The sequence below is a fragment of the Heteronotia binoei genome, chromosome 13 (genome assembly GCF_032191835.1).
Source record: "Heteronotia binoei isolate CCM8104 ecotype False Entrance Well chromosome 13, APGP_CSIRO_Hbin_v1, whole genome shotgun sequence".
In the NCBI taxonomy this organism is placed as follows: domain Eukaryota; kingdom Metazoa; phylum Chordata; class Lepidosauria; order Squamata; family Gekkonidae; genus Heteronotia; species Heteronotia binoei.
The window spans coordinates 47,867,037-48,095,430 of record NC_083235.1 but is presented as its reverse complement, the minus strand read 5'-3'; the positions used below and the strand labels follow the sequence as shown (position 1 = coordinate 48,095,430).

The following is a 228,394-nucleotide window of genomic DNA, read 5'->3' as shown; positions in this document are numbered from 1 at the left end:
TTTTACAGCAAAATCCTCTGTTCCTCCAGTGCTTGGTGCTTTCTGCTCATATAAGGTGCAGCTTTTTGTGTAAACAGAAACGAATTAGCACTAGTGGCCAACATGGCACAAACAGAAGAAAAGTATAGAACATATGAACATATGTAGCTGCCTTATACTGAATCAGACCTTCAGTCCATCAAAGTCAGTATTGTCTACTCAGACTGGCAGCGGCTCTCCAGAGTCTCAAGCTGAGGTTTTTCATGCTTATTTGCCTGGACCCTTTTTAGTTGGAGATGCCAGAGATTGAACCTGGGACCTTCTGCATACCAAGCAGATGCTCTACTACCGAGCCACCGTCCCTTCCCATTCAAGCCACTGCAAAAACCAGTCTAAAAAGTTTCAGTGGCAATCTATCTTGGAGGAAGAAGCTGCAAAGAAGAATTATGTGTGGCAGCAGACAGTGCACGTCCATAAGTGCTGCCCTCGGCTATCCCCTATAAAGGTAACCAGTTTGGATGCCTGAAAGTTCACAGCCTCTTAAAGGAGGTTCATCACCTACTTACTCCACACAAGTCCTTACTATGTCAAAGCACCAACTCCAATACTATGTATAAATGAAATTAAACCATTGAATAAGTAATGGATACAGTTACACCAGAACAGCATCCAACAATTGGGAAAAACAGTCACCTTAGTTAAGGCAAAACAAATCCTGTTCTCCTTGATGGATCTAGTTACAGGCCAAAAATTCTTTTCCATGCTTGTAAGTTGGCAGCTGACCATGATCCACAGCAAGTCTTGTGTGTGAGTGCGTTAAGTGCCTTCCATCAATTTTCATTCCACCTTCATCTAAATCTAATCCAGCATCCTTGTCTGACACCTTTGCCAATTGGAAACCATTCTGTTTCCCCATGTTTGGTCCTAACTGTAGCCTCTTGTCCAGAATACAGGTGTATGCATCAATCGGATGTTGCTGCTTCCTTTTCTGAATCAAGCTTGGATATCTGGCATTTCTTGTACCAAATATGATATTAGTCTTTGTTATAAAATTTTGAGCCATACTGTGCATGGACAATTTCAAGACTAAGTTAAAAGTAAATCACAGTAATGAGGATGGACAAATGGGAAGCCAAGCTACTGATTGACTTTTGTGCCTTAACCATTGATTTCCTAAAGAAATATGGTATTTTTCACATATAACCCCCCAAAAAAAACCTTAGGATGGTATTCATATTAATTAATGTGTGTGACCCCAGTTTTACACTTTTCCAGTGAAATCTAGGATCAGACTGGCATGTTCTATCTAGAGGTTTTATTTTCAGGGTTGTATTGTTAAAACTTTCCCCTCTTTAACACCATCATGCATATTGTGGAAATTATACTTGAATAGAAAACTTTGTGCGTGTCCAGTTAATGATGCCCTTCTGATGGTTGAACTGGAAGTGTCTTTGTTAAAAGAAGCAGACTACAGCAAAAGAATATGAAAATATGACCATAAGCATTCACAAGTCTTAAGGCATTTTTGGTAGCTTAGCCTTTGACTGTCTTGTTCGCATGATGGTTGTAGAAAGCCGTCTCTACCATAAGAGGCCATGAGGGGGTTAAGGAGATCTGCTAGCCAGCAGGAGGAAATTATACTTGAATAGAAAACAAGACAGCTACCTAATATAACTAGGATGCTATACAGTCACTAGCTACTGGTCACCATAATAAAAGAATCTTTTCAGGTGCCAAAGGCTAAAACCATGACATCGCAACGCAAATTGTATGGAGGTGTAGAAGTTTCTCCTTTTAAAATATCAGTCATGTCTGACACATTTAGGCTTTCAGTAGATGATACAGCAGTGACTTGAAAAAGCAGTTTAGTGGATCATTCATGTCAAGTCATCACAAGAGCAGTTCTGCTAGAATCATAGAGTCAGAAGGGACTTCCAGGGTCATCTAGTCCAACCCCCTGCACAACACAGGAAACTCACAAATACCTCCCCCTAAATTCACAGGACCTCATTGCTGTCAGATGGCCATATGACCTCTGTTTAAAAACCTCCAAGGAAGGAGAGCCCACCACCTCCTGAGGAAGCCTGTTCCCCTGAGGAACCATTCACTGAGGAACCAGTCAGGAAGTTTTTCCTAATGTTGAGCTGGAAACTCTTGATTTAGTTACAACCTGTTGGCTCTGGTCCTACCTTCCAGGGCCACAGAAAACAATTCCACACTATCCTCTATGTGACAGCCCTTCAAATACTTGAATATGGTGATCATATCTCTCAGCCACCTCCTCTCCAGGCTAAACGCACCCAGCTCCTTCAACCTTTCTTCATAGAACTTAGTCTCCAGACCACTCACTATCTTTGTTGCCCTCCTCTGGACCCATTCCAGCTTGTCTATATCCTTCTTAAAATATGGTGCCCAAAATTGAACACAATACTCCAGGTGAGGTCTTACCAGAGCAGAGTAAAATTACACCATCGCTTCACATGATCTGGACACTACTGTTGATACAGCCCAAAATTGCATTTGCCTTTTTATCCACCACATAATTGTTGACTCGTTCAGCATATAGTCCACTAAGACCCCTAGATCCTTTTCGCACGTACTACTGCTAAGACAAGTCTCCCCCCATCCTATAACCATGCATTGGATTTTTCCTACCTAAATGCAGAACTTTACATTTATCCCTGTTAAAATTCATTTTATTGGTTTTAGCCCAGTTTTCCAGCCTGTCAAGATCATCCTGTTTCTGTCTTCTGTATTTGCAACCCCTCCCAATTTAGTATCTCCAAATTTAATAAGCATCCCCTCTATTCCTTCAAGTCATTTATAAAGATGTTGACCAAAACAGGCCCCAGGACAGATCCTTGAGGCATTCCACTTGTCACTCCTTTCCAAGAGGATGAGGAACCATTCACAAGCGCTCTTTGGGTGCAATCTGTCAGCCTGTTACAGATCCACCTAATGGTAACAGGAGCCAAACCACATTTTACCAACTTGTCAACAAGGATAATATGCGAAACCTTATCAGAAGCCTTACTGAAATCAAGATAAACTATGTCTACAGCATTCCCCTGATCTAGTAAGGTAGTCACTTTCTCAAAAAAAGAGATCAGGTTAGTCTGACATGACTTGTTCTTGAGAAAACCATGAAAACAGGTTTTCTTAGTAATCACAGCCATCCTTTCAGTGTTCCAGGACTGACTGACTGATGATTTGTTTTAAAACTTTTCCAGGTATAGATGTGAAGCTGACAGGTCGGTAGTTACTCGGATCCTCCTTTTTCCCCTTCTCGAAGATGACAACATTCACCTGCCTCCAATCTTCCAGCACCTCTCCTGCTCTCCAAGAATTCTCAAAAATTATAGCCAGAGGCTCAGAAATTACATCCACAAGCTCTTTTAGTACCCTTGGATGCAGTTCATCTGGCCCTGATGACTTAGTTTCATTTAAAGAAACTAGATGTTTATGTACTACTATGCTGATCCTAGGTTACAACGCCATACCCTCATTATACGTTTTGTTTTTGCCATGTTGAGCATTGTTTCCCTCAAAAGAGAAGACTGAGGAAAAGTGGGAATTGAGCAGTTCTGCCCTCTCTTCATTACCTGTTACAATTTCACTTTCTTGCCCTCGCAGTGAGCCTACCGTGTCCTTGCTCTTTCTTACTCTGAACATAAGAAAAGAACCCTGTTTTGTTGTTTTTAGCATCTTTGGCCAGCCTAAGCTCATACTGAGCTTTAGCTTTCCTAACTTTTTCTCTACAAGCAATGGTGATTTGTTTATATTCATCCTTGGTTATAAGGCCCTCCTTCCAATTCCTAAAGGAGTCTTTTTTTATTTCTCGGGTCTTTAGGGAGCTGTTTATGGAGCCACCTCGGCTTCTTCCATTTTTTCTTCTCATAGGAATTGTCTGTGGTTGCACTTTCAGTATTTCACTTTTAAGAAACTCCCACCCTTCCTGAACCCCCTTCATTCTAAGTATTTCTGACCATGGGATTTTACCCAGCATAGTTCTAATTTTGTCGAAGTTTGCCTTTCTGAAGTTCAACCTATAAGTCTGACTATGTATAGCTTTTCCCTTCCCTAAGACTGTACATTCCAAAACCACATGGTCACTACTGCCCACGGTGCCCACTATTTCCATTTCTTCAATCAATTCTTCCTTGTTGGTGAGAATCAAGTCCAAGATAGCATATCCCCTTGTTGTTTTCTTCACTTTCTGGAAAAGGAAGTTGTCAGCAAGACAAGTCAGGAATTTATTTGACCTTCCATTTTTAGCAGAGTTGGACTTCCAACAGATGTCCAGGTAATTGAAATCTCCCATGATCACTGTGTCCCTTCTCTTGGAGAACTTTGAAGTCTGTTGTAGGAGTATCTCATCCAAATCCTCTGCCTGGCTTGGTGGTCTATAGCAGACACCCACCATAATATCACTGTTATTTCTTACTCATATTTTTACCCAGAGACTCAACTGAGCTGCGATGCTCAGATTCACATATTTCCCATCTTTCTCATTTGTCCGTTTTAATTAAGTTGTACCCCTGAATCCTAATATTCCAATTGTGAGTGTCATCCCACCAAGTTTCAGTAAGGCTTATTATGTCATAGTCTCCTTCCTGTATTAGGACTTCCAGTTCCTCCTGTTCGTTTCCCATACTCTGTGCATTAGTGTAGAGACATCGGAATCCATGTTTTATGCATCCTGAGGGGTTAGTTTCCATACATTACCTAGCTATGTTAACATTACCTAGCATATGTGCCACTGTACAAATCTTTAGTGTTCTTATCCCCAGTTTCTGTCATCATACGAAACTTTGAATTATTGTCTCGCTTCCCTATACAATTTAGTTTAAGGCCCTCTTTATTAGGTTAGCAAGGCTGTTACCAAACACCATTTTCCTACCCTCGTAAGGTACAAACCATCTCCCAAAAGAAGACCACCATCTCAAAAGCATAAGCCATAGTCCAGAAATCCAAATCTTTCCTGATGACACCATCGACGTAGCCAGTCGTTTATTTGAAGTGTTTTCTTTCTCGTCCTAAGCCATGGGCTTCAACAGGGAAGAACTGATGACAACACAGCCTGTGCTCCCAGCTTCTTCACCTTCTGACCCGGAACCACATAGTCTTTTCTAATACATTCAGGGCTGTGATGGGCAGTATCATTTGTTCCCACATGGATCAGTAAGAAAGGATAATAATCTGTGGGCTTGATAAATCTTCCAATCCTTTCTGTCACATCCTGGATGCATGCACCTGGCAGACAGCAGACCTCTCAGGATGACACACTTTGGGCTCCACCGCTCTGAGCAAGGAGTCTCTAATTACCACCTCCCTCCTCTTCCTATATTGGGGAGTGAAAGCTGCAGACTTCTTATCCACAGGATCCTGAGAAACTTTCTTCAAGTTTTGCAGAGGCTGGGGAAGTAGCCCTTGTTCCAACAGTTCAGAATCAGTTACTGTGGGGAGAACACTGCCCTATAATAACCACATTACCATTACAGAGTTTTATCTCATATTCCACTTCATCTGCTGGTTTGTTGCAGTCTTTGATTATTATATTCTTCCAGGAGCCTCACTATGTTTTTCCACAATTTCAGAAGCATCTCCCATCATCTGGCTAAGACGTTCTGGTAGCAACAAACTAGTAAATGTTGTTGAATGTAAAAGATCTTTGATAGTTTACATATTTGAATTATTTATGAATTTCATAGAAAGGTGCACTTAAATTTTTGAACAGGTACTAAATCTTTCCTGTAAAAAGTGACCACCACACTTGTACAAGAAAGGATCTTGTATCGTACAGCCTACTTCACATACTGCATACGCAGAATGAAGCACTGATTTAACTTGGGAAGAGATTTGATATGTCAGGAGAGAATAAAGGTTTTGCCTTAAAATATAAAAACAGCTCTTTTTAAATATCGCTTTTAATGGCTTTTAGGAAAAAGGGATTAAGAGTGAATTTAGGGACCTGTGAGGTATGCTTGGTTGTGGTCCTATGAAATGGCTGTCCACACAGCAAGAAAAAAGGGTTATTTACTATGTTTATAACCTCTTTCTTGCTGATATTTAAAGTGGATTACACAATATAAAACAACCAGACCAGCATAAGGTTACCAATGAACAATGTAATAGGAACAGGATTACAGAATTATTTTTTAAATGCCACTAGGTTGCTTAGGGTCACACACATTATACACTATAGCAGTGCAGAAAGTGGAATTATGAAGATATAAGACACTGCGATAAAAATAAGCTACCTGCAGCAATTAGTGCAGTATAATCCTGTTCAATTATAAAGGTGCTCTTCTGGACTGTTCCTTACTACTACAGTTCTAATCCACTTATAAACATTTTTTTTTGCCCATTCCATGGAATGATAGAAGTTTGAGAACCTTCCTGACATCCTCAGGCAGACTGTTCCACAATGTGGGAGCCACCACTGAGAATGTGGATGTGGAACCAAGACCATTAAGGATTTTATAACCAGTGTCCTTAAGTCAACCCAGTAACTAATGGAGTGACTGCAGAACGTGTGTGACATGCATGCTCTGCCAAGTGCCTGACAGTAACAAAGCTGCAGTCTTTTGTATCAACTGGGATTTCCATGTTGATTTCAATTGTAGACTCATGTAGAGTGCATTATAATAGGTTTAGGTTTATTTGATTTATATCCCGACCTCCCTGCCAAAGCCTAGCCTGGAACTGCATAACCATCACATGGATCTGCATGGCCAGGTTATTTGAGTCAAAGTAAGGGGCCATCTTCTGGACTAAATGAAGATAGACAAAAGCACTTTTTGGTAGCTGTATTAACTTGCTTATTCATTTGCTTCTCCAACTATAATACTGGGTTGAGTACATCCCCATGGCTCTGTTGGCAAATGTCAGCTGGACCATATCAGCAATGGGAAGCACAATGCTCTTCAAGAACTCAGCCTTTCCCAATCGGCATTACCTTTATCTTGTCAGGATTCCGCTTCAACTTCTTCACTCTTGTCCATTTAACCGCAGCAATAAGTTATTGTTTCAGAACCTTTACAGTTTCCTCTGCCAATTTAGATTTTAAAAATGTGGAAGTGTATATCATCAGCAAGTGCTTTCTCCTAGAGGGCTTTAGATAGAAATTGAATAGCATAGAAGAGAAGACTGAGCTTGTGGAAACCCACAAGACAAGTCCTACACTGATGACAAAGGGTCACCAACAGCAGCCCTCTGAGACTCACCCATAAAGAGGATTTAAACCAATCCAAGGCACATCCCTTAATCGGTATTTCCAAATGCTGTGCACAGTCCACAATATTAAAGCATACTGAAATATCCAATAAGAGCAACAAAGAGATAGATCCTTGTCTAAATTCAAATGGAAATAACTGACTAAAAGAAAAACAGGAGACTGGCCTCCACAGCAGCAGAAAACAGAAATACATACTGGAGATATAATTTTTTAAAAGTCAAAGAATTTTAAGATTATTTCATGTAGAACCCTAAACAACAATATGACAATGATAAAAATGCACCAAAATGGCAAATCACACAATAAGTACAACATTCAACTGGTAATACAGTGATGATAGATAGCTAACTGGAAACTGATCTTCACAAAACTTCCAAGTTGTAGAATCATGGAGTTGGAAGGAGCCATTCAGGGCATCTAATCCATCCCTCCTGCTCAATGCAGGGTCAGTCTAGAGCACCCCTGGCAAGTGTTTGTCCAGCCGCTACTTGAAGTTTCTCAGTGAGGGGGAGCTCACTATGTCCCTAGGCAGCTGATTCCACTGCTGAACTACTCTGATAGCCGTTCAAATACTTACAGAGAGCAATCATTCCCTCCTCAACCTCCTTTTCTCCAGAATGAACACTCCCAAGTTCCTCAGCCTTTCCTCGTAGGACTTGATCTGCAGGCACCTGATCATCTTCATAGCTCCCCTCTGCACTTGCTCCATTCTGTCCACATCCCTTGGAACATGAGGCCTCTAGAAATTCTATGATTTCATGAATATTTTGGAGGATGTCATTTCACCACTAGCACAGCTATAGCTTCTAGAGTTAGTAAGTGGTGCATTCAGAAACTGAATGCAACTAAAAGCTTTCATTGCTGCAGAAACTTCGGCTTGCAAAATTACCACATCTGGTGTCAAAGATATTACGCTTGAAATGCTATTAATCAGTATTCACAGTATTCACATTCACGTCTGCCATAGCACAAGGAATAAAGAAATCAGAGTATAACTGAATTTCCAGTTGTAAGCGTGACAAGGAGATGGCTTGTAGGAACTGAATTTGTAGAAACTGAATTTCCAGGTATAAGCATGACAAGGAGATGGCAGGCCACTGTAGGAAGATACTTAGAGAATAAACAGTTCAAGATGCCAGTATGTTGCATTATTTCCAAGGCCAAGGTACAAACACCCTGATTTTCTGGAGACACTTGGCGACTGTGCAGCCACGCTCCTGGGGTTCTTCTCTTACCTGCCTTTCTGTCCTTTCCGGCGTGTCTCTTCCCAGATGGCTTAGCCTGACTGGCCAAGAAGCCAGAGCTGCTGAAGAAGGAGGAGGAGGAAAATCACTGTTGCAAAGAGGAGCCCAGGAGGTAGCTAGCTGTTCTGATCACTGGCAACCACATGCGCTGCCAGATCTCTCTGCTGTTGAGGCAGGCACAGCCCAGCACTGCACAGCTTAGGGGGAAGCCTGGGACAGAAGCGGGCCAGCAGCAGTGCATCGTGTGATGTCACTGAGTCATATGGGGGCACCACATATTTGGCACCCCAAGAAGGCTGGTGCCCTAGGCCTAGTTTGCCTAATGGCAGGGCCAGCCCTGAGTGTGGGTCCTCAGTCAGCTCCTTCCTGGCACTCCCCCATTCTGCCATGGTCCCGGGGATACTGAGGTCTCAGATTTGGGAGAGCTGGGTCGCTTCACCCTTGCAGTTTACTCCTGGTCTCTGTCCTTCCTCTGTCTCTCTGACATGGACTCTTGACATCCCTGGCCTCAGCTGCCTGCTTGTCCTCTTTTATATCCTCTTCCCTTGTCTGTGCCCATCCCATGTCCCTAGTGAGTGGTGGATCCCCCTGTCTATCCTCCCTCTTATTTATTTATTATTCAAATTTATATTCTGCCCTCTCCTCTTGTGAGTTCAGGGCATATCACAACATAAAATAAACATATAAAAGCTATCAATATAAATAACAATTCACTTAGATAAAACAGTATACAATCATTTAAAATACAGGGATTTCCAGCTGGACTTAGTCTCCAACTTCATAAACTGGGCTACATACAGTAATGAGTGGTGATACTTGAATAATATCAGTAGTATCAGCAGCATTCGTGGGGGGGAGGCACTAAGATTTTCCTGGACGCCTGGTTGCCTCAACCAAAGGCCTGGCGGAACAGCTCTTCCCTTCTATTTGATTCTCTAATTCCCCTTTTAAGCCATCTCCCTTTGGGTTCACCCCTGTGTCTCCTGTGTTTGTCTCCCTTGGTGTCTGTGGATATGGCAGCACTTGGCATCTTCTCTTCCTTGCTAGGGCTCCAGTCTTGGTGCAAGTAAGTACTGACATTTACTCCTCCCTCCCTTCTCCCTTATTCCTTCACCCTCACTTGGTTTCCCATGGGGCTGGGTGTCATTCTTCAGCAGAGGAGGAAGGAGCCATCTCCCTGCTTGTTGTTGGGTCTCTGTTGCTGGCCTGGGAGGGTGGGGAGAGCTCCCTTTCATTGGCAGTTTCTTTGCCAGTTCCTGGGAGCTTGTTGGCCTCTCTGGCTCCCCAGGCTGATGTCCTGCTGGCCTTCAGGGTTGGGGAGCATTTCTCCTCAGCAGCCTTTTCTCTGTTGACTGCCAGGGGTTCTTTCCAGCTCCATTGGGTTGTGTGTCTTGTTCCTATACTTCATCATCTCCCCATACGTGCCCAGCAGAGCTTTACGCTCTAGTGATCAACATCTTTTAACCCAACCCAAAGGACATCCAATTAGCCTCAAACAGGACCAGGGCTTTTCCAGCCCTGGCTCCTGCCTGGTGGAACAAGCTTGCACTTGAGATCAGGGTCCTATGGGGTTTGTTACAACTTTGCAGGGCCTGTTCTGCCAGAATTTTGGCTGAGGCCCTGGACATCCAAATCCATCCTGGCCTCCCTATGCTGATAATGCGGACTTTAAATCTTGTGAGCCACCTAGCTGTACCACTCTGAAATGTTCATCCAAATTTGTTATTATGGCAAGCTTGCTCTGGTTTCTTTTAAAGTTGATTTTTATGGTAATTTTATTGTTAAATTTCTATTTATTGTTATTTGTCACAATTCTTATGTAACTCTGTAACCTGCCCTGAGCCCACTTGTGGAAAGAGCAGGATATAAATTGAATTATTAAAATAAATAAAATCATTGCATGCTGATTCAAGGTCCAAGAGCTGGTACTGGTTATCTGCCTTTTCTGAGTCACATGATGCAGTCTGTCACGTTCTCAGGGTGCAGGCAGGCAGAAGTCCAAAGCCAGTCCAAGGTCCAAGGAAGTCAAGCAGGAGCCAAGTCACCAATGCAGAATCACAAACCGGAATCAGAAGTCAGTGTCCAAAAGCCAAAAGGTCAAGGTGCCAAGGAAATCAAGCAGGTCAGGATCAGGAATCAGGAAGGAGCATGGATGCAAGCCAGAGGATAGACTTGTTGCTTCCACAAGGTTGCCAGGTCCTGGGTGGGAGCTATAAGAACATAAGAGAAGCCATGTGGGATCAGGCCAATGGCCCACCCAGTCTAACACTCTGTGTCACACAGTGGCCAATATATGTGTGTGTGTACACACACACACACACACACACACACACACACATATATATATACACATACATACATACATACATACATACATACTGTGGCTAATAGCCACTGATGGACCTCTGCTCCATATTTTTATGCAATCCCCTTTTAAAGCTGGCTATGCTTGTAGTCGCCACCACCTCCTGTGGCAGTGCATGCCACATGTTAATCACCCTTTGGGTGAAGAAGTACTTCCTTTTATCCGTTTTAACCTGACTGCTCAGCAATTTCATTGAATGCCCATGAGTTCTTGTATTGTGAGAAAGGGAGAAAAGTACTTCTTTCTCTACTTTCTCCATCCCATGCATAATCTTGTAAACCTCTATCATGTCACCCCGCAGTCAACGTTTCTCCAAGCTAAAGAGCCCCAAGCGGTTTAACCTTTCTTCATAGGAAAAGTGTTCCAAACCTTTAATCATTCTAGTTGCCATTTTCTGGACTTTTTCCAATGCTATAACATCCTTTTTGAGGTGCAGTGACCAGAATAGTACACAGTATTCCAAATGAGACCGCACCATCAATTTATACAGGGGCAATATGATACTGGCTGATTTGTTTTCAATTCCTTCCCTAATAATTCCCAGTATGATGTTGGCCTTTTTTATTGCAATCACACACTGTCTTGACATTTTCAGTGAGTTATCTACCACAACCCCAAGTTCTCTCTCTTGGTCAGTCTTTGCCAGTTCACAACCCATCAACTTGTATTTGTAGCTGGGATTCTTGGCCCCAATGTGCATTACTTTGCACTTGGCCACATTGAATCTCATCTGCCTCGTTGACACCCACTCACCCAGCCTCAACAGATCCCTTTGGAGTGCCTCACAATCCTCTCTGGTTCTCACCACCCTGAACAATTTAGTGTCATCTACAAACTTGGCCACTTCACTGCTCACTCCCAACTCCAGATCATTAATGAACAAGTTAAAGAGCATGGGACCCAGTACTGAGCCCTACAGCACCCCATTGCTTACCATCCTCCACTGTGCCCATTTATACTCACTCTCTGTTTCCTATTCATTAGCCAGTTTTTGATCCACAAGAGGACTTGTCCTTTTACTCCATGACTCTCGAGCTTACAAAGGAGCCTTTGATGAGGAACTTTATCAAAAGCTTTCTGGAAGTCAAGGTAAACAACATCTATTGGGTCCCCTTTGTCCACATGTTTGTTCACCCCCTCAAAGAACTGTAACAGGTTAGTGAGGCAAGATTTTCCCTTACAGAACCCATGCTGAGTTCCTCAATAACTTGTGTTCATCAGTGTGCCTACTCATTCGGTCCTTGATAATGCTTTCTACCAACTTTCCCGGTATTGAAGTCAGACTGACTGGCCTGTAACTTCCCGGATCTCCTCTGGAACCCTTTTTAAAGACGGAGGTGACATTTGCTACCTTCCAGTCCTTAGGAACAGAGGCAGATTTCAATGAAAGATTACATATTTTTGTCAGGAGATCTACAAGTTCAACTTTGAGTTCTTTCAGAACTCTTGGATGTATGCCATCTGGACCTGGTGACTTATTAGTTTTTAATTCGTCAATCAGTTGTAGGACCTCCTCTCTTGTCACCTCAATTTGACTCAGGTCTTTCAACAACCCTTCCAAAATTAGTGGTTCTGGAGCGGGCAAACACTTCTCATCTTCCACAGTGAAGACTGAGGCAAAAAATGCATTCAGCTTCTCAGCCATTTCCCTATTCTCCTTCAGTAATCCTTTTACCCCTTAGCTTTATGGGAGCCTCAATTGGCCTGGTCCCTGGGTGGCAGTGACTCTGCTAGAACACAGGGCTGAGGGATCTGAAGCATCAGCGTGCCTCATGTCTTTCCTCTGAAAGTTCTTTCCGAAGCCTGCTTTGAACTCTTGAGATGGGAGGAGGAGAAGATTGATCGTCAACAGCTGACACTGGTGCCTGGTGAGTGATTGATGGGCCAGCTGCTGTTTGTTCAGCTGAGGAACTTGCTGGCAACTCTTCCAGGTCTGTTAACCCTTCCAGCTCCTCCTCATCAGGGCTCATGACACAGTCCCTTCTCTAATGATTCTGCTTTTATCAAAGTGAATCACATATCTGGTACAGACTTTATCTTTTTCCAGGTACAGCACTCTGTACCCTTACTTTTAGAATGATATCCCACTAAAACAGTTTCTCTGGTTCTGGAATCTAGTTTTTGTCTTTTCTCCTTGGGTTCAAATGGGAAGGCATTGTTGCCAAATATTCTAATGCAAGGGTGTCAAACTCATTTGTTACGAAGACCATATCTGACATAAATTAGACTTTGTGGGGCCAGGCCATGCGTGACATAAAATGTAATGCCAGGTAGCGGAGATATTAACTTTATAAAGGACACAAACAATTAAATATACTATTTTTTAACTTAAAATTCAAACATACTTTAAAATCTTGAAATGTTTTGTTTAAAATAGAAAGGTGGGGGAATAGTGGGGTTTGGCAATGCATTAAAAAAATCTCTCTCTCTCTCTCGGCTTGGCTTCGCGAACGAAGATTTAAGAAGGGTGCAATAGTCCACGTCTGCTGCAGGCTCGCTGGTGGCTGACAAGACCAATGCGGGACAGGCAGGTCCGGCCACAGTGGCTGCAGGGAAAAGTCTGATTTATGGTTGGTGCTGTAGCAGTGCGATTCTTCCTCAATCTCCTTTTGTCCTCAAGACCAGCTATGCGTGCGTTCTCAAAGGAAGAGACAGCCTGGTGGATGGTGTGCCTCCATGCTTTGCAATCTGAGGCTAGGTCAGACCACTGGTGATGGTTGATGCGACAGGTGCCAAGGGATTTCTTCAAGGAGTCCTTGTACCTCTTCTTTGGTGCCCCTCTATTTCGATGGCCGGTGGAGAGTTCGCCATACAGGGCAATCTTGGGAAGGCGGTGGTTTTCCATCCTAGAAATATGCCCTGCCCAGCGCAGCTGCGTCTTCAGCAGCAGTGCCTCGATGCTGGTAACCTTCGCCCGCTTGAGGACTTCAGTGTTGGTCACAAAGTCACTCCAGTGGATGTTGAGGATGGTGCGAAGGCAGCGCTAATGAAAGCGCTTGAGGAGTCGCAGGTGATGACGGTATAAAACCCACGATTCGGAGCCGTAGATGAGGGTTATCATCACAGCTGCTTTGTAAACATTGATCTTTGTGCCTTTTTTCAGATGCTTGTTGCTCCACACTCTTTTGTGCAGTCGGCCAAATGCACGGTTTGCCTTTGCCAGCCTGTTGTCAATCTCCTTGTCGATCTTGGCATCTGAGGAGATTAAAAAAATAAAACATCAAGAAAAAGCACAAGGATCACAGCAGAAACTAAAAACATAAAATCCTCTGAGCCTAGGAAAACATGAAATGGCTGGGCATTGCAAGCTTCCCGCACCCCCTGGATCTACTCAGATTGGCAATGGCTCTCCAACGTAATATCCCCCGTTGGCTGTGGGTTCCCTGGTTAGAATACTCACTAGTCACCAGTTCTCAGGTCCATTCAGCAGAGACAAGCTAGCTGAAAGCATCAACCCTTTATTTTCAAGGAGACTACTCCAGCAAGCAACTGTTCAACTTCATACAGACTCTGGAAAGTGAAACTACTTGAGCTCCACTCCATTGAAATACACTGCAGCACAGAGAAAGTTGCAAAAAAAAAGTGGAATGAATTTTCCATTAAGGTCTCTGGGACCAGATAGACTACTCTGGGACTGAAATGACAGCCCCCAGACTGAAATGACAGTCCCTGGGACTAATAGAAGCATTCTGGGATTGGAATGAGGGCCTCCAGAGTGGAATTCCATTCCCAGAGTGCTGCTGCTACTTCCAGGAGTAGTAGCACTCTCACCCTGCACCTTGTCATTCCAGTCCTAGAACACAGATTCTGTTGCTAGGGGCATCATTGTACTCAGCGGCTGCTATTCCAGTCCCAGAACACTGTTTCTATTCCTATTTCTATTCTTAGAAACAGTCCCAGAGTAGTCTGTCTGGACGCAGAGACCTTAATGGAGAATCCATTCTGCATTTTTTTGGGCAGCTTTGCAATTCCAGAAGAGCTTCCTGCTGAAGCAGGCAAAGACAAGGCAGAAGGAGCTAGGAACTTCAGCAGCCTTGGAGCTTCAAAGGGTGACGGCAGGGAGGAGGGGGATAAAAGAGCCAGGGGCTTGATTAAACCCTGGGTAGGCCAGTTGTGTCCCACAGGCCATAATTTTGACACCCCTGCTCTAATGTGTTCCATGTCAGGCAGTTTGCCATGCCATATTTGGTAAGATGTATATGTGCTCTTTTTTGTGGACAGTCTGTTCTGGAGATAATTTGCAGTCAAGATTGCTTTGCCCCACCATTTATTGCATAGGCCTGCATCCGCAAGCATGCCAGTAAAGATCTCAGTTTTCTTTCAGCAGTGCCATTCTGCTCAGGTATAAAGCTCACCAACTTCCTGTGTAGGATGCCTTCCTCTGCCAAGAAGGTTTGTGTGTAAAGTGATATAAACTCACCTCTGTTCTCCACCTGTCTTAGTTTAAACTGTTCTCCACCTGGGCTATCTCCCAAACTCGTTAGAAACCATAGTGACAAATCTCTTGAGGAATTTGTGAACTTTGCTCTTTTGCATTAGCAGATATGCAGCTGAGTACCTTGAGAAATCATCCAGAAAGATTAAAAGATATCTTTTTCCACCATTTGATGTTATATCACCAAGGACATCACTATAAATTAATTCTGATGGTTTGCTAGTATGTTTCTCAGTTCTGGGTGGAACTGAGGGTCTGACTGTTTTTGCTCTTATACATGCAGTTGCTTGTGTCATTGACATCATGCTTGTGTCATCATATGGCTTTACCTTAATGCCTTAGATTACAATGTCCTAGGTGTCTGTGCCATAGTTCAAGGCTCTCTTCGTCTTTTCCTTTCATGTACAAGGTATAACTGTTCACCTGCAGGACTCAATTCATATACTTTTCCTTGTTGGTTACCTTGTGCAGCTGAATTGTTTGGAAAGTTTTGTAAAATCCCATATGCTGATATACTATGCACTTGTGATGCTAACAGGACAGAAAGCCTGGATCATATTCGTTTGCATTGTACCTGTTATTGTGATCTCCAAGCCTTGTTTTTGGAGTCATTACTGAGAGACCAAAAAAATCAACCTGATGAGAGGAAGACACTTTTTCTGCTCTCTGTTGTGTAGTGACTATGGAAATGGTGGCCACATTTTTTTATCTACCCGCCAAGAGGAGAGACAATATTAATAAGTGTCAATGGTTTGTTACTGCTATTTTCTTGTCTGTCTGTGATGCTGTCATATGCCATTAAAGGTTGTTGTTGGTTACCTTGTGCATATACAACATTGTCTTTTCTAATAGTACATTTCTTATTTCCAAAACATGTCAAAATCTTTGTTGCCTAATATAGACACACTCAGGGCTCTTTTTCTAGCAGGAGCGCCTCTGCATATTAGGCCATGCCTCCCCCCCCCCCCCATGTAGCCAAGCCTCCTGGAGCTTACAGTAGGCCCTGTACTAAGAGCCCTCTTAAGGTCTTGGAGTATTGGCTACATTAGGGGGCATGGCCTAATATGCAGAGGAGCTCCTGCTGGAAAAAGAGTCCTGGACACACTCAATAAATTACAGCTTGATTCAGGTATGTGCAGGACATCTTCAACTTCATTTAGGAATTTTTTGTGAGATGTGCTACAGCTAAAAGTACCAGTACCTATGTCTTGAATCTGTATGCATTCACCACTAGGAATTTTTATTTCTCCTTTCTCTCTTTCATTAAGTTCATTAAAGAAATCTTTGCAGTGTATGCTGTGACTAGATGCTCTACTGTCTTTTAGCCACTTATTCTCTTCTGATTCTGATTCAGCATCATCATAAATAAGGCTTTTTTGGTCAGTTAGTAAAAAAACTTTTTCCTTTGTATGCTGTGTTAGATCACCATGCTTTTGACTTTTAAAATTGCCTCTTTGTTTATAGCTTGTGTGCATCTCCGAAAAACTATTGTTAGCTGGTGGCTCTCTACAGTCCTTTGCAAAGTGTCCCCTTTTGCTGCAAGTAAAGCAACACAGTGATTGTTTTTTCTCCATTTCTCTGGGTGGGATTTGCTCTTTCAAGTTCTTTCTAGAAATGTAACTTGAGCCATTTGGTTATTCAAATTCAATAAACTGTTCTGAGCATTCCTCCCTCAATTCTTTTAGTGCCAGATGGAAAGTTTTTCTTCTTTCTTTTGGCTTTGACTCTTCACACTCACAGAGAAATCATCTCCCAAAGTCTCAAGCATAAAATTTGCCTTTTATGCTTGTTTAAAGCCACAGATCGCTAGATTTTCAAGCACTTGCCTTAGTTCAGAACTTCAGATATAGATTTTTAACATTTTTTTCTGCTATATAACCTGGTTTTGCAAAGTTTTCTAACCATTTTCCTTATGATTTCCTTGTGATTCCTTGGGAACGGGGCTATCCGGAACATGTAATAAGTAGGGCACGAACTAAGGCAAGCAGAATTGATCATAAAGATATATCCATTTTCCTTGTAAACACAAACAATGAGCAGGAAGCCCTAAGCCTTGGTTGTATAAAGCAGAAAGGAGGACATTTTTACCATTTTATCCCCATACTGTTGTCAGTGTATGTTAAGCACTGTCAAATCACTTCCAGCTTATGGCAATTCTATGAATTAATGGCCTTGCTCAGGTCTTGCAGACTGAGGGCTGTAGCTTCATTGATAGTGTCTGTCAATCCATCTCATGTTAGGTCTTCCTCTTTTCCTGCTGCCTTCAACTTTTTGTAGCATTATGGTCTTTTCGAGTGAGCTTTGACTTCTTACGGGTCGAAGGTATAGTAGTCTCAGGGTGTTTTCGCACTTAGCGTTTGCTCCCCTTATTCCACGGCGCAATTATGTCCGGCTCATTTTCCTTGTTTTCGCACATGGACTCATTTGCGGAGTCGCTTTCCATGAAGCCCCGGCTCAAATCGTTTTCCCACTGGCATCGACTTGAGTTCGATGCCCTGTCAATCATTTTTTTTTAAGCGCAAGTCTGGTTGCGTAAGGACGTAATAACGTAACATCGAGCAGTCACAGCTGTTCCTTCCCCTTCTTTTCATGGACAAACCGCATCACGTGTGCTGCTTCTGCTCATGGATTGGCTGTAGCTGTAGGATCCTCCACAGCCCTTTATGTATTAACAGAAGCATTCACAGTGGAGAATCCTAGCACTAGATTCCCCCCCCAAAAAAATTCTGAAGTTGCGAAATATCGCAATAACGAAGAGAGAGAAATCGAGGTGTGTGTGTGTGTGTGTGTGTGTGGCAGCTTCTTCCTTTCCCAGCCTCGCTCCCTCCCGGGTGGCGAAGCTGGGATTTCCTCTGCGCTCTTTCCCCTCCCTGGCTGGCGCTTGCAACGGGGACCTGACTGATTCCTGCCGCTAGAGCTCCCCCCCCGCCCCATTCTCTCCTTCCCCTTCTGTGGCGCGTGTGAAGAGCGAGCTCGCGTCTATTTTCTAACCGAGCGGAATGTAGCCAGGGAGAAGAATGCAGGACTCCAACTTCCCATTTTATACATGGCGATTTTGTGCAGGTCCAGAAATCCTGGTGGCACAGCTGAGGGAGGCATTGCCTTTTTAAAACACACACACATGAACGCTTTGGCCCAGGCCGGCACTAGATTTCTCCCCCCCCCCCCCCCAATGTATAATGTAGTTGCGAGATAACGCAACAGCGAAATAACGCAGGAGGGGTTTTTTTGTTGTTGTTAATTTCGAAATATCGCTATTACGCAAGAAATATGAAGTTTAAAAAAAAAATGGCCGTGCGGGCACTTTTGGGAAGCGCCGCGAACGGCTGATGATTGGCCAAGGGGGTGGATGGGGTGGGAGGACGGAAAGGGAGAGGGTGACGCCCACAAAGCAGTCGATCCGGCGTGGATGGATTTCCCACAGCAAACTCCAAGGAGTGGATCCGGTGTGGATCCGGAGGTTTTCAAAAACTCTGGAAGGATGTTGAAAAACATACTCCGGCGTGAAACCCCTGAAGCGCTGGAGCAAACCGCAGCGCCGGAGCAACAGGTGGGAAAACCAGGAAAAGATCCGGAGGTAAATGGGGTGCTACGCCGGAGTAAACGCTAGTGCGAAAACGCTCTCAGTTTAGTCATTTTTGCTTCAAAGGAGAGTCCAGGCTTGGTTTGATTGTGAACCCACTGAGTTGTCTTTTTGGTGGTCTACAATATTCATAAAACTCTCCTTGAATCCCACATTTCAAATGAATCAATTCTCTTCCTGTCAGCTTTCTTAATTGACCATCATACCCACACATATTAATGTAGAATACTAAGAAGAAGTGTTGATTTATACCCCACCCTTCACTCAGAGCCTCAGAGCAATTTACAATCTCCTTCCCTTTCTCTCCCCACAACAGACACCCTATGAGATAGGTGGGGCTAAGAGAGCTCTTTGAAAACTGCTTTTCAGAGAACAGTTGAAAGAACTGTGACTAACCCAAGGTCACCTAGCAGCTGCATGTGGAGGAGTGGAGAATCAACCCCTGTTCTCCAGATTAGAGTCCATCACTCTTAACCGCTACACCAAACTATGGCATAGGGTTGCCAGTCTAACATACTTCATAATGAGGCACGGGTAGTGATTGAGGACACTCTGGATAAGAGAGATATGCTATCCCCTCCTACCTATTTTTTTAATGGAATTGACTGATTTTATTTTGGGAAAGAGCTTCTTTAGGTTTGAGAAGAATTTTTACCAACGAATTAAAGGCATTTTGATGGGGAGTACCTTGCGCCCAGTGTGGCTTGTTTATTTATAGTGCATTTGGAGAAAAAGTTTTTTGTAGTCCAGAACATAATCCATATGTGACCATATGGTTTAAAAGGTACATAGATGACGTGATGGCCATTTATAGTGATGCAGAAGGGGTTATGGAGTGGATAAATTGGATGAACAGCATTCATCCAATTTCTTTTTCCCGCACGACAGATAGAGACAGTGTGGTGTTCTTAGACACCATAGTCTATAGGACCAGAGCAAATAGAATGGTGGTAAAAAATTATAGGAAATCCATGGATAAAAATACTTACCTACATTATACATCCCATCATCCTGCACATTTAAGACAAAATTTAACTTTTAGTCAGTTCCTTAGGATTAGAAGGAAAGTGGGGTTTTATCTTGTCAACAGGGAACAGGGATATTTGGAACATGTAATAGGCAGGGCATAAACTGAGGCAAGCAGAATTGATCGTAAAGATCTTCTGACTTATAAACAAAAAGACAGTCAGGATACTAAGATCACATGTGCCTTTCAGTTCTCTTCTTTATCATATTCCATTCAACAGGTGGTTAAGAAACATTGGCACATTGTGCAAGGGATTGTAGGTTGCCAAGAAATGCCCAGGTTTGGTTATAAGAGAACTAAAAATCTAAGCAATATGTTGGTAAGGGCGGATTTCAAAAGGAAGGAGGTTAAATAGGACCCTTTAAATGTGGCTCCTGCATTGCCTGTAAGTTTTGTTATCAGACTACAGAATATGTTCACAGTACAGAGTATAAAGTTATCCTAAAAGGGCATGCCACATGCTCAACAAAGAGGGCTGTCTATGGGATCTTATGCCTATGTCAACATTTGTACATAGGAAATACAACACGGATTATCAAAACCTATGTCCTGGAACACTGGTCATGTTTAAAAAATTTTGTTAGAGAAGCATCACTTGCAGGCCATTTTAGGAACTACAACCATGATCCAGATGCATTAAGGTTTTTTATTTTTGAAAAAATTATACCATCGGAATATCAGCAGGTTGATGTGGGTAAATAGCTGGCCCAGTAGGAAATGCAATGGATTTTCCGGTTGAATACACTGGAACCATTTGGTCTTAATAATGAATAATAATATTTTTTAATTTATATCCTGTTCTCCCCGCCAAAGCAGGCTCAGGGCAGCTTACATAGCATAAAATACAATGTTACAGTCTCTCTCTCTCTCTCTCTCTCTCTCTCTCTCTCTCTCTCTCTCTCTCTCTCTCTCTCTCTCGGCTTGGCTTCGCGAACGAAGATTTAAGAAGAGTGCAATAGTCCACGTCTGCTGCAGGCTCGCTGGTGGCTGACAAGAGCAATGCGGGACAGGCAGGTCCGGCCACAGTGGCTGCAGGGAAAAGTCTGATTTAGGGTTGGTCCTGTAGCAGTGCGATTCTTCCTCAATCTCCTTTTGTCCTCAAGACCAGCTATGCGTGCGTTCTCAAAAGAAGAGACAGCCTGGTGGATGGTGTGCCTCCATGCTTTGCGATCTGAGGCTAGGTCAGACCACTGGTGATGGTTGATGCAACAGGTGCCAAGGGATTTCTTCAAGGAGTCCTTGTACCTCTTCTTTGGTGCCCCTCTATTTCGATGGCCGGTGGAGAGTTCGCCATACAGGGCAATCTTGGGAAGGCGGTGGTTTTCCATCCTAGAAATATGCCCTGCCCAGCGCAGCTGCGTCTTCAACAGCAGTGCCTCGATGCTGGTAACCTCCACCCGCTTGAGAACTACAACAATAAAATACCCCAATTCCATAACAGTTAATTAAATATACAATTACATTTAAAACAGCAATTAAACTAACAATTTAAAATCACAATTTGATTTGGTGCTACAATCTTGATATAAAACATAGTTTTCATGGCAATGGTACAATAATTCCACATTAAAAAGCCAGCTGGATGGTCTTGCAGGCCCAGTAGAACTGGTTGAGGCTCTGCAAGGCCCGTACCTCTTCTGGTAGCTGGTTCCACCAGTGGGGAGCTGTAATTGAGAAGGCCCTCTCCCTCGTAGCTTTCAATTTGGCCTCCTTCATCCCAAGGATGGTCAACAGATTTTGCAAGCTAGATCTCAGTACTCTCTGGGGAACATATGGGGAGAGACGGTCCCTAAGGTAGGCAGGTCCTCGGCCATGTAGGGCTTTAAAGGTGATAACTAGCACCTTGTAACGAACCCGGTACACAATTGGCAGCCAGTAAAGTTCCCGTAGCCTAGGTTGTATATGTTCCCACTTAGGGAGTCTTATTAACAGTCTGGCCGCCGCATTCTGCACTAGCTGCAGTTTCTGGGTTCGGCACATGGGCAGCCCCATGTAGAGGGCATTACAGTAGTCTAACCTTGAGGTGACCATTGCATGGATCACTGTTGCCAGGTCATCACACTCCAGGAAGGGAGCCAACTGCCTCGCCCGCCTAAGATGAAAAAAGGCAGATTTAGCAGTGGCTGCTATCTGGGCTTCCATTGACAAAGAAGACTCCAGTAGCACCCCCAGGCTCCTGACCCTGTGCACTGATTTCAGTGGCGCACCATCAAAAGCTGGTAGGGGAATTTCCCTTCCTAGGCCGCCATGGCTCAGGCAAAGGACCTCTGTCTTCGCTGGATTCAACTTCAACCTACTCAACCTAAGCCAACCTGCCATGGCTTGCAGCGCCAGGTCCAGATTTTCTGGGACATCGTCAGTCCAAGCGTCCATCAGTAGATAGAGCTGGGTGTCTTCAGCGTACTGGTGGCAACCCAGCCCATATCTCCGGGCAATCTGGGCAAGGGGGTGCATGTAGATGTTAAACAACATCGGGGAGAGAACTGCCCCCTGAGGCACCCCACAATTAAGTAGGTGCCTCTGGGACAGCTCTCCCCCAATTGCCACCCTTTCTCCCTGACCATCAAGGAAAGAGGAAAGCCACTGCAAGGCCAGCCCCTGAATCCCTGTGTCGGTGAGGCAGCAGGTCAGTAACTGGTGGTCGACCGTATCGAATGCAGCCGATAGGTCTAACAACAACAGTACCGCCGAACCACCTCGATCCAGATGCCGCTGGAAATCATCCACTATCTCCGTCCTATGGCCTGGGCGGAAGCCGGACTGGTGTGGATCTAGGATGGAAGCATCATCCTGAAAACTCTGCAACTGTGATGCCACTGCCCTCTCAATAATTTTGCCCAAAAAGGGCAAATTTGAAACCGCCCGGTAATGTGCCAATTCGGTTGGGTCTAATGTAACCTTTTTCAGGAGGGGCGGACCACAGCCTCTTTAAGAGGTGTTGGAAAAAGACCCTTCGAGACTTGTCTTGTTTTTTGTGAGTACTGAACTATAGTGTGGTGGCATAGGTTTATTGGCTGTACATGAGGGTATTCTCTATGTTGTAATCATTTCTGTAAATATTGTTATTGTAAGATTATGATATTGGCTGTATTGAGGAAGTACACATTGACCAACTTTACTGTGTCTTTAACAGAACAGTAAATGTTGTTAAATGTATGCACCTGTGATACCTCCATTCTATGTGGATCAGTAACTGGTAAGAGTTTGCAAACTAGTAGCCCTCTGGGAATGTTTTGAAGAAAGCAGTTACTCTTCTGGAAGAGTGCTTAGTCTTGAAGTTAAAAGGTATGTAAGGTATCAAAGGCAACTTACTATCATTAATATGAGTACTAGAATATTAAGATATGATTTTTTTATTGTCATTTAGCTTTGAAAATCCTGCATGGTGAAAACGAGGCTTAAGGTTTCTAGAAAAGTCCATTTGCATCCTTGTAATACTACAAGAATTTATTACACATCAGAGAATCTTCAGACTGAAGTTCGCAAAATGCTGCAGTGGTCGGAGGTCTGTTTTGTTTGCCCATTACATTGGAGAGTCAGGATAAACGCCAAAGGAGGGAAGAAAGAGAACAGGCTCTTTAAGGACTAAAATCCAGGACAGTTTATCCTTTTCTTACCTGTTCTGTTTGTGTATGAGATTGTTTCTTATTATTAACACTTAAGAAATTTCTACTTTTAATACTTTTCCATTAGTGAATTATGTTATTTTCAGGAAGTGTTTATGACATAGCTAACGGCAGTTTTGCCTCCTTGCTTCTACCTTTTCTGTGTGACTCACTCTGGTTGCCAAGTTCTGAGTTGGGAGCAGGGAATCCCCTGGTTTGGAGGCCCTCCCCCCACTTCAGAGTTATCAGAAAATGAGGGGGGGGGAGGAAATATCCACTGGGCACTTCATTTATACCCTATGGAGACTAGTCTCCATAGAGTATAATGGAGAATTGATCTGTGGGTATGTGGTGTTTCTCCTCAAAAAACTCCCCATGTTTCAAAAAGATTGGATCAGGGTCCAATTCTGAGCTCCAAAAGAAGGAGCTTCCATCTCCATTATTTCCAATGAAGGGAAGACATTTAAAAGGAGCACACTCCCTTTTAGTTGGATGGCCAGAACTCCCTTCAGAGTTTCATCATGCTTGACACAACCCTGCTCCTAGCTCTTCCCCCAAAGTCTCCTGGCTCCTCCCCCAAATATTTCCTGAGTCGGACCTGGCAACCCTACTATGGCATGAATTATCTTAAATCAGGGGTGGCCAAACTTGCTTAATGTAAGAGCCACACAGAATAAACATCAGATGCTTGAGAGCTGCAAGACATGAATGTGGAGGGAGGGACGGGGGGAGGGAGAGAGAGGGACAGGAGGGACAGGTGGAAAGAAAGCACTTTGAAATGCTTGGAGAAGTGATTTAAAGAGAGTAATGCCTTCTCCAAGCCAGACAACAGGGCAGTGAGGGCTTTGAGAGCCACACAATATGTGTGAAAGAGCCACATGTGTCTACTGAGCCACAGTTTGGCCACCCCTCTCTTAAATTATCTTCCCAGGGTGGGATAGGGCTCATCCAGGGGGGCATTGCCCGCAGATGCCCCTCCATGGCTACAGGGGTAGATGGGGTCATGCCGAGATTTAGTTAGATCTGTTGATGGTGATAGTAGAGAGCTAGAATTGAAAAGAGGTGGCTTTACAGTCACATGGTGTATTCATGATTTCATACTCTTATCTACTACAGATCCTACAGAAAGTATAACTGCAAACAGTAGTTAATGTCTCAAGAGACTACATACCCTTGCAAACATATATGCATATGTTAATATATCTCTTAAACTCAAGACTATCTGGAATATATTATTGGAGACTTGGAATAACTGTACTATAATGCCAAAGATATAAGGGGGGATTGTTGTTATCATACAGGAATTTGCAGCTGGTATGCATGTGGAGGTCTGAGTGATTGCCTGAGTGATAAACGTGTACATAGCTTAACATTCTCAGTGTTCTTTTTATATTGAAAAGAACAAAAAATAACATTACCTAAACCAGGGATCCCCAACCTTTTTGAATTTGTGTGTACCTGTGGAATTCTAACATAGGACTGTAGGCACAACCACAAAATGGCTGCTGCAGTAGGTGCAGCCAACAACAAAACGTCACAGATCAAGATTATAGGTACCTTAATAGTAACTCTTTAATATTTCAGGCAGAAGCTCTGTTTAACGGTATATCTTTAAATCTGCACAGGTAATCAGAAGCCCTGTTGGCAAAATCCCCTTCTATATTCATCCACTTTTTAAAAGCACTTGGTGGGTGCCAGTAAAGGTGTCAGTGCTCAGACACCCATGGGCACCATGTTGGGGGACCCTTAGCCTAAACAGTGCACAGTAGAACAAAATGTTGTTCTCTTTTAGACCCTCTTCCTCTGCCCAAATACAATACAATACAAATACCACCTTCTTAGGCTTATCAGGTATATTCTTTACCATGGAGCAGATTATTTGACATAATGTATTGGACTGTCCTGTATACTTTCTAACATAATTTATTTCATATATGCATTCCTAATTAAATGCCTATTGCTGAAGCAACTATTACCTGCCTCTGAATTACTACTTGCTGTTATACTGCTAACACACACACATACACACACACCCCTGCTCCAAAATAAAAAAGGACATCGGAAAGATGCCTGAGAAGATGATTGATGAAAGGATCACTTGTTTTCCTCCTCTATTCATCTGGATTCTGGACCTGAGGATTGATGGGCAAGCAATTCCTCTAAGCTTTTAATATTTAGCACCAGTTTTTTAATGCTGAAATAGGCTTCCCAATCCCCAGGTCCCAGTGGGGGATCCCCTGGTTTTACAAGCTTCCCCCTGCCCCCAGCCCCACAGTCACCATGTTCCTCTAGAGCTCCGGCAGGTTTAGAAACCTGCAAACAGGTCCTTTTTAAAATGTGTGCCTTTAAAGTTGAGCAGGAAGCAGAAAGTGCTTCATGGGGAAGGGTCAGCAGCAGTTTCATCAGAGCACAGACCCTCCATTTCTTTTGATTTCGTTTCAGAGCAAGTAAAGTTGTTGAGGACCCAGACCCAGTAAGTGTGTGTGTGTGTGTGTGAGAGAGAGGGAGGGGACAGGGTATTCTCCGGTTCGGAGGCCCTCCCCCTGTTTTAGAAAGCGGGGCGGGGAGAGGGAAATGTCTACTGGGCTCTCTATTATTCCCTATGGAGAATGATTCCCATAGGGAATAATGGGGAATTGATCTGAGGGTATCTGGGGCTCTGGGGGGGCGGTATGTTCTTTGAGATAGAGGCACCAAATTTGCAGCATAGCATCTGATGCCTTTCCTCAAAAAACCCTCCAAGTTTCAAAAGGATTGGACCAGGGGGGCCAATTCTATGAGCCCCCAAAGAAGGTGCCCCTATCCTTCATTATTTCTAATGGAGGGAAGGCATTGAAAAGTGTGCAGTCCTTTTCAAAGTGATGGCCAGAACTCCCTTTGGAGTTCAATTGTACGTGTTCCAACCTTGCTCATGACTCCACCCCCAATGTCTCAGGGCCCCACCCCCAAAGTCCCCAGATATTTCTTGGACTTGGCAACCATATGCTGAAACAATGCCATAACAGGTCTTTTTAAAATTGCTGCTACCTTGTTATTGTTTTAACATGTTAATTTATTGTAATGAGTCTTTGACTCTGCTTGCTGGAATTCACCCTGAGCCCGTTTGGGGAGGGCAGAATAAAAATCTGAAATAATAAAATATAAATAAATAAATGTAATATGGGTTAAATGTCTTCTGAGGTTCACTTCCTCTGCATAAATCAGATTTACATGATCAGTTCCACTGCATAAATAAGACTTACATGAATTCATCGACATTTCCCATGCCACTAGCAGGATGATACATTAACACTCCAAAATGTCAATTATTCTGTTTACAGAGTTGTTGAAATGTTGGGCCACTCTTAGAAAGCAAAAACTTCTTAAAATTACACCCCTTCCATCCTTTCTATCCTATGCCTGGAAAGGCAGAGAGTGTGGCCTGCTCTAGATATGTGGCAGAGTGCTGAGGTGAGACAATAGACTGTACCATTTCAAATTGCAAGTGATTGCCTTTTTGAAAGTTCTCTTACAGTGAAAAACTAACATAGCATGGAAAGAGCTAGGCTGAAATCTTTATCCTTGTAGTACACTTTTTACCTGCATGGAGTATTAGGTGATGGAAAGTGTCATCAAGTCACAGCAATTTAGAGTGACCCTATGGGGTTTTCAAGGCAAGTGACAGAGGTGATTTGATGGCAATTCTAATTCAAGAAGCATTTTAAGGTAGATGCTGAGCTGACATAATTTAGTAGATGTCAGGGGTGTGTGGCATATGCAAATGATTTGTGCAAATGAGTTCCGGCACCTCTTTTTCTACGAAATGACTCGTTGTTGGCTTTAGCATTAAATTATTTGATAAGACGCTAAAGAAAATTTTGGCCAAGAAGGATCTCTTAACTCATTTATCTCCTGAGTTATATCAAATCTAGGCACACAATGATTACATTAACAGTTAAAGATATATTTTAATATGGTCCCCAATTAATTATGCAGGTTTATTTTTTTAAAACTGAAATGCTTACAAAACAGGAATTATTGGCACAACCTTACAAATTGCAACATGTGCAGGCATAATTTAAAAACAAAGATATTAGATTTTTTTTAAGTGAACATCTATTAACAAATCTTCATAAATGTGTAAAGCCAATCAATTAGAACTCATATTTGATCACTTGGCAGCTCTAATCAAATCAAGCAACAAGTCATGGGAGCATAATAGATGAGCCCAATGTGAACATGGAGATGTGTGTCGTGTTGATGTGGGGAAGGGGCTTAAATAAATGGACACTTCACACTATAGGATTGGGATGTCAAACAAGTGGCTCAGGGGCTGAATCAGGCCCCCAGAGGGCTCCTATCAGGCCCCGAGCAACTGGCTGTCATCTGCTTCCTTCTCCCTCTGGCGAACTGGCTGTCATCTGCTTCCTTCTGTTTGCTGAGGCTCCCTCCCTCCTGGTGCCCAAGGCTTCTCCCTTGGGGAGGAGGCAGAGCTTGCTTTGCCAGGCCTCTCAATCACACAGTAGAGCTACTGAGCCAAGCCTCTCTTCCCTGCATCCTGGTCCTCTTGGGGAAGGAAGGAAAGAGCCAGAACTTCCTTTGCCCAGTTCCCTGGATCCCATGGGAGGAATACAAAGAAAGCACCTTTAAGACCAATGAGTGCTAATTTTTTAAACATATTTTCAGTTTTAAAAAAAGTTTAATTGTCTTTGTCTTTTATAAAGTTTATATCTCTGCTACCTAAACTTAAATAGGAACACAAATGGCCTGTCCTGACATGGTCTCATTTATAGATCCAGCCCTCATAACAAATGGGTTTGACACCCCTGCTATAGGGCATTGATTTTGTTGTTGTTGCTTTTTGGACTTTGGGACATGCATATAAGCAACATTCAGGATAATATCTGGCAAGCTGTAAACTACATATTGAGTGCTGCCAGGGTGATCTGCTTTATGCATATCCTTTATGCCTTTCACCACACATACCCCAGAGCGTACTGTATTCAGGGGCCCTGAATCTTTTGCTAGTTCCCAAGTTGAAGGAGGCCAGATTGAGTACAGCCAGGGCCAGGGCCTTCTTTGTGGCAGTGCCAGTGTTGTGGAATGCTCCTTATGTCTCCCGGATGACATAAGGACCCTGTAGGATCTTTCTCAGTTCTGCAGGGCCTGTAAGACTGCGCTGTTACAACTGGCATATGGAAATTAAGATGGAGAGAGCTGCCAACCGCCTGGAAGCTGATTGTTCTTACACTATTGCTATTGCACTCCTGTGGGCCATTGATTGATGCCATTGGAAATTAAAAAATATATATGGGAATGCCACCTAGCCTTTTTTACACTATATTCTAATTTTGATAGAGCACCAATGCTATTGTTTTAATGTTTTCTTGTCTTAATGTTTGATTCTGTTATTAAGATGCCAGTTTGGCTTGTGAGCCACCCTGAGCCCACTCGCAGGGAGGGCGGGATATAAATAGAATAAGTAAATAAATAAATATTCGCTGCACTATGCAACCAGCAATGAAATATTTTGTACTGAGGTCCTGTAATATTCTTAAGAGAGGGCAAGGTACTCTGAACATACTAAAATGTATTTCATAATTACCCTGCATGTTTCACAGTGGGGCCTTGCTTTCGAAACCTGTTCTGAAAGTCTCTGGCTAAATGAAGCCCTGTTTTCAGGAGTGCAAAATCAAGGAGAATGCCTTGGGAGAGACATGAAGAATTGCTTGTAAAGGAAGATGGGGGGAGAGAGAAAGAGAACAAGCATAGACGCTAGTGTACCATAGCATAGCTAACAATCAATGCTCCCTGTGTAAAATCTCTCCTCTGCTGTGAACTCACTCACTATTTATTTATTTATTTAAATTTGCTCTCCACTGTGCAGCAGGGCTCAGAACAGGGGGACAACACTTCCAAATAAACAAAATTCACAGTCATGTTAAAAACAATTAAAATGCCTTAACTAATTCAGTAACAATTTACAGCTGGCACATAAAAGGTACACTAATTTATATCCTTGCCTGGTGTGGAGAGAGGGAGGAAGAAGCCAAGCTAGGTGGAGACCATTTGGCAAGCCACACTCTCTCTCATCCTCACCCAACATCCTACCTTTACTGTAGGGAGATAACTTTTTTTTTACAGATTGGAGGATAATACCACTTACCTCACATACAGAATGTATATGAAGTGCTTTATACACGATATGCTGTGCAAATGCTATATATGTAGACTTGTATGATTACATGGCTGTTGTTTTTTAATGCAAGATGTGTTGAAGAGATGGCTGCTTCTTGAGCAGGAGTGAGATGGGGGTTAACTGTGTTGGACTAAGTATAACCAGCACAGGAGTACCTAAGTGTGTCTCCAGAGGCCAGGGCCCTGCTGTGCCACTGAGAATGTCAGCAGGTCCCTAGAGGTAAGGATACCAATGGCAGAGCAATGCCTGCTGCTGCACATAGGGTTCTGACCACTTTAAAACCAGCCTCTATCTCAGGGGTGTCGAACTCATTTGTTATGAGGGCCGGATCTGACATGAGACCTTGTTGGGCCGAGCCATGTTGGGCTGGGCCATGTGTGTACCTATTTAAGATTAGGTAGCAGAGATATATTAATTTTTAAAGAGCACAGACAAATATATATATTTTTAAAACTTAAAACATGCTTAAAATGTTAGCAGTCATTGGTCTTAAAGATGCGTTCTTCTTTGCATTTCTCCCATGGGATCCAGGGAACTGGGAAAAGGAAGCTCTGGCTCTTTCCTTCCTTCCCCAGGGGACTGGGGCAGAGCCTCAGCCAATAGAAGGAAGATAAGGCTTGGCTCAGTAGCTCTGCTGTGCAGTTGAACAAGCATTACAAAGCAAGCTGTTATGCAGTTGGAAGCAAGATACAGGGAGAAGAAAGCAGATGACAGCCAGTTGTTCCAGGGCCTGATAGGAGCCCTCCAGGGGCCTAATTCGGCCCCCAAACTGCATGTTCGACACCCCTGCTCTATCTGAATTAGTATTAGAACCCCACCCACAGGAGCAGTTTTCAACCTGTATGAATTTCAGTGAAGAAACAGAACAGATACATTCAGTGAAATGATACAACTGAGCACTAGGATCCAGCTTGCTGATAGGGGAAAAGGTCTGCGGAATAACTGGGGGAGGGGGGGGCGGGAATTGGTTCTGCCGCTGCGGCTTAACAGGTGTCTGACGCCGGTTGTGCGGGACGCCGTCTGAAGGGGTGGCAAAGAGCTCAGTGGGTGCCAGCCCTCGAGGATGGCAGGCTGAGGCAGCGGCACAACCCCAGGAACAGCTGGCCGCCAGCGCCCTCTGGCGACGCTCCTCGGCCAAGCAGGCTGGTCACGTGAGGCGCTCAGGGCCTGCCGCCGCTTCCCCCAGTCAGAGCGGAGCGAGCCGAGGCAGAGACGAAGAAACAAGATGGCGGCTGGTGGCGATCCGGAGCGGGCCACCGGCGATTCGGATTGAGCCCTCGGCCCTCGCTACTCGACGGCGCCCCCTCCCTGGGCCAGAACTCTGACCGCGGGGCGGAGCGCCCCCGCAGCCGCCTGCCCGGAACCCGAGTGCCCTCGCTAGCCTCTCCCACCCCCTCCCCCCCCCCCCGGCCAGCGCCCAGCGATGCGGGGCCGGCGAGGCAGGCCGCCCAAGCACCAGCAGCCTGCGGCGGCCCCCGCTCGGGCAAGCACCCCGGCTCCACCCGCCCCGCCAGGCCCCATCGGGGGGCTGAGGTCCCGGCTACGGGGCAGCAGCCGGGGCAGGTGGGCGGCCTCGGCCCAGGCGGCTGGGGCTGCAGGGCCCAGGCAGAGGGGGCTCGGGGCTGCCCAGGCCTCGGCTTCCGCGGGCTCCTCTTGCAGAGGGGGCGGCAGGAGGAAGGGAGGCAGCGGCAGCAGCAGCACCCCTGGTGGGGGAGGCAGTAGCAGTCGGGGCAGGGGCAGGGCTGGAGCGGCGGCGGCGGCGGGGGGAGGAGGAGGCGGAGGCAGCCGAAGCAGCAGCAGCAGCCAAGGCAGGGCTGCCTCTTCCAGGAGGAGCAGCAGCAAAGTAGTCTACGATGATCATGAGAGTGAGGAGGAGGAGGAGAGTGTGGTGTCCGAAGACGAGGAGGAAGAAGGGGACCCGGAGGAGAAGCACGACTCCGAGGAAGTGGAAGAAGCGGCGGTGGCCATGGAAGAGGACGACGACGATGACGACTCGGACTACCCTGAAGAGATGGAGGACGAGGACGATGCCAGCTATTGCACCGAGAGCAGCTTCAGGAGCCACAGCACCTACAGCAGCACCCCAGGTAGAGGGAGGGAGGGAGTGGCTGGGGAGGGGAGCCTGGCACCCGCTTCCCTCCGCCTGGGCAGAGATGCCCGTGGCATCGGGAGGAAGGAAGGAGGAAAATGCCTGTCGGGGAGAAAGGGATGTTTGTGACCGGGGAGAGGAGGAAGAGGTGGGGAGGGCGGGCAGAGTGCGAGGTGAATAAATTAGGCGATGTTGAAGCGCAGCAACAGGGATGCGCACCGCAGAGGGGGGGTTCCGCCCACAAACAAACACGGGGAAATAAAAATAGAACTGGGTCCTCTCAGTGCAGTACGGTAGGGCAGCAGCCTGTCTTACTTGAGGGAAAGCGATGCTCACCAAAAAAAAAGCTTCTAATTACTGGTCTTGAAGGATGCCTGTTAGCATCAATTTGGGATTCCAAAAATAAGAAATGGGGTGGTCATTACCAACTTTTTTATTTTGTTGGAAGTAGATATACTTGGAAAGGAGATAGAATTGTTAAATTTGAATGAAAGTGCATTTGGTTAAATGGTTATTTAGTTATTTCACTCCACTTTTTTGTTTTTTTATAGTAACTTAAAAATCAGATTGATATGACTGCAAGGCTTGTTTGGATTTTTTTTATTCCAACCACTTTTCTTAAGAACTTAATGTTCAAATGAACCTGTTTCTTGTCTGTTTCTTCAGAGTGTTGCTGTATTTTTAGAAAGCACAATTCTTGTAATTTTAGGACATCTTTTTAGACAAGAAATCGAACTTAAATAATTGTCAGCTTTTTAGATGTTGCTGTTGCTTGCCAAGTTTTAATTGTAGTATGATGTCTAATTAACATTTAATTTTAAAAATGTACGGTAAATATTCAGTATCTACTGTGTATTATTACATCTGGTGTTGTGCTTAATTTTGCTGAGTGTATTGGTGTGAAAGCAAACATGTGATAACTATCATAGTTAAGTGCTTAAACAGGTAAGTATCAGGATTAGGACTTAAGTATTGACAGATAAAATTGCTGGAGAAGGCAGGTAAGAGCTTTAACAGTTGCACACTTTTTGGCAGTACAGTTTGCAGGATATATGTTTAATTTCACATTGGCTGCGTGAAATTTACCAAACAAGGGGCATTTTCTTACTTACATCTCATCTTCAAAAGGCTTTTAACAATTTTATGTATTAACATTAATTGTGAAGTTCATTGGGTCAGTCTGTGATGTACTGAAGTTTATTGGTTGTTGGAGGAGTTTCATGAAGAGCTTTCCTGCTGAGATAATTCTACTGGTGTAAATCCATTATATATGAGTACAGTAAACTCTCATAGCTATACAGGTTTAAAGTAAAGCCTGTATGGCTATAGTGTTTTCTTTTCTGTCGGCTTACTTTGGTTGACCCTTCAACATGAATTCCTTAGTGCTGTTTTGTAGCACTAATAATATTTACCTATAACTGTGTGCTTGAATAGAATTTTGAGACAGGTTGAGTCCCAGTTCAGCACCTTTGTAAAAACAAGTGGTTTCGTTATCCTTGGTAATAGATTTTGTTGACTTTGGTAATAGACTTTGTTGGTAATATATTTTTACCTGTTGACTTTAGTAATATATTTTTAGCTTGACTGTGATACAGTTTCAATCCAAATTCTGTTTAGCCTATTACAGTTTCTAGTATTTTAGAGCTCCATTGTATAGGCAAGCTAGTTATTGAACATGATATTACATCATTGATAGCATAAACAGCTGACAATAGAGAAGTTGCTCGTATATGAAGCAATACTGTCAGTATTTTTTTACAAGTATATTCAAGGTGCAATTAACAAATCACCAGTTTTGTGTTAGACTTTTTTTGTGACTGATTGTCCTTTCAACAGGTGAGGTTTGGGTTTTCTTATTGTTTCAGTAACCCACTAGTGGGGTGTGAATGAGTTGATATTTGTAGTTCTTTTCTGATTTCCTCTTCTGTTCCATTATTTTGGTTAGTGTTTTTGAGACACTGAGGTATTGAATGTTTTGAGTGACAGAATTAATTGCCTGGGATTGTAGGTTAGCATAGGTCTCCAGCAATTGACTTTGGCGTCTGTTTTGGTTACAAACATAAATTGACATGGTTTAGAAATATGCAGTATTAAAATGTTTTGTTTCAGTACTAAAGAAACTGATATTGCATCTGAATCTTTATTTTCTTTTTGTGAGTTAAACACAGTAGCTGATGACTTTTGAAACGTTAGGGAAATTTATTTTGTTTGGTGAAAGTTCATATTATTCTGATGAGCACTGTACAAGAATGGCTTAGGGTAGTGTTCTTCTAACCATGACAAGTGGTTTGCGAGTGCTCCCCTTCCCTCTCTCTCTCACTTTCCCTTATTTTGGGGCTGAACATGGTGTGAAGCATTGTGGCCATAGTAATGTTGAAGCATCAGTGCAAACCAGAGTTTCAAACGACTGGTTAGCAAAAATACTGTTGTTATAATCAGGTTTAACAGCATATGGAGTACATGTTTGAAGTTTTGGGAAAAGAGCAAAGGGGGGTGTGAACTAGCAGGACACTCCTGCTATGATTTGGAGGTTGGAATATCACATCTAAAAGTGCAGACAAGCACTTCTTTGCTTTTTAAACCTAGTTTCTTGCTAGCAACTGTCATAGAAGGGTTAGAATTTTTTGAAGCATTTGTGTTTGCAGTAACTCAAATGCTTAACAGTTGTGACATGGGTTCTATGATAACAAAGTATGCAAGAATAAAAGACTGAATAAATTAATCTGCTGTAAATTCTAAGCTACCTTTCAAATTAATTTTTTTAACTAGTATGATCAGAAGATTTAGTAATCTATACTTGTCTATTTGGAAAATGAAATGAGGAGGGGTTATTTAAAATATTTATATGCCCAACTTTCTCCCAGTCATCCCAGGACCCAGGCAGGTAAGAACAATGTAAAAACAATAACAGTTTAATAAAACTAAAACAATTTACCTTTGTTGGGCTGCCCCAAAATCTGTCCTGAATAGCTCAGGAGGGTAGAAGCCTCCCTGTCCTCTTCGGGGAGGCTATGCCAGAGATAGGAAGCATCTATTGAAAACCTGAGCCCAAACCATGGCAGAACATGCCTTAGGCAATTGGGGGAAGGGAGACACAAATGTTGATCGGGACTGCCATGCTGCAGTGTACAGGGACAGGCACACTGGGAAGGTTATGAGTGGGTACCTCCACTTTAGCACATTGCTGACAACACTCATAACAACTGCCCTATGTGAAAGAAACTAGTCAGTGCACAGCAACACCAGCTTGCTTTCATGATGTCACTGTTCTTTGCCCCACCCACAAAACAGAACAAGGGAAGCAAAAAAAGGAATGCAGCATCTTCAGCTGTGCTAAGGACTGTAGTGTGCCCACTAAATGTGTTCTATACTTCTGGGATCTCTTTAGGTGCTATTTCAAAACTTCTTCTGCAAACAGTTACCTTTTTTGACAGGTGGGCACCAAAGGAAGGAAGGAAGAGTGGTCCAAGCATATCACTAGGCCACTTCCATAGCTGATTTGGGAGAGGAAATCTTTAGGAGAAAACCCCATAGCCTTCCCCGAGAAGGCCCTGAGTTCTGCTGGGGAAATAATGTCTCCAGGAGAAAAAGAAGCTCTTTTTTTGCACAGCAAAAAGAAGAAATTATAGAGCAGGGGTGTCAAATTCAAATGAGGACCAGACCTGACATAAATGAGACCACCTTGGGCTGGCCCATGTGCGTCATAAAAAGTGCTGCCAAGTAGCGGAGATGAAAACTTTATAAAGGATACAAACACAATTAAGTATTTTTAGAACTTGAAACATGCTTAAAAGATTAACACTTTTGCAGTATTTTGTTTATTTAACAGTCTCTGATAACTGATACCTTTTGCTCTGAATTATTGCTTCAAAATCTGGAGATAGTGTCTGTACTGAAGCAATCTTGAGTATGTTGTTCAGATGTGTATCTGTAAGCTGCAAAGCTACTTTTGATTTATTGACATTACAGAAATCTCATGGTCAATGCTCTGAGCCTAAGACCCAGGGAAAAGCATGAAATGGCTGCGTATTATGAGCTTTTGTAGATAAGCTGCTTTGTGTTCTGGTGAAGAACATGTGAAGGCACCATGGCACAGATTGAGGGCTATAGGTTTGTCTACAAAACTATATTCTTCCTCAGAGAAATAACTATCACTTCTAGGAGGCAGTGCAACAATGGAGAAACAGCCTTGTATAGTGCTCAGTATCAGCCTACTATCTGGGAAGTCCAAGTTCAAAATCCCCTAAGGAAAATGTGAAAGAAAAATCAAAGGAAATGTGCTGGGTGAACTTGCTCTGAACACACACTCTCAGCCTAATCTGGGTTGTTGTTATTTTGCTATTCCTTATCTCATTAGTTCACATGATTTCCTACTGAGAAACACTAGATCATGAGGGCATGAATACAGTGATGAAGGGGAGACATATCCAGTTGCACTAAGGAGAGCCCTGCCATAACAGGCCCAACAAAACACACACACAAACACTCTCTCTTTGTAGCAAGGCAAAAATCTCATACCTTGAATAAAACTTTGTTGGTCTTAAAGGTATCTTATATTTCTCCCTGCAGTTGGGGGAATGGGGCAAAGTAAGGGGACAAGGAGAGGGAGGAGCCTCAGCAGTTGGAAGGAAGAGAGAGTTGGCTCAGTAGTTGTGCTGTTTGATTGAGAGAGCTTGGCAAAGCAAGCTGAGAGGCTCAAGGAAGCAAGAGAGGGAGAAGGAAGCAGATAACAGTGAGTTGCTTGCTGGCCTGATAGGAGCCCTCCGGGGGTTGGATTGAGTCCAGGATCTCACATTTGACACCACTGTGTTAGAGGCAAAGCTCAACTTTTTGGTTCAGAACTGTGACCAAAAATCAGTTAATGAAGATAATTAGAAATGGGGTTGTTAAAGCAAGTCAGGTAAATAGAGTACCTAATTCTCTTGTTACAGCAAAGTTTCTTTGATGCTTGAAAGCCAATTACTATGAAGCAGTTTGCAGTGGTGCAGGAGAATTGATAAATACTGCATATTTTTCCATCTCCCCCAACATTTGTTTTATTTTTTGAAGGGGAGGTTTTCTGTGGTTTCAGCAATTTTCAACAATTTTACATCTTTAATTACGTTGGCACCTAATAAGGTGGGTCAATAGGGTTCATCATTGCCTCTTCCCCATTAGAAGTCTACTTGCAAAGAACCAAAAAAGATACAAGGATAGAGCTAAGTAGCATTCAGCTATAACAAAAGGCAGCAAGTGGACTTAAGCCATCTGCACGTGGTTCTGTTCTCGTTCCCTGTTCCTCTTGGGGTTCCTACGGTGGATTCACCTATTGTGGAAGAGTGTAATCACCAAGCCAGTTCTTACCCATCCCTTGTAGGCAGTTGCATTAAAACTCTGCTTGCAGTTTCTGCTGAGTTTGCTTCATGGAACTATGATATTGCAAGCCAAAAGATATCTTGAGTGACTGGCCAGCAGAAGCAATGATTGGGGTGGCTGAAAGTCACCCAGAGATATAGTTTTGTTTCCACTTGTAAGTGTGCAAGACTTTGAACTGACACAACAATAAAACATTGCTGGCATATCTCCAAGGGAAGCCCCTCCCTTTCTGTACTATGCATAATTGCCTGGTCTCCCTTTGTGAACAACATTCCTAGCAGTCATTAAATGAGGAAAGATTGTTCAGCCAGTACACAGTAGCTATATATTGAAAGCGGAGGGGAAGACATGATAGATACTTGCAGCAGTTGAACATTGAGGCATGGAACATTCTTCTTCTGCTCAGTCTTGTTGAGTGCAATATTCATGAATTCTGAGTTGGAAGATTAGAGAAGAAATACCTGTTAGATATTAGCAGGGTTTTTTTTTAGCAGGAACACACAGGAACGCAGTTCCAGCTGGCTTGGTGTCAGGGGGTGTGGCTTAATATGCAAATGAGTCTCTGCTGGGCACTTTCTACAAAAAGCCCTGTGTGGAAACAGTGTTGTTGTCAGGGGGTGTGGCCTAATATGCAAATGAGTTCCTGCTGGGGTTTTTCCTACAAAACCCTGGGTATTAGTATTTTGAGGAGCATACCAGTGAGTGTACTGAGGAGACAAGTGATACCAGTATAGTCTTCCTATGTTATTGTAGACTGGTTGAGTAAAGATGAAATCAAAGTGGTGAAGACCCTTGCCATGGACTATGTCATTTAAAACAAAATGACTCATTGTCCCATGTTCTTCTTTATTATCCCCTATATGATATTATAAGCCTTAAGTTTCTGGATCCAGTTTTGTCCAATATGACAGGCTACTCAGATGCCGTAAAGATTTGTCATCTTCTAAATGATTTCTCATCTGTATAACTGAACAGGTTGCTTTATTCTTGAGTTTGGTAATCAAGGATCGTTTGTCCAGTGTCTAGCTCTATATAATTGTTTTTGTTATTTCTGTATCTGTTTGTTTATAATCTATGTCAATAAAGGCTTTTGTTGTTGTTGACTGTGTCATCTGCAGTAAGGGTGTCATGGTAGGGTTTTATATACTGCTTAGATATGCTGTGATAGACTGCAAAGTTAGTCGGAATCTTAGATTCTACTGTGACTGAGTGGGCAGGGCCAGGAAGCAGTGGGGGTACCATTGTTTTTAACTCGCATTTGTTTCAGTACACTGGAACAACAATTTGGTGAACCGTAAGCTCCTCTAATAATCACAGATGGTGTTACATTTCTAACATAGACACTAATGTTCACTTTCCGTTTCCCATGTCTGATAAGCTTTTGTGTGTCTCTGATACAAGATTCTTAGTTGCCTGCTATTAAAATCGCTGGAATTCTGTTTTTGTGGTAGGGACCTTGGCAGTACACTTCTACAAGCTCAATTTAGGAATTGCACACAGTATTGTAATTAAAACAACTTATACTGCAACTTATTTTCAGATAATTTTTTACCGGGCCTGGGTTCAAATGTGAGATCCTTCTGCAAAATTTGGAATCAGTATCAGCCCCTTACTCAAAACGAGCTCAAAATTTGTGTTTCTGTGTCTACCACAAAATATATATGTCATGTTCGTTTATTGTAAGGCTTCTTAAGACTTTCGTGGCAGTCATTCACCATACAGGCACATTTCTGCAGAGAGCTGAAGTTTACTAGTGGGAGCAAAAGGGGTTTTATATATTTCTGCAGAACAGGAATTGTCCACACGTAAGGCTGTACGATGAGAGTGCCTATTGTGAAAGGAATTTTAAAAAGAGTAGGACTGCAATCCTATGCACACTTTGAAGTACCATCCCATGGAGCTCAGTAGAACTTATTTCTGAGTTATACAAGCATATAGAGCAGGGTTTCCCAAATCCCCACCCCCCCGTGGCCTGATTATTTTTACACTTCTCCTTTGTAGCCCACTAAAATTTGGGGGTGGAGACGGGAAATGATGTACAAACAAGCCTAAAACTCTTGCGGTATATTTTTTAGGAAAAGTAGGAGATGGTGGAATTTTGCAATGCAATTTTAAAAATTAAAAATCAAGAAGAAGCACAAGGATCACACACCAGAAAACTAAAAATATAAAATGCTCTCATCCTGGAAAAACATGAAATGGCAGCCTGGGAAACCATGAAATAGCAGGGCATTTCAAGCTTCTCCCCCCCCCCCCCCGGTCTACTCAGATTAGCAATGGCAAGGAAGGAAGGAGAGAGACGGGGAAAGTCTGACAGAAAGAGGAACAGAGAAAAGAAAGAAAGGAAGGACCCGATCTGAAATGGCAGTGCTGGGAAAACATGAAATGGCAGGGCATCTCCCCCCCCCCCCCCGGTCTACTCAGGTTAGCAATGGGAAGGAAGGAAAAAAGACTAACAGAGAGAGAGAGAGAGGGGGGGGGTGGGTGGGAAAAGACTGACTGACAGAAAGAAAGAAAGAAAGAATGAATAATGAAAGGGCTTTGCACAGCATGAAACTGACCTGCCTGAGGTGGGGAAGGGTGGGAGTAGGAGGCGCGGGACCCAGGGGAGGGAGGTGCAATGCGGGGGGAGGGGTGGCCAGGGGACTGGAGGCTCTGCGATCCAGCGTTGAGGGCTCCGCGGCCCAGTGCTGGGTCGCAACCCTGCCTTTGGGAAACGCCGATATAGAGTAATCAAGTGGAGGAATAACTACAATGAAGGACTGGAAATATGCAGTTCTGAGCTCTTATAACAGTAGAGCATCTGAGAAGAACTCAGGCTTTCAGTTGGTCTGGAAGGGAGGGTGGCAGGGCCAGGGATCTAATACTACAGAATTAGTATTAACAAATGTGAAGATTTCTGTCCTGCTACTGCTCTGCATGTAGTGATTTACAAATTAAGGCACATAACTATAAAAGCATCAATAACAGCAATCATCAGACATTAGATGGCCCACAAAATACATAAGATTCAGACGTAAGATACAAAAACAAAAGCAGAATGTACCCAAAGCAATAAATGAATCAGTTAATGCCTTCTTCAGTGGTGTATGTATTTTCTGGGAAAGAATTTCTCATATTTTCCTCGTGATTTCTTGGCAATTCTAATATTTTAAAAGGCTAACGTTTATACAGAAACTAGTGTGCTGCTATGAAATTGTTATATACTGAAAATACTAAGTGTAAAAATTAGGTTTGTGATGCTAATATGATACTGTGATATGATCAGACATCCAGGGCAAAAGTGATTTATGAGCCTTTTGTTGATTTAGCTCTGCCAGTATTCTTCTTTTCAAAAGGGATTGCAGGTTGTAAGGCTGTTGGATAGGATTCAAAACTGTGTTGGGTGAGGCGTTTGTTATTGATCAGTGCTTTAATTACTAAAATGGGAGATTCCAGACTAGTACCTGATTGCAGATCACCCCGTGATATGCAGAAACTCATCCCATTATTTTAGGTAGGTGGCTGTGTTACTACAAAAACCATTTTGAACCTCCCATAGTACTTTACTTGTTTGCAGTCTTTCACATAGTCTAGTTGCAGCAATGATTCTATTAGTGATTTTAAAGATAGTAAACACACCATACTTCCATTTTTCTTCTCTTGTCCCCCATCTCAATTTCCTACTTCAAGCAAAGAGGGCATTCTAAAGTGTAGGTCTTGCTCAGATTTTCTGGCTACTACTCTTACTTCTCAGAGCCAACATTTAGGAGAGAACAAAATGAATAAATGAGAAAGAAGAAAAACAGTAAAGGAGAACCTGTTATGGAAACAGCCATAAAAGAATGTGTTCAACCAGCAGGGGATTTTCCTGATTAAGAGCCAACTCCTGAGCTTCTCTATCTCCCATCTTTTGTGAAACAGTTGGGAGAAAATCTGTTTGCCCATTTTCCCTTACCTTTTAGCAAGGAAAGGTGTTGGAAATGTGCTTGTTTTTCTTCCTAATTAAAATTAAAGGCTGGAGATTGAAAGAGGCATATTGCCCCAATATGCTACATCTACAGTATCTGTGGTTCCAGTGCCTGCTGACCTCACCATTCATACCTTCTCTCCTTCACAACAGCCGTGCTTCAGTGCAGCAGCTGGGTTTGCACAGCTTGCTGGAGATTGGGTTGCCCGTATATATTCAGGAAAGAAGCAACAGGTTAAAGAGCAGCTACATCTGAAGATCTCTTTCTGTAGCTGCAACTCTGCTGGGTAACCTAGAAAGAGTCTTTTCCCATCTGGTTTAAGTCCTTGTATTGTGTGACACTCCAGTTTCCCACTGCAGCAAGGCTTTAGCTTGGAGCCAATATTTAGATACCCAAGTGAATTGGTGCCTAGAAATCATCCAGTGCCCTAATGCTGACCATTATTACTGAAGCACTTTGTTGGTGGCTTATAAAACCTTTCCCGAAAATAAGATTACAAACAACTAATTTCAATAATAGTAGTAGTATATTTGTGTGTGTTAATGTTCACATAAGGAAAACAGGGTTAAAGATACATGACAAAGTTAGGAAATTTAATGGAGTAAAATAAAACATAAATCTGTCCTCCCCCCCCCCCCGACAATAATAATTGTCATACCTCATCCAGTGAGGTAGACGCCATTTTTCTGTTTCCCAGGTTCTTTACCACAGAAATCAAGCAAGAGTGGGCCGTCTCACATTTTTAAAGGATTTCATGTTGAACATTCCTTATTGCTTTATTATTTTCTTTGTATGGTCACTAAATTACTACAAATTCCAGTAATGAATGTGCCTGCATCTAGCCTGTCATTAGGAGTACAGCTAACCAAGGATGTAAAAGGATATGTATTACTCTGAAAAAGAGGGCATCTTGGAATGGGTGATTCTCACCAATTGCACAGGAAAGCAGGACTACATTCTTCCTGTCTCCCTGGTGGGAGTTGTCCTGTCACAGTTTGCTTCCTGCCTCGTTGTGGAGTACAATTTTGGAGCAAAGCTCTTTGCTCTTTTTTATTCACTTTTTCTTCAGGAGCAATTTCATACCCGAGGGATAATTTCCTAACCTCTCCAACTGTTCCTTTTTCTCTTCATTCCTACTTTTACACTTCCTCTTGGCTCTTTTGCTTCTTTTGTCTTCACAGTTTTTTTCTCTGCTCCCCCTTTCCCCTCTTCCTTCCATGGAGGAACTCAGAAGAGAATGGCCAAGTGATAAGTCTTGGAGGTTCTGGTGGAAAGTAAAAGAGACAAATTTACCTCTGAAAATGTTGGAGACCCTTTCCTCCCTCCTTCTGTCCCTTGCAAAGAGAGCTCCCCACTGAGCCTAGCCCAGAGTGGACTAGGAAGACTGCTGGGGCCCAAAACAAAAGTACGTAAAAACACCCCATAAAAAAGGCATGAAAATGTTTCCTCAGACACAAATGGCTCTCTTGACTATCAGTTTGGCCTGTGGAGGCTATAATGGAATGCCAGGCTCTCTTGTTGGACACACACACACACGGCTCTTTCCACTGCCAGTTTGGCCACTGCCAGTTTGGCTCCCCCGTTGGATGCCCCTTGGCTGTCTCATCACAGGGGGCTGTGATGGCATGACAGGCACCATCCCCTGAACCAGAGGGACTCCTTGACCACCAGAGCAGATTTTCAGGGCATAAGGTAGTATCTCTGTTCCCCTGCTTCCAAAGTTATGGGCAAGTGGAATCCTTGCTCAGCTGACATTATGGAATTGTTAAAGAGAGCCATGAGAGAAGACCTGCAAGACATGTGATAGTGCTTCTCTCCCACCACATCACAGGGGCTGGAGCACTCCAACCCAGGGTCACCCTTGCCTGCCCACAGGCAAAGGATTAGGTGTAGAGAGGGGTCCCTCACTCTCAGTGGTCCAAAGTGGCTGTCAAAGCCTCTTTCTTCTGTCACCCTTCTAGGTTCAAGGGCGGCCCCTCAGGGATAGACAGCTTCTCATCACAGTCAGAACCAAAGAGGGAGGTGGGACAATTTTCCTCAGAGGAGGCTCCAGTAATTGGTGACCAACCCACATGCCTGTTCAGTGTAGATGATTTATAGTCCCTCTTATCCTAAGCCATCCTTGGGAGGAACTTTCAGGGAATAATCTAGGCCCCAGGAGGAACAAGGAATTTTTTTCAGGGTTTCTTCCTTAAAGAGCCCTTCCCTGTTTTTTTCAAAAGACTGATGTAGGGAGAGTGGGCCAAGCGTATATGTAACAGGCAGTTCTCAGATGTTACCGAAAGCTTTATTTCTTGGTTCCTCAAGCTATGGAATTCTTACATGTTCCCCTAGTGGATGCTCTAAGAGTATTGCTACCATCCACTTGCTTGGTCTCAAAGGTAGGTTTTGGATCCATAAACAATGTACTGGTCAGAAAAGCAGACTATGTACTGTGTGAATCCTATAAAGCCATGGCAGTGTCCATCAGGGCAGCAGCTAATTCTGCTTTAATCTTTAGAGCAGCTGTTGTGTGGGCCCTGAAGCTGGTCCAACTCACTCCCAGAAACAACTGAAGAGCAATAGAAAGCACCAACCACATTCTCAAGGTGATCACCTTCCTAGCAGACTCCTTAGTCCACACAGTGACTTTGCATCCTGCTCCACAGCAGCTGCTCTTTGGCTGTGCACATGGCAAGCAGATCCCCATTCAAAGTAATAGCCTACCCATTCCTGGGTGAAAGGCTGATCAGCGACTGTCTTGGCAAGATCCGGAAACCATAGAAAATAAAAGAGCCATGCCCAAGACTCTGTGGAGGAATGATAAGAGATCCTTTTCCTCTCATTCCTCTTGTTATCATCATGCCTTATCTTAGATTAGACCAGTTAAAAGAAGGGCCCAGTGATCAAGTATCTGATCTTTTCAAGAGGTCCCCACACCAGCAGATCATCCCAGCTTCAGTCCTACATGTACAATAAGCCTAATTGTCTGGCCAAGCAAGAAAACCATGACAACATTCTCAAGGGTGGATGACTTCAGGAATTCCATGCCAGCGACTTCAATCTCCAGTCTGGCTATGCCATAAAGTTTCTCAGTTTTTCCAGGGAAGATAATGTCCAGATTGGCCACCAGTTATGCCACTGCACAGTGCATCTACAGTGTCTTAAGAGGCAAACAACATTCTGGTTCCAGCAGGGATCATATTTTACTCAATGAGAAGTGCAGCCCCTACCGCGACCTTTGATCATCAAGCCTCAGTGCAAAGCCTGAGCGGAGGGAAAATATAAGGTGGCAACACGGTTTGTAGTCTCAGCCTTTGTCAGACACTACAAACTGAATTTCTTCTCAGCCAATGCCACCTTTGGGCATAGAGGGCTGCAGGATATGGCAGAACATTGTCAGTTCCCACCTTACCTTGCTAAGAAATTATACTCTAATGAAATTAAGAAGTGTGGCCACATATACTGAGACATCGTTAGCTTCGTGAAATGTTTGACTGAAGTCAGATAATGGATGATCAATTGATGGATCAGTGGACAGGTGTTCCAACTCTACATGAAAACTTTAGCACTAGAAAAAGTTACATTTTGGTAACAATTTAATTACTGAAAGTCCTCAGATTAAGGAATTCTAATAAATATAATGTATCTATGCATTGTTCGCCTCTACAAATATGTAAAAATTTGCCATTGATGTTTCCTATTTGAGGGTGAAATTTTAAAGGTGAGAACAAACAGCATTCTTACAAACAAGGGTAGAATTGTTCAGCCTTTAAGTTCAGTAATTTAAAGCTATAGTTCTAAAATACAGGCACAAAATTCATGAAGAGCTGCACATTACAGAATCAGTTGGTTATTTAAGAGTATTTTAGCAGGTTATTTCACATTTTTATAACAGGTGAGAAGCTATTGTAATTTCTTGGTGTCTGTTGCAGCAGATATCGTTAAAGGCAAACTGGTGCTTTGAAGTTGGAGTGAGATTATTATGCACAGGTGTTAATTAGGGATGTATTTTTTTGATTCTTGAGAAAATTGCATTTTTACAGTTTAGGATTGCCGCTGAAGTAAAGCAACAGACTTCAGCAGTTGCTGTAGATTTGTGGAGGGGGAAAGTGGTTTGCTACCTTTGGCACAGAATGAGAAAGGATGAGAATAACTACGTCTGTTTGTTTGCACTGGGAACCATTTGCAGCTAAACTGCTTCTCCTACCCTCATCTTTATTCACCAGAATAATCTTCTCAAACTCATTTTTGTATCCAGAATAATTAGTTCATAGTTAATATTTTTGTTCCTTTAAATGGAGAAGAATGCACAATTATACTAGAATGTAGAATAATTTGGAAAATCCTGTCATTGTAAAAATCACACACGTTGCTTTTGTGGGAAACTCTGAATATGCAACAGAAATAATAGTAAAGAAATGGAAATAAATGGAAAGCTTTCTGTGAATTTACCTCTTAAAATGTATAGCTTTTTCATATTTATACCATATTTTGAAGTTTAAGATTTTTATTGCTTTGATTAGGGAATTATTTTTTCAAGCAATGATTAATTTAGAGTGTTAAACCAACCACAGTTACAACTTCTGCAGGTGATAACTAAAGCATGTACTATAAGACGAAGGAAGACTGTTCCTATTTGATAGTGAAAAATATAAATATTCTGATTTTTGCAAAATGGCAAAAAATTCATCTATCATTTGTCATTTTCAGTTCCATTAACCTCCTTACCTTTTAGAAAAGAATAATTTAGGTATTCCTTTAAGCAGCCATATGGCATTTTGAGCCCTCTTATGTGGTTTTTTAATTTATTGAAATCTGTTTATTAAGAATTCATTTAGGATATTAAAGATTATATTAGTTGCTTCAGGTAAGATATTTTATTTGGAATATATAGGAAAATAACGATGAAATAAGCATACTTATTTTAAAAATATGTCTATTACCTTAGTTTTTAAATAGTAATTTCATTCTTCTCTGCCTGGTTTTCACAAAGAATTTCCAGAAGTCTGTTAGTCTCAAAGAGTATTCAAAATAAGCGCAATCTGTGATTGTTGGAAGTTTGGGATGGGGGGAACTTGGGCAGTAGAATTCTGCTTGCATCATAACAAGTGGATTTAACTATTTAACCATTAATGAAACTTTACCTGTTTCTTTTGTTTATAGGGAGGAGGAGACAAAGAGTACATCGTCCACGTTCCCCAATATTGGAAGAAAAAGATATCCCTCCCCTTGACTTGCCTAAATCCTCAGAAGACTTAATGGTGCCTAATGAGCATATAATGAATGTTATTGCCATTTATGAGGTACTGCGGAACTTTGGCAGTGTTTTACGCTTGTCCCCTTTTCGTTTTGAAGACTTCTGTGCTGCTCTGGTAAGTCAGGAGCAGTGTACACTTATGGCAGAAATGCATATAGTGCTTTTAAAAGCTGTTTTACGTGAAGAAGACACTTCAAATACTACCTTTGGACCTGCTGACCTCAAAGATAGTGTGAATTCCACGTTGTACTTCATAGATGGGATGACATGGCCTGAGGTCCTGAGGGTATATTGTGAGAGTGACAAGGAATATCATCATGTTCTTCCTTTTCAAGAGGCAGAAGACTACCCTTATGGACCAGTTGAGAATAAAATCAAAGTTCTGCAGTTTTTAGTGGATCAGTTTCTTACAACAAACATTGCACGTGAGGAATTAATGTCAGAAGGTGTGATACAGTATGATGACCATTGTAGAGTTTGTCACAAACTGGGGGATTTGCTTTGCTGTGAGACTTGCTCAGCTGTGTACCACTTAGAGTGTGTGAAACCACCTCTTGAAGAGGTACCAGAGGATGAATGGCAGTGTGAAGTTTGTGTAGCACATAAGGTGCCTGGCGTAACGGACTGTATTGCTGAAATCCAAAAAAATAAACCATACATTCGTCATGAACCTATTGGATATGACAGAAACAGACGGAAATATTGGTTCCTGAACAGGAGGATTGTTATGTAAGTAAATGTTATGGAAACAGTAGCATGTGTAATAGTATATGCTTTTTAAACCTGATTTTAAAAAAATGAATGCTTTTGTTTTTAGTGTGGGGCCAAAATGTATATTTTCCAAATTGTAATTTGTTTTTATGGGGGGAAGTATGGTGCTCATGGCAGTAGCAAAAGTTGGACAATTTTCATTGGATTGCAACTTGATATTTGTGCTTAAAATTTTTGAGGTGAAATGTATGGACCTGGTTAAAAACAACAAATGTGCTGTTTGTTATTGTTTTGTGATAGATGTGTGGGATTTTTTTTTAATTTGAGGGAGTGAGAGTAGAATAGTATTTCTTACTGAATAGTATTACTTGTCTTACTGTATAGAATAGTATTACTTGTGTGAAGTGGTAGTTTTTAGTTGTCATAGTGACTGTCCAGAAGAATACAGTTCTGTTCAGTATTTTTTGAAACCATTATTTCCTTTCCATTTTGCACTGAACTCCTGAACATAAACAGTTCAGGCCCAGACAATAGCTTCATGTAATTGCAGCTGTCATTATGGGGTGGTTGTGTAAAACATTTGAGCTAGAGATAAAAAGCATTATTATGGAATCCTGAAATTAGAAGCTGCATCTGAAAAAAGTCCTCGTGACTAAATTTACAGTAGATGCATTTTCAGGTTTTAGTAAGATTTGTTTTAGCAGCAGTTGAAGAGGCAGATCACTGACCCTTTCTAGTAATTAAGATTGAGAGGTAGCTTATTATAAGAGTGTCTGTTAAAAACAGAAAATCTGCAATTGCAGTAGAGTTACCAATACAGGGCTCATAAATAATCTTCAGAGCATTGCAGTATTCACAGTTGTTGAATAGTGACAGAGAACAACAAAACAAATAACAAACAGCCCCTTGATGCAAAACGCTATGATCCTGCACGCCGCCAGTGTACCTGCAGGTGGCATCCAAATGCCAAGGCTGCTGATTCTTTTCTATCTGTAGGGCCATTAGTATATTTTTCCGAGTTAGTGGTAGGACACTTGCTGAAGCATGTAAAATGCTTTATTAAGCATGTTATTTTCATTGCCACACAGCTGCTGATTTTTAACCCCCTTTGTTTTTAAATTATAAAATAAAGCCTTTTCAGATATAGTGTAGCCTTGTGGTCACTGTATCTTTGGTAAAAGAAATGTAGCCCTGAATTCAGGGAGGAGGTTTTCTGCTTCACTAGCATTAATCACAGTTGGCCTAGTTGAATGGCTGGAATATTGCGGTGCAAGATCACAAAGCAGGCAGCCATGTAATTCAACAGGGCTTAATACAAATGTAAAGCCAAACCAGGCTTTATGTTACATAAATGAGCCTCAGTCTTCCATACACCTCCCGTGTATCCCAGTTTTGTTCTTTAGTTTGCAGCTCCTCTCCAAACCAGAATTGCTAGTGGAATGGTCAAGGTTTAAGATTCTGCTGTGGAAGAGAACTGCAAACCATAATTTTCAACAGCCAGAGACCATAAGAGGAAGTGCAGAAGAATGAGAGTGCAAGTGTGAAGGTTATATATATAATGCCAAGCTGTAGACTGATAATATTTCAGAAATGCCCCAGAATGTGATTTGCCTTTATAATGTCTCTGTATTAATAGCTAGAATTTGGGTGCACTGGAGTTAGATTGGAGTATCATTAGAACTGTATGATGCTCAAACTAGCCAATTGCATACTAAAGTGGACAACAAGTTAAAGCTCAAGATTGAAATTCAAAACTATAATGTAACAGGTTATATTTTAGTAATTCCACTGTTATGGGGTAATAAAATATGGGGCTGACACACAGGAGCCCTACAAATTAAGCTCGATCCTCATTCCGGTGTGACTTTACATCTTGCAGCGTGGTGGCATAGCTCTCCTTTTCAGAAAGGTTGCAACAGACTCAAAATATAAAGCAGTTGGAGAGGTAGGCAGGATGTGATATCATGGAGAGTCCTGTCTGCTTGTGGGCCCAGTAGTTCTGAGAAGGTCGTCACAACTTGGGTGTATGTGTGATGCATTGTGAATATCATTAATGCTATTTATATACCTGTAAATAATTGGGTAAATCTAGTTTGTTTCCAGATTATTAGATATATGACAATTTTCTGTTTATGTTAATGTAACAGTAGATTCTGTTCTGCTAATGGGTAATAATACATTTTCTGATATGTTACCCTGTTTATTCCCTTCATCCCTTGGCAAGGTTTGTCCTGTGTCCTGTTGAAAGCTAAACTTTCTAGACATCTACTGTCATGTATGCATATCATCAGTATCACTATAGCCATTTGTTTAAGAGTAAGGAATAATATAAAGGAATTAATATGGCAAAATAAGATGGCGTTATGCCTAAAGCTCTTAAATTTGTGGGTTTGTGTGGATAATCTGCTTCCAGGAGTGTTTTTATTATTTATTTAAAACATTTCTATCTTACACTTTTAGGCAGAGTTCCGAGGTTCTGTTTGATTTAAGGTTTTCTAAGCATGTGTGCATACTTGTTCTCAAAGCAGGATGGCATCCTTGACTATTGAGTTGGTCCTCCTATCATTAGCAGATGGCAGGAAGTTTCCTCCAGTTTGTTTTGTGCTTTGGTCAGGAAAGCTGCGCCTTGCAGTGCTCTCAGAGAAGGATTTTTCTCTAAGCTTACTTTCCTTCTTACCTATTATTTTCAGCCCTTCCCTAGGTATTTACCTAATTTATTCTATAACCATGAGGACAGGGGGCATTCATATTCATCCCCATTAAGACAACTTACTCATCAGGTCCCTGTCTAGGGATACGACAGCCAGAGACTGAGCCTACACAACTCAGTTCTTAATGTATCACAGCTTCATTATCCATGCAAAAACTATCACCAGCTGGGTGCATTTAACGTATAGGGCAGGGGTGTCGAACTTATTTGTTCTGAGGGCCAGATCTGACATTAATGAGACCTTGTCAGGCTGGGCCATGTATGTCATAAAATGTAATGCCAGGAGGTGGAGATATAAACTTTATAAAGGACATACACAAGGATTTAAATTTTTTTAAAAAAAAACACGCTTAAAAGATTAGCACTCCTGCAGTATTTTGTTTATTTAACAGCTTCTGATAACTGACACCCCTTGCTTTGAATTATTGCATCAAAATCTAGAGACAGTGTGCTGTAGTAGTCTTAAGTACTATGCTGTTCAGGTGCTGTTCATGTGTGCATCTGTAGGTTGCAAACCTACTTTTGATTTATTGACATTCATTACTGAAATCTCATGATCAATGCTTTGAGCCTCAGACCAAGAGGAAAACGCGAAATGGCGGGCATTACGAACTTTTGTACATAAGTTGCTTCGTGTGCTGGTCAGCCAATGGAGATAACAGGCTTTGCTCTGTAGCTCTTGTGTTGTTGAGCAAGCCTTATGTGGAAGGAAGCAGTGATACAAAAGCAAGCAGTGATGCAGAAGGAAGCAAGAGAGAGAGAGAAGGAAGCAGATGACAGTGAGTTGCTAGTGGGCCTGATAGGAGCCTCAGGGGGCCTGATCTGGACCTCAGGCAGCATGTTTGACACCTCTGATCTAGTGGATCTTTTAATTCAAGCAAAGGAAGGCTTTTCATGCTGTACTACAGGAGAGAGAAGCTGGTTAAATCAGCCAAGCAGGTGATGATCTCAAGAACATATGACCTGGCTCAGATCCAGTTGTTCCTGATCACTTGCATAGAATCTGTTTCCTGGATAGATGTGCATTTGAAAACCCTTCAGTGGACTGTTCTCCCCTTTCAGAGTGACATTTGCTCTTTAGTAATCAGTAGGTTACTGTGTCACTAACTTCAACACATCATGGAGTGTTCAGCTCTAGATAGGAACAGTCCTCTTCAGAGCAAGGAGATCTTCAAGCATTGACATGAATGCCAGCTTGCAAGAATGGGAAGCTCAGAGTCTGAATTCCCTTTGGCAAGGGCTGTGTTCCCAGAATGTTGTTGTTCAGTTGCACGGTCAAGTCTGACTCCTGTGTTCCCAGAATGGTGAGCCTCAACTACTTGCAACTAAAATGCTTAGTTTAGCTTTCTTGGCCTTTGGCCCCAGAAGTCAGAGGTTGCATGTATGCTTTTAGAATTGATACTGTCATGGTGGAGTGAGATAGGTTGGGATTACCCAGAGGGAGAACTTGACCAAAGAACCAGCTGGAGCCAAGCAGCAGAGTAACCAACCTTACAAGCACATTGATTTAACAATCAGGGTCTGGATCCAGGAGAACTGGCTCGCAAACTGGGAATTTTCAATAACGTTAACCCTCTGCTTGGGACCTCTTCACCTCAGCAAGGTTATTCATCCATTTTGTGGCAACAGGGGACTCTGCATCTTCCTCAGAAGCATGAGGAAACATAAAGTGTGAATGAGCAGATTTTGTGTATAATGGCCCATTAAGTATGGTGGCCCTGGTTCTCACAGCTAGTGCAGCAATCACTCACTACCACCGCCTACCCTCCCTCTGCAGCGCTGCACTCTGTTGCAGAACACGCTGTGGCTGGGCCCTACCTACTTCAATGTGGGCAGCATGCCATCTAATCCTTTGAAGCATGCACAGGAGAAGACTTTGCTCCCCCTCCCTTCCAGTTCCAGGAAGGAGGGGGGAAAGCCTTCTCCCGCAAGCGCTTCAAAGAATTAGATGGCACGCTACCTGCATTGTAGCTGGTAGGGCCCAGCCGCAGTGTGGCGCACTCTGATGGGGGGGAGCAACAGAACACGGTGCTGCATTGCAGCGCTGCAGAGGGAGGGTGGCAGCAGCAGAGGGGGCAATGGGCAGGGAGCCTTCCTGGGGTGTCATGCACCCTAGAGCCGGCGCTGCCTTCAGTGCAAGGCAGAGTGATATCAAGACACCAGAATTTCAGGGCTTCATTTTTTCTCTTCCTGGGGGTTACATATAGTATTGCAAGTTTTGTGAACTGATTACAGTCTGACGATGGTAACTTTGAAGGTCCTTTTTCTGGATATAGTGACCTCAGCTGGAGCTATGTCTGATCTGAGGGCCCTTTCCATCCAGTTGGGCTTCTAGATTTCAAAAAGAACAAATTCATTGTTCTTGCTCAATTTCAATTCTGTATTCCCCATTCACAGCCTTCAGACCACTACTTCAGATCTTCGTAGATCTTAGCAGTATAGAACACATCTGTAATCGGAGCCCTTGCTCATTGTTTTCATCCATCCATAAAAGGCAGGAAAGCAATCCAAAGTTTGATTCAGTAGGCAGTGAAGGGAATTTCTTTTCTTCATTTATACTGCACCCAGGGGTGTAGCCAGAAAGTTTTGGGTGGTGGGGCATTGGGAAATCCTGGGGGAGCCAAGGAGGGGGGAGAGAGAGAGTTGGAAGCTGCTGGCAGAACGGCTCCCCTGCCCACAGCCAGCAGAAGAGGAGAAGGACTTGGCTTCGAGGGGATGGAAGGCTGCCATCCGCTGCCCCCGCCACCACCCTTGTGACTCTACTGGCTTCCTTGTCTACATGAGTCGGGGAGAGAATCTCTGACTCTTTTTGCTTTTTGTAGTAGTAGTAATAATAATAGTGGTGGTGATGAATTTTTAAAAAACCTATTTTTTTTAGTCTGGAAAAAAGGAAATGAGACTGAACCTTCTTTGACTATGCCTGGGATCATTTTGGAAACCCCATGCACGTCTTACATTTTAAAAACATTTTTTGAATTTTTGATTTAAAAAACAATTTCTGCAGCACTCATCCGTGGGGGGGGGGGCAATGTCCCCCACAGCTATAGGCCTGATTGTGTCTTTCTCCCTAGTGAGGATCCAGTGCAGCTTACATCATTCTCTTCTCCATTTTATTTTCGCAACCTGTCAGATAGGTTAGGCTGAGTGTGTGTGACTGGCCCATGGTCACCCAGCAAACTTCCATATTTGAATCTGGGTCTCTAACCACTAAACCACACTGATTCTCCCACTGGAATGTTTTAACTGTTTACTAAGTACAGTAGAAACAAGCACCTGAGGGGGAATCACTGCACTCAGTAACAAATGTAGCCACAATTGCAGGGTTCAAAACAAAGGTTCAGTGGAAAACACATGCAAGGTAGCTGCATGGGCTTCTGCTTCTGTCTTTGTGAGATCACCACTTTGGCTGATTCAGTCTTTGGTTGCAGAGGCATGGAGCAGGTACTGCAAAATGTTTTCTCTTTGGCAGCTAAACACACCTGAAATCTGAATACAACACTGGAATTTCTTATAATTCAGGGAAGCCCTCTTCCTCTGAGTGAAAGCATTAAATAGGACATAAAGGTTCCTGCATCCTTGCTACATTGTGCTTTTTACAAGGAGGGGTTTGTTTTTCATTTTCCTTGATTACAGGAGCTAATTGAAATTTTTAAACTGACACACAACTGCCCTTAGCATTCTGACTTCCTGGATGGAATGGGCATAGTTTAGGTTTGTTTCCCCCTCTCTTTCTAATGTATAAACTAATGTTTCTGTGTATGTGGGGAATCCTTGTCTATGAGTGGCTCTCTTTCACTGCCCTACTGATAGGCATGGGTTTGCTGTTGAAGACATGCAACCTCTTGGCCTGCAAGGAATCACAGAAACAGAGAACAGTTTGGAAATCCTTGCCCATCAGTCTTTCATAAACTCTGAGACAATGGCAGATGCAGTTCTACACCCCACTTTTTAACTTTCACTGACTCTCATCTGCCTTCATCATTCCATGTTTCCAGGAGCACATTTAGTCCTCATCAGGATTTGCTTTGGTTTTGATTTCATTTTGGCTAGTTTACAAATTCATATTTTTCCTGCATACCTGAATAAATTCCTTGTTCTGTAAGTGGCCTGGTTTGTTTTTGTTGCTTTTATTATTGATATCGGAAGTACCCATATTATGATAGAAATATTACAATATATTATGTTAGATACGTTAGCTATTGTGGTAGAAAGATAGATGATAGAATAAATGGTGTATAAAACCCCCAACTCCAAAATCTCTGGTTCCATCAAATTTGATAATGCATCAAATGGAACCGAGAACAGAGAATATGCTGGGATGGCTTGCTAATGGCTGCCATTGAGTTTTGAGAAACAAAAGGGAGTGGCTGCATTAGGGGACATAGCTAAGAGAAGGCAAAAGCTCACCCTACCACACACACAATGTGGTCACAAAGAACACTACATGTATTAGACAAAAATATTCATAACTGGTAACTTTTCTGGAAATTTTTCTATGACGTTTTTCCACTGGAATTTTTTGTTTCTAAAAAGGACTTATTTTTTAAATAGGAACATTTACCAATTACATGGGTGTTTTCAAGTTGTAACTAAACCTTTTCAGGTATCTATTCCTAAGAAGTGTACAGTGTTTGTGTAGGGAGTGGAGGGTTTCAAGGAACTATTTGAGCGTAATAAAATTATTATAATAGTTACTATACTTGCTTAGCAAAGAAGAACTCCTCAGGTTCCTAGACTGGTTAATAACTCGTTTTCCAAGAGATTGGCCAGATGAGAGTATTCGAAAGGTCCAGCTCTTATATGGGGTCCCAGTTTGGATCATAGCCTTGGACAACAACATTGAAGGCGTCCAATCAGAATTTCTACGGAAAATCTTGGGATTCCCGAAGTGCGTACCATATGCAGTTCTATGTTTAGAAACAAGGATGAATCTTGTGGAGACACAAGCAAGGCTAATGTTATATAAATATTGGTTACGGCTACATTTCTACTCTGATTCGGAGAGCCTTCTAGATCAACTGCTTTCAGAATCCAATATGTCAAATTGGTTAGTATTTATTGAGAGGAAAATTAAGTCTATGGGCATTGATATAGATTCACTTTTTATGCTATCCCTAAAAGATGCATTCTTGAAACTTAAGCTTAGAATTTTGGATATCGAAATGCAAACATTATATAGCCTGGCCAACAAAACTTGCTCCCCACTGAATTTTGAACTTCCTCTTTCTGTAGGGAGATTAGCGTCATATTTCTCCTCTCTGCAAGCACCACAACAACGGCGTGCTTTCTTGTTAACGAGAAGCAATGCATTACCATCTGCTATTTTATTTGGCAGATTTAACAGGATTGATTACTCTGCCAGACATTGTCTTTGTAATCCCAAATGTATCAAAACTATCTCCCATGTATTATTGAATTGTCCCCTTTATGATGATATTCGTTGTACATATTTGAAAGATATTTTAGCAGATATGTTGAGCTGTGCTGATTCAGGCAAAGTCTACAGACTTTTAAATGACACCTGCTCTGAGTTAACTTTAACGGTTGCTGAATTTCTTCAACAGGCCATGGAAATCCGACAGAGACTGGCTCTGGAATGACCCTATCTTATTTGTTTTATTCATTTAATTTTGTTAAACTTGAAATTACATATATATTTTACTCATTTTATGTACATTAGCTCCCCTGCGTGCTCTATTATCCAGGATTTTATATTACTTATATTTTTATATGTACTGCTAAATCTGTTTTATGCCAATAAAGGCTTGTTGTTGTTGAGAGTATTCCACAACACATCAGATATGCATTGATCTAACTATAAGAACATAAGAAGAGCCCTGTTACATGAGACCAGTGGTCCATATAGTTCAACATCCTGTCTCACATAGTGGCCAACCAGTACCTCTTCAGGTCCAACAACAGGACATAGAGGTAAAGGCCTTCTCCTGATGCTGCCTGCTAGCACTGGTGTTCAGGGGTTTACTGCTTCTGAACAGGGAGAATCCTTTGTCACCATGGCTAGTAACCACTGATGGTCTTGTCCTCTGTTAATCTATCTAAACCCCTTTTAAAACTGTCTCTCTGTGTGGCCATCACTACATCCTCTGGCACTGAAGAGAACAAACCTGCTCCCTGAGAGGCAAGAACTCCATGCATCAAGCACATGCCCATGATTTCTGCCCAGTGGGTAGATAATCAATACATGTGGCATTCCCTATAAAACACTGGATAGCCCCTGCTGGCCTTCTACCTTCATAACTGGTGTAGTTTCATTTAATGATATTTTTGAGAGAGACAGATCTTCATCAAATGTCACAGGACCAAAAAACTTTACAAGATTGTGTATTTTTTTGAATCCTTTGAGGTCCCTGCTCTCAAAAAAAGAATGAAGCACCCACGTGGAGGTAATTAAGGATCCAGCACTCCACAACAAGATCTGTAAACATTATTTTTGGAAGCATTGTGTCAGACTTTTGGTCAGTTACTTGGTGCATCATATTGTTGAATAGTTTTCTTTTAATGTGTGAACATCATAGGTAGAACTTTCACATAATTTTCAAAACAAAAAAAAACAACATCCCGCATATAGTGGTGTACCAGAGCATCCTTAGTAGACTGTGAAGACAATAGGATTGGATCCCATGATCTATCTGGGGAAGGCACTGATGGCTGTGAATCTTCCCTGCGTTTTCTACCCCCAGCAGTTTCATCGATTTCCAGTCCTAGGAAGCATAGAGCTGGAAGGGTCTCCAACAGCCATCAACAATTCACAGCTACCTCTCCCCCAGTGACCCCTGCTGTTTCCCCAGAGGAAGGCAAAAACCCTCCAGGATCCCCAAACCAATGTGACCTGGAAGAAATTTCCTTCCTGCCCCCAGAGTGGACATATAAGAAACAGACACAAATCACCTCTGAAGTCTCTTGCAAGAAGAACCCTATAGGGTCACCATGAAGTCAGCTGTGACTGGACGGTACTTTCCACCACCACCAGATGATGATATTGGATTAATATCCCGCCCTATACTCTGAATCTCAGAGTGGTCACAATCTCCTTTACCACCTCCCCCCCCCCCCACAATAGACACCCTGTGAGGTAGGTGGGGCTAAGAGAGCTCTTACAGCAGCTGCCCTTTCAAGGACAACAACTATGAAAGCTATGGCTGACCCATGGCCATTCCAGCAGGCGTAAGTGGAGTGGGGAATAAAACCAGTTCTCCCAGATAAGAGTCCACCCACTTAACCACTGCACCAAACTGAGCCCATATTAAGTAAGCACCTACAGGAAAGGGAAGATTTAATCAGCATGACTTAAGAGGCTACCAGAGAGTTCTAAAAATTACCCACATATACCATAAGTTGGCTGAAACTTCACAGCACTTTTCACTACCACTTGTCACTGGCAGAACATTCATAATGACTTGAATCCTGCCAACTGCAAATGTAGCAGAGATTGAAGAAGGAATCTTTCTTGCTCTTTCTTTCCTCAGCAGCCCCCTGCACCCTCACAAAATTGCTCCTGATGGTTGAGGACTCCTGGAAATGGTATAGGACAGAGGTGGCCAAACTGTGGCTCTGGAGCCACATGTGACTCATACATATTGTGGGCTCTTGAAGCCCCCACTGCCCCATTGGCTGGCTTGGAGAAGGCATTTATCTCTTTAAATCACTTATCCAAGCCGGACAGTGGCTTTGAGAATGCATTTAAAGTTGAAGTTGCTTTCTTTCTACTTGTCTCTCCCTCCCTCCCCCATCTATCTATCTTCCTGCCTGCCTTCGTGCTCTCAAATATCTGATATTCATGTTTGCGGCTCTCAAATGTCTGATGTTTATTCTGTGTGGCTCTTATGTGCTTTAGAGGTCTGCTGTGGGAAGGGTAAACCAGCTGCTCCACTTTCCTCCACTTGCATATAACAGGAGGTTTCTACTAGCCCCTTGTACATCATCTTTTGTCAATCCCAGTGGTTCCCTTATCCTCCAGGAGCAGCTTTGGTGAGGGGAGGGTGCAAGGTGGTGACAGTACCTTTTATGAACTCTACAGTGTTTAGTGGATTGGATCCAAGCCAGTGATTTCGCTCCAACCTAGGTAGTGCTGCAGTCCAACTCTTTGGACTCTGTGGTCAACTGGCAGTTTTTTTAGGGACCATTCTGCCTGAACTGTATTACTCTGCAATCATAGCTGCCAAATAAGAGTGGCTTGGATTGGAAAAATCCTAAAGTTTGACCCATAAAAGCATGGTCTAATCCAAAACCTTGCCTATAGGAGAGAAAACTATTTAATGGAAAGCTTGGGCTGCTGGATGAATTATTCATAAACCCAATAAGGTTATGATGACAGATGTGATGACAGATTCTGAGATTTCATTGAACTCTAACAATATCCCTGAAATGGGTTGATAGCAGTATTGTCAATACAAATACCTTGCACCCAGATTTGGTACCCCGTTCCTAGCTTCTTTCCTCTTGTTGGACTTCTCAGGTTGTTTGATATTCTTTTTGAATCTTTAAGAGAAAGTAACATTCTGTATAGTCCAGTTACATACAGGGTGCAATGCAAAATTGAAGTTAGGAAAGTTATTTGTCTTGAGGAAGCGAAAGGGCCAAATTTGCTTGCTCCTCTCTTTTTGGTCAACAAAGCTCTTCTTGTGGAAAAGCTAGGAAGAGTGAATTTTGCCTCCTTTCCTTTCTTGCTGTATGTAGCACACCAGACTACATGGCTGTAGTGCCAAGTGGGTCTCAACGTGAGAATTCACTTTGCTAGATTCAGATATGGCTGCTGAGCGGTTGAGAAAGCACTGACAGACCGCTGGATCCAAACCCATATTGTTTATTCTACAATCTGCAACCCAAAATGCCTGCTGCAACCCAGAATTGAAGGTTTGTCACTGTACCCTGAGTGCTTTCACAGGTCAGCCTTACCTTACCTCTAGGATCCCACCTTTTCCTGAGATGGAGAAGTGATAGAGTCAGTAATGACCACCAGTGCTGTCCCAGATTTGGGGTGTCTCACATAATGTCTGTGTCCTTAGGCCTGATATTTCTCACATTTTAAATCAAAAATTTTAATATTTTGTGCAAAGCTGAGAAATAAATTGGATTTTCTGCCAGAGAAACCATTACTTGGTGTTGTTAGACAAATATTATAGGGATAGATGTATTCCTCCTGTCAAGTATTGCTGTGCTGCTTTAAAACCTAACAGGGCACTGAGTGGTTAAAAAAGCGCTTTTGTTTTCTTTGTAGTTTTCTTAGAAATGTTTAGCTCCTTTAGGAGCAAAGCAACAGAACCAATGCATTCTAGTATAGGTGATCTGTTTCTCCAATCAGGGGACCAATAATCACGAACACTAACATGACTTTTTGAGCATAGATCCAGGTGGGCAGTCGTCTGATGAAGTCTGCATGCATACGAAAGCTTACATTCTGAATAAAACTTTGTTGGACTCCTACTTTGTTTTTTGGTGGTTTTTTTACAACTTTACTGAAATTAGTTTTACAACTTTACTGAAATTAGTTTTAGTGTAGGGTTTTGCATAATACATACTTTTCATTTAAGTGAAAAACATGGAAAGAAGGTAGATTCAGGTGGGTAGCCATGTTGGTCTGAAACAATAGAACAAAGTTTGAGTCCAGTGGCTCCTTTAAGATTAACAAGTTTAATTCTGGGTATAAGCTTTCATGTCCATGTACACTTCTTCAGACACACAAATACATTTATGAACAGTAAGTTCTAAAATTTTGTAGCAGGTCATATTATACCAACCAGTTTTAGAAATCATGTTAATGTTTTAGCGATTAATAATAATGGCTTTTTTTAGTGATTTGATGGCTAGGCTTGGGTGAGTTGAAAAACATGTTAGTTTACAGCAAGCCCTTTGATACCAAGCTGTTATTCTTCCTGTTTATTTTCCATAATAGCATAGCTATATATATTTATCCTAATCTTTTCAATTATTCTGATTCTGTCACAGAGAGGAAGATTCAGAATGTGAGAGAGATAAGAAAATTTGGTACTATAGCACAAAAGTCCAGCTGGCGGAATTAATTGAATGCCTTGACAAAGACTACTGGGAAATTGATCTCTGCAAAACTCTGGAAGAAATGCGTGAGGAAATTTATCGGCATATGGATATAACAGAAGACCTTACCAATAAAGCACGGGGTAGCAACAAATCCTTCCTTGCTGCAGCAAATGGTAAGACTCTGTTTAACTAAATCCTGAATTGCTAATTGCAGGTTTATATTGCCAAACATGTCCTTTCTGATTTGAATTTCATTAATTTCTATCTCAGCAAAAATGATTTCATTAATTTCTATCTCAGCAAAGGGGTCTTAGTGGATCATACGCTGAACATGAGTCAACAGTGTGATGCGGTGGCTAAAAAGGCAAATGCAATTTTGGGCTGTATCAACAGAAGTATAGTGTCCAGATCACGTGATGTGATGGTATCGCTTTACTCTTCTCTGGTAAGACCTCACCTGGAGTATTGTGTTCAGTTTTGGGCACCACATTTTAAGAAGGATATAGAGAAGCTGGAACAGGTCCAGAGGAGGGCGACAAAGATGGTGAGGGGTCTGGAGACCAAGTCCTATGAGGAAAGGTTGAAGGAGCTGGGGATGTTTAGCCTGGAGAGGAGGCAACTGAGAGGTGATATGATCACCATCTTCAAGTACTTGAAAGGCTGTCATACAGAGGATGGTGTGGAATTGTTTTTTGTGGCCCTGGAAGGTAGGACCAGAACCAATGGGTTGAAATTAAATCAAAAGCGTTTCCGGCTCAACATTAGGAAGAACTTTCTGACCGTTAGAGCGATTCCTCAGTGGAACAGGCTTTCTTGAGAGGTGGTGGGCTCTCCTTCCTTGGAGGTTTTTAAACAGAGGCTAGATGGCCATCTGACAGCAATGAAGATCCTGTGAATTTATGGGGAGGTGTTCGTGAGTTTCCTGCATTTTGCAGTGGGTTGGACTAGATGATCCTAGAGGTCCCTTCCAACTTTATGATTCTATGATTTCTTGAAAGAAGGTACATATCTTTTACAAATAAGGAAGGCCTGGTTTTATTATAAATTAGACTTACACAGTGATGCGACTATTCCCTGAAGTTACTTGTACATTGACACAGGAATGTGTAGATTCTTCAGGCTTATTTGAGAAGGTTCCACTAAACTGGCTGTCACTCATGGAGGAAAAAAAAGACAGCCCAGAGTTACTTTTCCATTCTTTGTTCCTGTTCTTGGAAAGGCTCTAGACTTGGTGCAAACAGTTAATAAGACAGAGTGGCACTGTCTGTGTTTATATTTTTGCTTCCTAGCTTCAAAACTTACAGGAGAGGAGGACTATATATATGTTGATCTGTAGAGCCTGCTTTCCCCTCTGGGGCCTTTATTTTTATAACATTTTATATTGCCATCTTTCCTATAGGTAACTGATTGGGTAAGAACAATAAAAACAGTTCAAAATATTCTAAAAATATTTTAATATGTTAGTGCACAGATTCAGATAGGCAGCTGTGACTTTTCCAAAGTAGGTAGAAACCTCCATGGGTAGATTTTATATAAACTTACCATCCTAGAAATCTTGGATTACAGGAGAAATCTCTTTTCCTCCAAACACAACATAATTTTGATGCTAGAAACAAGTAGTTTTAAATAACTTGACTGTCTTGTGGTTACTTGTACCTTGTTTACATTTCTTGCATTGTTAAGGAGAGATGGCTTTTGAGGGCTGCTCAGCAAGGCTCTTACTCAGCAGAAGGCACCTAATACTCCTATTTCTACATCTTTCTACTTCTCATTTCTTTATTCTGTACCTCAATTCCTTCTTTTGGACTGTTCCTTGTGCCCCCCCCCCCCAAGGTCGAATGGCTGAGGCAGTGGAGACCATGGAAAACGTCAACAAAGCTTTCGTTTCCAAGGAGGATGGGGACTTCCCTGTCCTCCCAAAAATGGGAAGAAAGGACTACTCCCCCAGCATAGTCTTAACAGGGGCAGACCTACTGGTGCAGCTAATGGCAGATGAGCAGAGGCAACAAGAGGTGCATGTTGCACAATTCAACTGCACCTCAGAGGATACCTCAACAGCAGCAGCTGATTCAGGCAGGAAGATGCTGTGCCAGTAAAATGGCAGACACGTGGGTTCAGTGCTGATGGCCACAGTGGAGCAGTCAGGAAGACAGAACACCAACACAGAGCAAAGCAGAGGTGTCTTCCTTTCCTCTCAATCCCCATTTTCTGGATGCCCCATTGAGATATCAAGCCAACTTCACTATGCATTGTTGGAGGAAATCTGGTCCCTGCCAGAGCAGGCCACATCTTCCTCATTAGGGAGCCAGAAAATATATCCTTCTCCAGATCACACCCCCCCCCCCGATTGTTTAGATGGGGAATCAAGAGGATTGCTTGGATAGGAGGCAGGTTGCAGGGCAACTACCCTGCCTGACTAAAATATCGCACACACAGAAAGCAGTGTACAGAGCCCACCCTTCTCACAGTGGTGATCTGCTTCATCTGGGAGGAAGCCAACCCCTCCATTTTGCTCACCATATTGGTAAGCTGATCTATATTCAGCTTACATAGTACCTGAAATATACAGATGAGGTTTTTTCCGGGTAGTTATTCGACTTGGTTATTGCCGAATGCCCACTCCTACCATAATTCAGATTACATCATCAGAAAATCCAATAAGGCCTCAGCCTCTGGGCAGTTAGATTATCAGCTACATCATCTCTGTTCCATCATTTGAGCTAGGAAGCTAGTTCAGTTGATTCCGAAGGAGAACAAAAAAAACCCGGGAAGGTACCAGTAAATTCCTTAAAGTGGTCATGTTTAGTTGCTCTTGGAACAATTACCAGCATTTCTGCATTCTGTTTGACAAGCATCACGTTTTCCTTCAGCTTACATCGTAGGCGAAACCTCCATTTCCTTTTTTGCATTGGCGCTTGATGTTTCACATTCAGTTTTCATGGGTTTCTCCTGATAACTCTTTCCTGCACCTTTTTTTTAATCTCAACAGTGTAACAGTATCAGCTACATTTTCAAGCCAGTTTGGGGCTTTGTTCTGAACATATGGGATCTTTTGATCCTTCAGTGATAAGCTCAGTTCTTCTTGAACTGCACAATGTCAGGTCCTCTGACCATTTTTAAATTATGCTGCCATAATGTCAAAATATTACCAATGTCTCTCTCTCTTTTCTTTTGCCTCATATCATAGCCTTGATCATAACTGTGATTTCTGTGAACTATTGTCAATTGAAGCGGCATTGTCTTGCACTCAGCTACTGTTCTTTTGAACTGTAAATATGAACTTATTTTCACTTTGCAGGATATGGGGAGATCCCATAATATGAACCAAGTTCTACAAAACTTTTTTTTCCAGTACTTCCTTGCTAGGACTCTGAGGAAAATATGCTTGGTTGTTAAAGAATGCTTGGTTAAGGTCATATATTCTTTAACCTGCATATGTCTATTAAGTCAGTCTGGCAATGTGAATTTCCTGTGAAAGTACTGATTTCATACATGACTTTTCTAGGAGCTGAAATCTTTTGTTGGCAAAGATGACAGAGGTGACAGTTTTAGAAGTGATAATTCATTTAGTATCCTGTTCTGTCACTATACCAGTGCTTAATATTTTTTTGAGATAGGCTTATGTTATGCCAATAAAGGTGTGATATTGATTGATATAGGCTTAGATCATAAGGTTTGCTTGCATTTACATTCTTTGTCATTTTTCACAGTGATGGTCTTTCACTGTCTAGTGCTTTCTTCTGGTGATCATTAAAATATTCTGGGTTTGCTCCTAGCACTGGAATTATGCACATTCCACAGTGGACCACACCTGCAGCAGAAACAAGTCTTAGGATCCTTTCCACTGTGTCCCGCATCTTCACTTATACACCAAGTGGAATATGTTTATTCTGCTAGAAGATACTGGAGATGCAAGTTTTTGTTATCCCCCTGGGGACAAAATGTTATACTTCTTCAAGCGCTTGTAATTCACAGGGTTCTTTCTGACATTTTTTGACTTGACTACTTTAGGTAGGCTAGGCCCAAGGTCAGCCAGAAAGCTTCCATGGCAGAGGGGGGATTTGAACCTGTGTCTTCCAGATTCCAGTCTGTTACTCTAACCACTACACCCCACTGGCTCAATCTAGGTAGGCCAGAGTGGGTAAAACTAGATGGCCCATATTATTTACGGATGATGGTCTCTTTTGGATTTGTTGTGTTCTGCAAGAGCCAATTGCTCAGCCTTTTTATTTGGTTTGTATATTTTTTTCCAGTCAAACAGGTTTTTGACTAGATGTTGTCCTGGAGCTTTGAATACACAGTAGTGGTTAGAAATATAAATTGGGGGTGGGGGAGACCATCTGCCCCTGTTTTACAACAGACTCAACTCTGCTGCATTTGTCTTCATATTCAGAGACTCCCTATCATAACCATAAAAATACCTCATCTCTTCCATTTCAGACCCATATGCCCCTCTGGCTGTCAATAATTGTTCATCACTAAATCCAGTTCTAGCATTGAAATCATCAGCAATTAATAACTTAGCTCTGGGATAGGATATTACTAATCTTTCATTGAAATCGCTTATTTATTTATTTATTTATTTATTTATTCCGTAACTTATATCCCGCCCTTCCCACAAGTGGCTCAGGGCGGCTTACAACAAATAATAAAACAATAAAATCGGAACAAATTAATACATTTAAATTCAAACATTTAAAACCTAAAAACCTTAAAATTTTACATTTTACATTAAAACTGTGCAGTATAATCACAAAAATCTAAGATCTAGAAAGCTACATTTGTCTAGTCAGGCGTAGGCTAACCGGAAGAGGGTCGTCTTACAGGCCCTGCGGAACTGAGTAAGATCCCGCAGGGCCCTCACCTCTTCCGGTAGCTGGTTCCACCACATAGGGGCCGTTGTGGAAAAGGCCCTGTCTCTAGTTGTTTTGAGGCGCACTTCCTTGGGCCCGGGGATGGTTAGAAGATTTTGAGTCCCAGACCTCAGTACTCTCTGGGGAACGTGTGGGGAGAGACGGTCCCTCAGGTAGGCAGGTCCCAGGCCATATAGGGCTTTAAAGGTAATGACCAGCACCTTGTACCGGACTCGGTATATTATTGGAAGCCAGTGCAGAGCCCGAAGACCCGGCCAAATGTGCCCCCATCTTGGGAGGCCCAATAACAGCCAGGCCGCGGCATTCTGCACCAGCTGCTTAGCTTCCTCCAGTTACTCAGAAGGATATTTTTATCTAATAGATGGTAGATAAACTGATATTAATGTATGGGGATCATTTCTAAATTTTATATATAAAGCTAAGACTAATGAAGAAAGTTCCTTTAGTTCTATTAAAGTACGTTGTAATTGGTTAGAAATTAAACAAGTCAGACCCACTTTGGGGCACCTTCCATTATTTCCTACTTGAGCCGTAACTGAAAATACAGCATATCATATTAAAACAGATTTCTTTGATCAACCATTGGAGTAATATAATATGGATTTTTTAAAAAAAATCAACATCAGGTGTCTGGGCTTTAGAAATCCAACCAGCTATATTCCAGGCTAATACCTTCACTTGAGATCCATAGTCAGTCTTGCATCATCTCTGTAGTAATATCTTATACATATACAGTGCAGCCATTATTATTAGATTAACATACTAACATACTGTCACTTCAGGTTTCACAGATAAAGGGAACTCTGACCCTTTATCAATGTTCTCATAAAACTGAAAGTTAGTGATCAGTTGAAAAGGAGAAGTAGATATGTAAACTATATTTTTATCTTTTGAAAGGATGTTTGATATTTGGGAAGGAGTTTGGCAAGGTTTTTCTAATTTTTGGATGAATAAGCCAGAATTGCTTTATCGTATTATCTTGCTTGCACATAGACAGGGAACAGAAAGATGAAAACATATTAGCCTCAATAGGTTTTAAAACTGCAGTAAATCATGAAACCGGCTTGCTAAGATAACATCTTGGTTATGTTTATTTGCTGAATCAGAGATTGGATACTCTTTCTTATTATTTACATCAGAGGACCTCATAACCTTCTTAGTTGAGTGTTGGGCTGAATAGGAGAATGATTCTGAACGTGAAGATCATTTCTCATCCCCTCCCCTGTGTTCAGCCTTTGAGTAGAAGCATGATTCTGTACCTGTGACTCTCTACATGCTCCATTCCCTACATTAGGCCTTTGAGAGACAGAAGGGGGAAGATTCTTATTGGTTTGGTGGATTTGATCATGGCCGTTCTTCGGGGAGATTAAAGGTTTCCTTATAGGACCTTGGAAGAATTTCAGCAGAACTATACTATGTTTCCTGAGATAGCCTCACTGTGACAAAAGTAATGAAGGTATCCTAGAAAAAAAGAAAGCTAATACAACTCTATCATGATGAATAGATCCATATACCCTCTCTGCAGACTTAAGACCAGTACATGTGGTACAGTAATGTGGTACAGTACATGATACAGTAAATGTGCCAGATGTCTCATTGCCTGCTACTTAGTTGTCCATTTTATAAAATGTCCTTGGGAAGGAAAAACATTTAAGGACTATTGTGGCAGGATCCTTATATAGACCAGTTACGTTACAGAGCCTCAAATTCAGATGATCATCAGGTTTCTCTGAAGCTGGTTTATTAAATATTGAGTCTGGGCCATTTGTACTCATCTCAGTGGATGGTTCTCTTATGAAATTACCTTGGAGATCTTTCCTCAAACTTATTTCCTTCAAACAGATTTATGTAATAAATCTACTCATGAATTCTGTCCATTAAATATTGCCTGCTTTACTAGTAAATCTAAACTTTCAGGTCTTGGTTGACCAGTGAAGGAAACTGAAAGAACAAACCATTATTATTTGGAACCTCTCTAACACTGTCTTCTACCTGCTGTGATAAGATAAAAACCTTACTAGATGACATTGGAGATTTTTCTCATGAGACACTTTCTCTTGCCAAAACAAGCCCAGCTCACTTGTTATCTCCTTGCATGAGAGTTCTCTCTCAAGGGGGAGGAAGACACTCTGGTACGTTTGGGTTCCTCTTCCCTCAATCCCTGAAGCCTAGAAATTGATTGTACTTTCTGCCTCCAGGGAGGAGGAGCACACCCTTAAGTCTGGAGTCTTCTGCAGCTGGTAAGAGCCCTCAATGTGTGATAAACAAACAAATGGAGAACATGGTTTACAGAACCCTATGAAACAAACCATATGGATAAAAATAACCTTTAGAACAGGGAAACATCAATGAACATGGAGACTTCAGGAAGCATAATAGTCTGAACAGAAACTCTCTAACTAGTTCGTTTTTTGTAATTAGCCATTGGCTGTTAGTTAATGAACATGCAAAGTATCATGTAAAGCAAGAGGGTATAACAACAAATGCAATACAGTAGCAATAACAATAGAGATATACACATAAATCTACAAATCATCCCTTTGCATTGCTACCTTGGCTTGTATTTTCTATGCTGTGAGGGCAAAGACTGAAATTTTCTGGAAGATGTAAGTCCAACTAATTAGGCTGAGTCCAGAGTGTCCTCCTTGTCCTTGAGAAGAAGGAACCTTCACAGTAGGTCCAGTATTCCATTCTCTCTTGACAGGAAGGGGGGATGCTCTGATACCCTTGGGATGTTACAAAACTCATCTGATTCAGGGAGAAAGGACTAACTGCCAAGCATAGAGATAACAGTAGGACTTAAACCACTTGCTGCACAAATGCTGCCTCAGCCGTGGTAATAACCTTTTAATGCACATATTGGCTGTGATCACACACACTGAGTAATGCACTTTCAGTCCACTTTCTATCTGGATTTTGCCAGTTCACACAGTAAAATGCAGTTGCAAAGTGCATTGAAAGTGGATTGAAAGTGTTATTCAGTGTGTGTGATCGCAGCCATTGTGTACTTTTATTTTTTTTTTTAAATTTTGAAAAGCTTTATTAATATAAAGTTCAAGGTACAATAGTGATGAGACATCAACAGATGTGTAGCATGTACCAATATAAAATAGGGAAATGGAAACATACAAGGTTAGCTATTAAAGGCTAATTACAACATTAGTTGACATGACGTCAAAATAGCATGGTATGAGTCATTAGGGTTCCTGCTGTCCTTCGAGACTTTATCAATAAAGGGACGCCATTTGCACATAAAGTCTAGGGAAGCGGTTTGGGAGGAGCAACGAGGATCCAAATCATAGGTGAGCTTATTTAAGACAAAATAATCCCACAATTTCAGCCACCATGCCTGTCTCGAAGGAGGCATTGTGTACTTTTATCAGCTGTGGAAGTCTCCAGACTTAGAGGTGGGCTCCTTCTCCCCCCCCCCGCCTTCCCCCCAAAGAAGGAAAGTGCAAGTTTAGTCAATTTTCTGCCTCCATGGATTGCGAGAAGAGGAACCCAAGTGTATCAAAATGTCCTCCTTGCCCTTGCAAAAGAGGAACCTTCACGGTAAATCCAGTGTTAGCTCTCTGTCTCCCAAAGGAAAAACCGAAAACCAGAGAAAAGAATTAAAACAACAATTAAAATCAAGAGCATGCCACCAGCAAACATCCAGACTCACCCCTGCCCCTGTTTTACAGTAGCCACTGCCTCTCTTTGAAGAGAGCTTGGTGTTGGTATATTTTTGGAGTATCTTGTAGTTTTAAAAACATTGCAGTGATCAAACTGAGAGCAGAAGATGGTAAGACTGACCATATCCCCTTTCAGAGAACCCTCAACTTTATTTACTATAAACTTGCAACTTACTTAGATTTAAACTTATGTCCATTTGTAGCCAGATTCTGGAGACACTTGATTTGTAGAATTGTTGAGAGTGCTATACTCATATACTATTAAGCATTTAGATTATTCTGTACAATTGCTACTTATTTATTCATGTTCACTTACTAGCATTTCATATTGGGTGTTGTTTTGAACAAGGACATACAGTGAACACCCATAACTTAAAATCAGTATTACACACTTATGCTCTGCAGTGTTTACTAAGTTGCTGTATTACACGGATCCTGTAATGGGGTAGTGGCACAGGGTGATACTTCAAGAAGGAGAAAAGGTACCAAGCCATGTCGCACCCCACAGTGCTTGCTGCCTGGTCCTTCATAGCTCTACTTTTCAGGTTTTAAAGCTCGCATTGGTGTCTGAGTTTTTCTTTTTTACTTTAGAAGAAATTCTGGATGCAATAAGAATCAGAAAAGGAGAAATACTGGAGGACAAAAGCTCAACAACTGATGAAACTGAGAATAAAGAGAACACAGATTCAGATACCAGCAAAGAGGAACCTTCAAAGCAGCAACTAGATGTAAATAAAGATGTTCTACCAGAGGAAGGTTCTGAGAAGGCAAGAAAGGAAGGTAAAGACAAAGAATGCAGTCAGTTTATTTGTTGCAGTGCTATTCATTCTGTGTGTTTAAGTGTTTTGCACTTTAATCTGTTAACATTTTGTAATCTAGACAGGCATTTTCTCATTGTAAAGTCATCATTCTCCAGTGCTGTTAAGTTTGGTGTAGGCAGCTTTAATGAATTTAACTGATACATTTGCCCTCCTGGCAGGCAGTTTTAAGAATATCTATACAGCTCTGTTATTCCTTTTATTGTAGAGCCAACAGACATGGATAAAAGCAGCTCCTTGATATCACCCATTGAAGGCAACATCACAAACACTTCTGTGGAAGAGACTAATGCCTCTGAAGAGAAGGACACAATGGGGTGTGAGTCAGAAACAGGTGATAACGAGGAAGAGAAGAAATTGGCAACAGAGGCCTCCAAAGATGTCTCAGGTACAGATGGTGCTGTAGTAGTGAAATGTAGAGGATATTAATCATTTTTGTTAAATGATTGTTAACTAAAGTAACCTGTAACATGCACTGTTCATACTTCTTGTTTGCAGTACCATCACTGACTCTGCAGTGCACTTAACTCAGATTGTGTTAGGAGTGTGCAGTATTGTAGATGTGCCTGGTGTTTTGTTGCCCTTTGAATACTTAGAATCATCTTAAGTTTAGTGTGCATTTGAATAGCATCTGTCTATGCCTTTTAAAATTATTTTGTTATAAACTCTCATATTTGTCAGCATCTTCAACAAAAATTTACTGAAGGTCTGTTCAGACCTGTGAGATTATTGATGTATTATTTTAATCTATCAGATGCAGTAAAGCTGGTAGGGAAAGTGACTGATTTTTTTAATGTAAACTCCTTTATGATCCTCAGTTTCCAGACTCTTGTCCTTCTAGTAGAGTATTTTTTTTCTGGGATGATAAAGGGAGGATGGTTTATTTCTTTGAGGCAGCTTGATCTATTCTTGTCAAACCGCTTCAGAAAACATAACTTTCAACTATTCCTGTCTCTTCTGTTTGATCTGCTCTTCTGAAGCTGCTTCATTGTGATCTTTGCTGGTTCTTAAGTAAAGTAAGGTAACAGTATTGGACATTTGATAACAGTATTGGGCATCATGTACCCAACTCTAAATTTTATGGGACCAGATATTCTTTTAACTATACAAATACCTATATAGTAGTACAAGGTCAGTGAATCTAGCTTTCCTGACCTCTGAGCAGCTTTCCTCATCTTCTCTGAGAATATTCCATTTGAGAGCACTTTTCTTAGTTACAATGGGCTTCTGGCATGGTGCTTTCTTAATTCCTGTGGAGGAGGTGTGGAAACACCAGAAACAGAGTAAGATGAGGATTCTGCAGATTAGCAACAGACGCCAGTCCCAGATGGTGATAAAGCTCCCTGTGGAAAGGTAGACTTGCAGATAAGTCAGCATAGTTGCTGGGCCTCATGCATAGCTTTTGTAAACTTCTGGATGCACATAAAGGCTGAAAGAAAAAAGGAGGCAGCTAGGTCCTAGTGTCTGACCATCTGTGGTCAGAGCAGCAGGATCTGGCGACCATCTCTCATTCCATCTAAGTTGCTATTCAAAAATGGACTGTGATCTAGCAGGTCTTCTACTGTGTGGCATGACAGCCCTGGGGAATTGCCTGATGTATCTGCTGACCATTGTGCAATCAATTAGAGGTTATTACTTGCCATAGGCAACTGGATGAAACTACTATAAGCAGTGCTTTTTTTGGTAGAAAAAGCCCAGCAAAAACTTATTTGCATGTTAGACCATACACCCCTGCTTCCAAGCCAGCCGGAACTGCGTTCCTGTATGTTCCTGCTCAAAAAAAAAAAGCCCTGGCTATGAGGGGGAAATTGCCACTTCCTTACTTTGGGGGATGGAAGTAGATGCACTCCATTCTTGTGGACTTCCTCTCCACCCATCTCCAAGTGAAAGAAGCAATAAGTGTTTGTCACCAGCCCAATGTACTCAATTAGCAGATTTTATTTGGTTAGCTACTATTTTTTTTATACAGGAGAAAATATGCTTTGCATGACTAAAGTTTTTCAAGATAACATCTTAATACAGTCACAGAAGTCACTCTTCATTTTTGCTTCAGAGTCATAAAGAGCGCACTGAAATAACTTAAAATAGATGAATTCCTTAATATGTGTCTTGAGTGGCAATTCTAGTCCTTATTGAGATTAAAAGATGTTACAGACAAGAGGGTGCAAAGAAGGAGTTCAGAGTCTGGGTTGTGATCTTATACTGTGATCCTGATTAGAGAAGATTTGTGGTTGGATCTGAGGCTACTAGGGTGGCCAGATCATCCCACCCACCCGGGAAAGTCCCGCCCCTGCCCCCAAATGCCCGCCTCACGGGTTGGCTAACCCGGGACCAATCAAATCCTGGGTTCGCCAAAATCCCGCTTTTTTATGGGACCCAGAAGCCTGGGTCCCACGACGTGATCTCCAACGGCACGACAAGCGTCCTCCCTCAGCCACGCAGAAGGCCTATTCCACCCCCTGCTGCCAGCGACGAGTGTCGCAAGAATGCTCCCTCAAGCCGAGAAACTCCGGAGGACTGTGAGGAGGGAAGCGGAGGCTTCTGAAGGCTCGCAGAAGCCCCCCCAAAAGCGCGTTAGCTCGCCCGCTCTCTCACCGGAAGTGACGTCACTTCCTGTTTGCGGCGGTGCGCGCTTTGCGCGCACACACATTCATTCCCCCCTCAAGGTGTCCCTGGCTGGCCTGCAGATATTATGGCCACCCTAGAGGCTACTCTCCCCCCTACCCCTTGCCTGGTTCATGGATTCCCTTTTCCAGCTGTTCCCATGCAGTTTTCCATGCCATTCTTAAGGACTGACAAGCATTGAGTGGCTTGGGAGGGTGAGGAAGGAAAGAGCTGTTCTTCGTCTTGCTGGATCAGAAGGGAGATCTGTGTGCAAAATTAAACATCTACTATATCTTTTATATGTTAAGAAAACAATGGAATTTATTTTGTGTTGGCATTTCAGCAATTTCAGATCAGACTTTTATTTCCATTTTGCAATATGAGGTGTTTTTGACCTAAAATAGCTACTTTTTGCAGATGAAACAACTAAGACTATTTCTAGCCTGGATATTGGTTCAGCTACTGAAGCTCTTTTGCCAGATTCAGAAAACACCAATAGCAGTGAGCAAAATTCAATGCACAGTGAATCTATGAAGACATCTGATGAAGTGGGAAATGCTGAAGGAGGATCCCAGAGCTCAGAGGAGCTAGGTAAAAAAATAATGCAGCCTGTTACCAGCATATTCTGGTCTCATTTTTAATTGCATAATTTCTGTGTTTTAAGGGGGGGAGTATATAAATTTCCTTTTTTATATCACATATTCAGATAGGTTTGTTTTTTTACAGGGGATAAATCTAATGGTGAAAGAAGTGAATCTCCAAGTATGGGAAGAGGCACCGCAGGCTCAACACGAATGGTCACTAGGCTACGAAATCCAGATAGCAAGCTCAGCCAACTGAAAAGTCAACAGGTCGCTGCTGCTGCACATGAAGCGAATAAGCTATTTAAAGAAGGCAAAGAGGTTGGGATTTCATTTTGATTTTTAAAACAAAGATTGTATTAATGAATTAAGAAGTGCTCTTGCCACTAGCACAGCCAAATAAAGAGTGCCACATAGTAGCTTTCATTAGGACACAAAGACCACTCACAAATGGAACAGACTTTGCTTTTTTAAAATGCTATTTCCCCCCTCTAGAATACAAACTTATTTGTGCTGTTGTCATGAGTTAAGATAGAATTCCTGTACACCTGCCTTGATGACTACTCATGGAAACGTGAAAGAGGAATTGGCACAATCCCCCACTGGTGAAAGTGCCATTTACCACGGTTAAAAGAAGCACTGGATCTAACCCACTGTTGTTAAACATCAGTATTATAGTTCTAAAGATAATGGGGGTTGGGCTTTTAAATCAAGAGTATAATTTTTTTATTTTTTCCCCTCTTTAATAAGGTCCTTGTGGTTAATTCTCAAGGAGAAATCTCTCGATTTAACACCAAAAAAGAGATAGTGATGAAAGGAAACATCAACAATTATTTCAAGCTAGGTCAAGAAGGGAAATACCGAGTCTACCATAATCAATATGCTACAAATTCATTTGCTTTGAACAAACATCAGCATCGGGAAGACCATGACAAGAGACGGCATCTGTCTCATAAATTCTGTCTGAGTCCAGCTGGGGAATTCAAATGGAATGGATCCGTTCATGGGTCAAAGGTTCTTACAATATCCACTCTGAGGTTAACAATCATTCAGCTAGAGAACAACATCCCGTCCTCATTCCTTCACCCCAACTGGGCTTCCCACAGGTGAACTCATTTGTGTTTTTCAGTCTATTTCTGTAGTTTTACATGTTATTGAAACTGTTACATTTGTGCTACTGAGGCCATTTTCATAAGTGCTGGTCCAGTGTTTTATAGTCAATTAAGATATTGTCATGTACAGCAAGAAACTTAAAAGATTTATTATTTTTGCCACTGTAGGTCTAATTGGATCAAGGCTGTTCAGATGTGTAGCAAACCTAGAGAATTTGCATTAGCTTTGGCTATACTAGAGTGTGCAATTAAACCAGTTGTCATGCTGCCGATCTGGAGGGAGTCCTTGGGACACACCAGGTAAGGAGGAAGTCATAACTTACAACTGACTTTCAAATGATTATGTAGCTGGCTGGAAGGAATAATTTGTGGTGTTGTATCTTCTGCAATATAAGGCTACGCAGAATGACATCTATTGAAAGAGAAGAAAAGGAGAAGTTTAAAAAAAAGGAAAGAAAGCAGGAGGAGGAAGAAACCATGCAACAAGCAACATGGGTGAAGTATACATTTCCCATCAAACACCAGGTATTGTTTCAGCACAGCAGTCTTGTTTGTTGGAAGTCTAAACTGTTCGGGTGAATTTTTGCTATCTGCTTTTTAAAAAATGCAGTTAAATTCAAGGTTAGGTAATGTGACTGTAGAGTAGGTAACATGATGATAGGATAAATTAAGAGAGGTACAGAGCTTGATTCTTATCGGGCTCAGGCTGCTGAATGACATACAGAATGTTGTCTTGCTTAGTTAATAAGAGACAGATTTCTTAAAACACTAAAACTTGACAAGCCCAGTCCACGAGTGAGTGACACCTTTGCTAGAACAAAGGGAGAAATATAGGTACCTGTATGTTGTCTTTTTTTCACAAGATGCATGCCCTTCTTTCCCAGTCGCTATGTAGGGTCATTTTTTTTTACATCAGTTATTTGTTCACACTGAGATTTGTGTTTAGCCAAAGAATAAAGTTGCAGCTAATTTTTCTTTATGGAGAAAAAAAGGTAAAAGTAGCCCCCTATGCAACCACCCATGGGGTGATGACACATCATGGCGTTTTCTTTGCAGACACTACCTGTAAAGTCATACTGTGCAGATAATTACTCTGTGGGCTAGTTTCTTGGTAAAGATAGGTGTTAGGGAGAGCCTTTGTGCAGATTGCCTTGAGCTTGTGTGTTCCACCCCTTTGGCTGGTGGGATAGAGCTAGCACAGTTAAGTTGTCCATATTCCATCTTGCATTGTGTCAACAGCGACAGCTTCAGTAAAGAACAGCTGTCCATCTGTGTGTCCCTAGTTTCATTTTGCACTGCTTCCGTGCTTCTGGTGCAGTACAAAACTGGTTATACTTTCATGCTTACAAAAAGTTTATTGTGTAGACAAGGAGAAATACTCTGAACTGGTCAACAAGTTCACATTATGCTCAAGTGAGGCTTCATGTTAGAAAATTCAACAGGCAAGCAGACTGTAACCACAGTGGATATAGAATGATATTTGTAACCATAGCATATTAATTTAAGCATCATCATCATAGCGCAATCCACTTCCAAATAGTTTCTGATTCTGGCTTGCTGGTAAATCATAAATTGTGGCCTGTCAAATTTGATGTTGCTCCAAGTCATAGTTAGATTTAACTCTGGTTTTGTCTGGTTTGACTGTGCAAGATGTCTGTAGGCTGTGCTCTGCTTAGAAACTGCCAGTTTCAACCTCCTTCCTCCTCTTCTTCCTTCTTTCTTCTTCTTCCTTCTCCTGCAGAATTTATCTTCCCTGGTTTTTGTCTCTAGTATGTAGCTTTAATCTTTCCCCCTCCCTTGGCTATCTACTTGAGTGAGAGTGTGGACGAAGGAGTGATGAGAAAACTCTTGAAGCTTGTTAGAGCTCTTGAGGCTTTGGACTTAAAGTTTTAAAATATTTTAAAGTTTAATTATTGAGGGGTTATGCTATTTTTCATTTCTTTCATTTATTTTTTAATATATAAAGTTTACGAAGGTACTGTTATAGCTACAGGATTGGAGGGGGAGATGGTTTGTCTCTATAAAAGGAGCCTGGGTTTTTAGTAAATTTACTAAGAAAGTGGGCAGGCAGTTTGAAGTAGCATATTCTGCCACTATTTACAACCTGCCAGTGTTTGTGTCACCGGTAAATTTATATCAGCATGGCAGTTGGGCTTTTCCAACAACTGTGTTTTTTTTTTAAATTTACTCCATTCCTCCCCTCCTCTCTTTTAGTGATAGACTTGTAGCTTATTCCTAAGCCTTTTAATTTTATAATATAGTTTTTTAAAAAAAATTTAATATAGTTTGCCTATTTTATAGTATTTTATATTTTTAATTTTAACTATTTAAATAATTTATTTTTAAATTTATTTTAGTGATTTAATTGATTACATTATATATGATCATGGGAATTTAGAAATGGGTAGGAAAAGGAGTTTTCCTTTTGATTCTATTAATTCTTCTACTCCAAGACATAGTAAGTTAGATACTTTTATTACTTTTGAAGTTGAAACTTCTAATAGAGTCCATACTTTGCAGGAAGAACAGTCAACAAATGATGTTATTGAGGAATAAAGTGGACAGCAGAAGCCTTTTTCAGATTCTGTTTCTAGTGCTGACTTGTTTTCGTTAAAGAAATTCTATTCTTCAGAAACAAGGGGGGCAGAAATGAGTAGTCAGATATTTTAGACCTTTTGGCCTCACAGATACTCTTAAAAGCTGAAACTCTTCAGAAAATTCATGATGAGGTTAATTCCCTCTGTGACCAAATAGCTTCCTTCCTTACACTTGAAACTGATGTTAAAAAAAATTGAATGAAGGCCATCTTATTTCTCTAATAATAACAACAATAAAGACTCTTTGCAAGGAACATCTATTAAAATCCACCCTTTTTCCACTGTGGTCTACGATATATGTAAAATTTCACTGTCTATTCCTTTTAAAAGAAGAGTGATTTCTTGGAATAATAAATGACATATAAAAGAACATCTAGGATATCTATTGAACTAACACCCAAAAAAAGTTTTTCAAGAAAATTTTGAAAAAATGCCAGGCTCCCTTAGGGAAATTCACTTGACTCTTTCTTTCTGTACGTCTAGCATTCCCTCTCAAATTCTGGTTAAGCAAAACTGAATCAAAAAGTGTTACCATAATCCAATTGTAACACTGTCTTTTTTGGGAAAATTTCTAGCCAGAAAGTAGCAAAGAAAAGAAGTTTAATTCAAGGTAGCAAAGAAGAGAAGTTCAATTCACCCCTAAAGAGTGGTATTTACTAATGAAAGATCTTGATTGAATTCTCGCCAATCAGGAAAGATTATGCTAATCATTATGGCTCTAATCAAAGTTAAAGTGTTTCCTCCTTTGCCATCCGTCTTGAAGGATGCCCAGCTGGATCTAGTGGATGCAAACCTTCTCTAGACATTTTGCTCCCTACCTTATGAGGAACAAGGTACTATAATCATTCAGTTTCAGAAACTACAGCATACACTATCAGAATTCAGACTGGAACATAGCAAGCCATTTAATCAAAGAAAGTCAGCTTTAACTTCAGCTGCCTTACATAAGTCTCCTGACAGAATTGAGAACCAATTTCCATCTAATGCCACTGGTGAAATCACCATCCTAGCCCATTAGGAGAGAAAATTTCCATCCCTCTTGAACCAAAAATCATAATTAGTATGAGGAATATCACCAGTTTGTAATAACGGTTTCCAATTCAGCAAGGGACTGACTGAATGAGACTCGCAGGCTACACATTTTAAGCTAGAATGTAGCTAAGTGGTTTTTAAGAACTCACTGCAAGAACACTAAAGCATTTGTAGCCTCCTTTGATATTTTACTCCTCAAGGAGACTTAGTTAATGGATGAACTTCCCCAGATACACTGCTTATTTCCATAGATCCAAGGTGGAAAGGTCACCGTGTGTGTGTATGTGTGTGTGTCTCACTTGTTTAATCTAATCTGAATACGGATCTCTGTGATCTTTTGGTGGTAGATGCTTTGATCATTGCTTGTTTAACCACAGTGTAGCATGGCATGATGTTTTAATTAAGCAAATGGGTGAAAACTGGTTTCCATAGTTTCAAGTTCAAACAAATCCAGAGAGAACAAATTTTCCTATGCATTGGAAACCAGAATGCAATTTAACAATAGTGTATTCTGGAATAGTATACTTTGGAATCAGCTGGAGGAGATTGAATTTAAAAAGCATCAGTTTTAAAATAAATATATAATTTTTTCCCTAATGAAGAACAGTTAAATTTGAAATGTGCTTGGAATTCTGGTAAGCAGTTTGTTTCTTAACAAGCCCTGCTGCCTTTCTCTCATTTTTGATTATCACTAGCTTTGGTCCTAGCTTAAATGTAAAATGGTTCCTTGTAATATTTGTTTAAAGCCCTGTGAGCATCTGCCATACTCTCAGGTTTAGCAGGGCTGACAAGCCCTCCAGAGTCCCTCTTGTAGGTTTTGACAGGTCTTGAATAAGAGAGGGGAAGGGTTAACACTACCTCATGTCTTCAGCCTCTCTTTCTGTTGCCCTCCCGAGTAGCCAGCTAGCCTTCAAGAGGGCTAGCCTCCTCCCAGGCCTGAGTTCCTGGCCTCTGTGAGGGAGACTCTCCAGGATATGCCTGCCCTTTCCTCTTCCTGTCTCCCTGAGGGTTGCCCCACCATCCTGGGTTGATTGGCAGGAGTTAATACCGAGTACGTGTGACTAGGGCCAGGCCAGCTTCAAACCTTGCATTGCACTTCATTTAAATGGCTGGCTGCACTGCCTCCCCTCAGCCCTCTAGTGCTGGTACATTAATGCTCATAGCCACCCCACACTGCAGATGTCCCTCTCTTGCCTGATGCTACCATGTTGGGTATGCCACAGGCCTTTTGAGCAGGCCCTGCTTCAGTGAGTTTGCCTCCAGGAGGGCAGACTGCCCTGCTGTGTCAACTGACTGGGGTGAGAGCAGATTCTGCTGTGTTCAGGTCATTGCCAGGCAGGCTGCTCCATCTGGCCCTCTCTTTACCTCTGGTAGGTATGGGGGTGCTGAGGCTTCCTCCACACAAACTCATTGTATATGTAGATGATACTGTAATACATGTAAGCTGTTAAAGTAAATTTATTTAAAAATCAGTTTCCATAATGTTAACAGGTTTGGAAACAAAAAGGAGAAGAATATAGAGTAACAGGATATGGTGGATGGATCTGGATTAGTAAAACACATGTTCATAGATTTGTGCCCAGATTACCTGGAAATACTAATGTTAATTACAGAAAATCACTTCCAAGTAAGTATAAGAAATTTGTATTTCAGTTGTGATTATTGCCATATTCAGCTGACTGCATCAAAAATTTGCCCAGAACACTATATGTTTTTAGATGCTTCTATAATTTATTAGTCACTTTATTTCTGTGCAAATACTTCAGAAGATTTAGAATTCATGGTATGATGCTGAATTTTCTGTGGATATATTTCATTCGTCTGTATATAATGCACTGGCATAAATGCTCTTAATATAACATTTAGTGTGAATTCACAAAGTGATTTAATTTTTTGTCATTGATGGGCTTGAATCCAGAAGCAGTGGATTTGGCACTATACATTACTATGCCACATTGGTTCCATACTGCACTTTGGATTGTTTTCCTTGGACCAGATTAGGAAAGTACATAATTGAACTAACATCCAGGATATGTGTGCCTGACTTAGGCAGAAGGTGATTTCAGATGAGCCTTTCTAAACATACCTCTGCCTAAAGTCACGGATATTGATTAAAACACAATTCCAACTTGGTCCTGTATTGATTAATTATTGTATTATTTTTGCAGTGACTAGAACCATTGTATAATTATTATTTTTATTATATTTATATCCCGCCCTCCCCTGATGGGCTCAGGGCGGCTAACATCAATTAAAACAACATAAAATAACATTATTACAGTAAAATCACAAGAAATTATTAAAACATCTCAAACATATACAATTTTAATCCCTAGATGGCGTTGTTTTGCTTTACTACTGAAGAAGGCCATAAGACCAAAATACATTTGGTCAGGGTTGCGTAAGGTCTTTGAGAGTACTGTATGATTTTAATCTAAATTGAGGCTATATAAGGGCCTGTAATTGGTTTTTTAAAAAATGTTTTGTGATAAATGCATGTATCTTTGTATAATTGATATATTCCATATTCATTTATTTAAATATTGGGCCCTTTGTTTTGAATTTATTTAATTTTCTAGGTTCTTAATTCATCATTTTGATTTGAGTTTTTTCTCTACTTTTTGTTTCTTGGATCCAGAAGACCATTGAGTTATGGATATCTTCCACCACTTCCATCTTGCTATAGCCCATTTGCCCTCAAAAGTTACTCCTGAGGGTCAGAGAAAATCAGAAATAGTGGGTGACATAGGTGGGGGACTGCTATGAAAATGGGAATTAAATGCACCCCACTTGTTTGTGTAGATGGGGTTAGATCTAACCTATTGTCTTGATTATTTGAAATAAACCTTATAGCAAAAGGGGAAGCTTGACTATGTGGTAATCCATAAAATCCCTTTGGCTCAACAAGGAAAAGAATTTCAAATCTTTATTCTGTATATGATTATATTAGTGTACAAATGACTACCTGCTTTTATTTAGGCTACAGCAATGGTGATTGAGAATAGCTTTTTAGTATGGGTCACAGTGCCTGAAATCACTTGTTCCTATTTGGGGGAAATGGACAGTACTTTGTTACTATTTAATGACATAGCATTTCAGAAACAGCAAGAAAAATAGATGCTCACATACATTCGTCCACTGCTTCACTCAAAATTCTGAGTTCTGGATACTTTAATGTGCTAGTGTTTTATTTTTTAATGAGTGGTTACATGTCTTGAGTTATTGGGATTACTTTTAGGAGCAGTTTTATGTTACTCCTTTTTAAAATATGTTATTTTTTATCAGCAAAGAAAGATGATACCATCTCAGAAAAACAACGAGAACTGGATAAAAGAAAAAATCCAGCAAAAGTAAAAATAGAATCTGGCTCCTTGAAGGACAAAATTAAAAATTTCCGTGAACCACACAAGAAGGACCAAAAGGAAACAGAAAACTCCGAGACCACAAAAAAGGGTCAAACAAAGGAAGAAAGTGAAATGAAAGAAGAAAAGGTTGAAACTGACAATTTAGAAAACCCAGATCATACAAAAAAAGGTAGTTAACCATTTGGTGGGTGGGTGAATATTTAGCCTTACATGTTGCTAGGGAGAATCAAACAATCTAGGAAAATTTAAGTATATCTAAATGGCACTAAATCTGTGAATGCTACCTTAGTGTGCAACCCTATGCAAAGTTACTTCATTGTGAGCCCATTGAAATCAGTGGCAGCAGAATGGAGTAATTTTGCAAAGATATACACAGTTAGGCACATATCCCATTGATTCTAATGAGACTTTATTCCCCTTTATATAATTTCTCAGAGGTTCAGTATTCATGCTAATACTGTGATCGGTATAGTGGAGCATCCAATTTCTATGCAGTTTGTAAATGCTCATATAGAAAAATGCATGCTCATTCATGACTTAGATCTGCATTTATATCCATTCATCACCAAATTACTTACTGATTAAAATAATTTCTTCACAGTGGAAAAAGACGTTGATGAAAATAATAAAGATATCAAAGAGGAACCTATGGAAGTAGATGAAGCAAAAATGGATACCTCTACAAACTCTGAAGAAACCCCCATCAGTGCAGATTTAATCAATGTCAGTGAGGGTTTTCACTTGAGAACTTGGTATAAAAGGAAAGTAAAAACTTCAAAATTAGATGGACTACTTGAAAGGAGAGTGAAACAGTTTACGCTGGAAGAAAAACAGCGACTAGAAAGAATAAAGCTTAAAGCTAGCACCAGCTCTTCAGGTTGTAAACCTCTGAGTCCACAAAATAATGTAGATGACTTGCAAATAACTAAAGTAGCAGATGGAAAACAGATGGATTTAACTTCTCCAAATGGAACGCATATTTCAGGTACAAATCCAACTGAGGATCCAGTTCAGGACCACTTGTCATCTATCAATCCCTGTGTTACCAAAACCAGTGAATCAGTGCAATCTATGCCATGTTTGAATAGACTGTTAGAGGAGGAAACTCAGAGCTCTGTAGTGAAGAATACTAATGAAAATAAGTCTGAACTGATAGATACAGATAAAATTCAAGCGCAGAGTGGGGGAATAGAGATTGATAATTCCATTGTGAAGGGTGCTAAACCAATAGAAAGCAAAGAAGCTAATGAATGTGGCATCATAAAAGACAAAGCAAAAAGCACAGAGCAAGTAAATGCAACAGAAACTGAAATTGTTCAGCCAGTGCTACCTGAAAGCATTTGCAAAGGAGATGCATCTTCAGCTGAGGAAGGACATGAAGCTTTAAAACCTGAAAAACAGGACTGTGATTCCATAGCAACTTGCAGTTTAGAAGATCATTCTGAAGTGCAAACAAATGATGTAAAAGAGTGTACTCAGGAAAATAGTGAAGATACAGCTGAAAAAATTTTGTTGAATCAGAAACAAATTCTTGGAAAACTAAAGCCACTACACACTGAGCTTATTTCGGAAAAGGCATATGAAGCCCAGATTCCTGACATGTTTGGAGCAGATATTATTGATGAAGTAGTGAAATCTAAAGTAGCTGAAACAAACGGAGAAAAGCAAGACCAGGAAACGTTTGTCCCACCAGGTTCCATAAACAAATGCTTTGATCAGTTAAAAAGTATTGCTGACAAAAATAATAATAAAAATGGAGAATTAGATACTGGAACAGAAAAAGAAAAATCAACAGCATTTCAGATTAATGGAAAAGGTGCTGATTTTAAAGCACTGTCTAATGATCAGTGCTTAAAAAGAGACTCAGTTGCACAGAGAGAGAGTAATATTGATTCTATAGTCAATAATATTAATAAAAGCAATCCTTTAATGAAACCATTTTCTTCTAATTTACCTGTAAAACCATTTATGAATGGTGATATTGCTATGGAAAATACAGATGAAAAAAACAGCTTGGACACTGAGTTGTGTGCACAGAATGCTGTGGGTTTGGATGGAGATTCTGGAGAAAATATTTCACCTGTAGATAGTGCTGCCCAGTTCAGTCAAAACACTGAAAAGAAGCAACATTCTCCAGAAAGATTTGGTCCTCTTGATAACACACCCGTGCCAGCCTTACAGTCCTGTAATGAGAACAGTTTATATAGTGAAACAGAAAGCACAGAAATTGAACCTCAATGTGTAAAGAAAGCTGCCCTGTCGCCTGTAATTTCTGGTGAGGAGTCTAGCTTGAGTAATGATTTTGCTGATCAAAATGGACTACAGACATACAGCAAAGGTGAAAATATCAATGGAGAAAATGCAGTAAAAGCTGTTGTTACAGAAGTGACTACCACATCAACTGTTTCTACTGAATCCAAAACTGTTTACAAAGTATCGCAATTGACAGCCACCGAGGATGATAAAGCAAGCACGGTGTCATCCTCTGAAAACTGTTCCATATCCACTATAACTACTACAACCACAACCACTGTAACAAAGCTTACCAGTCCTCCTGCAGACAGCGATGCTGATGTGATTGCAGTAAAAGAGCATAGTAAAACTGTGGTTACAACAACAGTGATGGATTCTTTGACTGTTCCAGGAGGAACCTTGGTGACTTCTATGACAGTCAGCAAGGAATATTCCACAAGAGACAAAGTGAAGCTGATGAAATTTGCAAGACCTAAAAAGACTCGTTCTGGAACAGCCTTGCCATCTTATAGGAAGTTTGTTACCAAAAGTAGTAAGAAGAGCATCTTTGTTTTGCCCAACGATGACCTAAAGAAGCTGGCAAGAAAAGGAGGGATCAGAGAGGTTCCCTGTTTCAACTACACTGCAAAACCTGCTTTGGATATTTGGCCGTATCCATCCCCAAGACCAACTTTCGGTATCACCTGGAGGTACAATGTTAATGATTCCTTTTAAAAGTTACTCTTGAGGGGGAGGGCTTTCAGTATGTAAACCATAGTGGTATATTCTATCACGAAAATTTGGCATTTCAGTTGACATCCCTTTTTAAATCTTAATCCTGCATTATTTTGTTTCTCAAAGGATTGAGCTCCATTTACAATGTTCTTTTTCAGTTTTGTTTGGATAGGAAAGCTCCTAGTGCCTGTTCTGTGATTAGTATATACATTAATTAGAGCATTGGAACAAAAGTGGAGGGGGAAGTCACACTGCCACTGTGGCCTCTGCACAGCTAGCAATTTCTTGCATCTTCCATCTGTACTGGTGGGCAGGTGCTAGGTTTGAAATGAGATGCTAAATGCCTCCATAGAGAAATAGCCTAAAAAAATGACCTCATTTGGTTAGAGACAGTTGAAAAATTGTGTAGGGTAAATCATTTAAGTTCTTGCAAAACAGAAAGCAGTTTTCTGGTGTTTCCTACCTAGACAGAGATGTTATTAAGTAGGTTTATATTTGCCATCATTTGTTTTGTCAGTATTCAGGAGTTTTCCAAAATGGTTGTCATGAGTCCTGTTCTAAAAATAAGCAGTGCTTTTCTCTAGAGCTTGTTAACATTAGAAACCTCATGTCATCCAAAGGGACTCCAGGTTTTACTAAATCGGGGTTAAATTATTTTATTAGAAATTCTTGACTTTCATATGCAACGTTGCTTTGGTTGAGTAGGAACATATCCCTTTGTAAGACAAGAATATCACAGCAATCCATTAAACACACATTATGTACCTTATCGTTTTCAAATTGATTATGAATATTTATAGTCCTCATGAGATAATATTTCATGCTGGGGTATAAAAAGATATTGTTTACAGTCCTGTAGGAAAATGTCATGTATGAAGCTCAAAAAATGCTCATTAATGCTCATAAACCTGTAGTTAGAAGGGCTGAACATGCAGCAATAAAGGCTGGCAAGTTAAAAGATACCCCATTTAACTGAAGAAAGTAACAAACAATATTTTGAGCTGTCTATTTTATGACAGCAGAAGTGTGCAATATCGTACTTACTTTATGAATTTTCCTAGATATCGGCTTCAAACTGTAAAATCATTGGCTGGTGTGAGTCTTATGCTGCGATTACTGTGGGCATGTCTAAGGTGGGATGACATGGCTGCCAAACCCCCACCTGGTGGAGGAATTACACGTACAGGTAGTCTTTTAGAGGAATACTTATTGTTTGTTTACAAGATCACTGATAATACATAATATGATACCTTCAAAACTTGCAAACATACTACACATTTCAGTCAGTTCAAGTGAGAGTCCATTTTCATGAACTTTGTTTTTAGGGAATGTTTGTATGGATGGATGCCATCCCATGCTTGGAACAGGTCTGTCATTTTGGTCTGGGTTGTTTATTGCCATTGCAAGAACAATTATTTGCATTCAGGTTTCATTACAATTGTAGGATATAAGCTGTTTCTTTCAAGGACTCCCTCCAGTTAACTTCACCATGCACAGAAAAGTCCATGATATCAGAACACATAAGCAGTCTTTATTAATTCAGACATTCAGAGAATTTTACATGTCTGCAAGCCCAAATTATGTATCATAGACAGAAAAATATTTATATAGGAGAACCAGAGTAAGGTTGGAAGGCACAATTAACAGCGACCTGTTAATAAATAAAAATAAATATATAAACAACCTTGTTAAATTTAAGCCAATTTGGGTCTCATCTGTGCCTGAACAGATCTCCCAGGGAACCCTATTTGCACCTTCTGAAATTTCATGATGGTGGGATATAGAGAAATAATAATAATATTCAAAAATACCAATAATCCTCTATTGTCTTAAAAATTATATGGGGTAGGTACCGTTACATGGTGCATTTTTGTCCATTAGTCTCATCTCTTATGGGATCTTTTGTATTCTCACTTAACAATGAACATCCTCTTGTCAGCTGGTAACTAACACTTTCAATTGTAAGCCAAAATTCTTTGTATGGTACAGAAACATCTTAGCAGTGTAACTGGCTCCATATCTGTGAATATCCTCAATTACATTATACAAAAAGTGAATGAACTGAAGCTGCCATAGTTGTTGATGACATTGTTAGTCATTTAGCTGGTAGACCTCATCAGCCCCATTTATATGTATTTCTGCAATCCATATCTTCAGCACAAACTGAGCGAGATAGTATTTTATGGAACATACAATTCATTAAAATGTCATTGTCTTTTTAATTATACTGCTAATCAGTTGAAGTTATCTCTCTAAATTGTGATTCATATCTGTGTTGCTTTTTACTAAAATTAATATAAATCAAACCAAGATCTTCAGAGTAAGTTGTCCAAACTTTTTTATGAGATTGTTAAAAGATTAAACTTATGAATAAATAATAATTGAAACTGTTGTAGAAACATCAGAAACAGAAATTACGACAACTGAAATAATCAAGCGGAGAGATGTTGGACCTTACGGAATTCGATCAGAATACTGTATACGGAAAATTATTTGTCCCATTGGAGTTCCAGAAGCCCCCAAAGGTATTTTTTAAATGAAAGTGTCTCAGATTACTTATAGAGGACTGTGAACACACAGGGAGATGTTATTTTGTGATATCCTTTATTAATATTTAAGCTGAAAATTTATGTTTTTCTAAAGAAACTCCTACACCACAAAGGAAAGGTCTTCGATCAAGTGCACTGAGACCTAAAAGGCCAGAAACTCCAAAGCAAACTGGCCCTGTGATAATTGAAACTTGGGTAGCAGAAGAGGAATTGGAACTCTGGGAGATAAAAGCATTTGCTGAAAGGTAAAGTAACAAAACTAATTATTTATTTGTTATTTATTCAAATGAAAGAAGCCAGTTACCGATTTCATATTTTGCGTGAATTCAAAACTATATTAAGAGCATTGCATTTTTGTTGAATCAACTTGTTTAAAGCTTGAAAAAAAACCAACCAAAAACTCTAGAAAGCACTTTACATCAATAAACAGATTGAACTGATATGCTTTTCTAATAATTATTGTAATATGAGAATATATCAGAGAACAAAATCCAGAGATTTAGTTGGCTGATTCCAGTTAGTGGGTTTGATCCTATGAATCTGTTTCCAGTAAAAGCTGAGCTTTCCTTCCCTGGAATTTCTCTTCCACTGGAACAAGATTCCTTGTACCACAGGATAGATCTTTCATTAACAGAACAGATTAATAGAATCCAGTCCAATGTATGAATGTGAGATGTTGCTGCTTTAGTTTTGCTCTTTTGAGGGCTTCAGCATTCAGTCTCCATGCTTTCTTACTTAAGCATTACTTTCCTGCCTATTCCCTTACTAGTTTTTTTGTTCTTCAGCAGTTGATTTATTTCACTACAACCAGGCCCGAGATTTTTAGCTTGCTTATATAATCTGTTCACCTGCTTTTAATACCTGTTACCTGTCAGCTTTCCAAACCCCAGTTCATGCCATCATGCCAATAGCAACCTATATCCTTATACCTGTGATTTTCCAACTTTTATTTTAGCATGATCTACTCCTGGCATCCTTTACACATCTTAGCCTCATTCATGTCTCTGAGTCCAGTACTTATTTAGCTTTTATTGAGACACCATTCATCTTCCCATCTCTCAGTTTTCCAAGTTTGCTTCCATGCACAGTTCTAACCACAGTATTTCTTCTTTGAAATGTTATGTCTAAGCCAACTTGACTACTGATTTTTTTTTCCACCAAAGCTGCACTGTTTGCATAGATTCTGTTTAGCTGATATATTGCATCCTGACAAGTTAGAATATTCACAGAGATTCCATGATACCATAGCAACTGCATCACTGGCAGAGTGGCACAAGTGATTCAAACAGGCAGCAGATAGATGTTGAAATGTTTGTCATGTTGCTAAGTTAATTGTGAAAAGTTCTACAAGTACTTCTGTCAAAAAGAATAGTCTTGAAAGTAAAACGTGGTGTCACTGGAAAAAAAAATTTCAACATACCAACAATGCAGGAAATTGGTTCATGTCATATAACAGTATTTAAAATAATTTATTTTGTAATTACTTTACAATGCCCAGTACTGATTTTCCATATGTCTCTTTGGTAGAGTGGAGAAAGAAAAGGCACAGGCAGTTGAACAACAGGCTAAGGTTAGTGAGCAGAAGAAGGCTGAGGAATTCAAGGCCCAAATGGAGGCTCAACTAAAACAACAGCGATTGGCTGCCCAGCAGGTGGGGTAGCCTCTGCATTATTCACATTTGTCCATCATAAAATCAACATGGAAGTATCTCCTTTCTCAACAGAACTGCTTAACGTTTTAATATAATTAAAGCACCCATATTCCTAGTGGGAAACTACAATAGTGTACTAAAGTTTGTCATTTGCTGTGCTTTTTATAAACAGGTGTTTTGTTGTATTGGATAACTATTTTCTCTTAGTGTTGTGTGCTATCCAAATTGCTTTGCAGAGGTCACCAGGCTGATTATTTTTTTCAACAAAATGAAGTAATTTTTGGCAGCCTGCCAAGTGTAGAACTAGAGATGCTTCCATGTTGGAATGGAAATTAAATTCTTAATTTGATACATGCCTAATATATATCTGGCTACAAACACAACCTAGTGGTTGTGATTTCATGCATGGAGGCATGAGATTTATAATTTTCCTTGTTTATTTAATCAAAAACTATGTTATTCCTTTCCTAAAGTTCTTTCACATCTCTCTTTTTTACACATTAAATACTGTTTTTAATCTAGACATTCAGTAATATGTCTTTCCAATTAAAACATCCATTTTCTAGTATTGTATACCATTAAACCAAATTTCTGTTTATCCATTACTGATAACAATATAGAAATACTACAAAGCACTCCACCATTATTGTGGCTAAGGTGTTACCCAGTATTGGGAAATAATTAATACTATTTCATATTTGTAATCTTCATTAAGTTGATCTTCATAATCAGGTTAGTCATGGTAGCAGTTAATACTTACAACCACCTTTCTGCACAAATGTGCCTGAAGTGATGTACAGTAAAATAAAATCTGCGGTCCTTAGAAAGTGTACTCTAGTAGGTGATTAAAAATTATCTTACATATGGTTGTGAGAACTCAACCCCTGGCCCCTGAACCCATAAAAATAGTTATAAATAAAGGGCAGGATCTACAGAGAGCCCTTCTGTGAGCAGATCTTTGATTTCTCTTCCAACAATGGCCTCCTGCATCATACCCCATGCCACTTCAGAGGGTCCTGTAGTATGCACAGGAGTCGCTTTTCAGGGGTCACAAGGAACCATGGCAAGAATGATACTTGGGAAAGCTTCACTTGACATTTTCTGTGTTGCACCCAATAATAAGCATTTATATAGATCTTGGGAGTTTTCAAGGTGCTTCATATACATCATGTTTTAATTCTAAGGTAGGTCATCAGTATTAATATCGTCATATGGCAGATGTTAACCTGGGGTTGATAAAGAGAATGACTTGCCTGAGGCCACCTGGCATATTCACAGCAAAAGAGAAATTTTAAGTGGAGACTCTACAGTTTGCAGCTCAGTCTCTTAGCCTCTGCACCAGTTCTAATGTGTTGTGAATTTCAGTACAAGAAACTGATTTAGTCATAAAACAGATTCCTGTGTGCATGTTAGTGCAAATTGGTCTTCTTATGGGGGCAAACAATAGTTGGGAATAGAGCAGGTTCCTTGACTGTGTTCCTGAATAGCCTGCATCTAGAATCAGTAACTAAATATGAATTATACATACCTTTAAAATTATGATACGGTTTTGATATAGCAGCAAACTATGGCTTGCCACTATATGAATGAGCTTTGAAGAAGCTTCAGGCTTACTCTTGTAATCCTACTGTCCTTTCTCATCCTACATGGGTAAAGTTAGTTATAAATAATGTTGGTTGAGAATCTTGGCTTACAACAAAAGCATAAATTATAGTTTGTCAGTATAGATGTAATGTCAAACTCTGGTATGACTGCTTGTCCATGAGTGAAAGAAGTGGGGAGAGAGCAGGCTGGCTTGCAGTCCCTACATGTCATGGTGAATGATCATATGCCATCATATCTGGCTATTATATTTAGCAAGATCATTTAATTATTTAGTGCTTTTAGAGCCCTCAGATTGTTAGCAGTTTGTGACTATGATGAAAAAAAAAATTTTTAATCATTTATATTGAACATAATCTTCACAGAAGCAATGGATTGTGTTGCTTGAAGCTGCGGTCTTATTCATGTTTCTTCTGAAGCAAATCCCACTGAGTTCAGTGAGGCATACTTCCGGGTAACCGAACGTAGAGAATGAAGCTTTGGAATATTTTATTTTGTCTTACTGAAAGAACTCGTATTGATGAGCATAGCAGTACTAGCAGTTCTTCACTTTACCTCTGTGTTTAATTTTTCTAGAAACGACTGGAACAACAGAAGCAGTTGCCGGCGGTGTGTGGGGTCTCTACAGCTGCAATAACTAGCTGTACTGCAACAACAGTCTCTGCTCCTCAGAAAGTTGTGGTAGGCCCATTACCACGCTCTGTACCTAGTGGAGCCAAAGTAGTGCTTGCTACTAAAGTGGGATCTCCAGCAACAGTTACATTCCAACAGAACAAGAACTTCCACCAGACGTTTGCTACCTGGGTTAAACAAGGCCAGTCTTCAACAGGTGAGTGCGTTAGTAAAATCAAAAACAACTACAGAAAAAAATGAAACTCTTGAGTGCTTTCTTTCATGTATGCTTAATGCTACGCTTATTTATAATATTGGGGCTCATTCATAGTGTGGGCAGGGTCTCAAGCAATGGGCTGCAGGTGATGTAAAAGACCCCTGCTAGGTTTGTAGCTGAGAATCACTTGTATGGAGATTCTTTTTGCATAGCCTGGCACCATCATGTGGGTCACATAGGGCCTACACTATTGTGCAGATCATTGTGATCAGGTTGCACTTGAAGTTGTGCCAGTCATGCAGAACCTTTGCATTAAATGCCCCAGAGCTTTTGAGCCTAGCACTGTTACTGGAGATGGTTTTTTTCCACCCTGCCAGTAGTTTGTAACTTTATAAACTTTAATCTTGTTTCCTGGCCCATTTTCTCCCATAATTGGGTCTGGCTTATTTAGCCTTTCTTTGTAGGGAAGATTTATTTAGAATACACAGAATTGTTTTAATTTGCTCTGCTGTTTTGTGTAATAGCACCATAATAATTGCTGGCTGTGACCTCAGGTGCAAACATTAAAATAAAAAGTACATATGTACATACATAAGTGTCGTTAAGTGGCAAGATCAGGCAGGGTATACCATACCATTCCACATACCCAAGCAGCATATAAGTAATCATTAAAATAATTACTTATTTGTTAGAAATGGAAACTGAGCACCATTTCTGTTTTCGTAGCCACAAGCACAGCAGCTACATCAGCAACAACAATTTCTAGCAGCGGTCAGACTTTCCAGATTGCAAGCAGTCCAGTAACTGTGGCTGGGAAAATGTTAACAAAGCTGCCTCTGCCTGCAAACAGCAAAATAGTTGCTGTTAACGTACCAGCCACTCAAGGAGGTAGGAGCAAAACGTTGGCAAAAATTTAATTCTTTGTTTTGATATTTTCCCAATAAAATTATCTGTTGAATGTATTTATTTTAAAATGGCGATTCAAGCTCTGATTTTCTCTAGTGGGGATTAGCTCTAATTTAGTACTAGTAGTCTCTGATACTCTTGTGCTGACCTTGGCCATTTTCTTCACTGTTACCTTTAATGTGTTACATGTTGTGTTTGGAAATCTAATGATTTAAAAATATGCTTTTAGACTCTAATAGAACAGAAACTGCAAACTTGTGCTCTGATTGTGGACTAATTCTTATTTTGTTACTTGTTCAGGACAGGTTGATTAGCAGTTGGTGCAAGTGTGACATTGGTACTTTTTAAACTGTGGCTAAGAGACCAGGAGTCAGTCAGTGGGATTTTGTACTGCAGCTAGCTCAGACTTTCCCCTTCTGAGAGGCAGTTTCTTCCTTCCACCTTCATTCAGACCCATTCTTTTGGTTGTGAAGAGCTCTTAAGGGTCTGGATGAATCTTAGACCCTTTAGAGACAGTTTGTATTCTTTGATTCTGTACAAGTTTGAAAACATTCACAGTAGTCTTTGGTAAGACAAGAAGGGAAGAGTCATAAGTAGGGTTACTCAGAAGTAAGTTTTGTTTTCTTAATGAAAGTGTTCTTATGATTGCATCTTCCTTGAAAGTACCACTAGTAAAACAAACCTAAGAAAGCTTGGTACAGAGTTTCAAAGTACCAGAATTAGTAGGTGTGTATTTATTATAATATTTCAGTATCATATACAATAAAAAGAAAAAAGATTTTACAGAAAACTATATCATTTTTAACAACCTACAGTTTTAAGAATATGCTTTGAAGTGGTTAAATAAAGGCTTCCGTGTTAATTCAAGTTCCTTTAAACTTTTACTTCTTTGCAAATAATATCTCATAACTTCTTTTAATTTTCTCTATCCATAAATGTGGCTTCAAAAATGTATCTTGTTTTCCAAAATCTAGCAAACACAATACAGACAGCTGTGATTAAATTTAAGAGAACAACCTGAAATTTTTTTGGGATAGCCAACACATAATTTAATAGTAATATTTCTGGTCTTCATGGGATGTCTAAACAAGACCTAGTTTTAACTATCTATGATTATTTCCCAGTATTTCTTTTCATGTAGACACCACCACCACATGTGTGTACAGTCTGCATTCAAACATTTACAGTACTAACACTAATGTAGTAGGTGTGTTTAAATCACATTCTTAATTTTTTTTCCCATTAGGTGTAGTTCAAGTACAACAAAAAGTGTTGGGTATCATTCCATCAACTACTGGAGCAAACCAACAAACCTTTACTTCATTCCAGCCAAGAACAGCAACTGTAACAATTAGGCCAAATAATACAGCTACTGTATGTACAACTAGCGCATCACAAGTAAGATATTTTGAGTTCTTTTTATCACAGTGATAGTAGACTCTCTTTAATTATTTTGTGATGGCTTTAAATTTAGTAAGAGTGTTGAAGCTGTGGAGTTCTTTTAATAGATTTTCTTGGGGCTGAATGATGGGTTTATTTTCTATGTCATGCATTTTGTTTAATTTATTTAATTTTATTTTTATTTGATTTGATTTATATCCCACCCTCCCTGCAGAAGCAGACTCAGTGGGATATAAATCTCAGTGGGATAACAGGGCCCTCGAAGGTACTAAGAGCATTACTCAAGACTTAAGATGGAACCTGTTTCCAATGTCAGAACTCAAATCTGAAACTTCTACAGCAGTAAAAATTTTGGTCACCATATGGCAGGGTTGGCAAAACTGCAGCTTGGGAGCCACATGTGGTTCTTTCACACATATTGTGTGGTTCTCGAAGCGCACAGCATGCCATCGGCCAGCTTGGAGAAGGCATTTCTCTCTTTAAATCACTTCTCCGAGCCAAGCCAGCTGGCAACTTGGAGAATGCATTTAAAGTTGCTTCTTTCCACCTCTCTCTCATCTATATGTTTTCCTTCCTTCCTTCCTCAAACATCTGATGTTTATTCTGTGTGGCTCTTACATTAAGAAAGTTTAGTTGCCCCATAGGGCAACAACAGCCAGCAGTTGCTCATCTGTCTTTTCTGTCTAACCTAGTATATTTTTAACTTAGTGGAAAGGGTTTTTAGATCTGATGGCATGATTTCCAAGCTGACATAAACTTCTCATTCTAGAAATTAAACTCTTGCTTCTGTGAAGCTTTCTGTCATGTAGTTTCCTTACAAACAATTCCATTGAGTATTTATGTTGAGGATGATAAATGGGATGATTTTGGAACCTGTCAAAACCAAGGGATATTATTCTTTCCTCCTTGTCTTTGAAATGTGCCCCAAAACCTTCTTATTTCCTAGGTACTTTTAGGGTCTTTGCTTTCCTTTGTTCTTTCTTTCTTCCTTCTAAAGCTGTTTTGCTATTTTTGTGTAACTTTAAATCCCACAAGTATTTTACTGTAAAGCAGCCCAAGGGTAACATTACCTGAATAGTAAAATTTCATGGAAAGCAACGATAATGGAAAGTGAATGGGGAAATGAGCTCTTTAAATAGCAGCAGCCTTATCACTTTTGAGTATATAGATGGGCCTCAGTATGTACAAGATAAAGGTTTTAGGTGTTTCCCAAGTTGAATGTTTCTCTGTGGACTTACATAGGTAATACCTGGGACTCCTCTCCGACCTGGGATGACAGTTATAAGGACACCGCTTCAGCAGTCAGCATTAGGAAAGACCATAATTCGAACACCTGTGGTGGTACAGCAAGGTATTCTCCCAGCCAGTAGGTTAATTTTGATTTTAAAACTTCCAGTGTGTGAAATCCATGGTTTGTTTCTTCATTTCATAATCATTTTAGTATCATTCTTACTAACACCTGCATTTAAGGGCTTTGTATTACATTATTGATTAAAAATGAATGTTTTAAAGGGGCTTAGGATCAATCAGCCCCAAAAATATTAAAGTCCCTCAGGGCATTTCTTTGCATCCTAGCTAATGTTATAATGAAATTCCATTGATCTAGGATAATTATACAATATATACTAGGTGTGTCCTCCTTATAAATAAAATATTTATTAAAATACACAGAGAACAAAACCCAATCACTCTAGTATTACATACCAGAAGAAACCATACCATTGATTGCATTATTTTAGTCACTGAGATTTGCTAGCTGGGAGGTAGAATCATTAGGTATTGTTTTAATATGATTTGTTTCAAAGAGGTCTTTTGCAGTAGCAGTGCTTTTTTAATATCACCAACAGGTCAGACCCAGCAAGTAGTGACTCAGATAATCAGAGGGCAGCCTGTTTCAACAGCTGTATCTAGTGCTACCACAGTGTCTACAAGTCAGAAGATGGCAACAGCTTCAACACCTTCGCAGCATATGCAGCCACAAGCAACACCTCCACACCCTCCTCGTCCTCAGCAGGGTCAAGTGAAACTTACTATGGCACAACTCACGCAGCTCACACAAGGACAGGTAAGCATGAGCAGTCTCAGTTTTGGTGGCTTTCCAAGTTCAAGGGTATGCATTTATGTACTTATTTGAAATTCATTTGAGAATCTAGTTAAAAAACAAGGATATATTAAAACTTTACCTTGATAGTAATATTTATTTTTTCTTCTGCAAATAAATAGAATTGAGGTGAAGCTGTGTTTGGTTTCCATTCTGTTGTTGAAAAATATTTCTGTCTCTGGGTTTTGTTTTTGATAGCTCTTGATTTTCTTGTGTGAAATTTGTCAACTCCCAAGTCTGGCTCAGCTGTTGTTTAAAATACATTTGTTGTTGGCTTCACTTAAAGTAGGGTGTATCTGTAATAGTTTATTCACAAAGATATGCTTTTTATATTTATGAGATACTGGATGCATTCAAACTACACTAAATAATGCATTTGCAGCTGGATTTTTGCTATTCACACAGTAAAAGTCCAGTTGCGAAACATATTATTTAGTGTAATGTGAATGCACCTACTGTTGTAATACTACTGTTGCCTTTCACAACTTGGGGCTCACACATTTGCAGAACCCTGTGTCCCAGTATAAGCTTCACTCAGCTTTGCTCAGCACAGCAATGAATTTTGGCTGTTCCAACCTTCACAAGAGAATGGTCATTTTTGTGGCTTTTATGCATTCAAACCTTAAACCATACATGGAGTTTCTCAAGTTTTCTAACTCATTGTAAAGCTGTCAGAGTGCTCCTCCTCTCCCCCAGCATGCACTGGCATTTTCCCACTCAAGCCAGCATATGATGGATGCAGAGAGAGCACTTCTTCCTCAGGGTTCTCTTTGCTGCCGTGGATGTTGGACCCTTTCCTTATAGCTCGTGTTTCACCTCAATACTCTTTGGTGAGAGAAAATGGTAGGTTTTTTCCATTTCTTTGAGGATGTTCTTTTCAAAAAGTATGGGGAATGGGAGCAAAATAGGCCGGCAACCATGAGCTTTCTCATTTGTTTGAGGGAGTCCCATAATATAGGGACCTGTCCCATATATTGACAATTCATTCCCAAAGCCCATCAGAAAAGGGCATCTTGCCTAAAAGCATTCTTATGAGAGAAAGGCCTTGGGTCCCTGAACAATGACCAACCTATTCATTGGGTTAGAGAGCCAAAGGCTCAGGGTCTGTACTCCATTGGTGGGGTCAGTGCCCTTGGGAACCAGCTTCGTACTGGAAACATCATTGGCTCCCAGAGCTGAATCAGTTGCTAGAAACTCCTCAGAACCTCCAACAAAAAAGGCGAAGAGCATTTCTAAGCATGAGACTTGCCTGCTAAAAAAGCAAAGAGCATTTCTAAGCATGAGACTTGCCTGCTAAATGCTCTTCGCCTTCAAAAGTCATTGCCACCCAGCCAGTTCTGCCTTCCACTCTGTGTCTGAGTTTGGTTTGGTTCAGCTATCTTCTTCACCTCTAGCCAAGAAGCACAAATCAACTGCTTCAGATCCGCTTGCCTCTGGGATACTTTTTTACTGGGTCTGCCCTCAGGCTCCATGGTTCCAATACCCATGTTCTGACCACAAGAACCTACCATGGGAGCAGCAGGTTCTGTTCTGCTGACGTTCAGCCTCCACCCTGGCACCTGATGTCTTTTTCCAGCCATGTCCTTTGACTTCAGTGTCATACTTTCCTCAGCCTTCAGTGTTGGAACCACCTGCTTCTGACTTTGACGATGGCATCGCTCAATCAGACATGGGTTCAGATGCACCATCAGATCCATCCCCAAATGAACTTGTAGGAGACTCCAGTACCTTTGTCTATATATTGAGCAGCTTATGAGAATGGCCAAGTCTTTAGAGTTGGACGTGATCTACTCAGATCCAAAACCATCAGGTCTGATCCTCAGAATTTTGTACTCCTCCACCTCTGGTCCTGTGGTATTCTTTATGTTACAAGGGTTGTTAGACATAGCAAAAGGCATATGGGCAAACCTGCCTTGGTTTCTCTCTCAGTAAGACTTGAGAACATGTACACACTGAGGGAGGAGTGATGTGAATTTTTATTGTGCTGCAATCTCTTTCATGCTGGGCTAATTTAGACAACCTGCTTGGGGGTGTAACTTTGAACAGAGATCTATGATATTGAATATCCATGGATGATCCTTTTTGGGGTGGAGTGCACAGTGTTGTTCCATTCAGCCAGTGGTCAGTGGTCTGTAGCTGAATCACATACACATATTAATCTGTTGGAGCTGCAAGCAATTAGGTATGCTTTGATGTTTTCTGCAGTTTTAATCAAGGGCAAATACGTCCTTACATCTGCAGACAGCACAAATGCAAAATTCTCCTTAAACAAGCAAGGGGGCAAAGGCTTCCTGGCTCTCATGGTGGGGGCATCATGCTTGGCATTGGGCTATACCAAGAAAAATATCCCTGCAAGCCATTCATGTTGTAGGGGCATCCAGCTGGACAGCAAACTCTCTCAACAACACTCACACATACAAATAGTCCCTAAAGGCAACTTACCTTTTCCTTGTTTTATGTTGTTGAGGGTTTTTCCCTGTGTAGATTTTTTTGCTTCCAGCATCAATACAAAGTGTGCCTATTTCTGTTCTCCAGGAGCATCAGACCAGGCTTAATTCGGGGATGCTTTCTGAATTTTTTCTGTGCATCTCCCTCCATTCTGATCCTAAGGAAAGAGATCTCCAAACTAAAGGCAGGTGGGGCAGGGATACCTACTTTAATAGGACCCAGTTGGGTCTGGTTCCCTGTTCTACACAGCCTGTCAAGGGACAAGTATGTTCTCTTCCCAGACGCAGAGAACCTGATTTGCATAGGTCCTTTCCTGCACCATAACGTACAATCACTCACACCATGGAAGATCATAGGACGGTAGCTTGGTCTGACAGGGCGACTGAGGTGCTCATTTTGACACATAGACCATTCACTAGGTCATCCACAAGAGGGGTTCAGCCAGTTTACATGATGTATATGTTGCCCTTTACATGATGTATATGGACGTTTACTAGATCTAGAAAAGATATTTACTAGTAAAAGTTAAATGGTTAGCTATAACATCCCTAAACATACATTTGGCTATTTCAACCTTCGTGACAATGTTGATGGTTACTCAGTTCATATAAGATGGCTAAAAGATTTCTGAAGGGTTTATTAAACACATACCACACAATTCCCCCTGTGGTTTCCCAGTGGAGTCTCTCCCTTGTTTCATCAGCTTTCATGTATAAACCACTTGAGTCAACATCCTGACCTGCCTTTTTAAAATCTTAGAATGCAGAATTTCTTCTGGCCATGACTTCTGCACAAAGGATTGGAGAGTTAAGGGCACTAAACTGTTCAACCCCTCCCCCCACCTCTCCGCTTTACTAGATTTCATGAGAATAGAGCAGTTCTATGCAGAAGCTTAGGTTTTCTTTCTCAGGTACTGTCTTGTTGTCCCATATCACAAATGTTTTTTCCATTCCTACCTGCCTGGAGGATTCTCATATTAGATGTGAGAAAGACATTGCTGTTTTATTTTCAACAACCAAAGACTTCCACAAATCTGACAATTTTTCCAAGATCCTTGTAGCACTGGTGGTTCTGAACCATTGGGAGGGAATACAAATCTAAGGACGAATCATATTATGTCTAAATGCAAAACACAGTAGGGCAGAGGAGTGGGAGGTTGCCATGTTACCACATCTCTCATTCCCACAGTGGTTCTTATATTAGCCCAGTTGTTTTTTCCAGGATCTGCAGTGGAAATTGGGAAGCAGCTGGGCTCACATATAACAGGATCCAAGACATAATGCTTAGAAAAATCCATAACAGCTTTCAAATGTTAGTAAATTATATTGCTGAATCTGTTTTTAAGAGGTGGGAATTCTGAAATGTTTGCAATTTTTACTTTGATTTTGGTGACTCTATTAGTGCCTCTGTGTTATTTTAATTATCTAATATTTGTTGAGAAATATGTACACACATCTAGTCTCTAAGTCATTTTGTACAGGTTTTTGAAAACATAGGTGAAGACTGAGAGCATATTTTTGAGCCCTTTGTATCATTTAAGTTCTGTTACTGCTTGGTGCTGTCGATCGATTTTTGGGACATTCCTTTTATTCTACGTAGGTATTACTTGCTCTGTTCATTTTCAGTGACTGACAACAGTGCTATCCTAAGTAGATGTAGACACTTCTAAGCTCATTGGCTTCAGTGGACGTAGAATGGTGTAACTGTTCAGGATTGCACTGAAGCTCCCTGATCTTAAGCCTTCTCAGTTTCATCCTTTAAACTGCAACACAGCTTTGAGGAATCTTCTGCTGATACTGATTTTTGTTTTGTTTTCTAGGGTGGCAGCCAGGGTTTGACTGTGGTAATTCAGGGGCAGGGCCAAACAACAGGCCAATTGCAGTTGATCCCACAGGGTGTAACAGTAATACCAGGACCAGGGCAACAACTGATGCAAGCAGCTATGCCAAATGGTACCATTCAGAGATTTCTTTTCACCCCATTACCAGCAGCAGCTACTGCAGCTAGCACAACTACTACTACAGTTTCTACTTCAACATCAGGTACCGTGTGTTTGTGTGTGAAAAAGCAGATATGTTAAATAGAAAAGGTATTTCAGCTGCTTACATTTAAACCTGTTTTGTACTTTAAATAACAATGATTTTATTTTAAAAAAAATGTGTTTTCAGGCCTAGGAATTGGTAATGCTGCATAAATGTTGCCCTGGCTTCTTAAAGCAGAGACGGAAAGCTGCATCTTGACGTTTTCCTCTGGCTTTGAACTGAAGGCATGCTTTTTGTTTTCCCAGCTGCAGGAGGACAGAAGCAAACTTCCCCAGCTCAGACACAAACACAGCCAGTGCCAGTGCTTCCATCTGCTGAGCCCCAGCCTCCGAGTCAGCTCCCAGCCCAACTACAAGGGCAGCCCCCGAGCTGTCAAGCTCCGTCTCAGCCCACAGCACAGCCACAGTCTACCCAATCTTCAGTTCAAGCTGAAGCCCAAGTTCCGCCTGAAGCCCAGACTCCAGCCTTGCTTCCATGTCCAGTTGTCTCTGAAGCACAGCCACTGACAGAGCAGCCTGCTGTAACTCCAGCTGTTGTTCAGGATCCATCCCAGAGCCATGCACAAGGGCAGCCTTTAGCTCAAGTTCAGAACCAACCACAGACACTTGTACTTCCACCAACTCCACCCAAAGTCCAAGCTATACAGCCAGCTCAGGTGCAGACCACAACCCAGCTGCAGGTTCAGATGCCTCCACACACTGCTATACAGCTTCATACTTCACAGCCCCAAATTTCAACTTCCGTTCAGACTTTGCCAGTTGCCCCAAATGTAAGTCAAGTTACTGTGCAAGCTCCATGCCCTCCGCTGCAAATTCAGCCACCCCAGACAAAGGTGATTACTGTACCCCAGCTTCAGCAGCAAGTCCAAGTATTCTCCCAGCTTCAGTCCCATGTCGTAGCTCAGATACAGGCCCAGCAGGGTGGAATGCCTCAGCAGATCAAGCTTCAGTTGCCTATTCAGATTCAACAAACAGGTCCAGTGCAGGCTCATCAGATCCAGAATGTGGTGACTGTTCAAGCTGCCAGCGTTCAGGAACAATTGCAAAGGGTTCAGCAGCTCAGGGAGCAGCAGCAGAAGAAAAAACATCAGCATATTGAAATTAAGCGGGAACACTCCCTTCAGGCTTCGAATCAAAGTGACATTATCCAGAAACAGGTAACGCCGTCAGAAGGAAACTTAAACCTTCATTTGCCATCCTTCAGTTTGCATGTGGGGGTGGGAGGAGCTGGCCGATGAATTAGGTTAGCCCTCAGGGATATTCCTCTATGAAATCACAGTGTATATCCAGTTTTGTAAATATTTATTTATGTCATTTATTTCGTGCCTTTCTCACAAAGACTCAAGATGGATTGCACATAGTGGGTCAGTACAGTTAACAAAATGGGACATTCAGTAACTAATGCATTAGAACATTCAAAGTCTGAAACCACCAGAAACAAACAGAAGTATAGCATAAGTACTAATAGGGCACATTATGTGGTACAGAAATTACATAATAGGATACTATTTGCAATACGCTATATACAGTAGTAAAGACCACAAGTCCTAATCTTCCATCCAGGTAAGTTTGTGAAACCATTTTGTACTCTGCAGCCTTATTACTTGCACAAAAAAAGCCCTCTTGGTTTTGCATAGTTTGTGATATATAGTCAGATATATCAAGGTACAGGGCCATTTTAGGAGCTAAACTGAGTTGGAAGACCGCCTTTTTTGAGGCTGCATTATCTTGCTTCTCCAGTAATAATGCTGGATCAAGTATGACTCAAAGCTTTTAACGGAATAAGCAGGGGTCAGTTGAAGTCCCTCAGAACAATCAGTCTAGGGGTCTGCAGTGTCACATCCGACAATATTTGTACAACTCCTTGTTTCCAGATAAGTAGCTGCTGTAGTCTCTCTCTCTTTATCCCCACAATCATTGTAGGGTGTGATCTTCTACTTGTTGCATATAGTGCCTTAGCCCTGGCTCTGTGCCCCAGGCCAAGAGCCACAGGCCAGAAGCCCTTCAGCTTGCACCCAAAGGCACCGCTGGCACACACTATGCTTTAAATGCAGAAATCAGGTCTATCTGGATGAAGGAGAAGGAAGTGGGAAGGTGTAAACAGCATCTCATCCCAAGATCAAAGAAGACTACACCTTCCAGCTGCAAGCCCTCCTCCCATTTCGTCAGTACTGCTTGTCTAGTGCACACTACACTTTAAATATAGCAAATGTTTTGGATAATTCTATAACAAAGTTTTTCTTTAGGTTGGCCATTTCTAGAGAGCTGGTGGACGATGACTGACCCCTCTTCTGTGGTTAGGCTTAGAAATCGTCTCACTTTTCTGCCTCTGAGGCCAGGCTAGGAGCCTTCCTTTCTGGTCGTCTTCAGAAATCTTTCCTTAGCTGTCCTCAGTTGAATTTAAGATGAGGTTTATTCTCTCTACAGCCAGTTGTCCATCTTGCCCTTTCTCTTGTTTGAAGAAAGCAAGAATGCCTGCTTGCGACTGTCGAAAAAAACCCCCACCAGACTTCTGCTTTTAATAAGTGATGGCCACTTTCATTTTCCCAGTTGTGGATTTAAATTTCTGCAGCGTTCTTGTTCTGAATTATTTGTAGGTTGGTTGCAAAGGGGGGGGCTCTTTACTGTTGCTTCTTGCTTCCTAAAATTTTCATACATGGAATTTTTTCCTATCTTTAAGGTGGTAATGAAACATAATGCTGTGATAGAGCATTTGAAACAGAAAAAAACATTGACCCCTGCTGAACGTGAAGAAAATCAAAGGTAAGGCAGATTTTTATCGATTAGATGTCAAATGTACTTGTTGCTTTGTCAGCATTTTTTTCTTTTGATAGCATTTTGCTGGCTTAGATGTTACTGCCACTTATCCAAGGAAATAAGAGCCCACACAACTTACCTATTTGTGTTTGAAAGGTTCTCCTTGTTAATAAACAGCTGCTGTAATGATTGACTTGGTTCAGTATCTCTTTATGATAATGGGCAACAACTGGCTGGATTTGTTAGGAGAACTGTCCTATGATACATAGCGGGGTGGGGGAGGGTGGCAAAAGATGAGAGGAAAAACCTATATATTCCTGGGTATTGCCACCTACTAACTATTATGCTGATTTTAATATAGTAAAAAGCAGGGCAACTTTTCTTTCATCGCTGTAGCTTCTGTGAAGGCACACATTTGGGCTGTGTGTGCACAGGCCAGCCATGGAAAAGATTTCCAAAACTTCTAATAGACTAGGAGTACCCCTCCTCCTTCTGGCACTTTGGGCAATGCTCCCTCGCTTCTCATTTTGCTGCTGCAAAGAGAGGATCTCCATTGCTGCTCTGTGTTTTTTCCTTACCTTACTCTTGAGGCAGAGGAGACTTCTTTCTCTCCAAAGGTTTTTTTTGTCATTAATAGTCATTCTTGTGAAGAATAAACTATATTTAAAGTAGAATTGTTTCTGGCTTTCCACTGTGTCATTATGGCCCCAAAGGAAACTCCTCAGGATTTCGCTGACTGTGACTTTAAATGGTGCTGATAAACACTCATACTCTCTGCCTTATTTGCCTAAGGGTTCACATAACAGAGCTGCCTGCTCTTTCTTTCACCGATTTACCTTGAAGGCATGATTTGATAGAGCTGGACTCAAAAGAGCTCTTTTTCAAAGGCTTTGGCTGCTCACCAGCTTGACTAAAGGCACATTCCCATGCCTTGGCTTTGGTCTGAGGGAAGAAACCTGGAGGTGTTGCCTGACAAGAGCCTCTCATTCAACAGTGGCTCTAGTCTAAGACTTTGGCTGTGGCCTGCCAAACTGAAGGAATCCTTCTTCCCTGGTTCTTCTCGGTTCTGACAGCCAGGAGGTTTGGCCTAAAGAGACTGTCTGACTGAAGGAATCCCTTCCCCTCCCCTCTCCATTTTGACCAGAAGCCTGGAGGTGTGGCCTGATGGAAGCTATTCCTCTCTGAAGGCACCCTTTCCTGGCTGCCTTCAGTTTCAAGGTTAAATCCTTGGACGGTGCTATAGCTCAGAACATCTGTTTAGCAGATTCAATCCCTGGCATCCTTAGCTAAAGGACCGGGCAGTGGATGATGTGAAAGACCTCTGCCTGAGACCATAGAGAGCTGCTGCCACTCTGAGTAGACATAACTGAACTTGATGGACCAAAGGGTTTGATTCAGAATAAGCAGCTTCCTGTATTCATGTGTGAGGCAAGTATTAACAGCCTTGCAATTATTAGTGACTCTTCATGAAATGTGTTTTGTATCCAGAAGGGTATTTTGCCTTTTAGTGGGGATCGTTCAGACCTCTTCAGCCCCTGTAGTTTTAGGAGAGAAGCTGGATAGAGTTTCCTGTTCTTGTTAGTTGTGTTCTGAAATAACAGACTAGTTATGCTAAAGCCTGCTGAGCTTCATTTTACCACTCACTCTGTTGGCACTGCCTTGGTTCCAGGATCAGAACTGATTCTCTGTTGATCTTGGCCCCAAACCCTCGTACTAAAACCTAGTTCTAAAGGCTAACACAGTGACACAGCAGCCTCAGTCTGCCACCTTGCTGAAGTCTTGTTGAAGTCTCTCAGAACTGAGACTTAATCCTAAGGAGCTTTCAGTGCCTTTGCTGTTTCAAGTGGCACAAGGTTTGCTATTGTCATCTCCATGAGGAACTCAGAAGTGATCAACAAGTATGATTTTTGGAGGCAAGCTTGAGTGGTTCACTTCTCCTCTCAGTTCTGTGGTAGCCTTCAGAAATATCAATGGTGGTTTGGGACTCCTTAGCTGCTATCGTTTTCAATATCAGTGATAAACCTGCATCTCTAAACCCAATCTTTTTTCCCCTGCTGGTTTCATGTATGCCCACACTCACTTCTTCCTATCAGGGAATGGTATTGCCTTTCCGCACAGTTCTCAGTCTGACTGCTGCTTCTGGGAGAGAGCTCTTATTTTAGCTTCCTCTGTTGTGATACCTTTGTAGCAAGGGCCAGCATGATTATAGTGGTTAGTGCACTGGGCTAGGATCTGGAAGACCCAGGTTCAAATGCCATTCTGTCCGAAAACTTTCTTATGACCTTAGGCCCATCACATTCTCTCATACTGTCCAGTCTCACAAGGTACTGGCATAGCTGGAATGGAAAAGTATAAAATGTTATAGGCCACTTTGAGGCCCTACTGGGCAGTAAGATGGGGTACAGATAAGCTCCATGCCCATCTTTTTAAAGGACATCTTATGTTTCTACTCAAAAAAACCGCCCCATAGGACAAAGTCTTTGATATGCAAACTCTAATTATTGGCTAATGTTACAGCCTCTACTACAATCCTTTAGCAAATATATGCTTGAGTAGCAATAAAGCCTGTTGTGAGAAGAAATACAGTGGACTCTAAAAGAGGCATGGGCTGATATATGTGTAGGTAGTAGGCAGGGAAAGCAGACAGTAGAATGGTATGGTCAAAATAAGAAACGTGTAATTGAAAGCATACCTTATGACAGTAGAGAGTTTTCGTTTTATGGAAGGTTGCATTGCTTATCATCAGAGTGTTGGCGATTGGAAAGTTGGATGCGTTGAGTTGAAGAGGCCAAGACAGGAGGCACCATACAGTAAGTTCAGCATATGTGTAGTCTGGGAGGTCATCTGTTCTTTGAGATTGGTGTCAGAGGAAGCGGTCACAATGTCCACCTGTGAGAGATCAGGTCTTGAGGGAAGTGGGGTGGAAGGATGTGCAGAGTGGCAGAACAGAGGACAGGAGTGATGTGATGGCTGAACAGGAGGATGCACTTATGAGTCTTTATACTGAAAGAACTGTAATTTGCAAGTTGGCACCCCACAGAAGGAATAGTGCCAAGGAGGTGAGAGCAGGGTACAGGAAGTTAAGTGTCCAGATCATTTTATGAGGGTGTTTCTGGAATGTAGGTGTTGCTGGCCCCATTGTTGGCTGGTGGATGTGCATTGCTTTGGCAGTGCACTGTGAGCAATGTGAAGGGCAGTTGTTTTTGCGTGCAGAGTTGCACTGTGTGGAAGATTCTTGGCCAACCATCAGGCAAACTTTATTTGCCTCTCTGACTTCAGCTTTCCATCTCCTCCCTGCAGCCTCTACCTAGGAAAAGAGCAGTCTTTCTCTGCAGTGAGGACTAAAACAGCTTACATTGTTCTCCTCTCCCCCCTTTGATCTGCACAACAACCCTGTGAGGTAGGCTAGGCTGAAAGTCTATGACTGGTTTAAAATCACCCGGTCAACTTCCACAGCAAGAACCAGGGTCTGGCAGTCCCTGCTCTGAAGCACTAATTCCTATGGCACAATGGCTGTCATAGGGGGGCTGCTGCTGAACAGTAGCAAGCAGCCAGGCATAGGGTAGCCAATCTCCAGGTGGAGCCTGAAGATTTCCTGGTATCACAACTGAACTCCAGACAACAGATCTCTCTCTCCCTGGAGAAAATAACTGCTTTGAAGGGAGGACTCTATAGCAGGGGTGGCCAATGGTAGCTCTCCAGATGTTTTTTGCCTACAACTCCCATCAGCCCCAGCCATTGGCCATGCTGGCTAGGGCTGATGGGAGTTGTAGGCAAAAAACATCTGGAGAGCCACCATTGGCCACCCCTGTCTATGGCAATATATTCAGCTGAGGCATCACCCTTTACTGACAGAAGCAACCTTGGTTGCCTATAAACACCCTCTGACTAGAAGTTTTCCCAGTGGTCTAATCCTTGTCTGTCCTGGAGTGGTTGTCCTTCATGGCTCCTTCCTTTGAGAAATTCAGACTTACCTCCTTCACTAAGTGAACTTGCTCATCTCACAATGTGGAACTGCACAGAAGCCACAAAAATGAAAATAGGGTTGCACTTATCTGTAACTTGTTCATTGAGTGGTATTCTGTGCAGGCACACATCCCTCTCTCCTGTCCTGCTGTGATGAACTCTCTAGAAAGTTTCTTGGGGTCTCTGGTCGCAACATGGGGGAGAACTGAGGTAGTAGTGCCCCTCCTCCTGGTCATGTGATCTTTTTTGACAGGAAAGCACTAGAGGGAGGAGGGGCACTCCTAGTCTAGTAGAAAGTTTTGGAAATCTTTTCTGTGGCTGGACTGCGCACATGCAATCCCAATGTGTGCCTGCACGGAAGACCACTCAAACATTTACAGGAAGTGCAACCCTGTTAAATATTTTCCAAGCCATACTTCTTGTTTTCCATCAGAGTTTCTTAAGTAAATAAATGAAATCAATGTTCAGCCACTTTCCAAACACTTCCTTCCTTCTGCTGCACCATATTTTGCTGCACAGTTGACATATGGTTTTAATTCTCTTTTTTCATGTTGTATTATTTTTAAGTGTTTTGGGAGATGGGAATGGTAAAAAGAAAAGAACATGGTTTTTCATATGATGCAGCAACCTTGCTGAAGCTCAGCAAGTAATCGGTCTGCTCAGTGCCTGGGTGGGAGATTGCCTGGAAATCACATGTATGCCACCTTGAGTTCCATGATGCAGGAAACAGCAGATGCTCAGTGTAATAAACAAGCACAGTTGTGAATATAGAATATTTACTAACTGTGTGTGTGTGTTTGTACTATAGGCTGTGCTTGACTGAACATGCTTAGAAGTACTAAAATAATGGGAGGGGGTCTATGTGTGGTGGCCTTGTATAGCCCAATCTCATCAGGTGTCGGAAGCTAAGCAGGGTTAGTGCCTGGATGCGAGACCACCAAGGGCTCTGCAGATGAAGGCAATGGCTAACTACCTCTGCTTCTCACTCACCTTGTTGGCACATACATACATACATGTGGTGATATGCAAAGTTGATTCCTATTTGAGATGTGTTGCTTTTTCTTCTTCCTGATATTTATTGCAACTTTAGCCTCAATACTGAAGCCATTTTTGTTTGCCTTTACTAATAAAACATGGTTAACATTGTCTTTCTAGTTCTTGATTACTTCACAGTAACATCCTTTGTATTTCTTCTCCAGAATGATAGTGTGCAACCAGGTAATGAAATATATTCTAGATAAGATAGATAAAGAAGAAAAACAGGCAGCTAAAAAACGAAAACGAGAAGAGAGTGTGGAACAGAAGCGTAGTAAACAGAATGCTACCAAACTCTCGGCTCTGCTTTTCAAACATAAGGAACAACTTAAAGCTGAAATATTGAAGAAGAGAGCACTTTTAGATAAAGACCTACAAATTGAAGTGCAGGTAAAATTGTCATATTTACTGAGTTGTGTGTATTTTAGAGACTTGGCTTATTGTTTTTATAGCACGTTGTTTTAAAGTCTATAAGACAAAGAATTTTCACTGCTTCAAAATGTATCTCCTATTAGGGTTGGTGAACCAAAAGCTCTGATGTCTTTTAAATTAATTTTCATATGATTATAACCTTAATTTGATTGTACCAGGTGGTTTAATACATTTGGAATTTCATCTTTGCCACAAAGCATGATAGTGATTAGGTGCTGGTAAATGATTCAAATGTTTGTGAAGTGGTATCCTATTTTCCTTAGCCATCTTGCAGTGCTGTGGTATGGGAGATAAATAAAATACTTGGCTGGTTTTTGTTTCTTTGGGGGGGGGACCCTGTTAATTACCAAGTCTTTTTCTTCTTTTGCTGAGAGTGAAAGTAATTTTAAAATTCTGTGCATTCATTTTGGAGCCAGGCCCAGTGCTAGGGGTTCTAGCACCCCTAGGCCAAGGTCTGTTCCCCACCCCCCTTTACCTTCTTGCACACGCAAAGCGCGCGCGGCCCGACGGCATCACTGGAAGTAGGTGAGGGCCGAGCTGAGCGCTCGGAGCGGGAAGCAGCAGTGGGCGCAGGGAAACGGAAGGAGGCAGCAGGGAGAGGGGGCCCCTCATGGCGCCCCTAGGCCAAGTGGCACCTGAGGCGGCCGCCTATTTGGCCTACTTCCATGCACCAGTCCTGTTTGGAGCCTCCTATAAAATTAGAATGGTGTGATTAAACGGTCATTTTGTAGATTCAGATGTTGCTCTGAAGCAGCAGAACAAAGTTTGAGTCCAGGGGCACCTTTAAGACGAATGAAGTTTTATTCAAGGGATAAACTGTATTGGCCTTAAAGGTGCCACTGGACTCAAACTTCATTCTGTTTGTAGTTAGAGTGTTGGAGACTTCGGTTCTGCTTGTATTACCAGGGGACTTTTGTTTAGTCTCTCAGCCTAACTAAACTCACAGGGTTACTACTCTGAGCTCCTTGGGGGAATGGAGGGATAAAAATGGAATAAATTGAGCTTCAGTAATAGGGTTAGCATTAGATTAAACATTTGTATTTTGATAATGGGTCTTTTTATTTTTATCTGAGAACTGCTGCTTATGAAATCTTCAGGTCTCAGAAACAGAGACTCATGTATTATAAAATTATGCATATTAAATGTGACAACACAGAGTTAACTATTTGTAGTCTGAGCATAGTAATGAGTTTGACAAATCTATTTTGAGTGGTACTGATTCTAAATTAGATTAATTCCATATTAATTTGTTGGTGGTGTGCATGTTATCAAGTTACCTCATGCCTTGGATTTCATATTTACCATGTTCTCTTTGTTTGAAGTAAGCTGATCAGCTTCTTTCACTTACTTTTGGAAATCTCGTGTTACAAGAATCACATAGTTCATGAGATTTGAATTCTCATGAGGGAGAGGGAGTTCATGAGATTTGAATTTAAATCACCCTACTACAGTCAAGTTGACTGCTTTCATACATTTTACATAACTGGGTTTTATACAGATGTAATTTTGAAATCAAGATGGACCTTATGGCTCACTTTTTTACTTTGTTTTTCTTAGGAAGAGCTAAAGAAAGACCTAGCAAAAATTAAGAAAGAAAAAGAAAGGGCCCAGGCAGCGGCTGCAGCTGCTGCCTTACCTCCTCCTCCTCCTCCTCCTCCACCACCACCGCCTCCACCACCTCCACCACCACCACCACCACACACTGCCAATGTTGCATCAACAGCCATAGTCACAACTTCCATTTCATCCCACAAGAGAAAACGAGAGGAGGAGAAGGATTCTTCATCTTCAAAATCTAAGAAAAAGAAAATGATTTCTACTACCTCAAAGGAATCCAAGAAGGACACAAAACTTTACTGCATCTGCAAGACACCGTATGATGAATCTAAGTGAGTAGTGCACGTTGAAAGTCCATTTCATGCTTTAGTTTAGCTTTAGTATATTTAGTTGCTTAACTTTAATTTAGTGGTGGAGACAGCTAAAAGAAGTGGGGTTGGAAGTTCTGAATATCAGAAGCTTATGCAATCACTAAGAAGGTACTGAAGATTTAAATATTCAGGATTCTATTTTTCAGTGCCAGTCTATTACCTTTCGTGACTCATATCTTATCCATTTGCATGTTTCCATTGTATGACTTCTCTCACATTGCACACCTTTTAATTTGCTTATATTTTTTCTGTTGTTTTTTTACCTCTGCTTCAGAATCAAGGAATTATTGGCTAGTTTTTCCCCCCACTAGACTGTGTGCATTCTTGAAAGATACTTGTTTGTTGTAGTTTCCCATTTAGCAAATAAGCATTTATTCTGTAATTTTGCAAGAGAGATTCCAAGTTAGTGTACATTTTGTACAATATTTAAGCTATTTCTTCATGTTATTTAATAACATAATAAATTTTTTATTTGGTTCTTTTAAAGCCAGATATTTTGGGTACATCAAGGTACTTACAAAATAAACTGTAGTTCACTCTAAAAAGATTTCATTCTAATAATAATAAACATTATTGAATGAGTACCTCCTGGTATACTCCTCCCCACACCCAAGAGCATTGCAGTCTGCAGATAAGAACTTAACTTGTTATCCCCAATCTGAGAGATATCCGGCTGTCCTCAACCAGGGTCTTGTCGCCAACCTGGTGAAACTCTCTGCTGAATAACATCCATGCCCTACGGGACTTAATGCAGTTTGCAGGGCCTGTAAGGTAGAGATGTTCCGCCAAGCATTTGGTTGACGACAGCAATGCCTCCAATGTCAATGTCAACAGCAATGTCCACCTGGCTGGTACTCTTAAACCCACCCAGCCCCACGAGGTAGTGGGACAACTAGAAATTCTAACTGCCATCTAATTAAGTTGATTATGGGAATTTTATTGGAATTTCAACGTTTTAACCTTAGTATGCATACGGATGTTTTATCTGTTGTTGTACACCGCCCTGAGGCCTGTTTACAGGGAGGATCGGTATACAAAGTGGATTTAATTAATAAATAAAATAATTTGAAAACATTAGCCTTTTCTTGGCAGAATTGCTTGATAGCTTTTGACTTGTAGTCACTTGGATTTGGGAAGCCAAGTATTAAATGTTGTTATCCAAACATTCCTTTTAGTGAAAGCATGCTTCATTTACAAAATTTACTTTTAGTAAGAATTCAGAATTGACATTTCACTTCGATATTGTGGTCGTAGATGAAATTTTCATTTCTGCCTTTTAAATTGCTTGCTCAGCACTAATTTCTATAGCATTCTACAGCCAATTTTGGAAAGTTATATACTGCTGATGACTGTAGCATATTTATGGATGGTAGAGGCCCATATTTAGTCTGCCATGTCTTAAACTGTATTTTATAGAGGGCTTTACCAGTGCACGTACTTTCTGTTGCATATAATTGTGTTCTGCAGCCTCTTTGGTTGGTATTATATTGAACACTGTTTAGAACCTGGTTTACAGTAGGACTTTTTCATGGATTTTAGTAAATCTAGAGATTAAACGATGACAGCTGTGTTCTAGCAGAGTGAACAAACAAACTTTTTACAGAAGTTAGGTCCTAACTTTGTGATTAACCTTTCTTTATTACAAAATTCAGTATAGGTAAACTGTGCCGCTTAAGTAATAGATTAGAAATTAATTTCGCTGTTTGGAAAGAAAGACAATAACACTGGGCATAATCCGCTAGATTCTTCCTCTCTACATCTTCTATTAGTTTTAAATAGACTTACCTATAAGTGAATGGATTAGTTTTATATAAACATATTTTAAATACAATGATATAAGAGATAAGAAGGGTATTTATTCTTCAGTTCTGTACTCTCAGATGGTTTCTAAGGAGATCAGATAATGTTCAAAGTAACTCAGTGGCTTGGATCCAGCAACGTGCAAGTGGAAATATAAATGGACTTAGTGCAGTTCTGCTTGTACAGGATCTTGTGCAACACCTAATAGTTTCCTCCCTATGTAATACAGAATGCATAAACACCTGCCAGTTTGGCACTTGTCCTGTTGCCCCTAGTTTTGGGGTAGTTGGTTCATTGATATGTTTGTTGGAGTTTGACAGGTTGCTTCACTGTGTTCCTTCTTAACCATACAGTGCAATTGACTTTTTCTGCATGCATGCTCTCACTCTGTGAATGCCAGACAGACAGACACTTTAGGTCTCTAACTTTGCTGGGCGTCAGTTTTCCTCAAATCCAGCTGTTTTGGAGGTGGGGTGGATTAGAAACTTGGCTAGAAGTGGGCTTCTAATCCACCCTCCCCATCACTGCGTGTGCGGGAGGGGGTAAATTCAGATCTAGATAGTTTTTAAAGGAATCCTCAAGGATTCATGGAATTTTTACACAGAATCAAAACAAAACAGCCATTGTATTGCGGCTTGGTCTATAGGGAGCACCAAAAAAAGAAACCCAGAACAAAACATGAACCCACTGCTTTGCAAAGCTGAAATAGTACAAAAACATGAAACTGAACTACTGATCTCATGATGTTTACATGATTTTACAGGAGGCTACCCAAAACTCTTTAGAAGATTGCATATCTCATCCATGACAGCACACCACAGTTAAAAGCATGGATCCAGTGCTTTGTGCTCACTGAGAGTGAGTTTCTGTCCCCCCCCCCCCACACACACCCATTACCAAGTTTGGGGAAGGTTGGAATACAACAGAGATCTGAACCCTCTGATCTCTAACTTTGCCACATTTCAGCTTTCCCCAAACACAGAAAAGATGCGTGTGTGGAAGGATTAGAAAGCACCCCTAGTGTGGACATCAATCCACCCCCCCAAGATGCTAATGGCCACCGGTTCATTTGAAACTGCTGCATCTTTGCACATTTGCAGTTTTATGCAAACCAGTTTGGTCAATGTTTATTGCTGTCCAGTATGAACTTAATAGATTGTATCTGATCAATACTTTTGAATATAGTACAATCAGCTGTTGAACATATTTGTGGTGACATTCAGAACATCCCTAATATAGTATAGCACCCAGAAATTGGTTGCACAAGATCTTGCACAAGTGGAAATGTATGTGGGAATACAATAAGATTGATGGTAGAAAGTGCCATCAAATCGCAGCCAACTTAAGGCAACTTTCTGGGATTTTTAAGGCAAAAGACATTCAGACATGGTATGCCATTGCCTGCCTCTGCGTAGCAGTCTTGGATTTCCTGTATGGTCTCCCATCCAAGTACTAATCAGGGCCAGCCCTATTTCATCTTCCAAAATTGACGAGATCAGGGTAGTCTGGGGTCATCCAGGTCAGAGCAGGAAGATCAACTTGTACCAAGTTTTCTTGCACAAGAGCTCTAGCACAAGTAGAAATTTTGTACTAGATCCCACACGCTATATTTAGTTACATTAATGTCTCATGTTGGTGTACTGTTTTTAGTTTCATGAGATGGAAATGTCTTTTAAAAATCATGCTACATTCTAGATATGTTATCATATAGAACTGTGCTCTGTGTAAACACTCTAAGAAGATGGCCTAGGACTCTGGCATGCAGCACAAGCCTATATAATGCTTTTAGTATTTAAAATCTTCGTGGACAGTAAGGCAAACAAAGCAGTCAAGCCAAATTGTACTGGCATTAGCAGTGGCTGGTTTGGCTCAAGCAAAATAGGCTTTCCCATCCAAACTGTGGTTTAATTCTGGCCTGGAGGGCAGGAAACAAGATGCAGTTTGTGGTATGGAGGTAATGACCGTGTACAGCCTGCTATAGAAGTGTTTCAAGTATTTAAATATAAAGAGAGGACAGGGAAAATGTGTGAACTAGGGATATGTGTTCATATCTACCTGAACCAAAAACATTTGGCATCCCAAATGTATCCGGGTTCTCTCTAGGGGAAAAAAATCCTGGATATATTCAGGAATTACTGGTAGATCTGATAACAGATGAGAGGCAGGAGCAGATTGCTCCCACCTCTCAGCTCTTTGTCAGGCTTTTACAGCAGTCTCTTTGATGTGACCCTCCCTAAGCCCATTTGGGAAGGGCACGATAGAAATGTGAAGTAAAAAATAAATAATAAAAAAGGTTAAATGGACTGCAGAAGACAACCCGAGGATCAGGATCGGCTGTGCAGTGGGGAGCAGACTATTCCTGTGGGCTTAGCTTGGGGCTTGCTTTTTGTGCAGCCCAGTTTAAACTGAGCTGCAAGAGAAGGTGACCGGGGAGAGATCTCCCCATGCCATGCAGATCCTGAGGCTGACTTCTCCTGTAGTGCAGTTTAAACCAGACTGCAGGAGAAGCCAAGCCTCAGGATCAGGCTGGCTTTTTTAAAAAAAGAGAAAAAAATCTTGTATTTTATCTTCTTGGGGACCCCTCAAAAATTGGGTTTTCCAAAAAAAATCCTTGATCTGAATACCATACTGGTATTGGAATCCAGGATTTTTCCAAAATACCGAATTTGTTTTTTGGGGTTTCTTTTGGGGGGGGGGGCGGTATAATGGACCCAAACAAAAAAAAATACCAAATTAAAAAGAATTGCATACCCCTAGTTTGAGCTAAGGCTTATTCTCCAGGCTTATTAACATAATAAGTTTGCTTTAGTCAGACCTTCCTGTGGCAAAGGTATTTAGAAAGTAGCTGTTGTCTGCAGTAGAACACAAGCAGGAAGAAAGGGATAATCTGAAGATCTTGTATCAGAGAAACATTCAACTATACACTGAAGAATCTAGTAGTGCTTGATGGAGATTTTCGTCAGACATATGTTCCATGACTATAACAAAGCCAATTTTTTACGAAGATAATGGTTATTGTGTAGCAGTGCAGCAATGTTTGGGGTTAGAATCAACCACCCTACAGGTAGATTAATAAAAATGTTAATTAAAATGCTATTCAAAAGTGGAGTAGTGAACTGGAGGTCACCCTGAGGACGTATTCCATCAGCTAAGCTCATCTCTCCACCATAATTCAGCTGGGCATAAAGGTGGATCTTTAATAACCTCCAGTTGTATGTCCCATGCTCTCAAAATGCTGCCCTTGGTATTCTGGGGCTCCCAGGAACTCCACTGGGTGTAGGGTTGACAGCTACAGTGGAAGAAGGGAATTGTCAGAAATTGCTAACCCTCACCCTCCCACAAATTGGTCTTGTGCCAGCAGATATTCCTTGGAGTTTTGATAGATTTGAAAACTCTTGGTTTTGTGAGGCTATCATCGGAACTGAAGTTTTTCTTTAAACTTTGCGGCCTGTGGCATAGTGTTGTCAGTATAGATATTCTGAAAGCAATGGTTTACATTTTTTTCAGTTTAAAGTGTCACATTCCATTGTTTTCAGGCAGAAATTTACAGTTTGCATTCACTTGTCCATTTTTCTTCATGTCATGTTATACCAATATGTATTTTACACATGGCTGGTATGCATGCTCCTTTTAGTGTACCTGTAATTTCTAGTTGTGTGTGCGCTTTGATTGTCTTTTTAAAACTGAAAGCTACATTTTCAAATCTTAATTGTGTTCAAGTGGCTTGTCAGCTACAGTTTTGAAAATGTAGGCCTTTTTCTTTGACCTTGTCTTTGTGCGTTCACAGTGGAGACATTTGCATTTTTCAGAGTTAAGTGCATATTGATTGACCTTTTTAATCCAATTGTCTACAAAATAGACACCAGAGAATTATGTGCACTACATCAGTATCAGATGTTAGATTTAGAAGTGCAGCAAGGTTGGGAAATCAAGTCAGACAATTTAAGAGAAGAGGTTAGCAAGTGCCATGCCATTTGAAATGACAATTACATTGTCATTTTCATTGTGAATACTTTTAGGTTCTATATTGGCTGTGATCTTTGTACTAACTGGTATCATGGAGAATGTGTTGGCATCACAGAAAAGGAGGCTAAGAAAATGGATGTGTACATCTGTAATGATTGTAAACGGGCACAAGAGGGCAGCAGTGAGGAATTGTACTGTATCTGCAGAACACCTTATGATGAGTCACAGTGAGTTCTGACAAGAACCTCTTATTGAATATTTAGGTAGCAAACTGCTCTGAGTTTGTATCTTGAACAAAACATTATTGTTCCACATGTTTTATCTAGCGATGTGACTTTTAAAAAGAAAGTAATCTCTGAAATGTTGCTGTGAATCATGTATGCTTAATACACATGGGAAAGGAGGCTTTATTGTTAATAAAACATCATAATTAAAGAAGGCTATTAATTAAAGAATTCACTGACCTGTTGCAACAAAGTTCTGACAAAATATCACCAGTGGCCAGAGCTCCTAATTTATTGCATTCAGTGTTGTGTTTGATTTAGACTAGAGAAATGGTTATAAGAGGTATCTGGATACTATTGAGAAGTCTATTATGTGTACTTTCTTTCATAAAATATTGCAGGAGTCTCTGTTACAAATGTCTATGAACATGCGAAAAACTGTTAAACAGAGGATAAACCTGTGATAACAATTCTAATTGCAGAATGTTTGCTTTTTAAACTCTGTTTTGTTCCTTTTAGCTTCAGAATTGCTTATGGCTGAAGAGAATTAATTTGCTTGAAATTAATTATCATTGAGAATGGTGATACTGGCAATTTTACTTCACTATTGTTTATTTTTTGTTAATAAATTGATAGCTTAGTTAGCATGTGCAAAATTCAAGAAGCATGTTTAAATGTAATACAGTTATTCTTTAAACCAAATGGAAGATTTTCATGCAGAAGAAAAGACATTAAACAGCTTTCTTTGGAATCTTACAGATTTTACATTGGCTGCGACCGATGTCAGAACTGGTATCATGGGCGCTGCGTTGGTATTCTGCAAAGTGAGGCAGATCTCATTGATGAGTATGTCTGTCCACAGTGTCAGTCAACTGAGGATGCCATGACCATACTCAGTCCCTTGACGGATAAAGATTATGAGGGGCTGAAAAGAGTCCTACGTTCATTACAGGTAAGAATAAGCACACTTAAAGGGACTTGCACTAGATGGTGATGGTGATAGAATCTGATTAGTTTTTGAAGGTGAAAGGCACTCCTGAAAGAGACTGACAGATACCTCCTGAAACCATGGAAATACATGCAATACCTACTTCCTTAGCAAGGCTAAATTTATTTTACCGCTTTAACAACATAAAAGGCATGATTTATAACTAAGCATATACAATTGTACTATTTAGCACATTTATGAAATTTAAAGAATAACTGCCTTTTTTCTGCAAGCAAACTTGCAAAGATACCCAGTATTAGAGAGAGGAAGATGCAAACTGCTTCCTTGGCATGTGTGTCTTAATTTTTGCCATGTGAGAGGTAAGAAGCAATAGAAGTTGAACATAGAGAACACATATTTTATAGTAAATAAAAGTAAGTGCTTTTGGATGAAAAGAGTCATCTTGGGTTGCAGCATATTTGGATATTAAATCAAACTTTTTAACGTTGAAAGCACTTAATTTTTCAATAGTGTATTGCAGGGCTTTTTATATAGAAAAAGCCCAACAAGAACTCATTTGCATATTAGGCCTCACCCCCTGGTGCCAAGCCAGCCAGAACTGCGTTCCTGCTCAAAAAAAGCCATGGTGTATTGTCATAATGCATATTAGTTGTGGACAACATTATTCATATTTAAAAAATATGTGCTTGAAAATACCTTGTATATGTCTAGTCTACATAGGAAAATGAAAAAAAAAGTCCAGTGGCATCTGAAGGACTTATTTCAGTCACGACTTATTTCAGTCAAGCCGAAGGATTCATGTAAATTCATAGCAGTTATCTATCAAGAGGAAGAGTAGAAGTGGAGAGACATTAACAAACAGAAGTCAGCTTCAAAATGTTTCTGCTGGAATAAATGTTATTAGTCCTTAGGTGTCTCTGGACTTTCATTTTGCTGTGACTAACACAGCAACCCTATTAGCATTATCTAATGGTGTAGATTGTCTTAAATGAAAATTTTCATACTACACATTCTGAGTAAGCATAACCTTGTATTAAAAAGCATTTGACTAATTCCATAAAAGAAAAAAAAAACTCCACAAAAGTTGTTTTCATCATTCAGCTAAATTTGCAGTTTTTCCATTGGAAAACTTGAAAAAAGCCTTCAGGAGAAAATAATGCTGTTTCCATTATTTTTCAGACCTTTATATTTCTACTTCTGCGCCATTTTTGTATGGCGGGAGCTCACATGTTCTAGGCTTAAGAGGTGTGAAAGGGTTTGATTCAGTGAGTGAAATAATGTGTTTGCCACCTTTTCCAAACAGACTCACAAGATGGCATGGCCGTTTCTAGAACCAGTAGATCCCAATGATGCTCCAGATTATTACGGTGTCATCAAAGAACCTATGGGTAGGTGGTCATCTGGGTTTGCTGGTTTCTTCTGTCCCCTTAGTTATCATTTGATAGCCAGATTACAAGGATCTGTCTCTTAAAAGCCATTTTTGTAGAATGCTTAGTTGTAGATGCTATATATTATCATTATTGTTATTTTCAAATTAATACTAAACTCACAAAGAATACTTTAGGTTAGAAGAATCATTGTGTAATGAATAGCTGACTCTTTTGTATATTTATTGTGAGAGAGATCTGTAAATGTTTATAATGGAAGTATTCTACTCAAAATTTGATAGATTCTAAGTTAGTATCAGCTTCTCACTTCACAAGTAAGCATAAGTAGAAACTGCTGGGTCAGACCATTGGTCCATCTAGTCCAGCATAGTGTTTTCCACAGCAGCCAACCAGTTGCCCTGTATTCATGTAGGGAAATGTTGCACATGTACAGACCTATGAGAGTGTAGTTCTGCCATAGTTCCTCCACTGTGAAGCAACCTTTGTAGAGAAACTTGCCCAGGTGTCTTCCTTAGGCCCATTGTGCTGGATGGAAAAACCTCGGTTTCTGAAAGCAATATCTGGTTTTATTAGTGCTGTGTTTTTAGAGGCTGTGTTGTTGCTTATTTCATGTTGACACATTGATTTAGTAGTTTACACTCTGAAGATTACCTTGAGTTTTTATAGAAAACCTATACATGCATTTATGTTTAAAACAGAAATACATTTGTGCAGCAGCCCTGAGGAATACTTTATTTAATAAGGATTGTTAGTCCAAATAGAATGGAAGTGCAGAGTGAATGTTGAGGGAGACAATATAGTTTTGAGAAACTGATCTATTTCTACTCAGGTTCAAGGTTATGGCGTTAACCTTTAAGGCCCTATGTGATCAGGAACCAACATCCTTGCAGTACTTCCTTTTTTAAAATAATTTTTTTCATTTTGTAATATAACTCATGTTATTTCTCCATCTTACATTCCTACAATATCTTACATTACTCGCAGTACTTCCTCTCCCCAGACATCCCTCGTAGTCACACTCAGAACATCACCTTCTGGTTGTCCCTGGCCCAAAAGACATCCATTTAGCCTCAACCAGAGCCAGGGCTTTTTTAGCTGTGACTCCAGCCTGGTGAAACATGCTTCCAAATGAGATCAGGGCCCTGCAGAACCTACTGCATTTCCACAGAAAATGGTGGACAGGTAAAACAGGTGTACTTCCCAGGCGTTTGGTTGAGGCAGTGGGTGTCTGATTACATTGACCTCCTGTGCTCGAACTCACCTGTATTATGGACTACACCAGCTTATCGATAACTAAAGGAATTAGCCTGGGCCCACCTACTTGATATGCAGGAACCCTGCACTACACTCCTGTGATGCCGTTGGCCTTGTTAAATTTTAGCTCACCATAATTGTCAATTTGGTTTTGGTTTTAACTTTGGGTAATACGGATTGTTTTTACCTGTTTTGTTAGTCTGCTGTGACCCACCCTGAGCCTGTTTGCAGGGGAGGCAGGATAGAAATCCCCATAAATAAATAAATAAATACTCTGCATGACTAAGAGGCAAGATTGTGAATTATTTCTCTCTGTCTGCTCCCTCTTCCCATTCTTACAACACCTACATTTCCTTTCAGCTGCTTTCTGCTTTCAGTTCTTTGTGCTTACTATGCTGGTTATAAAACTGGATCCTTTGTCACAGTTTGTTCTCTGTGTGCTGGATATGCACATGGGTGGCAACTAATTGACATATCTTAACAAGGTTCTGAAATGAAATAACAAGCAAGCTGCATATGCCAAATGAGCTACAAATTAAGCATGTTTGTATGTATTCTTTGCTCAGAGTAATTTAAGAAAGGGAAACAAAGGCAGGATTTTAAGAATGTCAACTTCAAGTGGTCTCTAATTGGAATGCAAGTGAGCTCATTAAATTCTCCATAAAGGAATCATGGCATCCTAAAAAGAAACACACAGAGAGAGAATATTCATAATTGTGCTTATCAGTTGCACAGAAAGAGGAGGGCAGGTTGGGGGTTTATTTCATTCTGTATGCTTTACATTGTGATATGTAAACTGTTTTCAGCCATGAGGAAAAGCAGGATATAAATATTTTAATGAATGAATGAAAGAAAATACTAATGGTCGTACTCTCTTATTCTATTTGGCTTCTCACCCTGCTGCATTACGTAACACCCTAAAGCAATTCTTAATAAAGTTTTAGTCAAGCAGTGTTTTGCCTGCATGTTTTTAAGGGTATAAGAATTGTATAGGTTACTGATATCTTGTTTTTATTACTATTTCCTCATTTTGAAGACCTCTCCACCATGGAGGAAAGAATACTAAACCGTTACTACAAAAAAGTGACAGAATTTGTGGCTGACATGACCAAAATTTTTGATAACTGTCGTTACTACAATCCAAGTGACTCTCCTTTTTATCAGTGTGCAGAGGTTCTTGAATCCTTCTTTGTACAGAAACTAAAAGGATTCAAAGCAAGCAGGTAAGCTACCCTTATTCCTAACACATATTTGTGAACATGGCATGGCATATGTTTTAAGGTCCTAGTTTTTAAAGTCTATTTTCTCTCAGATCCTTTGCCACTAAGCCAGATCTTTAAAGGAACAAAATAAGAAATGATTTCATTTCTGGCTGTCTCTGAACTTATCAAAAGCATCCTTGTGAAGATGGTTTTGTTCAGACCCATTGTATTATACTGAAAGAGGGGTTTTGCGCATTATAGGGATTATGCAGCTGAAATGATAAGTGGGGCAGAGCAGGAACTGAAGTTGAGTAGTTTTAAATTCTGTGGATTTCAGTTGAGCATTAAGTGGTTGCTAAAGACTATCCCATTGTGCAAGTTCAGTGTCTTGTTTTTTTCAATGGCATCCTTGGATTCATTTTAGTGGAAAAAATTCCATATCAGTTTTTGAGCAACTGGAGTCACTCCTTCCCCTTTCGAGGCTCCACACAAGGGGCTCCTAGTGATGTTTCTGTCTGAATGTTCTGGCTTATCCCCAGAAAGGTTTAGCAGGCTCCAAAGATGAGTTGCACAAAGCCTGGGAGGAGATACCATCATTGCAGCACCAGAAGCTACTGCTCACAGTGGTAGCCATAGTCTTTGGGAAGGTGGGTTTCCATTACCTTCAGGGTAGTTTTCCAAAAGAGAGAATGCACAGTGCAAGGGAAAGCAACAGTTGAGGTGACACTTCTTCAGAATGTCAGTCGTTCATTTCCATCCTTTATTTTATTACCAAGTTTTATTTGTATTTGGACACCACCTCCCATTGGTGCTTCATTTAAACTACACATGTTCATTTTTGCAGGTTGTGATAACTTTAGTGTGACCTTTCTAACTGGAGTCAGAAATGGATGTTTTGCTTACTTTTTCATTGAACAGTGTCAATCACTGTTTTTTTTTTAAATCCACATTTAGAATCATAGACTCATAGAGTTGGAAGGGACCTCTAGAGATTTGCTGTTGATCTGTAAAGTATTTACAGTTTTATGTGGAGGCAATAATTTTTTGCTAGCTGTAGTCTTTGAAAACAAGATGAATACTGTATCCATTTATTTAAGTTCAATAATATTCATAGAAGCTATGTAAGATCAATTATTTCCTTTCTATAATAAAAGCCATTAACCTACAAAATAGAATTTGCAAAATTCTAACAATTAGTGTTTTAAATTTGTGTTCTTACCAATAAATACACATTTATTCACAAGCTTCCCAAAGTTGTGTAAATTAGCCAGATATTATACATACATATTTTCAGTGATATGTGGGATTGGGGATATTCCAGTTGAACATCAAGTTTTTGTACAAAATCAAAGGTGTCTGTGTAACAGAAGATCATAGGTTCTTTCTCTGTCGGTCTACAAAACATAGAACAGCAACATGGCCACCTTCTCAGCTGAGTGACTGGCCCTTGGGATCTGCTTAGAGCAGAAAAGGTCCTTTAAATGAGGGATGCTTAATTGTTCACTTTTTCTGCATTCTGCAGGTCTCATAACAACAAACTGCAGTCTACAGCTTCTTAAAGTTTCACGTGTTACCCTAACACAAACAGCAAGAATCTGGTTGTCTGAAATTCTTTTTTTACATGGGAAGCCAGAAGTTATTAGTCAGGTTGTCCTGACAGCATCTTGATGTAAACTGCTTTTTTATCAGTCACATCAGATTATATTCTTGCCTGATTTTTGTCCAAAGGACAAAAGAATGAAAATCAGCAACATCGTGTTCTTGTCGAGGTCAAATTATGCTGTTGTAGCAGAAACAGGAGAACATTTTATTGAAGGACAAGAGAGAGAAAAAACAAGAAAAAGAAGATACAGTAGAATGGGGTCAAGTTCTAACTCCATGGAAATGCCACGTCCGTTCTTCAGTGAAGAAGCTGGTTTAAAGTCCACCCAGAGAACTTTTGACTGTATTTATTTATTATTGCAAAAGTACGCTTTTTTATTGCTGCCCTCATTTGTCAGCTGATTAATTTTTTTCTTTTAAACCCCCTAGCCCTGGTTATATGTAACCCATTCTGTATCTTACCATGATTCCTGTAGGTAAAAATACAAGATGACCTCTAGATGTCTTTTCTTTCTATGAAAGGAGCTGCTATGTACACATGTGCACAAACAAACTGGGAATCAACAATGAGTTTATCATTCATGGTAGATGAAAACAATTAAGCTTGCATAAAAGTTGGGCTGAAGTGGTCATGGACTACAGACATTTTTGTCTTGAATATAACAGTACAAGTTGTCATTTACTCTGCACCAGACTGATATGAGTAAAATCTATTTGAAGGTATCTTGTTTGTAAACATTTGTCAGATTCTAATTTTTTTCTTTTTGTATTAAAAATTCAAAATATGGATGTATATTGAAACAAAATAAATGGAGATCATTGGTCTCTCCACACATGTAGGTGTCTTTTGAATGTTCGCTGACATGTTTGTGAGATTTTTGTGATTTGTTCTGAAGTGTAAGTATCCAGAGATAGGAAGGGAGGAAGGAAAAGTGGGGAGGTACAGAAAAGCTCCACACATGATTTTACTTATTTTTAATGAACTAAAAAAAGTCTACAATGATGCCACAACTTTTACATTGATGATAAAGGAAATTGTGCAGGAACTTTCGTTGCCCATTGCTAAATGAAGAATAAAGAAGCAATGTGTTTCATTTGGTGTCTTCTGTACTGGGAAAGATGTATAAAATTAAGCCAACGAGGGAAAATGGGCTTGATTAGGGTGTGTGTGTGGTTTTTTGTTTTTTTTCACTGCTCTCTGACCAGTTGTTTGCACTGCTGACGACAGTAATGGGTACACCATAATCCAGCAGCAGTTAGTTTCTGTAGCTCTGTACCCATTTTGACTAGACTTTGCACTAATTCACGATTTTGTCCTTCAGTGATCTGGAATTTATTTGATTATGGATAAGCTTTCCTTGGGTGTAACCTCACCCTCCTATGCAAAAACCTTTTCTGTTACTTTCTTAAACACTGCTGTTGACCACAGTTTTCTTATAAGTACCGGCTCAGGTGTACAGATTATTTTGGATTAATTTTGCCTAAGAAAGCCTATGCTTGTGTATATAGCTGCTGTCATTTAACTGATGTGAAATCAAAAGGAAGTTAATTGTCCATTGTGAAAAGCGCATCCATTTATGCTTCTTAGAAACTAGACCAGGTGTGGTGGGGAGAGAACTGCATTTTAGAATATGTTGTTTTAGGACCTTTTACAAAAGTATGCTACATATTGTATGCATTATTGTTTATAAAAGAAGGAAAATTTTCAATTTTAACCTACAAATACTGTCTCTTCTCAGTATTTCTGTAATATTCGTACGTATGGCTGACACTGAAAAACACATATTGAGACAAGACATTTCCTACCCATAGGCAATAGATCACTGTTTTTAACAAATTGCGACAAACTGAAGAATAACTTTTGTACATAATAGGACATTTCATCCTAGAGAAATAAAGTAATGTTGTTGGATATCAGATTTGGTGGAGTTACTGAAGAAACAGTAGTTGTTTAGAATAATCTGTGTAGCACTAGGAATTGCCATACTGTGCAAAAAGTTCTTGGGAATTTTTCATATAAATAATTCTGAAATGAAGAAAATGCTACTTTCATACACTTTTTACCAAGACTCATCATTTTTTCCTACTACTTTGTAATATATAAAGACAGTTCTTAGCTGTATCAACTATGGTAATTTTTAGTTTTTTGAAAAGTTTTATTTATGAGCCAGTGTAATGTGTGTACATTTTAAATGCCACTTCTGTAAAAGGAATAAAGAAAATTATACTTTCCTCATTTTTTTAAATCAAACAAATGTGCAGAATATTTGCTTTTTTCCCCTTCCTAACCCTTTTATTCATTATTACAAAACTTTTAGAATGTTCACTTGATTGAGCCATGTTTTAGCATGAACACAAAGTGTCATGAACCCACTGAGGTTACTTCTTAATCACAGCTCCTCAGTCATATTGAAGAATTTCATGCTCCATGCCTAAATAGAGTTCAAAAGCTACCTAATGCTCATTTTGTTTTTATGCTGGATTAGAGTTTATTAATGGATGTTCAACTTGGAATGGTATCATCTTGAGCAGCAACAGCATGCTTATGTCAACCATGAAAAAAAATTCAACGTAGAGTGAAATTTTATAAATGGTCTTCTGAGGTAAAAACCCTGTGAACCTGACCCATGGGTTAGAGCCAACACAGAGGTCTCTCGCCATAGGAGAAGGCATTTCTACTCATTGAAGGGGGATATGCAATTTATGTGGATGGTTACGGGCTCTTAGATCACATCCCACACCATTCCCAAGGGTTCCTAACCCAACCCATTTTTTCTGTGATTAGAGAAGCTGCAGCAAGTAGAGTGAGATGGGAAGAAACTATGCCGTGTGTAGAACTTGATTTGCAGCCATCTCTCAACGAAGAATTAGAAATATATTGTAAGATCACAACCATTTAAAAAAACCCTTATTCTTGTTCATAGCAAATTGCTTATGAGTTCAAAAGGTTGTTCTATCTTTTTCCTAGTTTCAGTGCATTACTTACTTTTGATTTCACATAATAAACAGCCAATCTAAATTTTATTTCATTTTAACTTTAATTCAAAATCAGTGTGGTTCTCTTCTGAGTTATTGGGATATGTAGGGAAATTGTCAATTAAAACAAGAAAATTTCCCTGAATTCTTAATAGCATTTTGTGGATTTATTAAATATAACTATTGCAACTGTAGGAAAGTATATTCACTACTTTCCTTCATTTTAGGGGTACAGACTCTCATAGTAGGTTTGTGAAAATAACAAGCAGAATAATTTGCTGGAGAGATCTAGTCTAGGATACTCTGGGCAGTAGGATAAGTCACCCTTTATTTAATAATCCATTGACGCAGTGGCCATGAGCAGAACAAGGCTTAGTAGTGTTACTTTCCACTTTCATCCATGCATAGAAGGGTGGAGAAAGAAACATTTTTGTAAATACTTGTGGGAAGAATACTAGCTTATAACAGCTTTACACTTCCATTTGTAAAGGTGATTGCACAACTTTAGATTTTCTTCTTACGTGAAGAATGATATGTGAAATAGTTCCTCAATGAGTGTAAGGAATAAAAGGAAAGTTGTGTAAATATTAAGATGCATTATTGCAGCCACTAGTTTAGTTACATGGGAGATGCATATAACTGAAAAATGAAATTAAACCAAAACAAGCAAACTTTATAAATACAAATGTGTTTTGTAAGTAGAATGCCTGGATCTAGTAATGGAACCTGTTTGCAAACTTCTACAGTGCAGTTCACATTATCTTTAAAACTCATTTCTGGGTCATTTGTTTTCTGAGGTGCATGGACAGCTACTGTCATTTTGAGGCACCATCAAAATTAGTATTTGGAGAATTAAATGCAAATAGTGATGCTCTAACAGTTTGTCTTTTCTGCTTGTAATGGAAGCAATGGGGGCTGTTAATATGGCATCACAGGCATTCAGTCTTCAGTTAAATATAAAAATTAGTCTGAATAAATGGGAGACTACTCTTCATCATATTTAATTAGATTATTTTCTATATTTATGCACACTCCCCCACTCGTCGTCCTCCCACTCATCTGGACTACTGCCAGCAAGTTTCATTTTGAGAAAAATCCCTTCATTCAAGTTATCTCAGAAAAATTTTAACTGTGTCACCTTACTGTGATTGTCATTTCTCCCATAGTATGTTAGAAGAGCGTGACAGCTGCAGCAAAGAAACCATTTTAATTGTATTTTGCCAGTGTACAGTTGCAGTTTTTCCTAGGTGATTCCAGACAGCAGTTGTAATTGAATGGTTAAAGAATTTTATATCCTCATGCTTTCTCCATCTCTCATCAATTTCCTTGGTATTTTATTCCTACTCATCATTGCTCTCATCTCTGTAACTTGAGCTGAAACTCATTTTGAAGTGCCTGCACTTCCCATGTCATCCAGAACAGAGTGCCTTGACACAGCGTTGCAGATAGCTGTAAAAACTCTATAGACATTTTCCTTTAACAATGGCTAAATCCTGTGAATTACTGTTAATCATGTAAAGTCTGAACCTTTAGTATGTATACCTAGTTCTCACTTTATTCATTACCCATATATAAATGGCACTTTTAGTCAAAGATTTGTTTAAAACCTCAAATCTTTGAATGATTTGTTTTTCTAAGCAATCTGCTAATGAAACTGGCCAGCAAGCAGACATATTTGCATATTCAGTTCATGTTTTAAGTGCAATCACTAGATGAAGAACTTGTTTGCCAAAGATACTTACTCTGGAGAAAGAGCTATGCTACTTACTGTACTGCATAGCAGGGAATAATTATATTTAAAATTGAGGATAACTCGGAATATGCAAGTTTATTGTGTGGTCAAAAGCTGAAACACCAAGTCAGAGTGATTCCTCTGAATAAGCAAAAAGGAAAAGAAATGTTTTCCCCCCCAGTTGCAAATGCTTGCAGTTCTAAAGAAGCAACATCCATATAAATTAATGTAGACCGTGAACTCTAAAAATTAATATAGTATGTTTGGTAAACATGGACACTTGCCTTTTTAGTTTTACTGCAGCATTTAGCAGAATTTGAACCTCTTAAACACCATCTAAATTTGTTGTCTTGCATTAATTATAAAGGTTTGATTATTTTACAGAATGACAAATCATAGTTGCTTTCAGACTTAACATATTAGAAGAGTCTTGTTCTGAAGCCTATTAAATTGGATGTCTCAGTTTCAGTTTTAAGAAGTAGGAACGGATCTATTCAATAATGTAATTGCAGAGATGCACAGTATGATCTCTTAGTATCCCTACATAAAAAACAAATACGTATGTGCTTATTAGGAGGTATATAATATAACATTTCATCATGTCAATATTCGGCTAGGAGTTCAGCAAGAACTGTCTATAACATGTTGATTTTACTCTGCAAGAACATGCCAAAAAGCTAAGAGATTCAGCTTTTGATTAAATGCTCATCCCCCAGAAGTAATATGGTTAAAAGAAATATTGCTATAATAGCAAGAGTAGATGCCCATCAATGTTTACATTAAGAGTAAGAAATTCCTGCATAAAAGCTGTATGCCTTGAAATACAAATTAGTTTATTGCAGCATTTCTGTGGGCATCAAATTTAAGCAGTTCAAATCAAAGAAAACAAGTGCCTCTGTACCCTTTTACTTTTTGCCTTTAAGCAGGACTGGAAGACTATTTTTATAGAGAAGGTATATCAAACTGTGATGAAAGGGGCCATTTTTTCCCTGACGGAACAGCCCCCAAGCTGCTTGGTCTGTAGCTGCACTGCATCCTCATCTGCAGGTTTGGTGAGCTGCTGCTTGAACTTTCTGATCCCGCCTTTTGTTAAATCTTTTCACATAGCTACTCCCACTCCAAAGCAGCCCATCTCCAGGTCTCAGATGCCCTCTTAGATGCTCCTGCAGAGCTCTTGATAACTGCTGTCTTCTATGGTAGATTTTACCCATCACGATGTATCTGTTGCCTGCAAAACAGAAGTACCCCTGAGTAAGCCACTGTAGTGTAGTGGTTAGAATGTCAGACTAGGCTCTGGAAGGCCAAGGTTTGAATCCCCACTCTGCCAAGGAAGCTTGTGGGGTACCACAGGCCAGTTGTAAACATTCAGCCTCACCTACCTGACATGGTTGATGTGAGGACAAATGGAGGAGAGGACAATGACATAAACCCCTTTAGTTCCCCATTGGGAAGAGTGGCAGGATGTAAATGAATAAAGAATGTTGCAACAGTCAGTAGCTGGAATATAAAATATGATGTGATCCAACTATTAATATGATGTGATCCAACTATAAGCCTTTGGCTCATGTGCTTGACGTCTGCTAAAACTCTACAAACAGCTTTGGATTGTTTTGACTGGGATACAAAATATGGTTCCTTTAGGAGAAGAGCCCTGTTATCCATGCCTTCAGCAGTCACCGTTTCCTCGGTCTCCCTAGCTGTGGGATCCCTTGCTAACAACATATTCCATGTCATGTGACTCCTCCAACAGATTATGTTACTAAGTAGTGTTGGCTGCATAATAGAAACTGATGGAACTCATCCAAAAGGAATATGTTCCCAGTGTTACACCTGTAAATATACATTGTTGTTGTGGAGATCCAGTTTGGCGTAGTGGTTAAGTGTGCAGACTCTTATCTGGGAGAACCGCGTTTGATTCCCCACTCCTCCACTTGCACCTGCTAGCATGGCCTTGGGTCAGTCATAGCTCTGGCAGAGGTTGTCCTTGAAAGGGCCGCTGCTGTGAGAGCCCTCTCCAGCCCCACCCACCTCACAGGGTGTCTGTTGTGGGGGAGGAAGATAAAGGAGATTTGTGAGCCGCTCTGAGACCCTTCGGAGTGGAGGGAGGGATATAAAGCCAATATCTTCTTCTTCATCTTCTTCAAGTCATAACCTGCCTCATTATAGGAAGACAGCTTTATTCAACTTAAAGAAAGCTAAGAAATAAATACTTTGGGATGGATCCCATAAGGTGGTGCTTTGCTGCCAAATGATAGCATGGCATGAATCGGTAGCCAAATGATAGCATGGCATGAAATGGCTCCAAGCAGCTTTTCTTGCTGTCGTGAGTTTTGCTCTGTTTTCTGTACTTTGGATCCATCCCTTTGTGCATTATTTTTAAGCCTCTTTAGATAACTAAATGCTATTATACATATATCTGAAATGGCTTTTCAGTATTTTGGGGACCTTTTTGTCCTTTCATGTAAATTACATGGAAACCACCCCCTTCCTCCCCTCCCCCCACATTAGTAACCTGAACAAAGAGGATAAAAGGAAACAGGGTGTTACCAAGTTTGAAGTCGGGACAGGGTCTGCTGCAATATAAGGCATCCACAACTAGTATGTGAACGCGAAAGAAGAAGCCATCAGGGTTGATGAACAGACGATTAACTTTGTACAGTCCATTGGTGTTTACCAACATCACCACCAAGCGCATCCCTTTCTGCACCACGTTGACATCATGAACAATCCCATTCACCACTGTTTTGAAAAAGAAAAGGAGGGAATCTAGTGGGCTGCTGTTCCTTATCTTGTAATGATGTGAGGCCAGATGAATCCAACAGCTACTGAATAAAAACATTCATTCTCACTAAACTGTGAATTGTATAGTGGAAGAGAATTAAATAAGAAGCTCCCCATACCTGACAAGTTTATCAGTTGCAATCCTTGCAAAAAACCTAGGGCTTAAGTCACTAGATGTGACCCTACCCATAGCTGAACCCAACAGGGAGGCATAGCATTCATGCTACGTAAATAAAAAGCAGAATAAATCTACTGTTGTAAAGGACAAACATGCCTCTCTCTCAGCATGAGAGAAAGTTACGTATCTCTTATGGATGAAACGTAAAGCAGAAGGACAGAGTTAACAAATTTACTGCATGAAGGCGTATTTATTTCATCCTGATGCATCCAGATAGCTTAGTGTGAGCTACATTTAAGATGCTACATTATCTAAATTGAATACAAAGAATAAGGATGTTATCATCCTTTTAAAAAGTTACAACATATGACCTGCGCAGATGGTATGTTACACAATAAAATGTCAGAAGTCTAGATATTAGACCTGAGGAGAATACCACAGCAGCTCAGAGGGTGGCTGTGTAAAGTTACTCAGCATTTTCCAGAACAGTCCCAGGCACAGAAAGGCAAAAGATATGTGCAACTTTGCCTATATTCAATCACTGTACCCCCATCTCCCAGCATAGTAGCTCCTAGGTCCATTCAAAACCAACTAAAATCAGTCATTTAAAATCCACTTCTATATGGTGAGGCATACAATAGAATTAATTGTAATTAGCCCAGACTTTAGAAAAGGAGATACTTCTGTTGTGAGTGCCATGATAATGATTCCATGTGTGTACCTTTTAACAATGGCTTAGAGGGCCCCAGGCCAGGAAGGGAAATTGTATGTGTGGATAACAAAAACATGCAAAATGCCTAAACTATGCCTAGCCAGGTTTCTTGGAGCTGGATGAACTTACCAAATTCACTGGAACAGTAGGCCTCCACCTCCTCATGGTCCATCCTGCAATTAGTCAGACACATCTCTGTATTGTCAGCTTCATCTAGAACAAGAACCAAATGGCTGGAAGTTAAAGTTGTACTTACTCAACTGGAGGGAGCAGGGCTTTAACCATAAGAGGGCTGAAGCATTAGAGCAGACCAGCACATTAATGGCCATGTTCAGCAACCTCTCAGAAAGCTCCAGCTGGCCCAATACCTGCAACAATTCCTGCTATAATTATGCTGTATGTGTCTGTTGTTCCTCCCCTAACGGTTGTAAGACATCTTGCTGCTTGTTTTGTTTTGAGCATCCCATGAATGCACTGTTGAGCTTTTTGAGTACACCTATTAAGAGTCCTAAATTATTTTACTTTGTCTTCCTTCCTGTAGTTATTGAACAACAAGGACTTTTGTCATCTTGTAAAACTAAGAGCAGGTGCGGCTCAAGGCAAGTAAGTATAATTAAGATTCTCAACTAGTTTTCCTTCAGCTTGGAAAATTTCCCATAAAACTACAATGGCATAGGAAAAGAAGACTGACTCTTCCAAGTCAGGTACACAAGGAACTGACTTTTCTTTAAAAAAAAAAAAAAAGGCACAAAAAGCAGGGCAGCATTCTATTCATATCTGAAAAACAGAGTCTTGGGTTCCCACAGTAATTTTCTGCTGCTGGAAGAGATTTCCATCAGCTTAAGGAGATTGCTTTGCTTCTGCCCCCCCCCCCCCAATGCTACACTTGGGTGACTGGCAGCCTTCTGCAAAGGAAAAACATATGGGAAGGGAAGAGTTGGAAGACTGCAGCAGGATGGGAGAGGGAATGGCACTGCTCATATTCTATCACCTTAAATGAACATTCACTAAACCTAGTCTGTGTCAATGTTAGGGAAACTGCAAAGTTCTCAGCGAACCTATTCAACAGATTAATGCACCATGCTACAATCACATGTGAACTGAGTGGCCAATCTAGCAATCTGTCCACCATCCACCTTGAATAATAGTCGAACATCTTTACAGCCATGCAGTAGCTGCAGTGATGAAGTTTCATTTCCTTGTGATAGAATATAATCCTTGTGATAAAATCACCCTGTCTTCTTGCCGCAGGCAAGATCCTTCTGCCTAAGGCACTGGAAGGGGAGTTATTAGGTGGTTTCATTTTATCCGGCTTTAATCTATCATGTTTCACTTATTACCTGAAAACCTTCTTGAGCCAAAAAGAAAGGCAGGGTGCAAACATTTTAATTAATAAATATCAAGCATCATGGATAGTCTAGTCCAGGGGTGTCAAACTCATTTGTTAGGAGGGCAGGATCTGACACAAATGGGACATTGTTGTGTCGAACCATGCATGTCTTAAGATGTAATGCCAGACAGTAGAGATATAAATTTTATAAAGGACATAGACAAACAGAAAGATTTTTTTAACTTAAAATACAAATGGAAAGATGGGGAAATAGTGGGATTTTGCAATGCAATTAAAAAAAATAAAACTAAAAATATAAAATGCTCTCAGCCTGGGAAAACATTAAATGGCAAGGCATTGCAAGCTTCTTCACCCCCTCCCCCAGGGCCTATCAGATTGGCAATAGCTCTCCAGTGTAATATCCCCCTTTGGCTGTGGGTTCCCAAGTTAGAGTATTCACTAGGCACCAGTTCTCACATCCATTGAACATAGAAAAAGCTGACTAAAAGCATCAACCCTTTATGTGCAAGGACACAACTCCAGGAAACTTTAGCTGGCTGTAGGAACGCTGGGAAGTTACACTGCGCTCCACTCCATTGAAGCACATTGCAGCACAGAAAAAGTTGCAAGGAAAACACAGAGTGGATTTTCCATTCAGGTCTATGTGCCTAGAGACCTGAATGGAAAATCTGTTCTGTATTTTCTTTGCAGCTTTGTTTTCTGCTTTAGCCTCTGCAAAGACAAGGAAGAAGGAGCTTCAGAGCTTCAAAGGGTGAGGACAGAGGGGGAAGGGGAAGAATAGAGCCCTGCCTGCCTGATTAAAGCCTTGGGTGGGCCAATTTGGCCCATGGGCCAAACATTTGAAACTGCTGGTCTAGTGAGGAACTCCAAAGGGATCTGTTGAGGCTGGGTGAGTGGGCGTCAACGTGGCAGATGCGGTTCAATGTGGCCAAGTGCAAAGTAATGCACATTGGGGCCAAGAATCCCAGCTACAAATACAAGTTGATGGGGTGTGAACTGGCAGAGACTGACCAAGAGAGAGATCTTGGGGTCGTGGTAGATAATTCACTGAAAATGTCAAGGCAGTGTGCGTTTGCAATAAAAAAGGCCAACGCCATGCTGGGAATTATTAGGAAGGGAATTGAAAACAAATCAGCCAGTATCATAATGCCCCTGTATAAATCGATGGTGCGGTCTCATTTGGAGTACTGTGTGCAGTTCTGGTCGCCGCACCTCAAAAAGGATATTATAGCATTGGAGAAAGTTCAGAAAAGGGCAACTAGAATGATTAAAGGGCTGGAACACCTTCCTTATGAAGAAAGGTTGAAACGCTTAGGGCTCTTTAGCTTGGAGAAACGTCGACTGAGGGGTGACATGATAGAGGTTTACAAGATAATGCATGGGATGGAGAAAGTAGAGAAAGAAGTACTTTTCTCCCTTTCTCACAATACGAGAACTCGTGGGCATTCGATGAAATTGCTGAGCAGACAGGTTAAAACGGATAAAAGGAAGTACTTCTTCACCCAAAGGGTGATTAACATGTGGAATTCACTGCCACAGGAGGTGGTGGCGGCCACAAGCATGGCCACCTTCAAGAGGGGGTTAGATAAAAATATGGAGCAGAGGTCCATCAGTGGCTATTAGCCACAGTGTGTATGTGTGTGTGTGTGTGTATATATATATATATATATTTGGCCGCTGTGTGACACAGAATGTTGGTCTGGATGGGCCATTGGCCTGATCTAACATGGCTTCTCTTATGTTCTTATGTTCTTAGTCAGCTAATTACAAGATGAAAGGTGTCGTAAACCAAGTAATCATACTTTTTAGAAATGCCTGGCTGATCTGTGTTCTCTTTGTTTCTATAATTGGCTCTTTGTCACCAGTAAACAGACTGTGAGCTGAACCAGCAGGTGTTTGAGTAGTCCTAGTTAATTTGTGTATTAACTAAATTATCACTGCCATTCTGTTCTGTGCTCCTTTCCTGATTAAGTTTATTACTGCTGTCTGTTCCTAATGTTTTAATGTTTTGTTTTATTTCATCCTAGGAGTAAGGTTCCTTGTGAAGAAAAATACAATGGGCTCTAGAAGGAGGCTCTGGGCCACCCTTGCTGTCTTCCCACCACCCAAGTGCAGGCATTCATTCCCCCCACCCACCCGCTGCACCTCAAGGAGAGCTGATCCGTGCCATCTGGAGAGCAGTCATAATTCTGAGTGCTCTCCAGCCCTCGCGTGGAAATTGGCAACAGTGGTTCCCTATGAGGAAATGGCATTGTACCTGTCTTAGCTCCCATCTCTCCTCAAACTCCACCCTCTCCAGCCCCCACCCCTTAAATCTCCAGGAATTTCCCAACCTGGAGCTGGCAACCCTATCTCCTTCGCTTTATCTGCCCTTCTGAGTTCAGCTTTCTATCACCTTCCCCCCTCCCTGCAGCCTCTACATAGGAAAAGCAGTCTTTCTCCACTGTGTTTGTGGGGAGAACCAAAGCAGCCTACATCATTCTCCTCTCCCCCCTGTGATCTGAACAACAATCCTGTGAGGCAGGTTAGGATAGAAGTCTGTGACTGGTCCGAAATCACCCAGTCAGCTTCCATAGCAAGAACCTGGGTGTGGCAGGCCCCACTCTGAAACCCTAACTCATACACCATCCCCAACCTCCACCACAGAATCTCCAGGCATTTCCCACCAACCTGGAAAGGTATCACTAAAGGCCTCTGGGTGAGTGCCCCCCTTGCTGTCTTCCCACCCACCCAAGTGAAGGCATTCACTTCCTCCCCCCACCTCAAGGGGAGCTGATCTCTGCCATCTGGATTCCAGACAGATCTTTCTCCCCATCCTGAAGAAAATAACTGATTTGGAGGGTGGACTGTATGGCATTATATTCCCCTGAAGCCTCTTCCTTTCCTGATAAAAACCGCCTGGGTTGCCTAGGAACAGCCTGTGGCTAACACTTCCCAGGGCAGCCATAGGCTCTAAGAAAACACTCCCAGTGGGTCCTGGCCTTCCTGGCTATTTCTGTGACCCTTCGAGGCTGCATGTGCTGGGAGGCCTTTTGTGAGGCCACAGTAGCTCTGCAGCCCTTTCTGAGGCTGATTGACAGAGAGGACACAGAGAAGAGTTGGAGATGTGGCTGTCTCTGAGGGAAGACTGCTTTTGGCAGTTTGTTCAACATTCCTGGGGGCAGGGAACATTCCAGTAAGCGGGAGCAGGGAAGTTAACCAATGGGAGGCCAGAGACAGTGACTGGCATGGGCCAATAGTGTGTTCCCACAGTAACTACCTGAACTATGGTTGGTTGTGTTTTACTGACAGAACCAGCTTTGCTGGCTAGCAACAGCCACTCGGGCATGAGAGAGGAGCGAACAGAACCAATAGCACACAAGTAGTCTTAATTGACAGTTTGACAGGCCAAAGGCTGATACCCCACAGTCCTACTGAGCCCCAACCAATCAGGATGGTCAGATTTGCCACTACGACAGAAGAATTATTACATATATATATTCAGAGTTTTTTAATAGTAAAAGATAAACTTAAAAATTCAGTTGTTAAAATTCTGAAATTAATATTGTGCCATAAGTATATTAAGTAGCTAGTAAACTTTTCTTTCAGTGATTGGACATTAGAAGCTCTCCTTTTATATGCTGTCCCCCACAATTTCATTGTCTTCCAAAGCTTTTTAAACAATTTCTTTTTTGCTGATTTTGTTTGTGTTTTCCAGTCTCTGGCTAAGGTCAGTGTAGTAACTACTAAGAAAGTCAACACTAGTTCATGTAACTATGAATGAAAAGTTCATTTTCCTCTAGAACAGGGGTGTCAAACGTGCAGCTCGGGGACTGAATCAGGTCCCTGGAGGGCATCTATCAGGTCCCCAAGCAACTGGCTGTTGTCTGCTTCCTTCTCCCTCTCTCTTGCTTCCTTCTGCATCACTGCTTTCTTTGCCAGGCTTGCTCAACAGCACAGGAGATACAGACCAAAACCTCTATTTTCTCCATTGGCTCAAGTTCCTCCCTTGTGGAGGAAAGAGGGGGGGAGAGCTTGCTTTGCCAGGCTCTCTCAATTGCACAGCCGAGCTACTCTTCCTTCTGTTGGCTGAGGCTTCTCTCCCTCCTGGTCCTCTGTGTCAAGTACTGCACATTCTTCTCCAATCAACACACCTTAGTTTCATCAAAGGAGTTTACTGATATGCAAGACATGACATTCAGGCAGTGTCTTGCTAAAACTAAAGCTAGAGGGCTTTGCCCACTTACCGTATTTTTCGGACCATAAGACGCACTTCCCCCCCAAAAAAAAAATGTGGGGGGGAAAGTGTGTGCGTCTTATGGAGCGAAGGTACCTTCCTCCGGGGGGGCGATCCGTTGCCTCCGCCTCTGATCCCGGCGCTTCCCCTACGCCTGCCTGCCTGGCTCCAGCTTCTTCCAGCAAGCGCTTCCAGCAAGCGCCGGCTGTGGAGGGGGCAGCGTGCTTCCTCCATGCCTGTCTGCCTGGCTTCAGCTCTGATGCTTAAAGCAAGCGCTGGGATCGGAGGGCGGAAGGAGCGATCCTGGCGCTTGCTGTAAGCGTCAGAGCTGGAGCCAGGCAGACAGGCACAGAGGAAGCACGCTGCCCCCTCCACAGCCGGCGCTCACGAAGCGCTGGGTTTGCGGAGGGGGCGGGTGCTTCCTCCGTGCCTGTCTGCCTGGCTTCAGCTTTGATGCTTAAAGCAAGTGCTGGGATCGGAGGGCGGAGGGAGTGATCCTTCTCCACAGCTGGCGCTCGCGAAGCGCTGGGTTTGCGGTGGGGGCAGCGTGGAGCGATCCCAGAGCTTGCTGGAAGAAGCTGGAGCCAGGCAGGCGCGGGGGAAGCGCTGGGATCAAAGGCGGAGGCAGTGGATTGCACCCCAGGAGGAAGGTGCGTCCTATGGTCCAGAGCGCCTTATGGTCCTAAAAATACGTAAATATATCTGAGGTCCACCCATTACATAGTTCAAAAGCACCAAAACCCACCAATCCCCATCCCCTCCCCAGTATGTGTAATTCCTACCCCCAAGTTTCTTGAAGCAAGCTGTGAGCGTCTCTGTGAACTAGGTAACGCAGCCTTGAAAGGCTCATAGTGTCTAGCTCCAGGGTGAAGAGATACATGATGAGTTGCCTATACGATAATGTAGTATGTGAGAACAGGGAGACAGCAGCCAAGCAGGATCCTCAGAGGTTACTACAGGTTACAAGCAAATATACAAAGTATACATTCCCCAGCCCCAGTTCATGGCAAGAGGCACTCTTTGTTTAAAACCAATTTTAATATTTTTGCAACATATTGAAAAACATTTATCAAATATAAATTTCAAAATACTGATCAATACATTACAAAATTTCCACCTCCCCCCAGCCCTCTATTTCTTGACCTCCATCGGTGCTTAAAACAATTAAAAAGAAAAGAAAGGTAAACTTCACGCTTATAGAATCTTCTCTTCCTGTTTACCTTACTATAACATAAACCAAGACTATATATTGATTATTATTAAAATTAACCCTATATTTATCACATAGTCTAACTTCTGCTAAGTTATATATTAGATCAGAAATCCATGTTACCATTTTACCTTCCCCTTAAAAGTTCAGATAATATTGTCAAAAACCACTAAGTGTCTCTTGACTTCCATTGCTTTTCAACATATTTTGGAAATTTCTTCCAATCATCCTTAAAATTTTCTGAATTGCAATCTTTTAAGATTCTAGTAAGTTTATCCATTTCACTCCAGTGTGACACTTTTAAGATCCAGTCCCAGTTCTCTGGCATTTTATCTTGCTTCCACATTTGCGTATATAATGTCCTTGCAGCTGAAAGCAAGTACCACAACAATGTCCTATCTTGCTTCGGAAAACTTTCAATTTGTAATCCCACCAGAAAGATATCTGGTGCTCTCTTGATGTCATAACCGAAGATTTTAGAGGTCTCTTGTTACCAAAAGTTTGCCAAAAGTTTTTTGCTTTATCGCAAGTCCACCACATATGGTAGAAAGAACCTTCATGTTTTTTACATTTCCAACAGCTATCTGAAATTTGATTATTCATTTTTGCTAGTTTCTTAGGTGTCATATACCATCTATACAACATTTTGAAACAGTTCTCTTTTATGTTGTAACACGTCGATAATTTCATAGAGTTCTTCCATAGGTGTTCCCATGTCTCCATTTGTATTTCTTTGTTCATATTTATTGCCCATTTTATCATTTGAGTTTTCACTACTTCATCTTCTGTAGACCATTTCAATAATAACTTATAAACCTTTGAAATCAATTTTTCATTCCCACCCAATGGCACTTTTCCCAGTTCTGTTTGCTCTTGTCTTATTCCTGTATTTCTCATATCTTGCTCCACCAAATTTTTAATTTGTTGTAATTGGTACCAATTAAGTTTGTCCTGCAATTCTTCTGCCGGTTTTAATTCCACCTTGCCTCCCTGTATTTTTAGCAGTTGTTTATATGATAACCATTTGTATTCCTGTAGATCTAAGGAGAACTTTATGGCTTAATCCATAATGGCTTTCTCTCATCACCATATTTAGTATATTTTTTCCAAGTATTCAACAGATTTCTTCTTATGTAATGGTGTGAAAAAAGTCCATCCATCTTCTCCTTTCCATAATACATATAAGGATGCCAACCAAAAACATTCCCATGGCTTTCTAATGCCAATAATTTCCTGTTAAGCAAGGTTATCCAGTCCTTAATCCATACCAAACAAATTGCATCATGATATAGCTTAAAATCAGGCAGCTGGAAACCACCCCTTTCTTTCGCATCTGTCAGAATTTTCATTTTAATTCTTGGCTTTTTCCCCGCCCATAAAAATTCTGAAATCTTTTTTTGCCAATGATTTAATTGTTTATTATCTTTCGCTATTGGAATTGTTTGAAAAAGAAACATAATTCTTGTTAGAACATTCATTTTGATTGCAGAAATCCTACCCAGCACAAATTCAAGTTATTCCACTTTAACATTATCTTCTTCAATTTTACACCAAAGCTTTTCATAGTTGTTTTTGTACAAATCAATATTTTTCATCGTAATCACTACTCCTAAATATTTTACCTTTGAGGTAACTTCACATCCAGTTATACTCTGTAGTTCTTTCTGTTTGCTCAGTGACAGATTCTTGCTTAGAATTTTTGATTTTTCCTTATTTATATGGAAGCCCGCCAGCTCTCCATACTCATTGATTTTACTTAATAGCAAGGGTATCACTTGTAATGGGTTTTCATTAATGAACATCACATCACCTGCAAATGCCCTATATTTATAAGAAAAACCTTTCACTTTCAGACCCTCTACTTTTTTGTCCTCTTTAACTTGCATCAGCAAAATCTCTAACGTCATTATGAATAGCAATGGAGATAGAGGACAACCTTGTCTTGTTCCTTTGCTAATTATCATTTGCTCTGTCAAGTCTACATTTACACAAAGTTTTGCTTGTTGTTCTGTATAGATTGCCTTGACCATTTTTATAAAATCACCTCCCAATTTCAATTTCTCCATCACCACAAACATAAAGTCCCAATTAAGATTGTTAAAAGCTTTCTCTGCATCAGCAAAAAACAATGCTACCTCTTTTTCTGGATGCTTTCCGTAATATTCTACAATGTCTATTACTGTTCTGATGTTATCTGTTATTTGCCTTCTGGGGAGGAAGCCTGCTTGCTCCTCTTGAATAAAGATATTTAAGTGCTGTTTGAGTCATTCTGCAAGTATCCTAGCAAAGATTTTATAGTCATTGTTAAGCAATGAAATCGGTCTATAGATTTTAACACTTGTGGCATCTCTGTCTTCCTTTGGTATCCATGAAACAACTGCTTCCTTCCATGTATTTGGCACTTTCCCATCTTGTCTGATATTGATCATCAGTTTCTGGAGTTTCGGAACTAATACGTCTGCCAGTACTTTATAAAATTTTGCTGAAATACCGTCAGGACCCGGTATTTACATACCTAATTTTAATGAGGTAATTGCTGTTTCTACTTCAACTTTTTCAATTGGTTCATTTAAAGTTTTTTTCATAGTTTCTGTTAATGGCTTTACTTTTATTCTCTGCAGGTATGCTTCAATTTTCTCTTTATCTACTTGTTGGCCTTTGAATAGTTTAGCATAGTATTTGTAAAATCCCCTTTTAATTCCTGCTTGATCCACGATATCTTTACCTCCAACTATAATTTTATTAATAAATTTGTTCTCCCTTTTTTTCTTCATTTGCCACGCCAGATATTTCCCAGGTTTGTTAGCACCCTCAAAAGATTTCTGCTGCAGTCTTTTTAAGTTCCATTCCATCTCCTTATTCAATAGATGTCTCACTTGATTCTGTAATATTGTAATCTCCCACAAAAAAAAATATTTCCTGGTCTTTTTCTCAATTCTCTTTCTTTTTTGCCAATTTCTTTTTGTAAGGCCACCATTTGTTTTTCTTTATCCCTTCTATCTTTATTGTTCAATGTAATTAAAATTCCTCTCATTACTGCTTTATCCGCGACCCACACGGTTTGATATTTAACGTCCTGATTTTCATTTATTTGGAAGAATGCTTTAGTTTCTTTTTCAAGAGAGGCCACTATTTCTGTATTTTGCAGTAAGTCCTTGTTTAATCTCCATTTCCTCACTTTTTTCCTGTCTTTAGCCAACCACAGTAATGGATTATGGTCTGCACCTATTTTTGGATGAATCTCTATCTTATTTGTAATAAGTCGCAAATCTTTAGTAGTCCAAAACATATCAATTCTTGAGAAGGAGTTATGCCTTGCTGAAAAAAAGTATAGTCACGTACATTAGGATTGAACTTTCTCCATACATCTTCCAGAGTTTCTTGTTTTATTAGTTCAAAAAAATGACTTTGGCAGTTTGCCATCTGTATTTTTTCCCTGGACCTATCCAAAGAATTCTTAATAGTTCCATTAAAGTCTCCCATTAACATTATTTGGTCATATGTCAGTTGGTTTACTTGTTGCATAATATCTTTGAAAAAAGCATTCTTTGACCCATTTAGGGCATATAGTCCCAGCAACAACGTTTTTTTTCTCATTTATCAACACCACTGCAACATATCTGCCTTCACTGTCCTTAAAAATCAATTTTGTCTCCAATTCTTTTTTGATATTAAAAAATCACTCCTTTTTTCTTTTCCTTAGCCAATGAAAAGAATTCTTCACCCAAGGATTTGTTCCATAAACATTTGTAATCCATTTGTTTGATATGTACTTCCTGTAAACAGATTATATTACATTTTTGCTTTTTGATCCAATAAAATGTTGCTTTTCTTTTTTGCGGTTAATTTAGTCCATTTACATTCCAAGAAATTAATTTGTAATCCATATTGATTCTTCAATTAATCTGTATCTCCAAATTCTTTATTGTCCGCAAAAAACCTTTTCATGTCTTGAGTATCTACTATTGTGATTCTCAGTCTATTATACTCAAAGCTAAGGCCCTTAGGTAGAATCCATCTGTATCTTATTCCCTTCACCCTTATCTTGTCTGTCAATTTCTTAAATTGTCTTCTGTCACTTATGACCTTCCTTGGCAGCTCCTTCATTATTCTTACTCTGCTTTCCTCCACCATCATTGCTTTTTCAAATTGCTGGCTTAAGATCCTTCCCACCATATCTCTTGTAGTAAATTTTACTACCACGTCTCTTGGTAGCTTACATTTTCTAGCAAATTCAGAGTTAACCCTGTAAACATAGTCATATAAATGTCCCGTTCCCTCAGGGTCTTCTTCCATATACTCAGCAATTATTGTTGCAATGTACTTCTTTAAACCCTCTTGTTCATTCTCAGGAACACCTCTTAAATGAATCAAGTTTTCCATTAATTTGCAATCTTGTAGTGTTGCCTTCTCCTGCATCTTCTTAATAGTAACATCTTGGTCTTTAACTTTAGCTTCAATCTCCTGTGTCTTCTGCGCTATTGCTTGTGACTCTTTCCTGAGATCCTCAATCTCTTTTTTAATTTCTTTCTTGACTTCTTCAGCACTAGAGTTAATTTCTTTAGTTAATTTCTTCTCACTTCCGTTATCAAATCCTTCATCATCCTCCCCAATCTTGCCTCCATCGCATCCAGTTGCTCTTGAACTTGTTTTGCCATTTTTCCTTCCCCCAATGAACCTGATCTCAAACGTGTTACCGGCTTTTGATCAGACATCACTGTCCTCCCATTGCATAAAATAGGCTCTGATGTTGGCCTCACCAATCAGCAAACCAAGTACAGAGTTCAACAGATTAGGGCATGCCCTTTCCAACAAGCCCAAAATCGCCATCCTCTGAGCTTCCTAGCTCAAGATATTAATTTTTAAGGTTTATATAAAATCCAAAATGGTGGCCGCAACTTTTCCAAGCCCGTTTTTTAAAAAGTTTTCCTTTTTTCAATAATGCTTAAAACAATTTATATAATCCAAAGTGTTTCTCCTTTTTAGGATGATTCCTGCCAGTTTTAAAAACTTTTAAAGTCCCGTTCTTTATTTAAAAATATAAAACCTTTGACCTTTCTTTAATGGCTGCTGGTGTTTCTCTATGGTTTTTGGCTCTAGAGATGTCTCTGGAGGCTTGAAAATTCCCCTTCTTCCAACTTCTACTTCCTGACTCTCTAGCCGTGAAGTCTCATTCTCAATTATTTAAAGTCTCACGATAGTAAAATGTCACTTCCTGTTTCATCTTGAAGAACAGCAATTCTGTTATGTCGGGGGGGGGGTGTTTCGAAACCACAGGTATGTCAAACAACAGTTATTTTTCTGCACTTTCCAGCTTATCTTAAGTCCCAAAAGTCCCAAATTTACCCCCTTCTTCTTCTTCTTAACTTTATGCTCTCACAGTTAGTCCCAGATCTTAGTCTTTTAATTTTAAAAAAGCTTATTTCAGTCCTGGAGTGGTAGATAAGAATCTTTACCTTAACGAATGTCTATTTTCCTGTGCACCGATCTCTTCCCTTTCAGATGTTATTGTAATCCATAGAAAGTTGGAATTTGGATGAGCTTATGTCAAATTAATGACTCCGAAGACCCTTTGTAGATGATGGAATGCAATTCTGCACCGGAGGTTCTTGAAAGCAGAAAAGGAATCCCACTGGGGCTCCTCGTCTGCCAAAGTAAACCTCCTCAAAATTCTTCAAGCATGTCTTAGACAATTCCCTTTCTGGAAAAAGTAGGCAGTAGGCGTTGTAGTCACCTTTTATGCCCAAAACAAAGGATCTGGTCCGCTCCTCTTGAAAGAAGCGTGTCACCTCTCCATTTCCCAACCCCGGAAGTCATGGCAAGAGGCACTCTTGACACCCTGGGGAAGGAAGGAAAGAGCCAGAGCTTCCTTTGCCCAGTTCCCTGGATCCCATGGGAGAGATACAAAGAAAGCACCTTTAAGACCAATAAGTGCTAATGTTTTAAGCATGTTTTATTTTAAGTTAAAAAAATCTTTGAGTTTGTGTCCTTATAAAGTTTGTATCTCTGCTACCTGGCATTACATTTTACGACACACATGGCCCAGCCCAACAGGGTCTCATTTATGTCAGATCTGGCCCTCATAACAAATGAGTTTGACACACCTGTTCTAGGATCTTTCAGCTGGCGGTTGGTAATTTTTGCTGATTTCCTTCCTCCTCCCACTGCAGATTCTCACATCATGCCCAGCATTTTTCTGAGGGATCCTGGTTTCTTAAGTTGTTCCACTAGGACTCGCCAAGTGCTAGATATGCAAGGGAAATGCCTTGTCTGTTACTGCTAGTAGAAAGACGGGGTAAGATGGAGGACAGAAGAGAATGGGATAAAATAGGCAGAGACTTCAGGCTCCAATTCCTCTGTGATGTCGCCCTGTGGGTGACAAGGAAATGCTTTATTTCTGTTCACTGGCAAAGGGGCAGGGCTGATGCTTGAGGAGAAGTGCAGGGGGCCTTTCCTCCACAAAAGGCAGGAAACAAAAATACATGACATATGTAGCTTGTAAGAGCCAACAGCTGAGCCTGAGGAACCAGGGACTAATAAGGGCAAATGTTCAGGCTTCCCAGCCGCCTTTCAGAGAGATTGTAGAGGATAGTTTATTTATTTATATTGTACTTATTTGGTGATTTCACACTCTTAAGTTTCTAAGGCAGTTAGAAATTTAATCCTCCTCAACAACAAAAACACCCATTATATATGCCCATACCATGCACCAAAACAACGATAACAACAAAATGAAAAAGCAATGGTGAGAAAGGAGCAGATAATTCAGTCTGAGATCTCTCCATGTCTGTAAATCCATGTCAAAATACTAAGCAATTGCACCTTTTCTCAATATGTGCCAGTCCCACAGCTGCTCTTAGCTGTGCCTGGTAAGGGGGTGTGGTGCCTTAGCTGTGCCTGGTAAGGGGGTAGGGTGCCTGGTAAGGGGGTGGGGTGCCTGGTAAGGGGGTGGGGTGGGGTTATGACCTCTCATTCACATGTAAGGAAAGTAGGGAAGGGAATCTACTTTAAAACAAAACCAGAGCACACTAGTCAGGGAAGTGAAACCTCTCCCATCCTGTATCTTAGGGTCAAACTACACATGTTTTTTGATGAGTTAGATGCCCTGTACCCAATTTGCTTTTCCTGCAGTCACCAAGTAGATACAGGGAAAGGCATTTTTAACATCCTCAGAAACCTGATGTGGGGAGGAGGGGCTCCTGCTTGTACAGTTTTCCTGAGACAATATGGGGGGGAGGGGCATCCTTGAAGCTATGCATAGACTATTTACCAACACTTCACATGTATGGGTCGTCACTTGATTCCTTTTCAGAAACCAGGATTAGCACCAGAATTTCTCCATAGTTTCAGAAGGTTGGTTTTCCCCTCCATAGAGCTATTCCTCCGTGTGGGAATTCTTGAACACCTACCAGTTCAGCTCACAATTTTGTGACAGACTGTTCTGCTGTTTTGGGGTGGCAGATTGCTTCATTGCATTGTTTTCTAATAGTGCAATTCAAGACAGTTTTTCATGCATCTGTGGACATTTTTCTCACTGCACCACCACAGGACTTCCTTAGTTTATCTTTTTTTAAAAAAAAAAATAAAGTTCAGTAATTGCAATTATGCTGCTGTGGACTAACATTGTAATGATTTATTTTTCCACAATATCTGAATTCGCAGGTTCCTTTTTTTTTAAACAAAAAACCCTTTTCCTTGCAGAATTATAAGGGGAAATGTGAAAACTGCTCCTTTAAATCTTCAGTGTCCACCAAACGGACTAGGTGATTTACTCACATCTGATTGTCTCATTCAAACATAAGTTCAACTATTTAACACATGCAAGTGAAATTTGTGGCATCTCTGCCTCCTTGTTTCAAGGATCGAGCGTAGAACAGACTGGGGCAAAGATTACCAGGATGAATGGCCAGCTCTCCTTTTCCCAGCACAGACCTACTTGCCACCTTCTTCTTGCTTGGGCACAGAGATATCTCTTGGGCAGACTGAGGTTCTTTTTATCCCGACTGGACTAGATACGTTATACAGTTTTATTTTCCTAGTCTCCTATTTAGGACCCCTACTTCCATTCAAGGGATCCTTATCATACTTACCACACCATACATGGTGTGTCTGTTGCCAATGTCTGACATTTTATGGCCATCTATTTCCAACTACAAATCCTGCATTATTAGATCTTAGTATCTCCTGTGACTGCAGCTGTCTCCACTCAACTGTATAACAGCAGAAAATCTAGTTCATATTTTTCAGGCACAGACAGTTTTATTGAAACAGCAAATAAACCATATCATGAATGTAACTGGTGTTCTAAGTCCTTAGAGGGTTCTTTTCAAATACATATATAGCTCTGAACCACCTCCTGCTTTGATAGTTCTATACAGGAGCTTCATAGCTAACAGTGTTTTAAAATGAAGCCCTCTGGAATTAGACCCAAGACTCTGACCTCGCTCAAATTGAGTCCTTGGCATCTGTCTTTTCTTTGTCCTTTGTTCCTTCTAAACATTTAGTTCAATTCAGTTTGCAGCTTTGTCTGTGCTTGATGGGACATCATCCAAACTGAGTGATATCTGATCAAATACTACACCTTACCCCCTTCAGCAGTTTGGCAAATAATTCCTGCAACTCATGTTCTCCAGCACAACTCAATGTTGTTGTCCTCTCCCCTCAAAAACCCATAGAACTGATCCCACAATCCCTGTTATCATCTTCTATCCCTGATATTTCATAGTATCCAAGAAGGATGCAGAGCCTTATCTTTTGAGGTCCTAACTTTTTAATTACACTATAGGAGGTTCCTTGACAGAACACAGATGCCTTATTTTCATATCACTGTCCAATCACCGCACAGGAAGTTTCTTTAGCTTGCAACAGCAAAAGAGCACTTCTAGCACCAGCTTCCAACTTCCAACTTTAGCACAACACTGGAGTTTTTACCAAGTATTTGGCAGTAATTGTAACCTGCCTTCATCTGTGTATTACAGTATTACCTTTCATTATTATAACTGGCTCCTAGGAAGGAATATGCACAATAAATTCTTTGTGAAACTCAGACTACAGCCAATTTACTCTGTTTTCCTAGCGTGGATATCAACCACATGAAGGCCCATGTGGCACCTCTGCAACCTCTCAATTTGCTTTGTGCCATCTTCAATACTATCTGTGCCTAGGTTATTTCCTATAAAAATATGTAGAGGCAAAGAAGAACATGCATGTAATTCCTGGAGATGTTAGCTGTACAAAGGAATCTGGCATCCCATTCTTTAAGGGCAGGTTTGTTCTGGAGGCAACAGACAACATGGCCAAATTATTTTACCTCAGGTTCTTGCTGACTGAGCTTTGGAACTGATATCTTCACAACATTTTCCTACCATGTCAGTTTTCAAAACCAGATAGTTTATGCATGGTCACCAGATTCTTGCTGTCTGACATACACATCTTCAGGATATAGGCATGCTTCCATGGCAACCTGCTAAAAACTTAAACACAAATGGTATATTTTTCTGAAGCAAGGGAGGTCTGAACCCTACTCCTTCATTAGCGAGGGACAACATGTATACTTTTTGCCCTTTTCACTTATATCTGAGAATGTAATACAACATGTCCATAGACGGCTTGAATTACATTTTAATTGCCCCTCACACACCTTCTGAAAATCTGTTCTTCCAGGCAACAGGAAATTTATTCTTTGCGACATCTCCATTGCGTATCTGATAGTTTGCAAGTTTCACAGCAGCCTCCCAAGCACTTAGGAAAGTCCTCCCAAAACCAATAATACTTTGATTCAAGTCCAGTAGCACCTTAGAAACCAACAAGAGTTTCAGGGTATAAGCTTTGACTCTCACATGCAGTGATACCTTTTGTGTTAACATTATAGCCATAATTGAGATAATTAAACAGGATCACAATTGGAATTCGAATTAAATTTAGTTATGTGGAAGTACTGATCTCATATCCTGACATGGATGGCCCAGACCTGCCTGATCTCATCAGACCTTCCAAACTAAGTAGGGTAGGCCTTGGTCAGTATTTGGATGGGAGATCACCAAGGAATACCAGGGTCGTGGCACAGAGTCAGGCAATAGCAAACCACCTCTATATTCTCTTGCCTTGCAAACCCTGTGGGGATGCCATAAGTTGGCTGCAACTTGACAGAGCTTTACACTAAGGAATTGCAATGTGATTCTTGTGCATGTTTTCCTGGAAGAATGCTACACCAAGTTCAGTGACATCCACACTTTACATCACTGTGCATGAATGTGCATAATCTTGGCACTGCCACTGACATCACTAAGCACCACTGACCTTTGCAAGAGTGGCGAATTCCATTCCTGCACTTGCTTACCTTCCTTTAACGCACTGAAGGGATGCAGCCAGCTTGATGTCCGCCGGTTTGTGATCCAGGAGGGTAGGGTGGTATTTCTGAGGGAATTGTTGGGTTTGTAGTGGAGATTTACCTTGCCAGGTTGACTGAGGTGATACAGGCTGCCAGGGTACTGGCCAGTGTCTGACCCTGTGTTTTTGAAAGTGTAGGCTTCAGCCAGCAGCCTGCCTCTATGATGGGAATGTACAGGTTGGTAGAAATAAGAAGAGATGCTGTTAGTGGCTTCCATCTGGAGCCTGTTTGTATGTATTCGGTTGGTCTGACTGAAGTAAGCAGCAGGAAGAGTCCCCTCCTCGTGGTTCTCTGAAGAAAGGCCCTTGATGGGGTGAAGAGGCTGCTTCCTCAAATCCATGTGGCTTTCTACCGCATTGTTTACCTTTTTCCTTTTGCCCAAGAACACCAGATGGAGGTCACCTGCTTTCACCCTCTGCAGAACACGTGGAGGCTGTGGCTGGTCCTTGGCATGATCATCTCCCACAATGCTGTTGCCTTTAAAAGGAGACTTGCTCTGTTTAGAGGTGAATCCCACTGGACCATAACTATCTTTACTGAATGACTGAGTGGACTTTCCAATATACAGAGGCTCTGTATTCAAATAAATGAGAAAGAGATTAAATGGGCTTAGAAAGGAGCATCTTTGCTTAGAATCATAGAGTTGGAAGGGACCTCAAGGGACATCAAGTCCAACCCCTGAACAATGCAGGAAACTCACAAATACCTCCCCCTAAATTCACAGGATCTTCATTGCTGTCAGATGGCCATCTAGCCTCTGTTGAAAAACCTTCAAGGAAGGAGAGCCCACCATCTCCCGAGTAAGCCTGTTCCACTGAGGAACCACTCTAATGGTCAGAAAGTTCTTCCTAATGTTGAGCCGGAAACTCTTTTGAATTAATTTCCACCCATTAGTTATGATCCTACCTTCTGGGACCACAGGACAGTTTTATTTATCCCCAAGTCTAATGTAGCCTAGCACATACAACAACTCCATGTGTTAAATCAGGGGAACCTTTTTTCTGCCAAGGGCCATTTGGATATTTATAACATCATTCATGGGCCATCTCTATACAAACTCCGGTCATCTGTAGGGTTGACCATGGGGAGGAACTGGCTGTGCAAACTCTCATTTCCCCTGATCAGCAGTGTTCTAAAACTAGTACTTTGGAGGTAGGACTGCCAAGTTCCCACTAGGGGTGGGGAATCCCCCAGTTTGGGGGGGCCCAACCCACCTGCATGAAGCAGGCTGCTGGGCAAATCCCTGCCCCCCAAAATTTCTGTCATTGTGCAACATGCCCTGCGTGATGACATCACCCAGAAGTGACATCATCATGCTGGGGACACTCTTGGATTCAGAAGGATGTTTGGTTTCAAATGTACCATAGAGTTTTTTTACCATGAATCCTAGAGTGTCACCAGCATGACATACCAGTGCAATGATGTCACTTCTGGGTGACATCATCATGCACAAGAGGAGTCCCGCACCGCAGTGGTGAGGGACTTGGCAACCCTACTTGGAGGAAGGATGGCTTTCGTTTAAATTGTAAAATTAAATATAACAACAGCAATATCCTATTCCTTGCGTGACACATTTATTGATAGGGTTGCCAACTCTGTCTGGGGAAATTCCTGAAAATTTGTGGGTGGAGCCTGGGGAGGGAAGGGTTTGAGGAGGGGTGGGAGCCGAGCCAGGATAGCATCCCATAGAGTCCACTTTCCAAAGGTCATTTCCTCCAGGGGAACTAATCTCTGTAGTCTGGAGGTCAGGTGTAATTTCAGGAGAACTCTAGATCCCTCCTGCAGGATGGTGACGCTATGTGTAGGTATGGGCTATTGCTGGAACCACAGTAACTAAGTTGGGCTGCTGTTGCTGCACTCCACTGCAGCAATTCTTGCCCTGGGGTTTAGTCTCAGCTGCCCAATGAAATGATCAGTTTCAGTTTTGTGCCAGTGCAGTTCACCAGGTTCAGGCCATTAGGCAACACAAGAGGCTTTCTTCCGCCAACTTCTTGAACAAACATGAAATTATTAATCACTCCAGTGGCAAGGATGTTAGGCTAGGCGGCCATGGGATGCTCTAGCATTTTCCTGTTGAACTATGACCTCTAGGAAGCACAATGCAAAAAAGTCCAGCTGTGGACAAGCAGAACATTTTCTTCATTTTTGTTATAAATTAAAAACACAATCTATAAACAAATCCCTTTCCCAAAAAAGACGTATTGAATGTCCAGTGAGCATCCGGAGAGCAAGGTTCACATTGCATCCTGATCAGATTGTTTAGAAGTCCCTGACAAACACAGTTATTTGGTTTTCCCACCCGTGGGAAGCCTTGCTGGCAGTCAGCTGCGCTGCTTAAGGCTTGTTACCAGCAGTGATGAATAATTCTTTAGTCTGAGATTTGGAGCCTTAACTTGCACCACTCAGCTGAGAACTCCATAAAGAACTTTAAGACTCATTTACAAGATGTAACCTTGCATTATGGTTTGATTGTAGCCATGTTTATTCAGAAGTCCTAATAAGTTCAATGAAACCCTCCCAAGTAAATATTCCTGCTTTCTTATATCCTAACTATGTTTTTTCTTGCTTTTTTGAACACACACAAATCTTCCACAGATCCTAAAATTAGTTACAATTACAATACAGTGCTTAAGACCACATCTTTGAAACACAATGTGTTTCAGAATCTCTCCTAGTTCTTGATTTCTTCTTCAGCTAGCAAACATCACTCGAATTAAACAAGATTTTTGCCAATATAATTGTCCATTAAAAAAAAAAACATTTATAGCCAAAGGCGATGAACAAAGCAACAAATCCACCAACAAGATGAAACAATGCACAAGCTTAAAAATGCAGGCAAATCTGCCCAGACAGTTTATCCTCTACCAAATGCCCTCTGAAATAAAAAACAAAAAATTAGATGCTTTTGTAAATGCAGTAAGTGAAAGTGCACTCTACTAGGGTTGCCAGTTCTGGGTTGAGAAATCCCAGATTTCTCATCACCCAGATGGATGATGAAGGATGCTTTTGTAAATGCAGTAAGTGAAAGTGCACTCTAGGAGGGAAGAGAGAGAAATCCTTCATGAGCCAGAAAAGGAGGTGAAGTTACATCCATTTGAACTTGTGCCTGACCAAGAATTATTCCAAGGAGTGGAGACGCAGGGAAGCGAGCTGACATCTTCTGCAGTAAGCAGAATTACCCCAATTTGAATGTCCGACAAAGCTGACCAGTGAAGCGGCCCGCTCCAGCTTGCAGCCCCATTATTGGAACGTGCAGGGGCCTTTTACTGTTTCCTTACCCACTTGCCACTTTTGAAATATGGACTGGGTCCTGTTAGGAATGTTGTGAGAATTGCAGTGGGGTTTAAGATACATATTGGAGACTCTTGAGTCTGCTTGTCTGCAGTTCATGCACGAGCCTTATTGAAACATGAGACCGTTATACATGTGTATTGTTTACACTTTGTGAATGTTTCTATTTTTGTATCTTTACACTTTCTAAAAAGCATTTACTATACCAATTTTCCAGTAATTCATAGCCTGTGCCTTTTTTGTTTGTTGGGTATCTACTCCACGGCTTCCTCTATTTGGTATTTTGCCACCTGGAAGTTGGCAACCCTACCCCACAGTTGGTCTATAAGCCATCCACAGGACTCGATCTATAACAGAAAAAGCCTGTGATATAACTATTACCATATAGGCAATCCTAAGAGAGAGCAGAAGGGAAGTGTGGACACATATATCAAGCTGGCTTGCACTAGAGCTACCCCACGTGAATTTAATTAATTAATTAATTTCTATTTATACTCCGCCTTCCCTGCAAGTGGGCTCAGGACCGATCACAAAGTAGACTCTACAACATATTAAATACAATATTACAGGATAATTAAAATAGTTTAAAACAGCAGAGATTAAAGCAGGTCACACTATCTATATACATTAGGGTTTCCAACCTCCCCCTGGGGGCGGGGTTTCTCCTGATTTCGGGACCTCCAGCCCATAGCATAGGATTGGCCAGTGGGGGAGCCACATTCCTGAAGAGTTCCATTGGTGCCTGATGTGCCCAGCACAATGATGTCACCTGGAAGTCATGTCACATGGGGACACTCTAGCAGTTTGGTATAAAACTCTATAGCACCATAGAGTTTTATACCAAAATGCTACAGCATCCCCATGTGATGTGCCTGGCACAATTATGTTACTTCTGGGTGATGTCATTGTGCTGTGTGCACAAAGTGTGCATGCAGAAAGTCTCCCCGCCAGCAGCCAGGTAGGACCTGGCAACCATAATATGCATAGTTTTTAAACTGGAGTAATTGGGTGCCTAACACCCTAAGATCTTCTTAATCTGGGCTGTGCAGGGGTGGTAAACTTCCTTCAGCAGAGGAGGCCAAGTTTTTATTGGACACCTACACCTCAGCCCAGGGTTTGGTGGAACAGCTCCATTTACAGGCTCTGCAAAAAGGTATAACAAGTCTGCCCCAAGGTCACCTAGTGAGTTTAATGATTTGGTGGGTCTCTCCAATCTCAGTCCAGCACCCCTACATCACACTGGCTCTCACTGGTTAAGTAGCTCTCTACTGTAGACAAGCTTTAGATGAGTTTTTTAATTCTTGTAACATTATAAGTGACATTTTTAACCCTCTCTTTATCCAAAGATTTCCAAGCTGTGCACATAGTTTTTCTGCTTTTTGATCCTCAGAGCTACCTTGCCAGCTTCATTAGTCTGGGAAGGTTACAGGCTCGAAGTTACCCTCTGGATTTCATGGCTGAGGGGAGTGTTATCATAAAAATACCAGTCTCTCTCATTTGCAATCAATAAAGGTAGAAAGAGGAAAGCCTATGAGAAAGAGCTGACCTTTACTAATGAAAGCTCAAAAATTATACAAGGCCAAAGTTGGTTCCCACCCAGTTCCTTATTTGCATTCCCTAGCTCCTTATTTGTGAATCCAACCTCCAAAAGTGTGGACATTTTTAAAAGATCTGCAAAATAAACTGCATATCATAATCACATTCAGAGGTCTCTGCCCTCCAAATTGACCTATGCTCTTTCCTGGTCCAAAGACCTGTTCTTGTGCAAAACAGTCCAGACTGGGGTGCACTCAGGACAAATACAAATTCAGAAACTAGGGAAAGCTGTACCCCAAAATAATGTTTGGACCACCCTGAAGCACACATCTCCAGACTTCTAAGACTGTAGCCTACAAGAGGACATGCACTGGTGCTTGGTCCAAACACAGGCACCAGTGCCAAGAGCTTCTGTTTCGGTTGCCTCCAAGAAGACTGTATTGGTAAGAAGATTTTAACAAGGAACTGAAACAGCTGCATGCCCATTGCATCCCAAAATAAGTTTTGGACCACCTCATAATAGGGTTGCCAACCCCTTCCACACCAGGAGCAGGGGAACATTACCCAGAAATGACATAATCATGTCACCAATGTCACACAGCAACACTCCTGTTTTGCAGCAGAACTCTATGGTAAAATCAGCTGCAAACCATAGAGTTTTGCCCAACGGTATCTCTCCAGATGTTTTTTGCCTACAACTCCCCAGCCATTGGCCATGCTGGCTGGGGCTGATGGGAGTTGTAGGCAAAAACATCTGGAGAGCTACCATTGCCCACCCCTGCACTAGAGCATTGACCCCTCACTTCCAGGTGATGTCACTGTAGTGTATGGCGTTCATAGAACGCCTTCATTCCAGACAGCGCAACCATTTCGTTATAACGTACCATCGTTAAAGCGTTAGTCCGCTAAAGCTGCGGAGGCAAAGGCGACGACCCGATGCCTCCGCGAAGAGCGCTGGTCATCCGCCAATCACAGCGAGTGGCGGGAAATACGGCTGGCCAGCATTGGACTGGCCAGCAGGGTGAATAGTTCCGGATCTGTATATATGCGGGACCCGGCCCGCGTGTTCTCTCTCTTACCTCGTGTGTGTACCATGCAATAAACTATGTTGCCCTACGTGCGTCTCTCAGACTGGTACATAACAGTGGCGACGAGGATGGGATCTTAGCCCTTCGACAAGGGCTACGAAGGAGACGCCCGGGCAACTCGTCGTCCCATCGCTTCATCGCTGTATCGCTACTTCGCAACGACCGCCGCCATGACCAGTACCAGCGGGAACACCGGTCACATCGAAGCTTTCGACCACACGAAGCCCGAGGGATGGGAATCCTATTCGGAGAGAGTCGATTGCTACCTGAGGGCGAATCGAGTAACCGAGGACGGCATGAAGCGGGACGTGCTCCTGAGCGTCTGCGGGGCCGCCACCTTTGAGATCGCAAAGGGTCTCTCGGCGCCCGCCCGCCTCACGGAGAAAACGTACACGGAGGTCGTCCGCCTCCTCACGGGCCATTTCCTGCCGCAGCCGTCGCGGGTGGCCCGACGGTTCCTCTTCCACAAGAGGGACCAGGCCCAGGGAGAATCCGCTGCAGACTACCTGGCCACCCTGCGCCAGATCGCCGGAAGCTGCAACTTCCCGAATTTGGAAGAGACCTTGGCCGATCGGTTCGCTTGGGGCCTCCGCGACGAGAGGCTCCAGCAAAAGCTCTTCGCAAAGGAAGAGCTCACGCTTCAGGGCGCCTTCAGCGAGGCCGTGGCCTTCGAGCGCGCCTCCCGGACGTTCTCCAGGGCCAAGTCGGAAGCCGTCCACCACGAGGAGCTGGACCCCCATCACCCGGACGAAGGAGAAGCGCTCCAGATGCACCGCTCGGCAAGACCAGCCTCCCGAGCCCCACAGCGGCCCCGGGCGAACGAAAGATCGAACCAACGCAACAACCAAGGAGCGAACTGCGCCAGTTGCGGTGACCCCCACGACCGGCGGGACTGCAAGTACAGGACCTGGGACTGCAGGAGCTGCGGGAAGACCGGTCACATAGCGCGGGCTTGCCGAGCCAAGCCCCACCGCCCGGGGCCCACCACGCACCACGAGGCCGCTGAGTTCCACTCCACGGCCTCCACCACGCTACAGGTAATGAACCTGCCCCTGACCACCCCCAACAAGATTAAGGTGTCGGTCCGCATAGAGGGGGCCCCCTGCCTCATGGAGGTGGACTCGGGCTCCTCCATCTCCATAATTGCGGAGGAGACCCTAAGGCGGTTACACCCCGGCTACAAGAGACTGCTGCGGCCGGCCGACTTTGTACTGCGGGACTTCCAGAAAAACCCGGTCCAGATCGCGGGGTGGGCGAGGGTGCGCGTGGAGCGAGGGTCTTTCAGAGGCCCGCTGGATATCCTGGTAGTCAAGCGACCACTGGCGACCCTGTTGGGCCTCACGTGGTTCGGCCCCTTAGGAATCAGAGTTGAGGTGTCACAAACGACCATGGCCGGGGGGTTCGGGGAGGTGTGCCGAGAATTCCCAGAGGTTTTTGACGGGTCGTTGGGTAGCTACAAGGGCCCGGCCATCTCCCTGCCGCTCGACCCCACGGTCAGACCAACCCGGCTTAAGGCAAGGAGAGTCCCCTTCGCCCTAAAACCTAAAATCGAGGCTGAGCTGGACCGCCTAGTAGCACAAGGGGTCCTAGAGCCGGTCGATTACGCCATGTGGGAAACCCCCATAGTGACTCCGGTCAAACCGAATGGGGACGTGAGGATTTGTGCCGACTACAAGTGCACAATCAACAAGGCGCTCCAGGATAACCCCTACCCAGTGCCGGTTGTCAGCCACGTCCTGGCCGCCCTTGCGGGGTCCAAAATTTTTGGGAAGCTGGACTTGGCACAAGCCTACCAGCAGCTTCCGGTGGACGCCAAAACGGCCGAGGCACAGACGATTGTGACCCATAGGGGGGCGTTCAAGGTGAACCGGCTACAGTTTGGGGTCAGCGTAGCTCCGGGGATCTTCCAGAGTATAATGGACGCTCTCCTCAAAGGGATCCCAGGAGTCCAGCCCTTTTTCGACGACGTTTTAATCGCCGCCCCGAACCCTGAGGAGTTCAGCGACCGTCTCAGGGAGGTGCTCCGTCGTTTCCAAACCGCTGGACTCAAGGTGAAGAGGGAGAAGTGTTTGCTGGGGGTACCGCGGGTGGAGTTCCTAGGATTCGCCGTGGACGCAGAGGGAATCCACCCGACCGAGGAGAAAACCAGGGCCATCGTACAAGCCCCAGCCCCCACGAGCAAAGCGGAGCTACAGAGCTTCCTGGGGGTGCTCAACTTTTATCACACGTTCATACCCCACAAAGCGGCCATCGCGGAACCCCTACACCGGTTACTGGACAAAAAAGCTCCTTGGGTGTGGGGGAAGAAGCAAGCCGCTGCGTTCCAGGCAGTGAAGGACGTCCTGGTCTCTAACGCGGTGCTTCACCACTTCGATGAGCGCCTTCCAGTCATTCTGGCATGCGATGCATCGCCGTACGGGGTGGGCGCCGTTCTGGGGCACCAACTATCGGACGGCCGGGAGGTACCGGTCGCCTACTATTCCCGCACCTTAACGTCAGCGGAGCGTAATTACGCTCAAATAGATAAGGAAGCCCTGGCGATCGTAGCGGGGGTTCACAAATTTAACGATTATTTGTACGGTCGCAAGTTCACGATAGCGACCGACCACAAGCCTCTCTTGGGTCTGCTAGCCCCCGACCGGCAAACCCCCCAAATCCTGTCTCAGAGGGTGCTGAGATGGAACCAATTCTTAAATTCATACACCTACACACTGGTACACAGGGCGGGTAAGGCAATGGGCCACGCCGATGCCCTCAGTCGTCTACCACTGCCGGACACGGGGCCCGACCCAGCACCAGCCCACCAGGTGATGTCAATTGAGGCACTCCCTGACCAGCCCATACACGCTGCCGAAGTGGCAAAGGCCACAGGGAAAGACAAAACCCTAGCGAGGGTGCTCGACTGGGTGGTGAGGGGGTGGCCAGAGAGGGACCTGGGGGGAGAGTTCAAACCGTACAAAATGAGGTGGGAGGAACTCGCGGCCCACAAGGGGTGCCTGCTATGGGGGAGCCGGGTGGTGGTTCCCCCTCCCCTTCAGAAAAGGGTCCTTGCATCACTACATGAAACGCACCCGGGCATGGTGAGGATGAAGGCCCTAGCCAGGAGCTATGTGTGGTGGCCGGGAATGGACGGAGAAATAGAGGACTGGGTCCGGAGATGCAGTGCGTGCCAGGAATCGCGGCCGGACCCACCCAGCGCCCCGGCCTCAAGGTGGGAAACCACTAGGAAACCCTGGTCCAGGCTCCACATAGACTTCGCGGGGCCGTTCCAGGGGCAGATATTCCTTATAATCGTGGATGCATACACAAAATGGTTAGAGGTCCTCCCTGTAGCATCCACCTCCTCGGCAGCCGCCATCCGAGCCCTGCGCCGGGTCCTATGCACCCACGGCATCCCAGACACCCTGGTCTCGGACAACGGGGCCGCCTTCACCTCGGGGGAGTTCCAGGCTTTCCTTCAGAGGTACCTCATAAGGCACATCAGGTCGGCCCCCTTTCACCCCGCCACCAACGGCCAGGCCGAGCGGATGGTCCGCACTACCAAAGAGGCCCTGGGCAGGATCGTGCAGGGCGACTGGGATCACAGGCTGGCCGCATTCCTTTTTGACAACAGGGTCATCCCAAACCCAGCCACAGGGGTCAGTCCCGCTGAGCTCCTCATGGGGCGCAAGCTCACCACAAGGCTGGACAGGCTGCACCCCGACCGGGCCGCTGACACACGAGGGTCCCCCGAGGTCCGAGAGGCAGCCAGGGGGTTCTTTGCCGGGGATCCAGTGTTCGCCCGCAACTACGCCGCGGGGCCCGAATGGGTGGCTGGGCGGGTGCTACGGGTCGTGGGCTCCCGTCACTATGAAGTATCCACGGAGGGGGGCCAGATCCTACGCCGGCACATCGACCAGATGCGGCGCAGGACCCTACCCGAAGCACCCACAGAAACTAGAGGGCCAGCCCAACCCGAGGAGCCTACCACAACCCCGCCGCCATCCATGTCACTGCCGCCTCCTACGGAAGCCAACCAAGCCCCCGAACTCGCCCCGCAACCCTCGGATGCTCAGGCTCCCGAGGAGACGCCGGGGCCCGAAGTCATCGCGACTCCGCAAGCCACCCCACGACGTTCGACTCGAGAGCGCCGGCCTCCCACCTACTTACAGGACTATGTTACTAACTGAGGGGGGAGGGGTGTAGTGTATGGCGTTCATAGAACGCCTTCATTCCAGACAGCGCAACCATTTCGTTATAACGTACCATCGTTAAAGCGTTAGTCCGCTAAAGCTGCGGAGGCAAAGGCGACGACCCGATGCCTCCGCGAAGAGCGCTGGTCATCCGCCAATCACAGCGAGTGGCGGGAAATACGGCTGGCCAGCATTGGACTGGCCAGCAGGGTGAATAGTTCCGGATCTGTATATATGCGGGACCCGGCCCGCGTGTTCTCTCTCTTACCTCGTGTGTGTACCATGCAATAAACTATGTTGCCCTACGTGCGTCTCTCAGACTGGTACATAACAGTCACTGCACCATGTGTGGAAAGCGCACACAACAGAAAATCCCAGAGAGGGCTAAGGATCCCCCCATCAGCAACCAGGTAGGACCTGGCAACCCTACCACATATAATACAATCCCACATTCAGGAGACTCTGATCTCCAGATGAACCCATGCTGTTTGGAAAAAGAAACTAGGAACTGTGAATAAGGAAATGAGAACCAGGGACTGACTTCAGCCTCCTAAAAAAACAGTTACATTTTTTCTCGTTTAAGTGGGTTGCCAACACAAAGCAGACCAGGGCTTTTTTTTTTTTCCTGGAAAAAGACATGCTGGAACTCTCAAGAAATAAATTAAGGTGAAACACATGGGTGCTCCTCATGAACATTTAAAACTTTTTTGAGAATTTTGTTTCCACAAAGAGGTCCTGGAACTCCAGAAAAAAAAATTCTCCCAGAAAAAAAGCCCTGAAGCAGACTAATATCACGCTTTTATTACACTGGAGATGAGCTTTACCTGGACAGGTCTTTTGGTGGGTGGATCAGTGTTTACATTACTCTGTCCTCTGCTTTCCAGATTTAGATTGTCAATATGTAGAATATTTGAAAAGCAGTTTATATGCACACAAATCCTACATGGATTATTTGCATCGCCCATTGTTGAGGGTGGCTGCTGGTTAAGCTCCAATTCCTAAGGCTCCTGATTGTTGACTTCATCATTGACTGGGCTCTTTCCCATGACAACAGCTGGTGAGAGCAAAGATTCCCCACTACCGCCCATGAAGGCAGAACATTACCATGGAGTGAGGAAAAATCCCTGTGAAAAAAAGAGTGAAGGGCCAACATTGGCTTTTTTCGTTAGATGTGATGACTGGGTTTATTTTGTTTTATTATTCCACTTTCCTTGAAAACATCCAGATATTTTGTTTTTTCGCTGTTAGGTTAACACTTTTGGTTTCAATGTGACATTTAGAGAGATAAATACTTTAAGTTTCCATAAAACAATAATATGCTTCTGTGTTACAGCTCAAGAAAGCAGCTTCCAGATCTTTTCATCTCAACTTGTATGTCCCTTACACTGTGAAGAAAGGAGCAGCTGCCCATGTATTTACTGGACCATAGTCTGAGGATAAGAAGATTGTAAAGAAAATACGAAGTCTATGACTATATGGGCTCACCTCATGGTTTGAGGTCCTGAGAACGGGGAATCTAGTGCAAATATATCTTATTTATTCATTTAGATGTTTATATCCTGTTTTTCTCCTCAGTGAGGATCCAAAGAGACTTACAAGATCATTGTCCTTTCCTCTGTTTTATCCTCACAGCAACAACCCTGCAAAGGAGGTTAAGTAGACATTGAGTGACTGGTCCAAGCCAAGGTCACCCAGCAAGCTTGTAGGGCAGAGCAGGGATTCAAACCTGGGTCTCCCAGATCCTAGTTCAACACATTTGCCAGTATGCCACACTTTCCCACATTGCCCTTCTAGGAAGACAGCTACCCATCTATTTTGACTAAACAAGGTTTAGCAATACCATATATATTGGCAGGGACCTACAATCAGGAAGTTTGCGAAAGTATTCCTAAGCAGTCTCCCACAGGTTTGTGGCCAAGGTGGAACCAGTAGCTGTACCATCCCACCCACAGCACTGAATAATCCAGCCTAATATTTAAAAAAAGCAAACAGACAAACCTGCCCTGCCCAGCTCTGCTCACCTAAAATTCACCCCAGATCCGTGTGTTTTTTTCGATAATCATTATGCTTGTTACCCTAAGGGGAATGCCCCTTTAGCAACTATGACTGTGGTAGCAAAATAGGTGAAAAGCTATTGAACTTCAAAAATACCTGTTTTATTCAATTTATACATTTCTGATTCTACAAAGTAGAAGACAAAAGAAGAAGAGATTGGATTTATACCCTGCCCTTCACTTGGAGTCTCAGAGCAGTTTACAATCTCCTTCCCCTTCCCACAACAGTAGGTGGGGGTGAAGTAGGTGGGGGTGAGAGAGCTCTCACAGAACTACTCTTGAAAGAACAGCTCTGAGAGAACTGTGACTGACCCAAGGTCATGCCAGCAGCTGTATGTGGAGGACTGAGGAATCAAACCTGGTTCTCCCAGATTAGAGTCCACACTCCTAGCCACTACATCAAATTGGCTCTCAAGTGCATAGACAGTGACATCGATGAAAAGAATGAATTTTTTTCCCATTTACTTGAGGCTTCATCTGAGGTTGTGACAGTACTTCCCCATGGGGCAGGGGATGGATGACTGTCCAACTGTGGCTTTGGATTCCTATCCAGCACTAACCAGACCCAAGCAGATCTAACTACTTGCTATGTACCTTCAGACCTGATAAAATGTTACCATTACTGGGAAATACTCCTCTCTACAGACAAGGTTCACCTTGCTGAATTCATTCTAGCTATTATTTCTGGGGTGCATGTAAGGTGGTGTGGCCTAAAGTGGAGCCTCCAATTTTCTGTTTTGAGTCCCCAGGCAGAGACAATTCTGCTAGGCAACTTAAGCTACGTACCTCACTGTTTCTGCCCAAGAGGAAAGAAAGAAGTGCATCCTGTATTAAACTATTAATGTATAATGGCTTTCCCAGAAGCTGTGGAACCTATAGTTGCCAGGCCCCCCTGGACGCTGCTGGGGAAACTCCTGGAGATTTGGGGGTGGAGGCTAGGGAGGCAGGGAACTCAGTGGGTCAGTGTGATGTAATCCCATAGAGTCCACCCTCCTAAGCAGCCATATTCTCCAGGGGAATTTATCTCTGTAGTCTGGCAATGAGCTGCAATTCTGGGAGATTCCCAGGCCCCACCAGGAGGCTGGCATTCCTAGAGGCCATGTTTTCACTACCAAAAAAGGATTAAATAAAATGAAATTTGAGAATGAATTTTGCAACATTTAGTAACAATTCTTGCAGATGTCCTTAAACTTTGAACATTTTAAAACTCAAAGGCTAGATATAATTTTTTAAACTAAACATAGGTCATAAGGTAAAGCTGTCCAGTCCAGCCATTCCAAAATAGAATCACAAGTAGAGAACAGGAGAAATTAGGTGTGGAAGGAGAAGCTCTGGGCAGATGGGAGACCATGGTTTAATGAAAGCTATTTGGAGTGCCATCCTCAGCATAGCTGGCACCCTTTTAAGTGCACTGACATCAATGGACTTAGCAGGATGTAACTGTTTAGGGCTGCACTGAGAGATGCCTAGTGCTGCATGCAAAAACACACTTATTAGGGAAGAAGATCAATTGGATTAAATGCTACATTTCTAAATGGGTTAAATGGAACATTTAGGAGAGGTGAAGATTTTCAACCTGATGTAGAATAGATTCCTTAATCCCTCTCTCCTCACAAAAACTCATCATGTGGAGAAATTTTTTCCCAGGGCAGTCTCATGCAAATTTACACCCTTCTAAGTGCACTAAAGTCAATGGGTTTAGAAGGTCAAAATTATGTTTAGGATTGCATTGTTTGTCATGTTATTTAATACTGGCATTGCAGAATTTAAAGTCCTCCATATATGGGGACTTGGAAGCCCAACCAAGAGTGTTAGACAGATTAGAGAGTAACAGGTAGCTCCTTCATAAGCTCTGGTGTTTTTTGGGGGGGAAGGGGGGAGGAGTTCCTTTATCCCTGGAGCTTGAAGTGGATCATATTCACTCTTCAGCAATTTTGCATGAATGAGAAACCATACTAGCATTCCCACCAACTCACTCACAAAGATCACAGTATCTTTGGTTCCCCCACCATGTTCAGCCTTCATCCCTCATGCACGCTGGCTTTGTATCATTTCTAATGTGCACTCCATGCAATGGCTCTTGGATCCTTTATATACATATTAGCAGAGGAAGAAGGGGACATTGTTTATCCTCTGGCAGCTGTCTAGCTATCCAGCACATTTTTATCCCAACCTTTCTCCAAGTTGCTCAGGGAGGAGAACATGGATCTCTCTTACCACATAATGATACTGTGAGGTAGGTTAGGCTGATAGAACAAGAGTGGTCCAAGGTCACCTAGCTTGGTCCCTGGCTGAGAAGGGGTTTGAACCAGAATCTTCCAGAGCCTAGACTGACACTCTAACCACTATGCCACACTGGCCTTGTGCCAGCTTCAAGCACTGCACTGTACATTTGCTTTGTCTCTGTTGCATTTCAAGCAGGTGCCTGCTTTGAGCACATATCTGAAACAGCCTTCTTACTGCAGGGGAAACAGATAAGCCACATGCCAGACATATGGAACTGAAAACCAACTGGGCAAGGGGAGGAGATAGGATGAAGAAATTAGAACAGCAAGGAAATCACAGTAGCTTTAAAACTTCGTTAGTTTCTGTGATGTCCCCCCCGCCCTCATACATCCAGTTCTGACGGTCAGGCAGGCAGAAAGGTTCTCTCTCAGAACCCTGGATGAGAGTGACTTCAGCACTCAATGCAAACAGTGAAGGCCAAAGTCTGCAAGAACGGGAACACCTTACCTTCCCCCAAGCTGAAGGAGGAGCCCACGGTGAAGCACAGGAGCCAGACAGCTCTAGATACCATTGCGAAGGAAACTTGTTTCCACACTAAAAATGAGTCAGTCTCTCTCTCTCTCTCTTTCTCTGGCCCTTCCCCCTGTTCATGCTAATGAGAGGCATCCTTAGGGGAAACGGGAATCAGTCACTGGCCAAGCCACTGGAGCAAGACTGAGTTGCTCCAGTCCCCAGTTGCCTGACTCTCCACTTTGAAGAAAGAGACATCACCTCCATTCAGCTCCCCCATTTCCACCCACCAGCAGCAAGGATCTAACTGTAAAAACTGCTTCTTATTGTCCTGCATGTAGGATGAGTCTCACAGATTTCTATGACTGCCCATCTAAGTTTTCTCCCCAGGCAACATTGACTACAGGAGGGTATAACCCAATCTCATCAGATCTCAGAAGCTAAGCAGGGTTAGTACTTGAAGAGCACAAAGGAAGACTCTGCAGAGGAAGACAAGAGCAAACCACCTCTGCTTCTCACTTGCCTTGAAAGCCCATTGCTCGGGGTTGCCATAAGTCAGCTGTGGCTTGACAGCACTTTACACACCCATATACACACACACACACACCAGTGACTACAAACCAAATAAGTCTGAGGAGATCCCCACCACCACCAAAGTACCATTTGCACTTGATGAATATTTGCATACTTTTATCACTAATGACCCTTTCTGATTACATGAATTAACAGAAAATATACCACTATCATCATCATTTTCTTTGGCCACCAAAGAATCGGACTCGAATGTGCGACTGAAGAACAACAACAACAAAATACCACTATCAACAGCTGCCAACAGTGATAGCAAAATGGAACCTCCATGTGCATATAGAATATACCTTGGAAAACCACATGCTGGGGACAAACGACATGGGAGGGCTTTGGAGTCTATGTGAACTTATTAGAAGTATCTCGCCAGCTGCCATTGGAAGCAATACCATGTTAGGAAAAATATTAATGTGTAGGAATCTCAGCCATAACGTACCAGAGCTTAATTCAGTTGAACTGCCTTCCATTGGCCTCAGACAAGGGCCAGATCTAGGAGAGGGGGGCAGAGGGGGGTACTTGCCCCAGGCACCAACGGAGGGGGAGGCGCCAAATTGAAAATGGAGTCCATTGTATTCTATGGGACCATAAAATAGAATGGCCCAAAAGATGGTGTCATTTTTTAATTTTGCCTCCCCCCAAAAAAACATGTAGATCCGGTCCTGTCAGACACAGAGGAGTAGGTGGGTACCACATTAATCTACCTCCTCTCCCCTAGCTCTACTGCCTTCTGAGCTGGGAGCCAGAACATTATCTACCCCCCTTGGCCTCCTTCCTGAAATCTTTTGAAGGCCGCACACAGACCTAGGACATGCCCAGTGGCCTCCTTCTACTCAGAAACTTTATGGGGGTGTGGCCAAGCCCGTGAAGGACCAATAGCACCTCCTGAGCAATTCTTGTCTCATTACTCCCCTTTCCCACCCCCACATAGAGCTGCCAGGTTGGTGTTGGGAAATACATGGAGACTTTGGGGGTGGGTCTGGGAGAGGGTGGGGTTTGGTACAATGCCATAGAGTCCACCCTTCAAAGCAGCCATTTTCTTCAGAGGAGCTGATATCTGCCAGCTGGAGATCAGTTGTAAAAGTGGGAGATCTCCAGGCCCCACCTGGAGGCTGGCAACCTCCAGAGTGGAACTTCCCAGCAGCTGTTTTTCAGACAGCAGGCTGTCAAAGGGTCATCTATCCCTGGGTGCCTGACTCTGAAAGGGCCAGCTGTCATTGATTAGCTGGCTGGTGTGCAGTTCTTTATAAGGTGCATCATCCCACCCCACCACGGGGTGGGGGGCTAAGAAGAAGGGGGTATGGTGTCTCCACCACCCCATTACACATAATAAATAAAAATATTTTTATCCTGCTTTTCAAAAGAAGGTTTTAACAGCCCAAGTTTTGTGAAACTTATAAAATGTTATTTAAAAAATAAAATTAAAAAGGCACTTAGAAGCAGCGATATTAACAAGGAGAGATCTGAAAGCACTGCTGTGGGGGGCAGGACTGCAAGGAAGAAGTGAGGGTGGTACCCATATGTGGCTGCAAATGGGGTCTGTTGTGTGGATGCATGTACGGCGTTGTTGTAGGCAAACTTGGCCAGGGGTAGCAAGGTGACCCAGTCATCCTGCTGGTAGCTGGTGTAACAACGCAGGTTTTGTTCCAGTGTGGTGTTGGTGCGTTCAGTCTGCCCATCCATTTGGGGATGGTATGCTGAGGACAAATGCACCTGGGTGCCTAAGCTGGAGTGCAGGGCTTGCCAGAATCGGGAGGTGAACTGGGGGCCTCGGTCTGAGATCATGTGTGCCGGGAGCCTGTGCAGGCGAAAGATGCGCTGAAGGTAGAGCTGGGCTGTTTCAGGAGCCATGGGCGGCTTGGGACATGGAACAAAGTGAGCCATCTTGGTGAAAAGGTCCGCCATCACCAGGATGCAAGTGTGCCCCATGGACCTGGGGAGCTTGGTGATAAAGTCCAGGGAGATGGTGTCCCAGGTTCCTGCAGGCGTGGTTAGGGGATGCAAAAGCCCTGGGGGCTTGGCCGGTACATCCTTGGCCCGCTGGCAGACCTCACAGAAACTGACATAGCGGGCCTCATCGGCATGGACGTGAGGCCACCAGAACTCCTATGTGATAAACAATTTTATTAGTAACATATGGTAGCAAAACTATATCTATAACTTATAAAAACTTAAAATAAAAGAAAAAACTTTTTACCCCATATCTTACTTTTCCCCCACCCCTCCCCCCTTACTTGACCCCCGCCAGTGTTAATTACTTAAAGAAGCAAATATTAAAGGTACCCTTAACTATTAAAAAGAAAGAAAAAAAACCCCAAAAGTTATCTTCTTATTTTAAAAACCTTAATCATTATCAAAGATTGTCCAATGTCCTTTTATTTTCCACTCTTTTTCTACGTATCTTCTGAATTTCTTCCACTCCAACTTAAAAAGTTCCAAATCATAGTCTCTTAATTTCCTTGTTAATTTGTCCATTTCACTCCATGACATAACTTTTGTAATCCAATCCCATTTCTCTGGTATTTTTTCTTGCTTCCACAGCTGCGCATGTCCTAGCAGCTGAGAGCAAGTACCATATTAAAGTTCTGTCTTCTTTTGGAAATGTTTCCATTTGTAATCCCAGCAGAAAAGTCTCTGCCACTTTATTAAATTCATATCCCAAGATCTTAGAAACCTCTTGCTGAATCATTTGCCAAACATTTTAGCCCTTTCACAAGTCCACCACATATGGTAGAAAGAACCTTCGTGCTTTTTACATTTCCAACACCTATCTGGCATCTTGTTGTTCATCTTTGCTAATTTTTTTGGAGTCATATACCATCTATACATCATCTTAAAACAGTTTTCTTTAATACTATGACATGTTGCGAGTTTCATAGAATTCTTCCACAGATATTCCCAAGATTCCATCTTTATTTCTTTATTTACATTAATTGCCCATTTTATCATTTGAGATTTCACTACTTCATCTTCTGTAGACCATTGTAAAAGTAATTTGTATACTTTTGAAATTAATTTCTCATTGTCTCCAAGCAGAACTCTTTCCATTTCTGTTTGCTCCTTCCTTATTCCTTCAGTTTTAATATCATTCTCCACCAAACTTTTTATTTGTTGCATTTGAAACCAATCATACTTGTAATTCAGTTCTTCTGCAGTTTCAGTTCTATTTTTCCACTTTGTATTTTTAGTAGCTGATTATATGATAGCCGTTTTTCTTGGGCTGTTTTAGCCGTTATCTTTATCACTTCAGCTGGCACTATCCACAAAGGTCTCCTCTCATCACCATATTTCTTATACTTTATCCATGCATTTAGTAGATTACTTCTTATATAATGGTGAGAGAAAAGGCCATCCATCTTCTTTTTTCCATAGTATAAGTATGCATGCCAGCCAAATTTTTTTCCATGGCCTTCCAACATTAAAAGTTTTTTATTTAACAACATTATCCATTCTTTCATCCATACTAAACAAACTGCTTCATGATACAATTTCAAATCTGGTAACTGGAATCCACCTCTCTCTTTTGCATCTGTCAAGATTTTCATTTTAATCCTTGGTTTCTTCCCAGCCCACACAAATTCTGAAATTTTCCTTCACCATTTATCGAACTGTTTAGCATCTTTCACAATAGGAATAGTTTGAAACAAATACATTATCCTTGGTAGAATATTCATTTTTATTGCAGCTATTCTGCCCAGCAATGACAAATTGAGCTTGTTCCATTTTAGCACATCTTCCTCTATTCTACAGCATAACTTCTCATAATTATTCTTAAACAAATCAATATTTTTCATTGTTATCTCTACCCCTAGGTACTTTACCTTAGAGGTAACTTCACAGCCCGTTAGTCTTTGTAATTCTTGTTGTCTATTTATCTGCATATTCTTGCACAAAATTTTAGATTTTTCTTTATTTATGTAAAGTCCTGCCAACTCCCCAAACTCTTGTATTTTCATTAATAACAAAGGTGTAACTTGTATGGGGTTTTCATTTATAAACATTATGTCATCAGCAAATGCTCTGTACTTGTAAGTATAGCCTTTTATTTGTAATCCTTCTAGATCTTTTTCTTCTTGAATCTGCATCAATAAAATTTCAAGAGTCATTATGAACAACAATGGTGAAAGCGGGCAGCCTTGTCTAGTACCTTTGCTGATTTTCATTTCATCTGTAAGATCTGCATTCACACACAACCTGGCCCTTTGTTCAGAATATATTGCTTTTATCATTCTTATAAAGCTTTCTCCAAGCTCCATCTTATCCATCACTGCAAACATAAAGTCCCAGTTTAAATTGTCAGATGCTTTCTCTGCATCTGCAAAGAATAATGCTACTTCTTTTTCTGGATGTCTTTCATAATATTCTACAATATTTACAACAGTTCTAATATTGTCTCTTATTTGTCTCTTGGGAAGAAAACCAGCTTGATCTTCCTTTATAAAATTTATCAAATGTTGTTTAAGTCATTCTGCCAGAATTCTTGTAAATATTTTGTAATCATTATTCAAAAGCGAGATTGGTCTATAATTTTTCACATTTGTGGCATCTCTATCTTCCTTAGGTATCAAGGAAATAACAGCTTCTTTCCATGTATTTGGTACATTCCCTTTTGTTCTTATTACATTCATCAACTTCTGCAATTTTGGTATTAATTCATCCTTAAAAGTTTTAAAGTATTTAGCTGTATATCCATCTGGCCCGGGAGCTTTCTCATTTTTCATCGCGTTGATTGCTGCTTCAATTTCTATTTTTTCAATTGGATCATTCAAAACTTTTCTCATATTTTCAGTTAGGGGCTCAATTTTTAATTTTTGTAGATATTCATCTACCTTCTCTCTCTTTACTTCAGCACCTTTAAACAGCTTGGCATAGTACTTAAAAAATTCTCTTTTTATTCCCTCTTGAGTAACTACTTCTCTTCCATCTATCACAATTCTACTAATTATTTTATTTTCTCTCTTTTTCTTCAATTGCCACGCCAAATACTTTCCCGTCTTATTTGCCCCTTCAAACGATTTCTGCTGAAGCCTTTTCAGATTCCATTCCATTTCTTTGTTTAACAAATGTCTCAATTGAGTTTGTAATATTGAAATTTCCCTTAGAATTTTCTTTTTCCCTGGTCTTTTTCTCAGCTCACCTTCTTTTTTCTTTATTTCATTTTGAATGTCCAATAATTGTTTGTCTTTTTTCCTTTTGTCTTTATTATTCAGAGTAATCAACAACCCTCTCATTACTGCTTTATAAGCATCCCAGACCATCTGAAAGTCAATATCTTCTTTATCATTCACTTGGACAAATTCCTTAGTTTCTTTTTCTAGAAATGTCACTGTTTCTTTGCTCTGTAGCAAATCTTCATTCAATCTCCATCTCCTCAATCTTTTAGACAATTTTGTAATCCACATTATTGGGTTATGATCAGCCCCAATTTTAGGTAGAATCTCTATCTTCCTTGTTATGAGACCTAAGTCTCTAGTTCCCCACAGCATGTCAATTCTGGAAAAAGTCTTATGTCTTGCAGAAAAAAAAGTATAGTCCCGCACTTCAGGATTGAACTTCCTCCATATATCTTCTAGGTTTTCTTGTTTAACTAGATCAAAGAAAGACTTTGGCAGTTTCCCTTCTTTCCCATCGTTTTTTTTTTCCTCCAGATCTCGACAGTTCCATTAAAATCTCCCATTAAGAGTATTTGATCATAAGTCAACTCATCTAACTGTTGTGTAATGTCTTTTAAAAAAACATCCTTTGCACCATTAGATGCATATAGTCCCAATAACAACGTTTTTTCCCCACTTAATATTATCTCAACTGCTACAAATCTTCCATCTTTATCTTTAAATACTAACTTTGGCTCCAATTCTTGTTTAATATAGAAAATTACTCCCCTTTTCTTCTGTTCAGCTAATGAAAAAAATTCCATTCCCAATTGTTTGTTCCATAAAAATTTTCTTCTGTTCAGCTAATGAAAAAAATTCCATTCCCAATTGTTTGTTCCATAAAAATTTATAATCCTTTTGTTTAATGTGTACTTCTTGCAAACAAATTATATTACAATTTTGCTTCTTGATCCAATGAAATGTTGCCCTTCTTTTTTGTGGTGAATTTAGTCCATTAACGTTCCAAGACAGTAATTTGTAGTCCATCATGGTGCAAATTCTTTATTTTCTTTAAAAAATCTACTCAACTCCCGGGCATTTGTAATTGTAACTCTCTTCCCCTGAAGTTCAAAACTCAAACCTTCGGGTATTATCCATCTATACCTTGTGCCATTGTCTTTCAGTTTTTCCGTCAACTTTTTGTATGTTCTCCTGTCGTTTATCACTTGTCTTGGCAGCTCCTTCATGATTCTCACTCTACTGCCTCCTACTATCAGTGACTTTTCAAAGTTTTTGTTCATGATCCTTCCCACCATTTCCTTTGTCATATATCTTACAACAACATCTCTTGGTAAATTGTTTTTCTTGGCAAAAAGTGAATTAACTCTGCACATGTAATACATGTTGAGGCCACCAGAACTCCTGTGTGAGCAGGTGCAGGGTCTTGTGTTGGCTGAAGTGCCCCACAGGAGGGGAGTTGTGGGTCAGGTGGAGCACATCGGTCTGGAGGGGCCCCAGAGGCACGTATAGGCGCCCACGGTGAAGGAGGAGACCTTGACGAGTAGAGAGGTCCCCGGCTGGGCCATCTTGCACTTTCAGGAGCCATTGCTGAGCCCAGGTGTCTTGGGCCTGGTTGGCCTAGATACCTGCAGCCAAGGTCATGTGAGTTATGGTGGCAGTGAAGACTAAGGGTGCAAAGATGAGCCCAGTTGGGGTCTCCTCCGTTAGAGGCACAGCGTACTCCACTTTTTGGGAGAGGGATCCACTTTCCGGTTCTGGTTCTGCGGGATGTAGGTGATCCGGAAGTCAAACTGGGAAAAGAAGAGGGACCACCGGATCTGACGCTGGGTGAGGCGTCGAGAAGTGTCTAGATGCTCCAGGTTCCAGTGGTCAGTCAGGACTTGGACGGAGTGGTGGGCCCCTTCAAGGTGATGCCTCCAAACCTCGAAGGGGGTCTTGATGGCCAGGAGTTCCTGCTCCCAGATGGTGTAGTTGTGCTCTGCGGGCGTCAGCTGCCGTGAGTAGTATGTGCAGGGTTGTAGTGGCTGGGAGGGGTCCTCCTGCTGGGATAGCACTGCGCTGAGGGCCACGCTGGAGGCATCGGTCTCTACTGTGAACGGCAGCTGCAGGTCTGGGTAACGCAGGAGCAGCTCGGTGGTGAAGCAGGTTTTCAGGGTGGTGAAGGCATGGTCTGCCTCTGGAGTTTGGTGAAATGGCTCTTTGGGCCGAAGGAGCTGGGTCAGAGGCGTTGTTACGTCAGCATAGGCAGGGATGAACTGGAAGTAATAATTGGAAAAGCCAAGGAACCTCCGTAAGTCCTTGCGATTCCGCGGCGTCTGCCAAGTCAGGACTGCCTTGAGTTTGTTCGGATCCATCCAAGTCCCTTGGGGTGAGACGATGTGGCCAAGGAACTCGACTGCTGTTAAGTTGAAGGCACACTTCTCTAGCTTGGCATAGAGACCATGGTCGTGCAGGCGTTGCAGGACCTGGCAGACGTGCCCTGCATGCTGGGCGGGGCTTTGGGAATAAATTAAATTGTCATCTAAATAAATGATCACAAAGCGGTCAAGCAGGTCGCAGAAGATGTCATTCATCAGCCTCTGGAAGACAGCAGGGACATTGGTCAGGCTGAAGGGCATCATGAGATACTCACATTGGCCATAGCGGGTCTGAAAGCCATTTGTCTTCTGCGCAGATCCACACCGAGTTGTACGCAACCAGGAGAGTCCCAGAATAAGGCGAAAGCAGGACATGTGAGCAACATCAAATTGTACTTGCTCGTGATGGTGTTGGATCTGGAGCGTAACCGGATGGGTCTTCTGGGTCACTGGACCGGAGCAGAGGAGGTGCCCGTTGATAGCTTCGACCAGGGTCGGGGTGTCTTTGTCCTGCACTGGAATCTGGTGTTGCTTCACAAAGGCCACGTCGACGAAGCAGCGGGCGGCCCTGGAGTCGACCATAGCATAGACGAACAGCCAGCGCCCGTCCAGCAAACCGAGTTTGACCGGTACGAGGAATGGGCCCTGGTCGGTAACGTAGGGTTCAGGGGACACAGCTAGGTGCCCCAAGTCGGGGGGGGTCCACTCAGACTTGGGGCTGGTCTTTTGCTGATGGCGGTGGCACGATACTGGGCTGGGTGCGCTTGTCGGGGCAGCCGGAGGAGAAGTGCCCCGCCCCTCCACAGTACAGGCAGAGATTCTGTGAGCAGTGCCATGCTTTTTCCTTGGGGGTGAGCCGCAGCCATGTAGCCCCCAGTCTCGGGACTGGTGTGCATCGGGGTTGTCACCGTTGCTAGATGGCAGGGCAGCTGAGAGGGTTGGGCGCTGCTTCACACTTGGCGGTGGCTTTCCAGGCAGCCATCGATGCGGAGACACAGCATGATTAGGTCTTGCAGCGTGGCCGGTCAGCCTACTCGTGCCAGCTCATCGTCAGCCAGCCCCTCCGTATACTGGTCCATGAGGGCAGCCTCATTCCAGGCCAGGTCTTGGGCCAGAAGCTTGAACTTGGTGGAGTACTGGGAAACTGAGTCCCTACCCTGCTTCAGGGTCCAAATCTTCTGATTGGCGGTGGCTGCTTGCTGGGGGTTGGCAAAGGCTACCGCCATATGATCCAGAAAGCCCTGGTAGTCAGTCAGCAGGGGCGATGGGGCTAGAAGCAAGGGGGTAGCCCATTTAGCTGCCTGCCCCTTTAAGATGCTGACAATGAAGCATACCTTGGTCTTGTCATTGGGGAAGTCTCTGGCACATAATTCAATATACAGTTTGCACTGTGCCAGGAATGCAGGAAACTTCTCTACCTTCCCAGTGAAATTCTCTGGGGGAAGCACCGGGCACTTGGGTGAGGCAGCGACAGTGGCTTGCTGCTGCTGTTGCAGATCAGCCACCATTTGAGTGAGGTGCTGTACCTGAGTGAGCAAGGCTGCTAGCTGCCCAGAGCCTCCGCTTGCCTCCTCATCCATCTTGTGGAGTGAGTGTGTGGGTGGAAACAATCTGTCACGTTCTCAGGGTGCAGGCATGCAGGAGTTCAAAGTCAGTTTATTTAATAGTTTCTGATAACTGACACCTCTTCCTCTGAATTATTGCATAAAAATCTGGAGACAATGTGCTGTAGCAATCTTGAGTAGGCTGTTTAGGTGTTGTTCAGGTGTCTATTTATAAGTTGCAAAGCTACTTTTGATTTATTGACATACATTTACAGAAATCTCATGGTCAATGCTTTGAGCCTAAGATCCAGGAAAAACATTAGATGGCTGGGCATTGTGAGCTTTTGTATATAAGTTGCTTCATATGCTGGTCAGCCAGTGGAGAAAATAGAGGCTTTGCTCTGTAGCTCCTGTGCAGTTGAGCAGGCCTGCCAAACAAACTGTGAGGCAGAAAGAAGCAAGAGAGAGAGAAGGAAGCAGATGACAGTGAGTTGCTTGAAGGGCTGATAAGCGCCTTCTGGGGGCCTGATCCAGCCTTTGAGCCACACGTTTGACACCCCTGTTCTAAAGTTTGCTTAGTGCAAGTAGTAGAATATAGGTGAGAGAGACTGAAAGACTGCCAAGCTGCTGAACAGATGAATCAGCAGTAAGACCAAAATGGGCATTACCATAATCTATAACAAAGACAGAGAACAAGGAAGGGGACAGAAGAAAATAACAAGATTCAAGCTTAAAAAAGAAAATCAGAACCAGAATAATGATAAATGACTTTTGTAGAAATAAAAGGAAAGAAGAGTAAAAAATAACTCAAAAGAAAAAATAGTAGGAAAAAAGATACTAAAATGATAGAAAGAAGGGTGGGGGAAAACCAATACTCTGAAAGAGTAAGAGATAAGTGAACAAATTTAGAATAAATAGCTACAGAGATAAGTTTCTCTCTGAGGAATTATTTCCGTCTCTGTGGAGCTCATCAAGAGGATTTATGAGAAACTGCAGGAGCAAAGAGGATTTCTAAGTACTAGAGGAGCAACAGCCTAACAGACCACAGGTAGGCAGTCAAGGAAGGGATGGAAATACAGCTTGGATGGGCAAAAACACAAAACTCAGCGCTGAAACTTTGGGACTTATCCTGCAGGCAATAATGATTGAAAGGTGAGGATTTTTTTTTAATACAACAGGATAAAAATAAAAGAGCAAGTTTACTAATCTGAGCTCAGGAGATACAAACAAGAAACTAGACAGAACCTATATCTACAGGTGCTCTCTAAGCTTTTGTTGTTTCCCCGTGGTGTCTGCAAATGCTGATACCGCACAGCGGCAATGGGGCTTCCACATGGCAGGTTTCCTACAGATTACCTGCCCCAGTCCTCAGGCAGTGACCACTCTCCCCCCACCCCGCCCCCAATAGTGTGCCACCAGGGTTTGTCCAGGTTTCTTTTTTTTCCTCGGTCAGCAATTGCATATCATTATAACATTATAACAATCCGGGTATTGGTCTTTCTGAATTCCCTGCTTTCATTTTTTTTTAAAAGTCTCTAAGCTGCATTTGTTGTAGAGACATGTATTTCCTCTTCTATTGTTGCAACAAGAGGGGCTAGAAGCTTTTTAAAAAAATGTAAGTTATATATTCAGAGAACCTGATAGACAAAGTATTTATAGTGTTATAATGATATTCAATTGCCAATGAAAAAACAACAACCATCCCTCAATGGCAGAAGAAAGAAATGGCCTGCCATGCCTCCTGCATTCTTATATAAACACATGAAACTGCCTTAGACTGGAATAGGACCTGTATTGTCTCAGACTGGTGGTGACTCTCCAAGGTCTCAGCCAGGGGTCTTTCACATCACCTGCTACTGCCAGATCTTTAAACTGGAGATACCAGGGATTGAACCTTGGACCTTCTGCATGCCAAGCAGATGCTCTACCACAGAACCACAACCCCTCCTTCATGGGATAGGGAAAATGGTTGCCATGTGGGCAGGATGAGGAAGATCTGAACTTTCCCCACTTACACGGCAACCATGCAGGCTTTTCTGGGATCTTTCACAAAACTTGGAAACAAAGCAGGTTTGAGAAAGACTGAAGAAAAAGCCAGGGAAACTCTGGGAAGTGCATGAACATGCCACAATGCTGTGGGAAATCAGGAAAAAAACTGCACTGAACCTCAAGCAAATAACCTACTGTATGTGCAAACAGTCATAGTAGAAGTAGGAAAGACACAGCCAACAGTAAGGGGGCTCACTCTAGAATGAGTGAGGTGTTAAAATCTCTTGCAAAGTTACAAAGGACCTCTGGAGAGATGGTGTAGGCTTAGAAAACAAAAGTAACTTAGAGACACTTTTCATCCCTTCTTGCATTGTTGGTATACATGTGTGAAAACAGAAAGACCAGTGCCTTTTCATGCAATTGTATTAAGTTTCTGAATATATTGATTACTGTGCAAGAAGTCAGATTTACAAGCACGTTGCAAACATATTATAATGCAAGTATAATTTGAGTCTAAACAGATGTATTCAGTCTAATCTGTGATGGGAGGAGCATCTTTTGTTAAAAGATCTGGGGCTAAACCATAACTTCTGATGGTTCTCTCAAATATTTGCACACTATAATCAAAAATTATGTATAGGATTGTTTGTCCAAAGATTTTTGTTTAAAGGAGATAATAATAAAGATGGTATTGACCAACACAACAATATAACAAAAACAAACAAGGTTGCTAAGTGGTCTGGAAATTAATATCCCATTCTTTAAATAGAGATTTAATTGGTGGAAAAAAACTACCTCTGAATATGTCTTGCCTTGAAAAGTCTGCGGGGTTGCCATAATTAAGCTGTGACTTGATAGCAGCAACAACAAAGTCCTCTGTTAAAGGCATCACAACCCCCTTTCAGGACACTTTGCAACCTTAGTGACTGAGTGGAACTAATAAATTGCAGACGTTTAAAAAAACAAAAGCAAGGGAGAGTTAAGTTAGACCAGGGGTGGCCAAACATGCTTAACAAAAGAACCACACAGAATAAACATCAGATGTTTGAGAGTCACAAGACAGGAAGGGAGGGAGGAAAACAGAGATGGGGAGAGACAGGTGGAAAGAAAGCAACTTTAACTGCCTTATCCAAGCTGGTCAATGGGGTACTGGGGGCTTCAAGAGCCATAGAATATGTGTGAAAGAGCCATGTGTGGCTCCCAAGCCACCATCTGGCCACCCCCGAGTTAGACCAAAAAGTAACTGAAACTAGTGAAGATAACACAATGTCGGAATGCAAGGCTTAAATGTTAAAGCCAACATCAGACCTGAATAGGTGAATGTTTCAAAACGATTTGAAAAGCAGCTTCACAGAGAATCACTGCTGTAGGTGCTGCCCGCTCTGAGTCGTGAAGTATCAGGAGATTTGGGTGGGGTGGAGCCTTAGGAGAGCAGAGATTGGGAGGAGAGAGACTTCAGTGACTGTAATACCAGGCAAACCTGCATTCCCCGTGAATTGATTCTGTCGCCTTAAAATCAGTTGTAATCCCGAGAGATGTTGGATGTTGGCGGCCCTGGGTAGGACAATGATATAAACGGAGGGAAGCGGGTGAAGTTAAGCAGGTCGAATAGCGCCCTCCTCAGCTCAGAGCAGCAAGTGCATCTCGCCTGCAGATCTGAAGCAGCTCCAGGTTGGTCTCCTTGCTGTGAAAAACTACGTGATGATTTCTGCAGTTAAAGCTGTTTTCAAAGGCAGAGGAACCAGTCAGGAGAGCGTTTCTTTTCTTTGCCACCACTTGGCAACCATACCCATTAGCACTCTTGCGAAAACAGCTTATTTTAAAATCAAGAAAAGTTCATTTAGATTTAGAATTGAATTTATGGGTAGGGAGACATGATTGCAAGGTCCTCTAAGGCTTGTGGTCACACATGCTAAATAATGCAGTCTCAATCCACTCTCAATGCACTTTCTAACTGGATTTTACTGTGTGAACTGTGGCAAAATCCAGTTGGAAAGTGGATTGAAACTGCGTTATTTCGCATGTGTGACCACAGCCTAAGATGCTCTTCTGACAATGTTGCCCCGAGTCTCTTATGAAAGGGGGAAATCTGCAAGAAGAAATGTTTTGTGATTTTACTCGTCGTGAGAATTTAAGTACGTGTGCTACTGATATTTAGTGAAGCCTCAGCAGATGCACCATCGAACCGCTCAGCATTTTCCGGGGCGCAAAATGGTGCTTGGGCTACACCCCCCCCCCCCAAAAAAAAGCCCTGAACGCATAAAGTTCCCAAAGCTGAATCGCCACTAAGGAACTGCCTTGAATCGGGCTCTTGCAGTGTTTTCTTACAAATGAGCGACCTTATTACATTTTCTATCCTGTCACATAGTTGTATAAATAATTGAAATCCGCGACAGAAAGCCGAACCCAGCGATTTTCCATGCAGCCCCAAACACCCTCTGCGAATTTTAGCCATGCTGCAAAATAATAAGGATCGACCCAGATGGGACTCGAACCCACAATCCCCAGCTCCGGAGGCTGATGCCTTATCCATTAGGCCACTGGGTCACCCAACAAAATCCGATGAGCACCGCGCTCTAAGGGCCCCGCCCGACAATCCGTGGTCCCGCCTACCCCGCGTTACTCTCTTTTCTTCCAAATCCTTCTTCAGATTCTATCAGGTTAAACTCCGCCCCCTGAATACAGTTCGCCACCCGCTATAACAGCAACCGCCTCCTTGTCTCTGCAAACCATTAAAGCTTCGTCTTCAGCGGTCTCGAGGCCGGCTACTTTCTAACTCCTCCCCTAAATATGCAAGTATTGCTGCGCGGGTCAACCTAACCTTGAATCTGGTTGAGCAGCGGTAGCGTACTTGTGAAGTGGTAAAGCTCCGAGTAGACGTCATTGCCTCACGTGACCGGCGCCTGTCAGTTAGCGCAGTCGCCCCACCCCCCGCCGGTTGCTATTTGCTCTTAAAGTCGGGCGCCTTCAGGTCTCCTCCCGGTCTTGCCGTTTAATTTTCGGCCCATAAAGTGTGTGTTTTTTTTTCCTTTCAGAAATTACATTTGCATCGTATTTAGCGTTTCAGCGACTGTAATTTTTAACATGAAGGTCTTTTCGCAAGTGAGTTTTGCCAGACCAAGCTTCTTAGAATATTTAAAGATATACTATCATCACAACCAGTATGATGCTTAATAGACCCAGACTAGCGGACTGGTTCATCTAGATCTGATCAGGAAATCTGATCAGGGGTACCTAGGCAGCACTTCAGCCAATATTGGACTTCTTTACCTCTTCCTCACCTTTCAGTTTCAGTAGAGCTAGCAACCAGTACCTGGCACAATGGAGGCAGGTGTATGCACTCGTCAGGCGGTTATGTTTGGGGCTGTTTCACAGATTACATTTTGTGATGGGAGGGTTAATGCCTATAGAAATTAATGTAAAATGTTATGATGAAATGACCATATCTGTAGTTTTTGTTGCGATCACAGCATTTCCGAGCTGAGATGTTTTATCTGAAGTAAAGTATTTTGGGCATTGATGATATACTTTCTCAGCAGGCTTCACTTGGAATCAAACCACGTTCTCCAAATTAGAGTCCACTGCTCTTAATTACTACACTGCTTGGGTCTGCAGGGAAATATCTACCTGAATCAGATGAGGAGGCTTGGTTCGGAACCTTCCGGCATTCTGTGACTGGCCCCAGCAACCACTGGCAGCCATTTTGCAGTGGCCTCTACTTGGTGTTCTCAAAATTCCAAAAGTGTTCAGAGGTTTAACAAGATTGGGAAGGCCTGGTCTACATTTTGTTTTGGGTTTTCCCTCTCAGCCCCACCCACCTCACATGGTGTCTGTTGTAGGGGGAGAAGATATAGGAGATTGTAAGCTGTTCTGAGTCTCTGATTCAGAGAGAAGGGTGGGGTATAAATCTGCAATCTTCTTATCTCAGAAAAAATGGCCTCAGAGCAAACTAATTTATTCAGTAGCTCACAACTTTAAATGCTAGTAGCTCACAAAGTAGAATTTTTGCTCACAAGACTCCACAGCTTAGAGACAACATTGGAAGGGACATATAACCTCGGTTACAAGGGTCACAGAAGCTATGGCTTGTTTTGATCATGTGACTAGCTGAAGCCTCATGCAAGTGCAAGCCTGGTGGCTTTTGCTGCTGCATCACCTTCAGGTTGTGTAGTGGCTGGCGTGGAAGTCTAGGCTGCCATCTGGATCCTCATCCTAAGAGAAGCTGAGCTGCAGTGCATGGATAAGGAGAGAGAGGCAGCTGGTACTCCTGCTTCATGCCAGCTTCTGTGAGTTCCCACAAGCAGGCTGAGAGAAGGCTTGAAAGGTTGCAAGGTGGGATGGAGCGGAAGAAAAGAAAGGGGAGGGGATGAGAAGGACGGAAGGGCTGTTCTCCAGATTCCCCTGTGAAAAGCTCCAGTGCAATGCCTCCTTCTCCAGCTCTTCCCATGCCTCAGGTTGTGAGGGGGACTCTATTTATTTATTTCTGTGGATTTATATTCCACCCTTTTCCAAACTGGGCTCAGGGCAGATTCCAACATATCAAACAGTTAAACCAATAATTACACTATTACAATAAAACAGTAAGACAGTTAAACAATTAAAAACATTAAAAATTAAAACAGTTAAGCCAGAAACAGCATGGATAGTGTGGACACTTAAATACACAGCCTGTTGTCCAAAGATGCCAACTATATCAGTCTAATTTTCTCCTAAATCCTGATGGTAATCAGTATTGGTAGTCGGTAGTATCAGTGTTGTCAGTGTTGGAAAAGACAATAATGTTAGGAAAAGTTGAAGACTGCACAAAAAGTGGAAGACCCAGCATGAAATGGATTGACATGATCAAAGAAGCTGTCGCCCTCAGTCCGCAAAGCCTGAGAATGGCTTTTTAGAATAGGTTATTTTGGAGAACATTAAGTGGCCATAAATCAGATGCAACTTGATGGCAGTTAACATTCACACACGACTCACCACTGGAATTTCTTGAACTTTCTGCAGTTCACAATGCATCACTATTAGTAATAGGTAGGGTTGCCGGGTCTGTGTTGGAAAACAACTGGAAACTTTGGGGGTGGATCCGGCCAGGAGAGGATAGGGTTTGGGGAGGGGAGGGGAGGGGCCTCAGCATGGTATAATGCCACAGAGCCCACCCTTCAAAGCCATTTTCTCCAAGGGAGCTGAACTCTGCCAGCTGGAGATCAGTTTTAAAAGCAGATCTCCAGGCCCCGCAGGGAGGCTGGCAACCCTAGAAAGTGTCCAGATTGGCATATAGCAAATTATCCATGCATAGAACAAAGAAGTAGACAAGTGCACCTTTAAGACCGACCAAGTTTTATTCAGAATGTAAGCTTTCGTATGCTCTTAAACAGACTTCATCAGACAATGGGAATGGCAAGCAGCAATTCTTAATATAAGTGGGCAGTGAGTTGGTACATAGAATCATGGGAATGTTTTTAGCAGATTAGAACAAAGTAGGGCTGAAACAACATTAGAAGGTGATAAAAAGCACTGCTGTTGTAGGTGCGAACTGCCATAAATCTAGGTAACATTCTGGCTTTGTTAGTTTAAATAGAGGGCATGGTTTCTCAAGAGGTTATAACATACATTATAGTTTGCCATTAGAAAAAAAGGAAGACATTAAAATACAGTGGAGGGTGGGTTGGTATATGCAATAAGACAAACAGCCAATATCCCCCATTTGAGTATGTCAATACAAAAAAACAACAACTAAATATTCTGATGCATTGTTCTAAAAGAGAAATAATAATTAGCCATTAGAAAAACTGTGCATTAAAGTATAGTGGAAGGTGGGTTAGTATATGTAATGAGATAAATAGCCCACATCCCTCATTTGAGCATGTCAACACACACAAAAAAATTCTGATACTGTTCCAAAAGAGAAATACATTGGAACACTGTGGATGCGCAGCTATACTCAGTGAGAGTTGGTTTAGCATATGTAATGAGATAAAAACCCAATATCCCTGTTCAGTCCTGGGGAGGTGTTTGTTCCAAGTTTCATGATAATTTGTAATTCAGCAGTTTCTCCATTCTGTTCTTGAAGTTCCTTTGCAGTAAAACAGCTACTTTGAGGTCACCCATTGAATGCTAAGGAACGTTAAAGTTCTCCAACAGTTTCTCAGTTCTATAATTCCTGATGTCAGATTTGTGTCCATTTATCCTTTGGCGTAGGGTTTGTCCTGTTTGCCCTAGAGAACTGAAGGGCATTGTTGGCATTTATATAATGTTGGAAGATTAACAAGTGAATGAGCCTGAGATGGTATAATTAATGCTGTTAGGCCCAGTGGCTGTATGTGGCAGCAAAGTTGGAGGGTTTTGATCTGATATCGGTGTTCCTGCTCAGATGCAATGTTGTATTGTTTTGAAAGAGAGCTGTCACTGTCCAATAGAACAGAGGTTTTAAGTTGTTGATGATACCTTGAACTGTTTTCAGTTGAACAAAGTAGGAGTCAAGTGTTACCTTTAAGACCAACTTTTATTTAGAACGTAAGCTTTGGTGTTCTCTCTAAGCAACACAGCTGCCCACTTGGATCTGTTTTCAGTTGAGAGTTGTGTGTGACCACTAGTAATAGTAGTAATAATAATTCAGAAGAGACGGGGCAATTGCTAATCCCAGTACAGACTAGCGCAAAACCGATCTCGAATTAAAACTTCGTAAAGAATGCTGGGGTATAGCGATATTAGCCGCCTAAAGGGCCGCATTGTATGCTGGGACATGTAGTCCACCGGCTACACGGGAGCGCCGCGCTTCAGCGTTAAGCAGAACAATCGCGAGAGGCGAACGTCATTACATCACCGTCCTTCCTTTGCCAGCGCGAGGCTGGAGTTTATTTTTTTCAAACTGGCCAATGAAGATTTTGCTTTACTCGAATTCACCAATGAATGAGCGAAGGCGGCCGAAATTTAAATCGCACCTCGAGGAGTAGGCCAGTTTAAGAGTGCAAGTGTTAGTTGCATTGGCGTGGCGGCGTGGCTGGATCCGTGTGATTGTTGGTGAGAAGGGAGGAAGCGGTGCTTGCTCTGCCGGGTGGGGAACTGTTGCAAGTGGGGCGAGAGGCGTGTGCAGGGAATAAAGAAAGTCTGATTAAAAAGAAGGAAAGAAAATAGCGCAGCATAGACGGGGTAGGGGAGAAGGAGGAAAGCACGCGAGTAAGATTTCACTTAATAAAATACAGGGAGGGGTTTTGTGTGTTTGTTTTTAACGTATTTAATAGTCTATGCTTTCTGTAAACAGTCTGAAGAGGCGACTTTGGTTGCTACTTCTAAGGGTATTAATGCTTACAGCCGGGCTTTAAAGAGTTTTTTTCCAGCGAGTTAGATTAGACCCTTGCAGGGCTTATTTATTCGCGTTCTGGTTTTGAGTAGAAACGCCATGGAAGCTTTCCTGAGTTAAAAGAAAAGAGAAAGAAAGTTCGGGAACTGAAGCCGTGGCTTGCGTGGTTCGTCTTTAAATCAACGCGGAATTCCAGTTCTTAACTGTAACTAAAGGAATTCCGTGTGCTCGGTTTGTTCTGTTGTTAAAATGGTAGTGACGGTTTTACTGGTTATTGCACGCAGTTTTCGTCTCTCGTTTAAAGACGCAAAATAGGAAGTGTTAGCAACTGGCCGGAAAAAAATGCCAGGGGCTTTTAATGTATTAGCATTTGCTAATCACTTGAAAGAACAAAATTAAAATTATCTTGAATGCGATATCCTTTTAATCCCAGGCATAGTGGTTAGTTACACAAAGAGATTCACTGAATTCTAATACAATGCAATGTATTGTCAGCATTCTTAAAATAAGCTTTTAAAAGCCATCTTGGTTCCTCAGTTAATCTGAACTGTCTTTTAGTTATATTTTAAAGGTTAGTACCTGAGAATTAATGCACAAGTCTGGGGAGGGACAGTGGCTCAGTGGTAGAGCTAGCAGAAGGTCCCAGGTTCAATCCCCGGCATCTCCAACTAAAAAGGGTCCAGGCAAATAAGTGTGAAAAACCTCAGCTTGAGACCCTGGAGAGCCGCTGCCAGTCTGAGTAGACAATACTGACTTTGATGGACCGAGGGTATGATGCAGTATAAGGCAGCTTCATATGTTCACAATTTTACCCCTGACATTTTTTTAAAGTCTAACATTGTTTAACTTTTTTTAAAGATTTGGTAGTATCTTTCTGCAATCCAGACAACAATGTCTACCAATGAGAATGTGAGTGGAACAGCTGCTGCCCGTTTGAACAGATTCAAGAATAAGGGAAAGGATTCCACTGTGAGTAGATGGCCAGCTGACTACAGTCCACAGATTTCTCTGTACTTGAAGATCAGGTTTAAAATGCTTTTGTCTTCCTTAGGAAATGAGGCGGCGAAGGATGGAAGTCAATGTGGAGCTGAGGAAAGCCAAAAAAGATGATCAGCTGCTTAAAAGAAGGAATGTTGGTACTTTCCCTGATGAAGCCACTTCACCTCTGCAGGAAAACCGGAGCAATCAGGTAGCTATAAATTTTAGTGGAGGCTTCTGTTCTCCCCCTCAGGCTTTTGTGTTGGTAGCTGGAAACCTTCACTAGTAATGCAACAGTTGGTTATTGTGAGCATGGTCATAATTCCAAGGGCTGTTTATGTAAAAAAACTCCTGTGGTTATGACTTTTGTAGCTCACTTGACACTTTTGAGCAGTATATTCTGAAAAACTTGATGCATCTGTCCTTGATTCTCTTGCAGGTTACTGCCCACTGGTCTGTTGAAGAAATTGTTAAAGGCATTTATAGTAATAATACTGAACTCCAGCTGCAGGCTACGCAGGCTGCCAGGTAATGACATGAGGCAAGAGCTGTTAGTTACAACTGGGCAAGGACAAGCTGGTAGTGAAGCCAAAAACTTTTAACAGTTATTAAATTTGAGGCTCCCTTTACTGCAGGTCTGAAAATAAAATTATCTTTCCCAATATGCCTAATTGGTTACCTGAACATCTGCCATGCATTGTCCTAAACACTAAGTAACTTAGTACATTGTGAAACCTAAAATGTAACTGAAACAATACACCCTGGTATAACTGACTGAAAAATATCTTAACTAGGTACTAGAGTATAAAGATCCTCTAAACTAGAAGACTGTTTCAGGCAAGCATCTGATGCTTCTGTAGGCTGAATTGATGCATGAACAAATATGAACCAGACTGATGGTGAAAAGGTGATAATGAGAGACTCCCTCCAAATTGTAATGTTGAGCCATCTAAACCTAAAATATCAGGACAACTATGTACTCAGTCACCTCATTTAAGCACTGGAAACTTCAGTCCAGTTAAAGCTACTTTTTCTAGCGTTCATACTGCAACTAAATTCTTAACTTCATGTCCAGTGGCAGATAAATTACATCTCATGTCTCCAGTAGTTAAATCTCAAAGGTAGTGCATTTAAAAGCTGAAAACTGGATGCCATCTGCCACAAAGGTGGACATTGGTTTATATGAATCTGGGGGGAGGAATCATCTTGATAGACTCCATGGTGAATTCCCTTTTTTGCCACTGAAGAATTTGTTTACTCTAGTAAAGCAGTTTGGCCAGGAATCTGGCCCCAAAAGGATTAGAAATGACTTTGGGGGAAGAAAAATATTTGCCATACAGATATGAACCTTAGCTATGGCCTTCACCAGCCTCACAAAGAGCTGTTGTGGTCTTATCATAGGGTTATTTAAGTGACATTGTGAGAGTAAATAAAATCTTAGCTATGCAGGGTTACCCTTGGCTGGATTTTCAGTTCATGTGGATGCAAAATTGTTACATCAGCACTGCTTAGGCTTGGATCATGAATTCCTGGTGCACCAAAGCTGGAAGCAGCATTCCACTTTAAGTGCGGTGCTGATTACATGTAATCCCAGCAAGCAAATTTTTCTTGATCACTTACATTTGCTTCTGAACTATGCCTCAGATTGGTCCTACCCTTTGATAGATAATAGGTTTTTGTCAACTCTAGCATTGTTGCAGTTGTAATTCTTGTCGAAGTTACAGGACAGTTAGGGCCATAACTAGGATTTTTGGGGGAGGGAGTGTTGGGGTGCCAGAGGGCTTTAATTAATTGAGCCTCAAGAGCAGGCAGATCGCTGCTGGGGTGGGGGCACAGCAAATCTAAGAGGTGGTGAAGCCCTGTTGGCCCCTCTCTTGCTATGGGTCTCAGCCTGGAGGTGCTATGGGAATGGGGAAATGTTAAAGGGAAAGGACAAGTTTATTTCCAGAGCAACTGGCCATTCTAATGAAGGCTTTAGGTTTGTCTGAATATTTTTTTCAGACTCATGGTAGGCATTTCGTTCCTGCAGCCCTAAAGTTATATAAGGTCACGTCATTGGCACAACTGCTATAAGGAACATTTTTAGGACCACCTACCTCATGCTTTGCCCTAAGAGAAAGAGTTCTGTCTAAATTTTTTAGAGCTGTTTTACAAGTCCTGAATTGTGTTTCTATTGTCTGGATAAGACTAGAGTCTGGCAATCTTGGGATTGAAGCTAGGGTATGTAGTCTATCCATTTATATGTGGCTGAAAGGTGATTTTAACCCACAAGGCTTGTTTTCCTTGATTCTTGAAGACTATTTCCAATCCAGTCAGCTTAAGGCTGTTTATAGCCACATTAAATAGAATTAGCTTCTCTCATCAGGTACTCTTAACATATGGAGTTGAGCAAGCAAAAGGGCTGATTAAACAAAGAACTGAGGATATGGAACATCACTCTGACATCTCTAGTGCATTAAAATGTGAGGCACCGCTAAATGTCAAAAGCGCTATTGAGCCGGCAGCGTATCTGGCCTCTGTGGAAGGAAATAGTTTTAGAAGGGTGCTTACTCTAGCTAGGTGTTTTGCTCTTCCCTTGGTGGTTATTGAGGGTAGGTATAATATCTACCCAGAAAGGGTCCCCTAGGGGAGAGTGAGTCTATAGAGCATGTGTTCTTTAGCTGACCACTCTATAGGAAGATTCATCATGGAGTTATCACCTCATTACTTAATATGATTCCTGGCTACATATACACAAACAAAGGAAGGCATTACTAGGTTTTATCTGATAATAATTCTAAGAACATATGTCAAATTGCTAAATTTTGTACATTAATTCTCAAATTATGGGAACTGTACCTTAAAAGTTCTTAAATTCAAATTTTTACTATAGTATTTCATGCCTTATTAAACTGTATGCTGGTCTAAAGACCATAATAAACTACAACAACAACATGAAGGCTTTACTGAATAGGGCAACAGAATGTTTTCCTTATCTTCACATAAAGCTAGATTACTTCTAGACTCAAAATAGTCTGCAAATGAGAGATACTGTTTTGTCACTTAACTGCAGAGAAGACAAGGTTCCTTCCACAGCATGTCCTAATAATATGGACTACTGAATACTTCAGATCTTATTTACTCAACAAAACGTGACATTCTGTGAATCTTTTTCATTGTTTCGTGGGCCTCTTGTTTTTGTAGGGGAGAGAGAGGCCTTCTGTTAAAGACTTTGCTGTAATGTGGAATCTTTCTGTCCCATCCATTTCTTCATATATAGGTTTGGGGCTTTGTATGCAAATTTATTTCAGTTATAGTCTGCCTTTCTTACAAGGTTCAAGGCAGATTACAGTGTAATAAAATACTGTAATACAATAGGCAATACACTACAGATATTAAAACCGCAATCCTGCTTCCTTTGAAAAATGCTTGTTTAACTAATTCCGTTTTTACAACCCTGTGAAATGTTAGTAGACAAAGTCTGCTCTTGCTTGTAGGAAACTTCTGTCAAGAGAAAAGCAGCCCCCTATTGACCAGATAATCCAAGCTGGCTTGATTCCGAAGCTTGTGTCCTTTTTGGGAAGAGTGGATTGCAGCCCTATTCAGTTTGAATCTGCATGGGCCCTGACCAACATTGCTTCTGGCACATCTGATCAGACAAAAGCTGTAGTAGATGGTGGAGCAGTACCTGCCTTCATTTCCCTATTGGCTTCTCCCCATACTCACATCAGTGAACAAGCTGTGTGGGCTTTGGGAAACATTGCAGGTAAGCTGATGCAAGCAGATTCCTGGCCTCTTGCTGCAGGTGCAGAGAGAAAATAAAGCAACAATTTTGTTGAAATGAGCTATTCTAGAGATGCTGCCCTACCCTCTGTAATTGGCTTCCCATCTGGTAGGACCATCATGGATAAGTCACCACATTGCCCAGCTTCTGCTTACTGGAAACATCAGATATTGAATTGGTGAAAAACTTGACCAGTATTGGAAGATTTTCCATTGGAAATTGCAGATTTCTTACTATGTTTGAATTGAGCTTAAGTTCTGTAGTGGCCATTCTGTGAAATTGAAGGGATTTAATGCATTGACATCTTATTTCAGGTGATGGTTCTGCCTATCGAGACTTGGTTATTAAATATGGTGCACTGGACCCACTGCTAGCTCTGCTTGCTGTTCCTGATCTCTCATCTATAGCTGTAAGTGTCTTAGTATTGCTAGAGCCACTTGAACTACAAACCTTCTTCATGTATGAAGCAGTGGCCTACATTTCTAAGTCTCTTTCATGATCACTTTCAGCTTGGTTACTTGCGCAATGTAACCTGGACCATATCAAACCTCTGTCGTAACAAGAACCCTGCACCACCACTTGATGCTGTTGAGCAGATCCTTCCTACATTGGTTTGCCTACTGCATCACCATGACTTAGAAGTTCTGGCAGACACATGCTGGGCTGTTTCTTACTTGACTGATGGATCAAATGACAGAATTGAAATGGTGGTAAAAACAGGACTGGTTCCACAGCTGGTGAAACTTCTGGGACGTGGAGATATTCCAATAATGGTAAGATGGAGGTAAACCAAAATTACTGCATAATGTTAATGTTTCATGAGAACTGTTAGAACTCCTGGTTTTCATGTAAAAGTCACCACTGTCACGTCATTCCTGGATAGTAGTGTACTAATTAAACATTAAATTCAGTAGCCGTACTTTGTGGTTGGCCTCCATTAATATAGCTCAGATGAAGGATTCATATAGAGAGGTATAACACTCTTTTTAATAATAGAATCACCAGACTTCTCCCTTGGGTTCAGAGTGACTGCCATGAACTGTGCTATGCTCTAATATTGTCCAAGAGCTCGTCTGTTATACTGTGTTGGATACTCATCATAGGTGCAGGAAATGTAGATAATCCCAGCAGTTTGCTTTCCAAGTGTCGTGGAAATGTTTTCTTTAAATATATTTAATAAACACTTTCTGTACCCATAGTTCCCCCAAACAACTTGAAATTCTCAGGAACCTAATACATGAGACCCAGTAGCTTTTCAAAGCAACAGATAAGCTTTATTGTACTCCGGTTTTCTCTTAGGACAGCAGTCTTAAGCTCTGTATATAGGAAAGCAAAACAGTTAAAATAACACCTACTACATTATACTCACAGGTAAAACTAAAATACATTCTTATACAATTAAAATCCAGTTAAACACTTTCCAGTTTCACTAGTTAGACTTACTCTGTTTCTCAATTAATAACCTCTTAGATTCTTAGACAGGCATGACTAGAAGTCTGCTAAAATTCTGAGACTCAGTCTTTCTTTTCTCTCTAAATTCTATCAGCCCACATGTAAAAGATCTTTAACTCCGCTTTCTTGGCTTGTCCTGCTCAGAGAGAGCCTTTTGGCTGTCTGATTCAAGCAGCAAGATTATGGGAAATTTCTAAGGCTTATAAAGGTTTTTGCCTAATAATTTTATCACTTGTCTCTAATACTGTCTCTCTCCCAGGACAGTCTAACACTTTTTCTCACTAGCTGCAACTACAGATGGTACTGGCCAATATCCATGTATCTTTACATCTTGGGCTAGGTCAACTACTGTCTAGTGAGAATTTCTTCCTTACCTGATTTGTTCCCATCCACTTAACCAAAACATCTTTCTCTCCAGAATAATTTGTCCCTTATCTTCTCATCTAAGATTGTCCCTAGATAAACTTTCTTACTGACCTACTTTCTCCTAACAACTAACTCTACAGACTTTGGCCTCCAGCAATTTCTAGGTGCTTCAAACAGTAAAAATGGCTTAAATCTCTCATGGGCTGTCTTCATAAGGGAACCAATTGAATTTTTTCCGCAACACCAAGATCCATGAGGGGGGCAATCAATGAAAGCATAAAGCCCCCTGAAGCATTGTTTGCAGCTGCATTGAGACAGGCTCAAGAGCTTGGAGAGACTTAACTATGTTTATTAAAATCCTGGGGTTTTTTCTCTTGGAATGTCAGGTACATTTTAGGTCAATTGATAGGGTACTTGTTAAAATTTGTTGCCAACAATGTGGACAATTTATAGGAGTCTAGTCATTTGGATACCTTCCCATAGAGACCTATGGGATGATGTTATAATGTAATTCTTCAATGGTACAAGTTACAATGTAATTCTTCAGTGGTATTAAAGTTCACAATCTACACCTACAAAGATGCTGCAAGGGCTTTATTAAATACTCACTGTGTTGAATAAAATGAGTGTCCTGTTGATAGCTTTGTACCGTCTAACTTCCCTGTTGTGTTCCGAGTTCGCTTCAAGGTGTTGGTATTAACCTTTAAAGCCCTCTATGGTCAGGGACCTGCCTATCTATGGGACCGCCTTTCCCCATATATCCCCCAGAGAGCACTGCGATCAGGGACAAAAAATCTGTTGTCTGCCCCTGGCCCAAAAGAAGCCAGGCTATGTACAACAAGATCCAGGGCTTTTTCGGTGGCAGCACCAGAACTTTGGAACACCCTCCCAGAAGGTATAAGGGCCCTGCAGGATTTGTCTGCGTTCCGCAGGGCCTGTAAGACCGAATTGTTTAAACAGGCTTTTGCGGTTTGATCGAAAAAGGGCTGCCACCGGACATCCTACAGAATGCTGGCGATCATAGTCGAGAAGTCACTCCGCCTATACTGGACTGAAATAGCGCTATAGAATGGTTTTAAAGTTGATATATGTAAATTATGGTTTTATTGGATTGATTGTTTTTATAATGTTGTGAGCCGCCCTGAGTCCGCTTGCGGAGAGGGCGGGATATAAATGCAAAGTAATAAATAAATAAATAAATAACTTCTCTGTCCTAAACTTCTTTCCAGACACCCTCATTAAGAGCAATAGGAAACATTGTAACTGGAACTGATGAACAAACTCAAATTGTAATTGATTCTGGTGCACTTGCTGCATTCCCTGGCCTGCTTAGTCATCACAAAAACAACATCCAGAAAGAAGCAGCATGGACTGTGTCTAACATCACAGCTGGCCGGCAGAACCAAATCCAGATGGTTGTGGACCATGGGCTTGTCCCATATCTCATTAATATATTGAAAAAGGTACCTATTAAAATACAAACTTGTTATTCCATGCTGCTACCTTCTTTTAATCTTGATTGTGCAGACTCAAAGCATCCCTGTCATCAGTTTTCTGTCTAGCATGCATGCATTTGAGATTCTGCTGATCAAAAACATCTTATTGAATCAACTTCCTATCAGCTTTCTTCATTACCCATTTTAACGCCCATTAAAGATGGGCAGTTTGTGGTTCATTTTAAATTGGTTTGTTTGGTTGCATCTTTCCTGAACTCAAACACAAACAACCTTTTTTCAGTGTAGATTCAGGTGGTTCATTGTTGCAGTTTGTTCTTCAGACAGCCTGATGCCAAATCAATCAGTTCTTAGGCAACACTGGGGTAGATTTGTGGAGAGCCCTAGAAGCACCCAAAGCAGTTGTCCATAACTTGACTGGCAGCTGTGGGAGCAAATTATATATCAGTATAATACCATACTCTGACTCAGCTGCTTTCACTTTGCAGCACAAAGAGAAAAGAGTTAGTTGTGAGAGCAGAAGAATTGTTTGCTGTGTGGCTGATTTAGGGGAGGCTTTGAGGGAACTCCTCCTACCACATACACAGTGGGATGATTTTTTTAAACACCTCTGCTAGCTAGGAAGGTGTTCTTTGCTGTTTCAGGGACTGAACCTGAAGGTAATGTTGAGCTTTTCTGGGGACACCTGTTTTGGGGATTATAACTTGGGACATCTCAAATTCAGACTTTGCCAGACTTGGTGGGTGGAGGATCTCCTGCTGAAGACTGTGAATTTGGCATCTCTAACTCACAAGGGCACTGTTCTACCACCATCGAACCAAACAAACCAACATATTCCTGGATTGTGCCCATCCCTAACACCCATACGTAGTAACAGGGAATGAAATACTGTAGTATGAATTATCTTGGTCAACAGTGGCACATTCTTACACGTAAGCATTTTTTTCTAGTTCCTTTTCCAGTTTCAATCTGCTTCTGATTTTTTGTTTGCAGTCTCCCTTTTGGTTGGTGATTGAGCCAAGGAATAGAAAATTCTTAACATATTTTTCATAATCTACCCGAAAGTTGTGTAATTCCTCAGAAGTCATTTCTCTTGTCTCAATATTCAAATGCAATTTTGCTTTGGCACTTTCTGCTTTAACCTTTACCAGTAGTAATTGCCAGTATTCACTATTTTCTGCTAGTAAGGTGGCAGAAATGTTCGTTCCACCAATTTTTACTCTACCTTCATATAAATCTAATCCAGTTTTCTTCATATGTTCTAAATATAGATTGAACAAATAGGGAGATTAAGAACATAAGACCCCAACTAAACTTTATTACTTGATTATTAGCATTTTGAGGAGCAACACGAACATTGCAATGTGTTCACATGGACAATTCCACTGGAATTCACAAGCACTCCCCCAAATGTTTGTCTTTTCCACATTAGGTGTCAAAAGTTTTGAAGCTTTCCCAGGTCATCTACATAATCCTCTTTCTATGTTCAAACAGGGGGATTTCAAATCACAGAAAGAAGCTGTATGGGCTGTGACCAACTACACAAGTGGTGGAACAATTGGTCAGATCATATACCTTGTTCAGGCTGGTGTGCTAGAACCATTGTTAAATCTTCTGGTGGTTAAAGATGGCAAAACAGTACTGGTTATCCTGGATGCCATCACCAACATTTTTATGGTAAGTAAAAGGACAGTGAAATGTGTTCCAATTCGAAATGGTTAACAGCCAAATGCACCTTCGATGTGCACTTCTATTACTACTGTTTAATCTATATCAAACTATAGTTTCTGGGGAACAACACATGCATACAGGAATATTTTCTATGAATTCTCAGAATTCTGCACCTGTCAAAATTCCAAAGCCTGAAGCCCTCTTAGATTTTTTGCTTCCATTTTGAGCATGTTGATTGCTTCTGCTTTGGGGAAGTAATGGAGAAGCAGCATAGTCTGTTTAAGGCTTGAGCTACTGTTTACATCTGAATGTATTTCCAGACACAACTCCCCCAACCATAATATTATTGTTGCTTATACTGTCACCACAGGCAGCTGAGAAAATCAATGAAATTGAAAAGCTTTGCCTCATGGTTGAGGAATGTGGTGGCCTAGATAAAATTGAAGCACTACAGTCCCATGAAAATGAAGACGTATACAAAGCTGCTGCAAATCTGATTGAGAAGTATTTCTCATCAGAGGTAAGTAACCAGATATTCAGATGGTATCCATGTGCTCCACATGCAGTGGGTGGAAGTTTGACAGACTGCTGTGTGCCACTGAGTTAGCAAAAATACATGCAAATGTAAAAAGTCTGCTTTTGTGTTTCATCAAGGCATGATAATGTAATCTTTGTTGATGTAATGCCACATGAGTATCTTGATTACTGCAGTAGCTTGTACAGCTGTAGCACTTTGGTAAGAATTTAAGTTTCTCTTTGCAGGAAGAAGAGGATGGGAACATTGTTCCAGAATCTAGTTCTGATGCCTACACTTTCCAGATTCAAGATGGTGCCAATGCTTTCAATTTCTAAATGGTCTGTGACACAACTGTTAGCCTCCACTCTATCTTACTATCACCAATCTTCTATACTGCCTTTTTAACTGTGAAGTAGCACTTTGTCACAACTGAAACTACTTGAAAAGTTCACTGTAAGGATGCATCCCCTGTGAGCTCACTGTCTTCTTTTTACAAACTGTTTGTCCTTTATATAAATGTGTGTTCTCTACCTCTTTCTGAATTTCCTGCCCATGAAGGATTTTCTTAAGTTCTTCATTTTGCATTTCGGAGACTGGAACAGAATGCAGACCTTGATGCCTTGATGGCTGCCTACTTGCAGAATTGAAGCTGCCATAGCAGTGTCTTGGCAAAATGATCCTTGCAGTGGAGTTCTTATTGAGAGCTTAGTCTGCTTTGGAGAGAAGTCTTCAGCTTCTTTTTTAAAAGTACTTATTAAAATTGGATTAAAATGGTGTATAACTTTAACCCTGTCTGTCAAAACTTTTTTCCCTTGAAATTGAAATAAAACTTCATAAGCAAGAGAACCTATTTCCAACTATCTATGAATGGATTACTTGTAAAATGTATATCACTGGCTGCCAGCATTTGCCTACTCTACAGTCTTCAGAGGTGAAGAAAAGCTGTATGTTTCTAACTACCCATCTTGTCCCTAGCTGGCTTTCTGGAGAAGGTCTATCTTCTTCACAGACTGAGTTTTGTTTATCTTTGGGGCCTACAGGTTTCTGTAATTGTACATTATTTCCCAAATATAGTTCTGTAAAATGGTATTTTTCTAAATTGAGTTTTTATCACTAATTGTTGGAATCTTCATGTTTTGTTTTTAACTGTATCTCCAGTGCTTCAAGAAGCTTGCTCTGATCTACTCTTTAAGAACACTTATTTTCAATAGGAGAAAAACTTAAAGCTTTATCACTAAACTTGTATGGTTAATGAAATGGTCGATATTAAATTTTTAGAGTGGCAAATATTTGAGTACAAAACAGTTACAGCTGTAAGATCACTTAGCACTTTTACAGTGCTGTAGAATATTGAAAGAAGTTGGTAACAAGATTTTTGCTAATGCTCATGATCACTCTTCAGTGTAGACTACTCTATTGGGGCAGGGTGAGGCAGAAACAAATCCATTGGTTAGTTTACAGTCCTAGCTATTTCAGCAAAGTGTTAACAAGCTTTTAATGTAAGGATTTGTTTTTATTTTATATTATCTATTAATTTTATCATGTTACAGCTTATCACTTTAAAAAACAAACTTCAAAATTGTGGATTTTTTAACTGACATCTGTGGTTGTCCTTTAAGAGCGGCTGATGTAATGATGGTACAAATGGCAAGTGGTAATATTTTTGTCTCCATTCCATAAGTTTTACCTGCTGGTTTCTATTAATCTGCTTGTTTTTTCTGATAAACTAGCAATCCTAGACTACCTGTTTTTAAAGAACAAAATAAATCTTATTCAGTCTTATTCAAAGAATGGGAGGTAAACTGTTTTTTTCCCTCAGGTTAAATGTTAGTTAAACCGGAGAGTAGATTTTAAAGTAACAATTTATCTAGCCATAATACTATGGTATCTGTAGATACAAATTAATACATAGACATGTGTTTCCAGGAATTTTCAGAGGTTGATTAGCTCTCTCCTTACTTGCTGCACAAGATTGGGAAATAAATGAATCTTAAAAGGCTGATCACATAGAGTTGATCAAAACATTATTATCCATATTGACCTTACTTATAGTTAAAACAACAAAATATTCCCTACATAGTATGAACAGAAATGTCATGTATTAGGGGTGTGCATTTGGATCTTTATTTCAGCATCCAGAGCTTTTCTAGAAAACGTGGAACTGGAAAGTTCAGCAAAACATCTTTAGAAACTGCTCCCTGCCTATCAGCTGTTTGAGAAAATTGAACAGAACCCCACAAGAAGAGAGAACTCATCTTTTTAGAGCTTTGTGCAGAACTTCCAAGGGATTGTGTTGATCCACGTACAAAAGGCTCTGTGGCTCTGTTAGAAATTATCTGTATGAGACTGAGCAGAAGGGCATTGAAGTCCTCTTAAGTTCTGGAAGAGGCGAGTTCTTTCTTTCTAGTGGGCTTCTGTTGAATTTCCTCAAAGTGCACAGCTCCAGTTCAGCATTCATTGACATTTCTATTGAAGCTGGAAAAGAGTGATACAGCATGAGGACTTAAGGAGACATTGCCTTTACAGATTTCAGAAATATGGCTATTGTAATTTGTAGCATCTGGTATACATTTTGGTAGCTTTGTTGGTATTAGTTACCATATTGGATAGTATATTGTAGAAATAATTGAATAATAGACATGCTGCATTGCTTTATTTAGAAAGTTAATATACCATGGACTTTAACGTTTTCTTGTGCATATTTATTCTGGTATTACTTACACCGAAGTCTGTTAGAATTCTGTCCTTTTATACCAGACTTGTTTTAAGTGACTGCAGAAAAGATGAGGAAACAGCTGAGAGACAAGCTCCTGCAATTACCCTCCATTTTTTTCCGTTCCCCCCACCACCACCACCCCCAAAAAGGCAAGATTTCTGAAACATCCTTCGCTGGTATTGGGATCTGGAATTTTCTAGTCGAACAGACCTAAACTGGAAAAATATATATATTCCAACAGACACAAACTGAAAAGGGGGGGGGGGGAATTGTACACCCCTACCTATTTATCTTGTATGTGGTGGGATGAGACTTTGGAACAGGAGGTTGAGTGGGGAGGCTATAGCAAGAAGGGCAATTGACATAGTCTTGTTTTCCTTCTTTTGGAGTAGCTGGGGGTGCTGATGGCCTCTGCTTTATTTTTGTTAGGGCAATGGTTTCCCACGCCACCTCTCAGTGCTGTCCAGGAGCAGCTTTGCAAGGAAAAGGAGTAAAGATGCATTCTAGTAACAACTTCTAGTCACGGTCTGTAAGAGCCAATAATACGTGTTCATCAATATGTACAGTCCTTATGAAAGAGTGGACAAAGAAGAAAAAAACAATTGCCTACTTTGAATAACAGGTGGAACCTCCATGAGATAAAGCTTTTCTTATTACAGCATGCTTCCACTATGAAAGCCTTCCTGTGGTGATCTGCCTACCTATTACGAACCTCCTAAAAGCAAAGGACCCTAATTCAAGTCTAGCATAACACTTGTCTAAATACTGTTAATCTCTTAAGAGTTTAAAAAGCAGACATGGTGGTCAGTTTTTCTGGCCTTGGAACTTGTGCAGTAATCTGATACAAATAGAGACCAAAATGCAATAGATGGCAGGGATCCTGTGTATACCTTGACCAACTGAAGAAATGGGAAGCAGTTTATCATGACCTGGTGAAAGAGTTCCTGTCAAAAGCCTTGTCAGAAGTTATGTTTCCATTTGCATCAAGATAGCCTTAGCTGATCTGGTGATGAGTCTGCCTTTAGCAACCTGTATTTACCTGCTATAAATTTGGATATCACTCATATAATGTTTGTTCATAGCCATGTTGTGAGTCTTTGTTCCACTAGGGGGTGTTGTAATCAATTACAAATATTGTTTTATTTTTATGTAAAGTAAAACTGCTATAAATATAGTTGAGATAAGACTGGTCTATTAAATGGGCTAAGGAGAGGTCTTGATCCACTGCTGTGGTTAAAATGGCTAATGTGACCAAATTGGTTTTGAGGGACAATGTGCTTCCCACTTTTGGTTGGGTCCATCTGACTCCTTATTCAGTTAAGAGCCTTGGGATTATATTTCATCCAGTTTTACTCCTCAAGAAGCATGTTAATACAGCTGCAAAAGACTCTTTAACCTCAGGGAGGCTTGCAGCTTACCCAGTCCTGGGGTGGAAGCTGCAATGTGGAAGTTGTGAATTCAGAGATATTAGGATGCTTTGGAGCAAAGTGAAGACTACCTGAGACCATGGCAATGATTTATATGCACAGGAAAGAGGGATATAAAATATGCCAGAGGAAACAAGTTTTTGCTCTGATAGCCATTTGGTTTGTCTACCAAGGTGGTAAAATAGATTACAGTTGTAAAGCATGATCTGTGGTAACCTGTGGTTTTAGAGTATCTCCCATGAGGACAGGAGTCCTAACTTGATTGGGAAAGGCTTCCATCAAAGCAGGCAGAAAGGTTTGGCTTCAGATGCTTTCAGGTGGGTAGCCATGTTGGTCTGAAGCAGCAGAACAAAGCTTGAGTCCAGTGGTACTTTTAAGACCAACAAAATTTTATTCAAGGTATAAGCTTATCCTTTGAATGCAATTTTGTTGGTCTTAAAGGTATCCCTGGATACAAACTCTGTTTTGCCCATATGCTGGGACCCAAACTGCTCTGCAAAGGGAGCAGTAGGGAGTTTGGAGATGTGCTTGCTTTACCAAAAATTACTGTCTTAAATTGTAAATTAACTAGATCTGTGTTTTTATTCCTTAGGTCTGTACTTGATAGGCATGGCAGCTATTTTCCATGTACGTGTTCTAGCTTAATTTGTACTGCATAGTTTCTTTCCTGTTCAAAGGCAGATTGTGATTCAAATCCTACCCATCTGTCTAGGCTGCTCCTGTACACTAAGAATGCATGCATGGTGCAGAGTGTGTATGCGCTAAAATAGCTGAAAAGCTCTGTCCTTGATACTTGCTCAAAGGTGGCCTTGCCAGGGTACCTCAAGACACTGGCTATAGGATATGCTCGGTTTCATAACTTGGGGTGGTAACACAGAGCAACATGCTTTTGCATTCAGGCACTCACACAACACACATGTGGGAATGCACAAGCTCAAGGCAGGTTTGTGAAAGAAACCACCAGTCTACTGCAAGCCCCACACTTTCCTGAAACACGGGGTACATGCAACATTTGGGAAAATGTATTTGGTCTCACGACACCCCTGTGAAAGGATTTTAAGCTGAGAAACTGGGTGCATTCACACACACAAAATAACACACTTTGCAACTGGGTTTTTACTGTGTAAGAATAGCAAAATCCACCTGCAAACAGTTTCTGTGTCACAGTACCCAGTGACTAGCTCAAAGTCATCTCCATAACTAAGAGAATTTGAACCCAGGCTTCCTTTTATTTACTGTGGCGCCCTTGAGCACTATATCACACTGTCTAGTAGCATGCTGTCATGATCCTTCTAAGTGGCCAGAGTGCTCAGCATGGCGTTCCTCTGCCTGCTTCAATCACTATTCTCTTCCTGCAAGCCAACACAACGAAGAGGTGAGAGTCCAGCAGCAGTTAGCTATCGAGCTTTATTATTTTTATTCTCACTGTTCTTTTATTGTGTATTTCTATACATTCTTCTACAAATCACTTTAATTATATTTGATGTGTACTTGAATTCTTGGGCTTCAATCTGAATTCAGTACTTTGACCCAGGTTGGCTATAGCTATCAAAGTAACCTATTTCAGGAACTCACCTTAGAAGTGCGCACAACCTGCAGGTTTGATGTTTTGTTTAGACTTGGGAGGGTGAGAGGCTAGGTCTCTAGTTGGCTGGCTAGTTAAAGGTGTTGATGGCAGAGATACCCTAAGGTCTGGGGATTCACACTTTAGCCTTTTGTTTGTTTGCCTCGCTGTGCCAGTCACACCCCTTAAAGCAAACTCCCTGGCTTGGGGAGTTTGTGACACTTCCCACATGGATATCTGCCTAATCTGAACCAACATATTCATATACTGAAATTCAGTATGTGACTTTCAAAGAAAAACACCTTCCTAGGTGTTATGACTGAAATTCCATGTCCACACAGGATATTTGCTCTGAGTTTGGTGCTGTTGGGAACCTGCATATTTTAAAAGCTATTTTATGATTATTTTTATGTGTTATTAGGCAATGTGAAAAAACTCTACCTGAGACCTTGGAGAGCTGCTGCCAGTCAGAGTAGACAACACTAACCTTGGTATTCCAATTGTTTGATTTTGCTTAAGGTAGTTTAATGTGTTCATCACACCTATAGCCCATCTCGTTAATGATCAAAGAGTCACCAGGGATCAAAAAAGATGTGTTACTTTTTCATGCACTAACCAGAACATTGGCTCATTTAATCAATTATAGCAATATGCATGCTGTGCATAAAAGCAATAAGCTTATTAGAAAGTTGCTCTAAGAAACAATTGAAGATCCATAGAATGAGGTGAAACAGGGAGAGAGTTGTAATCTGAAGTAGCGCAGTTCAGTAATCTGCTAGTAATCTGAAGTACTGCAGTTTTTTGGGGGGGGGGGGGGAAGCTGTACCACATGATATTGCTGCATGTGAGAAAGATCTCTTAGCTCCCTGGGCTTTTTAATTGCCTTGTTCAAACTGTTTTGTATACCTGTTGGCTACCTGTACTATGTTGGAATGAGTGATTCGGCATGCATGGACAATGGGGGAGGGTGTGTGCTGCATCCCTGTAAGTATGTATAGGTCTTATCTCCTTGAACTGGATGCCTATGTTTTCTTTTAACCTGGCAGCTGCCCTCTGATCCTTCCTGTCTTTCCCTCTTGCCCTCTCTCTCTATGCATGACTTTTCATGACACATGTCTCTGTAGATCTCTCATGTAAATACTCTGGCCCACATACCAGAGTTGCCAGGTCCAACTCAAGAAATAACTTGGAACTTTGGGGGTGGAGCCAGGAGCTAGGTTGTGACAAGCACAATTGAACTCTGTGCCTTTTAAATGTCTTCATTCCATTGGAAATAATGAATGATGGGGTACCTTCTTTTCAGGTCCTCAGGTCTAAGCTTTTTAAAACTTGGGGGGGGGGGTTGAGGAGAGACACCAAATGCTATGCTGAAGTTTTGGTGCCTCTACAAAAAACAGGGGCCCCCCAAGCCCCAGATACCCAGGGATTGATTCTCCATTATACCCTGGTCTCCATAGGGTATAATGGAGTGCCCAGTGGACATTTCCTCCCCCCCACACTTTCTGATAACCTTGAAATGGGGAGAGGGCTCTATACCACAGGATCCTCTGCCCTCAAGTGGAGATTGGCAACCCTATCTCATTCTCCCACATATATGATGCTGGAGAAGCTGGCCATTTGTGATAGCAAAAGTACTCTTTAAATTAGGCTTCTTTCTATTCTTTTGACTGCAACTTGAATTTGAACTGGATCTACTTGAGTAAATGTAGGTTTACCTTTTTTGCAATATACTTCCTGTTAGACTTATTTTCTGCACTCAGTATCAATCTTTTTCCATATACAATAGTTTCCAGAGTTTAATGTGCTATAATAGGGGTGTCACTGTGCTGTACACTCTCTTCATTGTTGTCTCAGTTACATAGGTTTTTGCAGATTTATGTGTTTCAAAAACATACAAAATCCACTTGATCAGAGTTCCCAAGGGGGCAGAAGGAGTGCATGGAACATTATACCTTGATGACACACTTTGAAACAGCTTTAGCCTGTCTAAAGTCTTTTGCAACTTTCCACTTCTCCTTGTTTAAGCACTGCTTAAAGCTTTGGACTAACATTTCCCTCTAAATTTTTCACTTTTATTCATTTATTCCACACACACACTCTTCTCAGGACATTTAGTTGCTGACCTAAGAGTGGCAGTTCTCTTATAAAGAAATTTTAGAGGGAGATTAGACTGCTGAACTGCAACTGATAATGAAGCTCAATGCATCCTCCTGGGCTGAATTGAGACCTAGGTTTTTTTACCAATGGTTGCTATTGTTGCTTGGCATCTGAAATTACTTCATTCCCCAAGACATAAAGACAGACGGGTTCACATTCTAGCTTTATCTGAAGAAGTGAGCAGTGACTCATAAAAGCTAATGCTCTGCCACAAATTTTGTCAGTCATTAACTCTTGCTCCTTTCCACTAATAAAGATTGCAAGCTGTGCTGTTAGGGTTCTTTTATTATTTTTATCTGTTAAAACTGGAAAGGGGGATCTCTTCAAGTGAAATAAAGTGTTGTCAGACTGGACAAAATCCAGTCACTCCTAGTGATGATAATAAAAAGTTTAAAAAGCCAGGGGAGAGGTGTTAATGTGAAGAAAGGCAGCTAGTGAGATGGGAGAGGACAGAGGGAGACCATGTGTTGAACTGGAATGTATGGAACCATGCATGTATTTTTTAAATACTTCCAGTCGGGACAGAGTAAAAGCCAGAACGGGCTGGAACGGGCATCAAACAACATAGACTCACAAAAAAAACACTGAGATGCATCACAGACACCTGAGAACAATATTCTAGAACAGAAAGTAGAATTCACACATCCTTATTAACCCGTTCTGGGCCAAAATGCCTCCAGAACACCCTGGAACAGGGTGGAATGGGCATCAAACAACCTGGGCTGCCACAAAAAACACTGGCATGCATCACAGACACTCAACTATATTCTAGAACGGACTTCCGGTGTTGGAAGATGGCGAATTGACCCGCTTCTTTTAGGAGGAGTGGACCGGAGCCTTTGTTTTGGGCATAAAAGGTGATCCTAATGCCTGCTGCCTACATTTTCCAAAAAGGGAACTGTCTAAGACATGCTTGAAGAATTTTGAGGGGATTTACTTTGGCTGGCGAGGAGTCCCAGTGGGGTTCATTTCCGGCTTTGAAGAACCCCGATGAAGAATTGCATTCCATTGTCTACAAAGGGTCCCCGGGGTCATTAAATTGGCTTAAATTCATCAAGACTCCAACTTTCTATGGATTACAATAATATCTGAAAGTGAACGAAACGGTGTACAGCAGAATAGACTTTCGTTAAGGTAAAAGATCTTTATATATCACTCTGGGACTAAAATAATACTTTTAAAATAAAAAGATTAGGATCTGGAACTAACTGTAAGAGCATAAAGTTAAGAAGAAGGGGGTAAATTTGGAACTTCTGGGAATTAAGCTAAGCAGGAAAGTGCAGAAAAATAATTGATGTTTGAAATACCTGTGGCTTTGAACCCCCCCAACATAACAGAGTTGCTGATCTTCACGACGACACAGGAAGTGACGTTTTACAACTATTGTGGGATTACCAACCATTGAGAATGAGACTTCACGGCCAGAAAGTCAGGAAGTGAATATTGAAAGAAGGAAAGTCTTTAAGCCTCCTGGACACCTCTACAACCAAAAATCATAGAGAAACAGCGGTGGCCATTAAAGAAGGGTCAAAGGTTTTAAATTTTTAAAAATAGAATGGGACTTTAACAATTTATAAAACCAGCAGGAATCATCCCCAAAAGGTGAAATACTTTGAACTATATGTTTGAAATTAAAGTTTAAGGGCTATTGGAAAAAAGTAAACTTTTTTTAAAGTTTCAATATTTTTATTCAAGTAAGAAGGATCATACAAATATAAGGTGAGTATAGTTTTAGCAAAGAGCAGTATATAGCCAAAACATACCAAACTTATCATTGGTGTACCACAGCTAACACTGAGATATGATCCAGGTCAGTCTGTAAAATGTAACAATACAAAAAATAGCATAACAACAACAAAGGGAAAAAGGAAATGGTATGCTCATAACGAACTGGTTATAGTGGATCTTGGAATATCCAAGAGGAAAGGATACATCAAAAGGAGACTTACAACAACAAGAGATCTTTGTACATCAAACTTTTGGTAAGAGAATTGATATAAAATGGATCACTATCTAGTTTTTCCACAATAGGTAGCCGTATTGCGACATAATTGGTGTAAGCTTGGAAGGGATCGTTTTGATCCAAGGCTGCCTGAATTTTGTCCATTGCAATATGTTCCCAAATCTTAAGAAACCAGGAGTCAAGTGACAGGCTACATGGGTTTTTCCAGGCTTGTGCGATCGTCATTTTTGCAGCTGTTAATAATTTGACAATCAAAGTTTTTTTAGGAGTTAGTTGTATACCTGACCAGAGGTTAAGAAGTATTACCTCAGGTATTAAAATATTTGTTAAGGAAGAAATGTGAGCACAAATTAGTGATCAAAAAGATTTGATTTTAGGACAGTCCCACCAACAATGAATATAGGATGCCTTGAAGCCACAGTCCCTCCAACAATCAGATGATCCATGGGGCGATATATGAGAGAGTTGATGAGGTGTATGGTACCAGCGAGCAATTAACTTACAGTTTTGTTGAGAAATGTTTATAATTTTGGATTGTAGTGTTTCACTAGCCCAGATGGAATCCCACTGTTCTGAGGAAATTGTAACATTACAATCCTTTTGCCAAAGGGTAGTATATGAAGGTGGAGAGAATTCTAGTTTAGTTAAAAGGATTTGGTATAGCCGTGAGATGAGACCTTTTTTTTTTAGGCAGTTGAAGGATCAGGTGTTCAAAATCCGTCGAGGAACGAGAAATGGACTGGTTCATTCTAAGATCTTGAAGTAAGTGTCTGATTTGGAAGTATTCAAACCATGGTGAAGGCGTTAACAATTTTTTGTCTAATTTATCTTTGGGTAAAAATTGTCTTGAGGTGGAGAGGAGATCAAAAAGAAAAACTTTTGAAGAGCTTCTCCAGATTTTATAAGAGGATGGTAGTGGATCTGGGGGAAACCATTTTTGGCCTATATAGGAAGAAATGATAGAGTATCCTGGCGCTAAATAAAAAGAGTCCCAAACGGATAAGAGAGCCTTAAGAAAAGGATTTACAAAATGCCAAAGTGGCCATTCAGATTTCTTGAGCCATAATATTTCATAGTATTTGAGAGGAGAAAAATGAGCCTCTTCTATAGACTTCCAAGGGGGCGGAGGATGGTGGTATAGTAATTTGACCAGATGAGACAAAATTGTAGCTTTGTAATAGCGTATAATGTCTGGAACCGCCATTCCTCCTTTTGCCTTGGACCTGCATATAGTAGTTATTTTTATTCTGGCTTTTTTGTAATTCCAAATGAAAGCAGTCAGTGATTGTTGCCAGAATCTCAGAGTGGTCTGAGGTATCTCTTTGGGGAGGGCCCGGAATAAGTATAGAAGTCTCGGGAAAATAAAAGATTTAATCACTTGAATTCTTTCCATCCAAGACAAATGTAATTTGTCCCATTGCTTTAGGGTTTTGGAAACATCTGACATAGTAGTGCTATAATTTGCCTTCAACAGGTCAGGGAGATTTAGCGAAATTTTCAAACCTAAATATGGCCATGTTTCTTTAACCCAGTGAAATGGAGAGTAAGAAGCTATGGCTTTTTTAGAAAGAGGAAGTAGATTGATTGGGTAAACAATTTATTTGGAGGTATTAACACAAAGACCAGACAACCTACCAAATTCGGACAAGAGGCTAGAAATAGCTGGCAAGAATTGTAAAGGGTTGGAAATGTAAAGGACTATGTCATCCGCAAATAAACTAATTTTAAAAGTAAGATCCTGAACTGCAATGCCCTGAACCCTTGAAGAAGCTTGTATCTTGTTCGCAAGAGGTTCTATTGCCATGGCAAATAGCAATGGTGAGAGAGGACAGCCTTGGCGTGTCCCTCTTTCTAGAAGGGAAGTAGGAGATTGCTGACCATTAATATCCAAAAGAGCTGATGGACAAGAGTAAAGTGAATTTATGATTGTCATAAATTTTGGCCCAAAGCCCATATATTGTAATACTTTATGTAAGAATTGAGGCTCAACAGTGTCAAAAGCCTTTTCAATATCCAGGGCAAGGAGGCAAGTTTCATAAGGTTGAAAGGCACAGTATTGAATCGAATTAATAGTTTGTCTAGTGTTATCAGTAATGTCACAATTTGTGATAAAATCTGATTGATTGGGGTGAATAGTCTAGCAGTCAAAACTGAGGTAAATAATTTATAGTCATTATTAAGTAAGGATATGGGGTGATAAGACTTAGTATTAAATGAGTCTCTGTCCCTTTTAGGGATAAGGATTATCTTTGCTTAAGACCATGAGGGAGGCATACGACCTGACTCCATGATGGAATTACATACTGAGGTAAGATAGGGTGTAAGAGAAAGGCCAATTTTTTTTTTTAATTCCAAGGGCAAACCATCTCTACCCAGAGTTTTGTTGGGTTTGGAAGCTTTAATAGCTGTGTTTATTTCTAGAGGGGTTATTGGGGAGTCCAAAAAGCGTTGATGTTCAAGAGATAAATGACTGATTATGTTATGGTCTTGTAAAAAATTGTCAATTAGGGAGGAAGGAGGATTAGTTGAAGCGTACAGTTGGCCAAAGTAGTGATGGAAAGTTTCTAAGATTTTTTGGTTAGAGGAGTGTGCATTACCAAGGTGGTCTTTTACAAAATAAATCTGTCTTTCACTAATTTCTTTCCTAAGTTTCCAAGACAACATTTTTAATGCACAAGGGTGATTGTGCCAATATCTCTGTTTCAGAAAAAGTAAGTTTTTCCTGATAGTAGATGTTTCCATCAAATCTAACTTTTTCCTTTCGAGTAAAAGTTTGTGGAATATTTTTTTGAACCTGTCTGTGTTTTTGTTCTAAAGTTTTGATATTTTCAAGTATGGTATGTCTAAGTTCTGACTTTTTTTATAGGCCGAGTTCAAGGAAATACATTTGCCTCGAATGACAGCCTTCATTGCATCCCTTACTATGTCTTGAGAGACACCACAATCAGAGTTATTTTCAAAATAAAATTTTATCTCTTGATCAATTTGTGTGCAAGTTTCTTGATTTAAAAGAAGCGTTTTATTCAAAGTCCAGTTGTATGTAGGTTTTTCCAGTGGAATCATGTTTAAAGTACACTCCAACCAAGCATGGTCTGAGAGGGTTCTGAGACCTATATTGGCATGAGTTATTTGATTAATTAAGGAGAGAGAAATGAAAAAATAGTAAATTCTAGTAAAGATGTTGTGCACAGCCGAAAAGTTAGTGTAATCTTTGACACCAGGTTTTTTTTATTCTCCAGATGTCACATAAGTCAAAATTTTGCAGCATGGCCTGTAGGGGAGGTGAAGAAACAGTTGTAGGGGGGTGTAGTTTATATGATCTATCCCATAGGGGAACAACAATATGGTTAAAATCTCCCCCAATGATAACTGCACCTTCTTGAAAAAGGGCCAGTTTAGATAGCATTTCTTTAATGAAGGTGAGTTGTGCAGTGTTGGGGGCATATAGAGAAACTAAGGTGAATGGAGAGTCATTAAGCATACCTTTTATAAATATGTATCTACCTTGAGGGTCAATTTCTTGAGCCGAAGGCACAAACCGAATACATTTAGAGAGGAAAATAGCCACACCACGTAATTTGGACGTCCCAGCTGCAGTGTATTGTGAGTGGAATCATTGTGAGCGAAAAATAGCAGTGTTTGCCGACTTGATATGAATTTCCTGTAAGAAAAGGAGGTCCGGGTGTAGTTTAGTCAGAGCCGAAGAGAGTTTTTTAGCCTTGATTACATTGATAAGCCCTCTACAATTGAGGGAAATTAATTGAACCCTGCCATAACAATAGCTTATATTAAGGTTAGAAAGCTGTAAGGAGGTGAGAACCATCGACAGCTGCTGAAAATTAGTAGCTACTTTACAGTAAGCACATACAGTAACTATAATAGTAAGGTCAAAGGCAAAAAATACAGAACTATAAAAAACTGGATTAACATCCATAACGGTGCTGGTCATTACCTTTAAAGCCCTATATGGCCTAGGACTTGCCTACCTGAGGGACCATCTCTCCCCACATGTTCCCCAGAGAGTACTGAGATCGGGAACTCAAAATCTCCTTGTTGTCCCCAGGCCAAAGGAAGCCCGTTTGAAATCGACTAGGGATAGGGCCTTCTCCGTAATGGCCCCTTCCTGGTGGAACCAGCTGCCGGAAGAGGTAAGGCCCTGCGGGATCTCGCCCAATTCCGCAGGGCCTGTAAGACAGTCCTCTTCCGGCTGGCTTACAACTAACCGGCACTTGAAATCTTGATACTGAGTGTAGTTTTTATAGGATCGCTGTATGTTTTTTAATGTTTTAACTATGTAAATTATGTGAAATGTTTAATTTTAACTATGTAAACTGTGTGGAATGTTTAAATTTTTATATTCTTATGTTAGATTTTATATGCTGTAAGCCGCTTTGAGCCACCTGGTGGGAAGGGCGGGATACAAATTACAAATAAACTAAACTAAAACTAAACTAATAAGAACAAGATAAAAATGTGAAGGACTCAAACCTGGTAGTGTGTTAGATTTGTCAATATAACATTGAAATGACTCAGACCATTCCACCAAAATAGAGGAAGAATTAGATACCAAGAGGTTGGGATAGTGAACAGACCAGTATGTGAACCAATATTGTAAATGTATTGACTGGACCAAATATGGTCAAAAGAAACAAGCTGAAACAGCCCAGCCATGGGCACGAACAGTTGGTAGCCTTTCCCCCTGTAACAAGAAAAAAATAACAATAACAACCAATACAACACAAAATCAACAAAGCTGTTTATTATCTCTGAATAGAAACAATGAAACTCAGTGCAATATTTTTAATTAGTCAAAAAGTGGAGAGCAAGAGGAAGGGACCTCCCGGCTGTCCCTAAAGGAGTATAGTTAAGAAATTAATAAACTCAAACCCTTTATAGTGAGTTTGGCTAAGAACAAATGTAAAAAAAACAGTGTTATTAAACAATAGAGTGTGTTGGGCATGGGGTGGAACCTAAGTGTGCATTATACTTAACGTCGCTTTCTTGATCTGAAAGAGAAAAGCAAGTTAGGTGGTCGAGATGGAGTGGCCTGGTTCAAATCAATGGCTTGAGGAGGGTCAATGTTAAGTTGCTTGAGAAGTTCACATCCTGAAATAAAGTCAGAAGCTGACAATCGAAGACCTTGATGAACCAAAGAAATTTGTGTGGGGGAAGACCAGCGAAAGCGAATCTTGTGATCTGCAAGTAGGTTTAATTTGGTACTTGCTCTCAGCTGCTAGGACATTGTATGAGCAGTTGTGGAAGCAAGAAAAAATACCAGAGAAATGGGATTGGATTGTAAAAGTTATAACATGGAGTGAAATGGACAAGTTAACAAGGACCTTAAGAGACTATGATTTAGAAGTATTTAAGATTGAGTGGGAAAAGTTCAGAAGATACATAGAAAAAGAGTGGAAAATAAAAGGACATTTGACAATTTTTGATAATGACTAAGTACAAGAGGGCGGAGGATATTAATTTTGGTTCTTATTAATTGTGTACTTTTAATATTAAGATTTTAAGTATATAACACCGGCGGGGGTCAAGTAACAGGGGGAGGGATGGGTAGAAAGTAATACATGGGATAGATTTTTTAAAAAGTAATTATTAATGAAGTAAGAAATTGAAATTTATTACCATATGTTACTAATAAAATTGTTTGAAACAAAAGATGTCAAGAGGAAAATCCTTAGAATTTGGTTGTAGAGTACCCAGACGATAGGCCGAGTCAATAAGTGGGGCAACACCATCTTGGAGGTTTAGAGCAGAGGCAGGCCAATTTGCTATAAAAATTCTAGTCTCTTTGTTTTCTTCAGTCTGTTCTGGCAGGCCACTTAACTTCAGGTTAGTAGCCCTTAATTTATTATCCAGGTGAAGGATTTTGTCATGGAGCCAACGATCAGAGTGCTGTAGGGTTTCCACAGCCTCTTGTGCCTTGGACACCATTTCAAAAGCAGAGTCAGCCGTTTGAGTTACCGCCAAAATGGTTTCATTTATTTTTTTTAGTTCATTTTGAATGGGAGCAATAGCATTGGAGATTTTATCCCCCAGGGTTTCCTCCAGACATGCTATCACTTCTTGAAATGTTTGAGTAGTTAGTAAAGGGCTTCCTTCAGAGCTAGGGGAAGCCTCTGACGCCATTTTCTGAGAAGTGGCAGGCCGGGGGGGAAAGTCAGGCGCTTCGGGACTCACCAGGAGGAAGGTAAGGACCTGTTGCAACTTTAAGGAGGCTCTGGCGGTTGCTTTATTTGCTCCAGAGTTCTTTTTGCCCATGCCCAGGCGTTTGAAGGACATTCAAAGGGAACGGGACAAGAGAAAAGGGACTGTACGTCGGGAGCGATCTCCTCAGGAGTCCGCCATGCTCTGTGTCACCCCACCCTCCAAGAAAACTTTTTTAAAAGGGGGGCTTGGAAAAGTCGTGGCCGCCATTTTGGAAAAATTAAGAACTTTAAAAATTAATATCTTGAGCTAGGAAGCTCAGAGGATGGCGATTTTAGGCTTGTCGGAAAGGGTATGCTCTAATCTATTGAACTCTGTCATCGGATTGCTGATTGGTGAAGTCAACTCAAGAACCCATTTTATGCAATGGGAGGACAGTGATGTCTGACCAGAAGTTGGGACCAAGGCTTACATGTCTGAGAGCAGCCTCTGTGGGAGAAGGAAAAATGGCCAAACAAGTGCAAGAACAACTGGATGCTATGGAGGCAAGACTGGTGAAGGTGATGAAAGATTTAATAACTGGGAGTGAGAAGTTCTCGAGTGTCTGTGATGCACACCAATGTTTCTTGTGGCAGCCCAGGTAGTTTGATGACCGTTCCGGCCAGTTCCTGCGTATTCTGAAGGCATTTTGACCTGGAACGGGGTAATATGGATGTGTGAGTTTCACTTTTTCCATTCTAGAATATAGTTCTTGAGTGTCTGTGATGCATGCCAGTGTTTTTTGTGCCAGCGTAGGTTGCTTGATGCCCTTTCCGGCCTGTTCCAGGGTGTTCTGGAGGCCTTTTGGCCCAGAACAGGGTCATAAAGGCGTGTGAGTTCTGCTTTTTCCATTCTAGAATATAGTTCTCGAGTTTCTGTGATGCATGCCCGTGTTTTTTGTGGCAGTCCAGGTTGTTTGATGCACGTTCTGGCCTGTTCCGAGGTGTTCCAGAGGTATTTTGGCCTGGAACGGGGTAATAAGGATGTGTGAGTTCTGCTTTTTCTGTTCTAGAATATTGTTCTCGAGTGTCTGTGATGCATCCCAGTGTTTTTTGTGACAGTCTATGTTATTTGATGCCTGTTCCAGGCTGTTCTGACCTGTTCCGGCTTTTACCCTGTCCCCTTCCAGTCATTAAACCATGAAATCCAATCCAAGTGTAGTAATTCCTAAATAGAGTATTTATGAAAGAAAATAAAACTCCAGATATGCGCACAGAAATCTAATTTTTTTAAACCCTTTTCAGAATAAGCCAAAATACATTCCCTATAATTCCCCTTATCACAGGTGCACCTCTTTCCTGCCCACCTTCCTTTTGTAACTTGTGTATGTGTGTGATCAGGCCTCGAAGAAAATGGCAGAGCAGGGCTTGTCAGAAGAAAATCCTCCGTCCCCGAAATGTGCATGCACAAGAAAGCTTATACCTGGGATAAAACTTGGGTGGTATTCAGGTCTTGAAAGTTCCATAGGACTCCCTTTTCCTTCCATCCACCTCCCTCCCTCTCCAAAAGATGGAAGACAGGCTTGGCAATGCAGGAGTAGCCCCAGTAGAGGAAGAAAGAGAGGCAGGGGGGCACTTTTCTCTGGATGCAGGGACATGCGCTATCTTTTTCCTTCCCCCTCACTTCCTCTTTGAAGAAGAGAAGACAGGCTTGGAAATGCAGCCGCCACCTCTCCAGTAGAGGAAACAAGAAGTGGGGGAGGGGAGCTTTTCTCTGGTGCATGTGTGTGCACTCTCTTTTTCCTTCCCTCTTGACAACACAGCAGCAGCCTGGGGAAGGAAGCAGGAGACCGGTAGTTACTTGTGGGACAGATTTCAGCTTTGCAGGGGATGGATCAGGCCCACGGTCCAGACATTTGGCACCCCTGGATTAGGACATTGTAGGACCTTCCCCATGAGGGAAGGCTGAAGAGTCTGGGACTTTTAATTAGAAAAGGGATGTCTAAAGGGGAACATGATAAAATTATGCATGGAGTGGAGAGAGTTGACAAAGATTTTTTTAAAAATCCGCTTCCAAAATACTCAACTTTGAGAGCATCCAATTAAACTGTTGGGCAGTATGTTCAGGATGGACAAAAGGGAATACTACTTTGCAAAGAGAATAATTAAAATGTGGAAATTGCTGCCAGAGGATGTAGTGATCGTCACAGGAAGAAACAGCTTTAAAAGGGGGTTAGATAGATTAATGGAGAATAAGTCTATCAATGGCTAGTAGCCATGGTGACTAAAGGGAACCTCCACATTCAGAGACACTAATCCTATGAATCCCAGAACCAGGAGACAACGTCAGTGGAAGGTCTTGTCCTCTATGCCCTCTTGTTGGCTGTCCAGAGGAACTGGTTGGCCACTGTCACACAGGATGCTGGACTAGATGGACCACAGGTCTCATCCAGCAGGGCTCTTCTTATGTTCTTAAATAGTAGGGGTATTTAAGATGAGATTTGTCATGATGATCCCTTGTTTGAAGTAGTCTGGTTTGAAATATGCTTTTTGCTTTCCAAAATATGGTAACCCTATTGGGGATTTTTAAAATTATGGAAACAGATTTTAGCACTGGAAGATTCTTTCTAAGAGGATTGTGGAGTTTTCTAGCTGGGAGGAAAAAGCTGATCAGGCCAAAAGTTTACAGAAATATGAATATTAGAGGGTGCCATATAGTGGATGAAGTCATTGATTCATCTAACAGTGTGTCCAGGGTCTGCTTCCCGAAATTCTTTGCCTAGAAATGCTAGTGATTGAAGCTCGGACCTTCTGCATGTGAGGCATGTGCTCTAGCACTGAACTACTGCCCATACTTGGAGCTAATTGGCAAGAAGATCATTGTCAATTTCTTGGTAACAATATGGTTGCCCCCAAATGGTGCATCTGAGTGCCCCAAGTGTAGGGTTGCCAGTTCTGTGTTGGAAAATACCTGGAGACTGTGGGTGGATCTAGGAGACGGTGGGGTTTGGGGAGGGGAGGGGCCTCAGCTGGTACAATGCCATAAGAGTCTACCCTTCAAAGCAGCCATTTTCTCCAGGGGAGATGATCTCTGCCAGTTGTAAAAGCAGGAGATCTCCAGGCCCCTCCTGGAGGCTGGTAACCCTACCCAAGTGCCACTTGGCAAGGGATTACAAATCCAGAATACAACATGAGCACACAGACAATAAAGGTTGTTAATTGTTTATTTTCCCTCTGACCTTCCTCCAAGAAGCTCAGGGTGGTATATATGGTCCTGTCCCCTCCCATGCCCCGTTTATTCTGACAACATTTTTAGATGGCATGTATGACAGAAAAGGCTAAGGCCCTTTAGGCTTTGCCACACACCTTCCAGAGGCTTTTCCCTCCCCATGCACACTCTCCTTTTTTCCTCCCCCCGCCCCCAGGCCTGGAGCAGCAAAGGCCTTAACTGTCACTGCTCTGGTCTGAAGGCATTGCTAAAGAGGACCCAGACTTCCTGAAACCTACAGGCTGCTCAGTCTACAGCCTTAGACCTAGGATCATGGTAGCAGGCTAGGTTAGAGGAACGTGGCTGTCCCAAAGGCCACACAGTGAGCATCATGATTAGGCAATAATTTTGTGTTTTGTAGTAGAACTTCATATAGAGGAAGAGTCACAGTGCCGAATTGCAACCCTGTCTGTCTCAGCTGGGCTCCAGGGAATAAGCACATTTTCTGAGAAGTCAGGAGGTTTTATGAAGAGGCTGAACTGCAGCTGCTGGCCATGCTATATTTCATCCAGTACCCTGATAAAAGACCACATAAAAATATGGCCTCTGTGATTTATGGAACAAAGGTAGCTAAAACATTGAAGTGAAAGAGTAGGGAAAATGTAGCTTTGTCTAGGTTTAACTGACTACTTCAGTGCAAATTAATATTTCACACTAATCACTTATTAAATAAGAATTACTGGCCAAAACAAAGAAGAGATGTGCATGCAAAAGAACTTGCTAATTTGGAAGGAAGTTTAAGCATCAGAGTATTTGCATTAAAGAGGCATCCTACTTTTTAAGATGCTTTCCCAATATGTCCCCTATGCTCTTGTTAAATTAAAACCCCATGGCCCTGTCTCCTCTTGAGTAATGATTTTTAAAACAAAGTTAATGGGAAAAAAAGCTTTTCCTTATTTATTTCTCAGCTACAACATTCTGATTAGACCTTTGTCTATTTCGTAATATAGATCTGATTCTGCACAGCTTTTTCTTCAGCACTGTAATAGCTGCAGGTGCCTAGGAGTGCTGTAAGGAGTACAGGAAAGACTGGATGCTCTGGTGTTAACCAGAAAACCTTGAAGAATCTCCAAGGTGCTCATCCCTCATCCAAAACATTTTACCTTGACCGACTATGTGAAGCAGATGTAAAATAGCTCTTTCATCACTGGAAGACTATGCAGCGTTTGTTCTCTTTGTCTTCTGGATTAATCAGAAGCAGTGATTTTACTTCAGATTCCTTCCTCCCTTATGACTCGCCCGTTCCCAGGAACAATACTTGAATCAGATTCAACAATTTTACTTTTTGAATAGGCTCTGTAGGAATGGGGAGGGACTTGAATCACAACTGCATGCCGCTTTATTTCCTCTAAATGCTAGGAAAATAACATTTTTTCGGCCCATCAAACTTCCAAGTGGTGGACTATTAAAAAGAGGAATTACATTTCCTAAAAACATAGTGTGAAATATGTAAGGACTTTTTAAGGCATAATCCCCCAAATGTTTATTTTGTGCAACTCTTGTTCAAACATGTGAGATATCCTCGGGGGGGGGGTGCACAAAAAGCCCAGCAGGAACTCATTTGCATATTAGACCACACCTCCTGACATCACCATGTGTCACACAGGGCTTTTTTGTATAAAAAGCCCAGCAGGAACATATTTGCATAATAGGCCACACCCACTGGTGCCAAGCCAGCTGGAACTGCATTCCTGTACGTTCCTGCTCAAAAAAGCCATGGATATGCCCAACACTAGTGTTTTATTATTAGTTGGTTGAACTTGTGATCATCCAAATGGAACCTACAATGGCCTTCTAAAATGTTTCAGTTGTTTCAAACATGGGAAAGACCCTGCTGAATGAGTTGTCCATACTTTTGTCAAGGAATCAAAAAGTTCCTTTTCATGGTTTTTAAATAACAATAACATTTATGTAGATTTCTTCTTGCATGTTTTATTCAGAACTCCATATTTTTCTTGTTTGCAAAATATGGAATTATTTTGCAAGGAGGTGAGTGATGTAACAAGAAAGGTCATGGGGTAAAATAGGGACAGCAAGATATTTGAGTAAAGGAACATGTTTCGATGCCAGGAAGGAAGGATGAGTCTTGAACCTGAAACAATGTAGGCTGAATGATCAGGTCTTTGCTGAGAATTGAGAGCTGCCTGGGAAAGCAAGCTTCTGCAAGCCTACTTTTAATTGGAAAAGTGGAATATTATTTATTTTTTATTATTATTTCTTTACTTTCTTGCTGAGATTCCAAGGCAGATTATAAATAACAAATTAATTGCAGTGAAATGTGCAAGGTGGAAAAACGTCCAGTGTTGCTTTTCTAGTGATGGTCACTTGGATATATTAACTGATATCATAAGACTCCAGATTCACACTAGAGTCCATACATAATTTAATGTTTACTGAATGTGCAGTGCTCAGTTGTGTTTGGGTTGGATCACAAAGAGGCTTTTCTACCAGAATAATGGCATTCATGCCAGTGGAATGGCACACTCCCTTTAGTGGAGAAGAAGGGCCATTTTAACAGATGCCCACCTCTCCCACAGCAAGTTCAAGGCCCCAGTCCAGTCTCTGACTCTCAGGCAGCAGCCTTAGGGAAAGACCTCTTGAGAACTGGTTCTCATAAAAATAGACAACATGATCATGAGAGGGAGGGCAGGGAGGGTTGCATCAGTAGTTAGTTCTCATGACCCAGGGAAATGCGGATTGCCACTTTGGGTCAGGAAGCAATTTTCTCCAGGCCACTTTGGCCAGGGATCCTGGAGGTCTTTTGCCATCTTCTGGACATAGAACAGGGGTCACTGGGTGTGGGGGGGAGGAATCTGTGAATTTCCTGCATTCTTCAGGGGGTTGGACTAGATAACCTCACAGGTACCTTCCAGTTCTATGATTTGGTCTGACTTATTAGAAAACACCCATTCTGTCTTAAAATAGTATTGCATTTGCAGGGTGGGTGAAACAGGCGATTTAAGAGATCAACCAGGTATGCTGGCAAGGTTTTAATTTAATTATAAGAGGGAAAGCAACAGATGGAGATAATACACTTTTACCTTGTGCAAACAGTTTTGCAAGCAAATAAATCATTATAGGAATCAAAGTTAAGAAAGGCTTGGGCTGGGGGGTGGGGGATCAACCCATCCATCTCCCACAGCTAAAGCACATTTGTTCCCAATGGCATATTTTTCTCCCTGCATTTTGTCCAGACTAGTTTTGAAATACTTTCTGTCTGGTGTAACCAAGAACATATGTTGTACTTTAAACAAATGGACAAGGCTCAGTTTCGTCTGCCACTAGACTACACTGTTTGATCAGTGAAATATAAGAGTCTTATGGGGACTAGATGCCTTTGCTAGTGCTGCTGCTTCTGTTCCTTAAGATGTCACTTCCTTCTGTCCAAAAGTGACTGGGAAGAGGAGAAGTCCCTCTCCTTCCTAATACCAACATTCTTTGCCCTTGTTCTTAACTTTTCAGAAAAGCACGATGACAAACATCTTAACAAGAAACCGACCTGTGCAACAATGGCCTGTCTCTAGTAGCTTAATGCTTTATTGTTTACCTTTCTTTGTCTGCTTGTGACACCATGGTCTGGTTTTTATATATTATAAAGTATAATAAATAAGTCTATGTCATTAAGCATTTTTCATCCTTCAGTGTTTTTTGTTGCTGTCTTTTAGTGTCTTATTTGCCAAAACTACTTTTCTGTCCTGCTTCTTTTCCTTCATGAAGGAAGCTCCTTCACTTCTGTAGTGGCCATATGAACACTATCCAGCACCAAATTCATTAAATGGTTTCAAACCCCGTTAGGACAGAAGCCACTCTGCTGTTTGCCTAAATTAAGAACTGGGGAGAGAACGAGCATCAGCGTTAACTTCCTGAGAATGGAGGAGGAAAGGCAGCATCTCTGACAGAACTCAGAAGCTAACCAGGTCACTACTTGGATAGAAGACCACCAAGGAGGATTCTGCAGAGGGAGGCAATGGCAAACCATCTCTGGTTCTTTAAAATCCCTTCTGCTGAAATTGGCTTCTGCCTTGAAAACCTCACTGCTGGAGTTAACATAATTTGATTGCAACTTAATGGTGCTTACATGCATGTGTCCTGGGAATGAACACTTTTCCCATTTTTGTCCCTAAGTTCCTTGTATGCCCTGTTCTCTGGCTTGGACCTAAACTTCACATCTGCTTATATAATTCTCTGCGTTTCTGGCCTTTCATTTAGTTGCATCTGCATGACTGAGGTTTCACACTTGTCTGTCACTTTATTTCTTCCTCTGCCTTGGCAGGTTCTGCTAGATTATCTACCCTTTGAACACAAATAAACATTATTCCCATCATTTGGGACTTCTTCAGTATAGCACTCGAGCAGTCTTTGCTCTCTTTGAGTGGGATCAGAGGGCTGCTTCAGCAATACCCTTTATATATCAATTCCATGTATATAAATAAATTGCATTCCCCCCCCCCCACATAATGATTTAGCAGCCCAACCACTAAAGGTAAAGGTAGTCCCCTGTGCAAGCACCAGTCATTTCCAACTCTAGGGTGACGTCGCATCACAACATTTTCATGGCAGAATTTTTACAGGGTGGTTTGCCATTGCCTACCCCAGTCATCTACACTCCCCCCCCCCCCCGCAGCAAGCCAGGTTCTCATTTTACCAACCTCAGAAGGATGGAAGGCTGAGTCAACCTTGAGCCAGCTACCTGAACCCAGTTTCCACTGGGATCGAACTCGGGTCATGAGCAGAGAGCTTGGGCTGCAGTATTGCAGCTTACCACTTGTAGCCCAACCATTACCAGGCAACTTAAAGGGGAGAAAATAAGCTTTTTGCACATTACCACATTTATCAGTGTACACATGTTTTTTGTACTCTGGAATTAGTTCTTAACTACAATGTTAATTTTCTGAAGTATTAATGACTATCAGTGCTACTCTTAGTAGAACAAAGTTTGAGCCCAGTGGCACCCTTAAGATCAACAACGTTTATAGGTATAAGGTATAAGCTTTCGTGTGCATTTACATTTCATCAGATAAGTATACCCCATCCAACCCCCTAGCAAAAAAAAATCCATGCCTCATGTCAGAGAAATATTTGTCTATGTGTAATGTAACCCCAGAAACTCTAGTGTCTGAAACAATATCAAAAGGTAAGAAGGCACTGTGAAGGGGCTATAGACACCAATTTGTTGGTGTTAAAGGTGCTTTTGTTGTTCAGTCACATAGTTGAGTCTGACTCCTTGCGACTCCATGGACAAAGTCACGCCAGGCCCTCCTGTCTTCCACTATCCTCCGAAGTCTGCTCAAATTTGTGTTTGTTACATCAGTAACACTGTTCAGCCATCTCATCTTTTGCTGTCCCCTTCTTTTGCCTTCTGTCTTCTCTAGCATCAGGATCTTCTCCAGGGAGTGCTCCCTTCTCATTTGGTGGCCAAAGTATTTGAGCTTCAGCATCTGACCTTCCAAGGAACAGTCTGGGTTGATTTCCCTTAGGACTGACTGATTTGATCTTCTTGCAGTCTGAGGCACTCACAAGAGTCTTCTCCAGCACCACATCTCAAAAGCATCTATTCTTCTGCGCTCAGCCTTCCTTATGGTCCAGCTCTCACAGCCATACATTACTACTGGGAATACCATCGCTTTGACTATACGGACTTTTGTTGGCAGGGTGATGTCTTTATTTTTTATTATACTGCCCAGGTTCGCCATAGCTGTCCTCCCCAGGAGCAAATGTCTTTTAATTTCATGGCTACAGTCACCATCTGGAGTGATCTTGGAACCCGGAAATGTGAAGTCTGACACTACTTCCATGTCTTCCCCTTCTATTTGCCAAGGTGTGATGGGGCCAGATGCCATGATCTTAGGGTTTTTTTATGTTGAGTTTCAAGCTTACTTTTGTGCTCTTCTCTTTCACCCTCAACAAGAGGTTCTTTAGGTCCTCCTCACTTTCTGCCATTAGAGTGGTGTCATCTGCATATCTGAGGTTGTTGATGTTTTTCCCGGCAACCTTAATTCTGGCTTGTGCTTCATCCAGGCCAGCATTCCGCATTATATACTCTGCATATAAATTAAATAAGCAGGGTGACAATATACATCCTTGTAGAACTCCTTTTCCTATTCTAAACCAATCAGTTGTTCCATATCCCGTTCTGACAGTTGCTTCTTGACCCTTATACAGGTTTCTCAGGAGACATGTGAGGTGGTCTGGTACTCCCATCTTTTTAAGGACTTGCCACAGTTTGTTGTGATCCACACAATCAAAGGCTTTAGCATAGTCAATGAAGCAGAAATAGACGTTTTTCTGACACTCCCGTGCTTTCTCCATAATCCAGCGAATGTTGGCAATTTCATCTCTAGTTCCTCTATCTTTTCAAAACCCAGCTTGAACTCCTGGTAGTTCCCAATCTACATACTGCTGAAGTCTAGCTTGTAGGATCTTTAACATGACCGTGCTGGCATGTGAAATGAGTGCAATGGTGCAATAGTTTGAACATTCCTTGGCATTACTCTTCTTTGGGATTGGAATATAAACTGATATTTTCCAGTCCTGTGGACACTGTTGTGTTTTCCGGATTTGTTGACATAACGTGTACATTTTAACAGCATGATCTTTTAGGACTTTGAATAGTTAAAGGTGCTACTGGGCTCCAACTCATTTCTCACATTTGTTGACTGCTTTATTATCTGTACTAGGAGTAAAGCCTATTGTGAAGAAAACTACAACGGGCTGTAGAAGGAGGCTCTGGGCAAGTGCCTGCCACCCTTGCTGTCTTCCCACCCACCCAAGTGAAGGCATTGCCCCCCCCCCCGCCACCTCAAGGGGAGCTAATGTCTGCCATGTAGAGAACAGTTGTAAATCTGAGTGATCTCCAGTGCCTCCCTAGAGGAAAATGGCATTGTACCTGTCTGAGGTCCTATCCCTTCTCAAACCCCACCCTCTCCAGGCCCCACCCCTAACCTGGAGTTGGCAACCCTATCTCCTTTCCTTTGTCTGCCCCTCTGATTTCAGCTATCCATTGCCTTCCCCCTCCCTGCAGCTTCTACAGTGGGGGAGCCAAAGCAGTTTGCATCATTCTCCTCTCCCCCTCACGTGATCTGAACAACAACCCTGAGAGGCAGGTTAGGCTGGAAGTCCATGCCTGGTCCAAAATCACCCAGTCAGCTTCCATAGCAAGAATCTGGGTCTGGCAGATCCCACTCTGAAGCCCTAACTTGTATGTCCTCTGTATTGCTATGTTGCATACATATTGCTATAGTATTAACTAACTCTGAACTTTGTACATTGCTCAGAAATTGAGCACCCAGAAACTGTTTTGTATTCTGCCCTGGGTCAGAGACCCATGAATTTATCAATCAAAGGTATCTGTGATGCCATAGTTTTGCCAATTTCAGTACTTTATTAATGAGGCAGAAACAAGACACCTGTAAGTGAAAGTCCAGGGAAACTTATAAAATGTTCCCCTAAAGCTTTTCTGTATTGCCTTTTACTGCCAAATTTGTGACCATAGGTTTGTCCTATGCACATTATATGTATATTTGCAGATGTTAAAGTGACTTCTAAAAGTGAATTTCAAAAACAGGACACAGCAAGAGACCTCCAAGATACCACTATAACCACTGGCAAACTCCCACCTTTTCCTGGGTTTGGCCCAGTCCATGGGCATTGTTGGGGGGTGCTCCCTAAATTTACGGGGAGGGAGCTTCTCTATAAATTGATCATGGAGGCCCCTCCCTGTGATGTCACTGGCTCCTCCCTATGATATCACAGGATCAAATGCCTCTGGCTGGGCCCCAGCCCCTGCCCCCGGGAAATTGAAAAGTCTACGCCCCTGCTGTCCCTGGCTCAAGAGATGCCCTCCTCGCCTCAACTAGGGCCAGAGCTTTTTCAGTCCTGGCCCCGACCAGGTGGAATCAGCTCCCTATTGAGATCTGGGCCCTACCTGGTTTATGAGCCTTCCGTAGGACCTGTAAAACGGAGCTGTTCCGTCAGGCTTTTAGCTGAGGCTGTGGGCATCTATCCTTGATCAGGTTGCCCCCCGCCCCCCCGTCCAGCACTGTCATCTGTGCTAGGAACTAGAATAAAAACTGCCATCTGTATAAGATATTGTGATATGAGAGGGCTAGGCTGGGCAAAATGTGATGACATGGTAATCTGAGTGCTGTTGAGTTGTCTGTTTATTGTATTTTATTGTTTTATCATATGTTGTACTCCACCCTGAGCCCTATGGGGAATGGGTAGAATAGAAATATACTAAAATAAATAAATATTTATAATAGAGATTTTCAGTAAAAGAAACCAGCAGTACCAAATATTAGAACAAAATTCAAACTCAGATGTCTTTGTTATTATGAAACCAAAACCATTGATACTTTTCCTCTCCTAAATAGTAGTTACAAATATTAACATTAACTATTTCAAAGGACTAAATGATGTATACCTCAATCTTAAGTCGAGTTATACCTTTCTAAGCCCATTTACTTCAGTTGACTTAGAGGGACGTAGCTCCGTTTAGGACTATGCTATATGGTTTGTTTTTATTATGGTTTTGAAAGCTAGTTGACTTGGAAACTAGTTGACATTTTAAAATATAGAATTAAATAATATGAAAAGATACATCTATTATAGGGCAAATCTGTAGCTCACATGGTACTTGTCCTTGTTGTTCAGTAAAGACACCACAGAAGGGAACTACAGTAATTGGAAGTGAGAAGAACATTTTGATTTTTGAATAGATACCAGAGTTTTAAAATAACAATGATTTCATAAGCAAGCATATGGTTTGACTCATTCGGCATCTACATATGTGTTATTTCAAACATTTGGTGTCTGTAAAATAATCATATGATGCAGTGATTCAATAAAACACAGAAGAATATAACAGGGACATCTTTACCCCTCCTTTCTTTAATGTATCAGTCAGCAGACTGATAAGGATGTAATGTGATCCATTAACGTATCTCATAATCTAGTGATCTTGCAGCCCATTATCATGACTTTCCTTTTGTAGCTAAAAGTTTCACCCACTTTTCCCCAAACTGGAAATTATCTGGGGTGGGGGTGGGGGAAAGGATCAAAACACAACACTGTCATCTATCATTTGTAAATGTTTAACTTAACATTTTCCATCCTTCCAAACAACCATTTCCAGTTACGTAGAGGAAAAAGTGATTAATGGGCAAGTTGTCTTCTTAAATGATATTGCTAACATCTCATCCTCAAAATATTTGGAGAGTTTGCAAAATACATCGAACCAATTATCTCAACATCATATATACTCCATTAGAGTGGTTGTGATGGTGCAAACACTAGCTTCTACTGTTGCAACTGCAACTTAGTTTTAGGTACCCAGGACAGAGTTGACCAGCCAGTACACACACTTGTCAGCAGTAGATAGGGCCTTCTCTCCATCATACATCTTTTTTTGGCAGTTATTTATTTGTTCTTGGAGATCCAGACAATGTTCTACCCTCTTAGTGTATCTGCTAATGGGAAATCCCATTTGCTTTGCACTCAGCGTAATATCAAAGTGAAGTTAAGCAGATATGAACGTGATCCGTGTTGTTATGAGAGACCTCATCATCCCATGTAAGCCATTTTGGACTGTCTGAAGAGAAGAAAAAGGGAAGTATAGAAAATAAATAAATCTAATTAGATGCTATTAGGCCAATTCACAGTGCAAACCTAAGAACCTGAGAAGAAACTTTATTGAGTAGAGTCAAGTAGGATACTGAATATGCTTGCTTAGGATTGACAGAGTTGTAGAAGAAGTTCCCACTGGTCAGACCAGTCTCAGTTGCAGTCCCAAGGAAGACACTCGACACAGATAGCAGGTTCAACAAACTGTATTGGGTTCAGGCAGGTATCAGAGTCAATAGGCAGTCCAATAGTCATACACTTACACACAAGTAAATCCAGGCAGAGGTAAAAATACAGAGTCCAAGAGAATAGTCAATACACAGTCCACAGTCATCAATCCAATATCCATCCAACAGTATGCCACGCTAGTATCGTCCTTTCCTATCCCACATTGAACTGGTAGCTGGCTACTGCATTTCTAGTGGCCTTAGCCAATCCTATTCCAAATTGGTTAAGTGGCTCACACCTGGTGACAATATATCACCTGTAGTCAAGGATGACTCAATCTCTGGCAGTTCCAATTCTCCTTAAAGGAATAGGACACTGTCAAGGATGTCCCTGTCAATCACAATATTGTCATGATATTTCTTTTATAAGACCATTATTTATGAGGTTTGACAAAATGGATATTACTTTGGTTTATCTTTTGAAAAGCGATTTTTAGCTTTGGAACATAGATTAAGATGTTCCAGATTATCCTAACAATCAGAGCTACTGTTTGGCATATATTTTAATCAAGTTTTTATCACTAAAAACTGTATCACCACACATAGGACTTAAGGAGCAAAGCATCCATACATCATTTATAAATATGCCAAAGATGGACTTGGAGAGATTATTAATGCCTGAAAAATCCAGTTGTATGGCAGCTGCAACCCCCCCCCCCCCCCCGGGTTTCCACAGCTGCAGTCATTTTCTTTTTGGAGATGCATCATTTCCCCAAGATGCATTCTGTCTCAAATGGCAGGGGTGTCTGTTATTCCATGTTTCTCCCTGCTCATGTAGTAGCATTTGTTGGGTGAGGATGTTATTTCTTTCTTCAGATGTGGCACTTTGTTCTGCTCTCAGTCCTAAACACTTGCGGGATAAAAATATAAAAATTAAATTAAACTAATCTTGAACTCTTACAGAAACGCTGGCCTCTGCAGGACAGAAACAGTCTTACAACTTTATTTGCAGAGCTATTGCACCCGTGAATGACAGTGAATGCTGTGAACTTGCAGTATTGCTGTGGCTAGATTTTCAAAAGGCTGCCATAACTTTAAGTATCTCTGCCCTCAGCCTAACACTGTAATGTGATAACATTTTAAAATCTTCAGCTCACCATGAAAATGCCCTCTAGAATTTAAGATGCATAGACCTTGTCTCATGGTCTATCTGTGTGCTGAAATTCTATTCATGCATGAGAGGGAAAAGGAAAGAAAGGTGATAATCCTTCTGTTTGGCTCAAAAAGAGCTCCTCCAGGTACATTAAAATCCCATTATAAATGGTATGTATGTTTTATAATTGATTGTAGCAATTTCACCTCTGTTCTTTCAGCACAATTTATTTGGGTTACTGTAACCGACATTAGTTTTATCTGTATTGTTTTTGCTGGCTTTTGCTGTGAATAAACTTAAACTTCATTCTGTTTGGCAAGTTGAATTAAGCTTCTAGACATGCCAGGCTGGGTACAGTTACTGAGAGTTTGGCCTTCTGTCCTTTCCAGATCAACATAGCTGTACCTTTGGCAGGCTGGTCTTCAGACTTCAGCTTTGCCAGGTTCCAACCACTGTCCTGATCTTTAGAAAACATTTTCCAGTCCTGACAGACTATGCCTTCACCTAGCACTAACATTAGGTTGTGGAACAGGATTTTGCACAACTGTATCACTTCTAATGCTGTTTGAGAAGCAAACATAACTTAAGTAGCCAGAAATATTGAAAATTTCCCTATTAATTAAAAATCCTGTTTTCAAATATTTCAGCACCCTTTTCAATTTATATAAAGATCTCTTCTTTTGGGTCCCTACTGTTTTAACATAAGATAAGATTTCTGTCTTTGTGCTTTACAGTGTTAAGAGCAGTACTTTCAATAAAAATTTTACATATGCAAAACAGTTTTGCCTCATCCATTCTGGGACATTTAAGAGCTAAAGCACTGTTGTATGCATCAATGTTTTGCTGAGGTTAGTTCACTTTATTTTTGCTCCCCCCACCGATATCTCCATGTATTTCTTTTAGCATCCATGAAGAATTATGGCACTCTATGGCACTACAATCCTGTAATTTAATAATGAGGTTTATACTTTGTTCATGTGTCTCTTAGGGTCATCCATATCCATGACAGCTCCCAAAGGGATTCCTCAGTTTTCCCTCCCTTTACATATTCGCTTCCACCCCTGAGCCACACACATGCTCAATCACTATCCTTTTGACAACTGAAGGATGACTGGAAGAAACTCCCTTTTGCGCTTGTCAGTGTTGCTGTCTTCCAAAAACCAAGCTGTTGTGTGATGCAAGGCACTCCCTTCCCTCCGAGACTGCGCTCTTTACCTCATTTTGAAAGGATTTGTTGCTTGGTAATAGCAGTCGAGAATGAAACACATACCACTTGACAGAATGTAATGTTGATACTGGAATGCTTACATCTCAAAATCAATTCCATAAAACAAACAGATACTTTTCAAAACCACTTCACTTTGAATATAACAATGTTCCTTGTGTGTCTGTAATCCTAAAATATTAATTTAAGGACTGATGCCTGCATCAAAGGATGGTTGATAGTTGGGTGGAGCTGGAGGGACCATTAGAGATGGACTGAAAACACTCAGTTACCTGTCACTTAATTTCCATTACATTATTTTATAGACCAGGAAGATTACTTCATCTTCATGTATTCTGTACAGGCACAGGCCAGCCATGGAGACTGGATTTGTAAGTTTCTAGAAGGTTAAGTGTTTTTAGGAGTGCTCCCACTCTCCCATCTCAAGCTGAAGCTGGGTCTTTTTCCACCTAAACAGTCGCTCAATGGGGGTAGGGAAAATACTTCTCCCTCAGTTCTCTCTTTGCTGATATGGAGAGAGGATGACTTTTTAAGCTTTTCCTCTACCTTGATGGCATTCTATGTCCAAGAGGGGAGTACCATGGCCTTGTTTAAGAAATATCAGCTCTGTGGATAATTTTGTGTTTTCCTCATTGGGCTGTAATCATGGTCCCCTGTACTCATGTATGGTTAAGGTATAACTCGCAAAGAAAGTTTGTCTCCTGGCCATAGATTTCTCACTAAGACAGAATCTCTTATTTTTCTGCTGCTTTATTGATCTACTCTTTTCTGCATTCTTTTATTATTTATATTGCTGCTTTGTCTTTTGCTCACATTTTGTCATGAGCTGAGATAGTAAGCAGTTATTGTAATTTGGTGTATACTGGATTATGTTGCAGTTGCAGGAGGAATCTCTGTAGCAATATATGGAATTGCTCTGTAATTTCTTAAGAATTTGTATAGTTCTTGCTTTATGTTTTTGCCTTTAGCACCTGCAGTTCTTAGTGTTTTCTTCAAAGTCCTTGTGAACTTTTCAACTTCTCCATTGGCCTGAGGCCAGTGAGATTTCCCAATGGCAGAAAAGATATTCCGCAAATTGTAGAAAAAGCGTAGTGTTGAATGGTTGCCTGCTGTCATTTATCACCATAAGTGGTATTCCAAAAGTTGAAAAGACTTTGTCCAGCTTTGTTATGAAAATGAGTCCTGATAAAGTAGTGACCAGTTCAACAACTGGAAAACTGGAATAGCCATCCATTACAACAATCAAACGTGAGCCACAGGAAAGGTTGCAGAAATCTGTGACCTGCCCAAGGCTAAGAAGGCAAAGGGGATATTTGTATGGTCTAGTACTACTGATTGATAAAGGAAACAATAGTGGATATAATGTTTGACTTCCAAATCCACTGTTGGGAATCAGACCTTTCCCCAAATAAACTGCTTAGTTTTCACCACTCCTTTAATGGCTTTAATGAGCTAAAGATATAGCCTGTGAATAATGTGACCCAAAGGGGGAAGAAAATCAGGAGACACTCTGAGCTTCTATTGCTAGGGAATTGATTCCAGGATCTCCCCATAGATATTGATTCTGGACTACTGGAATAAGGACTACTCCTCCAGGTTCCACAGAGTTTAAAGGAAATTTCTTAGGCCTCTGTGGAAGAGACAGTTTGTGCTTCTATCTTCCCAATATAGGAGGAGATATATGATGGTAATTGGGGACTCCCTACTGAGAGAGTAGAGGCTAAAGTGTGCTGACTACATGTCATCTTGAGAGGTATGTTGTCTACCAAGTGCATGCATCCAGGATGTTACAAAAAGGCTAGAAAAACTCATCAAGCTGAAGGACTGGGAGTGCAGGTTATAATTTGTCAATTCTGTCAAAGGCCATGGCTTAACAAGAGAAAGAATACTGGAAATTAACAACTGGCTACATAGATGGTGCAAGGTTGAAGAATCAGATCCCAATGAGCTGAATTAATGCTGCAGACCATATGAATAAGTTTCAATGCAATAATTGTTCCATAGCTGAGCAGGTTATCAGTGCCATCTTCTGCAACAAGTAGCTGTGGTCTGTCAGTGTTGAAACTGTAGCTGTGTTTGGAATTGTCCACAGATTGGTAATGGTTGTCATGACCAATATGCATGAATCTTCATATTTGTTGTAAAGTGGGTTTGTTAACCTGCATGCAATATGTTTGTTTAGCCATAACATTGACTGAAGCATCAGTGTCTGTAAGAATCCCAGTTTATTGCCCTTGTAGGAATATTTTGCGTCATGGTTGAACACTAGTTTCATTTTGTGCCTTACGCACTAAGGAGATGGTGAGAGTATAGAAGCTGTCTTGTTTCTCATTGCTGTGGTGTTAATCACACAGACCATACACACTCCAAATTAATCTGTTGGGACAGAATCAAGTGCATTAATATTGTTTTATGCCTTTGGGTTTCTGTATTGAGATGGTGTAGTAATTTTCCTAAATGATTGTCATTGCAACTTACAGATTCCTGTAAAATGATTTATTTTTCCATATTAGTGAAAAACACTACCTTTGGTTGGACAGGTGTGCTCATAGGGGTAATATCCTCTACAATAATAACATAAAGCACCTAGCCTCCATCATGGACATATGATGCTCCTTTTGTGCTTAGATTGGTGAGACCTTCCATAAGCTTCTCTCTTATCTCATAAGCATCAGCTTCATCTAAGATGTTAGAGCAAGGGTGTCAAACATGTGGCCCATATGACAAATCTGTCTCACCAGCAGCTTCCTTCTCCTGCTTCCTTTTCCAGGGCTGCTCCTGCAGCCACATGGTCAGGGTCAGCCCTAGACTCTCTGGCACCTAGGCAAGGCTAACTTCTGGTGTCCCCCCCTGCACTGATAACATCACTGAGTCACATGGGGGCACTCAATTCGGTGCCCTCAGAAAGCTGGTGCCCTAGGCAACCACCTAGTTTGCCTAGTGACAAGGCCAGCCCTGCACATGGTAGCTTGCTTTCCCCCAGCTCCCTTAGTGGCTCTTTGCTTCCTGCCTCTTGTCTCCACCCCCCCCACACACACACATACAAACACACACTTGGTGGCTGCTTTTCTTTTGGGGAGGAAGGAAGGGGAGGAAAGAGAGAGAACGAGAAAACAAAGTTGGAGTCCAATGGCAGCTTTAAGACCAACAATGTTTTATTCCAGGCAGGGCTTTTTCCTTTTGGGGGGGAGGGGAATGTGGCAAAATGGAGTTCATGAGGGGAACCTGTGTTTCTCTTTCATTTCCCTTTTGAGCAATGTTCCTTCTGAGTTAGTGTGAGCTAGCTCACATTTTTTTAGCATCCAGCTCACCCATTTTTGTCTTAGCTCAGGGAACATGGCCCCAAAGCAAACTAATTTTTGCAGTAGCTCACAACTTTAATGCCAGTTGCTCACAAAGTAGAATTTTTGCTCACAAGACTTCACAACTTAGAGGGAGTATTGCTCTTGAGAGTTCTGGCATTTCTTTTTACAGAAAGAAAAGGCTCTGATCCCAGATATAAGTTTTTGTGTGCAAGCATATTTCTTCTTTGGAGGGAGGGTGGGTGGATGGAATCTTCTGACAAGCACGATTTACACTGAGGAAATTATTTTGGCTTATTCTGAACAGTTTGTTGTTGTTTTTTTAAATCTGGATTTATTTTCTTTCAAATAGACCCTGATTAGGAATTAGAACACTTGGATTGGTCTTTATACCTTGGAGAGTAGAATTATTTCAGATGCCAAATGAAAATAGCACACATTAGCAGGGTTTTTTGTAGCAGGAACTCCTTTGCATATTAGACACCCCCCTCCCCCGATGTAGCTATCAAAGTTTACAGGGCTCTTCTTACAGGGCCTACTGTAAATTCTTGGAGGATCGGCTACATCAGGGTGTGTGGCCTAGTATGCAAAGAAGTTCCTGCTACAAAAAAAGTCCTGCACATTGGTAATGAGACAGGAAAACTAAAGATTTCCGGCCTGGAGGATGCATTGTCTTGAACATTATCAATTGCAATTCAGCAGTCTCTCTTTCTAATCCTGCTCTGAAATTCCTTTGTAAGAGCACTGCTACTCTTAGGTCAGCACCTGGATGCTGAAAAAAATCACCGAAGTAGAATGGTTTAAAGTAACCACCAATATTTACTGAAATTTTTAATTGTGACACTAAGATGATGATGATACTGGATTTATATCCTGCTCTATACCCTAAATCTCATAGTCTCAGAGCGGTCACAATCTCTTTTACCTTCTTCTCCCACAACAGACACCGTGTGAGTTAGAGAACTCTGACAGAAGCTGCCCTTTCAAAGACAACTCTGTGAGAACTATGGCTGACCCAAGGCCATTCCAGCAGGTGCAAGTGGAGGAGTGGGGAATCAAACCTGGTTCTCCCAGATAAGACTCCACACACTTAGCCACTACACCAAACTGGCTGTATAGGACAACATCTATGACCACTATAAGACAACATCTATGAGCCTCTTACACATAAACAGTACAAAGTACAAATCACATTCAGCAATGACTACAATTCTGAAGCATGGTAAAGATACTGTCTCTTTTAGCATGTTTTAGTCTGAGCTTGTTGCAGGTCTTCCACATAACCTGTGGCCTGGTGTGTCCCCCAATCCAGTGAAGGAACACACAAGACATCCTGTTGAGAGAAACTTAAAAAAAAAGATTTTATTAATATTAATAAGGAGGTTTGGTTCGCGGAGCAGAAGGGTCCCAGGAAGCCAAGAGTCTTCAAAGAATACAAAATTGACCAAGGGGTCTTATACCCTTTCTGACATAAGAGTGAGTTAAAACACACATCATTGGATGGTATACAACATACTACAAGACCTGGCATGACATTGCAAGCATACATTGGTGTATTCAGAAAATTGGGATGGATTACAGAAAATTAGCAACAGTTTACATTTCAAAAGATACATTGTTTCTTCTGTAATTAAAACAATCCTTGTTCTAAACGTATGTTCCTTCTCAAGGATCCAGTTGCCATTCTTTAGGTCCATCATGTGAATGTTATCAACAAGTGACACTGTGGATGTACTGTTCTGCTGTGTGCCCCAACTGCTCCAAGCAAAGTGAGGGTGTTGCAACCATTATGCTGGGTGAAGCTGTTAGGAGCTGTCCATGAAACAAAAGAGACCTTGGCAAAAGTAACTTTCGATTTGAAGCAGCAAAGAAATATAGGAGTAAATATTAAATGAGAATAATAAATGTACTTTTATGTTCTAATCCATTCTCTAACTAATATAAAAGTGTATCAAGGTCCATGTGTCCCACACAGGGAAGTCAGAATACAGTATCTTGTACCTTCCTGTTGCTCCTATGGGCATATTAACTCTAATTGCTTCCCGAGGCACACAAAAACTCTCTGCTAAGCAATGTAATAAGAAGCTGATGTGACAGAGTCCACAAAATGAACTGGTCCACAAGAGAGGGAGAACTAATTTTCCTGGAACTAAAGATGGTTTAGTGCCTTTATCAACTCGATCCCTCTTTGTGTTTATACAAGCTTCTCACAGAGATACTACAGAATGAAGCCACATGTCAAAAATATACAATAACACTATCACCTATCCCAGAATTATAAAGAAACTTACCCACAGAGGACAAAACTCACATATGGATCAACGCAAACCCTTTCCAATCTCTGTACCCAGCTCTTAACTCAAATATTTCACATTCCCATTAAATGTAGAAACTCCTCCATATTCTTAAAGGTATATACACCAGGGGAGGCCAAACTGCGGCTTGGGATCTACATGTGACTCTTTCACATATATTGTGTGGCTCTCAAAGTCCCTCTCCCCCAATCAGCCATCTTGAAGTAATTTCTCTCTTTCCATCGCTTCTCCAAGACAAGTCAGCCAGTGGCTTGGAGAATGCATTTAAAATTGCTTTCTTTCCACTTCTCCCTCCCCCCATCTATGTGCCTTCCTGCCTGCCTGCCTTCCCTCCCTCCCTCAAATATCTGACGTTCATATCTGGCAGCTCTCAAACATCTGACATTTATTCTATGTGGCTCTTACATTAAGCAAGTTTGGCCACCCCTGATATACACTATTACAATACAGTGTGCACCCTCCAGACTTTTAAAGGAGGGTATATTCACTATAACACTAAACTGTATTCTTAAAGGTGTATACACTAATACAATATAGTATGTTTCCTCCAGACTCT

General features: G+C 41.5%; 3 protein-coding genes and 1 non-coding gene across 7 annotated transcripts; 2 read left to right on the top strand and 2 right to left on the bottom strand.

Annotated features, from left to right (window-relative positions):
• Positions 1-30,859: 30,859 nt before the first annotated feature.
• On the top strand, positions 30,860-122,216 carry BPTF (bromodomain PHD finger transcription factor). Its single transcript, XM_060252856.1, has 32 exons — positions 30,860-31,740; positions 46,193-47,015; positions 59,674-59,897; positions 68,864-69,052; positions 69,299-69,478; positions 72,112-72,285; positions 72,421-72,596; positions 73,026-73,381; positions 73,556-73,687; positions 73,783-73,912; positions 78,508-78,643; positions 80,302-80,550; positions 80,983-83,323; positions 84,410-84,534; positions 85,745-85,873; positions 85,992-86,142; positions 87,425-87,548; positions 89,727-89,979; positions 90,706-90,867; positions 92,132-92,283; positions 93,529-93,652; positions 94,134-94,351; positions 98,655-98,877; positions 99,123-100,033; positions 101,557-101,639; positions 106,799-107,024; positions 108,624-108,955; positions 114,814-114,987; positions 115,744-115,936; positions 117,237-117,321; positions 119,612-119,798; positions 121,300-122,216. The coding sequence occupies exons 1-32, from the start codon at positions 31,077-31,079 to the stop codon at positions 121,334-121,336; spliced, it is 9,663 nt and encodes a 3,220-aa protein (XP_060108839.1). The 5' UTR covers positions 30,860-31,076; the 3' UTR covers positions 121,337-122,216.
• Positions 122,217-126,164: 3,948 nt separating this feature from the next.
• C13H17orf58 (chromosome 13 C17orf58 homolog) lies at positions 126,165-176,210 on the bottom strand. Of its 4 annotated transcripts, none has more exons than XM_060253467.1 (5): positions 175,945-176,091; positions 146,815-147,543; positions 129,828-129,911; positions 128,635-128,826; positions 126,165-127,315 (listed from the first exon to the last, which is right to left on the bottom strand). In XM_060253467.1, the coding sequence occupies exons 2-5, from the start codon at positions 147,203-147,205 to the stop codon at positions 127,125-127,127; spliced, it is 858 nt and encodes a 285-aa protein (XP_060109450.1). In that variant the 5' UTR covers positions 147,206-147,543; positions 175,945-176,091; the 3' UTR covers positions 126,165-127,124. The 4 variants fall into 4 exon arrangements, with proteins under 4 accessions (XP_060109450.1, XP_060109448.1, XP_060109451.1 ...); XM_060253465.1 differs by lacking the exon at positions 175,945-176,091 and adding an exon at positions 161,740-162,001 and having other exon boundaries at positions 146,815-147,438; XM_060253468.1 differs by lacking the exons at positions 146,815-147,543; positions 175,945-176,091 and adding an exon at positions 176,153-176,210.
• TRNAR-CCG (transfer RNA arginine (anticodon CCG)) lies at positions 175,806-175,878 on the bottom strand. Its single transcript has one exon. It is a non-coding gene; the product is annotated as a tRNA-Arg (tRNA).
• Positions 176,211-181,464: 5,254 nt separating the features above from the next.
• On the top strand, positions 181,465-191,676 carry KPNA2 (karyopherin subunit alpha 2). The gene is made up of 10 exons (XM_060252983.1): positions 181,465-181,594; positions 181,677-181,814; positions 182,043-182,131; positions 185,080-185,348; positions 185,681-185,775; positions 185,876-186,139; positions 188,414-188,647; positions 190,133-190,315; positions 190,680-190,829; positions 191,072-191,676. The coding sequence occupies exons 1-10, from the start codon at positions 181,517-181,519 to the stop codon at positions 191,159-191,161; spliced, it is 1,590 nt and encodes a 529-aa protein (XP_060108966.1). The 5' UTR covers positions 181,465-181,516; the 3' UTR covers positions 191,162-191,676.
• Positions 191,677-228,394: the final 36,718 nt, after the last annotated feature.

What these genes read in the sequence shown, in the direction of transcription:
- BPTF (XM_060252856.1), top strand. Translation starts at nt 31,077, where the DNA reads ATGCGGGGCCGGCGAGGCAGGCCGCCCAAGCACCAGCAGCCTGCGGCG. An exon ending in AGTTCCAGAAGCCCCCAAAG is followed by an intron (nt 85,874 to 85,991) that starts GTATTTTTTAAA and finishes GTTTTTCTAAAG; the next exon opens with AAACTCCTACACCACAAAGG. An exon ending in CGCAGCTCACACAAGGACAG is followed by an intron (nt 94,352 to 98,654) that starts GTAAGCATGAGC and finishes TTTGTTTTCTAG; the next exon opens with GGTGGCAGCCAGGGTTTGAC.
- C13H17orf58 (XM_060253465.1), bottom strand. Translation starts at nt 161,803, where the DNA reads ATGGTATCTAGAGCTGTCTGGCTCCTGTGCTTCACCGTGGGCTCCTCC. An exon ending in CTCCTTCAGCTTGGGGGAAG is followed by an intron (nt 147,439 to 161,739) that starts GTAAGGTGTTCC and finishes ATTTGAATACAG; the next exon opens with AGCCTCTGTATATTGGAAAG. An exon ending in CTTCAGTGCGTTAAAGGAAG is followed by an intron (nt 129,912 to 146,814) that starts GTAAGCAAGTGC and finishes TTCTTGTTCTAG; the next exon opens with ATGAAGCTGACAATACAGAG.
- KPNA2 (XM_060252983.1), top strand. Translation starts at nt 181,517, where the DNA reads ATGTCTACCAATGAGAATGTGAGTGGAACAGCTGCTGCCCGTTTGAAC. An exon ending in TCATTAATATATTGAAAAAG is followed by an intron (nt 188,648 to 190,132) that starts GTACCTATTAAA and finishes ATGTTCAAACAG; the next exon opens with GGGGATTTCAAATCACAGAA. An exon ending in AGAAGTATTTCTCATCAGAG is followed by an intron (nt 190,830 to 191,071) that starts GTAAGTAACCAG and finishes TTCTCTTTGCAG; the next exon opens with GAAGAAGAGGATGGGAACAT.